Source organism: Cheilinus undulatus, linkage group 1 (genome assembly GCF_018320785.1).
Source record: "Cheilinus undulatus linkage group 1, ASM1832078v1, whole genome shotgun sequence".
Classification (NCBI taxonomy): Eukaryota; Metazoa; Chordata; class Actinopteri; order Labriformes; family Labridae; genus Cheilinus; species Cheilinus undulatus.
In genome coordinates this window covers 7,403,528-7,691,885 of record NC_054865.1, presented here as the reverse complement: position 1 = coordinate 7,691,885, position 288,358 = coordinate 7,403,528, and the positions used below count along the sequence as shown (strand labels likewise).

The 288,358-nt window shown below is 40.1% G+C and overlaps 1 protein-coding gene across 3 annotated transcripts; it reads left to right on the top strand.

Moving 5' to 3' along the window:
* Positions 1-54,522: 54,522 nt before the first annotated feature.
* large2 (LARGE xylosyl- and glucuronyltransferase 2) lies at positions 54,523-219,559 on the top strand. Of its 3 annotated transcripts, none has more exons than XM_041790494.1 (16): positions 54,523-54,958; positions 116,020-116,113; positions 181,832-182,048; positions 192,605-192,894; positions 194,858-194,940; positions 198,015-198,138; positions 203,281-203,452; positions 204,926-205,030; positions 205,139-205,251; positions 207,841-207,966; positions 209,653-209,808; positions 213,869-214,032; positions 214,280-214,558; positions 214,861-215,007; positions 215,186-215,381; positions 217,055-219,559. In XM_041790494.1, exons 3-16 carry the CDS (start codon positions 181,949-181,951, stop codon positions 217,250-217,252), a joined length of 2,253 nt encoding a protein of 750 aa, XP_041646428.1. In that variant the 5' UTR covers positions 54,523-54,958; positions 116,020-116,113; positions 181,832-181,948; the 3' UTR covers positions 217,253-219,559. The 3 variants fall into 3 exon arrangements, with proteins under 3 accessions (XP_041646428.1, XP_041646433.1, XP_041646440.1); XM_041790499.1 differs by lacking the exon at positions 54,523-54,958 and adding an exon at positions 113,487-113,546; XM_041790506.1 differs by lacking the exons at positions 54,523-54,958; positions 116,020-116,113 and adding an exon at positions 157,179-157,294.
* Positions 219,560-288,358: the final 68,799 nt, after the last annotated feature.

The following is a 288,358-nucleotide window of genomic DNA, read 5'->3' as shown; positions in this document are numbered from 1 at the left end:
TGTGTTTTTGTAAGGATGCAACAAAAGTGCAATACAACTTCACATAAATAAAAGGGAAAACAATGCAATTAGGCAGAAAGTATTGCAGGGGTGCAGGGTGGCGGTCGCCCCCCGTCGTGGCCCAATTGTTGAAAACGCACGCTAAATTGCCCTCTTGGGAGGCAAAACACGTGTTAAAGTGTCCTCTTGGGAGGCAAAACGCACGCTAAATTGCCCTCTTGGGAGGCAAAACACGTGTTAAATTGCCCTCTTAGGAGGCAAAACGCATGTAAAATTGTCCTCTTGGCAGGCAAAACGCGTGTAAAAGTGCCCTCTTGGGAGGCAAAACGCGCACTAAATTGCCCTCTTGGGAGGCAAAACACGTGTTAAAGGGCCCTCTTGGGAGGCAAAACGCGCACTAAAGTGTCCTCTTGGGAGGCAAAACGCATGTGAAAGTGCCCTCTTAGGAGGCAAAACGCATGTAAAATTGTCCTCTTGGCAGGCAAAACGCGTGTAAAAGTGCCCTCTTGGGAGGCAAAATGCGCACTAAAGTGCCCTCTTGGGAGGCAAAACTCGTGTAAAAGTGTCCTCTTGGGAGGCAAAATGCGCACTAAAGTGCCCTCTTGGGGGGCAAAACTCGTGTTAAAGTGCCCTCTTGGGAGGCAAAACACGTGTTAAAGTGCCCTCTTGGGAGGCAAAACGCGCACTAAAGTGTCCTCTTGGGAGGCAAAACGCGCACTAAATTGTCCTCTTGGGAGGCAAAACGCATGTGAAAGTGCCCTCTTGGGAGGCAAAACGCATGTAAATGTGTCCTCTTAGGAGGCAAAACGCATGTAAAATTGTCCTCTTGGCAGGCAAAACGCGTGTAAAAGTGCCCTCTTGGGAGGCAAAACGCGCACTAAATTGCCCTCTTGGGAGGCAAAACACGTGTTAAAGTGCCCTCTTGGGAGGCAAAACGCGCACTAAAGTGTCCTCTTGGGAGGCAAAACGCATGTGAAAGTGCCCTCTTAGGAGGCAAAACGCATGTAAAATTGTCCTCTTGGCAGGCAAAACGCGTGTAAAAGTGCCCTCTTGGGAGGCAAAACGCGTGTTAAAGTGCCCTCTTGGGAGGCAAAATGCGCACTAAAGTGCCCTCTTGGGAGGCAAAACTCGTGTAAAAGTGTCCTCTTGGGAGGCAAAATGCGCACTAAAGTGCCCTCTTGGGGGGCAAAACTCGTGTTAAAGTGCCCTCTTGGGAGGCAAAACGCATGTAAATGTGTCCTCTTGGGAGGCAAAACGCATGTAAAAGTGCCCTCTTGGGAGGCAAAACGCATGTAAATGTGTCCTCTTAGGAGGCAAAACGCATGTAAAATTGTCCTCTTGGCAGGCAAAACGTGTGTAAAAGTGCCCTCTTGGGAGGCAAAATGCATGTTAAAGTGCCCTCCTGGTTGGCAAAACACACTAAATGGCCCTCTTGGGTGGAAAAAACACTAAACTCCAGAACACCAGAACATTTATAGTGAGTCCTGTAGTTAAAAATATCAATCCAACGTTGAAATCTGTGTTTTCATCGACAAGATAATGCTGGTTAGTGAGCTAAATGAGGTGACATACGGTAAAACTATGATTTTTAATTACATCTAAGACTTTAGAGTATCGAAGGGGGGACAAGGTTAAGACCTTTTTATGATGTGTTCAAATGTACCACAGAGAAAATTGGAATTTTTGCTTTCAGTGAGAAATCTGAATAAATACAGTCATTTTAAAGGAGGAATATTTAGTATAAGATAGATTAAGAGCACGAGTTCAGTTTAAAAAAAACCTGTCTCATTTTTCCATCCTAAATACACAAATAATCCTGTTAATAAAACTAATACAATAGATGAAGAGTGTAACTGCTCCTTTAACCCTTTAGAATAAAAAGTTGAAGAGTTTCCTACGTTAGTGAGACACATCAGTGTAGCCCACCTGTGAAACTGGAATGTCTTAAAAATAATTGATTATTTAATTTAATTTGGCTCTAGGTTTAAGGAACTTGGGACTTGCCTAGGACTCGACCACGGGTAATGGGGACTCGACTCAGAATCAGACTCAGGCAAAGAGGACTCGACTCTTATTTTTCTTTGCCGACTCAGACTCGACTTGGACTTGAACACTAGGGACTCAGGACTCGACTTGGACTCGAGGTCTGGTAACTCGACCACGACACTGGTTGATGGCATCATGAATGTCATATTTCTGCCTCTTTTAATGGGACACAACATGATAAGATACAGTATAATACGAAACAAAGCTTTGTTCCACAGCAAGTCCAGTTGCTGATAGCATAGGACACCATGGCTATGGCCATGGCTTATCAGGGACATCAGCTCTGCACACTATAAGCAGTCTCTACTGTAGAATCAATAAATTAAAGCAATAAAAACAAAACAACAATCCACTTGTAAACAGAAATGCACACATCAGTGTAAACCTCAAGCAATGTTACAAATGATCACTCATGATCTGCATAAAAAGCCAGCTGCCTTGATAAGAGGACATAAGAAGAACACCATAGTATAATTGCACTATACAGCCTCAAGAAACATTATTAGAATCTAAAACAAATGTCTGTATTTGATTAGAAATCCCAGTAAATGCACTGTGAAGCTCTGTATCATAGAGACAGTTGAGCATTAAACTCTGATCTGATAACAGCCTCTCTCTGATGGATCCATTAGACTCACAGACCTGAGCTTCACCTCACAGCTCTTTAAATAACACCTCCTGACTCACAGTCGACTCCACGGTTTCACAAGTGACCTGAGGTGAGCCGACAAGTTCACTGTAGGAGCTCTCAACGGCACATCATAGACGGGGGTTCACATCAGGACTAAGCTCTCCTGGTAGCTCTCATCTATCTGCATTCTCTTTATTGTGCTTCAGCAAACATCAGAAGCTGCTCTGTTGTGTTAGATGGGAGCATTTAATACAACAACAGGGACTATAACACAACTATGGGCTCTATTTTAAAATATGTTCATAAAGACAAGTACACAGCATGTTTGGGAGGTCGTTCCAGAGTAAGAAACAAACTTATTGATGTACTGAACGTGAAAAAATATGGAGGAGGAACTGGTGAGGCATTTTTATGCCATCAGAACTCACTTGCCCTCCTTTTATGCAAACAACAGCCCATACATTAATTCAGTGCCTCTCATTTACATCCGTCTATTTCATAGCCAAGTACTCCGGCATGCTTTGTGCAGTACAAATGAATCAGGCTAACCAAGGTCATAGTCACAACTGGTTATTGATTATTTGTCAAAATAACTCTTACATTTGTGGCTTCAATATAGTTATTTTCTGCTCCTGATCAAGTCTTAGCCTCTCTAATATTGAAGTATTAAACGTCATACAATCGAAGAAGTGGAAGACATATAAATCTTGTGCCCATAAAAAGTACTCGCCCCCTTGGATGTTTGACCCTTTTACTGATTTAATAAATCAATCATGGCCAATATAACTTGGATTTCTGAGAAAAAAAAAAAAAAAAAAATTTAATGTCAAATTGAAAACAGAGTACTCCAGAGTAATACCAATTTTTTAAAACAATGTGTAATGTAAAATTTTCACCCCCTTTAAAGTGGCTGACCTAATTCAATAGAGGTCCAGCCAGTGGGTGCTCATAGTCTCAGTGACTTGAAGATGACCTGAGTGCAGTGAATGTGTTTCAAATGATTGTAGTATAAAGACATCCATGTCTGGAAGGGCAAGTCATTGTTAATCTGTATTCCTGGCTGCCATTACACCATGAAGACAAAAGAACACTTGGAGCAACTCATAGAAAAGGTTATTGTAAGGAACGCTAAGGAAAGTCAGGGGACGGATACATTAAAAAAAAAAAAAAAAAAAAAAAAAAAACATCGCACTGAACATCCCCAGAGTTTAGTTAAATCCATTATCAAGAAATGGAAGGAATATGGTACATGTATAAATCTGCCTAGATCAGGCCGTCCTCACTGACAGTGACTGAGACTAGAAGGAGACTAGTGAGAGAGACCACCAAGACAGCTATGATTACTCTGAAGGAGTTACAAGCAAACCTTGCATAGCAGATGGATACGCCCGTTTCCGTACCTCTCACTGGTGAATCCATTTTGCAAAGCTCCTGCCTGTAACGTTTGGGCCCGGTTAGAAAGTGACAGGACCAATCAGCGACAAGGGGCAGTACTTTCTGGCGTAGCAGAGTCATTACGTATGTCAGCAGCAACAAAAAACCCGTGCAATTATTAGTGTGGATGCGGCTAAAGAGCCAGTTTTATCAGAACTCAACAAAATTTCTTTGCTGAAAGAGGAACAAAGAACAGCAGTGAGCTGTTTTCTTTTTAAAAAAACATTATTTTTAGCTGACGTCAACCACTGCACATCACCACAAACACACCACCCCCCACTGCGAAGCATGTTTGTGGCAGCATCATGCTGTAGGGATGCTTCTCAGCAACCGGCCCCTTGAAAGCTTGTAAAGGTAGAGGATAATATGAATGTGGCAAAAATATATTCAGGCTCCAAGAGAACTACAGCTTGGGAGAAGATTTATTTCCAAAAAGACAATGACCCGAAGCATACGGTAAAAGCCACACAGAAATAGTTTAAAGACAACAAGATGATTGTTCTGGAGTGACAGAGCTTAAACAATCTAAATGAAGTAAAATAGAAGTGTTCAGATGTGCAAGTCTGATTGAATGGAGCTGGATAGCTCACTAACTTCTGGAGATCGATGGTTTGAATCCCAGTAAGTACAGAATCAATATCCAGTTTGGGCCCTTGGGCAAGGTCCTTAACTCCTGGAACACCTGTCTACCTGTATGTATGTTGCTGTGGATAAAAGCGCCTGCTAAATTACACTGATCCACACAGACTCAGTGACTGCAGTCAAAGGTGAATCTACTAAATATTGACTTGACGTGGTGAATATTTGTGCAGTCACTTATTTTATATATCATATTTTTATTTCATTGACATTACTTTGTAAAAATGTTGTTTTCACCTTGGCATTCAAGAGGGGTTTTTTGTATTATTTTTTGTCAAAAAAGCCCAATTCTATTGACCATGATTGATTTACAAAATCAGTAAAAGGGTAAAATATCCACAGGGGTGAATACTTTATATAGACACTGTATCTGGTCATATAGAAGCAGAGAAAAGAAAAATGAAATTACAGAGAGTCATTGGACCATTGTGACCATGTCATTAAGTCCTAACATTAAAGAAAAGGTGCACACTGTTAATGTGCATTTTAAATAGTTTATCCAAAGGCAGCGGTCAAACCAAAACACCATCAGGCAGAAGGTCGAAGGGAGAAGAAAGAGCAGGCTGCATTTCTGCCCTCAGGTGCAGCCCATTAGTGATTCCAGATAGGCGATGGCTCCAGGCCACCTGCAAATATGCTGCCATCAGATGAAGCCAAACCTGGAGCACAGTGGGGTGACGACCAATGTTTCCGGGCCTTAGGTGTCAGCAGCTGATATCCGAATCTGTGATATTTATGGACAGGACATCTCCTGGACATAGTCATAGTCTATGCTGTAATAGACTGGACAGAAACACTTTATAACAACTACACAATATAAAACATTAGTAAAGGAGTATGAATATGAGGTAAATATTCATTAATGCTTCATTAACCCAACATTAATGCTAAGATTGTGTAGTTATTTTTAAGTGTTACTCCATGTTATCATCGTCAAGTGTTGGTGGAGATTTATAAAGACATTTCCATGTAGTAACAGCTGATCAGTCCTGGGAAAGCATCTTGGACGATGTGTTTCTATATTTCTGCTCCAAATGGACAGTTCTCCTGCATACAACCAGAGCTGGCTGAAATATGATTAGCTGTTATTTCCAAGACTACAAACAGAAAGCAGATCCTCTCTGAAGCCAAAAATGTTTTTTCCTCTTCTGGGATAACATGGAGATAAACTTTAAGTGCAAATATTCTGCACCTTAAAACAAGCCTTGCCCATCCTGTGCAGTTATTTCTTGATCATTTTTTCTGCTCTGATTCTTGGACTCAACCCCTGCTCTGTCATCTAGACATATAAAGTAAATAAATAGTTTGTTCCCTGGTTAAAATAAATAACATTGCTTATGTATGAGACTTAAACTATCATGAACATAACTTTTGGCAGTCTATAAATCCCAAAGCCCCTATAAATGGAGCTTTGTGTAAAATTTACATAAAAAGAGAATTTAATGATTTGCAAATCTTTAATTAAAAAAAAAACTACTTTCTTGAGCTGTGTTGCCGTGTTGTCACGAAATGGTAAAATGTCTCAGTTTTCAGCCTGATAGGTTGTGTTCCATTGTAAATAAAATATGGTGTTATGAAGTTTGACAGTCATTGCTGTCTGTTTTTATTTACATTTGACACAGTGCCCCAACTTTTTTGGGATTGGTGTTTTAAGTGTGTTTTCAACGGAAAACACTCAACTCACACTGACAAATCACTCCAAAAGCTTCCAAATATTGATTCATATAATTATTTTACTACGATCTAAAGTGATGTGTCAGTGAGAAATAAACCCTACTTCAGATGATGGTAACCATAGCAACTGCTGTAGCCAGCATCAATGGTAACCATGGAGTCTGTGCAGCTCATCCTTCAACCTTAAATCTAAAGTTTCTCCTGACAACATTGAATGAATATTTTCAGTTTTCTCCTTCCCCTCTTCCTCCTTCACTCCTCGTCAGCCTCGTCCTCCCCTTTATCCTCCTCCTTTTCCTCCTCTTTTGCCTCCTTTCCTGCTCCTTCTTTTGCTCCTGCTGCTCTGTCTCCCCCCTCTACTTCCCTTTTTCCTCTTCTTCTTCCACCCCCCCCCCCGCCATCCTCCCCCTTTTTGTCACCTTTTTTCTCTTTCCTCCTCTTTATATTGAAAAATATACCTTTTCTTTCTCTCCTCCCTGCTGCACTATAACAATCCCATTGTTTTATTCCTTTTTCTGACTCCAGGCTCTGATGCTTTTGTGCAGCTGTGAACATTTCAAGGCTAAAGAGACGAGCTATGCTCTGGTTATTGATCACCTGTGATGGAGGCAGATTGTTTGCCATCTTCCAAGAATTTTGAAAAAGCAAACCGGCAGTGTGGTGAACAAAGACAAAAATAATCACTGTGACTGATATGGTTGCTTTTACAGCAGGTTTTCTAAAGAGTTCAGATTCCAGAAGAAGAGTGGGGTTTATTTTGTCTAGAGGTTTATTAGTGATCAGAGGTGCAGAACTGCACTCTTTGAAACAGAAGTTAATTTATCCGGTAAAAGGAGAAGTGCTGCTTCTTTTCTGCAGTAAATCGATTAAAGTCTAACCTCTGACATGTATTTTATTTTCACACCATTAAAGTAACAAGTGTTCCCCTGAAGGTCATTTCTATTTGCAGTTTTCTATGTGGAGCTAACTGAAACTCACCATGTATAAATGGGAGAGAATAAAATAGAAACTGGGGGGGGGGGGGTCCATGTTCAACAAGCCACTTTTCTCAGCCTTGAAAATCACCATGTGAGATTAGAGAGAAAGTGGGAAAACACTGAAATGATCACGCGTCTATCCCTGATTTGTGGAAATAGTGGTGTCACAACTCTTCCAGTGTTACAACCAAACTCAGTCTCCCCAAGATCTGGCTGGATATTTTTATCCGTGTGCCCAGCTGACAGCGTCATCCATCCATTTTCTATACCGCTTATCCCATTGGGGGTATCATTGGGCAAGAGGCGGGGTACACCCTGGACTGGTCACCAGTCAAACGTAGGACTGACATACAGAGACAGGCAAGCACCAATGGCCAATTTAGAGTCACCAGTTAACCTACCTGTGAGGGGTGTCGATACCCGATCTGACTCAGAAACCTGATTTGTTCTGTGCATGTGCAGACACGCGTCTCCATCCGCTCGGCAGCCTATCGAAGCATTTTACAGCAGTTACTGATCGGGCAGTGTTGTTGCTGTCCGATCCGTACTACGCATGTGCAAATATACGTCACCTTTTTCTTTTTTTTTTTTTTTTACAAAAACTTTCTTCAAATTCAACAAAATGACAATGATGTGTTTGCACATGCGCATAACAAATTGGGTTTCTGGGACAGATCGGGTACCAAGGGGGATCACACAGGGCATTCACTGAGGGTGAATCAATCAGTGCTATGCCAGGTGTGTGTGTGGCTGATCAGCGCTGAGTGAGACCAGGTGTGGAAAGCTTATATATGTTCTTGGGTTACAGCTTTCAGTGCCGACTCATTATCTCCCCTTCAGAGATACTGAGAGCATCTCCTTTGGATTTTTCTGGTATATTCTAAGTGAGGTTTCTCAAGCACTGCTGACTCCTTTCTCAGAACATTTTTCATTTGAATTACTTGTTACCCCAGAGTTTTAGTTTGTTGATGCTGGAGACATAACCAGCTTTCCTTTGTTTCTCTTTTGAACCCCAGTCTGGGACTCTGTGAGTTTCTTCTAAAGACAGTTGTCTCACTCTCCCTAGAAGTCTGTTTCTTTTCAGCTGCACGACAACAATGGTTCAGTTTCCCTTTTCAACTATTAATTAGAATGGGAGTTTATTGCTTTGGCTTGTTCTCATTTTGCTTTGGTATTCTCCTTTTTCCCATACATCGCTTGCGATTTAGTGGTTATCCTTCTAGGATAACTTTTTGAAACCCGCTGTCTGCATTTGTGTCCCACTGCCCCTCTTTCTTGACACTACCAAGCATAACCTTGGTGGTGGGAGGAAGCTGGAGTACCCGGAGAGAGCATGCTTGGGGACAACATGCAAACTCCGCACAGAAAGACCCTGACCAGGAAGTGAACCAGGGACCTTCTGTGAGACAACAACGCTAACCCCTGCATCGCCATGCTGCTCCTTGACACCATCAACACAAACTGATGTCGCTTCATGTGACGCTGCAGAGGAAAGACGTCTCATGATCTCTTTAAACATTGGCTCTCAGCCTTCAGTACTTCCCTCCAGTCCCTCAGTCTCTCCTTAAGTCTCTGGTCGGCAGGACTAAGACTCATGCCAGAGACAAAGCCATTTCTTATGAAGTGAGACACAGCCGATGTCTGTTTACCTGCTGGATTGTGGTTTTGGATTAATTTTTTGATTAAATTTGGATTAAACAACATTTAAAAAACACCAGAAAAATGAAAAAAATATGATTAGGCAGTGCTGCTGTTATTATTTTAAGGGTGCTGAGATGAAATTTGGGGGGTGGGCTTCAGCCCCTAAAAATGGTCTCAAACCACCCATATATGTTGTTTGACCAGTTTTATTGCATTTTTCTCTGTAAACCAGCCTTAATCCAGCTGGTATCAGTGTGATCCTGATGAGTCAGCTAAAAGTCTTCTCAACCCTCCTTGCAAGTTTTTAACCCAGACTGGAGTTTTTTCACCCACTTCTCAATGTTTTAATCCAGCATGATAATATGGTGATAATATGGTAATAATGCAGTAATCTGACCAGATTACAATGGATCATGGTGGCCTTGCAGAAATATTTCTGTAATTCTTTTCAAGCCCATGCTTAAAGTTCGGCTTAATTTCTAAACTTTACAATTTCATCAAACATGATCTGCAAACAGATGTTCCTAGCAGAGTGTGCATCCTCTCAGGCTGGAGGAGTTTAAAGAAGAAGAGGAGGAAGAGGAATTGGAAGAGACTCGCTGTTCTCAATCATGATTCCTGCGCTCGATATGTGAGCTGCCTCTCCCTTCAGCCATCTCATCAGGAGCCCGTTTACAGCTGGGGCGCCAGGTGAATGCAATTAACCGCCTGGTAGGACAGAAAACCAACGAGCTGCCTAGTGGATCCAGAAATAAAACCAAATGGAAGAGACAGAAGCGTCTGGCTAAACAAAACACTATCAAACAAAGCGACGCATCTTGAACCCAATCCCAGTCCACCTTGGATACACTCTCCTCTCGCTGTGAGTTTCTCAGTCCACTCACATCACACCACCTGCCGCTGACAAACACAGAGACAGGGAACGGACCGCTGCGGCGCAGTAGAGCACCTGGAATTCATCTCTAAACAAACCGAGAGCCGATGCAGCGTCCAGAGTTCAATTGAGCTCATTCACACAAAAAAGCTGAAGAAGAATCTGAGATGAGCTACGGATGGAGAGAAGAGACATCTGCTGTAAGCTGATCCATGATGGGGCTTGTAGCTTTGATGAAGATTTCATGATACATTTCATGAAAATGAAAACAGCAGAAACATAAAAGTGAGAGCAGACTGAGAGGATTCTTCCCAGAGGAGAAGAAATTTAGAGAAAGATCTCAAATGTTTCATTTATTTCTCTGAGACAACTTTGAGATGTGTGTGAAAACAAAACAAGACTCTGGCTTATTTCTTCTGATTCTTGTTTGTTTCTCCAGAGCAAAAATGAACAAAATCATCTTAAATTGGGAGTACTGTCACTCCTGGATCAGGACGAATATCTGGTTAAATCTGAATGATGATGTGTGGCAGGTGACTTAGCTGCACTGTATCATTCATATAAAACAGAAGAACCAGAGTTTATCCAGGATGATTCGGCTTTATTGTGTCCTGGCTGAGTGGTCAGGTGTGACTGACAGCAGTTTGGGCAGAAGACTTTCAATTAGCGTCTCCCTGAGGAGGATGGAGGCTGCTCATCTGCAGCCCTGAACACAGAAACCTGCCAAGTCCATTCTTGCTTCTCCAGGTCCAAAAAGAGAGAGAATTTTTTTTTTTCTCTCTTCATTTACTCATTCACAGGTGCGATTACTCATTGTGTTTTTGTACCAGGCAGCTCCCCTGTAGCTGTTGATGCTTTTAAAACTTTGGAGGGTTTCCAAAGTGCATCTTAATTTCTAAAAAGTATTGTTATATTTAATGAAATTCACTTTACTGGCAGCACTTCTACAGGTAATGCTGTTAAAAAACAGGTATCTTTGGCTGCCCAGTCTAACCTCATTTTCTAATTCGGGCTGAATGAAGGATCTGAATGTCTAACCTCTGATCTGTTCATCTGTGTACACCTGTACTCATTCTGCACAATGACACCTAATAATCTAATGTAGACAAAGTATTCACAAACTGGCAGATATGCCCATTTCATGTTTTGCACTGAGGAGAGGTTTCTATCTTGCCACTCTGAAAGCCAAGATCATTGGAGGGCTGCAGGGACGCTTGTCCCTCTAGAACTTTACCCAATCCCCAAACAGTATCTCTGGAGCTCAGTCAGAGGCCATCAGGTTCTTGGTCACCTCTCTTACTGATGCCATTCTCCCCTGATTCCTCAGTTTGCCTGGACGGCCAGCTCTTGAAAGAGTCTTTGTTGAGCCAAACTTCTTCCATTTGAGAGTTATGGAAGCCACTGTGCTTTTGGGAACCTTTAGTGCAGAAGAAAAAAAGATTGGAGCCCTCTCCAGATCTGTGCCTTGTGTCATTGCTGTCTCTGAGCTCTGCTGGCAGCTCCTTTGACCTCATGGCTCGGTTTTTGCTCTGATATTCAGGGGCATAGCTAAGGATTTAAGGACCTCAGAAAGAATATTACACAGGGCCCCCGCTTAACCAGCTAGCCAAGATACAAATGTGTCATTTTTACAAATATCTCTGCATTTTAATGTATTTTTGAACCATATTTTTCCCTTTTATGAGGAATATTTTTACTAAATTTACTTGTAAGGGAGGAGCAGGGGCCCCCAGTATTGCATTTCACTCTATTTGATAGTAATTTTAGTCTGCTGACTGATTCATTTTGTCACTTTTAATTCAGTAATGACACCAAATGCTCAGGAAAAATAAATAAAAACACCTTTTTCATTGCAGGCTTCTTAAGGGCCCCTCCCTATTGTGGGCCCTGGTAATCAGTACCCTTTTTCCCCCTTGTGCTACACCCCTGCTGATATGTATTATCAGCTGTGAGGTGTATGTCTTTCCAAATCCTGTCCAATCAAATTAATTTACTACCGATGAAAACATCCTATACCATGGGACAAAACAGTTTTATTTTACAAGCTGAAATTTAAAAAAGTTCAAATGTAAAGGCCAGCTGTTCATCTATGTCTGTGACCCAGTCCACTAGGGTTTGTAATTTCTCCTGTGTATACGAGATATGGCTATTAAATAATGAGACTGAGGATAAAAACCCTGTGGTTCACAGTCACACTGAGTGTTTTAAATTGAAGGTTGAGTATTCACTCACAACTGCTGTAAGTTTCCAGTATGTGACATCTTTAGTTAGTTTAGTTTACTGCTAGCTACTGATTAAAGTTTTTTTTTTGCTAAGGCAGTAGAAAATGATTAACTTAAAAGTTTAGCAACACGATAACTTGAACTTTTTGGGGAAATTGAAAAAAACAGCTGCCAAATCTTTTGGTACATTATCTTTGGTGTATGAGGAACGCTGCATGTCACATACACGTGTATTCAAATGGCACAAAAGATTTAGTGAAGGCAGAGAGGATGTCCAAACCATGAACGTTCTGGTGACCATGACCATCAAAAACTTCTGAAAACATTCAGCAAATTAAACAAATAATTGGAAAGGATCGACAAATCTGTAAAGGAATGAGAGCAGAAATGGGCTTCATTAATAAAGAGACAAATGTGAAAATGGCAAAAGTGTGTACCAAAGATTTTCCAAAACTCTGATTAAAGTAAAAACACGAGCAAATTTGTGGAGACATTCATGGAACAAACTGAAGGAAACCCAAATTATTTAGGAGTGAGAATTGGATCTTCCAATACGATTATGTGACAAAAAGGAGGTCCATGCATCACATCAAGGATGAAGAAAGCTCCACAAGGCACGTCCAAATTCAAGACTATGTTGGTTGTTTTCCTTAACATTAGGGGTCATTTTGGAGGAGTGGGTTCCAGAAGGGTCAACAGTGAATCAACACTATTATAAACAGGTTCTTTACAAACACTGTCAGGTTATCCTCCCCCATAAATACTGAATAACTCCACTGTGTTGTTAGCCTCTTAGCACTGAGGCTGCTTCCTCTTCCTGTCTGGTGTTTAACAGCGGCGTCACCTACTGTTTTAGAATGTGTAGTCTTGTGAGGAAGAAAACAAACGTCTTTATTATCGTTGGATTTTATCGGTTAACATTTTATAATCAGGATAATAGAACTATGGACAGTATATGCAATATTGGCCGATAATTTATCGGTACCGATAATTATCGTGCATCTGTAAATAAAATGGTTTCATTCTTCATCAAGGCAATGCACCAGCTCACACTGCACTCTTTGTACAGCAGTTTCTGACCCCAAAAACAAAACCCAGTGTTTGATCAGCCCCCCCCCCCCCATTTACCTGATCTAGCACTGTGTGACTTTTTCCCAGCAAGACCAAATCCACGCTCAGAGGAACAAGTTTAGAGTCAATGTCAGAAGTTAAGAAAAGAACGGCAGAGATTCTGAGACAACTGTCCATAGAAGACTGCTTTGGTCACTGGAAGACCTGAATGCAGTAGTGTGTTGATGCGAAAGCAGAGGAGACTGAAGGAGAAAGACACTGAGAAATGTTTATGTGCAATGAATTTATATTACAGCATTAGTCTCATTTTTTCATAGGTTAATTTAATAAATTTTCAAGGTTTTAAATTTGGTTGCAGGATGCTTAAGCTTGGTAAAGGCTGCTCTAGAGTATTTACTCTCTGGGCTGACCAGCTTTGCCCCTGTATTTTCAGAGTTTGAATCATTTTGACATTTTATGTTAAATCTTGTAAGTTTTTGGGCCCTTGCCTTTTATGTTTGAATTAGTAGTGTGTAACATTTCTGCAGAAAGGCCCCAAATAAGATGTTCTCCAGCCTCCTTTGTCATCCTAATTTGGACTATAGGCTGCGTGTTGCAGCAAATTTTTAATTCTTCACTTAGTTATTAACAGAAGAGGTAAGGCAGGCAAAGTGGTTCATGCATTGTGCTAAATTCCATGTTAATTGGGATGTATAAAGGCTAGATGGTAAGGAACAGGTATGCACATGGCTTTGTACATGTGCAAATTTGTGTGCATACTTCTCCACTCTTGTGATGCAGTCTCTCCTGAAGAAAGCTGCAGACTTATGAGGCCTAAGAAGTTTGCCTGAGGAGGAATCACCAGATCAATGAATGAATATAGAACTAGACAGAGGATGCAGAGGATAGGGTGGAATAGTTGGAGGTGTGTCATAGACATTTTGGCTTTTTCCTCCCATCATCCATTGCTCCCAGTCTGCTGTCATCAGAGCACGCAGGCGGTGAGACCACCTGCAGACCAGATTAAAGGGCCTCTCTCCACCTGCAGGACGCCTCGCTGTATGTTTGGATTTAATGCCTGCTAAGTGTGATGTACGGCTGGGCTGGTGTCTGCACGGTGCCGCGTGTATGTCCACTACATTGTTAGTGTGTGTTAGTGTGTGTAGGTGTCATGGAATATGAGAGCAGATGGAGGCAGATGGCGACTCCTACTGCTGCAGTAAAATGGCATCTCATTACAGCTCTGCCAGTTTAATCTGCGACCAATAAAGAAAATATAAAATGAAATAAAATAAGAGAAATAAAAGTCATCAGAAGAGGGGAGGCGAGGGAGCTGGAGGAACAGGTGGTGGTGATGGTGGAGGGGAGATGACGAGTGAAGGAGAAGCAGACTGAGCATGGAGAGGAGAGGAGGCAGCATTGGAAAATGTTCAGTGGTTTCTGTGAGTTTTGCATCCAACAGAACTAAGTACTAGTTTATTTCTAATCCCAGTTTTAAGTTTCACTCACTCAAACATTAATATCACAATTAATATATAGAGAAAAATCAGTTGATTCAACAAAAAACTATTATGGCCAACAGGATTTAAATAGCACAACCTTTTTTAACCTTAATATATATGTCATTTCCTCTTGTTGTCATCATTTTATAGTCCTCTCTGCACACAAAAACAAGATGCTTTACCAAATGTAAGAATGCAAAGACTGATAGGTTGCAGTCATGTGAGGAATTGGAGGAGTCAGAGGAGGTAGGAAGTGAAGAACGCCAGAGGAAAGTTCTGTTAAAGCTCTAAATGGACCTGCAAGATGCAGCTATCATCAATAAAGTTTGACATACAGTACTGTCCATGGGTTTTCAGCATGTTTGGGCCAAGTGCTGAGACAAATGTAAGACCTGTAATGGTGAGTAAATCTGCCTGAGGGTACCATAAGGCACTAAGGGGGATTGGCACAACCCTGGCTGTGCTCTGGATGTCTTTGCATCAGTTGAAAAAAATAATAGTCCATTTTAGGGCAGAGTAAGGGGTGGATGTGGTGAGTAAGCACAGCCTAGAGTACTGTCAGGGCAGGAAGTAAGGTTGCCATGAGCCCTGGTCCTGCTGCGGGTGTCTGAAGGACTCATAAATCACTGGTGGTCTCCAGCTGTATTACCAGGGTGAAAAGTCCTAGACACTAGCTACTTTCAGGTTTCAGGTTAGAGAGCTGATAACACTCTGTACAGGAGAGGAGAGAGCAGACACATCTCTGCTCACAGCGTCTGAAAAGTTCCATGATCTGTTCAAGTGAGTTCGTTACTCTGAAGTTTCCGACCTCCGACGTAAATATATGCCCTGTAACACTGCTTAAAGTTGGACCTCCAACTCAGAAACATGGAGGATAAAAAGTCTATTGGATCTAATCGATCAAAATGAATGTTCATGTTATTTTCCCAGTCTTTCATTTAGAAAATACAAAGTTTTGAATGGAGAAATCCAGAGTTTCAAGTTTCATTGAAAGCAGCAGCTCAGGCAGTGGCTGCCATCTGATTATGGGATGCAGGGGTGTGTGTGTAAGCTCGGGCGTGCACGGCTCTGTTACATCTTTGTGTGAATTGCTCGTTGCAGAACAGAGACAGCATTCCTTTCGCCTTTATTGCGGAATCTCTGTGTAAAAACGTCTCTTTTTAGTCTGCTGATGTTCTGTGCATCCCTGGGTGACTGTGGCTCAGTAGAGTTGGTTGTCTCACAAACCAAAGGTTGTGGGTTCAGTCCCCAGCTCCTACAGTCACATGTCGATGCGTCTTTGAGCAACAATTTAACAATGAGTCTTCTAACTTTCCCCATGTAGTCCAAAATATAGTGCTTATTTCAAACATTAAGTACTCCTATGTTTTCCCCTTGATTTTGATTGCATGTTCTATTTCTCAGTTTACAAGTAGACTTTTGGTTTAGCTGCTTTTTAAATATTTAAAATCGTGCCAGTTCCAAAGAAAAAGGCTGGCTGCAATAATACCCCCACATTTGGATGTCCATTTTGACAGCAGGAACAAAAATATGAATGAACAACATTCAGTTTTATTCAACAGAAAGCCAAGACATCTGTCTGTTGTTTCACCACTCTAAGTTCATTGTTGACGTCAGTTCTTGTGTAACATGCAGCGTGAAGGCAGATGGTGGTCCAAATCTGTCTATGCTGGATTTTATTCTGGATAATCCCACCAGAGATAACACCAACAACATTTTTATAACATCACGGTAAGAGAAATCACAATGTGCAAAACTGTTGTTTTAAAATTAGCATTGCTCTCTGCTCATGAAAATCATCAGGTTGGGGAAAATAATCACTACAGGTGGAGGAAATAATCTCTAAAGAGTTTAGAAAAATTTGTTTTATTTTTGAACAGACAAAATTTGTTTTGGATATTGCAAATTTAGAAATGTAGTATTTCCAGTATTGTTTCGGTAGTTTTAACTACTGTACTGCACATATTAATTAATTAATAGATTATTCCTTTAGGTTTTACTGATTTTAAAGATTGATGCCTTGAAGATACACCGGAAAATATCATCACAGTCACCTAAAGGAGTGAAACTAGAGCTGCATGTGATATAACTGGCTTCAGGCCAAGTGACTGAGCCTGTTTGTGTGGTCATGTGATCAGTAAAAATCTAGTTAATTAAATGATGTAAGTGTAGTCTTTATGATTGGCATTGAATTTCAGATCTAGTTAAGTGTAAGGGGTCAAGTTGTTGCATAGACTGCCCAAATAAAATCAGTTAACTCTTCAGACTAAGTGTGGGTTGGTGCAAAATTTGACAGAATCTCCACGTGCATTCTTGAAATATTTTGCTCACAAGATCTGAGGTCACAGTGGCCTTGGTAAGAGGTAAATAGACTTGAGTTTGTAACACACTTTTCTCATCATCTGATTACTGTGGTTAGTAGCCAGCTGTGTGTTTGTTTCTCTGAAGGTCACACATACCCACTCACTCCCATTCTCTCTACATTCACACACTGTGGTGGCAAAGGCTGATATGTAGACTGGCCATTAGTATGAACCTCTCACACTCATATGCAACCAAACACATTTACACATCACTGACACAAGAGAGGAAGTAATTTGGGGTGAAGTGTCTTGCTCAAGGAAACATCAACGTCAACACTGGAGCTGGGGCTCTAAATCTCCCAGCTTCTGTGTGTCACATCCATTACCTAGAGCCACATGCTGAGTACCACTGGCTCTTTTGTGATGAGTTGTGGCTTAATTTGAAATATTATTCCCCCAGAAAACCTTTAAAAAAGGGAAAATTTGACCTCAGAAATTATCTATTGCAAGTCACACTAATCAGTTTGTTTCCCACATTTGGCTTTAATTGTCAACTTTTATTTTTTTGTTTGCATATATCTATTGCTGTTTTTTGCAATTTTTGCCACTTTAATCCATTCTACTTCTTCAAGGCTACTTTTGCTACTTCTTTTTGCCACTCTATGCCACTTTATGCCAAAATACTCCAGTTATTGCCCTATTTTCCTCAGTTTTTGACTCTTTTATCCTGTTTTTGATATTTTTGCCACTTTTCACCCATTTAAACTGCCTTTTGCCATTAAATGCCCCCCCCCCCAAACATTTTCGCCACTCTTTTCTGCTTTTTGCCCATTCTCCCACATTTAGCTGCCCTTTGCCAATTTTAGTCACTTTTCACTCATTTTTTGTCATGTTTTTGCCACTTTTTGACCCCCCCCCCCCCAACCCTTTTTGGTGTCACTCTCATCCAAATTTCTGCCCTTTTGCCTCCTTTTATCCCAATACTTTGTCACTTTTCACCCAGTTTTTGGCAATCAATGCCTAATTTTCCCTTTTTCACCCTTCTTTGCCACTTTTTGACTTTTTTTGCCCCCTTTAATTTATTTTTATTGCCACTCTAACCTATTCTTGCCACTTTTCACCACTTAGATTTTGGTTCTTGCAATGGTATTTTTCAACAGTTTGGCTCTTTGGTTGTCCAGGGTTGAGTAACACTGGTCTAGACTTTCCCCCATAGTCTGATTGGTCCATGCAAACAATTTATATTGCATAAGGCTGCTTTCCAGTGGTCTGCTTGGCGGTGGTGTGGGACACATACACACAAGCTGTCACATGTTGCAAACACAGAACTCAAACACCTCTGGAGTGCACAGCCAAATGAATGCTGTGCATAGTGTGTGTGTGAGCTACAGTCAGCATCAGTTTTAAAGAAAGTAAGTCAGTAACATCCAAAATTTTTATCAAGAGGTCAGACCAAGAGAAAAACTAGAAATTGTATTCAGCCATAAAACTGGAATCAGAACAGCTCTGATTTAATTACTACAAGAGCAAATGTTGTTTCAAAACAACAAAGTTTTCATAGATTTAGCATCTTCATTTTGTTCTCAAAGTGTGCAAGATTTATGCATTTAACTTTAAAGTGAACCAATTTTTGTCCAAGGGGAGCATGCCCCTAGACCACTCATTCCTAAAGTCTGGGTCAGGACTCATAGATGGAATGCAGACATTTTTTTTAGGTCCCCAAAAGAGTTTTTAGAATTTCTTTGCTACCGTTTTTAATGCAACATTTATGTCTGCAATTCACATTATAACCACATGTGGGGCTCCATTCTATAACACTAACCCTATTCAAACACAAAACAAGGCTTTACCAGCCACTGGATGACAAAGGAGCTGAAGTCACAGTTATTGATGCTTGGCTTATTAAAAGGAGCATCTTGTTCCTGACCAGACAGCTACAGAAGACTCAAGGGGTCGAGCAGGTGACAAAGGTGAAGCATCTTCACCAGGTGAAGACCAAATACAGTCTGGAATTAATTTTATCCAAGCTAGCACTAGCCATCAACTCAACCAACCTGCTGAGGATGGTGCAGGTTTCAGACTTGATGAGCAACAATGTACGGAAAAAGTTATTGGGTTAAAGCCCAGTATATGGCTGACTGCAATTACCTGGGATGCCTGTTGAAATGCCTGACTGGCAGGATGATTAGTGTTTTTTAAGGGGGTAATAATTGTGCTGTCGCTAATGTCTGTGGGTTGAGAATTAAAATCCTTAAAGTTTAAAACATAAAGTCCTGTTGAGAGGAAACAGCTAACCTGACATGTCAGATCAAGTGAATATATTTCAAAATCATCTGGTAATGCTCCCATAGAAAGTGTTTGGGAAAGGCAAGACTTTTAGAAAATCTTCAGACATTCTGTCTGTCACATTCATGATGGGCTATCAGAGCAACAAACTGCCTAGTGCACATGTGCTACTCTTGTGAGGCTTAGATTGTTAATGGCGGCGCTTCATCTAAAATTGATGCCAAGGCCACTCAGGAGACGTGCAAAAACAACTTCTGTGCCAAGACAAGCTTTCAGTGAGACTCTTTGCGCAAGAAATGTGGAAAAGTGTTGCTTTCCTACAGCTACATCTGATCTACTTGCTACTTCAGCAGCAGCCCCTGGATACACCGGAAAACCTCAATGTAACAATTACAAAACCATGCTGAAACAGACCAGGGGCCTCATTTACAAACGCTGCATACGCACAAAAGAAAGCGTAGGTCACTTGTAAGTAACGTTTGGGATTTATAAAAAACAAACTTGACAGGAAAATGTGTGCATCTCCACAGCAGCTCGGCCGTACGCACAAAACCTGGATAAACCGGAAACTGACCTCAACAGTAGAAGGATGAAATTAAGACTAATGTGAAATTAATACATTTGTGTGAAATAATCAAACATCACACATTTCACAACACATAACATATATGAAGGATATATTTAAAAAAACGAAAAAAAAGAAGAAAAATTAACATTGATGCCCGAGGGAGTGCGTGACCGCACGTGCTCATGCCCACACACATAGCCTTTATTATTGAATCGATCATGTTCTGTCATTGTGAAACAAACCCTACATGTTTTTATGACATCCATTCACATAAACAATAAGGCGGTCAGTAACCGTGCTCCCAAAATGTGCCATACAAATAAACTTTGACATTTATAATAATTGTAATTAAAATGACATGATCACTTCTGGTGCATTTAGTGCGTCCGTGTCCCCCTCCGCCTCCGTCACCACACCGCTCAGGAGGGATTTCCCAATGATCCCTGCCAGCTTGTCATCTGTGGGGATGAGCTCCAATGTGCCCTTTCCCCCACCTGTCACACAGACACTCTTTCTATGGAGAGCGATGCGCCTTTTCGCCTCCACTTTTATGTTGGACCATTTCTTTTTTACTTCAGCCACAGTCCAACTCTCTGAGGCAACGTTATTTACAGCATCAGCCACATGCTTCCACTTTTTTGCCTTTCTGGCATTAGTGATGCCAAAACTATGCCCACCAAATAAGACTCTGCATGTGTCCACCTCTCCTATTAATATCGCGACCTCGCATTGAGTGGCATTTCTTTTTTTTTCGCTCGTTTTCTGTCTTGGTCCATCGTGAAACTGATATTATTGAATATTCATCAAGGGCATTCACCTGACCTTTTATAGGCACCATGTGGGCAGGGCAAAGCGTTCCCTCACGTGCGACAAATTTAGAGTTGATTGTGATTTATAAATGGACACAGGCGTAGGACGTGCGTGCACTCTGTTATAAATCTGAAAGTTTTTGTGCGCATGCATTTCCTGTGTTTCCGGCGTACGCCACCTGTAGTGATCTTTCCTACGCTCAGTTTTATAAATGAGGCCCCAGGAGAGGAGCGAAAACATCTTTTTTGTCACGGAAAGCTTTCAGTGTTTTGAAAATAAATGCAGTGGTCCAGTTCTGACCAAAGTGCCGCTGTGGCTAATTCCAAGTTAATCACTCCACTATCATATAGTCATGCCGAAGCAGGTTGACAGAAAAGCGAAAATAATTTTACAACATTAAAAGCATTTAGGGTTGTTTTTATTCTTTACTTCACATAGAAACACGGCCCAGTTCTAGTAAAATTGACGCTATGCTAAAGGTTTATCCAAGGTAATCAATGGAGTCAGCCATTACTGACAGCTTTCTGAACAACTGTACAACTAAACCCCTGCCAATAGCACAACTCTGCCAAAAAAAAAAGTTTTGGAAACATTGTCTCAGACCACCATAAATAATTGGAGTTCCCCCACCATAGTCTTCCAAAATTCTGTGGGAAACACTGTTGAGAGACAACATCTCCACCTACTACGTCACGGCTACCCCCACAGACCTCAACCCTCCTACTTTCAGTTTATCCTTGAGTCTTAGTGGACTTAGTTTTGTAAAATTTGAAGCAAATCCCCCAAAGTGTTTTAATTTAGAGTACATGCACAAAGTTTGAGGCAATTCCCTCCAAACAGTCCTGAGCTATTGCGTTCAAAAGCAAGTTATAGTCACATGGCCCAATAATCTTGACCTAATACATCTAATCAGTTTATCATTGATCCAGAGAGGACATCTGTGCAAAGTTAGGAGAAAATCTCTTTAAGAAAACTTGAGACATCACATTAACAACAATGGCCCAAGTGAACCAACATTCATACAGATGGACCTGCAGACAAGAACCCAATGTCTCTGGGCTCTGTCATCATCATCATGAAGGGATAATAACAGATGACACAGATAAAACACTTCCATGCCAGAGCCCAAAGGGCTAAACAATCAGTCCTAAAAGGGTTATATAGCAGCATTAGCTCGTCTGATTTCTCAGCTGTTTTATCTCCTACTGGAGTAAAAAAGAAAACTTTGTTACATCTTTGTCAGAGTTTCCCTCCTGGTTGACCTTCTCGTCTGACATCTGGGCTATAAAGTGGCTTCTCGGGCCCCTACGATCACACGGTAATGGAGGTCGGAGCAGACTGCAGCCGTCCTCTCAGGTCTTTATTACAGCTTCACTTTGGCGAGTCACACCCGAGTAACCGTTCACCTCTGCTGCTCCGCCAGCTCAGGAAATGTCACCGTGCCACTGCTGAGAGCACACACTTAAACACCCTTACACACGCAGCTTCCACACACACTTCTGACTTTTCTGTGGGACGGATCAGGGAGCATATAACCAAAGCAGGAGCAGAAGAGAAAAGTGCCTCTGTTAATGGAATAAAGAGAGAGTATTGGCAAGCTGTCATCAGTGTGAAAAAGAGTCTCTGATAAAGAAGCTTTGGGTCCTGAAGCTGTGAGCCAGAGTGGTTTTGTCTTTACATTTCTCCTCTTCAGCTCCGCTTGTCTTTGTCTCATAACTCACAAAAACAGGGGGAGCTTAGCCACAGGATGAAGGAGATGAGGAGAAAGCGAGAGAGAATACAGGTCTGTTATCTGTAACGCAGACTCTCTACAGTCTCTGAAATGCTCTGAAAGTCTTCTGTGTTTTATGGAGGGAAGAACTGAATGAATTTAGTGACAAAAGCAGATGCAGACGTCCACTTTTGAAAGAGAGTGCATGGAAAACCTTAGAAATAAGGCATGGTACACTGCATATTAAATTTAACTGAACTGTAACTGAAGCCCCAAGCTTTGGCTAAGGTGCATAAACATCATTGAGTCTACACCATTTTGTGGATTTGATTATTAGCCATAATTTCATAACCATCCAAGGTCGACTAACCAGGAGCTGCCTGAGTGTGAAACAATGATACAAGTACTTTGATACCTAAGGGGCCTTCACAGTGAAACATGACCTGTCCTTAATGTGCAATAACAACAAGAAAACATGGACCTCCAACCAGGTTATTAATAATACGGTCTGACCTAACCTAAAGCACAATGCAACAGCTAAACTTAAAGAAATATGGATTAAATCTCTCACTACGTGCATGTTCTGACCGTCATGTGTTATGAAAGCCAAACGACTGGCGTATTGTTGGCAGGACCTCTTTGTTGTGTCTTTTAGAGTTTGTTTTTTTTTTTTTACTCAGCACTCAATGCTGTTTAAAGGAAATTACACCACATTCCAAATTATTTTGCAAACTGGATTTTAGTGTCATAAACATTCATTTTTTCTGTTTTCAATAAAACTTATGGATGGTATTGTGTCTCAGAGCTCTTTGGATCACTGAAATCAATCTCAGACACCTGTGATAATTAGTTTGCCAGACTGAAATAGCTTTTGATTTCAGTAAATATGACGTCCTAATGCTGCAAATTCAACAAACAACCATTTTCAGTTCTTTACAACCTATAAAATGTTTTGAAACTCTGTTGTACATAATAATTTGGAACAGTGCATTTTGAGTTTTTCATTTTTGAAAAAAAATGCTTATCATTGGGCAGTTTGTTCACTAAAATTTGAATTATATTCTTACGGTTGATGACTGGAAAATTATACTGACTGTGATTTGCATCGACTATTTAGGAAAATTAGAGAAATATACTTGCATAATAATTTGGAACACGGTGTAAGTACAATAGTTCACTCAAAATATACTTAAAGTGGGGGTATTATGCCTTTTTTCAAAGCTTTACACCATCTCTCTGATACCCACGTAGTAGCTTCACATGGTTTACAGCTCAAAAAAACTCCTCATGTTTCTCTCGCTGGCGTCCTGAAAAACCCTTATTTTAACCTCTGTCTGAAATGCATTGTTTTCGCTGCTGTCTCTGTAACATAGGACTCAATGTTTGGTGCCCGCCCCCTCCAATGTGGCTATGTTGTTATGCTAGTACTTGTAACTTTGAATGAACTGGTCCGACTGAGTAAAATATGGCGAATATTGATATACATCCGTACGTGTTAGACCCGGAGTCTGACCCTGATAGTTTGGAGAGAGAGAGGGAAGAAAACCAGCAGCAGCGAAGGATAGAGCAGGCCGTATCTGTTTGGTAAGTGTTTAATTACTGTGTTACTAAATGGCTTTGATAATGGTGGACTCTCTATTCATTTTGTGGGGGCGGTCTGTTCTGCTTTGCTGGCAGCACGGATGAACCAGTCAGGAGATCCTTTTGTGATGACCTCATCAGTTCTCTCCATCGAAATCTCATGTCGGGAAGATCTTGGAGAGATTCCCAACAAACCGTTCTCATCAGTTAACACCAATTCCAAGATTACTGCCACATACGTTTATCTTGCGGTTTGAAAATTTGCATACGTGAAGTATGGACACCCAACATTGTGACTTTATATTTATGTTTTAAAAATCGGAAAAGTATAATACCCCCTCTTTAAGCAAAAAAAAAAGTAGTGATTTTAAAAATAACTCACAAAAGTACAATTACACGAAACAGTTTCTCAATAACAGTAATTCAGATATAATTAGTTACTTTCCATCCCTGCATACAAGAATGCAGCAGGAAAGACAAGTTTTGACCCCTTCAGCAAACAACAGCATCCATGATCATTGGCTCACAGACTGCATCAACATTACAATCCAAAGGACATACAGGAGAAACCCACAATAATCACTAAAATATCCAGGAGAGAGTAGACAGAGCTGTTTACAGCCTTTCTACCTCCTTCGCGCTCTTTAATCATTAATCTTATCAGTCAGCACCATGGACAGCTCCATACAACACATATACCATTTACAGCACAAATATCAACAATCTCATCTTTTACAACACAAATACACACTCCTACACTGTTCCTTACATTCATTACACGCCAAAATATTTAAACCATCATCAAATTTATCAATCTTCTGAATAACAACGAAGACTTTACACAAGCAGAATGGAGAATAAACATAAAACGTGAGCTTACCTGATTATTTGGCTCAAACTGCCCACTACTGATCCCTTGGCCTCCTTCCTCTCTTTTTTCACCTGACTGATGCTTTTGAGAGTGAACCTGTCTTAGGATTTTATGCTCTTGCTAACTTAATTATCACTAGTCTCCACTTTAGTGTGGTTGAGGGTCCGATGGATGCACCAGTTTAGTATGAAACTTATCAAAGTTGATCATCTTTTTCACATTCTCTCCGCCCCTCTTGCTGTGCCAAACCAGATCGCAGATATTCTAAACTTCATGCTCACAAAACCCCTGCCTAAGTTGTGTTATGACTGCCTCTTTTTTACAATAAAATATGCACAACTATCTCAATACTGCATTAAAAAAAAATTTATTTTTAATGCTCAAAGTTTCCTTTAGTTTCCTTTCAAATTGCAGTCACAGCTGCAGTGAGCCACTTGGGAGGGACTAGATGGATGGATGGGTGGACGGATGGATGGATGGATGGATGGGTGGGTGGATGGGTGGATGGATGGATGGATGGATGGGTGGGTGGATGGATGGATGGATGGGTGGATGGGTGGATGGATGTTCAGTAAAACAGAAACAATAAAAACATCTGCCTTGGCAAGGCCACAATTCTGTGAGATTATATCATCTTATAAAAAGCTGTTTAAAGTATTTATCATCTGTCTGTGATAGAGGATTTTATTTTAATCAGGTGAAAAAAAGAGTCATGAACAGTTCGGCAGATGCCATGCCTCCAATCTAATTGCATTGCGTCTTCGGTCAAAAGACTTCCACGTAGGCTAGACTGGTGTTTCCTCAGTCTGGGCTCCTCCATCCTCGCCTCCTCCAGGTGAACTTTTTAGGGAATTGGAAGAGCTTTCATTTCGGCAGAGGGAGAATGATTTCTGGGTCGGTTGGAGAGAGGATGCGAGGATGTGCAAAGATTTGTAATAAGAAGCACCCACTGAGCGTTAAAAAGAGAACCGTCTCTCTGCAGTGCCAGGTGTGTTTGACTGATTAGCCCTGATTAGGCCCAGGTGTGTGAAGCTTACATAGACTCGTGGGTTTGAGCACCCTGTGCTGATTTATTATCTCACCATCAGAGGCAGCAGGAGCTTCTCTCTGTGGTTTCTTGTCTTCTTTATCAGTGTTAGTCTTCAAAAGCACTTCTGAAACTTTAAATGGGATTTTCTCAGTTTTACCAGTTTGTCTCAGATTGGTTTGTTGGTCCCAGAGGTCCTGGTGGCCTTTGTCTCATTCAAGGAGTGTTATTTTGGTCTCCCCTGAGAATTTGGTTTTTAGTCATCTGCTTGGCAGTAGTGGTTTGGTCACTCCTTTTTCTCAGGGCTGTGTGGAACATAAACTTTTTACTTTAAATTATTTTGACTTTGTTGTGGCTTTTCCCCTCCCCAATTTCATTGTTTCTGATTCTAGTGATTATCCCTCTGGGATGACTTTAAGACATCCAGATTTGCTTTTGTGTCCCACTTCCTAACAGGGGAGGACGTATCACACAGTCATGCCTGCTGTTGGAGATTTCATACAGGTTATGCCACTTTGCATACAATCACATTTTCAAACATGCCAGAACATGCCATTCATGCAACAACAGCTGATTGGTTGTCATTGGCCTTTGAGCCCACCCATACTTCACACAATAAATCCTGTCTGAGTTCAAAATCAGCCAACCGGCTCAAAAGTGGAATCAGAGATGGCCTCAGTTTGCACAGTTTATGCCCAGACCTTATTACATTGATAGTAAAGGAAGATTTAATTTGTACTGATGATAAAGCATGCCTGCTGCATTTTTGAAACCTGGCTTTTAACAATTGGGTGGAGGGAACAGATCAGATTTCAGGGTTTTGGACATTTTTGACAATGCTATGGTTCCAACTTTGTGGAAACAGTTTGGGGAAGGCTCTTCTCTATTCCTACATCATTGTGCTCCAGTGCACAAAGACAGGACTATAAAGACATGGATTGAAGAGTTCAGTGTGGAGGAACATGACAAGCCCACACAGAGCCCTGGCTTCAACCCCAGTGAGCACCTTTGGGATGAACTGGAACAGACTGTGAGCCAGGCCATCCCATCCAACATCAGTGCCTGACCTCATAAATGCTCTACAGAATGAATAGGCACAAATTCCCTCTGAAAAAACTCCAAAATCTTGTGGAAAGCCTTCCAAGGAGAGTGGAGGCTGTTATAGCTGCAAAAGTGGGACTGATTCCATATTAAAGTACATGTAACTGATTACAATGTCATGTTGGTGTAATGCTCAGTTTGCCACACTTTTTCCATATAATGTATGTGCTACCATAAGGTATACAAATGCCAGACAAACAGTACAGCTGTGGGTCAGTAAGAAGAGCTAGGATGTTGTTTGTTTGTTTTTGGTAGTCTTATTTCTCGACTGGTGTAGCTGCCTTTAAATATAATGATAAATTGTAGATTACAGGATGAATCAAGTGCATGGGGAACAAGTTAATGCTCTAAATGATTCTCTAAAGTTTACCCTGCCACCAACCTCTATTGTAACCTATTAAGGCAGATGGATACGCCCATTTCCGTGGTTCTCACTGGTGAATCCATCTTGCAAAGCTTCGATTTGAACGGTTTGGGCCTGGCTACAAAGTGACAAGACCAATCAGTAAAGAGGGGCAGTACTTTCAGGCACGGCGGAGTCGTGACATAAGCAAGCAGCAACAAGAGACCGGTGCAATAATGACGGAAGACGTTAGCGTGGATGCTGCCAGCAGCAGTTTTATCAGAACTTGACGGCATTTCTTTGTTAAAAGAAGAACAAAGAACAGCAGTGAGTTGTTTTCTTTTCAAAAACAACAAAAGTCGTGTACTGACACGTCTACAGTCGCCATGGTTCGTGTTATGCAGTTCTCTATGGAGTTTACTCCTTGGTAGCGGGATACCTCGATAGCGGCTATGTCACGTGTTTGGTTGCTATGATTGGCCCTTAAAGATGTGACAGACAGAACATTCATCCAACCACCCCCCAAGTTTTTTTTTCAAAGGCTCCTCCCTTTCCCAAATGCTGTCTATGGGAGGTTGGCATGCCAGGTTACCTCCATTGCCTACCATATTTTTTAAATGAGCGTGTCTTTTCAATAAATCTGAACTCCAGTTTAAGGTACTATACAGTAATCTAACATTCATTTTTTATGGAATCCACGGACAACATGTTAAAAAGTGATGACACCTTGCACTGAAAAGGGTTCCCAAAATGCTTTGCACGTGGCTCTTGCCAACCAAAAGCACCCTCTGAAGTTGACACCTTGATTGAAAAAAGATTGCAGGCATCGGAGGCAGGCAGGAATGCAGGACTTGTCGTGCTGCACCTCTGCAACATGTACTATTACTGCTATTTCTGCAGGAAGTCCTTTTCCCAACACTTGAACAAGATATCCTTTTGATAAACAAGCCATAGAATAAATCATATCTCACCCAAACATAACCCCTTACTTTTTGCATAATAACCTCCAGGGCTCTGAATTCCCCCTGTATCTCTTTATGGAATTAGCATTCAGAATGAAGAATTGTGCTTGCTAAAACATTATTTAGATATTTGAAACATTTCAGGCATCTTTAAAAAAACCTGGTGAGGCATTTTTTCCATATATTTTTTTCCGGGTATACTGAGGTGAAATTTGAGGATGCTCCAGTGCTCCTTAAATAGGTCCTAAATCACCTATAGTTATAACTGAATTGTAGAGAAAGCATGTTAAAATGTTACTGTGTCATTTAACATGCTTTATTCCGCTCTTGAGCATTATAACATGGAGCATAATGAGGACTGACTCACATTTGGAGACAGTCTCTAGTGGCCACTCAAGAAACTGCAGTTTTTGACACTTCCAGATTATCTTAATTTCTAATCCTGGACGTTACCGCTTGGATTAAACATCAAACTTCACTTGTCTCCTCTATAGAGGGAGCACATTTCTCTTATTCCCTGATTTAAGTTTCTACAAACTTTGTGGCTGCCAGCAGCAGTGAACCGATTCCTGAGTATGTGTAGATGAACTGTAGTTCACTGTTCTCATCTGTGTGCTGCTGTCGTTTCTGCTCCGGTTGGAGACTTTGGGATTAGTTGGTATGCGATCATGAAATCATGAAGGGGAGGATGTTGTGTTGTTCTGGATGCCGGAGGCGGCTGGAGCGACGATCTCACTGCTCTCCCTGCAGACCGGCGCATGAAGAGAAACACTGTGCCTGTTTTTTCTTTCACTTCTTTTACATTTTAGTCGAACTCTCATGTCGGTTGTCTGTGTGCTGCTCATGAATCTCGTTGGAGTGAATACACTTCCTGTTCTTTGCTGTGCTTTTGTTAAACTCACTGTCACACTGAGCCAAATAAATCTGTCCATATGTTTAGATGTCACACATTTTTATCATAAATCCAATTTATTCTCAATAGTTACTATGGTCTACATGAAGATGTTTTGGTTATTTTTGTCTCTGAAACAAGAAAAGGCTTCTGATTTAATTTTGTGACCTTATTCTAGGAAATTGCTCTTTAAACACAAATGTGATTACACTGAATGATGTTGGGATGTTCTCTGGCAGCAAGACCCAGAGCACATCTTTGAAAGACAGATTGTTAATTTCCTCTTATTCCTTATTTTATGTTTCCTGTTTTACTTTTTACTGTTCAAAGTGGCCCTTATAAGGCTTTAATTGAGCTTATGCAGCCATCTAAACAATCAACATCTACCTGCAATGAAGTGTTTAATGTCATTTTGGCCTTAAGAGAATATCCATTGGATGGAAAGTGTGGTGGCTCCATCTCTGACTTCTTCCCAGTTCTTCCCATCATGGTCCCTGTATAGACTGCATAATGGGGCAGGTAACAGGGCCAGTGAACCGTAGGTTGTTGTTTCGTAAGGTTCAGATCAATGATCTGGACTTTGCTGATGGCTGCAGGTGTCTTAACTTGCTGTGAGGAGACTAAAGCATTGGGAGTTTGCATTTCCAGTGCCAAAACAAAAATCTGGGCATTCAGAGATACCTTGGATGATGTCATAAAATCTGAATGGTGAATGGTGAGAACATTAAAGTTCTGGAGCAGTTCACTTACCTTGGCAGTGGGATGGAAATGTGGAAGCTTAAATATTCACTTCTGTTTAATTGTAAGATTCAAATTCATTTCTTTGACGGTAGCCATGTATTGGAAAGTGAAGATTTCAATTTGTCATAGAATATTGAGCATAAATGCACATGTGGAAAATCATATCCTCAACTTTTACATTCACTATTGGTCTAAATGCTGGGTTTCATATTCACATGACTTTAAATATGGACTGGATGTGGACATTCCTTTGTCAAAATTTCAACAGTAGTAAAGATGAGAATGTTAATGTTTCATTCTCTTATCTATGATCGTGGCTATAGATGGAACTGCCGTAGTTACAAATTCTCAATTTAAAGTTCAGGTTGTGATTCTAAGAGTTCCTATGTTCCTGTCGGTGCAGACTTCAGGGCTAATTCTGCCCTGGCAGAAGAAGCCATTTGGTTGCGTTCGATTTTGTTCAGATTGAAACCAAACTGGAGCAGACAGAGATAATCAATCACAGAGAACACGAGAAACCTCTCCGTCTCATCCAGGTTTCATTAGAGCCGCCTCTCACAGCGCTCGCTCTGTTGTCAGTCAACTCTGTGCTCTGTGGAAGGAGGAGGAGGGCAGAATCCAAATAACAGATCTGTAGACCTGTGACCTGGTGTGACTCTGTCCACTTGGTCATCCCGTCAGGTCAGTCACAGACTGCATGTCTGTAAAACCCCCTTCAAACATACAGTGAATACTGAAATATTAAAATGAATTTAAATATCCCTTTAGGCAAGAGTCCTGCATAATTCTGTTTCATGATACATTTGAATATTACTTCTAATTAAACTGATATTTTTATTAAATTAATCTTTTTTCTATTTCTTATTACTTTTTATTTCATTCTTTTATTCTTTCCCCTTAAAAAATAATTTCCTTACAACTACACAGAAGTTTTTGTTTCACCAGCCAGCTTGCAAGCCTTTAAGACTAAAAATACAGATGCATTTTATTCATGAAGCTTAGCTGATCTTTGAGAAACACCACAAAATCTGTCTATATTTTAACAAGTTAATGATTCCATACACCTAAAACACAGTTCATAGTAACCTTGTTAATGCCCTTATGTTCTTTGCAGATGTCGGTACTCAGCAGCCGAGAACTCCCCTTGGGGGGCAAGTAGTGATATCTGCATGGAGATAGTGTGTTTTGAGCTGATTATGACTCTACCAAGTGTTCAAAGTCAGAAAATTAATGGATTTGTAGTTCTTAAGCTACTTTTATACCACTCTGATCTTACCAATATTTCCTCAGCTGATGTCCATCCCTGTCTTGTCCATTGTGATGGAAAATCTGTCTCTTTTAAGGAATCAAGATCATTTGGCCAACTCGGTAGAGCTGGTTATTTGGTTCTCAAATGGCTCTTCATTTGGTAAATGTTTGGCTGTTTTAATGTAGATTAAATAGCAACAAAGGATGGAGGAAAGGAAACTGGCACTCAAACAGGAGATAGATACTGTGGCTCACATTAAAGAACCGTTTCATAGCAACGGCTCATTCTTGAACGGCACATTGTTACTCAGTCACTCACCCTACAAGGTTCATTCTATGATTGTATATCACCATTTCAATTAATTCCATGTTTGTGACAAATTGAGGATTTTTATAATATTGTTAGCCTCATAACATAATTGTCTGAGTCATATTTGGCCAAACTGTGCTATCTGCATAACACTACTCTCCTAAAACTGCTGATTCATTCTGCCTTATTGCCTGTACCCTCAGCCAATCAGAGTGCTTGTTACAGTCCATAATAACCATATGCCTAAGTCATATAATTAATTGATCAATTAATTTCCTTAATTTTTTATTTTTTATTTTTTGCAATTTTTATTTGTTATTTAGACCTTGTCGTGGCTTTTCTTTTTAAAGAAACTTCATCACACACACATCTGGTAGAACTCACTATCACAGTATAAATAAAAATCCTATGTGTTTGCCTAAATGTGTTTTTTCCTTTTTTTTTTTTCCAAAATCTTAAGATATGACTCAGGCAGTTATGCTATGAGGCTAACGATAGGTTAGAGGGGTTGTTAAACAAGTTGCATTTTATCATTTTTATCATGATCAAAGATGGAACTGTGGAAGATTTAAATTTCACATCTGTTTAATTGTAAGATTCAAATTGAAATCTTCAACAGTAGCCATGTATGGGAAAGTGAAATTTCAAATTGTCATATAGAACATTGAGCATAAATGCACATGTGGAAAATCTATATCCTCAACTTTCACTATTGGTCTAAATGCTGGGTTTCATATCCACATATGACCTTGATTATGGACTGCATGTGGACATTCCTTAGTCAAATTTTTTAAGATGAGGGGCGCAGGTTGCCGAGTGGTTAAGGTGCGCCCCATGTACGCAGACGGCCTGGGGTTAGAATCTGGTCTGAGGCCCTTCACCGCATGTCTCTCCCCTGCTCTCGTCCCTGTATCTATGATCATGGCCATAGATGGAACTGCCATAAATACAAATTCTCAATTTAAAGTTCAGGCTGTGATTCTGCTATGAGGCTAACGATAGGTTAGAAGGGCTCAGATAGTCTCTTAGCTCAGTATAAGACTCCTCAAGACTCTCAACTCCCTTCACCAGTCTGCAAGACTGAGTATTTTATGACATCGATCAACCCCTAGCCAGGTAAATCTGTTAAAACTGTGGTAAAAATCACTTTTTTGTAACGTGTAGGGATCATACTCATTGTAGGCAGAAATTCTCTGGTGATAGTTGCAGCATGAGGGTCGATTTAGAGCTGAAAAGCGCTAACTTTCATTCATCCCCATTCATTCCTAATGGCTGTCCCCCACTACCATATCTGACTTTTGTAGCAAATAAATTTCTTGAAAATAAATTAACATTTATGTGAGTTATGAATATTTAAATCATGCATAAATCTCCTGTGTTCATAGATTTGCATTCATCGTGAACTGCCGCGACCCTCCCCCTCCAAAATTGTGCCCATGTAGACATCAGTGTTGCCTGTGTTCAGATTTTACCAAATACTCGAAGGACAGTGTGTATCATATTTGTATCAAAGGCCAAGCTTAAAGTCTGTATAAAATGCACAGAACTTTATAGTTTTCTTTTTTTTCTACTGTCTGACATATGGCTGGGTGTTTAGCAAGGTCACCAAAAAGAAGATCCACAGCACCTACGTACTGTGTGGTTCTCTGTTTTGTCTGAAAAATGTACTTCGCTAAAAATGTCTCCAAGGTTACTCAAAGTTTCCTAAAACTGCAAGGATGAGTCGTGGCACACAGCATGAAAACAAAAGTCACATGCTCTGTGAGGCGTCAGAGAAGCCGCCGCAGACAGAACGTTAATATTTGATGAGCTGCCAGATGGCACAGAACAGCCTTTGATAACCGTCTTTAATACTGGTCGTCATGCTTATACCTCCATGTGTGTGTGTGGGTTTCAATGGCAGGGCGCTACGATCAAAGAATCCAACTCCAATAGTAGACACATGTCATGAGCCAGACGCACACATCAATAATTCACCACGCACCGTTAATGCCAAACATGGAGCTGAGCTGAGACAAAGACTGGAGGAGACTCTGGATGTTAAGTATCACTTGATCTTTTCATTTTAAACATTTATTCTCGATGCCTAACTCTGAGTTCAGATGTGCATCCTTCAGTATGAATTCATATGAAGACTACTTTTATATCTGCATGGAAAACATTTTACAATCCAGTAAAACAAGAGTTAAATTTGACATGATTGTCATTAAACATCGTACATCTGTGCAGAAATTAAAAAGAGTTCTCATGTGAATCACAGTTAAAAATAAAATATTTTTACTGCCTTGTGAGCTTTGTAGATTTGTACTTTCCCTTTATATTTATCCTTTTAATAAGCACATTATCTCCACTGAGAAAACTTGTTTTAGCACGAGAGGCTGGGCCAAGAAATCATCATAACAAGCAGCAGACAAAAGAAGATGAAATCAGGCCAAAACTACTAAAAACAGATTGGAGCCATGAGAGAGAGAATTACACTTAGGAGAGAAACAAATGGATTATGTATTTAGCCTGGAAATAAAGCAAATTAAAAGAAATACATAAATAAAAAATATTTATATCATTATTAAAAAGAACATTTCAACATTTGAAATCACCTCAAAAACTTTCCATTTGGCTCTAAACAGAAATAACAGATAACTTCCAAGACTAACTTCCTGAGCTTTACTTGAAAATAACATTTCATATTGAGATAAGACTTGTGTCTATAAAGTTTTTTTTAGTAAAAGAGACAGAACTATTATATATCTACTTATCTATTTATTTCAAATGCAAATATCAACATTTTACCTATTATTGCAGGGGTGTCCAAACTACAGCATGCACGCCAACTACTGCCCCCTGTACATGTTATGGCCCACAGAAAATTCTAAAATAAAATGCAACATGACCTAAAAGAACACAAATCTTCTGCTGACTATTGTCTGCATGAGACGACTTCTGTATATAAACATGGTGGCAGAAGAGAAGATGTAAATGTTAAAGAAAAGAAAAAATATATATATTTTTTCTAATACATACATACTAGTCAGATGAATGAAGACTAAAGGATTACAGCAGAAAATAGCAGCTGAGATGGCTCTGCACTGTCTCAAGGTCTGATTTACTGTAAGCTCTAATATCTGATAAAGTTTGACAGCTTTATGCAGCCTGTTCTTGTTTTGTCTCAATGAGATGAGCTGTCTGCTGCACAGAGAGCCATTCTCATCCTGACCAGGAGTAGGTCCAGTGGGACCAGCAAGGGTCCACCTGAAATCTGATTGGCCATCCCAAAATCCTTCACGTTTGCCTCCTCAGCCATCATCAAACATATCTGAACCTTCATTTGATTGTTTTATTCTTACTTTAACCCTCTGAAACCAGTGTTGTCATATACACTATATTGCCAACAGTATTCACTCACCTGCCTTGATTCACACATTAACGTCAGTGACATCCCATTCTTATTCCATAGGGTTTAATACGACGTCGGTCCACCCTTTGCAGCTATAACAGCTTCAACTCTTCTAGGAAGGTTTTCCACAGCGTTTAGGATTGTTTTTATGGGAATTTTTCTCCATTCTTCCACAAATGCATTTGTGAGGTCACACACTGATGTTGGACAAGAAGGCCTGGCTCTCAGTCTCTGCTCTAATTCATCCCAAAGGTGTTCTATCAGGTTGAGGTCAGGACTCTGTACAGGCCAGTCAAGTTCATCCACACCAAACTCTCTCATCCATGGCTTTATGGACCTTGCTTTGTGCACTGGTGCACAGTCATGTTGGAACAGGAAGGGGCCATCCACAAACTGTTCACACAAAGTTGGGAGCATAGAATTGTCCAAAATCTCTTGGTATGCTGAAGCATTCAGAGTTCCTTTCACTGGAACGAAGGGGCCAAGCCCAGCTCCTGAAAAACAAGCCCACACCATAATCCCCCCTCCACTAAACTTTACACTTGGCACAATGCAGTCAGACAAGTACCATTAAAAAAAAAGAAAAAAAAAGAAAGAAAGAAAAAAGACAAGTACCGTTCTCCTGGCAACCGCCAAACCCAGACTCGTCCATTAGATTGGCAGATGGAGAAGCGCAATTCGTCACTCCAGACAATGCTACTCCACTGCTCTGAGAGTTCAGTGGTGGTGGGCTTGACACCACTGCATCCAACGCTTTTTATTGCACTTGGTGATGTATGGCTTGGATGCAGCTGCTCGGCCATGAAAACCCATTCCATGAAGCTCTCTACGCATTGTTCTTGAGCTAATCTGAAGGCCACATGAAGTTTGGAGGTCTGTAGCGATTGACTCTGCAGGAAGTTGGCGACCTCTGCACACTATGCACCTCAGCATCCGCTGACCCTGCTCTGTCATTTTACGTGGCTTACCACTTCATGGCTGAGTTGCTGTTCCACTTTGTTATAACACCACTGACAGTTGACTGTGGAATATTTAGGAGGGAGGAAATTTCACCACTGGACTTGTTGCACAGGTGGCATCCTATCACAGTACCACGCTGGAATTCACTGAGCTCCTGAGAGCGACCCATTCTTTCACAGATGTTTGTAGAAACAGTCTGCATGCCTAGGTGCTTGATTTTATACACCTGTGGCCATGGAAGTGATTGGAACACATGATTTCAATTATTTGGATGGGTGAGTGAATACTTCTGGCAATATAGTGTATATTCTTTGTTAAATAACTTTCGAATCATAGCCATTTACTTGTTTTTTTTTTCCACTGAAAGCCCTCACTTATTCTGTTCTTCTGATGCTATCCACGCCTTCATAGCTCTTAGAGAATGTTTTCAAGCAAGCCTGGATCTTGGCTGACTTTCTGGGGTCTTTAAAGATTAAATCCACACCACTAAGCTCTTTATTGAACGTCTTTTAATCCATTTATAATCCATGTTTGATAATCATTTTGGCAGCTAGTGGGTTAACCTGTCACCATATGGTCTGTTTGTATCCCAGAATGCACTATAACTGGGCTGTGACAACTAATGACAGGCTGTTCTGTTGTCACATCATACTTTGCTCTACAGTGTATGTGCAAACACTTAGAAACTTGAGAAGAGAGCCTGAATGACTCATGGCAGAGAGAAAGAGACACAGAGAGGCTGTGATGTGGCCCTCAGCATCACTGCACTTTAAATGATGACAAAAGATCTCCAAGGGGATTGATTTCTTGGTTGATAAAAAACTCAGTGGTCTCCTCCTCCCAGTTGTCCATGTTGCTGTCCAGCTCATCAGAGTCCACTCCTCCTCTGAGCTCGAGGCAGAGGCTCTTCTGTTCATGATAGGTCTGCAGCGCCGCCTCCCTGTAGCAACGGTATTCCTCCATCATGGACCTGCGCTTGTCCACCAGCTCCTTAAAAGCCTTGGACTGGCTCAGACGATCCTTCTGCTCAAAGATCTTTGTGTATTTCTGGGTCTGGGTCTGTGAAGTTATTGAAGACTTTTGGTCACAGAATAATAGGTTTTTTCTTTGGTCCCAATGAGAAGGGAGAACAAGTCTGTTAAAAAAAACTTAGTCATTAATGTTTGCTGTGTGCAATTCATAAAAGTTTTGCACACATGTTTAATTTCAGATTATTATTCTTTTTCTTTATGGTGACATTACCTCAACAGACCTTTCCTTAAAGCTCAGGTTGTCCTGAAAAAAGGATGGTTAGAGCTTGACAGTGCACCACAGAGCTGATTATTGACTAGCTTTTGAAGAGGAAAAGTCCAGGAGAGACACAATAGTTAAAAACAGCTTAGAGCTCAGAGGGTTAAGTTTAATTTATGCCAAAATGAAAGTAATTTGTAAATAATCCTCAAAATTATGCCTATGACACAGGTTATAAAACATGAATAACTTTTGAGCCATTGTAGTCTTACTTTTATCCTCTTAAAGCTAGCTGGGGTGCCGTTTCATGAGACTATCCATGCCTTTGTAGCTCTTATGGACGCTTTTCTGGTGAACTTAGGTGACTTTTCAGGGGTTTTAAGATTATATTCCCACCAGTAAATCAAACATTGGATGTCTTATCTATTTTGAATCAATTTTCGATCATTTGTCTTCTTTGCTGCTAATGCTAGCCCCCATATTGTTTTCTGTGAGTACTTTGTGATGGGCTGTTAACCAATGGCAGGCTGTTCCATCCTTGCATCCACTTCACACCAGAAGTCGGAAAATCGCCGCCATGTCTCATCTTCTCATACTGGAAGTCACTTGAACTTGAACGTCTTACGTGGTGGGCCTGCCTCTGTAAGTATAGCGGCGAAGAAAAAAAACTGAAGAAGACTAACTGGACAGATCTTTATGTAGATGTTCTATGTATCTTACAAGAGAGAGACAGAAGTCATTGATGTAGCCCGCTGTGTAACGGCAGACAGGAAATGCTTTGAATAATGGCACAAATAAAGCTAGCACAAAGGAGCACAAGGAATTATTTTGTGAATATGTCAATACTTTGAAGCAATAGTTTTGCCTTCTGTTTTTTCTTTTATCTTTATGTACCCATAACTTTTTTTTAAAATTCAAGTGACATTATTTTTAGCACACATATTCTTAAAGCTCAGGTTGTTCTGAAAAAAAAAAAGATTAGAGTTTGACTGAGCACCACAGCTTTGAGGTTTTACAAACTTTTAAAGACAAAAAGTCCAGGTGAGACAATATGGTTAAAAAATAGCTTAGTGCTCGTGTGGTTAACCACCTCCATTGTGTGTCCCTTGTCTATGGTATGTTGTTTTTCAGGGTTGTGGGCTACAACATTAGAGAGCCCCTGGCCTAAGGTACAGGAGGCTGTACAGTCACTTAGAAAGGGACATTAACAGAAGCTGAGAAGTATGAGAAAGTTAATGTTCTTTCACAGTAGCCTCTTAGTTAAAAATAAATTAAAAATCTAACACTTCTGATTAACAGATTAGCAGATTAATGAATGTGTCCCCACATCTCATAGACTTTAAAGACTTAGACCTAGACTTTAAAAGCCACATATCAGGCATGTATGAATTTGATATTAAAAATATAGCTGTAGTTTGTTCATCCAAGCTTGTGCTGTTCATTGCAGCAGTGGTTTCCTTCCACTTTTGACCCCGTCTAATCCCACTTTTCATGCTGCCAAACAACAAAGTTTTGTTCCTCTCTACTCCTGTTACAGTATAATGCAGTTTCATCATCAGGCAAAGGTAGGCAATCGCCTGGAGCTTTGTGCTGCAAGGGGCCTCAAGATAGTCATTATATATGTGCATTAAATAATGAGGCTTTACATCTAAAACTACTTTCAATGATTAAAACCTGTATAATGAATATAGATAACGGGCCGAGAGGAAATGAAAAGCATCAATATGGATTGTAGTTATCCAAAAAATGTCCGGGGTTGACCCCAATAGCAAAGTGAAGGCCCCTAAAAAAGGAAGAGGGGTGTCCGGCTGCAGACCACCAATCTCAGGGTCCAAACACTCGTAGACCACTACTGTGATGCACTGCCTCTGAACTGATAGGACATTTGCCAGTACAACTCTTTATATGTTTTGTTTTTTTTTTAATTCAACTTAAAAGAATAAAAAGAACATCTGGCAGTTCCATTCATGAAATAATAATCATTACAGGCTAAGCAACAATTCAGAAATAAAACAGAAGAAAGGTCTAACCTGGTGTTAATTTATGTGTAGACCCATTTTAGAAGTAGTTCAGCAAACAGTGGCTTGCTTTAGTGTCGTTAGCATTTGGTTAAAGCAAACAAAGCTTTGATAGCTACCTAGTTAACTTTACTATATAGCCAGCAAAGCCAATAGAGCAACATGGCTAAAGCTTACAGAGCTAAAGAGAACCACCATTCATATAACTACTTCTAAAACAGGTCTAGCTTTAGCAAATGTTGCTAATGTAACGTAGCTAGCATGGCTTTTATAGCTTTAGATTTAGCCATCTCCTCTCAGCTTCACAGTTGCTTGCTATTCACCAACAGCTCTCTGGTTTTCATGTTGGTTTCACCTCTAAACTGTAAATGCAGTCTCCAAAGGCAAAACCCAAATCTGAAAACGAACGTAGACAATCAGCATTATTAATCGTTTGAATAATCAATGTTATAGGACACATCTGGGCAACAAAGCACACCTGTTAGTCACATGTCCCAGTACTTGAACTCACATGAAAAACGGGTGGGTTCAAAGAAAGAGTGCTGTCTTCAAAGTGGTGTATCAGATCCAGATGTAAACACCTGGAAATAAAAGATGAAATGTTGATCTATTGTCTCATATTCATCTTTTGATGTCAAACTCAAAAGCAAAACTAAAGGAGTTCCAATACTTTTTGGAGGGGACTGTATATTCATGATACTAGTCAACTTTTAAAAAGATTTCACTCCCAACTCTTTCACAGAGTCTGTCAGCAACAATTATTCATCAGAAACATTTACTTATATAGCATTTAACTCTGGTAAGTGTCTGCCAGAATACCTCCATGTAAAGAAGTTTGTGTTTACTGTTAATGAAAAGTGTTTTTTATGCATTCATGCTGTGCCTCTTTCTGTGTGTTGCTGCTGTTTGCCATTTCTCTTAATGCAAAGCACTTTTATGTTAACCTTGCAAAGCAGATGGATTTGCCAGACTGTCATCAGGCATCCATCTTGCAAAGCTCCAATCCACAATGTCAAAGTACTTTATGTACCTGCCATGATTGTTTATATCTAAATGGAGAAGGGCCTCATATTGCTCTTGGCCCTGGGCCTGCAAATGACTAATACCATCCCTGGTTATAGTGCCATTGCCCGGGTCAGAGAGGAGTCCTCTCTTTGCCAAATACACACCACCATGGACATCCTGCCCTTTAATGCATTGGGACATGATATTTGATGAATGGCTGAAAACAGTCATTCCTACGCTGTGATTGGCCAGTTACACATGTTTCACAGATCACACCATAACCCTGTCATAGTATGATTTCTGCACCTGAATCTGCACTGGTTTCTAAACCAGATTATTGAATAAGGGCTTGTAAATCTTCTCTAAAGTTTTGGAAGTGGAAGACGAGGAGCAGAGTGAGGCAGAGGGTGGGTCAGAGAAGGTTAATTATATTGTAAAGCAGTGTGTACAGTATCAGTCTTCTTGGGGCAATCTTCCAGCTGTCTTTAAGGTGTCCTGTCTGACTTCTGACCTCACTGCTAAAACACTAACCCCACTACCATCCGTCACACCAACTCTTCTCATTTCACACAAACACAAATTCACATGCACACCCTCACTCCTCTCCCAGTGTGTCCAGAGTGGCGGTGTGACTGCTGCAGTGACAGGCAGCACATATGGGTTATTAGCATACCATGGCTCTCCTGCATCTTCAGCCTCACCTTGAATCTTTGTGTAGATTTGTGCTCGAGTGTGTTGTAAAGAAGTGGAGCTGTGTATATCTGTGCTGAAAGTGCTCGTCTTCCAGTCGGGCTGCAGCTCACTGAAAGTTGTCCTCGTCTGATTTTTTTTTTCCTGCTCTTATAAAAACAACTTGTCTCTGAATTATTTATGATCTGCGGGTTTTTTGCTTCACCTTCTTTCCCTCCCTGAATCTTTGTAAACTCTCTCGCTGTCTCTGTCTCTTCCTCTCTCTTCTTCATCAGCTCCTTCGGCTTTTTTAACTCTTATTTTTTTTTGTTTTCACATTTTTTGAGTCCTCTTCTTTCGTGGTTTTAACCACAGCTTTTCAGCTGTTGACCATAAATGTACCACAGCAATGATGATGATGATGTGGAGAAGAAAGGGTGCTAGCAGAACAACCTAACCACCATTTGTCCATAAGTGGGGCACTGTTTAGCAGCTTCTGTTGATCTTTTACACTAGATTTCCATGTCTGAAGTGTGTGCAGCAGTGTTGGCTTTAGCAGCTCTAGCATTAGAAGTAACTAAAACTCAGAGTTTTGGCTGAGGTGCACCTACCCTGGAATCTCAATAAATGCCTGTAGAACATCATGATCAGGGCTGGAAGGAGGGAGGATTTCGGCTCACCCGCTCACTTCTTAATGCTGTCCCAAAGCCACAGCCAGTCTATGCTGCTTTTGCAGATTTGACAAGCCATACTTTAAAACCAAGTCAAGATGCGCTTACCATGAGGTCCCTGACAGTTAAAAGATGGTGAATGCTCTTCTAGAAGACACAAGCTCCTATGCTATTGACCTATTTGGAGAAAAAATGACTATACAGTCTCTCAGGGGAAGAGCTGTGACAGCAGCATGTCTAATCCAGAAGTTTCCTGGAAATTTAGTTTTTCAGCTACTGGTGAAGATAACATGGGTGGCAATGTGGGTGAATGCTGTTGAGTTCTTCAATGACAAATAAAATTGCACCTAATATTTGAAATGTTCCAATACCATTTTTGCCTTCCCGATACGATACCAATACCAAAGTGTTGGGTATCTATCAATACTGAGTTCAGATCCGATACCAGTGTGAACTTTCTGGACTGACTGTGCAGACTAGCAAATTATTTTAGACCTATAATGTACAGTATCTCTGTGACCCTAAAGTTGTTTCCTGCTGATTATTGGGTTTTAATGAACAGCGTGCAATTGGCTGACAGACCCAAACAAATATGGTGGTTAGCATTCGAGTTAACATACGGGCTAGCCGTAATAAATGATCATAACTGGATTAAAGTGGATGAAAATACGTTCAATATCGGGTTTACTGGTGTGGATTTCAGGCTTCAGCCTTGCTAAAAATGCTGCCGCAAGGGGTTCAAAGGCATCAATAGCGTCGATGGGACGGCACAACGGCTAGCTTCAAGAGGAAAAACAAGCAAGAGGCAATGATGTATGGCTCCAAAGGTTTTAACTTATGATAAACTGTGTCACTTCTTGTCGGTCTGAAAGGCATTAGATCACATCCAGAGAAAAACTGTCACACAGCCTTTCTTTGCTGCAGGGTTAATTTTGTTGACAGCTTTTTAATTCCATGACAAAAACTAGACTAAGACTAACAAAGATAGATCTGTGATAACTAAAACTGCCAAAAGGGAAGTTTAGTTTTGGTCAAGATGACTAAAACTAGACTAAAATGTAATGTAGTTTTCGTCAGACACTCAGAGTCTGTGACATTTCTCCACTGTGGGTAAATCTGTCAAAAAACAATGTAGCTGTAGCTTTCCATCCTCTCAGCTGTAGAAAGCAGGGACCCCAGGTTTAACAAATAAATAGCTGCCAAAATTAACACTGCTTTGCTGAACCATATACGGGAGCCCGTGCATGCAGTGTTTTCCATAAGTGAAGAAGAATTGATTTCCAGTTTATAGCGCTAACATTAAGCATGGCTAAACGAAGCAAAATATAAAGCTAAACCAACAGCATTGGATCTGTGCAAAAACCTGTGTACCAACTGATACCAACACCTGCATTTTAAGCAGTATCGGATGTATTTCTGATACTGGTATCAGAATGGGAACAACCCTACCAAATATGCCACCTCTAGATGAGCCAATAGAAATATTTAATTGCACGCATTAAGTTTGAACCTGTAGAGAGCAGTCGCTATGCTATCTAACTTAAAAATGTAAATACTTTGTTTTCCAATACTGTGACTTGGACTCTCCTTGATTAAGATTATGACTAAACAACTATTTGCATAAGTTGTAAGCTCAAAATCATGATCTTAAGATGCAGTCACTTTTTAATTTGTTTGCCTGAATAAGCCTGGTCTGTGGGAAGATGCAGAGAGCACTCTGATTGGCTTTTAGACCCACAAATGAGGGATTTCACACATCGTAATGCATGCTTTCCACATCAAGTGGTAAATCTGTATTCTTGAAGCTTTTAATTTTATTTTTTTCATGCATTTCTGCAGTTACAAGCAGCAAGAAAGGCCTTTTAATGCATAAACCCTTGAAATATCTAAGATATTCAGCTCTGATATGAACTAATATGGACTCATCCCTCAATAAGGGAGATTCTCTGCCAGTAATATTTGACATGCTGTCAGCAAAGGTTGATTTCATGTGTAAGTCTAATCTCCCACACCAGATAGACTATTTCAAATATCCAATTTGAGGAAAGCAGATGGAAGTCCAGAATCCATGTCTGTCATCAGGCAAATCCATCTTGCAAAGCTCTAATCTGAAGCAATTTTGCTTTTGCAATTCTGCAGTTTTCTTTGTACTGGAACCAATAGTAATGGCCACTGGTATCAGCTTGAATATAGCTATTACTGGGTTCTGATGGTGAAACCATTTATTTGTGGCACTTCTAACCCACTTTAACCACTTTGTTCCCCCCCAATTTTTGTACAATTATTTGCTACTTTTCATCAACTTTACAACCTTTTTTTTTTTGCCACTTTAGCCTATTCCTGCCACTTTTACAACTCTATTGCACCACCTCTCAGCCATACTAAAGCATGAATAAATAAAATATTCAATGCTTTGATAAGAGTGGTTATTCAGATAAAACTTTTCAATGCACCATTATTTGGGCGCATTGGTGCTAACTCCCATGGGCCCCCTATTTGGCTCGTCCCCAGAAAGCTCCCCTCTCTATCCCTTCTCATGGGTGGCCTTGGTTACGGCAATGTTAAATTTTGACAGCCATTTTTAATTTTAGTTTAAGTCTTTGTCTTTTGACCACATGTCTTTTAGTTTTAGTCACATTTGAGTCATTTCTACCCTTTTTAGTTTAAGTCTAGTTTTAGTTGACAAAATTTCAAAAACATTTTGTCTAAATTTAGTCCATAAATAGTCCTCACACTTTAGTCTTAGCTTTTTGTCCAAGCATTTATTCTCTCACCTAAATCTGGTACCAAGTCATGTTAGTGTGTTCTCTGCACCCTGCAAAACCCAGGGTCCCTGCCTTCTACAGCTTAGAGGCAGAACAGATACGGATGCATTGTCTTTGACAGATTTGTCCACACTGGAGAAATATCATGGATTTTGAATGATGAAAACTACATTACATTTTAGTCTACTAAACTTACTTTTAGTCAGTTTCAGTCATCACAGCTCTATCTTTGACTAGTATTAGTCTAGTTTTGCTGTGGAAACAAAGGCTGTTGACAAACATTTTTAGTCAGAATTTTAGTGGACGTTTTAGTTGTGCTATAAACCATGTATACAGTGGCTGATGGTGGAGGGGATAGCTCTGATGTAGCTAAAGTATAGCAGCAGTTTTAACTGGGCCAAATTCCTTCTTTGAAAAAAGAGCAACGAACCCCACTGAAAGGTAACCTTGCAAAGCAGATGGATTCACCCGTTTCCATGTTTCTTACTGGCAAATCCATCTTGCAAAGCTCCCATCTGAACAGTTTGGGCCCGGTGAGAAAGTGACAGGACCAATCAGCATCAAGGGGCCGTACTTTTGGGTACAGCAGAGTCGTGATTTAAGTAAGCAGCGACAAGAAGCCGGTGTAATTATGGTGGAAGACGTTAGGGTGAAAGAACAGCATTGAGTTGTTTTCTTTTCAAAAATGACAAAAGTCGTGTACTGACATATCTACAGTCACCATGGTTCACGTTTTGCAGCTCTCTATGGAGTTTACTCGTTGGTCAGGTTAACTAAAAGGCTTTCTTGGTGAAGATGCTTTTGCACTTCTTCCAACTGACCTTGGTATGAGTTTGATCCACCTACAGCTCCACTGTTCATAAATGGTGGAGCATGAATGGCATAAACAGCAGTGCCTGTCTGTTTAGGTCATGTTATACTAGAGCGGTGCATGTCTATTACATATATTGTCTTGTGAAATATGTGAAAAGTGTGATATATAAAGTGAAATATATTCTATCCATTGTGCATTTAACATTTAATGTTAAATTGATAATCTTTCATTAAGCCATAAATGAATAAAAGTAGATAAAAAGAAATTTAACAGACTTTATTTAGGCTAACCAAGCAACATCTACTAAGTCAGACCAGATCCCTGGAAAGTTTGCTATAATTCTATAATTACTACTGACGATTAACCACTGGCTCTTATCTCACCATTGTTTTTTTCTACATGAGGCAGTCACTCTTTTTGTAATTAGGCATATTAAAATTAAAGGGAACATTATTTCCCAGAAATAGCTGCATAATGTGATACATGCAAAATGATTCCTAGAAACCAACAATTTATTTGTCGTAAAATTAAAGCCACTAATAATGAGAGCGTGTCTACAGTCAAAGTTTGCTGACAACAGCAGCTGCATCTCTCTGTGCAGCGTTCACTCACTCTCACGCCGCTTTCAAAGTCAGTAGTAGAGCTCACAGACTATGAGAGGAATCATTCGTTAATAGATTAGATAACCTCCTTAATGGCCAATGTGTGCAGCATAGAAAAGGTCTCTGCATCTCTCTGTGAGTCTGTTGGCATGTATGCTCATCCTCAGTCCACTGATGCTGGAAATCATACATTTAATTTCTCTACCAGCCTCAGTGTGCTCTGTTAGAGAGGAGTCAGAGAGTTGTTCAGTGTCACTAAAGGAAGCTCTGGAAACTCATTTAGCTTATGTGATGTCATTCTTGGTTGGAGATGAAGATTACAATATGAAATTAAAGAAAACTGTTGTTTAGTCACAAATAACTCAGCTATCAGACCTCTGCCAAGTACATACCCAGGAAATAGCCATGACCATCCAAGGAATCTGCTGGTTTTTCATTCTTGTATGTTAGCACACATACTTCAGGCCACCCCTGCAGAGGTTACTGCCACAGTTGGACCACCCTGGTCAGAAAAATCTCTGTGCCTCTGACCTCTGCAGCCTGTTATCATCTCTACTGCAGCTTAGAACCAGCCTCACACCCAGCCTCCTAACTGACGTAGCATTATGGGTAATATATATGCATCTGAGTATCTTCTGCCTGCTGTGTGTATCTTTAATCTTCTGGTAAAAGTGTGAGAGTGTAGGAGTATGATCTTAAACCTTTAGTCTGTTTTAAAGTCATCAGTTTGGTGTGGAGTTTGTTTTGTCTGCTTCTGTGGCCATGAAGGTTAAATTATTCACACAGTTTAATCTCGAAGGCCATTCTCTGACTTATTTATTTAATCTCTCACCTGTTCAGTAAGACTCTCAGGAACTATTTCACCCTCAAACATCCAAACCGATAAGACCAAACTGCTTTTTTATTTTTAATCTTTTCTTGCTCTGATGTAGTTTTCAGGATTAATCAGCAGTGAAGTAGCTCTCGTTTTGATCTTCAAGTGAATATGAAGAGATCTTAAATATGCTTCTTCTTTGTCACAGAGATAAGTTTTATCTGGAGCTGACAGCTGGAGTGTGACGTCTGCTCTCAGACTGCAGCAGAGTCTCTGTTCTCGGACTTTGGACTGGAGTCTGAAACCGGAGGTTTCTGCAGCTTTTCTGTTTGTCTTGGCTAATTCTTGGCCTTGTGTTTGCAGATAGGAACAGAGAGTCTCAGCCACAGAGACAGACATAAGTTTACTCAAGCAAACTTTAATTTGTTTGATTCCCTGGAGACGTCTGACTTTAAGCCCTTCTTAGAAGCTTGATTTTAACATCAGCCAATAAACTTGCAAACATAAACCAAAACCTTCCCTCTTTTCTGTTGAAAAAGTTAAAAACACTCCAACATTATGTTTAGAAGGTGAATATTTTACTCTGCTATGTAAATATTCCATCATCTCTGCTGGTATATCTCTGGCCTGTTGAAATGCTTACCTAAAATTTGCACAAGGCAGTCTGCACAGTGTTTGTTCACTCTTGGGTAAATCCCATACTTTTGTGTTTCCAAAGCATGCACCCTGATCCATCACCAGAGTGTGACAGAAGCGCCACTCTGCTCTGATTGGCCTGACATATACCAGCTGTGCATGGACACAATATGAGTTCCAGTCTCCAGCATTGGTTTGAAATATTGACTGAGCACATCCTTAGAAATTAAAGTGATCAGGATGGAAGATTCTGTATGACTGGTAGAGATGGTGTAGAGGTGGTGGAGTCAAAACAATCTGCAGCAGAGGACTGATAACTCAGTCCACAATTCTCCACACATGTACAGGTTTAACCGTGCCATTGCACCGATAAAGATGTCCGTCAAACCAGCTGGGATCCATAAATTCTGCTTTAAAAGATTATGTTTACATGAGGAAGTAGTGTTTACAGAACCATTATGTGTAAAGGTGCTACAACAGCGATAAAAGAACATGTGTAAATGATTTCAGGTTGTTTGTCAAACAATAATAGAGGAAAGAAATGGACCTGTGCATATATTCTTGTGTGTCATGGCATGCACCACAGCAGTCTGTTCTCCTAAAGTCAAACTGTTAAACAAGCACAGCTGGCTGAAATGTCATCCATGGAAAAATGAGTTTAAAAACCATTTATATTGTTCGTTTCTTGATAACCATTCATGCTGCAGCAGCATCTTCAGGCATAATTGTATTATCCACTGTTTTGATATGTTTTTATTATGGAAGTGGATCAGGACACAGGTGAAGGAAAAAATAATACTGGGCACATCAAGATTAAAGTCGAAATTTCAGGAATAAGGTTGAAAAACAGTTTTGAGAAAAAAGTTAAAATGACAAGAAAATACTTGAAACTTACAAACAGTGGATCTTAGACACTGTCTTAATAAGCTAAACAGAAAGAATCTGTTATTACATCTAATATTATACCATGGTCTTGGTGAATGGACGGCATGGCGGCGCAGGGGTTACCGTGTTGCCTCACAGCAAGAAGGTCGCTAGTTCACTTCCAGGTCAGGGCCAGCACCTTTCTGTGCGGAGTTTGCATGTTCTCCCCATGCATGTGTGGGTTCTCTCTGGGTACTCCGGCTTCCTCCCACCACCAAAAACATGCTCATTAGGTTAATTAGTGACTCTAAATTGCCCGTAGGTGTGACTGTGAGCGTGCCTGGTTTTCTGTCTCTATATGTCAGCCCTGTGATTGACTGGCGACCAGTCCAGGGTGTACCCTGTCTCTCACCAGGCTCCAGCATCCCCCCCTCCCCCCATTCCGGAATGGAATAAGTGGTATAGAAAATGGATGGATGGTCTTGGTGAATACTTGATTCTGATTGGCTCTGGAAATTCCACTAGTGTCCATTGACTTCTGATATATGGACACCATTCAAACTTCACAGGTAGTTCTGGTCAAAAAATCATTACACTGTTCTAAATGAATGAGCAGCGGCCATTAGCCGTTGCTCTGTTAGGAGTAACTATAGCAACCTGAGACAGTCATATTTTCTGAGAAGGGAGAACATTGCTGCCAGCCTAAGGAGCCTGCCGACCGGCGTCAGTTCACCTAACCAACATAAATAAAATGACAGACTCCAGGTTTAAGACCTGTAACGTAAGACAGTCTTATCTTCTATATCCAATGTACGTCTTGTTTCCAGGCTCACCTTAACTCTAAGGGGTGAGTGTTTAAACTCACTCCCCTCCTGTTCAACTGCTATAAACTATTGTCAGAAGATTCAAATAACATAAAAAACAGTAAAGAAGCTATAATTTCTTTGTAGAGCCAAAGGAAATTTTTCTGATAAACCAGCATGATAATATCTGATAAATATTGACGTGTCTGACGGACAATCAGCACCTGCAGGGCGTGGACAGCTCCGTTTCACCTCTGTGACCTCGTAGTGCTGAAGGAGGGATTATTCTGTTTATTCAAACAGCTGGTCTGCTAAAACTAAGCTTTCTATCAGTTGACTGTTCATGTTACCTTACAGGTTTATAGTCTGATCACAGATGGCTCTCAGTCTCACTTGTCTTCATGTCTTTTCATTGATAAATCTGTTCAGAAACGGCGCTGAGCAGACTAGTTTTTTTGTTCCATTGTGACTTCGTATCTATGGCCTGTCCTACTTACTGGAGTACTGAACTATGTTTACATTCCCTAAGAACATTATGGGATTGGAATGGCTATTCCAATTATTAGTCAAGCCCTCAGGAAAGAAATTACCGTTTTAGTAAAACTTTCTATTTTGATCACAAATGTATGAAATGATAAATTAGCAGTTTTGTCAGTTCTTTTTGTTGGCAAGTGACCATGGTATAAGCAGGTTAATGCCCTTCAAGGTGTCTGATTATCAGAGATTAATGGACTTCGCGAAGGCAACGGTTTAGGCCTCCACGTCGTCCATTAATCCCTGATAACTGGACACCTCGTTGGGTATTAACCCTTACAGCTGTGAGACACCTCAGTAACTGAGCCACAGCTGCAAACATTCTTTTTGTTTCTTTATTCCTGAGTGATCTCGTGATCCAGCTCCTCTGAGCTGGGCTGGGCTTCCCTAGAAACAGATCTAATAGATGAAGGCTAATCCTGTCAGCAGGAGGAAAACAGGGCCAGGACAGAAACCTGTGGACATGAACCCTGAAAGTTCCCGGTTTGTGTGTGATAACTGTGCCTTGTATTTGTTAGTATTTAATGTCTGCAAGTTTTTGTTTTATAATCTATTTATCAGCTGAATTCTGACTGTTTTTCTCAGTTAGAATAAGCATAAAAATCATTCCTGATCACAGCTGCTGATTTTGTGTGCTCAAAGTGTTCAAAGATAGGACCAGAGGTTTTTAAACGGTGTGAATTCTCTTTGATGGTTTTGAGTCAGATGTGGACAGAAGTGTTTCTCCAGTCCACTGAGTCTGACTGAGTCTGTGTCCACTTCTATTAGAGAGGGAGAAACATCTGTGACCGGCTCCTGGTGCAAAGCTGGCTCTTTGTCTGTGTCGCCTAACTGTCTCTGATAGAGAGAGAGAGAGAGAGAGAGAGAGAGAGAGAGAGAGAGAGCGAGAGGAGTGTGTTTGTATGTGTGTTAGGGCTGGGCAATAACTAGCATCTTTAGCAATAATAAGTAACACAATACTGTTTATGGCGATATAGTTTATGAGGATTTGGAGAAAATAAAGATAAAACAGTAAAAATACTCTTCACAGTAAGATCTACAAAACCAGGCTTCTTAACTGGAGGCCCTGGGGCCAGGTCAGGCCCCCCGAGGTCATTCCCAGTGGCCTTTAAAGTAAACTAAAGGGTCAAAGTTGACCAATCATCCACACAAGTTTGTATTTAACACAAAATGATGTGTTTATTATGTTTGCATGGACATCTGTCACACATATCCCCAGTTTGTTTGTCCCACCTCACAGCGCTGCAGTTATCCTTCTTTATCTGCCTGATACATGCACTGCTCTCCACTTTGACGTCTCATCATGCATATTTTTGCAGCTGTTGACTTATTCCTGTGAAATCAAGTTAATCACATCACTATGCTATGCTTAATCATGATTAATCCTTATTATTAAATGTTTATTTTCATTATTTTAACTTTATGTACAGCCCTTTGAAAGCACTTTTTACTAAACTCATGTATTTTCATTATTATTATTATAATCTATAAATTAACATTAAAAATACTACCATTTACTTGCATTTTTGTTGGAGATAAATCAGTACAAGTATGGTGTTTAAATGAAGAAATATTAAACAAACTAGAGTTTTTAAACGTATTTGTGGTTTGTAAATCAGTGTCTTAATTCACTGAGCAATAATATTTATAAACTGCAAACGAGCCCAGAAGAAAAACACATCAGGTACTAAATAACTTGTGCTGTAAAGTGAATGATCAGGTGTGCTGTTACCCCGAGGTAGCTGAAGTAGCTGACTGATGTCCAGTGGTCTCTCGTCAGTGTAATAAAAGTAGCTCGGGCCAGCTGCTCCACTTTAGTTGCCTTTTTAGCTGTCATACAGTTCATGGATTCTTGTGACAGTAGTTCTCGTAGGTGTTCTGTGGTACGGGCCATCCGAGGTGACCCTGATGATGTTTTGAAGCCCCTTGTCGTCAATGATGTCGATGGTCTGCAGTCCCTGGCGACCCATTAGCGATCACATTAGTTAGCTTAGATGTTGTCATTTTGGGGACAAATCCGGGTCTACTGGACTGCGCCAGTTTAGCTTGGCATAATGGCTTGATCCTGTGTTATTGTAAGCATCTTTGCTAACATTAGCAAAGATGCGTTTTGCCTGGAGGTGGTACTTCAGACTCGTTGTACTTCAGAGTAAAGACAGTTCATCACCGCAGCATGTACACACAACTCTTGTTTCATCCAGACTTCCATTCGGCAGCTTTTTAAATCAAAATTTGCGGTGAAGCAGACCTGGGTCTGTCTCCTCACTCATCACTGCCGGCTGCGTTTGACCTGCCTTTAACCTTTTCACTCCAGGGATGTAAACATCCACACAGGAGGACTAAGGGAGGAAGTTGTGGTCAAACTTAGTCATATAATTAAATTGCGTTATTATTTTTTTAATGCATTAAGCTTTCCAGATTAGTCACGAGTGTTAACACGTTAATATTAACAGGCCTAGTTTTCATTTGTTTGTGCAAAGCCTGCGTGCTTACTCTGTTATTATTTGGGTGTGCAATGACTTTTACTTGAGACGGTATTTTAAGACAACTCATGCTAACTTTTACAACACTTTGCTCTGATTCTTGCTAAAGAATGACTTTGAGGCGGACCTCATGTTGAGAGCAGAGACATTACTGCCTATTTCAGGCTACAATACAGAGAATTTTGCACTGAAATGGCCAGTAAATTAAAAAATGACTGTTCTTATGCTGAATATATGTTCGGTTGAGGTCTTGCATTATTTTGAATATTTCCTTTTTCAGTTTAAAGTTTTTAAAGCCAGAAAAAATCTTGATTTTGCAACTAATGGGAAAATCAGCCACCATGACAAGACACGTCCCTTTACAAGCTCAATCACCCAAACTCACCCCAGTAACACAGAATCACCCCAACTCAGTCCTGCCAACCTCCACAGCCTCCTTTTCAATACGACTTCTTGTTTAAATTGAGGACTTGATTTAAAATTGCGCCTCATGAGGCAAATTTACTCAACAGCAACCCAGTTTTTTAGTTTAATTCCCAGAATACATGCACGGACTAGAATCCCTTCCAGCGCAAACATGGAAGTGCACCTTTATAGCTTTTCTCCCTTATTATGAAAAATGTATGAATAAAATGAAAAATTTGACTTTATGTCCAGTAAATACTCCTTATGATGTGCCATTTTTATAAAAGGACTCCTCAATTCCAAAAAAGAAGTAAAGCGGAAAAAGCAGAGCTGAGCACCGCTGATCAGCTCTTCATTCTGTTTACTGTTTTGACTGAGAGAACCCTGGTGGCTGAAGTTTACAGTCTGCATTTATACTCAAAAATCTGGGATGGAAGAATTTTAAGTTCAGTATTTAGTTTTTATTTAAAGAGTCTATAACCTTAGCAAAATGGGCACAAAGTAGCCAAGTTAAAAGAGGTACAATAGGCTAAAATAAAAAAACAAGAAAAACTGATTTAAAGTGGCAAAGACAAGTGGCAACAATGCTTTAAATATGGCTTAAAAGTGGCAAAATAGAGTTAAAAAAACATAAAATTGTTTAAGAGTGTCAAAAAGCAGTAGTAAACAAGGGAAAAAGGTTTAATAGTGGCAAGTGTGGAAAAAAATGTCCATAACAAATGTGGAATGTGGAAATTGGCAAAACAGGGGTAAGAAAAAACACAAGAGAAAAGGATTTAAAGTGGCAAAGAGAAATCATAAAAATTAGGACATGACCCGAAGAAAGTACAAAAAATTGTTTAAAGACAGGAAAAAGAAGGGGCATTAGTTTTAAAAAAGCTACAATTATGGGTTAAAAAGTGGCAAAACTGAGGGAAAAAAGAATCATGGTTTAAAGGAGTCAAAAAATAATAAGAAAAAAGTGGCAAAAATTGCAAAATGGGTAAAAAATGTCAAGTGTGGCAAAAAAAAAAATTGGACATAAAGTGGTAAAACTTTGTAAAAATGGTCAAAAATAGAGGATCAAAAACAAGAAAAAACTGATTTAAAGTGGCCAACAGATGTGCCAAAAGTGGGCAACAATTGGCAAAAAAGGTTTCAAAAAGTGTTAAAATGATGTAAAGACAAAAAGAAGTGGCAAAAGCAGAAAGGAGATGGGTAAAAATGGGTTAAAATGGCTTAAAAGGTAACAACCAGGGCAAAAATAAAAAATATGGTTAAAAGTGGCAAAAAGGGATAACAACCATGGAAAAAAGCAGCAAAAAAAAAAAAAAAAAATAATAATAATAATAATAAAATAAAATAAAAAAAAATAATAAAAAAATTTAAAAAACAGAGCAATAAGTAGACATAGAATGGGTTAAAGTGACAAAAAAAAAAAAAAAAAAAAAAGAGAAAACATGCCAAAAAGTAAAAATAAAAATGGGTAGAAGTGAAAAAAGGAAAAAAAACGACCAGGGCAAAAAGCAGACAAAAAAATAAAAGTGGCAAAAAAGCTGCAAAATGGGTTAAAAAAAATAAAAACCAGGGCAAAAAGTGGAAATAGAGTCAAAAACAAGTGCAATAAAACCCGCAGGAAAAAGACTGGGTTAAAAGTGGCGAAACAAAACAAAAAAACCCAAAACAAAACAAACAAACAAACAAACAAACAAATAAACCAAAACAATAATTACAGGGCAAAAAGTACAAAAATTTGTTCAAATGGCAAAAAGAAGTGGGGAAATGAGTAGAAGAAATGTGAAATTGGTTAAACAATAGCACGAATAAATAATTTCAACACTGAAGCCAATAATAGCTTTACACACTTTTGAGCTCTAAAATGAATGTTAGCCAGGACGCTAACACCAATGCTACTGATGTAATTCATACACATTGACAGCACCAACTGATCACAAGTGCAGCTCCATATTAGTGTACATGTGTTTGAATATAATGTCATTATAGTCCCTACTGGTGTAATGGTCAGGTGGCCACATACTTTTGTCCATATCTTTGTTGCTGTGGTATCAAACAGATATCAACAGTGATTTGATCAGATTAAAGTTCATTCTGGTATTCCGACATCCATTTGTTATTTATTTACAGGAAAGACACAGATAGTTCTATAGTTTATCTATAGAAGCTAAAAAAAATATGTAGAAATGGTTTTGGCTCCGTATCACCCAGCCCTAGTGTGTGTGTGTGTGTGAGTGAGAGGGAGAAAAGAGAAAGAGAGAGAGAGTGAGAGGGAGAGGGAGAGGGAGAGAAAGGATAGGAATTAAGAACATCGTCCTCTCCTATTGGCTGAGCCGGCGTGTGGGCGGGGCCTACCCTGGTGGGGGGTGGTGCTGCTGCATTCAGCCTCATTTTTCCAGAAGATCTGACCGGATCGAGCAGAGAGAGAGAGTTCTCCTCACAGTGCACACAGGCTTGTACACGGAGGAACACCAGATCTACCGGAGAGGGACAGATCCGATCCACGGACCGGCTCTGACATCACCCCTCCATTCCGGGCAGGGTGCACCATCCTGGGGCTGAACTGTACGTGGAGTCAGCCTCTTCCTCTGGAGCTCTGCAGCCGAGTCTCCTCTCTACTTCACCACCTGCTTCCCTCGATCTGTCCTCTCTGCATGCGTGTTTGTGTGCGCACGAGGACAGTTTGTTGCATAGATCACACAGGGTTGGACGCGATGCCACATCTTCCTGCAGAGCTTTTTCCCTCTTTGTGGATGGATTTGTGAATGGTTTTCAAACACTGGATTAGGATATGGAGTGAATTCTGCTTCAGAGCAAGAGTGGAAGTAACAGCCTGCAGAACTACAGAAACAGGTGAGGGACATTTTTACTTATTTTGGCTCTTTTTGTGTCCAACACCACACAAACCAGCTTTGATACAGCAAGGATATGAGTGTGTGATTCTGCCTTGTGTGGACTGTGTTCATGTCTCTGCTCATTAAAGTGTGTTAGTGTGTGTTTAAGTCAGCTCCATGTGACCTGTGTGCTGGATAAGGTCTAACTGAGCTGCATTCTTATCTGCTGAGCCATGTTCAGAAACCCCCCTCTGCAGCACACGCTAACACGCCACTCTCCTGCTGTAACGGGAGAATTCTGCCAAATATATTAACAATATGGGTTAATAACACAAATCAGTAACATTAACAACTATTACTGATGATCTTTGTCCATCTGAGATTGACTCATGAAACTGGGAGCAGGTGTACAAGATTATCACAACTCTGCTCCATGCAGTATTTCACTTAACACTTGCAATCATGCATGCATAAAAGCTGCAATATTTTTTTTACCACAGCAGAGTCACAAATAGTTGTGCATTTTGCAAATTTATGGAAAAAAATACAAAGACATAAGAGTGAAAATGTAAAACCTCCCCGCACTTTAACAGTTTAGACAGTAAACTCAGGGAAGTGTGCATAAACAGAATCAGACGGTCTCCTGCTCTGAATTCTTTTTAACTCTTGCAGTAATGTTCAGATTGTGTTGCTTTTGACATGTTAATAAAACTCTTTGTCAATTATTTCATTTTCATCCATCTGGATCAAAAATTTCCACATCTTACTCTTACTTCCTCTGATTTTTATAAGCCATTTATAACAGAAACAGATAAAACATGGTTTTGAATTTCTGACCTTTGGTGTTAAAGTCGGGTTTCAGTGATCGAGAAGAAACAGAAAGCTGGACCACTGGTTCAGTGGTTCAAGAACACTGCATGGCTTGCGGTTGTAGATATTTTTCCTTATTAGCAGTTATTAATTGGCTATTTTTGCTCTTATTTAAATTTGGCGGTGTGGCTGTTCTGGGATCTCCCAGCATTAAGCAGGAGCAGCGCACGTTCCTGCCTTTCCCATGTCTGCCAAAGCCTGAAGCAGGAAGAGAAGCAGGAAAATCCCAGAGCAGAGCAGAGCAGAGCCGCGCAGGCATCAATGACAACAGAACAACATTTATTCAGAATCAGAATAAAGGAGGAGCTGGGGTGGAGGAGGGTTGCAGGAAGCGACTTGCAGGGGGAGCATTTAAAATACTGCAGTATGAGTGTGATAAGCCGATAGCGTGCCAAGAGCGGCCGTCAGCTGGCTGTCAACTGGTGAGGGCTTATGTATGATCAGCTGATCTCAATTATATGGTGGCACTTGACTCCATGGCCTGCCTGGACTAATGCTTTATGCCCGATTTATAATTTAGAGGTTCTTGACTGGTGGGTTGGGACCCGAAATTGGGTTGCAAAGCTGTTTCGAGTGGGTCGCTAGCTAACATGTTAACGTCATCTGGAGGATGATTTATAGTTACCAGCTGAGAGAGGGCACATCGCCATAGTGGAGGTAGACATGCCACTGTCAATGAATCAATGTTCCTGCTGTGCATGTAAACTGGGACCAGAATTGTAGTCCAGTGAAATTGCCTTATCCAGTTATAAATGGTCTCGAGCCTGTATAGCACTTTTCAAATTGCTTTTCATATCGCAGGTCATACTTACCCATATACTAGGGGTGCAACGGAAATATTTCTGTTTGGTACGTACCTCGGTTTTGAAGTCACGGTTCGGTACAGTAATTAAAGCGAATAAATAACAGATGTTTTAGTTATTGTATTAAATTGTATTAAAATAAATGGGCTGAATAAATTACATTGAAATTCTTAATAATGCTGCAACCTTCTTCCAAAAGGTCTTCAATTAATAAAAATATTAATGAATAAATACATTTTTGAATTACTAGGTTATTTTAACTGATATATTGACATATTTTTACCCATTCTTTAAACACTAAAATTTCCCAGCCGACTTGAACACATCATACAAGTAAGTTAGCTTGTTAAGTATGCTAATTAACGTCTATCCTGCCAATTTCAACACGGACTTCAAGTTTGTGAGAACTTTTTACAGTCCATCTTGGCAGATAAAGAGGTTAGAGCCGTGTGAAATCTGAAGATAACTTTACCTATGACACAGCTGCAGACACGAAGGATTCCCCTCTCCCCCTCCTCCGAGGCTGACGGTTGAAGGTACGCGTTCAGAATTAATATGATTTACAAAATCAGAGCACAATTGTTATCATAAAAAGATCTTAAATCATGGGAGATTGATAACCGACTGGTGAGACTTTTTGTTGTTACTCCTCGTTACAGTGATGTTCTTGTTTGAGCGGTGCTTTGATTGGTCCGCTGGATGACATGCTGTCAGCGACACACCTGCTGAATAATGTCAGTGCTACTGTTGTTGATTTTGTCCACTGTTGTATTTTACTGGGAAACAAAGTGTTCCTAAACGGGACACTTTTATCTGGGAATATTCAGGCTGCTGCTGTCGTTTGCTGTGGTTGTCAGGACAGTGTGACAGTGAGTTGTTCTCTTGTTTTCCATCAGTGTATGAGCTTTGTTCAACATTTATCCCTTTGGTACACGTCTGTACCGCACCGAGAGGCCTGTACTGAACGGCTGTGGTACAAATACACGTCCCTTTACACCCCTACCATATACATAGTGGCCATCCACATTAGATAATCCCAGTCATAGACATCCTCAATATTCACACATCCCTGATGCAGTAGTGGGAGTGGATTGGGGTCAAGTGTCTTGCCTAAGGACAGATAGACATGTGACTTCAGGAACTGGGAGTAGAACCCCGATCTTCTGGTTAAGACAGCCAGCTGCTCCTGCAGAACTACGGTTGGCATAACCATAACTCGACTCAATTATGCATGTGAACATGCTAGCTTCCTTGTAACAGCAGTTTCAATGTGAAGCTGCTCATGTGCAACACCAATCCCAAATCTCATATACATGCTCAAAAAGTCAGTTGTAAAAATGTCTGCCCATAATTGCCACTGATATATCATCTGTAAATATAGGAAATACAAATAGTAGGTTAGAGGAGTTTCAATCTGAACCATCAGATCTATGTTTTCATCCATTCTCTTTAAACTGTGTTTAAGGAGTGAAGTTTTAAAACTGGACTACATTTAAATACTAGTGTTGATACTGGGTTGAAAATAGTCATGTTGCATATCGACAAAAATCCATTATCTTGCACCTGAATCAGATACCAGTCTAGTTACTGGGCTTTGGATAACTTTGGGGATTGTTTATATGTATGGCAGCATCAGGGTTTTTTTCAACTATGTAGAATAACTTAAGAAATAAATACATATGGACTGACTAAACTGTTATCGCAATCTGCGCAGCAATCTGTGAACCACTTGAAACAGCATCACTTATTCTCTGCTGCTGTCCTCGCTGAGGGTTCACTGTGACTGTGGGAGATTACAAGCTGCACTGTATGAGTAAAACAGCTGAAACTGTGCACTTCTTTGTTGTCTGTGGTTTTTCATGCTGCTGGCATTGTCTCTTAAAATGCCATGAACTTTAAGCAAGCTTATGAAACATTTCCTTGATGGAAGTTTAGATCAAGTCGCTGGTGTGCGATCTGTGGAGGTTTTTCGGCTTTAGCGCTGCTCTGTGAGAAAATGTCACAGCTCCTGGCATCTGTGATGCCGCTCAAAGCGTTGACATCCATTAACCCTGCTGAGGACTGTTCTTCAGTATTCTTGTAAAAGACAGGTAGAGTGTATGCAAGTATGTGATGGCAAACTGTACTCTGACTGCAATGGTTCACTGCTCTCAAACCATTGCTGGAAGTTTCTTGCATCATTGCAATGTAGCACACAAAGTTCCATTCCTTTCTTTTTGTCCACCTTCTTTCTCTGATAAGCCTCATCATTAAACCATCACCATTCAAACCATTAGCCTTGCACACACTGCTTCTAGTTATGGAAGTTGTTGGAATATGCTACATTGGCAAAAATGCACAGTCCTACCTGCACTCAGCTGGCGGTGACGTAGCATGCACACATTTTTGCTGTGAACACAGAGTAGAATAGAACTGAGCTGCATGGAGCGGCCTGGAGGATCAGCTCATTGTCACCGATACCTGATCTAGCAATTTGGGTCAGGATCAGACACAATATCTAATACCAGCTTTGGATTGGCCCACCCCTGATTAGAAAGCAGAAATAAAGGTTTGCATTTATTCGCAAAGGTCTGCATGCTTTTATGGGCTGATATGACCCACATACACATTTTTGTTGTGTAAAGAAAACATATCCATCAGAGAAACCAGTTTCATTTATAGGATACTTGTTCTGCAGTGAATGTAAAACCCGATTCTTCACCCTACTGAAGCAACCTACTTGTAGAAATCTGCTGTGTTGTGCTAACATCAGCAGGGGCGGGACTTTAGAGTCAGTTGGCTTTGCTCTGACTATGACGATCACCTCATGTGTCAGTTTTCACGTTACATAGAAGCTCTTTTCTATTCAGTTTGTTCAAGGCTGGACTATTTGTTGCTCATTCATTCTGTATCAAATGTGGGAGGTTATCGTTCCATCTTAAAGACTGCTGCAAAGGTCACAGAGCTGAGTCACCGTTCCAAGGGGCTGAGATACAATAAGAGTGTAAGTCCCCAACACTTAGCAGCTTCATCAAGAAGGATAAACAGCTAATCAACTGCAAATAAACAATGCCCTTAAACTCAGTAAGAGTGCTCTCTGTGAAATATTAGATAGTGTTTGGAAAGCAATGCAATAATTCTACTGTCTGAGTCAGATTTTAAATGTCACTGCAGCCTAACACTATTAGGATACATTTAAAGCCAGTTGCGTCTCATTTGCCTTCAGACACTGACCAAAAACTCTCTAAATTGACTCATTTGGGCATTAATGTTGCCATTTTGGGGCTTTCAAAGTAAAAGGTTGATATCTAGGAAAGTAATGAGAATATATGAGCAAAAAAACGTCTTTTCTGAATGAGTCATGGACCAGCTCTGTTTATCCACCAGCTGCAAAACAAACAGAAGAAAGGTTAAAGGGCACATTTATGAGTGATTTCCAGTTCAGTATTGAATTCTAGCATGGCAGCTGCTGCTCTGCATCTATGTAGCCTTTAAATCTGGAAAGACAGTTTTCCCCACAACAACATCTCTTATGAGACGAGATCTTGTCCCACCCAGACTAGTTTCAGTCACTTTTACAGGTTATTTCAGCAGGCTAAGCAGAGTATTATCACTCACTTCTTCTGTTAAATGACCTAGGACCTGACAAAGCCTGCATACACCTTTATCCCTATTCTCTTGATCAAAATAATCAATAACTGACTGTTTAGGGCTGTTGGAATGAATTTTGGGGGTCAAATTGATACCCATTAATATTCAAAAGCTAGGCCTGTGTTTTTCTTTTTGTGCATCGAACATCAGCAACAAGTGAAACAGCACTGCCAACCGACAGTAACCCGCTGTCTTGATTGGAAATGCCCACTGTCCAAGTATTCCCTCCTGTCTCAGCTGGCATGCTGGTACCCGTGCACCCCAGGCAGCTCCACCAGGGCAGAGAGGGTTGTGTTTTTGACTAGCAACGTGTAGGGACAACACATTACCAATGCTGTCTGAAATGTCTTCTGTTTTCTAGTATAATTCATGTTATTCCCGCCATAAGCAGCACAACATAATTTATTTTTGTTACAAGTTTTTTTTCTAACCTTTGGATGGTTTTTGTTGTTGACCAATGGTGCTGAAATACATGTTAAAGACCTCTAAATGGTGCAGGTGGCAGTTTACAATGTTAAAACAAATTAACATTGATTATTTTTTGCTCATTTTTTCTTCATTACAATCTGTAATGTCATGTTGAAAGGCCCTCTAGTGGATGATTGTGTAACTACGTGGTGATTAAGGTACTGGAAAACACATTTTCCACAAAAAAATCCTTCAGTTTGTTTCTTTGCTCTTCTTTTGACAAAGAAATGTCCACTGGTGGCTTTAACTCCTATTGGCTTTCAATACAACTAAACCTCGCTTATAAATTTTGCAAACTGATGTTCAAGCAGTCCTGAAGAAGAAAACAAGCATTTTCATATGAAAAGCTTTCGGTGTGGTTAAAGAAACGTGGTCCAGCTCTGATAAAATACCACATAAATTCACACTAATCTCTACACCAGATGCTATTACTTACGGGCTTGCAGTACAACTAAACCTCGCCTTTAGCTTCCGCCTCTTTCTCCTTAAATGATGCTGATTGGTCTGGTCATTCTCTGACTGGGCATGAGCATTTCAGCTTGAAGCTTTGCAAGATGGATCTGCCTTGATGACTGTCATGGAATCTGGTGAGTCTATCTTTGTAGGCCATGCTGTAAAACTTGACTATAATCAGCACTTTAATGCAGAAGTCTCTTCATGAAGATGGATAGAAATTTAAATCATTACCAAACATTATTTGGTGAGTCAGTTAATCTCCTAAGACCCTGCATTCATAAATGAGGACATTACATTTTGGCTCTCCTACAACATAGCCATCATTTCTGCTATTATGGTAAATGAGGTAGATGGAATGTCCATTCAAGTTTAAGGAATGTGCTTGAAATGTTTGGAGAATTGTTTTTTTGAAACTGTTTGGACACTTTTTATGCAGTATTTTCATGCAAATTTATATGATATGTTTGCATATAGTGAATTTTTTTTTTGGAAGATTTGGGAAAATCGCTTTTAATTTTTTTTTATTTCATGTGAATTTGGTAAATTTGTTTCTAAGTTTTAGGGGGTTGGATTGGAATTTTGGGGTAGGGGTTGTCCTTTGGAATTTCATGGATATTTGGATGTTGTATTTTCATGGAATTTTGGATAATGTATGAAACTTTTCCATAATTTGCTAAGAAATTTAAGGGGGAGCTTTGCTTTGATGTTTGGGGAGTTTTCTTGAAAGTTGCATGGGATTTTTGGGGAAATTTCTTTTCAAATTTCGAGGCTTTGTGATCGTTTCTTTGTAAGATTTGGGGCTATTTCAAGAGTGTTGGGGTAATTTTCATGGGATAAGAAATGATAGAAAAGTATTTAAGAAATTTCACTGAAAAAGTCGATGAAATTTTTGGGAATTTGTTTGGATTTTGGACAGGAAAATTTCCAAGAAAGTCCTTTTCAAAGACAAGGCTGATGTTTTAACTTATCAGACCCTACTTATCCTGAATAAGTGGGAGAAATTAGGCAGTGCACACTGCAGTTAAAAGTGACCTGAATCACAATTTTTTTGCTCACATACGACTCGTATCTGATTTTTTTTTCTGACAGTGTGAACAGCCCAAGTCACATAGAATCTGACCTTTTTGAATCAGATCCAGGCCACTCTCATTTGTGGTTCTGAATCAGATACGTGTCTGATCTTTTGTAAGTTGACTGTAGTGTCAACAGGCAAACAAAAAAATTAGAGCTGAAAAAAGATCAGAAGGCCTGCAGTGTGAATGTAGCCAAAAAACACTCTCTGAACAAAAGTTTAAAGGTTAGAGGGGGAGATTCTGCTTCACAAAGTTCCAGAAGTTTATTTGACTCACACCATGTTTGTTTATGTTGATAAGAGCCAAATAAACTAGTGAAAAGTTAACGTTTTGTCCTCCTTAAGTTAAAATTTCACCTGTATTAACTTTATAGTATTTTTTTATTTATTTATTTTTTTTACAAAAGCTGGTGGGTTTTGAAAATGATTAATGGCCAGTGCTTTGCACTTACGAGGGCATATTTTTCTGCAAAAACACAAATCACACACAAACTGAATTATCAGTAGGACTGCAGAAAAAATCAGAAGATTTCCCTAAGCATCAGATTCTGCAACTATATGAGGAATCTGTTCATGATTTTAATGCACAGTGTGAACCAGCACAGCTAGAGTAAGCCCTCTTAAGGCGTTCTTGCAACATTTCAATACAGAAAAATGTGCAAACATTGAATAAAGTGCACACACACAAAACTAGATGAGTGCAGCTGCTGGTATAAAATGATTCTGTGTGCTTTAACATGAGGACTAGTAACAATCTCAAGTCCACTTGGAGACTGAACAACCTGACACACTCACACACTAACGGTGTAATCCTCTGTTGTCTCGTTGTAACAGCTGTTTCTTCTTTGACACATTGCTGCTGCTTCTTCTCACTCTTGAACCCTGCACGGTTTGCCATTTGGCAGGAGAAATGCATCATGGGATTATTTGGCTTCCTTCCTTTCTCCACTGAACTTTCTGTTTCCATCTTTTAGAAAAGTGTAGAATTCTTAAAGAATCCTCCTGCTCCCTGTGGCCTCCGTGTCTACTCCTGTTCCTGCTCTCATGTCCCTCTTTGTAATAACAGAGGTGAGACACGTTTCAGAGAGCATTTTTAAATATTTATCTCTTGTACGAAGGCGTGCAAAAGCGCCACGCTGTAAGAGAGCACGCACCAAATCCTCAGTAGGAGCACTTTGCTGCTGCTGCAACCACAAAGAACTCCACACTTAACCCGTCCAGGAAGTGTGAAATCTGATTTAGGAAATGAGAAATGCCATTTACATTCGCTTGGAAATCCCTCAAGTGTGCGATTGGAATTCGTGATGAGTGGGCCTCGCACTTCACCTCGAGCACTTTATGTTAATGCTGCGGTGAGCGGGGTTAGTGGAGAGAATCAGCGGCGCATGTCAGAGTGTTATCAGGGAGAGAGGAAGCTGCAGTACAGCTGTGAGGAGGAAACCCCGCTGATACTGGACTCAGCAGGCTGATTTATTGGAGACTACACTGCACTTTTACTGAGCATGTGGAGGACCAGAGGACACTTCTTTACATTTTCATCAGTGTCAATGCATAGAATTAATATCTGGAGGATAAGGCTGTTAAAAGTTTTGATACTTCAATACTTTTTGATGCCATGAGCTTGAAATGTTACAATATCCATTATTTACTACCAGAATTATCACGTATGAACAACACAGAAGCATTTTATAGCCATATTTTCTTCCCAAAGCTGCTGCAAGGAGTGAGAGGGAGATATTTATTTTTCAGACGACTTCAAATCACAGTGAAGAACTCAAGGAAGTGATTTCTGCATAGAGAAGCGATGCCAAAATGCCAACATTTTGTGGTGCTTTTGACTTTGCCAACTGTGTAAATTGAGCGACATTTGTGTCCTGAGAGAAATGGCCTCTTAAGATGAAATTTAAAATGCTCATGGGGAGAAACCAAGCAGCAACCTCCAATCTTGAAAAATGAAGCCAATGCAGAAGTGCAAAAAGATTCCAATAGGGCGAGTGTCCACTTGAGGCTTCCTGCAGGAACTCCAGAATTCACAAGCACTATACTTGTTAAAAAGCCATTTTTTACACTAAAAATAAAAATAGTTTACAGCCTGGTTCACAAAATGAAATGCGTCTCATTAGCTAATGTCATCATGAGCACACACCATATGGGGGTGCATTTTTTTGTACCACAGTGGTTTCGATTATATTTTGGAAAAACCTCACTGCGCACTGATTGGCTCGTCTTATTTGATTGGCAGATAGCTTGACAGGTAGATGCTACCTACTGTATCTCTCAACCAGAAGGCTAGCTTTAGTGCTAGCTTAGCTGACAGGAAGCCCAGCTCAGTGGGTGGGTTCAAGCAGAGTCAGACGATACTCGTGTCTGGTATGTTTCCACCAAGTATTCTGGTGTGATTCAGTCCACTTTGGCACAGTAAGAACATAGACCATTATCACTTTACATCCAAGTCCGACTAGCTACAGCACACAAGTTTTATTTCTATTGGCTGTTTTTCGTGCTTTACAAAATACCTATGCTTGCAATTTGTCTTTCCTGTATCCAGAATTGTAGATGGGGATTATTACATTTTTTTTTTTGCTATTGACACCTTTATGAATACTCCCTAATTATCCGAGTCTAAAGATGATAAGAACAGGAAAATTTGGGGGTGGTACTAATATCAGTGTTGACAATCACATTTAAGCCAACTGGTGATACCAACACCAACATTTTTTCATCATTTCTTTTGGTTCAGCGGACCCAACTGTGTTAATAGTATCCATCATATTTGACAATCAAACAGGTTGGAGATTGTCCAGCAGGTGACTTCCTCTTCTCAGTCAAAACCTCATCTTTCATTCAGCATTTAGTTAGTTAGTTATTTGATGCCAGGATTAAACTGATTAAACTGCTGATGGCTGATGTTTCACACCAGAGCTGATATCAGCGAGTGCTGATAATAATCTGTGCATCGGACTCCTTATCAATACTGCTGTCTACTCTTTCTGTTAATACGGAAAAGATATCCAGTTGCCTGTAGATAAATACGTTTTAACAAAACTGGCATATCTGTTTGATTAAGAATAAAAGAAAAATAAAACTCCAACACAATGAAACAGGCACACCAGATAAACTGTTTCAGATATCCATAGCATGGATATATTTCATATTCATCTGGGAAACATCCGATACAAAGTTATAGTAAGGGCATGACCTTAAAAAATAGTTTGGAGCCTGAAAAATTGGTTTTAAAAGCCAAAAAATAGTTGGTTCTTCTTTGGGAACCAGGACTTTATCAGTGGGCATGTTGTATTCTGGGTTGTGAAGCCAATCAGAAAATGGAGAAAAAGTGTTCTGCTGAGGAGACAAAATGTTTGGTTGCGATCTGGGAGTCAACAGAATTCAGAAGTAACAGAACAATAGCTGATAGATAATCAATGCGATCCGCCTTTTTGCTGGCCTGAGTTAATCCATCTGGTAAACCACTCATAGACAGTGTTTGGGAAAGGGCAGAGCCTTTAAAAAAAACTCATAGAGTGATTGAAAGGACGTTCTGTCTATCACATCTTTACGGGCCAATCCGAGCAACAAAACACGTGACATAGCCGCTACCAAGGAGTAAACTCCATAGAGAACTGCATAACGTGAACTATGGCGACTGTAGACATGTCAGCGCACAACTTTTGTCTTTTTTGAAAAGAAAACAACTCCCTGCCGTTCTTTGTTCTTCTTTTAACAAAGAAATGTCGTCAAGTTCTGATAAAACTTACAGTATAGCAGCATCCATGCTTATCTCTTCCACCATAATTGGACCGGTCTCTTGTCACTGCTTGTTTACGTCACGACTCTGCCACTCCTGAAAATACTGCCCCTTGTCGCTGATTGGTCCTGTCACTTTGTAACCGGGCCCAAACTTTTCAGATGAGAGCTTTTGCATGATGGATACACCAGTGAGAAACAAGGAAACGGGCAAATCCATCTGCTTTGCAAGGTTTGGCCTGAGTTACATGGAATAACTTCCTCCAACTTTGGTTTTGCTTAAACTGGTGTGAATGCAGACTGGTTCGCCAGAAAGCATCATGGATCAGCCATCATCACGCAAGCATTATATTTTCCTATGCCCGGATAGTAATTTTGTTACATCATAGTGTAACTTTATTTCATCTCCTTTCCATAGCTGACTAGATTCATCCTGACAGTTCTCAACACTGGATTACTGTTTTTATCTAACAGGGTTAACTTCATGGTCTTGGTTATCTTACTTCGGCTGAGTTTAGTGGAGGAGAATGACTGTCCTGCAGCAGAAGACAAGTTCACAACATCATGTTTCAAGATCCTTGGGACTTGATGGCAGCATTGACAGATTTATATCTTTATCTGGGACTTCTTTTAAATAATGCTAGACTTGATCCTTATGGGTCTGGAGTTTTGATCTCCATCCCTATCCACACTGTCAGAGTCCCTAATGTGAAACTGTTGAAACATGGTGGTCATATAGTGACTGTGTTTGTGTGTTTATGTGGTGCTTGAATGTTTTTAAAAGCCCTGGTTAACCAGTTAGGAGAAAAACCATTACCACTGTGGAACATGCGATGACTCACTGCTCAGAGTAACCGAGCGGATAATTACAGGGCCGTTTGTGTACATATGATTACGGCTCACAGTCGATGGTCATTGTGATCGGTCCGGGGTACCTTGTGACCTGTTACCGTGGGCGACAGATGGCTGAGTTGGTAATTACTCATAAAGAAAGAGAATAGGAGAAAGGAGGAGTGGGTGGTGGAGGCTGTGGAAAAGAAATAAAAATAAAATCCAGAGAATGAGACAAAGAGGAAAACAGCAGATGTTCAACAATTAAATCTGCAGGAAACTCAAGGGAAGGTCAGGCAAGTGGTTGATTAAAACAGTTACTTTATACATATTTTATTCTGTCAAAAGCTGAAACTCTGTGTTGTGTCCAGAAACTGAATATATTTGGTCCTTTATAGGGAGGAGATTTGAAATAAGTCAGATGAAGGGTGATGGGTGGGTGGGTCGATTTAGCAGTGGTCTTCCACAGAGCTGAAGATGAGCCAATCCTGCAGACGCCCAAAACACATCCTTTAGTAACAAAAATAAGGCCACATTTTCACATCCCTGGTAGCCAGAAGTAGCAATAGTTGCATCAAGATGGGGTCTCTGGTTTGTGGGTTAGTGGACCTATTAGAGAGCCAACAAAGGGTCACCAGATTTGGATCAGTTGATGGAGTCTTCTTTAATTTCCTCTGACTTCTCCCTTCTCTGTCTTTGTTCACTGCTGAATAATGCACGTTTGTCTTCCCAAACATGTTTTGGGGTAAACATATTTGCCACATGAATTATTCTCCCTGGCACTGTTGGTGTTTTCAGATGCAGTCAGCGTTTTGTTTCTGCACCGCCCTGTCGGAGAGGGAGGAGGTCACTGCAGATGGTAGACGTCGGGCGTTAAATGACACTGAAGATAGGAGTTGACATTTTAAGTCTCTCGTTTGTTCCCAAAAGTGCCAAAACAGTTTGCTTAATGTCAGAGGAGGAGAATGGCTTTGGTTAAATATTGAACAAGTTAACACTTCCTGTTTGTGCTCCAATTCTCTTCTGACCTTTTAAATATTGAACCAAGACAGCAGTCTCTTCTGAGCGTGTGAATGAAATCTGTGAGCGCCTGAAAGGAAGTAATAAGCTCTGTTTATCCATTTTTTATCATCACAAACAGATTCTAGAGGAAAGTCTTCAATTTGTGGAATGAAAAGCCACCTCTCAGTCAACAAAATGAACCTGACATTGGGGTTTATAAGCCTCTGTGCAGGCTGTAGCCAAGGCTGGGGGTGTCGTGTTTGGGGTCGTTCAGCCCTCAGGGTGCCTGGGTGCTTCTAATGAACGCCACATCTCTAAAACTCTTTGGGATTTTCTTCAAACTTTGCACTAGGGCTGACGCCTTTAAGTTGGTAGGTTGACTGGCTGGTCAGTGAGCTCTCTTCTGATCAAACTCTTGTTGGTTGGAGAATTGCAAGGGTGGGGCAGTAGAGGGAGTAGAAAAATGAGCTAGAAATGGTGGGCAGCCAAGATGGAGAGAGATAAACAAACAAGGCAGTGATGCAATTTTCTGATTGTTTCGCAGCGGTTAAATCCTCAACTTGTGCATTTATGGCAGAAGAGATTAGCATGGATGCTGTTAAAGTGTCAGTTTTATCAGAACTTGATGACATTTCTTCATTAGAAAACAGAACAAAGAACAGCAGTGAGTTGTTTTCTTTCCAGAAATGACAAAAGTCTACAGTTGCTATGGTTCACGTTATACAGTTCTTTATGGAGTTTACTCTTCGGTAGAGACTACGACGTTGCATGTTTTGTTGCTCTGATTGGCCTGTAAAGATGTGACAGAACGTTCATCCAATCACACTACCACGGAAATGCACAAAAGGAGAAGAAGAATATCACATAAAATTGACACAAACTTTCTTCTAGTTGTCCTTCTGGTTGTTCTCCACGTTGGATTTAAAAACATATGCTTTATGCGTTTTGCGGTGGTGGTAAAGGAGCATCAGATTTTGCTGTAAAAGCCATAACAAGATCAGTATCTTCTGCAGCACGAACACAACCCCTGTAGTCCACCATTAATGTTTTTGTTGGACGTGCGCATGCGCCTTAAGGGAGATACGCTGTGTAACGTAATCATTTCAAGAACGATGTGGATAGCCGTCCACACGGAGATGAAACAGTAGTCATTTGCGGATTTATGCACTCTGTGACCCGTTTACAAAAAGTATCGTTTACAGTCACCTGAAACGCCGTTTCCGTGTGGATGAAATGCCGATCTGACATAAAAGTTTTGTGCAAGTTTTTTGTACACCTGAGTTTGTTTCCGTGTGGACGGGGCCTTAGCATGGTAGAACCATCTTGTGGTGAAACTACAAAGTGCAATACAGTCAAGCAAAAGCTACAAATGTTCAAATGTGGGCCATATTTCATGTTATTTCTAGAATTTGCTGCGGGCCAATTGGGATTGGAAGACAGGCCACATTTGGCCCCTGGGCCATAGTTTGGACACTCCTGGTTTAGCGTATTCCCAAACCTTAGACAAGAGAAAGTCAGGATTTTCCCTGCATAAGCTTGTCCTCAGCAGAGTTATGCTCTTATTGGGTGCAGCCATTTTCCTACTTATGAAGAATCAATGCACAGGACGTGAATCGACATATTTATGTCATCAATAGGGATGGAGATCAAACAACCTGGTTCTTTATTTTTCAAATACCTGAAAATTAATTACGTTTTAGCTCATTGATACTGCTATGAAGTCTCACAGGCTCTGTGATGTAAAATCATTTTAAGACTCAACTGGTGTAAAAACATGCATCAGTTCTTGCAAGGGGAATGTAAAATAAAAGCACATCAGTATTGTGCATCACATTAAACCAGAATGTTCCTTAAACTTTCAGTTTGAGGAAAAAGACTCAATCACATCCGCCTGCACTGGGAGTAACAGGCACTCATACCACTCTCTTCAGCTGCTCCAGGACAGTTTTCTTATTCAGCTGCTCAGATAAACGCTGAAAGTGATCCCACACTTTGTCGCAAGTCCTGTTTGTTAAAAATATTAATCCAGTGTAGACATCTGTGGTGGAATCAAGCTAAGATGGAAAATATGATGCGTTCAGGTAACCTCAGTAAATTTGAGGACTGTATTCTACATAATATATGTTCAACTATCAAAAAATGGGAAAATGTAGTTTCTCACAAGAAACTTCAATAAATGCAGTTGTGAATATGAAGAACATTTTTATTAGAGGGTTTAAAATCGTGACAGACTGAGTCATAACTTTTTAACTTAGTCACCACACATCTTAGCCCATTTCTGGTATAGATTTTCTTACTCATTTGTCTTTCCATGAAACCATAGAAAAGTATCGATAGTGGTATTGATAAGGGCTCGGATCAATAAGGGGTATCGATAAGGGAATCAGTATCAATAGAAATGACTGATTCCCATCCCTAGTCATCGATGACATTGATTACGCTGATCCATCACCCCAGCTCTAAATAGTATTTAACTACCGGTAGTCGTGCTTGTTTGACTACTTTTTTTTTTAATTCAAAGTTTTTAAGCGCAGACAAGTTAGACAATAGTTTCCTCCACAATAGAAAGTCTTTTGTGAGCTCATGTTCAGTATGTGAGAGCAGCCCTACCTGATGTACTCAGTGCCCTTTGATGTGTTGAGAGCAAGACGTTACATAACCACCATTTGGCTCTCAGATGAATGTAGTCTAAGGTCAATATTTTATTGATTTCTGTAAGGAAGTAAATAGATCAGACCAGGTTTATAATCCAAGGCTTTTAAGCCTTTTAGAGCTTTAAAGTCACTGAAGATTCTCAAAGTTTCTCACACTACAATCCTGTCTTCACTGAAGTTGCCCTCATCTCCTTTTTCTTGAGGTTTTTAGATTCAAACTCACATATTCGTCTCTTTCTTTTAAATTATCATTGATTTTCTTCATGAGAATTTGCCTGAATGAAAAAAAAGATACCATGTTCTAGTTTGTCTCTTAAACTTACCTCTAATATTTGGAGCTTTAGGGTTACACACTTAGCCTAGAGCTTTCCAAAGCTATCCATGATAGCAATCACTTCTCAAGTGAATTAATGAACCATCATTTTAGTGAAGTATCAGAAGTATCACTGTTTTTATCTGTGGTTTCTCTCTTTTTCTGTTTAATGTCAAAATAAAGCTACCAGTAGTGTTTTATTCAACCTCCAGCACATTAAATTCATCTCAGTTCAACTTTCACAGAACACTCCATCTCACTCTTCCTTCATTGATCATTTTTTAGCTCAAGTTTAAGGATTTTTGTGCTATAAGGTTGTCAAAATTCCTGTTACTTCAACACACTTTCATAGCCACATATAAAACTCATTCTCCATTTTGTTAATGTTTTTAAGTATCTAGAACAGTGTTACTCACCCCTGCTCAACCAAAGAAAAAATACCTTTGCAAGAGCCACAATCTAAGAGGTGAAAGTGGCAATAAAAATAAGTAAAAGCTGGCAAAATGTTATACATCTTCTCCTATTCATTACTAAAACAGTTTCATTGAATCCAAGAGTAATATGCCCTCACTGCTATAATAAATTAATGCTGGTCTTCTGATAATAGGGAATAGTCTTTATTGTGATATTAATGATTAACACTGGTCTGTTATAATAGGCCAAATCAGAGAGTACAGTCCAGACCTGCCCTCTTTGTAAAGAGCTTGAGATAACTTAGGTTATGAACTGGTGCTATATGAACAATGATTGATTGATTGAAAGGCCTGGCTCACAATCTCTAGATCATCCCAGAGGTTCCCAGAGGGGTTGAGGACAGGGATGTGTACTGGCCAGTCAAGTTCTTCTACAGCAAACTCATCAAACCATGTCTTTATAGTCCTTGCTTTGTGCACTGGGGCACAGTCATGTTGGAGTAGATAAGGGCCTTCCCCAGACTGTTGCCAAAAAGTTCGGGGCATAGCATTACAGACAAGTAAAATTCTCCCGGCATCCGACAAACCCAGACTCACCCATCCGACTGCAAAACAGAGAAGTGTGATTCGTCACTCCACAGAACATGTTTTCACTAGATTCCACTGCTACAGTTTTTGTGCTTACCTTAATACAAGTAAAAGTTCAGAACGTTACAAAAACAAGCTAACATAGATAACTATGATGAGGTGCTCTAATAGGTACAATGTATGCAGACAAAATTGAACAAAGTGCTCTCTTTGGGCCCTCCAAAATGGACAAAACCAGTGCATTGCCCTCTTTGATACCCTCTAAATCAGGGGTGTCCAAACTTTTTCCACAGAGGGCCACATTGAAATATATCGGGGTAGTGGGGCCACTTTCATAGTCATTTTTAAATTCAGTAAGACTAATGCAATGTAAGTTAATACATGTTTAGAGACTGAGTACGCCTAAATGGCTTGCTATGGCTGACAGGGCAAATAGACGGTAATTTTCAGGATTTTGAGGAGCCAATCAGATTTCAGTAGCCAGGGCCCCGTTTGGCCTCGGCTACCACTGGCTCGGCCCATGAAATGCTACCGGTGCTGCTATTTGCTGTGATAATCCATCAGGATGATTAGTCAAAATATCTTCTTGTCAAAATGTTTGTTTACAGAATTAGCATGGAAGCACTGCCTTGTGCTGAAACTTAAAAGTACAATAAAGTTAAGCACAAGCTTCATGTTTTAATGTGGGCCATATTTCATTTTACTTTAGAATTTACTGCAGGCCAATCAAAAATGGGCTGCTTGCCGCATTTGGCCCCCGGGCCATAGTTTGGACACACCTGCTTTAAATGAACAACATCAAACAAAAAGTCCTCTTTGGTGCCTTTTAAATGGGAAAAACTGACTATATGCCTTCTATTTTCCTCTAAATTAAGAAAATTAGCCAGAGTGCTCTCTTTGGCAAACATACAATAGCAGAGAAAATGCAAAAAAGAGCTATAAGCTCCTTCAGGTCATTTTCAGTGACATTTCCTCTTTTATATAAGTTTGTGAAATAAATGGCTTAATTTTAAATAATTGCTCATCTCTATAATTATAGTGGTGTCATCATTATAATCACATAATAACATTTAATCTTACCCAGGGTTTCTTCGTATTTTGCTTTAAATGTAATACAACTTTTGTGCAATGATGCCGCAGCACATACAGCAGGTTCCCTTTTTATTATTTTCACTCCTGACCCTCAAACATGGTGAGTTCACCACTGGTTCGCTGCTCTAGAAGGGAGATTAAATACTCAGGTTTGTGTTGTTTGATAACAAAATTGCACCACCCTCTTCTGGCCTGGCATGTGACCTGCAGCTTTTTAGTAGTTTTTGCGTAGCTTTGTGCATTTCAGTTGTATTTAAATGTTTTCATTGTTTCCTACTGTAATTCAATAATGCTGGTTCCCCTTATTTTCTGTTTTTGTGCAAAACAGTTGTCTTGAATCCATGCTAAAGACATCAGGTTCTAATCAAACCTCACAAGAGTCAACTGGAACATTTTAAGGCTCAACTTTCAGGCTTTTTTTGTGAGAGTTATATATTTCTGTCCATCCAACTCTCTGATAATGAAATAAGGAATAATGACCCTTCTTTCTTTGAACCTACAGTCATGTTTTATCTCCACTCTGGGTTTTAATGGGTTCTTCCTGCTCTGCCATCTGCAGAACAGAAAAGTGGTTCCAACCATTAAAATGTGGCTGATCAATATTTCAAAGGTATATGCTGTATAATATTAATGCTACAAGCTCTGCTGAGTGGGTCTTAATGTACCCTGCCGCTCATATAGCTGATAGTGTTGTATTACATTATTCTTCGCTCTCTCCCTCCTCTTCTTGATAACAAACATCAAAGTTGTGACTCTGAAGGAGAACTAAAATCCTCTTTGCTTTACCTCCATTTAAAAATGTCTGGTGTGTGTTTTTATTCACATTCAGTGAAAAACCAACCCTGAGTGTTTCTGTTTACCTTTGTTAAGGACTTTGCAAATGACTACTTACTTTTCTTTGGCTTTAATGTTTTAGAGACCAAAAACCTCCCTACCAATATAAATGACATTATATTATACATTAGTTTATTGTGCTGACTGACATTTCAGTGAAATTCTGAGGCCTTTAAACCAATTACTGCATGACTTTGTCATAGACTGCTGATAGAGCAGAAATATCATCTATAAACGCTGCACATGAACAAGATAAGGCTTTAAAATGGTGTATGACAATTTCAAAGCAGCATTTACGATCTATTAAAACTTTCTTGATGTGAAACATGAGCAGTGGTCAGCAAATTCTGATCCATGTGTATGCACTTTTCAGGGCGAGTGAATTTTCCATTGGAGCAGATGTTGAGCTCCACCTCCTTATAATCAAAACCAGCTCATGTGCCCATAGTAAGCTTTATTTCACTGGTATCTGTCCATGTAAAATGAACTTTTCTTTAAAACAATCTGCCAAGCATTTGGTTAATGTGTATTTACATTTCCCTGCAGCTCAGAGGAGAGGACTCTAACATTATAGAAGCTGTGCAGCAGTTAATAACAGCAATGAATGATGTCTGTTACAACTCAACTTGATTGATGAATAGAAAAAACATCAATTATCCACATTCAGGCTGTGTGACATGCTTGTTTCTTAAAATGAGCACAGAATGCATGTGTAAGTCATTTCTACGACACGTAGTGATATGGCTGGGCTTCTGCATTGATTCCCCATAATTGTTCTATTTTGATGTTTTTTTATGGATTTTCCAGTCATGGCTGGCTAACCATTCAGAAAGTATTCACACCCCCTCCACTTGTTTCCAGTTTTGTTATGTTGCAGCCTGATGCCACAGTCTGCTTGGAGTGTGCAAAAAACTCCACATGGAAGCCAAGCAGGCTTTTTTTGCACAGAAGAAAGGCTTCAGTCTAGCCACTCTTCCATAAAGCTCAAATCAGTGGAGGGCTGCAGTGATGGCTGTCCTTCTGGAACTTTCCGTCTCTACGCAGGATCTCTGGAGCTTAGTCAGAGTAACCATCGGGTTCTTGGCCAGCTCTCTTACTAAGGTCCTTCTCCCCTGATTTCTCAGTTTGGTCAGGGGACCAGCTCTTGGAAGAGTCATGGTTGTGCCAGAATTCTTTCATATGGGAATCATGGAGGCAACTCTGTGCTCTTGGGAACCTTCAGTGCTGCAGCCTTTCTCAGATCTGTTCCTTGCAACAGTCCTGTCTCTGAGCTCTACAGGCAGTTCCTTTGATCTCATGGCTTGATTTTTGCTCTGATATATATTGTCAGATATGAGACCTTCTATAGAGAGGAGTGGGCCTTTCTAAATCAGTTTGATTTACCACAGGTGGAATTCAATCAAGGTGTACAGACATCTCAGCAAAGATCAAGAGAAATGGGAGGAACTTGAGCTAAATTTACAGGTTTTTTTTGCAAAGGGCCTGAATACTTATTTAAGTGTGACGTATACATTTGCATTTTTTTAGAAATTCTGTTGTTATGTTGTCATGATGTAACCTGACACACCAGATGGATTTGTTTCACACACCAATCAGGAAAACCTTCCAAAGACTCTGTTTTGAAAAGGGCAGAGCCTTTGAAAAAAACTCGGAGGGTGATTGGATAAATGTTCTGTCTGTCACATCTTTACAGGCCAATCAGAGCAACAGAACATGTGACGACATAGTCCCAAACCAAGGTGCGCCGCTGCCGTCAAAAATATTCCATAGGTGGCTGCATAACACGAACCATGGCAACTGCAGACATGTTAGTACAGGACTTTTATCTTTTTGAAAAGAAAACAGCTCACTGCTGTTCTTTGTTCTTTTATCGGAGAAATGTCATCAAGTTCTGATAAAACTGCAACATTGATGCTAATGTCTTTCACCATACTTGCACCGGCCTCTTGTTACTGCTCGCTTATGTCACGACTCCGCCACGCCCAAAAGTACTGCCCCTCGACGCTGATTGGTCCTTTAACTTTCTAACCGGGCCCAAACTGTTCAGATAGGAGCATTGCCAGTGAGAAACACAGAAACAGGTGAATCCATCTGCTTAGCAAGGTTAGTCATGATGTGGTTCTGAGTTTAGATTAATGAGGATAAAATTAATTTTGTTGACTGTATCATCAGGCTGCAAAATCACAAAATAAAGAGAAGGGGGTCTGAATATTTCCTCAATGTACTGTATTTATTCATTCATGAGTCTCCCCTAAAATAGATAATGTTCTGTGCCCCCCACTTGCTTTTTGACATTTGAGAGCTTATATTTGGGTATTCACTGATACCAGCTGCAAGTATTAAATACTTAACAACACCTTCACAATTTTGAAAATAATTTTATTTATTTTTATCAGGTGTTTCTCCCCTCTCCTCTAACAGTATAGCAGTGCATCGTTTGCTGTGTGCTTCACTCTTGGCTCCTGTCAGAATATTTCTGAACTGCAAACATGACTGCGAGAGGCTGAGAGGCTAATGTGATACTGTGAAATAATACAGAGTATCATCCATGTCTAAGAATATGACTCCCTTTTAGTCATCTGGTGGCCCCAGGGGAAGTCAGCATCACATTTTATAAACTCCTGGTTTACAGTAAAAAGGCATTTCTAATTTCTAATGAGCATAAAAGGTGATTGCATATTATCTGACTGCTTATCTTTATTGATGGAAAAGCAATATGCAACCTGTCACGATGCAATTTGGTATGAAACAAATCAAACTGTTGGCACACTAGTGAGGATGCACAGCACAATCTCATATGGAATGGTTTGTAACCAGAAGAATCTCTAGAGCCTCAGATACGGGTTAATCCGCTTCTGAAAATAGTCCCTCCTCATGCATGGCTTTCTCACCTTTTAAAACTGAACCAAATATTGGTGAGACTGAAAAATACTTTGCTGCTTTTGGTCTTCTTGTTGAATTTGTGGGCAAAAAGAACATCCACTCTTATCCATATTAATGATAATATCCTCCTTTATTTCAGATGATCCTGTTTTAATTGCCGACCTATCTCTGAGCAGCAGGGTGCCGACACATTCATAATGAGCTAAATTAACGACTGTTATCTGCTGATTATGCCCACGGCTGCGGGCTCCGCCTCTTTCTTCATTTTCTTCTTCCTCACCCATTCCATCCAGTCATCCGTCCATACACACATACATCCGTCCATCCATCCATCTGCAGCTTCACTTTCCTCTCCTACTAATGGTTTCTCCATTAACCCCACCTGACGGCTGTGTGGGTGATTACAGATTTATTTACGGCCTGTGGCCACACACAATGAGAAATAAATAATGTGTTTGACCAAGCAGAAAGAGACATTAGCCAGCCGAGCTTTTCACAGATTTAACCACACAGAAACACACTCGCCATTTGCACACACGTTGCATTCACGCACATACTCTCCCACACTGACTTTTCTTTTAATGGAGGCAGTTGCCAGAAGCTTTGACTCTACAGTATTGTCTCTACACGTCTCTTCTTTCTGCACTTTAACTCCAGCCCAGTGAGTTTTCCCTCCTCTGACTGTGCTGCCGCTGTTTTTAAAACTGTTTTTTTTAAAATGTGAAATCAATACGGACTCGGATTCAGGTGAAGCAGACTGGACTTTTCAGGAAGTGATTCAGTCGTGATGCTCAGCAGAGGACGTAGGATGCAGGGCAATTCGACCATTCATAAATTAACCCTGGCAGGGACCTTTTAAACCAGATTTAGTTCTGGGATGTAATCCGTCTGTGTGCATTATGCTTTCAAACATTTTTTATTACTGAATGAACCCTTTCTAAGTTTTGATTGAGAGATACGGTGCTGTGGAAAATCTTTACCCACTTCCTTTTTTCTTATTTCTTTGCATATTTGTCACACTGAAATCTTCAGACCATCATCAGATTTTTAACATTAGACAACAAAAATCTGAGTAGATTTAATAAAGCGATCCAAAACTACCTGGCCCTATGAGAAAAAGCAGTTACTCCCTAGAGCTGGTTGTTCCACCCTAGGTGACAATAACTACAGGCAAACACTTACGATGACTGGCAATGAGTCTTTCACATCACTGAGGAGGAATTTTGGCCCACTCTTCTTTACAGAATTGTTAATTCAGCCATATTAGAGGGTTTACCAGCCTTAACAGCCTGTACTAGGTCATGCCAGCGCATCTCAATCAGATTTAAGTCCAGACTTTGACTAGGCTACTACAAAACTGTACCTGTTTTTTACCGGTTCCGGTTCACAGGTACCGGGAATCGGTACCGTACTAGTTCAAACGTGAAAAGTACCCATCCCTAGGGACCGCCCTTGGAGCGACAGACATGGCAACCCTTTTTAGAGATTAATCTTTTTGCTCAACTAAATTATAAGGGTCAGTCTTTCAGCTTCCAAACAGTTCATTTGTTACTATTTCGCCTTTTTTAAATCTCTAAATTACAACAAAAAAGTAGAAGGAAACAGGAAACCTTCTTGATCACTGACAGGGAGAGCTTGCATTTTAAACTGGCTAGACTCCCTCATAACCTAATTTAACCAGTACCCTTAGATTTAGAAGAAGTGTATCAGAATTTCTTTTTAGAGCATATTTATGACAGTATGAGGGTGGAGAGCTATTGAAGATGTGCTACTAGCCTCTTAGCTCATGTCTCATCTGCTCCCCATTCATTCAGCTGGTTGACAAATTGATTGATTGATCAATTGATTAATTGAATGAACTTATTGACCATCACGCTGCCTCCTCCTCGCTTGACTGATGGTTTAAGCACTGTTCTTGCATTTTTTCATTTGTTCTGCATCTCACAAATGTTCTTCTGTTTGATCCAAAGACCTCAAACTTGGACTCATCCGTGCACAACACCTTCTTCCGGTCTTCCAGTGTCCATTCTTTTTGCTCCCTTATTAGTAAAAGTTTTAGCTGTGCAACATGATTAACTTGGATTATCAGCCATACTAGGAGATCAATGCAGAGGACTGACAGTTGCTGATAACTGTTTGTGGACTGCATGAAAATACTTTTCTTTGGACAACAAAGAAATTTGACGGGGATCCCAAACTTTTGAGCGGTAGTGTATGTGGCTGTTCTAGGAAGGAGGAGCTGGGGTGGAGGGTGGTGGTAGAAAGTGGCTTGCAGAGGGGGCAGAAAAGCACAGTCAGGTTAGAGCAGTTTAAATATGGCAGCATGAGTGCAATTCAGCCAATAGTGTGCTTAAAGCAAAACAGCTGGCTGTCAGCTGATGAGGGCTTGGGTGAGATCAGCTGATCTCAATTAGCTATATAGTGGTGCTGGACTCTGTGGCCTGCCTGTACTAACGTTATACTCTCTTTTTACCGTAACATGTTTTAACAATTTAGCAATTTTGTATAGATATGGATTTGGTTTGCCTTGTGAATTTTGTCTTGAACTTACGTGTGCCTTTTGGCGAAACAAGGTAGAAAACCACTGGATTAAGCATTGAAATGGTCACCTATTAAATCTGTGGTTTACAGAAAGACGATTTCCCAACATGCATGGTGGAATGAATCAGGTCAGTTACACAGTGACAGGCTGGCACCAGTTTGTAGTGAGGACATGTTCAGTGTTGTTGCTCTCTTCTCCCACTGCTGGAATGAGGTGATACACCATATCTGCAACACTATTAATAGAGCTAAGTCTGCAATAAGCCACAGTAGTCACATTTTTGTCTGATTTAAATAGGCAGTGGTTTATGGGAAAAAAGAACATTAAATGCACCTGCATGAATAAGATGAACCAGAAACTGGGTACTATAATTCAGGGACATGTGTACAGGTTTCTCTGTGTGCATATAAACGCCATGGACTGAATATGATCAAAACCAGGAGAAGGCTCATAACAGGAATACTCAAGTCCATGTAAAAGCCCTCATTATTTCTCTGCTCGATATTCTGCTACAGTTGAAGGCAAACAGAGCCGACCTCCACACAGTCACTCTCCATCAGTCTGATTCCGTCTTCTCTCCTCTGTGTAACGAGAGCAGATTTTTGCGTTTGCAGGTTTGTAGCTCGTCTTTCCCGAACAACCTCCTCCTTTCTCAACACGTCCTGATCCCCGTCCTGATCCAGAGCGCACAGATGACACAGATGAGTGCAGACTTGCGTGGTCTGCAGGGCTGCATGCTAATAATCCCTCTGAAGCTCTGATTGATCTCAGCTCATTATCTGTTTGCTGTGTTTGTGCTTGAGCTCCAGAGCAGCTGAGAGCAGTTTGTTAGATTTATGTTTGCCCGTGCTGAAGATTAAACGCTAACAAGTTAGAGTCAGATTCGGCTGTTTGGATGCTGCTTTAAACATTAATAAGTGGTGAATTTTGTTCACTAATGAGTGGTAAATGTCTGCTGAAGAGGTTTATTTTTAATTATGAGCAGGAGAAGGGAATGCTTTTCTGATTTTAAGACAAATTGGCTAAATAGAAAATGATGGCAGAAATGCCCTTCATTAAAATAATGTTGATAAATACAACAATGCGTCAATTAATTATGAATTATTTGGTAATAAAACAGTGGATAATGGAGTAACTTTGACAAATGATTTAACATGTGTTGTGCATTTGAAGCTGCTAGCCTGGTTTCCCGTTTTTATGACTATGAGAAATAAATAATCCATTAGTGGTGTAAAGGTACGCTTACTGATTTGGTACAGGATTCTGGGTATGGTGCAGTCATGTACTGAACAAATACATGCCTCTTTCTGGTAATTCCTGAGCAGACAAATGTAATAAAAATGTTGTTTAAAGCAGCCAACCTGCGCTCTGGATGTTCTTGAGAACACAGGAGTTAAACACCTGAGCCAAAATAAAGACATTTTGATCCTCTGCCTTTCAACAAAAAGTCTCGCCAACCCTTGAACTTCCCATGAGTTTAAAGTCTCATCATTAAAACACTGGTGCTCTGGTTTTGTGAGTCAAACTAAACCTTAAGCCTTTAAAAGTTGACTTGGAGAGGGGGAGAGGGGGACTCTGTCCTGTCTGCAGCTAAGTCATAGCAGTGGTAACAGTTATCCTCAAACTCCAGATGGACTCTAACTCTTCATCAGCTCAGATCAGCTGTAAAAAGAGTTCCTAGACTTTGTAGAAGGTCCCATTGGCTAAAAGTAGTCCAATACTGAAGTCTGTGTTAAAAAGCGGCAGGTTAGATGTTAATTAGCTTACTTAGGGAAGCTAACTTATAGTTATTTTATGAGGTGTTCAAGGTCAGCTGGGAAATTTGAAATTAGAGGAAAGGGTATTAATATGTCAGTATGTCAATAAAAATGAATAACCAGTATTTGCTACATTTATTCCAGTATTCTTTATTAATTGAAGACTTTTTAGAAGGACATTGCAGCTTTCTTCCTGATTTAAAACCAATTTATCTAGCCTATTTATGTTGGTATATTAAGTTTTTTTTTTTTTAATGTAAAAATATCTACAGTCTTAGACCTTGAACTGTCAGTACTGTAAATCAGGGTCTGGGACCCCCTAGGGGGTGCAAAGCTATTAAGTAGTTTATACAAAGGTCTTTTGATAAGAAAAGCATGCACAGTCCTTTGTTATTGTTTTATCAGTGACAAAATTGAAATCTATGTTGATTTTTGATGGCAGTGTGTCACTTTTTCTTCTCTCTTGGATCCTGGGGGGTGGGCTCCGTTTTTGTAAGGTACATATGGGGAGAGGTTTGCTTTATTTACAGTACCAGAAATGTACCGAACCATTACTACAAAGCCAAGGTATGTACCGAACGGAAATGTTTCTGCCCTGCTACATCCATAAAATCTATCATACGTAATACGTAATGATCACTTTCTATCCATGGCCTGGAGACTAAAAGATGTGATGGAGGAGAATGGGCATACAGTATATTCTTTGTGACATCCTATACAGGTTCAACAAACACGTTTGCAGGCAGCGCTCCTCCTGAAAGTAGCACCTAAGGGTGACCACCTGCGTGACTGAGCTGGCTCGTCTGTGGCAGCTGCAGGTGATGTGCCCACTGGCTGCTCGTGCTGCTGAAGTAGAGGTTTACACATGATGTAAAGAAATGGCATTTACCTGGCATTGATAATGTATCAATCTGCTGACTGTGAGGCTGAGATCAACCACAGCCTTGGCCTTGCACATGGGGCGATGGGTTACACTGGGCAAGGCGGTGTGGTGCTCACAGTATCTGGATAAAAGTCTTTGGTCCTTGGTCCTCCTGGTCTTACAAAAGCTTTCATGATGGCTGCACATTGACTAATGGCTCTGGACTCCATTTTGTCAACTAATATCTAACTATGAGTGCCACTGATAAGATAAACAGTTGATAATCATTCTGACATTTTGGTGCTGTTCTCCTGGGTTTTTGCCAGGATTGTGTACCATCTATGTAGCGGGTTATGCACAGACACACCTCAATTCACTTTTTATACCACACTTTAGACAATGCATTTAATACCCCCCAAATATTGTCATACTAATATTTGGTTTCATGCCGTCAGTCTCTGATTGAATTCCTGCAGCAGGATAACAAATAAAACCCTGGCCTGTGTCGTCCTCTTCCTCATTTCTCTGTGAAGTAAAGCTGAGCTGCCGCAGCGCCGATCGCCTTCAGCTCTGAGCTGCTCGTGGGAGTCCTGCTCTGATTTGATGCCTTTTATAGAAGACCTGCTGCTTTTCTCTGTGTCCTTATTTCGGAGTGTGAAAGGCTCCGAGAGTGTGTTCGTTTATGAGCAGCCAGTAGATCCTTCAACTTAACAATGTCTGTCGTCTCATAAAGGAGAAAAAACTCTGCTGATATTTGTTTTTCCAGTTTAATTCACACTTAATGTGGCACTGAAATGACTCTGTGCTGTTTTTAGGAGACAGAGAGAAAGTGAACTGTGTGCAGCTCTAGCCTGACTAGCTAATGGTCGCAGATAGATGAAAAAACGCTGCTAACAGAGAGCTTTAAAGACATGAATCAGCAGTTTCAAACATTTTCACCTCATATAACCTCTGAGTGTCTCTCCTGTTCTCGTTCAGAGTGCTTTTGCGTGAAACAGACAAATGCAAAACCTTTTACTAGACAGGTTAGTTACTGCTGGATTTGGTGGGTTATCACTAAACTAGATTTGGAATCTTCTAAGCAACAACAAGAAAATCTTGGCACATAATTTTGCTTAATTTCATGTTTTAAGGCTCTGTTTACACCTCTACCACTGTGTTGCTTTTGGTGGCCATGTTTTTCCCAGGATCATCCTGAGTGGAGGCGGGATCTTTCCCCCATAAAAACATGCTTACCTCCAGTTCCCACATACAGCGGCTGTGCCATGATCCACCGTGGAAATGCACTGTAGAGTAAATCACTCAAACTCAAGTCAATCTGAACAATTCTCCTGCCACTACCAAACAGCGTCAATCCACACAGAGCAGATCATTCCAAAGTATCTGATCAACATCAAAATATGACACAATGCCTGGACTCCCAATCATAAATCATCACTATATACAGTTACAATTGGCATTAAAAGGTTAACCTTTTATCTTCATAATGTACTCAACCATAGCAGAAGCAATAAAACCATGGAGTCATATTGAAATTAATGGCAAAAATATACCCAGAACTCTCAGTTCCCCCTGATCTCTGCCTTCTTGACACATTTCCAGTGTGAGGTTGTTTGCCAAAACCACAGTGCTGCAGAGCATGGTGCAGCTAGTGTCGAGGATATTACAACTAACCAGAGGTAGGGAAAGTACCAGACAGTATTTCTCAAGTAAAAGTACAGTTACTTTGGTCAAAATTTACTTAAGTTTAAGTTAAAGTACTGGTCTTTAAATCTACTAAAGTAAAAGTAAAAAGTAAGTAATTTAAAGTTTACTCAAAGTGCTAAGAATTGACTTTTGATACCCAAGGAGCGTGCACACTGAAATTTTGATCTCTCCTCTATGTGCATTAACAGCAAAAGCATGAGGATCTCCTTCCAGGTGGTTTGTTATGAGGTGTGACAAAGTCTGAGTAAAATTCAACTGCGATTTTGGCATGAACCCTGGAGTCGTTCTCTCACTATGTGCTACTGACAGTCATATGTTGTGACAATCCAACTGCTGGAACACTCTAGCTGTGGACAGAAAGCTTGGACCTCCTAATACTTGGACCTCCTCCTAGTACTTCCCCCAGTATATACTTACATAAAAGTAAAAATTGTAATTTACTCCTCAAAAAAGCAAATTATACAAAAAATGTACTCAATTACAGTAATTCGAATACATGATATTGGTTACGGGCTCCATGGTGGTGCAGGGGTTAGCGCTGTTGCCTCACAGCAAGAAGGTCCCGGATCTGCTTCCTGGTCAGGGCCTTTCTGTGTGGAATTTGCATGCTCTCCCTGTGCAGCATGGATTCTCTCCAGGTACTCCGGCTTCCTCCAACCTAACAGTGATTGGTCACTGTAACTTGGCTGTAGGTGTGAGTGTGAGCGTGCCTGGTTGTCTGTCTCTATATGCCAGCCCTGCGATTGACTGGCAGCCAGTCCAGGGTGTACCCCGCGACCCTTATCCCTAATGGGATAAGGTGTATAGAAAATGGATGGATGGATATTAGTCACATTCCACCCCTGCAAGTAACTCTTTGAAAGTCTGTTTAAATGTGTTCATCCTCAAAATTTAAATTGTGTTTTAAGCACTGGAGTTTTAGTTCTAAATAAAATTTAAGCATTGGTATCGGCTAAAATGAATTTTTAGATATTAGCAAATCAGATGTTGGTAAAAATCCAGCATTGTGCGTCCCAATTTCAAATCCATGTTAATATACTCCTGTTTAGACAGGCTTTGGGGTAATTTTCATTCTTTTGATTCACGATGAACTGTAAATCTGTTAAATTGTGTGAAAGGTGCTTTTAATTGTGTATGCTCTTATCTATAGTTCTGTTGTTTTTGCTCATTCTCAGTGTATCATTTCTGTGTTAAGCACTCTATGATTTTTGTGACTTTCACTTACTTAAATAGCTCTGTGTGCTTCCTTTCCTTTTTTCAATAAAATATAAAACATGGTAACAAGATTATTGTATCTTGTCCTGGCATAGGCAGAAGCTTTGGACCTAGAAACTTCCCCCTCGAGAAGATGAGTCAGGTTTGGTTTATCTGCCCCGCTATCCAAACCCTCCTCTGCTTGAGTTTGATTGGCCAGTGAGGGAGAAGTGACATTGACTAGCATGGTGCTGCCTCAGAAGTTGAACGGTTTTCAACAGAGTGAGGGAGGGAGTCTTTCTGCTCAGGACACTGCACAGGAAACATTGGACTATGCTGGCTTTATATTGAAAATGAGCACTTACTATAGTGCAATAAAACAGGCCCTAAATTAGCTGACAGTCAGCTGACTGCTGATGTAACCCCCATGTTCTGCACTTAACGCTAAGCTTCATAAATAAGAAAGTTTTTAGCCTCAGCTTCAGATTGTAGATGTATGAAAACATTTGAAATTACTCTGGTAAATGGCATCACAGTGAACAAAAATAGTCACACCATCGTTTAAGTACACCGCTATTTTTTTCTGCAGTGTTTCAGTAGTTAATATTTCAGGTATTTCTGAGAATAAAGTCACCTCCTTGGGTGAAATTGTAGTCCAGTCCTCAGAGAGAGAGAGAACATTAGTTGCGTCTCTGTTCTGGTGGATGTTAAACTGACCTTTCAGGCTCATATCTCCAGACTTGCTGGTGTTGTTCTGGTACTAATGATCTGTGTCCAACATGCAGCTCCTCAGCAGGCTCCTCACATTAGGACAGCCTGAGGGGAAGGTGTGGGGGGGGATCCTGCAGATTAATATGAATGGAGGATCAGGGAGTGGAGGTGGTGGGGGTGGGGGTGGGGTGTTTTAACAGCAGGAGGCGTCTGCTCTCTTTTGTCCTCGTCTTCAGACCTCTTCTTATTCAGATCGGCTGTGATTGGGTGTCAGAGGGAGACACACGGGAGAGGTCTGCTGCCTCTGAAGGATCGGTGTTACTCTGGATAATGAAGATGGTGGTGATGATGAGCTGTGTGGAACTATGACAGACTGGATTACTTTTCTCTCCTGAGGCTTTGCCCTTCTTTAGGTAAGATGTCCACCCTGAAATGAGATCACTTTTTAGCTGTTTGCTTGTCTAAAGTATTGATTTGACTCTGTTGTAAGTTCATATTGCAACAACTGGAAAGTACAACTTACAAAAAAAGAGACATACAGGGAAAAGAAGGGTAGTGGCATGGAAAAGAGTTGAGATTTGGCTTTGGGTCTATTTGAGGTTTGTTTTTTACCAGAAGAGGAGCTGTAGTCTGGAACTTTTTGGAGGTATGAAGACGGGTGTTGAGACTGCCAGAACAAGTGAAAAGGAGGGATTGACTCTTTAAAACTGCACATAAATCTGATAGAGTGAAGGCCATTATCATATGAAGCACATTTTAATGTGCATTTTTTTTTTAAACTGGGAAATTTTGATCTTTCGTGATGATCCAGGCTTTCTGGTTTTGACTGTTTTATATTTACATGAAGATTTTTTAAGATGTTATGATCTGCAAACTTGTCTTTGAACAGTGGCATAGACTTTCCCATTCAAAGTGCAATGGACTCTGAATGTTGTCATGCAAGTTCTCCAAAGCAGATAAAATTCTGTACAACAAAGCCACCTAGTAGTTTGTATTTTAACTCTGATAGTGATGAATGCTAAAGGACAACAAGAAAAACATGGCCTTGTGCAGTTTGTCAGTATTTGCTAGAGGTGTATGCAGGCTTTATTAGACTAAACTGGCTATTGAACAGAGCAATGCAAACTGCAATGTGACCTGCAAGGAGGACCAAAAGGTGCTTATTCTAGTAATGCTAATGTTAGCAATGCCACATGAACCCATGTGACATCAACTACAGACACTATGGTTCTGAGACTTGCTTTTTATGAAACACGCTATATGGACAAAAGTATTTGGCCACCTGATCATGACACCAATAGGAACTGTAATGGCATTAAATTCAAATACATGTACTCTTAGGTGGAGTTTACCCACTTTTTGTAAATATAACAGCATCCACTCTTTTCTTGAAGGCTTTCCACAAGATGTTTCTGTGGGAATTTGTGCCCATTCATTTATGAGGCCAGTCAGACCATGTCACTACAGTCCTTGTTTTGTGCACAGGGACACAGTCATGCTCGAGTAGAAAAGGGCCGTCCCCAAACTGTTGCCACAAAGTTGGAAGCGTAACATTGTCCAAAATGTCTTGGTATGCTGAAGCATTAAAATTGGCCTTCACTGGAGATAAGGGGCCTGGCCCAAACTCTGAAAAACAGTTAAAAAGCAAGTGAAGTTTTCCTGGCATCTGCCAAACTTGGCCATCTGACTGCCAAACATAGACGCATGATTTGTCCCTCCACAGAACGTGTTCCCACTGCGCTACAGTCCAGTGTTGCCACTTTACACCACACCATCTGAAGATAACGTTGGACTTGGTGTGATCCAAGACATGCATGCAGCTGCTCAGCCATGGAAACCCCAAAATGAAGCTCCACTGCATATTTTTTTGGTCTACATTAATGCCAGTGGACATTCAGAATTCTTCAACCAGCAGTGTGTAGGCCACTTTTATGCACCATACACCTTAGCAGTCTTTACCTCTGCTCTGTGAGTTTCCGTTAGTTGCTGTTGTTCTTAAACGCTTCAAATTTCTAATAATATCACTTACAGCTGACTATGGAATATCCAGCAGGGATGAAACTTCCCAAACTGTCTCACTGCAAAGGTTGCATCCATCACAGTGCCAGGCTTGAAGTCACAGAGCTCTTCAGAGCGACCCATTTAGTATCACAAATGTTTGCAAAGGGACACTGCATGGTTAGTCGCTTGATGTTTGCCACATGTGGCAACAGGTCTGACTGAAACACTTGAATTTAATAGTTAATAGGTGTGGCAAGATACTTTTGTGCACTGCATTTCTGCTTCTTTTTGCTGTTTGTTCCCCATATCTGAGTATATCTGATTGTTAGAGACCATCTGTGAATTCTGAGATTGATATAATCAGAGGTTGTTTGTCTGATTTGATTTGTTTGCTTGTTTCTTCGCAGTTTATTGCTTGTTTGTGGTTTCTCTGGGACTTTCCCATCCTGTAATTTTATTCAAAAAAGGAAGGAAAAAGAAAGTTAACTTCAGGATATTTGGATGTGGAAAGTACAGATTAAAGTCAAGATGTATTTTAAAACAAAAAAAGAATAAAAGACACATTTCTTAAGTTCTACAAGCATATTGGGATATTGAATGAGTTTACTGCAGCCCATTCATAAATGTTCTGTTCACCAGTCAGCTGCATTTTAAAGATAATTTCACTCCTGCACACGGAGCTGACTGTGAAATAAATGAAATTTAATACAGAAATGACTAATATGTAATGCATTTAAAAATCAAATTAATCTCACAACATTTGATGAAAGCTCTGCGATCACGTTAATGGCTGCTTTAATGAGCTGTGTATCATTTTGTCAGGCTTCATAATTTACTCTAATCACATTCAGTGTCCGTGGGGACGAGGATTTTTATTTGGGACTTTATGGCAGCCTCCTGTTAGCTGTAAGTGATGCACATTAGAGGTGTCATTCTGATGGATTGGCTGGAAAATGTAGCATTTTGTTCTCAAGTTTAATCTGAGGAAAAGAACAACCAGATGTTTGGTAATGAAGCGATTTGCTGGTGCGTGAACAGCGTGTTGTTAAGTTCTCTCTGCAGATAAATGATTTTACCGAGTAAATTCTGAATGCACACACATGCTAATGAGGCAAATTGTGCTTATTTACACAGCAGGCAGAGAGGAGAACTCCTCTTCCTTTAAATCTTACTCTATTTTTACATGATTTTGAGCCCAAATGGTTGAAAAGGAAATGTTTTTAATTGCTCCAGGATGTTTCTTCATGTTGTTGTCAACACAGACTGCAATTGCTGAAACATAATCTTTGGAGGTGCATCCACTAAAAGTTGTTTTCATCGCTAATAGGCTTAGATTCATATGGTCTGACATTTCAGAGAAGACCCCAGCAGAGAAAAGACATGAGACTTTTTATCAAACCATTTCACCAAAACCGCCACAGTCCACCGACAAAAACAGGATTTTTCTCCCAGATATTAGTATTTTTTTATTTCTGCTGACATAACTTTTTTTAAAAAAATATTTTTGTTTTACAGACCACCCTGGTCTGTAATAACAGCAACACGGAGTGAGTGTTCTCGCAGTGCAAAGCGTCTCTGCTGACCAGTCTGGGGCTTTAATATGAGTTGTGAACTGCTTGGAATCATCTCAATTTGTCTTCAGCCCAGCCCTGCAGATTTGATCTAAAATGAGTTAAACAATTGTTTAAAGGTTTATTTTAACTTGTGACTCGCTTGTTGTAAGTCCATGGTGATTCAGAGAACCAGACTATGGCATTAAACAAGGCCAGAGAAATGGCTATAAACACCATAGCGCCATACACTCAACTTTATCTCTGCTAGAGCTAAGCGAAATTAATGCTAAACATGCTGACATTTTCAATTAAAGTCCATAGTTATGATTTTGTTTGAGCTCTTTTTTTGTGAACTCCCACATGAGATCATGTCAGCAGTGTGACACACCTCAGCAGGAGAGAAATGAAACTTAAACTACAGGCACAGTTACAAAGAAGTGAACACAGACAGACTCATTCATTTAAAAGTACTGTAATATGAAAATCAGGCCATGTTTCCCAGCTCTAGGCTCTCATGGAAATTTTCAATTGTCCCACAGCTAATTCAGTGAAATGAAAAATGACCCACATTAGAACATTAAGCTTGTATTGTACTTTGTTGTTTTGACACTATGTGGTGCTGTGTTAATCCTGTAAACAAAGATTTTGACTGGGACGTACAGTTTATTTTTACTGTCTGATTTTTTTTGCTGATATTTACAGACACATTTTTGGCTAATACAGATATTGATACTGATTAAGGCTTAACAATTGATTGAAAATTTGATTAAACACAATACGGTGTGCTGCAATTTTCAAATTGCAGACAGCGCAATGTTTCCTTAGCCTGAAATGTGTCAAAATACCAGTTTAATAAATCATTTTGCTGCAGAGATTTTATGCCCTACACATTGTGGAAACATTCAAGTGTCTGTTTTTTAATTGTTTGCAAAAATTGTACTTTTCCTCTTTATGTATGTGATTTTTGTAATCCAAATAAGAATAAAATAAAAACTGGTCATCCCCTTCTGCATAGCAATTGATACCAAATTTGCTATATGAGCCCAATTCTTTTTTTTTTTTTTTTCAAATCTTTAATCCCTAGTTTATTTGATCTAATATTGTGCTGTTTATAATATATGATTTATTACTTGAGATTGTTGAACAATACATAAGATGAGGAACCTAAAAATAATCGCAATATTGAGGGAATAAAATCACAATTAGATTATTTTCACAAATTGTTTAGCCATAATATGGATATTTAAATGTATCAGTATTTCCTTAAAACACATTAAGGTTTTAGGATGACCAAAGAAACAATTGTTAGTCCTTTGAATACATTTAAATCTGAGAAATGAGGATGCACAAAAAAAGCTTTAAAGCTGACATGGGTCTGCTGGTCTTCATTAAACTCTCCGGCCAAAATGTTAACATCTGCTGGTAATATCCCGCATTTTGACACAAGAATTAATTAACATGCTTCTTTAAGACTTAACTGAGATGACAGGGTAAAACGGTGAACATATTGACAACAACATCTCAATTCGAAAGGCTGTGACGAATAAAGACAGATTTCTTTTGCAAATAGCAGCCAAAATGTGGCTCATTTGCTCCAATATCTGCTTGGTCTCCACGTCTGATTGAGAAGCACATCACGCTAATCATCGTTAATCACCAACACTCACATAAGGCTTGGCTGCTTGTTAAAGTTTGTACTGATGTGTCTTAATGGGGAGTTGTCCTTTAAGCTTTTCCCCTCACTGCTGCAAGGAGGTTTATTAAATTGGTTCAGTCATCCTGATATTTTTCTGTATGTGGCCCTAAGTGGAAAAAAACATTTGGACATGCTAGGCTTTTTAAACAGAATCAGTAAGAAAAAGTGTTTTTTCTGCAGTGATCCAATCTGTAATGACACCCGAAAATCTGATGGTGTCAGTCAGCATGTTTACACCACAGTTAAGTGGAGCCACTGTTGAACCTCGATTAGACCATTTAATTGAACCACTGTCCTTGTCCCAGGATACAAGCACCAAGGCAGAATCGATTTGAGGCAGAAATATGTGTGACTCTGCTACAGTAGGTGGTCATATTCTCTCTTTCTAGGTGTTATTGGGCTTTCTTCAGGTTGACCATTTATGTCATATTAAAAAAGATAGTTAACATGATGAATTTCCATGATTTATCCATGATCTGTTGAACTCCTTCAGCTAATACTACATGAATGGTGTCCTCTTGTCTAGTTCCTGCTCTAACATGCTCTACATGATACCCTCATCATGTTTTCATCCTGGCTATCTTCTACATATTTATACTGTTTGACCTCCAGGTCAGAGCCTTTCTAGGGAACTTTTAAACATCCTCAGGACACCTACGGCAGTTTGAGTCTGACTGAGGTGCATACAGCCCTGTCCACATGCTGGGGTGCTCTCACAGTAGGCCGGTGGCACCCAGAAGTTGAGCCTTAAGGCAAGTCCAGAGGAAGTGTCAGAGGAATTTGTAAAAACATACATTATAACATCAGCACTACAGCTAAAGAGTCTCTTTTAAATAGGCTGTTTTGCATTAATGTTAATATAGTTCTGGTGGATTGTTTTTGTTCAATAAACCACTGCATTGAAAAATTCATGCTGTGCCCCAAGCATGCTTAAACCCTGAAATCCTGTGAGTTTTACAAGTTAGTAGAGCTGCTCTATTGTAGAAATGTATCATTATTTTGATTGACTTTGAGATCATAATTATAAAGCATGATTACTAACTGATTTTACATCTGTCATCAAATGATAAATCTGCAGTTAAACACTGAGTTGCCTTAAGAGGTAGCCACAGCTTTGAAACATGAACTGCTGAAACTTCTTGGTGTTTTAGATGTACTGATTATACACAGGAAAGGCTGAAGAGATGTGCACTCAACTAAATGAGAATATTGCACATCGATTAAAGATATTAATCACTCTTCATTGTAGCAGTTATCTGTCATACTGTACAGCGATGGTTAAGTTATTTTTCAGATCTCAGGAAAACAGCGTTTTTAAATTTGGTGGGTTTTTTTGGCTAAGATATTCCGAGAGGACCTGGAAAAAAGGTCTGTTTGCAAAGTCACTTCAGTAACAAAATAAAACAGCTCAGTCTAAGAGCATTTTCACCGTTGGCGTCTTGCCAGTCGATATGTTCCTGGTAAGAATGTAAGGTGAGGAACAATCTGGAATGCATTTCAAAGTAAAAGTGCAATCCTTTTCTCCCCAATGTTTTTTTCAAGCAATGCTTTTATTCTGGTTTTATTTCTGGGACACTGAAGTGACTTTGCAAAGTTGACTCAAAAAATAACAAGTTGGGTAAATGTAATTTGATGTTGCAGTCTTTTTCCATCCAATTTAAATCTGTTCTTTCAGCATGAAGTAACTGTCCGAGCCGATTTAAAACAGTTTTGTTGACCCAACATTCATTTTTTATATTGGGCAAACATAAAAGAAGTATGTTGGATCAACATTGGGCCAGCATGTTGGCCCAGTGCACGTTTGACATTGGCTCAGGGAGTCACTTCTTGCTGAAAGAACGCATTAAAATTGGGTGGAAAACATTTCCATAACTCAGTTATGTTCAGCCAACTAGTTCTTTTTTTAGTCAACTTTGCAAAGTCACTTCAGTGACAAAATAACTATCCCAGAACCAAAATCAGAATTAAAACCTTGTTAGAAAAATGGTAGTTGAAACCAATGATGTGCTTTTATTTTGAAATGCTTTCCAGGGTGTGCCTCACCTTACATTCTTACAGGAATGTACAGTATGGACTGACAGGATGCTGACTGTAAAAATGCTTTGTAACATGCTGTTTTTTCCTCTTTTGGTCATTCAGTGGCCTCAGATTGAGCTTCACTCATGTTGTCACGCATGACATAAACTGTTTAATATACAGTTCATCAAAAATATGAACATTTAATGTGCTGTACTTTAAAGTAAGGGTACTGCTCCTTGGCTCTGGTACAGATGGATGAGGTGTTTTTCAGCACTTTATAATTTCTCATGCACTTACACAGGTGTGCAGCATGCATGTGATGTTTATTCAACAAGACAGTCATTTTAAATGATAGTAGAGTGTAAGAGAACTGTATCTGCCTGGAATGACTCAAAATCAGCCATAAAGTCAGCAAAGTTACTGACATGTTGTCTGTGTATTTCTCCATTGTGCTTAATCTGTGAGAGCACTTGCCCTAAAATTGTGTGCATTATGTAATGTGGCATATCTATACTCAAGCCCTGTTGAGGTTGGGGAAATATAAGTGCAGGCCATTGAGGGACTGGTGGGAGAACAAGTGTGCTAGAGAGCAACAGGGCCTATGAGAGTTCCTTAAGTCCAACTTGGAGAAATCTGACGGTCAGATTTTAGCCGGACTAGCACATGTACGTGCATTTTAAAAGCTCACTTTCAGTCAGACTAATAGAATACACCTCACCTATGGTCATGAACTCTGAGTAATAAACCGACTGCAGATACAAGCAGCCAAAATGAGTTTTCTTTCCGGAGGGTGTCTGGGCTCAACTTCAGAGATAGGGTGAGGAGTTCAGACATCCGTAGGGAACCAGGAGTAGAGTTGCTGCTCCTTTGCATCGGAAGGAGCCAGCTGCGGTAGTTTGGGCATCTGATCAGGATGTCTCCTGGGTGCCTCTCTTTGGTGGTCTCCAGGGCACATCCAGCTGGTAGGAGACCCCGGGGGAGACCCAGAATGCACTGGTGGGATTATATATCCTGTCTGGTGTGGGAATGCTGCAGGGTCCTCCAGAGGGAGTTGGAAAGTTTCGCTGGGGAGAGTGTCTGAGCTGACTTGCTCAGTCTGCTGCCATTGTGGCCTGGCCTTGGATGATGGATGGATGGATGGATGGATGGATGGATGGCACAGTGCAGTGCTTTCAAACTGCAACTAAATGCACAAATATTGGAACTTCAGGAGAAAATATTTTGATTGGGTGCATTTAGTTTTACTTTGCAAACATCACAGCTGGTTTTGAGCTGTTAGTTTTGGTTCTCTGCATGAGTAATTCTGTATTAGTTATTTGAATCCAACATATTTAAAAGGTAAAAAGATACTGGAATTCACATTAAAGAGTATGTTTTCTTCTGATGTTGCAAATGGAATTGCCAAAATATGTGATACTTCAAAACCTTTTCAGTAAGTTATTTTTATATAACTGCTGTGATCTTAATAATCAAAGGGAGGAAAAGCAGATCTGTGTCATAAGACAGGTGCAAAGGAGAGGAATAGATCCTCTAAATTTGCGGAAAGCTCCTGTAAACTGACTTATACAAAAATGCCCCTTAAAACAGGTATCCATATCGATGGTTACCAGTCTCATATTGGAGTGTATCTGTGTGACAACTACAGTCATAAACAGGCTAAAGTCGGTCTGTAAGAACTGAACATGAGCTGAAACTGTGTAAAAAGTCATCAAACATTTTGAGTCGTGCCTCAAAGCTTCTTTCAGTAGGAGCTTTAAACCCAGGAGACGGCGTGTCATCCTTCCTGTATGTTTCCATCCTGTCTCTGCTGTCAATCCTGCAGTAGCTGAACTCTGCTCCAGCAGGACTTTAATGTCTGTTTGACTGACAGCTCGACCTGACCGGGCCTCACTCTGACAGCTGATGATGGATCAGCTGCAGACATGTGTTTGTGGGAGATGAGGCAGCACTTGTTTCCTTTGTGTGGGTTTTTTGCTAAAATGACGCCTGTTTATGTCAGCAAAGTTTAGTGACTAGTATCAATCATATGAATCTGGATTAGATGACAAACTCACAGCTTTGTCTACAGTTCATAGCCGCTTTTACAAGTGAACTCCTCACAGTTTAAACTACAACTGTCTGAATAAGTGGATGGAGATTACACTGTAGCAGGATGCCATCTCCCCCTCCCAACCACTTGCTGTGAGTTTTTCTGGAATATTTTCTGCTGTGCTCACAACTCAACCCTGACATGGTGCAGGAAATTTACTAGAGGGCTGTCAGGAAACGTCTGGGTAAAACTTGTGTAAAAATGTGGCTGTTTGCATTAACCAAATTTCAGGACTTTTAAGGAGTTATGTGCAGGCGTTAATAGGGCTTTTTAGTGGCGTAGTGGGGGTTGCAGAAAAGGGTATATTCTTAGTTTTCCCCATAATTTTTAAGTTTCCCATCCTGCAAAGGATAATCACCCTGTGTTATAAACCTAGACATGTAGGACCAGATTGCATATTCAGTTCACTTAAAGATGGGTCTCTAGTATTTGCACATAGTCACAGGCTCAAGGAGTAAAGTATGTTTCAGACTTCAGACTGGATGCATGAGATGCTGTTTCTTTGGTATACAAGTCAGGGCTATCAAATCGCCCTCTCTTGCATCTCTCACACTGACAATCTAGAGAAAAGCAGGCTCGCCTGTTCTTTTCATGAGCTGTGCTTGCATCCCATTAACTCTATCTCCCAACAGTACAGAATCCTTTAAAAACTTTCTGGATCCGTCCCCATGTGCCCTCCACCACGGCATTCACAGATTACTCCCTCCCCGTTGGGGTGGAAACACGGTGAGGCAAAGCATTGGCTTTGCTACGGGTGGACTGTCATGGTGGAAGCATTGCCTGCCGGTGCCAGCAGATGCACTGACAGTCTCACCCATGGTCTCACCGGGCGACTGGAAGTCATGGCAGAGGGTGAATACTCCTCCATTCCTCCCTGCATTGTGAGTATTCTTGCTACAATTCGCTGTCTTTCTCTCTGTTGCGCTCCGGCTCGTCTCCTGGACCAGGTGTGCATCTTTCAAACTTTATAAACTCCAAAACTTTGAATAGTAACACACACAAAAATGCTGCTGGGATTGAAGTTGCTCATGTCCGCCATCTCCTGGTGTAAAGTGGTAACAGCGCAGACCTCAGCCATTAGCCCTATCTCCCAATAGTAAAGAATCCTTTCAAAAATTCCTGGATCCAGACGGTGATCTGGATCACTCCCAAAATGTTATCAGTTCTTCCTTATGCCATTTCTAACATTTCCTGAAAATTTCCTGAAAATCCGTCCACAACTTTTTGAGTTATGTTGCTAACAAACGAACAAACGAACGAACAAACCCACCTGATCACATAACCCCTTGGCGGAGGTTAATTTGCTTGCAATGTGTTTTTGATGACTCCAGTGAAGGCCACAAGCCAAAATTGTGTGCAGGTGTAGTTGTCAGACTGTTGTTTTCTAGACTTCAAACACTAGTGAATCTTTCTACTGCCACACCACCAGACACAGACAATATAAACATGGTACAAATACACTTCTGGTTGCTGCTTTTCAAAGTAAAAGCCCATCTCTGCATAAACTCACTTTGCTTGTGCAGAATGCTTTTAGTGATATTGAGTTTGGCTCAACATGCAGCACATACGTGCCTGGTACAAAGGCCATGATGATCCATACAAGAGCGGACATGCGTGGAAATATTATGCTGCAAAACAGGCTGACAGTCAAAAACACACAAGGGTTATTTTGAAATGAACAGCCAAAGAAGAGCAGATTTTACTATCACCATCTGGCCCAGAGGCTAGGCTAAAACAACTGTGCATTTTGAGTGAACTCTTCCATATTCTTCAGCAGTTTTAAGGTAATGCACTCCAAAGTAATGCATAATTTAACTCTCATGATTTTTTTGCTGCCTTTGCCATCTTAGGATAGATGATTTTGAAGTGTGTACTCCATGCAGACTGAAAAATAAGTTGCAGCTGTCTTTTAGTGAGAGGTGGGTACACTCTGGACTGGCTGCAAGTCAACTGCAGGGCTGACTTTAAGAGAAGAACATCACACACCTTCACACCTACAGCCAATTAGGAGTCACCAATTAACCTAATGGGCTTGTCCTTAATGGGAAGAAGCAGGAATACCATGGGGAGCCGTACATTCAAACTCTGCATATAAAGGCCCTGAATGGGAACCTTCTTGCTAGCTTTCTTTCTTTCTTTCACATTTTTCACGACTTTTTAAAATCTTTTTCTTTCCTCCTTTAGTTCAGATTTCTTCTCGATGTAGTTTTCTTTGTTGTTGTTGATGCTGTTTTATTCTGTTCTCTTTCTTCCTTCATCTCCTTCTTCGGCTTCTTTCATTTTCTCCTCTTCTTGTGTCCCGGGCTGTTAGCTGACAGGAAGCAGGCCTGAAGCAGCCTCAGGCTCCGTCCTCACAGACTCTCTCACACTTTGAAGATTTTTCCAAAAATCCTCTCTGCCTCCTTGATGCCTCTAAAGTCTGCCAAGAAGAAACATTTTGACTGTATGTTTGTGTCTTTCAGCGACTGCTGCTCACATAGAAGTACGATACTGTACTGTCATAAAACTATTGATTTTCTGGAATCTACTGTTAAATTTTGGATAAGAAAAGAACGAGTCTAAAGTTTTTATCAGTACTTGAATAAATCACAAAGCTTTATGACAAAAAGCATGTTTGTTGTATAGATAAATCAAAGGTGTCTCAGTGTCCTCGGCTGCACTGCAAAACTGAGATTTTGTTTTTAAAAAGCTCATTTTACAGCAGCAGCACATAAGTTATTCACAAATTCAATAAAAATTAAACAGAATAATGACTGAAATCAATCATAATTCTGCAGACATTTTCTAGTTATGTGAGTAGATTTTTAGGCCTCTGGTTTTGCAATACATTGTTTTTTTCTGAGTTGTCCATCCCACCAATTCTTATGAACGTCATATTTCAAAAACTCTTTGGGTATCTTCTTCAAACTTCTCTCAAGTATCCCCAATCCCCTATGCAGTCTGAACTTCCAAATATGAAATTGTCTTCAGTACATATTGGGGTGCGTCCACACCTAGCATTAAGGAATTTTGTATCCCAGATGTATTGACCGATGTCAGTAAAAAGTGTAAAAGTAGTCTATGAACGTTTACTTCAAACAAACCTGTATGCATACAGTTTTAAAACTGACCCCGTTCTTCTCAGCTGAACCATGGTCTAACTTGTAGGCTGTAACCTGGATGTGATTTCAAACCCGTTTCTGCAGAAACCGTGGGCGTGTTTGTGACAAATTGGAGCACAGAGCTGGAGCGTGCTGAGGCAGAGAGGATGCTGAGTCAGGGTGAAGAAGTGACAGGAGGCACAGAGGGGGGGAGAGAGGGAGAGGAGGAGGAGAGCCTATTAAATATTTCAGGAAGGTCGAGTGAAGCGGAGCAACGGCTCTCTGTGGGTGTTCCTTCCTCGCTCACCGTCTTCAGGCTAAAGATGATCTCAGCATGTCGACTTATAGCGAAGATCATCTCCCTCTAAAGATGAGAAAACAGGTTATACATAAAGTCATGCACTGCCAGACCACATCACTGTGAAATTTACCCTTTTAGACATGCTGTGAGTCAGAAGTCAGGTTTTCAGAGAATCAAGGACACCAGGTAGTTCATGAATAATATGAAGAAGATAAAAAAGGGTTATGATTTTAGAACTTTAAAATTTCTATTTGATGCTAGAATAACAATCAAACAACAACAGCAGCCATTATGATAATTGTTTGGAGAAAATGGAAAAATATATCCTACATGCACCAAATATAAGAAAATGTATTTTTTAGATGTATTTTAGGCCACAAGTTAATGTGACAGTGGTTGGAGTAAGAAACAGATGAGATAGAATGATTGGAGTAAAATTAGTTTCTGCTGAGTGTGAAGGCTGAGCAATTTATTTAAATTAAGCTTGAATCCAATATAGCCTGCTGCAGTTTTCAAATTGCAGAGGGTTCATTATTTCTTTAACCTGAAATGTGTGCCAAAATACCGTTTTAAAATAACCCCAGTTCCAAAAAAGTGGGAGCACTGTGTAGAATGTAAATAAAGTGGAATGCAGTGTTTGTCAGATCTTATAAACCCATATTTTATTCACATCAGAACATAAACAACATACCAGATGCTGAGACTGAGACATTTTACCACTTCATGAAATATATTAGCTCATTTTGAATTTGATGGCAGCAACAAATCTCAAAAAAGTAGGAACAGGGCCATGTTTACCACTGTGCAGCATCCCCTCCTTTAACAACAGCCTGTAAACATTTGGGTAGAGAGGAGACCAGTTGATGGAGTTTTGGGAGAAGAATGTTGGCCCATTCTTGCCTGATGTAGGATTTTAGGTGCTTAACAGTCCTGCGTTCTCTTTGCTGGATTTTTTGTTTCATGATGCTCCAAATGATTTCTGTTGGTAAAAGGTCTGGACTGCAGGCAGACCACTTCAGCACCCAGGCTCTTTTACCAGGAAGCAATGTTGTTGTGATGGATGCGGTATGTGGTTGCTGATATAGTCAAGGCCATCCCTGAAGGAGATGTTTTTAGGAGCATGTGTTGCTCTAAAGCCTCTTTCTACTTTTCAGCATTGATGGAGCCTTTCCAGATGTGTAAGCTGCCCATGCCATAGGTACTAATGTAACTCCATAACATCAGAGATACAGGCTTTTGAACTGTGTACTGATACCAAGCAGGGTAGCCCCCTCCTCTTTAGTCCACTTTACATAACACCTATCATTTCCAAAAAGAATTTCATATCGTGATACATCTGACCGCAGAACAGTTTTCTATTTTGCACCAGTCATTTTTAAATGAGCTTTTGCTCGGAGATGACGTTTGCTCTTCTGGATCTTGTTCACATATGGCATCTTTTTTGCATGATACAGCTTTAACGGTCATTTGTGGATTGCATGATGAACCGTGTCAATAGTGATTACTGGAAGTGTTCCTGAGCACATGCAGTGATTTCCAGTACAGAATCATGCCTGTTTATAATGCAGTGCCCGATGAAGGGTCCAAAGATGGCCAGCATCCAGTATTGTCCCTCAGCCTTGTCCCACGTTCACAGAGATTTCTCCAGATTCTCTGAAACTTCTGATGATGCATCTTTCATAACCAGTCATGTTACTGACCTTTTGCTAATTAACGTAGTGTACCACTTACTTTTCCAGCCTTTTGTCTCCCTGTTCCTACTTTTTTGAGATTTGTTGCTGCCATCAAATTCAAAATGAGCTAATATCTTTCTTGAAATGGTAAAATGTCTCATTTTCAGTTTCTGATATGTTGCTTATGTCCTGTTGTGAATGTAATATAGGTTTATGAGATTTGCAAATCAGTTTTATTGACATTTTACACAGCGGCCCAACTTTTTTGGAATTATTCGGTTTAAACTTTGAGAAGTTTGGAATAAGACTGGAACATCGATTGCCACAGTTTGAGGTATAGCCTAGAAATGAGAGTGAAAATGAGCTTTAAATAAATTAAAGTAGGATAAGAGAATGATTCATGACTAAATCTTGGTTCTATAAAGCCACATTTGTGCTGAAAGGCCTAAAGACACGTAAAACAGTCATTATTTATAGGTAATTTCTGAGTCTGTGGGGTTTCTGTGTGTTCAGTTCGGATGATGCTGCTGCTGTGATTCTGTTTGGACAGTTCTTCTGACGTACTTAAACGCTCCGTATTAATGTACCTGAAGAAGCTCTCTGCTGCTGAAACTGACTCCCTCTCTCCCAAATGTACACCTGAATGTACAAGTGTTCTCCTCTTTATGTTTTTATAGCTCTGTGTGTGGGCTCAGACTCAGGCCTCTCTACCTTTGCTCCTACACATGCTGCTGCTGCTGTGCGTGCATCACGATGAGCGCTGTGTCTAACCGAGGTGTGATGTGGATCTGATTCGTGACTGTTACCTCTCCTCTGCCTGTTTGCTGAAGCATCCTCATTATCTCCGTCATGCCCACAGAAAGCGCCGTTGTTTCAATCTGGAAGCAACACGCGGTTAGTGAACCAGGGCAGGCTGGCGTGGTGCCAGGAAAGGCCGCCGTTTGGTCTGGTTAAAGCTGACTATGTAGGTCGGCTGGTAGAGGAGGAGAGAAGAGAAAAAGAAATGATCATGGAGAAGAGCAGGAAAAGGACTCATCAAAGACCGATAATGTTTTCTCCATTTGTAAAAAGTGGGAAAGTACTTAAAACGATCTGTTGATGTTCATAAATAATGCAGCAGCCATTTAGCCGACGCTTCTGAACTCGGCGCCCTTTTTTGTGGTGTTTGTTTTTATGAAAACGGCTCAAAGTGATCCACAAACAGACCTAATCTCTTTGTTTCTGCTGATCTGAGTTATTCTGTGCACATTGTTTTTTAAACAGTCTGTCAATGGCTGAAAGCATAAATGATAAAAGTTTGAGACCCACTCCTCCTCCAGAGGAGAAGGAGACCAAACTTAAAGATTAACTAACCCCCAGAGTCTCACCTGAGGTAAATCTATGCAGGAATTTAAAATTTTCATTCAGTCTGTACCACTTTTTAGATTTGATCACTTGCCATAATGTCATGGCTGTTCAAGGTAGACTTACCATGAGCTGCACAGGTGTAAATCAATGATATATGGTCATACCCTCCTCTTAATTTTAAGAATAACATGGTTTATTTGTAATCTTGAGCAGCAGCACTTCATTACCCATGATCCTAGAGGGACACAGCAACGTCTCTGATTGGTTAGGAGCATCTTTCCCTGTTAAACTTCAGCCTTCTGTTGATGACACAAGCTAGTGTGTTATCAGGTCATTTTAAGAAAGACGTGGTTTATACGTGATCTTGGGCAACCACACGACATTACCCACAATCCCAGAGTAACACAGGGACATCTCTGATTGGTTAAATCTGAGCTTGCTCACTGTTACTGGGAATTTTTGCTGTCGGCTGCTACTCGCAAAGTCAACGGTCATGGAAGAAGTTGTCCGTAACTGTTGAGCTCTGTGGTGCATTTCATTTGTCATGTCCAACAGTCAGCCAGTAGAAATGTTTTTTTTAATCCATTGCTGCAGATGGCCTCGACCTGTAGAGGGCAGTCCCTATGCATATTTTTTACCACAAATGTAGAATTTAAATACTTTGTGCTTAAAATGATTTCAAGGTAAACTTTAATCTCAACTGATCTTCAGTCAGGAACACTCCTTGCATATATTTTATTGCAAAATGGTTACATAGTTTTACTTGGTAGAAAAGGCTCTGCTCAGAAGATGCTTCCTGGGTTAGTCAAGCAGGATGCTTTGACTTTCTAGGGAGGGCATGGCTTAAAACCCCCATTTAGATAGATACATTTATGATAATGCATATGGAATACAATCAAATTAGTTCAAAAGCAACTAATCCACAGTAGCATGAATCTAAAAATGAGGGTGCAACAAGCTTTATGCTATAAAGGAGGAGGCTAAGCAGCAGCGGCACGGTGAATCAGTATAAATGCAAGCAGGAGTTAGTGAGAAGTACGCCATATTTAAATACACCGCTGTGTTGAGAGAAAGAGCTGTGATTGGCCATGGGAGCTGGGAGGTGATAATTAGGATCAGCTGTTGTGGCTGGGCGGATGACTACTGGGTCCTGCATGAACCAACGCTGAGCTTCATTAAATTAAAGTGGTCCGAGGGTTTAGTTACTCTCTAATTTGTTAGAAAACAAACTCAGTGTTAAGTAATAAGTTTTAACACTCTACCCGAGGTCACCCCAGTCCAGATCCAAGTACCATCCAACTCTGAGAAGTGTCCCATCTCATCCTGTGCCTGTGTCGCTTTTTCACATTATTGGTATTTGACCACGAAGCTTCTCTTGTCTTAGTGGTAGCTACACGTGACGCTGCTGCAGCCTGCAGCTGCAGAGATGGACAGAGAGGATGGGGAAGTCTCAGACATGCAGCAGACAAAGTGAATTCAGGAAACCTTGAAACAGTGAGTTCTACAAATAGAAAAGATGACAACAAAAAAGAGACTTCTACGTAAAGTTATATGTTCATTCTTCACACAGGTGGATTAGAACCACATTCTTTGTATAGGCTACTTCCGGTATTCTGCAGCTGACCATTCTCTGCGCTACTGAGTATGTCAGCTGTTAGGTATGGAAGCGAGTCTTCCAGGTGGTCAGTGCAGGTTTGAATCTGAAATACAGCTCCTTTTTTCAATGTCAGTCCCCACTCTATCTCTTCTTGATTTCCTATGCCAGTGTTTCCCAACCGTTTTTCTTTGGAGCCCCCCCATACATGTACCTAATAAAAGCATACCCCCCCCCCCCCCCCCCCCCCAGGACCCAACAGAGAAGAAAAAGTGACGCACTGCTGCTAAAAATCAACATAGATTTTAATTCTTTCACTGATAAAACCCTGAAAAAAGCCTATGCACGCTTTTCTTATCATAAGACCTTAGGAAAAATTACGTAATTACTGCTTTTTCATGGTCTTAGTCAATATTTTCAAATCTGATTTTAGCAGCCTCAGAGCAGACAAAGCCTCGTGAACTCCCTAAGATCTTTGGTGTGCCCCCCTGGGGGTTCCCGGACTCCAGGATTGGAACCAATGTCCTATGCTATCCAATGTCATGTCCTCTCCAAATAAAGATGTAAAGCTCCCAAGTCAAACTTATTTAAGAAAGACATTATATTAAGTATTGAGACTTATTTTTTCAGGATAATCCAGTCGTATTGTTCCCAGAATGACACCTTCAAACGTCTCATCTCTGACCAACAAACCACATCCCAAATTTGACATTTGAGCATCTGAAACCAGACGGCGTTTGACATTTTCCATGAATTACTCTCCGTTTATTAGCCATCATCAAAACCATGATTCATTTCTGAAGACTGAGCAGACATTTACCAGTTTAATCAATCCAGAAATGATGTGTCTGCTCTGATTGTTGTAATCTAGTCTGCTTTTTCATGCCATCACAGAAACGTGCCGTCTGTCAGCGCAGACCTGCTGTACGACCGCGACTTCCTCTGATAGACGAGCTTAATCTGTGTGTAAATGTCACAGCGGCTTGTTTACATCCAGTGTGTGTGTGATGTGTGACAGTAACACCTCGGTGTGACAGTTCGTCTGTAATCACAAAGACGTTTCACCTCAGCTGCACTTATTTACATTTTCAGCAGGGAAACTAGAAAGAAGCTGTGGGCTGAGAAAAGTCAAGTAAATAAAAGAAACTCTCATAAACACCTTCAGCGTGAGCTGACAAGCATCTCTGTCTGAGAAAATAGAATAATTCACTCTTTATTTCCTTCAGTGTACATCCAAGTATCACAATTTACACACAGAAAGATGGATGAATGGTGGGAGGGGTTGGATTTCAATGCTTTTCCATTGAAATTGACTTAAAATAGTTTAAAACAAAATCACATTATGCAAAGAAAGGCAGATTATTTTTGATAAAATGGCTGTAAAAGAGACACCCCAGTGGATTCATACAGAAAAACAACAGCAAAGGAGAGTGTAAAACTTAGATAAAGGAATGCAATCCATCTACGATATAAAGCTGAGAAATGAATAAAACCATATCAGTTGGAGGTAAGGCACTTCCTGTTAAGAAAAAGTTTTTTTTTCTTAATGCCACTAAAACTGAACTTTTTAAGGTATATTTTTGAGTTTTTAATGCTTCTACTGGTGGAAGAGGAAGGTGGAGAGAATTGGAAACAGGGTGAAATAAGGGTGATTGGGGGGGCATATGAAGAAGGAGCCAAATGCCAGACTTGAATCCAGCCGCCCAGGTATATAGGGCGCAACCTAACCAATACGCCATCAGCACCCCAAAACTGAACATTACAAGTACCTGACAACATTTTACTCTGAATGACATTGAACCAAGTCAAAGTTATCAGTATTACATAAAAACATCTAGATAATGGGGTTTACTTTGGAATGTGCACACCTCAGTCCGTGACCTGGATTTTAACTGAATAAATGCATAGAATCAGTTAACCAGACAAAGGTAGCAACTGGGAGCAATATTCTGATAATTTTGAATAAGCAAGGAGATGCAGTACAAGTGTCAGCTGAAGTTAAACAGCTTAAAATAAATGGATTGTTTTGGTAAACAGGGCAACAGGAAGAAGGCCCATAACTGCAAAGACATGGTGTATGGATGCATAATAAAAAAAAATCAGGAGTGTTGGAGGGCTGTATCTGACCAGAATGATGTGAAACAAACCAGTTAAGAGACTTGGGAGAAGGGATAAACCTGCCTCAGTATGGTACGAGGCAGCTGGGTCTTGTCTGAGTGTGCCCCAGATGATGATAATGGACAATTATGCAGCCAAAGGAGAAATGCACTTATGCATACACTCTTTGCAAAGGATTGGATAATAATAATAATAATAATAACTTTATTTATAGAACACTTTTAAAAACAAAGGTTTACAAAGTGCTTTGACATGGTTAAGAGCAAAACAACTAAGAAAAGACAGAGACAACAGTACAGTGATACCCAGAAACATCAACAGAATACAGCAGTGCAACCAGCTACACAGGTTGAGACCAAGAGGACCAAAATGCAGGAGTAAGCAGCTAAAAGGGACATAGAGCATAGAGAGGTAATATATATATATCTATATATCTATATATAGATATAGATATATCTATATCTATATCTATATATAGATATATATATATATCTATATATAGATATAGATAGATCTATCTATCTATCTATCTATCTATCTATCTATCTATCTATCTATCTAATCTCCCATCTCTGAGCTCTGCATAATACAGTTCCTTTGACCTTATGGTTTGGTTTTGGCTCTGATATGCATTGTCAGCAGTGAGGCCTTCTACAGAGAGGTGTGTGCCTTTCTAAATCATGTCCAATCAGTTTATCTCAACAAAGATCAAGAGGAATTGGAGGAGCCTGAGCAAAATTTCAAGTGTTGTTCCAAAGGGTCTTAGTACTTATTTGCAAACATTTCTCAAACTCTGTTTTCACTCTGTCATGATGGGGTACTGAGTGTAGATGAATGAAAATGTAACTGTTTTTTTTATTGTAGCTTCAGGCTGCTACATAACAACAACTAAAAAAATAAAGGGGGTCTGGAACAATGTGAGAACAGGCCATAGAGAGACTTGGGATAGGGGACAAACATGCTTTAGTACAGTATGGGGCAGCTGGGATTTGTGTCAGTGCACCCCAAATGATGATCATGGATGACAATGGAGCAAAAAGGAGAAATGCACTCATGCACGTTTTACAGAGCAGTGAGCGGCTACAGACAGAAGTGATGGAAAAAAATATAAATGATCTGAGTGACTGAGACAACAGATTCCTTAATGTAGAGAAGGAAAAACTACAGAAGGATCAGCATGCATATTCAATTGTTAGCTTGACGCTAACACTCATGAGAAATTGCCATTAACAGGCTAACTAGCAATGGATAATTCTACTTTTTGCTTCAGAAATGACCTGTGCCAAGTGCTCATTAAATGACTAGATTGCTTGTCAGTGCGCTGATGGATTTGTAGGTTGTATGATTATACACAGCTGTTGAGTAAACACCTGTGATATTAAAAAGAAAGGGCTGGTATGACTGATATGAACGTTAGCATCTTTGTTGATGGCATAATGAATAACAAAGTAACATTTCTGAAAAGCTGTGCCTTTCCCTCCTGAAACTCTTCTACATTCAGCCGTGGTCTCCAGAATCTACACATTTTCTTTGCTGTTTTCTGGCCCTGGAACTCCAGATGTGCCTGGCATCTGTCTCCAGTATCACTGCCAGGTTTGAGACGGCTTTAGAGGAATGGATCTGGTCCAAAACGGGCAGAGAAGCAGCTCCTGGTCAAACGCTGGCACCAGAATCGGACCGATGGTTAGCTCTGGCCGGTTATTTCATGTCATAAATCTGCCGTGATGTGTAACAGATGTTGGCAGAACCATTTCTGGCCTGGCCCGCTGGCTTGTTTTAGTGTAAATATTTTAGTGTTTCTTTCATTTTTAATGCCTTTTCTGCTGGAAGATTCTTAAATATTTGTTCTTGGAAACATATTTTCATTAAATGTGGACATTGTGGTCATTTTTCTTGTTATTTAACCAGTGTTGGTGTTGTAATTCTGACACCTTCTGTTTCATCCTTGTTTGCATTCAGTGCTGCCACCTGCTGTATTTACTTTAGTTTGATCTGTAATTGTTTTATTGTGGTGTCTGCTTTTGTAAAGGGTTCTCCCTTGAGCTGTTTTCTGAGGACTTAGATGAAAACAATGATAAATGGGGCAAGTTTCTTAATCACAAGAAGACAGAGTTTATATAAAAAACAACCATGTTCATTTGGAGTAGTCCCATTTTATTGTCTCCACCAGCTCACTGTAAAGAGTTAAGTTCATCTGATCTAAAAAGTAAAAAAATATTTTAGTTTTTAACTCATGTTTTTTCCAAAGTTCAGTTAAAACCAGAAAGACGTCTGCCAGTCTAAAAGTACTTTTTAAATAAAGCAGCAGAGACAGAAACAGCAGAGTGCTCGTGTCTTTTCTGTCCATTTCACAAACCCACTGATTTGAAAATAACCACCCGGCCTCCCTCCGCTTCCCTCAGCGAGCCCGGGTGTACAGTGGTGGTGTCGGGGTGGTGTAGCGAGGATGTATCGGTGGTGTAGCCAGGGTTTCTGGGAGCTGAGGGGGGTTAATGATGCGTAGAGCGATGCTATGATAACCTCATTATTCTCCAGCGCTCGCTCCAGCATCCTCTGCCAACTCCAGCCGCTACTGAAGCAGCAGAGAGGGCGAGTCGATGGGTTAATCGTGCATGCAGAGTGGATATCTGAGTAACTCTGTGTGTATGGGAGAGGGTGGCGCACTTGGCTTGTTTACTTGGCAGAATTAGATCACACTGGTTCAGTTTTATTCAAATGTTAGAGACATTTATTGACATGTATTTGTAAACTCAAATCATAATTCAACCAGGAGAAAAATATTGCACCAGTAAATCTCAAATTAAGTAAATGGGAAATCTGGTAACCCTTTACGGCTAGACCCTGACAGATGAGACACAGCCATACTCCACATTAACATCACTTATCTTCTGCTGGTACAAACACAGTCTTCACACAGAGATTTAATGAATGGATACTACTTTTTATTGCATGCCAAATCCTACATGATTTCTGCAGTCCCATCCATGTCATCATGAAAATGTTTACAGCAGCCAGTCCCATGCATCAATTCATACGTATAGTATAAGATGGAAGCCATGAGAAAGTCCTCTTCTGAATCTGAAAAATCTAAAGTGTAATGAATCACATGGAGGAGTAAAACATAAAGATTATTGATAAATGAAATCAGAGAGTTCCAGTCCTTTAAGTCAGTGGTTCTCAACTGGTTTAGTCACGGGACCCACCACCAACTCCTCAAGGACAATTGCAACTCAAATTTTGGAGATCTTTTTGGCCAATCTGATGTATTAAATAAGAAAAAGTAGAACTTGGGCCAAAGGCAGCACAAAAAGTGTAACAAAACAATGAAACAGGACTAAACAAGGGTTTTATTGTTTTATTGCATCTCATAGACAATTTAGTGCAATATTTGCCCACTGAAAAGGGCTTCGCGACCCGCTTTTGGGTCTTGACTTTTCCCATCGATTAGAAACCTCTTGTGGAACTTTTAAATTTAGTTCTGTGTTAGAAAATCTCCCCTTGAAGAGTTTCTATGCTAAGGCCTTGTCCACACAGGGACGAAAACGTTATATTTCCATTTCATTTTGAAAAAGTTTTCCGTAAATACGGGATCATTTCAGGAAATGGCCGTGCATGCACAGAACGACTGGAAATGCTGTAGTACATACGCCAAGTCTGTACGTGGCGCTGTTTTGCTGCCATGGAAATGCACCAAAAGAGAGAATAAGATCACAGAAAACTGACACAAACTTTCTTCTAGTTGCCCTTCTGATTGTTTGCTGCAGTGGATTTACGAACCTTTGGTGTGTGCTGTTCTCAGTGGTGGTAAAGGAGCATTAGATTTTGCTGCAACAGCCGTAATAAGCCCAATAGCTTTTGGAGCACGAGCACAACCCTGTAATCCGCCATTGTTGTTTTGGTTCGATATTGACATGCGGGGTAAGTGGGCTACGCTATGTAAGATGTAATTGTTTCAAGAAAGATTTGGTTGGCTGTCCACACAGAGACGACACATGTGGACGGGGTCTCAGATAACAGTGTGCCACAGAAGCAATTAAGTGCTTTGAAAAGAAGCCCCTGGAACAAAACGTTCAGGGCAACCGATTAAGTATAAATGTCAACCTTAAAGACTCTGTCTAGCCTCGCTGGGTTGTCATTTGAATCTAACTAGTGTCCTACAAGGTTTATTTTCTAAGCATTGTATCACCATTTCCTTTTTAAGCATGTTAATGGCAAAATGAGGGAGAAAAGCTGTTAAAGAGGCGCTTAGCTTGCAGCTACTTTGTCCTAATTCACTTGTATTGCAGGTGGCTTCACTGCACACAGCATGTATGGATACTGAGCCACAATGGATCCTCTTTAACAGCTTTTCTCCATCATTTTGCCATAAACATGCTTTTAAAGGAAACTATACTATGTTTTTTAGTACATGAACCCTGTGGTGTCCTGGTTGGATTGATATGAAAATCTAGCTCATGAAGACAAGTGACCAGTGACTCTAGAGCGATGTAAATAAGCCACACTCTTTGCTTAGTGGCAGACTATTCACTAGGCAGATCATGACAGTTGACAGGATGGGCTCAAATATGTGCCAGCTGACCACCTCTATATGCAGTCTGAGCTATCTGATATCAAAAAGTCCTCAGTACACTCAGAGGTGAATTCACACTAAGGATTACCACGTGGTATCTGAATGCCCAGAGTGGTTTTAATGCTGGGTATAAATGTTGTTAAAGAGTTCGGGAAACAAATGTCATCCACATTTCCTCCTGCTTGGGTCCAAACGTGCTCAAATCTGTCAAGTGTATTCTTCTTAGAAGAGATATCAGCAGCTTGTTCACTTTCACAGTATTTTTCTCCTCATTCTCAGTCTGCCCTCTTCCAAATGAGCTACTTCACCACAAACTGTCCAGAACTGTTTCCTCTAACAGCATCAAATGTGTCTAAAAAAATCACTTTGAAATAACATGTTGAGTCTTTTAGCAGAATGTGGTCTTTCTCTGTCAGCATTCCCACCTCAGAGGGAGCAGACAGAAAAATCCTAACTACTCCTCCTCCTCCTCTTCCTCTTCATTTCTGTATTCCAGGCAGGAGAAAAAGTCTACTTAAAGCTTTTAACCCCCCTCGACCCCCAATCTGCTCTCCCCCACCTACAGCCGAAGCCCAATCCCTCCCTGAGTCCCCAAACTCATCTCCAAATCTTTCTTATCTCAGCTCCTCCCTCTCAGTTTTTCACACAGCAGCAGCAGTCAGATCTGTTCTTGGCTCTTTCTTCTGTTTGGGGAATTTAGGAATTCAAAACCTGAGTTCACCCCAAACTTCTAACCTGCTTTCCCACCAAACATCCAGCCTGCACCATCAGTTTGCCTCACTCTGTTTGTCCAGGTGAGAGGGATGCTTGTTATTAATTCATGCTGTGACGAGTTACGGATGAGCTGAGAGTAAACATCAGCAGACTTTCGCCTGCCTTTGTTTCTCTTAGAGGATTATCTTTTCAGTTCTTTGTGTGAATGTGGAGCTTTTTAACTTTTAAACTGCTTTTTACAGATTCTTTTTGGTTTTAATGGTGGATAGTTACAAAAAACTTTATAGCTTGGGTTGGCTTGGCTCCACCAAGGAGACAGACGGTTCATCTTAACTTGTGGAGCGTATACCTCACCTTTAGAGTATTAAAGTTGGTAAAACCATCCAATGTGGGTAAAGATATGCCTAGTAACTTACTTTTAAAGCGTAAAGATAGAAGAAGCACACATCACAGCTTTTCATCAGTGACTAAGAAGAGACAAAGAGGAGGTGGAGGAGGGCGAAGGTGGGCCCTGCTACCACCACATCTCAGAATGAGTTCAACCTTCTGTGCAGCAGAGAAAGGAGACTTTCAGGCCAGAGATGTATTTGCTGTTTCCCCTTGTGTTTGCATTTGCATCTGGCTTTGTCGTGAGCATCCTTGCAAACATGCTTTTATACGAGATGCATGCCACTGAATGATTCCACTGGAGGGCACATGAGCGAGCTTAGACCATATACAACCACCTGATGTGTGGGATGTAAACTAAAAACATGGAGGCACTTGAGAAGGCTACTTTGATGTTAATTCTAAAGTCAACATGGATTAACATCAGTAACCAATAAGCTCCATCAGATCAGCATGGTCAAAACTAGTGCTTCACAATTTGGTAGTAATGTGCTAATGCATTTTTACTCAACTGAAGTTGTGATTAAGCTGTAATACATACATGATATCATGACTGTACATGCTTGGTTATCTGGCAAAATACAGAGAGTAATGATATTTTAGGTACATCTACAATTAGGGATGCACGATATTATTGGCCTAATATCAGAATCAGCAGATATCAAAATTTCTGCTGATATTTTGCCTCTGTATTTAGCATATATCAAGTGTAAATTTTGTCCTTATATACTAATAAATTAGTGACATTTAAGGCTGAACTAACAGACCCATGTCAGTTGAGGTCTTTTTCTTCATTTGTCCTCCTTAAAGTGTTTTTAAGGACTAAAGTTTGTTTCCTTGGTCATCCTCAAACCTTAAAGTGTGTCCAAAAAGACTGAAATTTCTTGTCTTAAAAGCATATTCAGATATCAATATTGATATCAATATCGACTGAAATGAATCCGTAAACATTAGCATATCGCGTATCGGCAAAAATCCAATATCATGCATCTCTATCTAAAATAGTGGCACTATTGTTAATTTGCTGGACTTTCCACAGACATTTATATACACCTTTTAAATGCTTATAATACAAAGATACTTGCAGCTTTTAAGGGGATTATGTAATTGCACAGCCTAACATTCAGAACACTCTGACTTCTAGTGGGGGGCAGCAATCTGGTGTCACTGTAGGGCTGTCCCTATCAATTATTTTATCATTTATTTTTATCAATTTTTTCCTTGAATAGTCAAGTGATCTATTGGTTGTTTTGGGGTGAATAAGCTCTCTTAATATAATTAATTTGGCTACAAATTTTGCAAATATTTTGAACACTTGTCGTTTCTATTTATATTTTTTATTCTTCTCTTTAACACAATATGCCAACCTGACACGCTAGATGGATTTTTTTCACACATCCATCTGGTAAACCTCTCACAGACTGCATTCGGAAAAGGGCAGAGCGCAAAAAAAAAAATTTGGAGAGTGATTGGATGAACATTCTGTCTGCCACATCTTTATGGGCCAATCAGAGCAACAAAACACGTAGCGTTGTAGGTGCGCTGTCACAGAGGAGTAAACTCCATAGAAAACTGCATAACATAAACCATGGCGACTGTAGACATGTCAGTACATGACTTTTGTCATTGTTTAAAAGAAAACAACTCACTGCTGTTCTTTGTTCTTCTTTTAAGAAAGAAATATCGTCAAGTTCTGATAAAATTGGCGCTTTAGCAGCATCCACGCTAATCTCTTCCGCTATAATTGCACTGGCCTCTTGCTGCTGCTTGCTTACGTCATGACTCTGCCGCGCTAGAAAGTACTGCCTCTTACTCCTGATTGGTCCTGTCACTTTCTAACTGGGCCCAAACTGTTCAGACGGGAGCTGCAAGATGGATTCACCAGTGAGAAACACGGAAATGGGCATATCCGTCTGCTTGGCAAGATTACAAATATGAATGACAAGTATGTAAAACACTGAATGTGTGGACAGCTCAGCAGACGTCTGAGGCGTGTCAGGGTTTTGGTTTCCATGGAAAAAAAATCTCTAAGGTGCCTTTTTTTTCCTTCTGAAAAATAGACACTAAAGACATATGGAAATAAAGTTAATTGGCATAATTGTTGAATAAGCATCATCTCTTTATCACAAAGGTGCTAGAAATAGATATGAGTATGTATCTGAAAAGTATAAACATGTAATGAACATCAGGTCACTTTCTTAAATCCCTCAGGCACATGTGTATGCTTGGGAATCCTTAAGTAACCTATTTAAATGCGCATACACTCTTTTTATTAAGTTATCCTGTAGTAATCTGTGTTAATCTGTGTTAAACTTTAACATGAGAAAGAAACTAAATCTGCCCTTTCACTCCTCTGCTGTGTAAATGATGATCAGATGACTGAAGGCATGCAGATGCCTTTGACTCTCCAAGATCCTAAGACCTAAAGAGGAAGAAATTACCCTCTCTCTCACCGAGCAGCACTGTGATAGGCGTTGATGATCACCCTCCTCCCCCCTCCTCCCCCAGGTCGTATAGAGCAGCTTTAATGGCTGCTGTTGTTTCACACTACGATCCAATCTGGCGGTAATCCTGCAGCCATCAGAGGGCTGTTAGCACACAAACAACAGAAGCTCTCCTGCTATCAGCTGCAGTAAAAACGAGCCGGGACCTCCTGCAGGTTGGGATGACTCCAGCCCCCGCTTCCCTCCTCACTCTTCCCCTGTCCTCGCACCCTCCTTGATGTGGATGCAGATTAGGCCGCCGGCTTGCATGTGGAGAGTTTGTCACACTCTCGGGCTCAGATTGGACTCGGGGGCAGAGTTTTGCGGGGCTTATGACAGGCGTCACGTCGTCTCCCTGTGCTGTGCCCGGCTGCAGAGACGAGCTGCCATCTGGACGGAGCACAAAGAGCACCAGGGAGGACAAAATAAAGACAATGCTCTCTTTTTATGGAGTTTTTCTTATCCTTCTAGTTTCACTCATGCTCGCTGCCTTTCTGCCCCGCTCTGCCCCGCTCTGCCCCCCCAGAGGCTGTCTCTCCTCCCAAAAGTTGTCATTGTGAGTCCTGCCTGCAGAGTTGGTTGTTTCTGTGACAATCAGGGATGTTTTTAATCTACTGAATACATCTGATTGAAACTGCAGGACACACAAGTGATCCAGGCACTTCAATTAGCTGTTGGCTATGTTAATCCTTCAATGCTGATGTCTAAAAACTCTGTTTTTTGCTCTATGGGATCCAAAACATCCAAGAGAGAAGCACTCAGACTCTTTTAGACTAAGTTAAATGTTGAAAAATCTTTTTTAGGACTGATTTGTTGATCTTTTAGTGAGTATATTTAAACTTTTGGGATGATCAGTTGGTTAAACAGTCAAATTAATGCCAACAAAAACAGACTGATAAATATATATTGTTTAACTTTTCTAAAAGATTGCTGGCATTGACTTGAATGATCTCCGCCTTGTTTTCCAAGTCAGACACAGTCAGAAATCAAAGGTCATCCTGCAGTCAGAGTTTAGACTTGTGCCAACACAGAGGAGATTAACTTAGCCAGCAAATACAGTATCTAAGGTTATTTTCCATTAGCAGTCTAGTTTTAAATAAGCCGCCATTGCACAAATAGTGGCATTGAAAGTCTGGCATCCATGGGGACAGAAGCGAGTACATTGGGTGCAGACTAATTGGAAGAAAGTTAACTTCCTCAGTCAGTTCTATGTGATATAAAGCTACAATATGGTGGGACTGTCAGCAGTAATGCATTACAAATCCATTTTCTTATGCTTCTCTGGGGTGGGGTCACAATGGCAACAGGCTAAGCAAGTCGGTCCAGATATTCCTATCCCCTGTAGCATTTTTAAGCTCTTCCTTGGGGATTCCAAGGCCATATGAGACATTTCATCTATTATGATTTTATCGATGAGTTTCTCATTTCTAAGCTGTTTAAAGTGGCATTCCTAGTTCGCTCTGCAAGCAATTGCATCCCTAATGCTTTACCCGCAATTTCCACATAGGCTAGGACTAGTGCGCCGTGCACCGAAGTGCCGCGGGTTTGGTCTGACCTACAGGCGAGGGACCTCGCCCACTGGAAGCGAGTCTAGAGCGCAGCGCCGTGGCACGCAGACCTGATCAGCAGGAAGAGATCACGGGAGAACTGCGAGTTCACGCAGGAATAGTCTGTCAACACCGGACTGTTTTACCTTTTGGGGTTAATTTATCATCCTTTCTGGTAAAAGTCCACGATATTATTGCTTCCGCCACTGGGTGAGTACATTAGTAATGTTTGCTTAAAGATCTGTGGTTTTATGTACAATTCTTTGGCTAAATATCCCCAAAAGTTAAATTTTCCTCACCAATGGCACTGTTGTAGCTCTGTGACCCACTGACCTCTTGGTGACCCTTTGCTCTCGTTTCAAAATGAGACATAATGTTGATATAGTGATGATTTATGATCCAGAGTCCATGCATTGTGTTTTATTTTGAAAGTACCAGATGTTCTAAGCTTGTGACTTCCATGGTTGGTGCTTTCTGAACGACAGTGAGTTTACGAGGTTTGGCAGTGGCCGGTGCTGAAAACAGACCTGCAGTGTATCTGAAACGAAGTGGACCGGAGTGTTGGTCCAGGCATGCGCTGCTGCTGGTCTACAGCGCCGGCTATGGAAATGCTCTGATAGACTAGAGAGGGAGCAATTTACTCCGCAGAATGATTCGCTGGCGTTCCGCGGTGCGCACGCTGTATATGGAAATTGGAGGTTACAAGTAGCTTGCAACGTGAACCAGGAATGCCACTTTTGACAGCTTTTCTCCTTCTTTATGAGAAACTCATCAATAAAACCAAATCAAGGTTAAAAATCTTCTGAGTCATCAATTTAAATGCTTCTGGGGACTCAAGCTTTCAAATTTCTTCAAGAAATGACACTAGAACTTGTAAAATTTAATATCCAGAAGACCACTTCTATTGCAGTTTTTAATGTTCTACTTATTTACCTCTTAAGCGCAGTTTGGTCCTTATTTATAGTTCTTTCTTCCAAACTTAATGTTTATTTTGTTGCTCCTTCATTCCTTTTACTTTAATTCTATTCTATAATGCATTTATGTCTTAAATTGTTAATATACCCCTTGTTAAAGTGGCTCTTCCTAGTGAAATGATTTCACATGATTGCTCTTCTATAACTAAAGTGATGATACTAAACTTAAATCTTGTGTTTTTGCCTCCTCTGTACACAAACAGTTGCCTTTGCTGCATGCATCATGCAGCTCTTAGCTTCATTTTTACACGTCTCAATGAATGCTGAACAGAAAAGAAAAATCCAAACAAATTATCCTGTTTGCTGTGATTAAATTAAAGAAAGGGAAATCCTGATCTGTTTTAAATGATGACAGTCAGTAGCGTTCTGAGCTGCTCCTCTGTTGCTTTTCTCGCATCATCTTCAGTCGTTCTGTAACGTAAATCCTCACATTTGTCTTCATTTTCAGCTGGAAAATACTCTCAGCATCTCTAATCTCCCTCACCTGTGCATATTTATCTGTTTCCAGACTGGATCTTCTCCTGAGCTTCCCGCTGGAGTCGTTGATTGAGGATCCTTTCAGTCACGCTTTTTCGTTCTGGGATTTACATCTGCCAAATCTGGTGAGTACAAGTACTTCTCATTCTTGCTTCAGATGTTACTCTCTACATCTCCTCACTCTTTCTCGTCCTCTCGGTGAGCATGTGTGGGTGCGTGGGAGTGTGAGGAAGTGTTTTTGCCAAGGTTGAAAATGATTCCTGCAAAATCAGGACAGAAAGAAAAACAGTTTTCCGTTTGTGGATGAAACTGAAAAATCTGCATGAGATGAGAAAATTCAGGACAATGTGCAAAAGTGTTGTCCTTGGGTGTGTTGTTTGGCTCATTGTTGATTTTCTTATATTCACTCTTGTGTGACAGCTTTATGACAACTCTGTCGCATTGCTTTTAAAGCTATTTAAGTCCTTAGAAACATCCTGATTGAACACAAAGTTCTTCTAAAGGCTTAAATCAGAAATGAATTTGAAGTTCTTCCAAAGGAAGTGATGTCTTTATTAGACCATGTCTTATTTTGACATATTTTAAGATATAAATGATGAATGTGTGCATAACGTTTTGAATGCTCTCTGTGGATTTGTCAGCCAGCTGTTGTGAAACAGATTGTTGTTGCTGTAATGCTTTCCTTTTGGGCAAATGCATAAAAGTAGATTCTTTCCGCTACAAACTCATGTCTTTGCCTCTGTGAGGCTCGTGGTGTTCTCATACGTACACAAACTCCCTAAAATTCCTCACATTTCTGAGTTATCTGCATGTATGAACAGAAATGGACAGATTCTTAACCCTACCTGCTCCTGCCACAGACCTAGATCTAGAAACAAGGGATGTACAGATGAACTGGTTTAACATAATTGCGTAATAATAGTGGCCCTTTTAGCAAAACTGGACCATCAGCAAATAATGTGGACAAATGGCAGCAGCAGATCTTTATCTATTGTGTCATATCAATTTAATGCTGTTTTTTTGCACACCTAATGTCTGATTTAGAGAGGAGATCTGACATTGGGCTGAAGATACAAACTGTTGGATATACTCTGAACTGGTTTCATGGTCAAATGTGAGAAAATGTTAATACTGTGGGAGTCCAATACCTCACCAAGTCATGAAAAAAGATATCCGCTTCAGTATCAGCCTTTGGTAAGAGAAGAATAACATCACTTCCTGCTCTCCAGAGTGACCATGGCCCCATGTGGGTGCAAACAAGCCCAAACTAAGGCCGCGTTCACACCGCAGGCCTTAATGCACAGTTCTGATCTTTTCTCGGATCTGACTTTGTTTGGCTGTTCACACTCCCTAAAGATTAGAACTGATTTAGAACCACTTATGAAATTGGCCTGAATCTGATTTGAAAAAGTCAGAATCAATGTGACTTGTGCTGTTCACACTGTCAGAGAAAAATCAGATGAGTCATATGTGATGAAAAAAAATTAGGTTTATGTCACTTAACTGCAGTGTGAATGTAGCCTGATTGGTGGCAGATTTAGAGCAGAGGTTTCCAGACTCTGCAGCCTGCCACCCCCAAAATTAAGATGCCAGAGACCGGGGACCCCCACTGTGCCTGAAGGTAGTAAGAGCCTAGTAGAACACAGCCATGCAAATTCAAGAAATGTAATGTGCAGACTTACCTTTAAAGGATTATTTAAACACGACTTTGATTTTAGCATATAATATGACCTTGTGTTTATTTTACATTTCACATTTTTATTGATATATTTTATAAGAATGGATCAAATATATGATCTGAATGAATTTAAAAATAGTATTTGGTTTTGAGAAGGCATCTGTTGACCCTCTCTAAATGTCTTGTGACCCCTAAGGGAGGGCCACCTCCAAGTTGAGAACCACTGGATTAGAGAACAGTGGTTGCAATGTGTTTCAACACTGTTATGTTGAGTTTTGCACCTAAAGAAGATGTCAGATCTATGATCTGACACTAGGGCTATTTTGCCTGACCAGGGATCAGGGCTTTAACTATACAGAGCCCAGTGAGGAGAGAGAGAGAGAGAGAGAGCACCAGAGCACTCAATCCCAAGTCCCAAGCCCTTCTCCTGCTGAATGACACCCCATCTCTTGAACTGGTATGAATCCAACAGTTGTTCTTCAGTGTAACAGCATACTGTCTGAATCCTGCTGACACCCGTGCACACATCATAACCTTTGACATCTCCCTGTGCAATGTTGGATGCCTTTTAGTGCTGCTCCTTGACTAAACAGGCAGACCTCTCATGTCATAGGACAGGCTGTGTCTGGATTAGGATTAAATGTCCAGTTATTACATTTTTTTTGTTTTTTACCATGGTGGTAGGAATTTATACCATCTGATTCATAAACCGTGTCCCATTTAAACATAAGCAGTCAAGACCACAGTGACTCTTCTTGTTGATGTTAAATTACATCATATACAAATATAGGCTTTGATATTAGTTTTGCAACACAATTTGGTAATAATCAGGGGTTAAATCAGTCTGGAGAAGAACCATGGTACACTTGTCTGCATATGCGGCAGATTTTCATTTACGCAGGAAGGACAAGAGTGTTTTCTCATCCAGAGAGCTGCTGTTTGTGGCTCACTCAGAGGAAGAAGCTTTTCTTTAAAGCAAAAATCTTTCACATTCATGACAGAAACTGGTCAGAAATATAGACAGGACATGGCTCCATTAGGATGAGATGTCTGGAGCCGTGTGCAGCTGTTGAAATTCTTCTGTGCTAAAATCTTTGTAACATCAAAATTAAATCAGACAAAAGACAGTTCTCTCCATCTATGTAGAAAAATCCTGCCATCTCTATCAGCTTCTGTCTTTCTCGGTAGTGTGTTTGCTGAATATGCAGCTGCTGCCTGGCGTTTGCTGTTTGCTGTGCGCTCAGGAGCGTGTCCTTTTAACAGTATTACTCTTTGCCATAAAGATTGTTCCTTTTGCCTTGGGTGAGCTCACGGGCGAAAATGTGTGGTGATACTTTGATTTGTAAATATTGCAAATCAATATTTTTCAATATTATCTTTTGCCCCAAACCTTTTGTGCATATGTTAGGCCCACATCACATGTCCACCCTCCTTCATTTCCATTCTTGCTGGGCTTTGGCCAGTCTCACCCTGCTGTGCTGGGGCCAGGGGAACATGGAAGAGCGAACTCACCCTGGTCAAACGGACTGGACTTGAGGCTCAAATGCCTCCAAACCCCCCTGCACAGTACAGATCGCCTTATTTGAGTGCACACCCTAAATTGTAGACGCTACCAGGCACTGCTCAGGGGGAAGTACTTTGCAACAGCCCTGGAACTTGTAACTTAGGGCATGTCAGATGTTAAATGGTCATTTGCAGCTTTATGTTGAACAGAGGACTGGACTAGAACCTAAAATCAACACCTATTTAGAACATATAGGACATTTTTGTAAACCAGGAATCCGCCTGACTTGAAAGCTGAATTTGGACTGATTTGTGACCCTCAGAATAGAAATGGTATTGTGAGATGTTAAAGACACACACCCCTGGCATCCAGCAATATCATAACTGAGTTTCTGTGTTGATAGAGGCTTTCTTCATGCTACTTCTGATTGTCTCCTCTGTGCACTAGCATCTCCAGCCATTGTGTAAATGGAGGAAGGGGCTTAAAGGATGAAAACTTGCTGCTTTGTTTGTTTACTTTGCATCGTGTCACAAAGCATAATGTACCTCCTTTTTAAGTTAGGAACTTTCCAGTGAGAAGTTTCCCTAGATTAGAGGAAGGAGACCCCCCATATCAAAGCACAGCAGGGGGGGAATTGAGCTCTGTTCCCCCTGGTAGATTTCTCGCTGCTACATCCCCTCTGCTGTGCTCTCTGTTCCCTAACACACGTGCGCTGCATTAGATCAGCCCTCAATCAGTATAAAAACACAGTCTGCACAGTGTTGTGTGTACCCTGCACGCTGCATAACTGCATGAAAAGCAGTATTTCTGAGGCTGTGGGACTGCTGGTGGAAGCAGACGGAGTATGAGGCAATGTTTTCATCCCGATGAGATAAAAGCAGCTCGCTCGTCTGATCCGTCCTCCTCCTCTCTCTCGGCTGCTGCAGATTATTTAGAGTTTGGGAATAAAGAAGCACAAGAAGATCCACCGGCGTGCTGTCAGTGCCATCACAGGACATAAAACTCCAGCTTGATTTAGCTGTATGTTTGTGTGCGTGTGTTTCTATGGTAAATGCTCCTCTTTGCCAAAATGTTTAGATCCGGGTGTAGGTGGCTTCTGGAGGTGTTTGGATCCCATTTTAACTCAAACATCTCACAAGAATTTTCCCCTTAGCAAGCCTGAAAACATGTACCTGTGTATGTAGGTGTGCATAGAATACACAGGCAATGGTGTTTATATAACTCCGGATGAAAAAGTAAGATAGATAGACTCAAACATTTCTCTGTAGAATCCCCTTGTATCTTCTAAAACTCATAGCAGAGATTAAAAAGTCAGAAACTGTGATTGTAGTGTCACTATTGTTACTCTATTACTCGGCATGCTAGACTCATTACAGATGAAGCACAACAGGGGTGCAAGTAGATCCAACGTGCAAAGCTTCCGGCTGTACTCAGTCAGAGAATAAACTGTCCAATCAGAATCATTTGAGGTAAAAGAGGCGGGGTCTAGTTGAAGTGACTGCAAGCATGTAAACAATGTCGGTCTGGAAGAAATCGGCTTGAATGTAGCTATAGAAGTGATTTTATCAGACATATGCAACATTACTCAAATTGAGAAAAGAGACAATTATGTCTTGGAAAGTAGCTTGTTGCTTTTATCCAAACCAGACTGATGAGTGATTTATTTACCATCTGACTCTAGTGGGGCTTTTCCATGACATGGAGCAGCCCAGCGCGGCAGGGGATTTGTTTTTCCACTACAACAATGCTACCCGTCTGAGGGCATGTCTAGAGCTGATGACACAGAGGTTTGAGCCTTTTCGATCTCATCTGTACACTGTCTGATCTGATTGACTCTTTGTCAAGAGTCATAGTGGAAAAGCCAGATACCAGTGAACACGTTTAAAACCGTAATGAATGCGACCGACAGACCATACCCTGATCATTTCCTGAGATTTTCTCAAAAGGGACTGCACTTCCCAAATGTCGTACAGATGAATGTCAAATATATCCAATGCCATGGATATGTGAACAGTGTTGGAGTAGTTCCTCAGAAAAAGAGTAATCCATACCCATTACTGGTTAATTTCTAAAAAGTTATATTACTTACTTAAATGTATTTACAGTGTATGCTGCCAGTCTGTCACAGGCCTATTTTTATCAGCTTTTGTGGCTACCTGTTATAGTTTTTGAAAGTCAGGCTTTGGCTGCTTGTTTGGCGTCAGCCTCATGCATTTGTCTTGACCCTCACCTGGGCTCTGGGGGTCTTAAGGTACTAGCTTTGTGTCACTGCGTTTGCAGGAATTTGGAAGGAAGTGATGCAGCGCTCACGGCAGATACAGTAGTGTCTGGTCTGGTCACAGTTTAAACTTCACCGTCACATTCTTCTTCTTCTGTGCAACAAATTCAAAGTAGTGTTCACATCTCTACAAATCTAAATATGTCTGCAAAAGTCTGTGAGTGCCTTTCTCACAGTTTCCTCATTGTCCATCTGTGTAGCCATCCGTCTCTACCAAGGTGTTGCTCTAACTGAAAATGCTGCCCCTCTCACTGGATCAGTTTCTAAAGTGAAGGCAGAGCGCAGCGCAGCCAGATCAGGAGATCACAGGTTCCCTCTGACAGTATGTTACTTTGTGTTTCACAGGTTGATGTGCTGTTCAGTGGCTTCCTGTCTTGACCTTACAATGATGCAGTGATGAGATGGATAGGGGTGTAACAGTATTCATCAGTTCATTGCATGTCACACAACAAATGCGTCCTAATCAGTAAAAACAACGAGATCAAACTGATTTGACAGTATTACCCACCAATCTAGGTGACAGTGACATTTACATGTGTTTGTAAACTGCTAATAAACAACCAATAAAGAAGAGACAGAAACCATTGCAACGGAACACACGAAGAAGAAAAGTTATCTGGCAGTAGTGGTGGGATACTCCAGCTTCTTATCCTCTCCTCATCTCTGTGTTTGAAAGCCTCTGGATGTGAAAGCAGAGAGGGTCCAATACATTACTGATGCTTTTACATTTTAAAGTCCATGCACAGACCTGTAGAAGAAGAGAACGCGGCTGCAAGTGTGTATTTAAGTGCTGTACTCTGGCTCTGTTGCAGCATCCCGTCCTGTGTTTTGATAAGTTTGTCTGTATTGTCCTCAGTGATGTACCTGAATGGTGATGTTGCACAAGTAACCACTGCACCGGCTTCTTACTAACACCTATGTGACGGGTCAGGGCATTCTCAGTGAATCATGAATACAATACATAGCCTAAAATGCACATAATTTTATTTGCATTTTACATTGTATTTATATAACTCTAATAAACTATCACAGGCAGTTCTAAATACCAGAAGAAACTGTGAGTTGCACCACTGTTGGTAACATAGGAAGAGTTAAGGGAAGCTTAAAATGGTAAAATCAGGGACTTCATGCTGCTTTTTGACCGATGAACTGACTGCACAAAACTGTGACCTGGAAACCGGGGTACAACCCAGCTCATGACCTCTGTGAACCATTACACCATCAGCAGTAGGGCTGAACGATATGCAAAATTATCTAATTGCAATTTTTCCCCAATGTTGCGATTGCAATTTCATTTGCATTTATTATAAGGTTCCTCATCCTGTGTGTTTTTCAACAAATTCGAGCAATAAATCATTCCATATCATAACCTACATTCAGTCAGAAACACTCTCTGCATACATTTAACCATTTTATTACAAAATGGATATACAGTTTTACTTAGCAGAGAAGAATCTGCTCAGAAGATGCTCCTGGGGTCAGTCGAGCAGCATGCTTTCACTTGCATAACTGTGCATAACTAGAAACCCCTGTATCAGATGCATTATTGACGATGCATATTGAAAAAAAAAATTATTCCAGAAGCAATTAAGCCATAGTGGCATGGATCTGAATACGAGGGCGCAACAAGCATTAAGCTATAAAGGAGGAGGCTGGGGTGGAGGAGGTGAAGCTTTGCTAATAGCAGTGTGATGTATCAGCACTGATGTAAGCAGAGATTAGTGAGAATTACATCATATTAAAATGGGATGCTGTGTTGACACTTAAATGTGTGTATAATGTGTATAAAACATATATCAAGTTGGTATTTTGACACATTTTAAGTTAAAGAAATATTGCAGCTTCTGTGATTTGTAAAAATTAGCAAGCCATATTGTAATTAGTGGGGAGGCTGAGCATCCACACAATTGATATTCGCATTGGCCATTTTGTTTATTCTTCATCTTCTGCGCCGGCTATCTCCTCTTTCATTCTTTGTTGTAGCGACACCATTTAAACTTTAAAAATCCAGTTTCTTCATCATTCGACTGCTATGACTTTTCTCATTTCTAACTTTTGTAATTTTTTTTTGTAAAGTATAGCTATTTTCATGCTAATTTCAGCTATTTCTGTGCTTTTCCAGCCATTGAATGCAATTTTCAGCTACTTGTAGGCCAAAATCAGCTATTTTTATGCTATTTTCAGCTATTTTAGGGCTACTTTCAGGTATTTTTACACTTTTTTTAGCTATTCAGTGCCATTTTCAGCTACTTTCATGCCATTTTATGCCATCTTGTGCTATTTTATGCTATTTTTATGCTGTTTTTGTGCATTTGGCTATTTTCGGCTGTTCTTCCACAGTTCAGCTCTCAGCATCCCCAAGCAATTTCAGCTGCAATTGCAATTTTGATCCAGTTGAATCTAATTTGTGATTAATTGCCCAGTTCTGATCAGCAGTCTAGCTTTTTATTTGTTTTGGCCAGCTGTTCTCTGCATTTCCACTCTCGCTTCCTGTTTTGGCCGATCTTCTCTGGTCAGATCAATGCGTTGCTCAAATAGACTCGGCTCTTATCTTAAGTGAAGCAGAGTGGAGTGATGCGTCTGGCACTTGCCAGTGATGGATCAGGGTGTGTGCTGTGGAAACACAACATTGACTGTAAAGCTCTGGGTAGACTGAATGTGAATTATGGTTATCCAAAATAAAATGTAAAGAAAATACCATCAACATTTCAAGTGTTTGAACAAATCCCTCATGCTGCAGGTTCAGTAGTCTCTTAGCATTAGTGTGCCACTCTTACACATGAAGTCTCTGACTGTTCACTATGACATGAGCCACCACTTCAACCTTGTCTTTCTAATCAAATATTTCAGATTGCAACAATAAATCAGTTCTAACATCCCGACCTCAGACTGTCTGAATGCACCTCTTCATGTATCCTGTGAAGACAGAGATAAGAGAATCACTCTCTGCTGCTTTGTCTCTTTCACACATGTACTAATTTATTCATTGCTCATATCAAATGTATTGATTAGAAGAGCTCTGGATAGTAATTCAGAGCCTGTAGAGCCTGTGTGGTTGAGTCAGTGTAACTGTGGAACCGCTGTGTGCAGAAATGCGACACCTCTGACTGATTGATGAGCTCCGCTCTCAGCCGCAGATGACCTGAGAGACTCCTAATGAGCGTTACAAGGTGATTGACGAACACGCTCAAGTAAAAAAAAAGTCCTTTCTCGCTGCAGTTTTCCAGACTAGATGACCAGCTGTGACCTTAGACCACTTACCAATAATGCAGTGCCCTCCGTCTCCTAACCTCCTGACCCCTGAGCAGCCCCCCTGCCCTGATTGGACCAATAATCTCCATTAGAGGTCATGTGATTTGCTGATAGGGTCTTCTGGGCCGTAGGGAGGCTGGTGGCTTTGTGTTTAATTAGTCGCCGTTCCCAGCAGAAGAACAGTATGAGTCCTGGAGGGTTTAGAGGTGAGATAACGTCCTTCATTAGAGAGCGACAACATGTGCATAAATATTTGCACACTTTATATTTACACGGTGTGTTTAAGGAGCGTGGTTGCACATGTGTCTGTTCTTCTAGTTGGGTCATAATTGAAATTATCGACCTGCTCATTTCAGATAGTATTGATTAGAGAAAGCTCACAGGCATGGCCGACTCCAGCATTTAGGAAAGTGATAGCAAATTCTGTCTTGTTTCATTTTTGAAGGTAAGACCGTTCTAAGTTTTATATTTGTGTGGAAGCTTAAACTTCTATGACTTTTTAACTTTAGTAAACCCCTCTCTTCTTCTTGTCTTTTATAACCTGACCCACCAGCTAAACTTCTGGAATCCCAAAATCCAGCAGAAATGATACTCTATCTTGTGAGCAATCAGAAAAGTAAAATTGAAAGTTGAAATGTCCCCCAGAAAAGTCATTTTAAAGACTTAGGGTTTATGTGGTTTTCTCAGAAATGATTTTATGTAGCCTGGCTTATACTTCTGTGGTGAATCTTTTATGCAATATATTTATTATTGACCTATGCCTTTGTCACTATGATTTTAAATCTTCCCCATATTTACCACCATATTATTATAAACCACATTAAACAAGAAGCAGCTTGGACCAAGCACTTGTGTGTCTGCACACTTATGTCAAGCCTTATATCAATCCTTTTTGAAAATACTTTAAGTAATAATAAGTTTCAGAAATTAAAAAACAACATTGTGTATTACAGACAGGCTTGAAGTGATTTATCGTTGCAGCATTATTTTCACTCTTCACTGAAAAACAGACACACATCAGGAGAGGAGATCAGAAAAGTTTGGTCTCTTTTTCCTCTCCCTCTGTTTACAAAGGTGCACATGCCAATTTATCCCGATTTAGGATTGCATAAGTTGAGTTGGATACCTTTATCCGTGTGTTTTGAATCAATATGTTTTAAATTCTATCTGCATTTATGAGCATTCTGCTGGTGGATTGTTGCTTTTTGTCTGGCTTCTTATTCGATCACTCTTTGTCTTTTCTCTACTTAGCACAAAATGTTTTTAAAAAATATATAAACATTTTGAAAGTTTTTTTTTTTTTTCAAAGTGGCTACGATAACTTTTCAAAATTCAAGTAGCATTACTGCAGTACAAATATTCTCAAAGTCCAGTTTGTCCTGAAAAGAGCTCGACTGTGCACCACAGGGTCGATGTTTTACAGGCTTTTAAAAACAAAAAGTCCAGGAGAGACAAAATGGTTAAAAACCTTGTTTGGTTTCCATTTGATTCATAAAGCTGATGTGCTTTTTGGATGGGAATTTGTTTTATTCAAAAACTTTATCAGACTAATCACTGATGCACAAAGTGTTCACTGAATATGCTGCTCACACAGTTTATACGCACGGTGGAGAAATATCATGGGTTTTGACACCCCTCTAACATTTTGATTTCCTTTTGTTTCCTTAACACTGGAACCGCTGGAGGCCTTTGTAGACCTAAAACAGCCAGTGGGCTAAATTGGCCCATTATTATTTGCGTGCAGTCATTTTCATAAAGAGTGCTGATCAAGAACAATTATTCCACTACAGCCATTAAAGAGCTGATTAACCACACAAAGAGAGAACAGGATTGCTGTTGGATGATGATCCATCACATCCAAAATCATCCTTGGACCAATGGCTCAGTCCTGAAACTTCCCCAGCACCAGATTCTTCTTTAGTCAAAGCACTGATCATATTTAACATTTAACAGTAATTCATGTAATTTAAATATAACACAGGGGATAAATAATTCTTTCCTATGGGGGAAATGTTTATCCACATGGCGGTTTTAGGTATAAATGGACATTTTAAAATCTGGAAATAGTCAAACAATTTGTAACACCACCAGGTACAACAAACTTTTTGAAAAAGACAAAGACTGGCAGATTAACATTTTTAAACAGTTTTGTCCTGTTATATTTATTTTACCATTTGAAATAACATATTGTACATGTTTTGGAAATTCGGCTCAAAAACTTAGAGGAAAAAAAAATCCTCAGCAGCATGCAGAGCTCCAAACAACACCGCCTTCCCCCCTACTGATACCATCCCCCCCTCCCATGGTGCTTTGCTGTCGTCGTCTTCATAGAGAGCAAATGATGAAGAAGCTCCTGTGAAACCGTCTCCGCTTGTTGTGACGGCCACGGAGATGAATGGAGGAGATTGACGGGGGGAAGAAGTGACGATCTGAGATTGAGAGAGACAACATGTGATTGGAACAGTGAGAGGCTTTTATTAATGGATGTCAGCTGCAGATTCTCTTCACTGTATCTACTGTCAGAGCCCTCACACTCTCACACACTTATTCCCCCCGCTGTCAGAGAGATAAATCTCTGTTGGTGGATGAGGAGAAATAGAGTCGGGGCTCCGCGGGGGAAATGAACTCACAACTATACTTAATCATTTACCTCCACATCTCATCTCCCCACAGACCCTCCTTCCTCTCCCCAGTCCTCTCTCTCTCTCCCTCTCTCTGCATGCTCCTCGCTCGCCCCCTGCTATCTGACACTTGAACTGAAGAATAGAAAAAAATCAAACGTGAAATCCTGACGCTGTTTCAGCATGCAGCTGCCTCCTGAAACAAACGCCCGTCAGCACTTTGTGACTCAGAGGATTTCTGTAGATCAGCCGCCAACAGGAGGACTGAGGGGGTGAAATCTCATTTCACAGTTTCTCTGGCTGTTGTGATGTTTTGTATAATTGGTGCTAAAATCTGTCAAAATACAATAAACACAATATAAAATTAGAGGAAAAAATGCTCTATCTGACAGATAGATACTAAACAGAACAGAACCAAACAGAGTTCAACAAGTCAGTCATGTCTGAGTTTAAGAGAGATGTCACTTTATTTTTATTCCTCTACACAGAAGGCAAACTTTAAGTGACTGTACAGGGTGATAACAGCAAAATGAAGGCAAAAACCTGTCTCTGAATTCCTCTATTGAAGGTGAGTTTAACAATGACAAAGAACAGTTTTCAGTTATATTTTGTGTTTTATATAGCAGCTTGTTTAATGATTGGACAGATATTAACATGAACGTGATGTCTGTCACATTCATTATGGAGCAGTTAGGACAGTGTTTCTCAACCCTGCTCAACCAAAGAGCCAAATTGTTAAAAAATACATTTGCAAGAGCCACAATCTAAGTGGCAAAAGTAGCAAACATGGGTTAAAGTGACAATAAAAATCAGTTAAAGGTGGCAAAAATGGTAAAAACAAAATGAAAAAAAAAGAAAAAACATGGCAAATTGGGTGAAGAGGGTCAAAATATGCATCAAATGGAAAAAACTGAGAAATAAGCGGCAAAAATGGGGAGAAAAAATGACAGAAAAGGGCAAAAGTGGCAAAAAAGGAGAACACAGTGGCAAAAATGGTGAAAAAGCATCAAAAACATGGCAAGAAAGTGTAAAAAATGAGTTAAATGGGCAAAAACCAGCAGAAGGGGGTAAAAAAACATAGGCAAAAATCAGCAAAGAATGGCTAAATGGGGAACAAAAGTGAAATTTAATTGCTAAAGGCAGCTTAAATAGGCAAAAAGTGTCAAAAAATGGGCAAAAAAAATAAAAAACAGGATTAAAGTGTCAAAAATGGACAAAAAGTGTCAAAAAAGTGTCAAAAATGGGCTGAAAGCAATAGAAATGGAATAAAAGTGGCAAAAAAATGCAAATAAGGGCAATGAAAACACACAGACAAAAGATAAAGGTCGACAATTATGTTTGACAATTAAAGCTGAATCTTTAACTGTGGGAAACAAACGGATTAAAGTGACTTGCAATGGAAAACTTCTGAGGTCAAAGTTTCCCTTTTTTAAGGATTTTCTGGGGGAATAATATTTCAAATTAAGACAGAAAAGAGACACATTTGGTTTTAGAGCCACAGGTTGAGTATCACTGAGTTAGAACATATATAGGGAGTAAACTGCACAATATGTGCTCAACAAGCAGCCATTATTATTGTTCACTATCAGTGAATCAAACTGTTGCTGAAGCCTTTTTTTAGAAGATCAGAAACATCTGTTCTAACAAGAAAAGCTTTTATTGTGTTTTTTTTTTCTTTTGAAAAAAAAAAAAAGTTCTCCAGGTATGATAAAACTACCGCTATAGCTCCAACCATCATATTTCCATTTACTACTTCAGAAAACTGTCGTCCCGCGGTCTTCCTACTACATGCTAACTGCTAAGCCACCACTGAGCTCATCATAATAACATCTGATGAAGTGCTGGAGAGGAAGGCAGCAGCCATGAACTGAAGCTACTGCGGCCTCTAGTGGCGGGACGTTCATTACAGTTTAAAAGAGCATTATAGACCGGGATTTCAAGCCCGTGTTCATAAAAATGCTGGGCAATTAGTTTAACTGGCTAGTAAATCCCGCACCGGCTAATTTGATAAACGATTTTAACCATTTTACCAATTAACTGCCCGCATCCCTAGTAGCTTCATGTCTGCACTAAAACAGGACTTGAAACACGTTTTTCTTTACAACCCTGATCCAAGACCGAGACAGTAGAAACCGAGCCTGGTGATTAACCATAGTTAATGATACTCTGTTAGTACAGCCTGCTTGTTTGTATATATTACTACTGACAAGACCGTGGAAATTACTGTGGAAATACATTTGTGTAAGTTGTCTAAACAATGTCTAATGAAAACATGTGAGCTTCTCCTTTCTTCTTTGAACAAAAGACCCTCTATTTAACACATAACAACACTTATCTACACATTAGCACAGTTGGTTCTAAGTTGGCCTGTCAGCACATTAGCTGCTACCATAACTTAGCAGCTTAAAACGTGCTCTGTTAACTTTTTAAAACGTATTACACATGAAAACTTGTGTTTCCATCAATCGTCCCATGTTAGTCCTTATAAACTGATGATCTCAACTGTAACCTCTGCTATAACAGTAAAATCCAACCATCGTGGTTCATTTGGAGAAGTCCTGAAGAAAGAGAACCGTGTCCACTGGGGATAGTTTAGTCCTCTCATCGATGGCTCTTCCTACATTGCTGCTGATGATCATGCAGGACGCCCTGAGCATGAACACCCAGCTATGGGGAAGTGAGCTGGTACTCGTTCCCTACCATCCCATGCTGTTCTGCATGACATGATTCTTTATTGAATTCAGATCCGCTTTATCTGAGGTTTGGTCACAGGTATATTTACCCGCTCATCACAGTCCACTCTCTAAGATCAAAAGATTTCTGACAACATATCTTCTAAGTAACACAATAAAAGCAGTTATTCTCCATTTACTTATTTAGTGATTGGCATATTTTTTAGGTTTTGGCTGTTGATATTTTGGTCTGCTGGATATCTGCCTGTGAAACCAGCAACAATACTGACTAATGGACACTATACCATCCACCACTGTTTACAAGCTTGCAGTACAACTTAAACCCATAGCTACAGCCTCTCTCTCCTCAAATGACACTGATTGGTCCACTCATTCTCTGACTGAAAACACATTTATCATCTTTAAGCTTTGCAATATGGATTTGCCTGAAGCCAGGCTAATCCATCTGAATTTTCAAGGTTAATTCAACTGGTTAAACAATGTAAATAGTCTAATAAATAACAGGTGAAAAGTTCAGATCATGAAATCAGCTGTATAATGCAACTGATGTCATTATTAGATATTGCTAAGAGAACCAATTTAATCCTTAATCATCTCTATTCATACAAGATTGTACACTGAGTAACTAGCAAAATGTAGTCAGACATGCCCTGGTTCACCTTGTGCCTTGCTCTTTCACAGTTTTTTTTTTTATGACATCAGATTGGATCCCATGTGTTTAATTTTGTTTGTTTGGGCAGGAAGGAGACATATCAGGATGTACTGTACTGCACATCACCAGTCATCTTGATCAAATTAACTCTGAGTCTTCCATCAGAGTCCTGATCCGACCTCAGACCAGTCGATGGTTAGAGGCTAAAAGGAGCGGGTGGGGAGGAGATGAGGGGGTCTCTGAGGCAGCAGCATTAATGTGTCCTGGACAGAAATAGCAGCATGTGAGTCACCACATTAACGGAGCCTGACGAGGTCTCAGAGCATCAAAGTGCAACGACCACGCACTGAAATGCAGATCAGAGACATGAAGGGAGGTAAAGATGGAGTCTGGTTCACTAGTGTTAATGTTTTATCTGCTGTCAATCACTGAGATGGGGCGTTACTTTGAATTCACTTCAAAAACAAAAAAAATACAGTCTCTCATCTCTGACATTTCCTGGCTTTCACTCTTTTTGTATAATTTGATTTATTTGACAGTTAAAAAGTGAGAGGACAAAGGAGTCAATGAAAAAGATAAAGGAGGAAAGATTAAAGACATTAAGTAGAAGAGGATAAAAAAGACCTGAAATCTATAGAATAAAAGGAACTGTTAGTTCATGGACAAAATGAAGTGTTAAATAGTATTTCAAGAATTTGAATTATGCTCCTGAGTTGGATCAACCCCTTTTTTCACAAAGACTTTGAAACTTTGTCAAAGTCAGAAATGCACTTTACTTAACAAACTAAATCAAACAAATCCCCCAACTAGTAATATCCCCAAACAGATGACACATTGTTGAACACATGAAACCCAAAACTCTTGGTACAATGCTTTCACCTTAACACAGAACTCCTAAAAGTCTAGAAATTTCCTGGAGAACTGCACATGTAAATGAAAATTGTCCAACTTTATTTGGAGTCTTTCATGCCGCACCACCAATAAATGTTCTACAAAAAGTTGGGGTGTATGACTGTGAGAATGCAACAGGTAGTAGTGAGGAAAATTCACATAGAGCAACATGCCTTGGCAGTGATGTTGATATCCTGCTACAGGTGTGCACCAGGTGCAGTCTCCCCACATGCAATACGGTTTTCATGGTGCGTTTCTACAATACTTGAATGAAGCTTCCCTGTCATTTCACCTCCAGACATTCATATTTATTTTTGTCCCTGTTGGTAATTTACACTGCATTTCGGCTTTGCTGGAACATGAGAGAGCGTGGCACAGTGGGGGTTCTAAACTTAGCACAAAAAGTAAGGAAGTTTGTGTTTGGTAGATTATTTCTTTCTTGTAACAATGCTTCTTGGCAATAGATCTTACACCGTTGGAAAGTCTGTTTATTTCCTTTTGAAATGGTGCCACATTTGTAGGGAACATGCATTTGTGGGATGAGCAGCAGAGCTGACTATGTGGGTTGCACCCATGAAAAGTTTGCCAGATCTCTGCCAGTGCCAAACAGCTTATCCTGCTGTTGCTATTGACTCTCGCTTTGAGCTTCTGGTACCCCCAGGTGCTGCCAATCAGGCACCTGATTCCAACGATATAAGATTATTGCCCAGAAGCATTACAACAAAAAAATAATCTACCAAACACAAATAACCTTACTTTTAGTGCTAAGTTTTATATATATAGAAAAAAAGCTGGAAGCGCACATATTAAGGACGGAATAATGAATGTAAATATGATTCTTAGGCCCACAAAAAGATTCAAAATGTCCTGTCCTTGGGATTCTCGAGAGTAGACTGTCATCGGTTGATGACAAGGAGTAATACTGATTGCCCCCTATAAATACCTTTATTTCTTGATTGATGAATTGCTGCCTTTTAACTCTTTAAGCACCAAAGTCACAAAATTGCGACAAGCAACATTGCTGAATTAAACAGGCTATAGCTGCAAATATGGTGCCTAATGTTACTGCTACTTTACACCAGGACATGGTGGACATGAGTAACTTCAACCCGAGCAGCATTTGTGGGTGTGTTTCTGTTCAAAGTTTTGGAGTATATAGAGTTTGAAAGACGCACCCCTGGTCGAGGTGACAAGGAAGTGGTAGTAGTGGTTGTAGTCGGAGTGAGAAGAGAGAAAGAGAGAGAATTGTAGCGAGAATACTCACAATGTTAGAAGGTCTGTTCACTGAAGAGGAATATTCACCCTCTGACAATGATGTTCAGTTGCCCGGTGAGACCGAAAATTGACGGTGCGTCTGTGAGCAGCGCCATGACAGTCCACAAGAAGCACATACCAAAGCCGATGCTTTGCCTCACCATGGCCCGGCTGGGAGTAATCAGCCGAGGAGGGGACATGGTGGGGGTAGCAGGAGTGCTCAAAACACAGTGAATAGAGACAAAGTTAGTGGCAGATGTGGTGGAAGTCGTGGGAAAAAACGCACAGCCAGTGGCAGGGGGGGAAACAGGGGTGTTCACGGTTGATATCAGAATATGCAAATTAGGAGAGTGAATTTACTCCCATCACAAACTTTGGGTCAGTCTAAAAAATTTTCTCGTTTACAGTATGCCTTTATCTCTAACCACTTTCAAGCTACAGCCTTTTGAAATCTTGATATCAAATTTTATATAATTTAATATTTTCTTGAAAAAACTGTGGTGCCTAAAGGGTTAAGCCTCATATCAAGCAACTCGTAAGAAAGTCAAAGCTGTGGCTGGGTTTTTATTTCAGAAATAAGTTTTGTTTTTGTTTGACTGCCAAGAAAAGGTTTGTTTCTGCCACTTTTATGCCTCTGATTTAATTTGGAGATGTTTTAGAGAGTGATGTTGTTTCGCATTTATGGGGTCAGGCACTGATGCTGGACCAAAGGGCCTGACTCACAATGTCAGTTCCAGCTCATACCAAAGGTGTTCGATGGAATTGAAGTCAGGGCTCTGTGTGGGCCAGTCAAGGTCTTCAACAACAAACTCATCAAACCACGTCTTTATAGTCCTTTCTTTGTGCACCGGGCCACAGCCATGTTGGAATAGAAAAGGGCCAATGCAAAATGTCTTGGCATGCTGAAGCATTAAGATTGGCCTTTACTGGAGATAAGAGGCCTAGCCCAAACCCTTAAAACCAGCCCCATACCATTATCCCTCCTCCACCAAACTTCACAGTTGGCACAGTGCAGTCAGACAGGTAAAGTTCTCCTGGCATCCGCAAAACCCAAGCTCACCTATCTGACTGCCAAACAGAGAAGCCTGATTTATCACTCCATAGAATGCATCTTCACTGCTCCACAGTCCAGTGTCGGTGTGCTTTACACCACTCCATCCAAGGCTTGGCATTGGACTTGATGATGTGAAGCTTGCATGCTGCTGCTCGGTCATGGAAACCCATTTTATGCTCTTTCACATCAAAATCTTTTGTGCTTACGTTAATGCCAGTAAAGGTTTAAAACTTTTATGGAGTCAGCAGAGCTTTGGCATGTTTTTGCACCATGCTTCTTAGCAGTTTTTGACCCCACTCCTTGGTGTTTCATGGTCTTCCACTTCCACCGCTGTGTTGCTGTCGTTCCTCAATGCTTCCACTTTCTAATAATAACTCTTACAATTGACTGTGGAATACCCAGCAGGGATTGAAGTTCACAAGGCAAGGCAAGTTAATTTGTATAGCACAATTCAGCAACAAGGCAATTTAAAGTGCTTCACATAGGACATGAAAATACAATGACAAAGGGAAAAAGAAACACAATAGAAACATTTCAAAAGAAAAAATTAAAAGTGATAAAACAGCAAATAAACCCACAAAAGATAAAAATAAAGATATTAAAGTAAAAGTTACAGTGCGGAGTTGAAGTTGAAATGGAAAATGTAAAAAGTGATAGTGTTTTAATCAAAGGCAGTGTGTCTCAGACTCTCAGCAGACGATGTTTTCTGAGAGTTTGTTCCAGATATGTGGAGCAAAGAAACTGAACGCTGATTCTCCATGTTTAGTTTTGACTCTGGGGACACAGAGCAGACCTGCCATCTTATTGCAAAGGTGGCATCCATCAGAGTGCCATGCTTGAAGTCACTAAGCTCTTTGGAAACACCTGTGGCAACGGGTCTGATTAAAACACCTTAATGAAAAAATTAACAGGTGTGGCCAAATACTTTTGTACATATGATGGTATTTTTTGTGTGATCAGGTGAACTTTTTGCCTCTAAAATCTTTCCACAATGCCAGGGACCATTCTCGTCTCCAGAAAACTCCATGGATGACCTAAACTGAATTATATTCAGAGCTCAGGTTCAAACAGGGCTAACATCACAGTGAAATCCCAGATACAATCCAACAGAAAGCTTTCACTTTCATCAGCAGATCAGTCAGTCAGTTCTGAAGTTTACATGCAGCTCACTGAGAAACGTCAGGATGAAAAATATATTCCTGCTTTTCCACTGTCAGTCAGTGTAAACCACCTCTCTCCTCTCATTCAGAATTCACATATTTGACATAATCTAACTTTTTCTAAAATAAGTCATGCAGTTTTACGTTCCCTTCCTTCCAGGCAGCCTGTGTTTTCACTTCATCTTGTTTGACTGCTCAGGGCTGAATCCAGCTCACCTGTCCGTCAGACTCGTGTTTATCTCAGACAGAGTGACAGAGCTGACAGAACAGGCCGAGTACATTTTCACAAATAACCAAAAAGCTGCTAACTTGATCTGATTATCAGTCAAACGTCAGGTTTAACTGATGTGCCTAGCTGACAAGCTTGCTAAGTTTCTCTCTGTTTTCAGACACAAATGAAAACTAAGGGTGAGTTTTAAAAGTCTGAGGTTATTATAGTCAGACAGGCAGAAAATATACAGCCTGTTTTTACTTTGAAATGATGTTAAAACTATCTAAGAAACATTGCATTTAGATAAAATTTTAATCAAACCAAAGAGTTATCTCTTAGAAAAAAAGAAACATGAACACCTGGTAAATTCTTACCCTCCTTGAACAAATAAAGGCAGCAGCAGTGGGCCAAACATGGCTGTGATGATGTTTTTGTCATTGTTTTGTTGACGTCTTCACCAAATTTTGGTTCATTTTATCAAGAAGAGTCCTATGCTTTGCTCTAACACAGTGGTTTTCAAAGTCTGAGGCGGGTCTCCCCTGGGGGCCGCCACAGAGCTTCAGGGGAGGCACGGAACCATAAACCAGAAAAAAAGGTGATTTGCTTTGCGAACCTCTGCTGTGTATTGAGCAATATGGATAGACTTATAGTTACTATAGGGACTATGCTATAGTGCAGTGTTACTCAACCAAAGAGCCAAATTTTTGAAAAATAACTTTGTAAGAGCCACAATCTAAGGGGTAAAAAATGGCAAAAACAGCTGGAAGTAGCAATAAAAATAGGTTAAAGGTGGCAAAATGGTCAAAAAAGTGACAAAAAAAGTGAGTGGAAAGTGACTTAAATGGGCAAAAAGCAGTCAAGAGTGGCAAAGATGGTCAAAAAAAGAGGAAACAAGTGGTATGTAATGGCAAAGAGTAGTCTAAATGGGCGAGAAGTGGCAAAAATAGCAAAAAAGTGACAAAAAACATTGTGAAAAAGGGCACAAATGGGGAAAAAAAGGAAACAAGTGGTGTTAAATGGCAATGGGCAGCTTAAATGGACAAAAAGTGGCAAAAATTGGGAGAAAGTGACAAAATGACATAGCAAAAATGAGCAAAAAAATTGGAAAAAAGGGATATTTAATGATGAAAGATAGCTTAAATGGGCAAAAAGATGAAAAAGGGCAAAAATGGGATAAAAATGGGAAAAATGGGGAAAAAGAGGCAAAAAGAAGTTGTAAAATGGCCAAAAAATATGAAAAAGGGGTTAACATCATAACTGAATAAGAGGGAAAGGCAGCTGTTTAAGGACATTTGCAATCCAAAATATCCAAAATATATTAATATTAAAAATGTTTAAAGATTAGACATAAATGTTTGAAATGTTGTTCATTTTTTTTCTCTTTTTTTTTTCAATTTAAATCCTTTTTGTTGGTGGGGTCCACCAAATGAATAATTTCTTCTTAGGGGAGGCTCACTCTTCCACACTTTGAAAACCCCTGCTCTAACATCATGTTAGATATTGCATTGCATCCTGCAGCATCATATGCTGGCTGTCCACACTGCATGAAATGTTTGATTCTTTGTCCTGCAGATTCAAGGGATGATATCTAGTGCTTTATTTTGAATCTTGAGGAGCCCAAAATGTGTGTTCTCCTTCTTGCCTGCAGGGGGCGGGTGCATGGATGTGGGGCTTTACTTGAAAGCAAAGAAGAGGAATTGGGCGATGGGCTAGTGTCATGTGGACAAACACAACACTCATTGGTTTCTAGAGCACTAGATCAATCTGATTTTGTCACTGATGCTTGCATGCAGTTAGGACATGCTGTTATCTGTTTCAGTATTGCTCTGGCAAATGTGTTTTTTGCAGTATTCAGGAGTTTGCCTGCAATGTTTTTGGGAAAATGTGGCGCAATGACAACCCATTTTTGGCCCTGCTTTAGCCTGCTGTATTGATATATAGACATTTATACAGTGCTTAACAAATTTATTAGACCACCTGTCATATTTGTCTCAGAGACCATCCAGTGAGCTCTCCACATTCTACCATCTTGAACAGGAATGAGGGATTTCAAACTGAATTCACTCAAATTTGAGCTGGCTCACAGGGCTTCTCTGAGAAGTCAGAAATTAATCAAGCATAACATTCAGCGACTAAAACTAATTTTTCTGTTCAGGAATACAAGTAAATGACTATAGTTTGACCACCCAAAGTAAGGTTTATGCCACAGCTGCCCTACATTAACAGCATTGGTAATTACCAAAATCATTTTTTATGTTTCTGCAATGATTAATACACCAATATGTAGAAGCTCTTTAACCCAAATGATATTTTTAATGCTAAAGTATAATTATTATTGTTATCCATGAATTTTCAAATTTACTGATTTACAAAAACACTGAAAAAATAGTAAAGCACATTATTATTTCTTGATTAATATGTCAAATTATAGTTATTTATTTGCATTCCTGAACAGAAAAATTACATGTTTACTGGACCAAATTAGGAAAAAGTAGCCCTGCTTTCTTGTATGACACAGACAGTGTTACTGGTGTGTCACTGTTACATCACCTGACCTCACCTGCTGTGTCAGGTTATCTAAACGCTGTGCAGCATGTTTGTGGGTCTGTGTGCATGTCTGTGACCTGTATGTGCGTTGGGAGCCGAGTGTGTCAGCGGGCTGTCTGCTTCTGTTAACGCTGATGGCTGACAGCCGTGACAGCGCAGAGATCAACCGAGGGCAGCTCATTACGGCAGGGACAGGAAGAGGCTGCACACGGGGTTAACAGGGCAGCAGCTGTGTGTGTAAGAGCAAGAGTGTTTTGCATGTATTATGGACATTTCCCAAGAGCAACTTCCAGATCTGAGCTAGAAATGTCCTGAATGGTTTCTTCCTTGGTGTCACAGATGTGTTCAGTGAAAACAGTGAGGTGTACTCGATGCTTCATGTGTGGTAAAAACTGACAAAAGCAACATTTTTTCTCACATAATGTTATCTTGCAACATTTTTCTTTTGATCCCTTGCCTTTTTTCTGCAGTCTATCGGGTAACATCTAATTTAAGCTGTTTAACTCCAAAACTCCTAAATGCACAGGTGTTTAAGTTTAGAATGTTACTCCTCTGCATGGCATTTTCAATTGCATGTTAAAAATTTTATTATTTTGTATTTCAAAATCCATGTTGGCCTTGAAAACTTATTCAGTGTCTAGATTAGTGAGTAAACCTATGCACCTTAAGGTTGTAGCTCCTGATCGGTACATTGAGAGAACTAAGTTTTTAACCGTAAATGTGTATTTCAGAATTCAAAATTATAAACTACAACATTTGTAAATTATTTGGATGTCTAAATGGTGAAATAGTGGTTATAAGAGATCTAATAAAATGCCTGATTTCAAGATAACTTTTAAATATCTTTTAAAGTTTACCAATTATTAAATGCATGTATTTTTTGACAGCTTTTGTTTGGCTTATTAAACAACTACCATCATCACTGCTGAATAAATCTCACTAGCATGTCCTCCTCATTTTCTTTATTTTAAAAACTGCTTCTCTCTTGCTGTTAGTCCTCTTCCAAAAGCTTTGGCTAAAAGCATTGGGCAGCAGCAGATTCTGCTGGTGCATGCGCCAACAGATGCGAACTGTGCAGACGCTTCCAGATATGTCAATGATGAAAGCATTTACAGATGTCAGAAGTCTGCAACCAGATTCCTCTGAGTACACACAGTATGGGCATAACCACATAAAATCTTAACCTTTTCTGCTTTTATCCTCTGTGAACTTTGGGACAGTATTTTAAATCTTGTTGAATATGAAAGGAATGCCTGTTTGATGTGTCATCCCCAGATATAAGAAATAAACTAGCGGGAAACACCTCTGGACCACCAGCTTTGTGTGTTTGTTATATTCAGCTGCTAGTTGTGTTTGCTGGCAATGCTTTTTACATGTCTGTGAGAGAAAAGGGGAACAGTGGTTCTGTCACTGTTTGTAGCTATTTGAGCTGTGCAGATGAGACAAAAGATCTGACTTCAACCTCCACTGACATTTGTCACAGCCTGTCCCTTAGTTGTGAGCACTAAGGTCGTGTCCAACTATCGAACCATAGAGTGTGAGCACATAAATCATTTACCATGGTCCTAAATGATCAAGCAGGATTTTTTTTTATCTGTACTATTTTACTACCTTCTGCTTGTAACTGTAAAATTAAAGCAATATCACAATGCTCTCGAGGACAAGTTGTGACCTGTACATTCACCACGCTATGAAATAATCATGGAACATTATGAGACGGAGATGTTTTAAAGCTAAATGCAAAGCTGGAACTACACTCCAAACATGGCTGCTGCACTGTGTCACAAGTAATATGTCATAAGTCATAAGTATATGTTATTATTTCATAGCGTGGTGAATGTACAGGTCTCAACTTGTCCACGAGAGCATTTTGGAGTTGTTGGATTGTGTATTTGATGAGTTTGATGAGGGAAAGCCGGAATACCGTCTGCTTACATTGAGTTGGCACAGCAGGTCCGAACTCGGCAGTGGCGATCCAAAAATAACTTGTACCGACAACTAAAGGTAACAAACCTATTACTAAGACTATAGGAATTATGAAAATGGGCAAATTTGCCAAAATGTTGAAGTATCACTTTAAGATACACAAATTGGGATAATTCTTAGAAAATTGTGATGCATTTTAAAGGCACCTCTGATGATCCCAGCAGGCACCTGAGGGTGCTCTGACATCCTCATTAAGAAAGACTGCTCTAAAGTAAAAACTATGATTTTAACCACAGAAAAAACAAACTGAAAAACAGGAAGGAAAAAGGTGAATGGGCCTGACCTTGTATAGCACTCTTCATCATCGTCATCTCATTACTTGTGCGTTTTACACTGCAGGTCAAACCTACATTCGCTCCACATTTACACACTGATGGAGAAGGCTGCTAAGGTAGAGTAGCCATCAGTATTAACTAACCCCACTCATTAGCATCCATAGACATTCAATACCACTGATGCGGCACTGCAGCAGGTATTAGGTTAAGCACCCTACTTAAGGACACATCTACATGTGAGTGCAGCACCTGGGGATTGAACCCTGACCAGCTAGATCTACTGATCCACAGTCACCCCTGAAGTAAATAAAAACAATCACAGCAAAACTGTAAGAAGGGTGATAACACAAGATGCAGATGCCTTCTGATTTGTCCGCTGAGCTGTCTGAGTTTTAAAGTGAAATGGGACATTAAGAAGTGTTGCCTTTAATTTATATTATTGTGAGAGCAGGGACACACTGATGCGGCACAACAGTCTGAGAGTAATGCACATATAAAACAATCTAATGTGTAAATATTAAAATCCCAAAGCATTAATGTGGTTTCTTTTCAAGTAGTGATGCTGATTTGGATATCCGTCTGCTCCACACTTCACCTCTCATTTCAGAAATGATTCTATCTCCACTGTGATGGAACTGTGTGAGATCCAGGCATCGAGAGCATCGATGAAGCAGAGAGGAGTAATGTCTTTAAGCAGTGAACTCGCTTTGATTTAGCCGTATAAATCCATGACAAACTTTCAGACTTCAGGCTCCTTTATAACGAGAGACATGATTGTCCGTGAGAGAGGAGGAGAGGACGGAGTGTGTGGGCAGACGGAGGCAGACGGAGCGACCCTGCAGCCTCAGATGAAGCATGTTATCAGAGTCGGGGTCAAAGAAAGAGCAGCTGGTGGTTTTAGCGCCTCGAGGCTCTCATTCTGCCTCCACTGAGACTCAGCTCCAGCTCCACCACATGATGGAGCAGCCGTCGCCTCAGGTCGCTGAGCTTTAGTCTATAAGTTTTAAAGGCTGACTCCTGCTGCTTTACCCCTAAAATCACTGAGGATGGTCACACATGGGGTTTAGAATTAGGCTTCAGAGATTTGGTCAACCCAAATTAAACACATCTATTTTTATCTGTTCTCTTATGTGTTTTCTAACTGTTACAGTGTGCTTTAAATCCACCATGAGCTCAATGTTACAAGCTCAAAAGAACATCGTCAGTCAACTTAAGGTGAGTTTGTGTGCAGCTCAGAAACAACACTGTATAAACTTTGGTCATACTAAGTATGGTTTAAGTATTTTTCATTAAATCTTGTGCAGAAATGCATGTGATTTCATGTCAATTTAACAATTTCGCTTTTGATTATTTCCATTTTGATGTTTATCTAAACTTTAATTCTAGTGCTTTAACTTTGTGACAAGGCTGTAATATTGGAGCTTTGGCAGGTTTATACTCCTGCACTGGACCAAAGGCTTTATTTGGGCCTGTCTGTACTGGTGTTGATCTGTCAGTGGGACACTATCCCTCAAGAACGCTTTGAGGAATTTTCTTTAAATTTCGGACAAAGATCCCCTCCGACTAATGGAAAAACTGACCACATTTTGAGGTCAGGGTCAAAGGTCAAGTACAACCCCCATCCTTCTTCTTGACCAACCAATGCCCTGTATGAGTACATGTGCAACAAATATTTCCCCAGTCCTATTAAAATCATTGTGATTGGGGATTCCAATGCACTGTTTACATGAACATGAAATAAAGTGATCTGATTAAGAAGTGCATGCACATGCACAAAATATTTAATCAAATTAAGAGCATAAAGACATGCATTGAGCTGTCAATGAGGAATCCCGACCTGCTTTGGTGTGAGTTTGCTGTAAGTACAGTGGGGTGATTGCTGTGGAATAGGGCTAAATAATTTGCCAAAATAATCTGTTATTCCCCCCCCCTCAATATTGCGATTGCAATTCAGCAAACACAAGCAATAAACCATTCTATCTTATAACCAGCACAGTGTTGGATAAATTAAACCAGGGATGAAAATTTGAAAAAATATCTATTTTTCACTTATATAGAAAATTTGGCATCAATTGTTATACTGAAGGGGATGATTTTCTTTTTTCTTTTTTTTTGTTATACTTGTTTTGATGAAGAAGATGATATGCATGAACAAGAAAGGTAGGATTTTTGTACACTATTCCAAAACATTCATTTGTGTAGAGAGCATATAATGTGTAGAGCATAAAATCTCTGCTGCTGCTGCTGCAAAAAAAAAAAAAAAAAAAAAAGTATCAAACTGGTATGTGGACCAGTTTCAGGTCAAGGAAATATTGCAATGTATGTGATATGAAAATTGCAGCAGGCCATATTGCGGTTTAATCTCATTTGCGATTATTTTCCCAGCCCTAGTATGGATGTAGCTGTAGAAAAGTGACAGATTAATCAGACCTAGACCAAATTTCTATATTAAAACAAGAGCAAAGAGCCACCCTGAAAGCTTTCCTTAGCAAAGAAGATTTTTTTCGCACGCTTCCCATAAACTTCAGTATGAATTTCAGCCACTGTCATGCTTTGCTTTTCATAGACTGACAGTGCTTGCCCCTGCAGCTCAGGTTAGTGTTGGAGCTGTGCACATCTACTACCTCATTTTGTCTTTTTGCTCTGATTGGCCCATCATAAATGTGACGGACAGAACTTTCGTCCAATCAATGTCCAAGTATTTTTTGAAAAGTTCTACCCTTCTCCAACGCTTTCTGTGGGAGTTTTCCCAGAACACACATGTATTATTCATGGTAATCAGTAGTCCTTCTGTTTTTCCCCTAAATAAATGTAAAGCTCAGTGGTACAAACTTCTGCAGTCAAAAAAATATATATGGGAGCAGTGCTAGGGATGGTGGATGTTATCATTATAGTATCGGTATTAGCAGATATAGAAAAAAAAAATTCTGCCAGTGTTTACAACTGAAACGCGTCTATAAATACCAGCAGTATGCACAGATTTGTTCATGAAGTTTTAGGCAGGACTGGAGATTTTTACTTTCTTTATGTTTAATCCTTAAAGTGTGTTTTATCTCTGAACTACATTTCTATATCTGTATCAGTATTGTTCCAGGCTAAAACTGGCTAAATAGATAAAGACACAAGCTACTAGCCAGAACATAAGGTGTATTAGAGAGAAGAGATGGACAGCTGAAAGAAAGGAGTGGTTTTCATGACAAGCTCACCTGCACGCTGGACCTCCAGCCTTGTTCCCTCTAGAAGGTGTTATGGTAAGTGGTGAGCTCAAGCTTTATGTGTGTTCTGTTTTAGTTTGGTTGTGATTTAAAACAAAATCAAGGACTAGTTTCACTCAAGTTTGCAGGTGTGGGTTGGCTGTTGAAGCCAGCAGTGCAGCACGATTTGGTAAATAATGTGCAGATGGACTATATTGCAATTTGCAATTACAATCATGATAAAATACATAAATGGCACCATGATTCTACTTGCTTGGTGTTTAAGGAAAATGCAGAGAATAATTATAGTTTTGAAGAGTGTATTTTGTAATTCAAAACATGCAATTAATTAGCATAAAAAACAAACCCTTAAGTTTTTTACAAAACTGCTTTCAGAAGAAAATTATTTTCCAGAGAAAGTTTTCCCTCTTTAAAAGTAAGGGTACTTCTTCAAAGTGTAAATGTGATGTCACCATTGAGAATTTAAAGGCCTTTTACAGGCATGTTTGCTAACCCTTTAAGTACTGCTTAATACAAAATAATTGCAGCCTTTTGTGTGTATGTAGTTGCACAGCCTGACAATGTGATTGTGATTGCAATCAGATTAATTGTGCAGCACTAGAGTCTGGTAACATGCAAGTCGTCTCAGTGTGGCAGCCACTACCTGAGTCTTTTGATGTCATTTGATGGTGACGCAGCCATGGCTTTGCACATGCTGCTGGCATGGTGCGTTTAAGACTATCAGACAATCCAGTGATGTTTTAACACAGCTTTATGTTGCCTATCACTTCTAACAATACCAGTATCAAATAAGAGAATTTCTACTTATTATGAGATAAAATGTCAGAAAAAATTATCCCTAGAAAGTGGCCGTCTGCAGGATGATCATCTGACATGTGCAGTTGAAGAGATAGGCGGACATGTGCAGTAAGAAATGTTTGAACACCATGATGGCAACATGTTTGGAACATTTGTGCACATAGACACAGATCAAAACATAAACCACCCCTCATGTTTGGAGTGGCACTTCATCCTAGACTGCCCGTGCAGGATCAAAATCTTCTGGTTGATGCATTTGCATGACACAGTTTTATTCTGATCAGGCTTTTATTCTGATTATTTCCATCCATGTAAACATAGCTCCTGCCCAGGATATGTACTCCTTGCAATGGCATGCGTCCACCCAGTGATACTTTTATTTTTTAGAGTTAACTTTTTTCCAGAGGCAAGAGAGTTATTTCTAAAAGAAACAGAAAGAAGGAAAGTCAGGAGTCTGAGCTTCTGGTCCAGCAAGCATTGAGTAATCCACATCGATCAACAAACCTCTGAACCCCCACAGAAACATCATGGTATGTTAGCTCTGTGAAACATTATAAACCTGTTTTTTCCTTAGAAGGATCAGGTGAATATATAACAGCTGACGGCTTATAATAGATTCTCAGCAGAACCTCTGACCCACACTCGAGCGTCCTGAATCCGACTCTGTGTATCTGAATGTTCGGTGTGTAGGCAGCCCGAGCCCAGAGAAACAGACACAAGAGCTCTTGTGTATGTGTGAGAGGGAATCTGTAAACTGTGGGTCTATTGTCGTATTATTTATACAGTGTGTGTGGGTGGGCAGCGCAGAGCCAGAGGGCAGCACATGTTTACACTGAGAGAGAGGGAGGGAGAGATCCTCTCTGTCAAACACTGATCCTCTGCTTTATGAATCTAAAGGAGCTCTGCTGCTGTTGTCCTTAAAAAAGGGTTTTAGTCATGCTCTTTTGGGTTTTTAGCATCCTGTTATTAATTATGACGGTGATCAGATGTGGATGTAACGGTAAGAATTGTGCCCTAGCAGACTTCTGCCTGTTTACCTTTGTGATAAATTACATTTAGACTTTGAGAGGAAATGTCTTTAGTTCTTCACTTCTCTAAAGGATGGTCTAAGGATCTAAAGCAGGGGTGTCAAACTCGAGGCCTGGGGGCCAAATCCGGCCCGTGGAACAGTTAAATCCGGCCCACAAGATCATATGGTATTTCTGTTATAACTGGCCCATCAGTATGCAGATTTCCTCAAGTATAAAAATGTAAACGTAGCCTTGATGAGTAAAAAAAAAAAAACCTTGTTAAGTCATTAAATCTGGAAAAGTAAGTAGTAAAAATAATTAGATAAAAGTCAGGAATGTTGGAAAATAAATTGATTTGTGTTACAATTTCATGTTTTCAATTTCGCATCTAACAATAAAGACTCAAACTTGGGATTTTGACTTTTTATTTCACACCTTGAGCATTTCAGATCATAACTTTTGCTTCTTATATAATATTTTGAGCTTTAAGGTTCATACTTTAAACATTTGAGTCATGTTTTGACCTTTTAAATAATAAATTTGCATTTTATCTCATATTTTCAACTCCTTACTTAGATGTCATAATCCGATAGTTTGACCTTTTAGACTCACAATTTAAGATTTTGAATCATATTTTGACTTTTAATTTCATGATTACTATTTTTTTCATATTTTGACATTTTAAGCTCATAATTTTGACTTTCTCTCTGATATATTTGCCTTTAAAAAACATAATTTTTCAATTTCATATTTTTTTTGAACAAATAAATTTACTTTTCTCAGATTGTGAGCCTTTTAATCTATCATTACTACTTTTTAACCTCAAAATCATTTATCACTGGTGCAAAAGTTTTAGGTTTTTTTTTTTTTTCCATATTTTATAACTGGTAAAATAAGGTTGACAGTTTATGGTTGAAAAGGTGACCCTGTTAGGCCCTCAGGTTAGACCTGAATCCAGAATCTGGCCCCTGCTGTGATTGAGTTTGACACCCCTGATCTAAAGGATATGGAGTTGTGTGAATGTCTTGATTGATTGTGATCATAATCAGCTGATTGTCATTAAAGATATGTAATCAGTCCTTTGGTACTTAAGTCTCTGATCACAAACGTTGATTACTCATGGTTAATAGAGTTGGCAGCTTGGAAGAGCACTGTGTGTTCCCTGCACTGTAATTATACTGGCTTAGTTAACTGCCAAATTTTCAGAAATAGTCACTTCAATCAAATGAATCTGAAGTGCAGCACCTTCTGTTGGCTTGAAAAAGCTCTGTACACCTCATCAGCTGCTGCAGGTTAGTGAGCCTCCTCAGCTCAGAGCAGCTTTATTGTAACTCTTGGTAGTTAAAAATAGTCTAAATCTGTGTTAAAACAGCAGGATAAAGCTAGTAAATGATGCAACATAACACCATAATATGATGGTTAATGATTATTGGGTGTAAGTTAAAGGTGGGCAGTAAACTGATATCAGTACTGTCACTGGTAAAATCTTTTTTTGCAGCACCATCATTACTGGTTAAATGCATATGTTGTGTTTTGGTGCACACAAGGCATAAAGAATGCAGCAGATAGCGTAACAAAGTGATGTATTACAGGCAGCAGCTGAGTCTGAGTGTATTCATCAGCATGTTCTATGCTGACACTAAAGCACAGCCATAAACCCGCTTGTATATGATAGGCACAGTAATGATGTTAAAAGTGAGATCTCTCTTAAAGCTCATTATCAGTAATAGCAGTAACATGAGACGAATGTTTGCTTTGCACAGTGGCTCTGTCTGTCTGTCTGTTGCTTTAACCCACAATTTCCACATAGGCTGCGATTGTACCGGGCACCGAAGCACCGCAGGTATGCTCCAACCGAAAGCGAGCGACCTTGCCCACTGGAAGTGTGTCCATGCTGTGGCGCGTAGCCCTGATCAATGGGCAGAGATCACAGGAGAACTGCGAGTTCATGCAGGAATAGTAGTAGTAGTCAAGAGCGGACTATTTTACCTTTTGGGGTTAATTTATCATCCTTTCCGGCATGAGTCCATGGTAATATTGCTTCCGCCATTTGGTGAATACATTAGGAAGTTAAAAGGTTAATGTTTGCTTTAAGGATCTGTGGTTTTATGTACAATTCTTTGGTTTCATGTCCTCAAAAGGTAACTTTTCTATGTCAATGGTGCCGTTGTAGCTCTGTGACCCGCTAACCTCTTGGTAACCCTTTGCTCTCGCTGCAGGATGAGACATAATGATGATATACTGATGATTTATGATCCAGAGTCCATGCATTGTGTTGTATTTTGAAAGAACCGGATATTCTACGCTTGTGACTTCCTGTTTGGAGTTTTCCAATCGATGGGAATTGACGCAGTTTGGCAGCAGCCAGTGTTGAAAAAAGACCTGCAGCGTATCTGGATGGAAGTGGAGTGGAGTGGCGCTCCAGGGACGCGCTACTGTCAGACTTGAGAGAGAGCGATGTGCACCGCAGTACAATTTGCCAGTGGATAGTGGTGCGGCCACTGTATGTGGAAATTTGAGGTAAGACATGCTTGACTCAAGACCCAGTGCTGCATTGACTCGTATTGCAACAGCTCATATAACTTTATAAATGTTCAAACCCGATGATTTGTTTGTTTTAAGCCCATGATGATGCAAAGAAGCAGGCTGTGGCGACAGTCAGAGAAGCAGCTGTAAATGCTGTAGCTGGGTAAAGTTGCTAGTATCGCTGCTAAGCTAAGCTTAGTCAGTGAAAAACGTGGTACCACAAACAAATCAGACATGACTACTATCCCATCACAGATTTGTTTTAGTGGGAGGAAGGGGTTTTAAACCCACAAATATGCATTTAAATGCATTTTCTTTTTTAATTTCTTAAAGAAGTGGCATACTGTTTCCACAACGGGCAAACAAAAAGACCCTCAAAAAACATTAATATGATGTCTAGGCCATATTGCCCAGGCCTAGTGCAAGTAAATCAAATGTCCCTGTGATGTGTTTAAGTATAAATTCTAGGTAAGAGAGAGAAATGAGTAAAAACTGTTGTATGAAAGGAGAAATTCCCTGATTTTCTTGGCAACAAAACTGTTCGCATTATTGCAGCCAGACAGCTTAAGGGTTACAGTCAGACTTCAGGTAGTCAGCAGAGGTGGGACGAGTACCCGACTATTATACTCAAGAAAAAGTAAAGTTACTCTGCTTAACATTTGATTAAGTAGAAGTAAATTTAATGCTAAATGCTATGATAAATTAGTGTTGTACTTAAGACCACACTATCCGAGACCAAGACTTTCCCAAAACCAGAGTGCACCGAGACCGAGACAAGACCAAGACTATTTGGGGTCGAGACTGAGTCAAGACCGAGACCAAGACAAGACCAAGACTTTTGGGGGGTTGAGACCGAGTCAAGACCGAGACCGAGACAAGACCAAGACTTTTGGGGGTCAAGACCAATTCAAGACCAAGACCATAAAAATCAGTTTTAAAAAACCATGACAAAGTTGAACAGTTAAAGAGCATTCTCTCTTTACTTTTGATTTTCTTTTTAATAAATTTGACTGATAAAAACAAGGAGTCTGCAACTCTTTCAAAGCACAACATGCACAAATCTCAAATCTTTGTTCAACAAACTTCTTGTAAAAAAGTCAGTCCTTGTTTGTATTCAAAAGCCACTGAAAAGGCTGGAATTATTTTAAATGTCTTGTAATGAGATGTTTATCTAGATTTGTCAGGTCAATGAGGCTTAAATTAAGTGTTCACAGGTATTTCTGACCAGAAATAAGATGGACTGATGTCTTGAGTTTTTGCAGGTGTAGCTGTTTGTTGTTTTATCAAGTGCTTGTTCTTGTTATCACATTAATGAAATCGAAGAATAGCAGATCAGTGCAAAATCCTGAGTCCGGCCCGTCTGAGACAAGACTTAGCAAAAATGCACTCGGGTCTAAGACTAGACCAAGAAATTCAAAATGTGGTCTTGAAACTGGTCTCATGACCAAGACCGTTCTTGAGTACTACAACACTACTGTAAATATACTCAGGTACAGGTAAAATGTAGTCTATTTAAACGTGCGGCAAGTACTGAGTAGTAGAGACGTGAGATGCCTGAGGGGAGTGTGTGATCTTTTTTTTGCTGCTTGTGCCACTGACTGTCATGAAAAGTCAAAGCCAACTACTGACTAGTTTCCTGAGTTTAGACCATCATTTTTTACTTAAAATGTTAATATATTTTTAGTTAGAAAAGCCTCTTTAAATGTAATGAATTAGCATTCTTCTATATTTATGTTAACTGCTCAGTGCAGTGATGTTAGAACATTTAATTAGCTACTCTCCACTCCTGGTAGTTGGCACCAGATCTACCAGTGAGTTGAACTAATGATTCATAATTTCAATTAAATCAGGTCCACAGTCCAGGTTCAGTGCTGTATATAAACTGTTCTACCGCTTTAAACTGTAAAGCTACTGGTCACCCTCATAGATGTGCTTCATAGCTACTGTTGATCTGATGTAAACAACTCTAAACTGAATTATCAATGTCACCTCAGAGAAACTGCACAGTTTAGCACTATGTAGACGTAAAAAATGGGGTTGAAGTTGAATGTAGGCTGTGTCAGGTGATTCTACCATGAAGCTGATTATTTAGTGAGGACATTAAATGTGGACAAATGTGAAATTAAACTTGCAAGGAGGATTGAATGCCAGCAATCCTACACTGATAGTGTTGGATTTGTCTGTCATACAAAGTCAGTAAAGGCATGCTGATGACTGAATCAGGATGACTTTTATTCTCCTTTTTTTAGGTCACATTGCCACCTGTACAAGGTGTCAGTACTCTACAAAGCTGAGCTGACAGACCTACAACTAAACTAGCTCCTGTATCAAACACTGAATATGATCATATCAGTTTCAGTCAGTGTGATATCAGTAGCCATCATGTACTGGTATCAGTAGCAAAAATAGCTCTTCTTACTGTCCTTAGCTCTTTATAAATGGATTTGTCTGCTCAGTTTCTCCTCACTGAAACAGGAGCTGGACGGTTCGTCTTCCACAGGCGCGAGTGTCATATGGACAAAGCAGATCAAACTGAGAGGCTGCAGAGTTCAAACTTCCCTAGAAATCAGAAAGAGGAGGAATAAGTGCAGCAGGTGCAGAGGGAAACTTGACTCCTCACCCCTGCCCTCTGCTGTCCACTGAATCCCCCCTCCCCCCCTCCTCCCTAGCAGACTCTTTCTATGTTCACAGAGGAAACTGGAGCCTGTGTCTCCTGTCCTCCTCTTCTTGTTTATGTGCCACCAGCCTGCAGTAACACCTCCTCTGTGGGCCCGTAAACCTGACCTCTGACTCCATAACAAGGAGGGAAGTGTTGATGTTAAATTGTTAAGTCGTCTGGAGGACGGTCACCTGATCCTCTCACTCCAACACGACTCACAGCCAGAGAACAGCAGGCAGTAAAAACAGGGTTGTTTTTTCTCTGACTAAATTGCAGAAAGTGTTGTTGACCTGCTGACCCGTGTTTGTTTAAACCTGGTTTTATCTCTGAGGAGGAATATCGGCTCACACTGCTCTGCTTTCTTTCTCCGTTGGATGTAAAAAGTTGAAGACACAACAGAGATTTCTTTGTTTGCTGTCAGAGCTTCATTTGACTTTGTCAGTGATCACACTAGTCTTTTTGAAGCTTTTGAACAAGGCTGCCAACTTCTTCTTAATACTCGTCTTATTATCTGGAAGAATTCCAACATCACAGGCATATTTGTACTCATCTGAGCTGTGTTAAATAGACTGCAGCTCTTCTTCTGTTGTGCACGTTTGTGCAACATGAATAGCTTCTTTAAAACAGCCAAGAGGGTCTGATGGCTCCCCCCTGCTGTAGTGAGAACTGTGTGAAAGGGTAAATCTTATCTTTGTCTCCAAGTGAGTGCACTTAAGGGTAAAAGTACCTCCGACTTTATTTAGACCCTGCCTTCAGTGGAAATGCAAAGAATACGTCTGTAAGTCCTTCTTACATTTTTCCCTCCTGACCTTTTTTTTCTGTCAAAAAGAGCTAAAAGCAGATCGATATTTCTCTACATGCTCAGCCTAAAGTCAAATATTTAAGTCAAACTTAGATTTATTTAGACGTGTGCACTATGATAATGATTAGGGATGCTCATGAACAGGTTTAACGGTTAAATCCAGATCCCTTTTGTCGCCCATACCACAATTATGGGTCGGTTAAACTAATTAATAGGGCTGTCAAAAGATCACAATTTTTAAATGCAATTAATAGCATGATTTCTGGAGTTAATCACGATTAATAGCACCCCATTTATAGCATTTTTAAATTACACTATTTTGCATTCAAAACTGGCTTGTGTAATTTTGGATTTTACTACTGTCTTACTACTGTCTCTCTGTTAAACGAAGGAAAACAGGCTTCCTCTTCACATACAGGCCTACTTTTTTGGCGGATTGATTCTAACATGAACTTTACCGCAGAAAAAGGAACTTTTCATGGGCCTAAAAGGAAACATGTGAACAGTAAAAAGGTAAATGTTTAATAGCAGATGGTTCGGATGACTTTTGACTAGTCCCCTGAGCTGTGAATGAGTTTTTTAAAGTGAAAGAAGACATGAAGGAGCAGTGGTGGGCTGCAGGGAGACCTGGCTTAACCAGATTTTGAAAGCAACATTAAAGCCTGCAATTAATCACAGTGCACAATTTTAGAGCACTGATTGTGGATCAAAGTTAATCGCAATTAATGTGGTTACAGCCTTACTAATTAATAACCTTTCTTTTTTATCAGAGTAGGCCCTAACCTGACAGGCCAGATGGATTTGTTTTACGCATCCATCAGGTAAATCACTCATAGACAGTGTTTGAGAGAGGGCAGAGCCTTTGAAAAAAACCTCGGAGGGTGAGTGGGTGAATGTTCTGTCCGTCACATCTCTACGGGCCAATCAGATCAACAAAAATGTGACATAGCCGCTACCGAGTACTAAATTCCATAGAGAACTGCATAACGTGAACCATGGCGACTATAGACGTGTCAGTACACGACTTTTGTAGTTTTTGAAAAGAAAACAACTCACTGCTGTTCTTTGTTCTTCTTTTAATGAAGAAATGTCATCAAGTTCTGAAAAAAAATGGCACTTTAGCAGCATCCACGCTAATGTCTTCCGCTATACAGTTGCTGATTGGTCCTGTCACTTTCTAACCGGGCCCAAACTATTCAGATGGGAGCTTTGCAAGATGGATTCGCCAGTGGGAGACACGGTAACGGGCAAATCCATCTGCTTTGCGAGGTTAAAGGTGCAGTGTGTAAAACTGAATATCAACATCTAGAAGTGGGTTCTAGATTGCATTTCTCTGCTGGAAACTGTGGCAACCAGTTGAATTTAATGTGTATCTGTAATGTGAATATAATACAGTACAATACAATAACTTTATTTATCCTTTTTTCCTTTTTTCCTTTATGAAACCATGGTAACGTAAAAATCCAAGATGGCGGCATCTATGGAGGGGACCCTGCCTATGTACGAATTAAAGGTTTATTCTGAGTTGTTTTTTTGTTTTTTTTTTCAAAATAGCTATTTTTGAATTTAGATGACTAAACAGTTATTTAGATAGACCGTCTTAGAAATGTTTTGCTTTATTTTACCAAGTATGTTCAGCTAAATGCTACTAGGCTAGATATTACACACTGCACCTTTAAGTAGGCCCACGATCCTGATGAAACTTCCCATCTCAACTGTAAAGTAGCCTCCTGCCACTCGTTGCCACTTTAGTTGTTCTGAATGACGACTGCCCTGCTGCCACAACATTCTTTACTCCAGTATGAAGAAGTGCTGAATGCTAGAGCATGGATAGTATCCCATAGGACGAGCACTATAGCACTATTTTGATTTTTTAAAAAGTGTATAAAGTTGTACAAAGATTCGATGAAGAGACATAATATAAATTTTCATATTATCATGACCTAATCAAGGTTGTCAGAATTATCATGGTATTGTTATAATTTTCTGAAAATGTTCAAACAGTACAGACTCATCATTTCAAAGAGTTTCATCAAGGTTGATATAAGATAAAAATTACTATAAATTAAATGATCAGCACAGGGACTATACACTTTGAGTTTGTGACCTTGGTGAACAGCATCTGTTTACTTGATTTTTGACTAGTCAGCTAATCACAATCATATTTTTCATTTGATTGGTTGGAAATTTTACACCCTAAAACATCAAATGTTGTTGATCAGACTATAAATGTGTTTGGAAACAGAGCAGACAGGGATACTAAGAAGTTGTGGCAGGCTGGGAGACTGTGAGACTGATTTTGTCATTAATAGCTTCGCCTTTTGGCTGGAAAAACTTTCTGCATGTTTGAATTGGCTCTCAGCCGTCATTAGCCTCAAGATGACTGACGACTCTTAAGTGACTTTTAAGATCTGTTTTGTTAAAACTCAAGGACTTTTTCCTCCCTTTGTGATCTTTGCAAAGATTGTGTTTGACAAACACAATCATGTTTTCCTCCTCTGAAACACTGAAAACACTCCTATCAGTGACACCATGTCTTTGTTGGTCTTCTTCTTCTTCTCAGTGCTTAATGGCAGATCGCATACCACCATGCAACCAACTGTTTCAGAATGTGTAGTCTCATGAGGAAGTAAACAGGTTTATTATTAGTGGATTTTACAGTTTAATAATCAGAATAATAGAGATGCATATTTAAGTTTGCAGATAGCTGTCTGTACTGATATAACCTGCACCCCTAATAATAACCTCTGTGATCTGACTGAGGATCGTCTACCAGGGAAAGAACTGAGGAATGAGAGGAATGGCAAAGAGAGATGTGTCTTCATGATCAGCATCTTTGATATTCCAGATATAAATTGATGTAGAAAAAAACCTCCTGAAGTAAGCGATGATGGCGGTAGAGGTATCTCAGATCAGTGCACACAGTTTACATTACAGTGTGATTCCTGGCATGGCTCATGTGTGCTGTAGTGTTTCCCCCCGAGGCTGTGATCTCTGAGACTACGACTCGTTTCCAGAGAAGAGATAAGAGCGGTGGAGGTGCGCTCCCTGCTGATCCACTCCACTGATCTCCAGCTTTAATGAAGCATCTTTCAGCAGAGCTTCGTTAGTTCAGGCATGCAGCGTGCTACGACTGGTCCTCGGTTCACTCTCTGTCTGCACGCTCTGTAATTACAGAGAACTGCACTCTCTCATGATGCAACTGTTAATATGGAGCTCGCCTTCCTGCCTTCAGGCGCACAAAAACAGAGGATTAGCCGGCGGATGAAATCCTGTTTGGCAAACACAAAGCTACGAGTGAATACCTGCACAAGGCACCAACTCATGGTGTTTGTTTAACTGTAAAATAGGGCAAAGTCAGAGCTAGAGGAACGCAACACAAAGAACTGGTTTCATGTTTAACCATGCACAATAACGACGAGTAAGAGTTTCAGTCTGGATTGGTTGATTTATGACCACAACACTCTACAACACACTATAATTAGGTACACAAAAAATGGCCTAGATATTAGGTTAATATGTGAGGAACTAACTGCTAGTTTACCTACACAAACAGGCAGAGTTAATAACGAATGAAAGAGTGAGTTTGCTAGTTTGGTAGGGATTAAATGAGGAATTAACTACTAGTTAGCTATGTGTTGACATGTAAATGAAGACTAACTCCTTCATGAATTTGTTGGGTAATGAATGATTAATCAATTAAAAAAAACTGTTTGACAATATAATTAAAGTTTTATTTCACTATCCAAGAACAGTTAAGAGCTGCACAGCACAGGGGTTAGCACCGTTGCCCCACAGCAAAAAGATTCCTGGTTAGCTTCCCAGCCAGGGCCTTTCTGTGAGGGGTTTGCAAGTTCTCCCTCTGCATGCGTTGGATCTTTCTGGGTATTCCGGTTTCCTCCCACCACCAAAGACTAACTTGTTAGGTTAATTGGTGACTCTAAAATTGGCTGTAGGTGGGAATGTGTCTGTGTCTTCCAGTCTGGAAGTCACCCAGTGGTTAAAAAGAAACCATTTTTCATTTACCAATTTCTTTTGGAATAACAAAAACAGAAGATGGAAAACAAAATTTGCATGTTTTTCAATTAGCATGTTCTTATTCTTAATTGCACAGTATGTCAAATTCTGCCACCAGGGGGCTCTCAACCAAAACAGTAACAATATGATAAGTCCAGACGAGCACATCCAGCCCCACCCATATCTGCAGTTTACTTCTTGTTTTGAATTAAGGTCTCTGTTCAATAAAGCAGCACCTCATAAGGCGTACTAAACAGAAACCCAACGTTTTGTTTTCATTTAGAAATTTCTGAAATACATCGAAAAAAACTCTACCAGGTTTGTTGGATACGGTCCCAGAATGTGCAAGTGTGTTGGATGTGATACTAGAGCGCTTGTACATTATGGAACTGTATCCAACGAACCCAGAAGTGATTTTCTCAGTGCATGTCTTCCTCATTTTGAGAAATTTTGAGGGAAAAGAGAAGGCTGGTTTTCTGTTGAATAAATACCCCTTATAACATTTTTAATTCATCTGCATCAAATTCTAGAGATAAAGTGAAATATGGCCCACATTAAAACATGAAGCTTGTGCTTAACAGGTGTCCTGGTTTCAGCACAAGGCAGTGCTACCATGTTAAATCTGTAAACAAACATTTTGACAAGAAGATATCTTGTTTAAAAACATCCCAATGGACTATCACAGCAAATAGCAGCATCAATAACTTTTCAGGGGCGGGGCCAGGTGGTAGCCAGGGCTAAATAAGGAAATTTGATTGGCTCCCCAAAATCCTGAAAATTACTGTCCATTTGCCCTGTCAGCCATTAGCTAGCCATTTAGTCATATTCAATCACTATGCATGTATTAACTTACATTGGATTATTCTTACTAACTTTAAAATCCTTATGACAATATGAAAGTAGCCCCCCCATTCCTAATATGTCTGTATGTGGCCCTCTGTGAAAAAAAACCCAGTCATCAAATTATCGAGGCAAATGAGGTCTAATGAGGTGTCGTTCTGCTGGACAGGGTCTTCAATTACAAAACAGGATGTAGGAATAAAAGAAGGGAGATTGAGCTTGCAACCAATGGCAGCCTCCATTGGAAAGACACATTCAGATATAACTGCAAAAATGTTTGATTTCTCTTTCTACAAAAAAATTTAGGTAATATCTGAGAAACTATAAGACTAATTAAAAAACATATATAACATAAGTTTGCGCACTTTTGAAATAATGATAGATTAAAGTTCTACACACTATAACTGTAATTTGATAGTCAAGTACCTGAAGGGGTCGGTCAGATGCACATTTTGTTCTGTGCTTTGCTTTTTTTTAATTTTTCAATGGTTATTGGAAAACAGCTTGTTTCTTGTTTTTGGATTTTTCATTTTAGAATAAAGATCTGTTGGTTGCAAATTACTCTGACCCTTCCCCCAGCTGCTGCTGAAAGCTCTAGATATGCTCTAAAATGTATTAAAATTGCAAAAAATAACCTCCTCTACTAAGTCAGAAACATCAACAAGTAGATGACCTGAGAGAATGAGCTGAAAACAAGTGATTCTGTCCATTGATAAAGGAAAACAGCAGTGTGGTTTAAAGTCTAGTTTAGGTATTGTTAACTGGTTCATTGGTTAAAAGTGAACAATGCTTCTCCTCCTTCTCACACTGAAAGAAACCGAATCCAGACGCTCCTTTTTTGTGTCCTGAAAGACTTTTGCATTCCTCAGCTTTGAAAAACCCCTCTCTATTATTCCTGACTGTATGTAAGGTGACACCTTTCCTTTCTCCCCGTTATTTCTCCTCTTCCCACCTCCCTCCTCCTCCTCTTCTTCTCTTCTCCCTCACGGATCCAAACTCGCTTCAGTAACAACCCTGACAGGAGAGGAGGAGAGGGGGGCTGAAATCGGAGCCGCTCCCTCCACGGTGGAGGCGATTTATGGCGTGTTTGTGCACGGGGAGGAGGAGAGAGAGAGGGAGGAGGAGGAGTAGTGGGAGGAGAGTGGCAGTGGAAAGGAAAGAAAGGCAAGAAGCGGCGACAGAGGGTGAAGAAGTGGGACAAAAGTCTGCAGGGAGAGAAAAGAGCTCCGGAGTTTATTGTTGGAGCTTTAAAAGAGGAGGATTAGGAGGAGGAGGACGGGATGAAGAGGAGGAAGAGCAGTGGTCTGGCTCGGCCACGCTGCTGAACTTGGACTTGTAACCACATGTTTGGATCGCTCTGAGGGAAGGGAAGGAAGTCTCCAGGTAGGACGGGGCGAAGGTCGCTGCTGCTGCTGGTTACTGGGTCATTGGTGCACGTGTTTCTGGAAGCTTGGACTCTTTCTGTTTCTGTTTTTGTAAGAAGAAGCAGCAGAGTCATAGACAGAAGATTCGTAGAATCATTAGCAAAACAGATTCTTGTGTGAAATTAGACTTTGGAAAACAAGAAGATTGAAGGTTGGTTGAAGTTGTTTGCTGGAGTTGATGTTTGAAGCCTGATCTCAAGGTAAACCTTTCACATTTCTACAGCGTTTTTCGAACTGCTGCACTTTCATTCATGCAATTCCAAGTTCCCTCTGTCGTTCTTAGACCTCATCTTCACTAGACAGCTCTTCTTCTCAGCTGAGTTTCTCTGTTTTGACTTAGTATGACCTCTAAGTTGTTTTAAGCCCAGTTCAGACCAAATATTGGCAATGTAAGCACATCATTTTAGATCGTAGCTGGAGATGACTGTGGTCTCTGTTGGCCTGGCTAAAGCATAAACACAAGCTGAGCTGCTTTGAATCAGCTCAGTTGTCTTGAGCCCTGCAGTGATAATGTCACTGACAGCTCTTTAAATGTATGTTTAGCTAGTAACTCGTTTAAAATCGACGAGGTTTAAAGAAGATGGCTGTGGTTTTGAACAAGGTCAGGGAAACGGCTATAAACACTGTAGCTCCGCACACTTGCTGGTAAAGCAAAGTTAGATCAATGATTAACAATGCAAGTTTTGATAAAATTCACTAGCTGTTATTTTGCTTTAATTGCAAACACCCACGTCAGGAAATGCGATGCCACTAGCCACTTGACACACCTCAGCAGGAAAGACGTAAACTCAAAACCACTGGTGCAGGTGCAGAGAGCTGAAGGCATGGATCTTTTTTCTGAGCTCTTCAGTTCAGACATGAGTTTAGTTTTCCATCACAGACCTGTTTACAGTGGAGAAGAAGCATTGTAACTCCTGAATAATTAAATCACTTTAGCCTGAGTGACTGTGAGAGTCGTTGCTATTTATTTTAAGGAACCCTGCATGATCAGACAAATTTGCCTTTTTGGATAGATATTTATATCTCTTATATTTATACTGAACTGAAAAACTCAATAGATATTTGGATTTTAAGGGAAATGCAATTTAAGCTTATGAACTCACCAGGAGGCCGACATGTTTTAGTCTGCACTGGTAGTGTGACGTCACATGGCCAGAGTGCTCTTCGCCATTACTATGCCTTAACCCAGTGCCTCCCAGTCTTTTTTCCACTGAGCCCTCCCTTCACTTATCCAAGAAGAGCTGAGGCCCCCACTACCCACAAGAATAAATGTGACTTATTGCATCAATTTGAATTTTTATCCTCATTTAAAGCTAAACAAAATAGTCAAAACACAAGTGTTATTACCAAAAGACTTTTGTATGAACAATTCATGTGTTTCGTTGTGATCTTAGATAGTTTGAATGGTCCTGGTTTTAACAACCACAGAGCAGAAAAACCCTCATGCCTTTTAAGATTTAAGGTCCTGCCTTTTTTACCTTGCACCACGAGCCATTAATTGTCACAGTAGACAAGGAAACAATCAATACAGATCCATATTCACCTTGTCGTAGCAAATATGTACATCCACACCAGCAGAATATGTTTGAAATCTGTTTCTTGACAACCCTGATGAAGGCCACGAGCTAAAATGCATCTGATTAATGAAGTTGTTCCCCAGACTTCCGCTATGTATGAAGCTTTCTGTTTCCACACGGATCAAAACGTTGCAGGTATGGATATACACAGTACGAAACACTTGCAGTTTGCGCTTTTCAAAGTAAAAGTCGGTTGTAGCATTTCTTTCGAGAAACTCCCTTCATTTGTACATAATGCTTTTATTTTGAAAAGCTCCTGGGGCGGTTCCACTATACACTGAATCCAGTCACTTGTAGGGAGGATTATTGAGGTAAAACTTAAGAGGAATTATAGAGCTTTGACACGAGGGTGACAAAGCAAGCACGCAGCAAACTCCCACCTGGTATAAAAGCTGTGACGGTGCTAACATAGCATGTGCCGCAGATTAAAGCAGCAAAACATGCTGACAGTCTGAAACAGCCGGTTACTGCATAAGAATGGCGACGAGTGCTCCGGCCAAGTGATGTCACTCTACCAGTGCGGACCAAAACATGGCAGCCTCCTGGTGAATTTATCAGCTCAAATTGACTCAAAATGCAAATATCTAGTGAGTTTTTTGTTCAATATACATATGAGGGATACACATATCTATCCAACTAGTTGAATTTGTCTGATCATGTCTGGTTCCTTTTAGAAGACACGTATCCTCCTCTAGTCACAGTGGTGTGAACTGATTGGCTTTCAGAACGTTGCAGAGCAGTCTGTTACATGTGGTGCTGCAGGCTTAATCCATCATGAATGGGATGAACCAAACTGATTTTAGAATGTCTTTAGGAAGTTTATCTGAAAGCACCATAGATTGTTGTTCAATGCAAAAATGAAATAATCTACGACCCCCCTCTACATGCAGATAAAGCTTTAACAAGAGTTTTTAAATGCAGAGGAGAAAAATACATGTTCAGATATCTTAAAATGTGTGTGGTGAAAGTAAAAAAAAAATATGAATGCCCAGCTAAAGCACTAATTCGTGAAAGGATGGGAAAGTAGAGGAAACCAACATGTTTGCTCCTGCAGTTTCTTCCCACCTCTGACTGCAGAGAAAGAGGTGGGAATGAAGACTGTGAAAGGTGTAGGAGTAGAAGGAATAGTTCCAGGATTAGCTTAATTCTAGCTTTTCTCCCTCCTCCTTCACAGATCAGAGCTGTTTGTTGTGAAGATTATCGATCCCTCTGCTTCTCCTCTCATCTATTAAATTACTGATAGAAGCGTTATTCCCCCCCCCCCCATGCTACACAAAACTGTTGACTTTTATTTACCTTTTTGTCTTTGAGATGTTTTTGCTGGGCTTCCTTACACATGGCTGCACCAGGAGGAGGCTCTCCTCCTGTCTGTTTGATGTTTAATAAGGAGGTGTGCTGTTTTTATCCTCACTGCCTCTTATCTATGCAGATTCTTCTGGTTTAATTTGATCAGATTTAAGGGTTTGTGCCTTTAGCTTGGTAGAAAGAAAATAATTTGTTTTGTTTTGTTTTTTGCAGTCTAGAAAAGTGATATCTTATGACCAAGCCTTTGCCTTTACTGTGCAAAACCACCCCTGTTCACACAACTTTTTTCTCTAGTAAGTCTTATTTTAAAATGATATAGCCCAGTAAGTGCCGCAGGATCGAGCATGCAGAGCCCACATGATCACAACAACAGCGTGCTTGAGTGCTAACCGGTGCTAACCGCTAACACAGTGGCAAGGAAAAGGAGTGATGTCGGCCGTGTCGCGGTATTTTTTCGTTAAAGTCAGATAAAGACGTTGCAGCTGAGTACAAAACTTGTCATGCACAAGTTCCCCGTGGTGGCAAAGAACCGGGGAAGTTTAATACGACCAACCTCATTGGGCATTTGAAAAAAAACCCACAATATTGTCTATTGTCCAACTGCTCAAAGTTAAGAGTCCACAGCTCCAATTTCAAAATGAACATCTCACTCTAATAACAAGAGCAGAGCAAATAATAATCAGTCAGTTAACTAAATTCCTAACAAAACCCTTCCTACCCCTCCATCTCCACTCTCTGCAGTCCGAGCATGATGTGGAGATTCTTTTTTAAGAAGATAAGCATTTCAGCTTTTCACACCCTGTCCCAACACATTCATGCTCACAGAAAGAAACACGGTATAGACAGGCTTGTCTAATTTATTTTTGATTTATTTTATTTAATTGTAGAATGTGCTTATGTTTAAGATCAAAATTTATGTAACCCATTGGTTAATAATAAATGGGTCAGTTTTTCTCGTACCTACTGTTGCTGACTTGTTCTCTGAGTAATACCACTTGATCAAGCCTTTTCTAACATTCCATACTAGAAAACAAGTAATAAAAGTATGTATGATTCGTGCTGATATCGTATTGGCTGATATCGGTATTGGCCGATACTCAAGGCTGAAATATCGGTATTGTATTGGAAGTGAAAAAATCTGATTGGGACATCCCTACTGCAGTACATCATATCAGTTGATGGGTCGGTCTTTAATGCATGCTAGTATCTACACTACCACTCTAGTCTGGATGAAGGCATCCCAGACCACCTCTGTATGCAGTCTGAGTTCTGAGATATTCAGCTGTTTTCAGTATATTGGCAGAACTTTTAGTTATGTTTGGGCCAAAAACTGACGGTAAAGTAAGGTGAGATGAGGCAAGACAGGTGCCTGAGGGAACCAGTGGGTGGAAAGGAGGATTGACACAAACCCAGTGGTGCTCCAGATGTCCTCACATCTTACCAGGGGCATGAGAAAATAACCTGCTGAAAAACATAATAAAGTCAGCAGCTTTAGGGTTGCATGCAGGGTGGATGTAGTGACTACTTGGATGGGTAGAAGGGTTGCCATGAGCCCCTGGTCATGCTGTGGATGTCCCATGGACTCGGGCACAGACAACAGGTGTATTACAAGGGGTGAAAAGTCTTGGAAAAAAGATGCCGTCAAGCTCGACCTTGGCTGCTGAGTGAATCACATATATGACACATGTGTTGACCTTGACTTTGGCTGCCCTCAACTCCCTCTCCAGCCCCAGGTTGTTGCACAGCAGGCCACATGATAAATCCTTGGAACCCTGCATGGCTGAAATTTATGCACATGACTGTAGAGTACTGGTAGTGCTTGGTTTAAATGAATTGGATGCTGGCATGTGATTGGCTGATTAGATACTAGCTAAAGGTGCAGTTGAACAGGTATGCCAAATTTTTCTGCCTTAATGCTGAATGAATTAAGTCTAATTACAGCCTCCACAGCAGTGTTAGGGTTAAATCTGTGTGGTGAAAAGAGTAAAATGAGAAATGTGGTTGTGGTTCATGTGTGGGACAGAGGCACAGAGAGGACACTATATCACTGTGAGTTTCTGCTTGCGGCTATGGGCCTGCAGGGAAATGTAATGAAAGGTCTTCCCTGGTCACAAAGCCACTAATCCCACCTCAGCTTACTCTGATAAATCACAAAGAAATACATGAATAACGTCCCCGAGCAGCCAGCCCGGCGACAGCAAGGCAGATTAGGACCAGCACGCTCTGTGACCTGAAGGAATCAAATTAAAATCAGAACAGGAGGATGAACCGTGCAGGCTGCTTGTAACAGCAAATCGTAAAAAACAGAAACATGCCTTCTTCGCTGATGAGGAAGATGAGTTATATTTGCCTGGTGATGTAATATTCAGTTCTGTGTCACAGCTGGATTAACCTGCTATCAGCCGGAGGAAACATCGCTCTCTGCAGTTTGTGCTTTTTTCTGCTAGAACAGAGAGAAGTTTTTTATCATCTGGTGCTTGTAATGACAGAGAAATGGGCAGAGTCTGGACAGCTGATGGACAGGAGCAGTGGGGGGTCTGTGATGAGAGCAGAGTCATGAAGCTGAGGCTGAGGAAGGAGGAGAAATGGGGTAGTAAAGATGCTGAAACCCAATAAACAGAAAAGCTTCAGGGCAGAGGATGGAGAGAAAATGCTTTCCGAATGCATTAAGAGGTATTTTTCCTCACATTAGCTCATGTTAGCTCAAGTCACAGAAAACTGAAGATGACGTCTGATACTGAAACAGAAATGATGAGAGAGACCAAAGGGCTGGGGAGTTTGTGGATGGAGTGCTTGGTCATGATACAGAGATGCAGTTTCAGCTGTCATCGCTCTTTAACTGCTCTCTCACTTCCTGATTGAAGATTTCCAATTCAGCATCATGACGATGAAAAAGTTTACTGGTGTCTGAAGTAGGTCACACTGTGGTTCATGATGAGTGGAGAGAATAAAAAAATGGACAATTCTGTTTTGGGGGGAAATTCTGGAGGGAATTCATAACATTAGCATATAATTCTAACCTTGCAAAGCAAATGGATACATCCGTTTTCTTGTTTCTCACTGGCAAATCCATCTTGCAAAGCTCCCGTGTAAACTGTTTGGACCCGGTTAGAAAGTGACAGGACCAATCAGTGAAGAGGGGCAGTACTTTGCGGCGTGGCAGAGTCGTGATGTAAGCAAACAGCAACAAGAGGCCAGTGCAATTATGGTGAAAGAGATTAGTATGGATGCTGCTGAAGTGTCAGTTTTATCAGAACTTGACGACATTTCTTCATTAAAAGAAGAACAAAGAACAGCAGTGAGTTTTTTCTTTTCAAAAACTACAAAGTCATGTACTGACATGTCTACAGTCGCTAGGTTCACGTTATGCCATTCTCTATGGTTCTCCATAGGTGCACAGCTCAACATGTCACTTGTTTTGTTGCTCTAATTGGCCCGTAAAGATGTGACAGATAGTACATTCATCCAATCATCGTCAGAGTTTTTTTTTTCAAAGGCTCTGCCCTTTCCTAAAGGCTGTCTATGACTGGTTTCCCAGATGGATGTGTGAAACAAATCCACCTTGTGCATCAGGTTGGTTTAATTCCCCATCCACTTAAATGCAAATTGCATTAAGCCCACTAGTCTGACGCCAAATGAATACATTCTGCAAACCAACTTCACATTGCAACAGTAAAACAGTGTCACACTGTGAAGATACTAAGTTGGTTTGCAGAATGTGGCTAACGCTAGCAGTGCTAGCACAACTGGCCTTTAAACAAGATCTAATTTTTATAACCCAGCTGGTTCTACGGCATGATATTATTGGTTAGCATTGTTTGTACCAGAGTAAAGAGCATTGTAGCAGTGATTCAACAAGAACACCCACTACTGGTAACCACTGTAGCTGTTCTTGTTGAATCACTGTAGCAGTGATTCAACAAGAACAGCTACAGTGGTTACCAGTAGTGGGTGGCAGCGTTGCAGTTTAGACAGAGTGTTAGACTGGGATTGTGGGACTGAACTGATGAAGTTGTTGATAATTAGTTTAACTGACTTCTAATTCTGGTGCCAACATATTTTACCGTTTAATCATCTAACTGTGTGCATCTCTAGACATATCAAGAAATGTTCAGCAGACTGAGGTCATCTTGACACAAAATTTTTACCTCAAAATGGAAACGGAAAGCAAAGCTAAGATGTATATGCACTCTGGTGTTGCTTAAAAAATGCAATTTGGGGCTTTTTATGCCTTTCTTTAGAGAGGCTGACAGTTCCTAGAGTCAGAAACAGGTATGAGAGAGTGAGGGAGAGACATGCTGGAAAGGAGCTAGACCCAAGCACTAGGCCATCTGCACTCTTGAAAGTGCACTTTTGGTAAATTTCTCCAAAATTTATGAGAAATTTATAAATAAAAACAAAACATTAGTTCTGTTTAGTAAATGAAGCTCAGCGTTAATGCATACAGGGCATGCTAGTCATACATCCAGCCATGATAAGCTGACGCCAGCTGATCCCAATTATTGCCTTCAAGCTCTACCTCTCAACACAGCAGTGTATTTAGATATGATGTACTTCTCACTGATCCCTGCCTGCATTAATGCTGATGCAACACGAGGCTGCTGCTGCTGGTAAAGCTTACCTTCTCCACCCCAGCCTCCTCCTTTTAACATAGAGCTTGTTGCACCCTTATATTGAGACTCATGCTAGTATGTATGATTGTTTTTGGACTAAGTTTATTGTATTCAGTATGCATTGTCATAAATGTATCTGTCTGTATGGGGGGTTTCTAGCTATGCACTCCCTGGAAAGTCAAAGTGTGCTGCTTGACTAACCCAGGGAGCGTCTTTTTGAGCAGAGCCTCCTTCGCCAATTTGCAATAAAATGTTAAAATGTATGACGAGAGTGTTCCTGACTAAAATACACCTTATGGTGTGCCGTTTTGATGCAGCTGTGTAGGGCGTTCCATGTTACAGAGATGAGTTTAGATGACTGAACTTGCACCCCTGTTGCAGTCGGCATGACACGACGCTTCCTGTTACAATTATGAAAATAAAGTATTTCTCTGTCTTTGAAAACTTTAGGATTTTTTTTAAATACTGTAAGACCATAATCAAAAATATAACGTAGTTATGGTCACTTTTTAAATGAATAAAGATATTTAAAAGTTTCTGCATCTTGCACCTCTAACGTAACACATGACAGATGTGTTCAGCTGCAGACTTCCTGTCTTGTAACTTCACTTGCTGTGTTGGCATAACTCATGTATCCTTACGCCTTTTACTGTATGAAATAGTGCCATTGCATTACATCACTGTAATGTGGGAAAATGTAAGGTCTTACATGGTGTTTTTCATTGGCAGTTCAGTTACAGAAGAACCAAGGTGATAAGGAGTGATGCAAAAATAGTGTAAGTAGTTACTTGTAGCTTGAGTTAATAAGTCATGCAATGGATTAATTCTTTTTCTAAAAATTAACTTGTAAGGGGTTGGTTTTTAAGGCCTTTACAACACTGTTAGGAGGCCTGAGCTTGAAAAAAAAGTTTAAACTGTCTTGGATGATATTTATTGTGTTCATAAAAGTCCAAAAAGTTCAGTTTCTGTGCAGCTGTGTAGTAGTTGAGCTCTTAGCTTGGGGTGATAGGTTTGAGGAACAGACCCACCGCTCATAAAATGCACTCCTGGTCACTTGTTCTCTTTGGCTGAGGAGTATTTTCAACCAAATGTGCTCATTTAACAGTATCTACTGTCTTCACAGCATCCACTAGTACGGTAACCACTGATTTCTTCACATGAACGATTACGGTCTGATGAGGGAGAAAATATGATAAGTGGCACTACCAGCCTCGTGGTCATGCATTCTTGCATGATTTGTAGGAGTGAAACAGCTGGTTTCAATACAAAATAATGGGGGCACTAATAATGTCTGGCTGCATGAAGTAGGTGATATTGGCAGCTGAGTCTGTGATAATGGTGCATGTTGTAGCATTGTTTACTTGTGCATTGGTCACACTGGTGTAAAAGATGCAGCCAGGTTCATAGATGAAAAATAGGTATTCAAACTTTGTCTTATTGGCTGGTGGGCATACTTCTGTGATAATTACCAGTTCTTTATCCTGCATAGTTAAATTATTTACCAACAAGGTCGTTCATTAAGTCACTGTGTGCTGAGCAAACATTTTTTAAACAGGAAAAATCTAATATGAAGCTCTCCTGCTGGGCATGAAAACAGTTTAATTAAAAATGATCAGAAGCTGGGAGGGATGATTAAATCACTGTGTACAGACGCGGCTGGTGATGTGGAGGTGTTGTACATGTTTGGATGTGTAAACAGTTTGTTTACAGCTGAATTTCTGTTATTGGGGACATTTTTTATGCAAAACAGGACAAACAGCTTTAATATCACTTAATAATGTGTGATGGACCGTGGTGTGAATGGATGATAGACTCACAAAAAAAGCATTCTAGAGTTGTAGATGACCAAACTTTATTTGGACAAGTCTATGTCTATGCCGGTTGTGTGTGTGTGTGTGTGTGTGTGTGTGTGTGTGTGGGGGGGGGGGGGGGTCAGTGAGGTCAACAGAGAGTGCAAGTGGAGTTGATTACCCGTCTCCGCTCTTATCTCCATCCTCCTCTAATGCAGGAAGTGCCAGCTGATTATTCTCTTAATCAAAACTATCTCCTGTGTGATTAGCTCGTTGCTAAAGAGCCCTTCAGTCTGAATGGGTATGCGGCTGCTGGACCTGCATGCTGCTTTCAGCTCTTAATTGCATTATCATAGTGGACGCTCCCCCTGCAGCCCTGAGTGAGCAGATTCAATGTGAGGGGAGACTCCCTGCAGGTGTGACCACAGGCATCAAGGAAATTACATGTTTATCGAAGGGACTCTATATCTGAAGAATCCGCCCTTTAAAGCTCATCTCATCAGTTAAGATATAGTGCAAGATTGGTGTTACCTCATGGAGAAGATGGGGACAACATGCAGCAAACAGCATGAGGGTAGGAGTTGAACTTGCAACCAGTGCATCAAGGACTGTAGCCTTCATACATGTAGCATCTCCCTCTACACACTGAGCTAAACCAGCACCTTAGAACCCAACTTTTTCCCCTCAGTGAAACTCAGAAATCATTTTTGCCTCATTTAAATGCAACAAGAATAAAAAAGTGAAAACTTTCTAGTAACTGCAGAAGAAAACTCTACAAGTTCTGATTCCTTGAATTAAAAAAACATGAACAGATCTATTTAACCTTCAGCTCAAGTGCATGGGCTTCAGCTGTAAATAAAAAGTTTCTAAGACTTAAATACGAAGTTGTCATCTTGGTTGCAATGATTTTTTCCACAGTACACTTAATTTTCTTTGTTTGAACACTTGGCAAATGTTATCATGATTATCATGCATTCAGTCTGTGTAGAAACCATCCCTCCCTTTGTGTTTAACTTCCTCCATTGAGTTAAAGTCGCAATCAACCCTGTTCCTAACACTTAAAGTGCCTTTACTCTCTCACACAACACTTTAAAAATGTCCTGATATCTTCAGGTTGACATAACCAGATATAGCAGAATTTTGCACCTCATCTTTACTAGTTTCTTTCCCCACCAGACTCATCAGAAAGTATTGACTGAAGAGAGAAAAGAGAGTTAGGTAAAGCTGGAGTTATAATTTCATTAGGTCATTTAAAAGGATTACAGCTCTTGTTCCAGTCCAAACTATTATCAACAAGTGAGCAGGCAGCAAACTGATGAGTGCTGAATGGTGAAAACATCGATCATTTCTGTCCTCCAGTGTTTCTCAAATGGTGTGATAAGGCACACGGGCAAGTCTTGGTGTGCCTTGGGAATCAGTTTGTTAAAACTGCAACTATACAACTACTCCAGTAACTGTAACTTGTTTTAGAGAGGTGTTTTGAGTGGATAGGGTGTACCTTGAGATTTTGGTTTGATCTTAGGTGTGCCTTGGGCAAAAAATGTTGAAACCACTAGACTCAAGTGTATCCTGTCCCTGCTTTTCACTCTTTGCATGTTGATAACTTTATTTTTTTCTCCTGGGCTGTCTTCTACACATTCTGCTGTTCAGGCTCTTGGTCAAAGCTTGGCACATATGAAGCATACTCAGAACGCCAAGGTCAGTTTGGGGTTGATTGAGGTGCATACATTAGGGCTGGACATGCATTATACCATCAGCATGATATCAGTGCTGGCAGAGATTTGCTCAAATGTTAACAATCCATAAAGGCAGGTATGAAAATTTCTGCTGCTACTTACATCCAGTATATCAGCTCTAAGTATGAATAAGTTGGTGGAGTTTTATGCTGGACCAACAGAACTGTGTTCACTCATTTTGAGCTGCTTTCAAGGCCTGAAGTTTTAGGTCTGAACTACGTTAACATCCATACTCATACTAGTGTGGGATAAAATGAGTTTCTAAATATTTGCACATTTGAATTTTGACAGAAATCCAATATTGTGCATCCCATATTTTGCAAGAGTAAATCAGTCTCTAACATCATTATTGATGTTTTAGTTTGACTCAGTATAATTGATGCCGGATACATATTTGTAATTATTCGGCCAATATAAGAGAATAAATCAACATTTTTTTCCCCATGGCATATAAATGTGTTGGAAATATTAGACATAAAAACAGCAAAGCTGTTTGTGTAGCAGTGCTAATGATCACTTGTCATAATTTACCATCACGTGTTTATTTTACTACTTCCGTTGTGTAAATGCAGCCTGCAATACATTTTTGTGGGATTTGTGGTATGTTCTGCTTAAATATAGGGATACAAGGATATATATTCTAAACCAGCTTAAAATCCATACAAATAAAGGGGGATTTAAACCCATACAGCCCGGCTTGCGTATTGATACTCAGTTTGAACAGTAGGGGGTGCTGCCTTCCTTTAACTCTGCTTATTTGTCATAAACTCTGTCCAGCTGACCTGAGAGCAGCAGGTAAACAAGACAGTCGTGGCAGGAGTGAATGAAGTCTTTTCGTAGTGGACGTGACACCCTCTTTAAAGGCAAACACTCAAAGTGTGTTAAAATAGCGAATGGTTGGACCTCTGATGAACACGGCTCATCTAAAAAGCAGTGAGTTTAAGCTTCTCTTCGACTTATACTGAGAAAAAACGATGCTGAGGTTCTGAAGTCTGCTATAACTGAATGGGAGGTTGACAGGGCAAATCACAGAATTGCTGTCATCGCTAACGCACGGTAAATGTTGCAAGAAGTAAGCCAACTAGTGCATCAAGTGCTTTGCCCACACGCTTGATTTGGCCATCCAAGCCCAGTTCATAAACTGTACTAGTTTACTGGGACAGGCAAGGCAATCAGCAGCCACAGCTGTACCCGTGTCCAAACAGAAACTACCTGAACTGCCCCCGCACAAGCTAATCATCAATGTAGCAATGCACTGTGAAGTAGAGCCTCTCCAGAGGTGTAAAGAAAACTCTGCTTTTCCTCTAGTAAAAGTCCGTCTCTCCATACCAGCCAGTTCTGTCCCAAGTGACAGAGATCATTTAACTGACATTTTGACAGTTGAGAGGTCTCAGCTCCTGTGTGAGGATGTAGATGGGCTTATTCTTCTTTAGAAAAACATGTAAATTCCAAGCCAAGAATGAGATCGTGGATGCAGCACGCTGAAATGAGTTTCCTCCGCAGGGTGTCTGGGCTCTCCCTTACAGATAGGGTGAGAAGCTCGGCCATCCGGGAGGGACTTGGAGTAGAGCCGCTGCTCCTCTGCATTGAGAGGAGCCAGATGAGGTGGCTTGGGCATCTGGTCCGGATGCCTCCTGGACGCCTCCCTGGTGAGGTGTTCCGGGCAAGTCCCACTGGGAGGAGGCCCCGGGGAAGACCCAGGACACGCTGGAGAGACTATGTTGCTCGGCTGGCCTGGGAACGCCTCGGGATCCCCCAGGAAGAGCTGAAGAGTGGCCGAAGAGAGGGTTCGAATCGTATCGTGGGTTGAGTATACCTTAATGTCCCTACTGAAATATTTTAAAATAATGTTTTTTCTTGGTTAAATTACTATGAATTCATATCGTATGTTTTTGGGAATCTATATCAAACATATCTGTGATAATATTGATTTGTTACTGAATAATTTACACTCTCTACATTGTTACGCTCTGTTAACTGAAAGCGTTGCGTCACTATTGATCTTTGTGGTGGAGCTCATGAACCAACAGTAGGCTGAACAGTTTGTCATGTTTAGGGACTTCTGGAGCTCATTAGAACCAGAGTGGCTGAGAGAGACCTAAAACGCTGCTGCTGTTATCAGAATAACCTAAATGCTGGCACCAAAAGTGAAAGTCTAGTGCATCGCACAAGAGAAACCACACAGCTGCTCCACTTGAATTCTTTCTCCACTGGTTATTTTTTCTGTCATTGCTTTACTGTGAGAAACAGAAGCAGACCAGTTTAAATCACCAGTGTCGAAAAAATAGCACAAAACTGGCCTACTGAGATAAAAGAGAAGAATTCCAGTGTACTTGAAGGTGAAACAGCTGTTTCCATCTATGCAGTTCTGGAGTTGCAGAGAGCCATTTAACATGTATTCTGCTTTTTAAAATGCTCTCCCTCCTTTCTGATAGACTCCATCTCTGCAGATGCTTTCTGTAATGTTTATGGAAACTCAGAATAATATGAGCCTTTTAGGGAGAAAACATTTTTTGTGGCCATACCTTGATTGAGCTGATTATGTTGCAGCCATTGCAACCTAAATGAAGGATGCCTTTTTAGTGGTGTAACCCCCCAAATATCTAAGAAATAGGTCTATTTAAAAACATCAGAATTCCCCTTCAAGCTCAGCTGTGGTTTGCAGTCGATAAACTGTCACCCCTCCATGGATTACAGAGCGCCCTTCGCTTTAACTTTGGAAACTTCTGCTTTGATCGCGTTCGTGGCTGAATGAAAGTGAATGAGTCACTGGATAAGTGTTTCAAAGGAATGTCTGGAAAGAGGCTGATTGCTCTCCCTTTGTGTTATCCTCTAATTTACAGCCATTAGACCGAGTTATTTGTTGTTCCTGCACCCCGGTGCCACCCACGCTGCCCTGGCTGTCCCTCCAGTGCTGTCCTCAGCTCTGATTAGACGACCGAGGAGGCTGAAAGAGCCGCAGTCCTCCTCCATATAACAGCGGCCGACTCTTTTGTTTTTACGGCTACAATTAGAGCCCAGAAGTGTAAGCGTTTTGTGCAGCTCTTGCAGAATCAACAAAAGCTGCCTATTAAACTCCTCTTTAGTGGCCCTGTCTCTCACTTTTATCTGCTGGCTGTGTTTATGAGAGTTTGAGGCTGAAAGGCCAATACACCTCCACATCCCACAACTCAGCCTGGACCTTATTTACTGAGTCCTTTCTCTGCTCTTTTGTGCTGTTTCATCTTCTCGCTATTGCCTAAATCTTCTTTTATTTTCTTCTCGCTGTCCCCCAAGCTCCTGCATCTTTCATTTTCTTATCTCCTTCTGTCTTCCACATTCTCCTTTATTTTCTGTTCTTCATTAATGTTCTCGTTTCCTCCTCTTTATTTCTCTTATCTGTCCTTCCTCCTCTCCTTTTCTCACCTCCTTTCACCTCATCTGCTCTCCCTGCTCTTACATCTTTTCTCTCCTCACTTCTCCTCCCAGCTCAGCATCTTTGGATGCTCTTAACATACAACATAGACACCAACTTCACTAATCAACCCATTAATCATCTCCATGCTCTTTGAATGCTTCATCTCTGGTAGCATTTGGATTAAAGTTCTCTGAAGAGTTACACTCAGACTAAAAATCTCCGTGTTTTTATTGTCCTTTAACTTATATATTTTGAAAATGTGTTCCTCCCATAAATTTTCTTTCTAAAGAGCAATGAAGGATAAACCTAAAAATGCAAAGTTCAATAATGTCTTAAAGCAAAAACATGCAACTTTGTCACCTTTAAGAAGTAGTTTCAATGTTGATGTAACAAAATTATAACTTTCAGGGTGAATGGCATCCATCTCATTTCATCAGATCACCCCACATGTTACTCTGGCAGCTGGCCACAACTCTCTTAACAAGAAGTGCTGCCAGCTTTATGGCACTAGTTCACACACCAGCCTTCAGCTAAAAAGAAGCCAGTCAGCTTGGTTCTGTACTGTTAAAATGGCTGAGATTAAGAGACAAAAGGTGAGGGGTTAAGCTAAGAAGAGAAAGATTTAGGGGGCCCCAGAAAGAAGCTGGAGTAAAGCAACAGTCTGACAGCATCCATGCAGATACTAGGGGTGTAAGGCTGCAGATATGCTTGCTAATAACTATGCAGATGCATGATGTCTGTCATGCATCTCCTGCATAGTTGTTAGCTATGCAGTTATTAGCTTATTGTTTAACAGATCAGCTGTGCACGTCCAATAAAAAAAAGTCTTGCAGCAGACCAGAGCTCTTCGACAGCCCGCTCTATCAGACTGTTCATGATATCTACTAACGCAGCTACGGAGGTAATGTAAGCTATGTAAACTGCATAGATCTGTTATCTGTAATAATTTGAGCTGAAGCAAACATAGCTCCTGTTTCCTCAGCTAAGTTTGCTTCGGCTAACTTACCTACATTGACTTGCACACTAATGTAGACTATATAGCTATGTTAGCTGTAGCTAACGCTAACAATCATGATATTACAAAATTGGAGGAGATAATGCATTTAAATGCATTTTTAGGAACTGCAACCTCTTCTCCCCCCAAAATAAACCTGTGATGGCATGTTCAATTCATTTCTGAGCAAGATATATACAGTGCTTAACAAATTTATTAGACAACCAAAGTAAGGTTTATGCCACAGCTGCCCTAAATTAACAGCATTGGTAATTTCCAAAATCATTGTTTATGTTTCTGCAATGGTTAATACACCAATATGTAGAAGCTCTTTAACCGAAATGATATTTTTAATGGTAAGATATAATTATTATTGTTATCCATGAATTTTCAAATTTACTGATTTACAAAAAAACTGAAAAAATAGTAAAGCACATTAATATTTCTTGATTAATATGTCACATTACAGTTATTTACTTGCATTCCTGAAAAGAAAAATGAGTTTTAGTGGTTGAATGTTATGCTTGATTCATTTCTGACTTCTCAGATAAGCCCAGTGAGCCGGCTCAAATTTAGATGAATTCAGTTTGAAATCCCTCATTCCTGTTCAAAATGGTAAAATGAGGAGAGCTGACTGAAAATGAAAGTCTGCATTAAAGCACTTCATGATGCTGGATGGTCTCTGAGACAAATATGACAAGTAGTCTAATAAATTTGTTAAGCACTGTATATTTGAAGCCTCTCTGTGTTCACTACTTTTAACTGCACCTGTAGTTTTGAGTTTTATTTCTCTCCTGCTGAGGTGTGTTACGCTGCTACTGACTATACCACATTTCCTGATGCGGCATTCACAATTTAAGCACTTGTGAAAAATGACAACTACACATTATTTATCATTCATAGTTTAGCTTTAGCAGCGGTACTGTTGAGTGTATGCCACCAAAGAGTTCACAGCTACTTCTCCTTACCGTATTTTTTTGCCACAGCCAGCTTCTTTCAATCATCACGGATTTAAAACAAACAAGTCATGAGTTAAACAAAATGAATTGCTGCGGTGCTGGGCTCAAGAGAAGTTGAAGCTAGGTTAGCGTCCTTGCAGCTCCTAATGCTAAACCGAGGTGTGCAGATGACTGGACTCAGACTGAGCTGCTGTCTGTCACATATTACTCTGCTACGCTAACGGTAGCATCAGCTTTGTGCATGACAACACAATACTTGTATTTACATCGGGAGTGGTGGTGTTGCAAAAAGCCATTACGTAGCAGAAACAGGGTATTGATACCAGATAACTGCCCACCTCTAAGACAAAGACGATGTTTAAATCTTTAAATTAATGAAAATTAGATTGATAGTTTAAGTTGAACCCGTGACAGTGGAAACTGATGACTTTAAGCTCAGTGACCCTGTGGTTATATAAGTATTTTTTGCGTTATTATTTCCATATCTGATGCGTATATTCTGGCATAAAAAAATGATGAAGTACTCAGAAAAGTTTGTTAGGACCCCCCTGTTAGTAATCTTTTAACACAGTCACTGTTTAAACCAATAAATACTAAAGTTTGTCTCTAGCACTGAGTTCTCACATTGATCTTTAAGTTTTCAAGTTTTATTTTAACCTTGTAGAAATGTCTGTGAGCTAAAAACAGCTTGGAAATAGAGTTTGACTTGATATTGTTTCCTTTGCCAAAGAGGTTATGTATCCAATCTCTGTTTTGTCTGACTGCAGGGCAGCAGAGGAAGAAATAAACACAATGCAGCAGTTTTCAGGAAACTTTGGGAAAGGGTGTAACAAATGCTAGGAAGAGCTGATATTTCGACTGTTTCTGATAGGAAGATGACAAATTTATGGTGTTATTTCACTCCAAGCATTTTATAAACTGACTGATCACTTTATTAGGTACAACTGTTAAACTGTTGGTTGCCAGTCGGCTCCTTGGCTGTTAGTGCTTTTCTCTCCAGCTTTACCAAAGGTGATAATCCCCTCTGGACTCCGATGTTTGTTGCTGTTATGGCAGAAAAACTGATTCTGCAACTGTTCTAAAAAATGAACCTGCCACCAGCAGTAGTGGCTTCTGTCAGGGCCTTTAAGATGTGTTTAAGGGATCCTCTTCCAGTGCACAGGGCATAGCTCCTAGGCTATATGTGGAGATTTGCTGGACTCATAAGGTAATCATACACAGCGGGGATCAGACATCAGACTCGGTCATAGTCTCCTGTGAGAGCTGACCTTTAGTGCTCTGCAGATTCCCACCTTGTCCAAGCTCTCTGCTTCTTAAAAAAAAAATCATTATATTCATTTATGTTTTGGTGCATCTGTCTCAAAAATAATGTTTGTTGCAGAAACTTTGCAGGCAGAGACATTTTTAACATCTGAGCAGCAAAAAGTGAAGTGTCTAAAAAGTATCTTCAGTCCTGGCATTGTATCAGGACTTTACAGGCTGAGATCTCACTAAATAAAAATACAAACAGGATTGAAAGGCTTATCCAGGGGCCGCAATGTTTGCGGCTGATGCTGATCCAAGAATAGCTGCTAAGCTTTCAGGCTCGTTGAGAAAGGATCAAAGAGTGACGTTTGTGCTCCGTTTGGCTTCAGACGGCGATCATCAAATTCTAAAAGGGATTTTCTAGGGATGCTGTCAGTAAATTTCACTTTAATCTTCTTGGTACATTTTGATATTCGGTCAATATGAGAGAAAAAGATGTCCTCTTGGAGACATTACAGGGGGGCAGAAAGGTTCTGGAAAAGACAAGGTTCATCCTCTGAGGACTAAGAATGTCCACAACAGATAAAATGTAAAAATAGAGATGCGTTTTAATTATTAATCAATTAAAAGTTTTAAACATTTACTTTTAATGAATCTCTTATTTGATGATAGGTGGTACCAAAACATCATAAAGTTTTAAAGAACTCCATTTATTTGATAAGACAGGTGTGGAGGAGAGAAAGCTGTCACAATAGGAAGAAAAATCCATGCACACTGTCTAAATAGCTCAAAAATATTGGCAACGTCGGTGTATCACTGCAATCATGGTTTTCAGGAGTTGGCCTACATTTTGGCTATTATAAGTAAGACATTACCCTGTATTGGGTGCACAAGAGTTTGATTTTGTTGCAGCTGTATTAAACAGTTATGTATCCCCTTTTAACTAGATTGGAATTGTCATTTGAAATTCTGGTACTGTGAAAATCCTGCTTCCTTTGTTCACAGATCGATAAAGAAAGAACAGAATTGCAGGCGAGACAGCCCACAAATCAAATTTCAAAATGACTCTCCATTGCTTCATTAGGATGGCTGTGTCTTCCTCAAAGGAATTCCTCCTAAAAAAACAAACAGGTGCATTGATAGACGTAGCTAAATCACAGAATAAATCAAGTCAGATAAAGTCTCAAAAGGCTGCATGGTGAACTACCGCTAGCCTCTAATTAAGACATGATGATTTGAGAAAAACTATCTAATATTTATCAGAATAAATAAAAACTATCTAAAATTTTGGAGTGTATTTAACAGTGTGTCCTCACTGCACACATCTCAAGTGAGCATGAGCAACAAATCAGCCTTACAACATTGATTTCTATAGTGGAACCCCGGGTTTTTCTAAAAATGCTGACGCTTTCTGGCTTGGCGTTGGGCAGGATCTGAACACAAAGCACTAGTGGTGCAGTAGCCCGAGGCCAAACGGCATCCCCACTTTTAAATATCATTTTTGTTATTGTTTAAAAAATTGATCCATGAAAAACATGTTCTGGTTTACTGTTTACTAAATAAACCTTCTGGAGTTCAGTTTTTATTAAAAAAGATTCAATTAACAAAACAAGTAGTGAATGGAGTTAAGAGGAGCCTGAAGCCTCGTCACTTTGTGGCTTTGGATGCCTTCCAAGTCTGGCAGTGATGGACTGCTCAGCTCTGCCTGCCCCCCATAAAGCATTCTTGTTCTTTTGAATAAAGAAAGCTTTTCAATATAAACTGCATTTGATATTGTGTATTTACTTATTAGTTAACTCCAGATGTCAATGTAAATGTCAAACACTAAGGGAAAAAAGCATTTTTTAAAGTGGCTGAAATTTCTGGTCTTTTAATGCAAGTTGACGCACACACCAAACATTTTTAGGACTATCCAGCATCCTCCAGCAGCATGCAGAAGCCTCCAGCAGCATGCAGAAGCCTCCAGCAGCATGCAGAAGCCTCCAGCAGCATGCAGCAGCATCCAGCAGCATGCAGAAGCCTCCAGCAGCATGCAGCAGCCTCCAGCAGCATGCAGCAGCCTCCAGCAGCATGCAGTAGCCTCCAGCAGCATGCAGCAGCCTCCAGCAGCATGCAGCAGCCTCCAGCAGCATGCAGTAGCATGTACTAGTGTCCAGCAGCATGCAGAAGCCTCGTAACCTGACACGCCAGATGGATTTATTTTACACATCCATCTGGGAAAGCTTTAATAGGAAATGTTTGAGAAAAGGCAGAGGAGTTGGAAAAAAACTCTGACTGTGATTGGATGAACGTTCTGTCTGTCACATCTCTATGAGCCAATCACAGCAAAAAAAACATGTGACGTAGCAGCTATCGAGCTGCGCGCCCGAGGTACCGAGGAATAACACAAACCATGGCAACGGTAGACATGTCAGTACACAACTTTTGTCGTTTTTGGAAAGAAAACAACTCACTGCTGTTCTTTGTTCTTCTTTTAAAAAAGAAATGTTGTCAAGTTCTGATAAAACTGGCGCTTTAGCAGCATCATTGCTAAGCTCTTTTGCCATAATTGCACCCACCGGCCTCTTGTTGCTGCTTGCTTACGTCACGATTCTGCCACACCTGAGAGTACTGCCCCTCGCCGCTGATTGGTCCTGTTACTTTCTAACTGGCCCAGATGGGAGCTTTGCAAGATGGATACGCCAGTGAAGTATAAGGAAACAGGCGTATCCATCTGCTTTGCAAGGTTAGAAGCCTCCAGCATCATGCAGAAGCGTGCAGCAGTGTCTAGCAACATGCAGCAGTGTGCAGTAGCCCAAGGCAGAAAGGTGTTGCTACTTTTAAACATGGTTTCTTAACTAATATGTAAAGTTTGGCTAGGATACAGAAAAAATGGTTTACTTTTTGATAAACATACCTGATCAATTGCAGTTTTTATCATTTTGTTGTTTTTCCCCTTTACCCAATCCTACATTCTGCTTTGTTGAGATGGGTGAGGACCAAAGAAAGAGGGAGATGACAAGGAATCAGGAATGTTGAACAGGAAGATTTCCTTCATTTTCTTTCATTTTCCTCACTCAGCATAACTTCTAAGCATGTTTTACAACTCATGGGCAATAAGAAGTACAGCTGTGCAATAATATCCAGATCTGTTTTTGAAATGTGCTCTGATTTGGGTCATCTCTGAGGCAAAACTTTACATTTCACACGCATCAAAAGTGCATTAATTGAAAGCACAACGCTTCAGTTTCTCCATGCATGTGGAGTGTGTCTTTTTGAACACAGTGGTAGCTTTGACTGTTTTACACAATACCTGTGTTTATGCTCATGGCTGCTGCTGACCTAAGTAGGTGTCCTCTGATCCCCTAGCCCTCATCCACGGAAGCTTTTGGACTGAAGTTGCATGTATCAAACATCACCACAGCAAAGCAATAAGATAAAAGTGGCAGCAACCAGTGTTTAGTATTAGGAAAACCTTTATACAGATAGCAATGAAATCGTGATCAAATGAGCAGCGCTACAGTTTAAAAATTTAACCAGAAGCCAAACTATCTACTGGTCTCAGTCTAGTTTAAAAACTGCTTGAAACTTCAAAAAATAAAACAACTTTATTTAGGAAGTTGGAGTCCAGATGCACTTCTGCATGGCTTTGGGGGAAGTTTAAGTTGAGTTTCTGCAAACTTTAACCACTGTTAGCATTTAGTGACTTTAAATTCTTAAAAACAAGTCCTCTGGAGGTGCTTTAGAGAATGCTGTTGTGTTTTTCACAGTTGTTTTTCAAGGTCAGTCAGAGGTGACTTCTGTGCTGCAGGGAAAACTTTAGTGTCAGACAGCTCTGTGTTTGTTTTTGTGCTTCATCATGAAGCTGATTCAGCTGCTGAGGAGAGAAAAGCGCATCCTGATGGACACTAAGTCTGTCCTCAGAGCTGTGGGTCATAATGAAGAGGCTCACTTCTATCCTGCTGATTACTGACATTTATGTAATTCTGAAGCCTCTCTAAAGTGTTTCTTTAAAGTCAGCAGCTCCTTTATTTGTTCTACTTTGAGTTTTTCTCCGTCTCCTTTCTGCAGACCAGAGTCTTACCTCTCTGCTTCTCACTCCTGCCTCCAGACCTTTCTGTCTGTTTGATTTAATCTCTGAAGGCCGTCCGTGTTGAGTCTTTTTCTCTTCTTGCTGTTTTTCATCACAGTTATCCGTGCTCCGCCGTGTCCTCCAGCTGATTTTACAAATAAAACTCATCATCCAAAGTTCACTAAGTATTTCACAGACCTCACAAGGCCACTCAGGGAGAGTACTTTGTTTCATTGCTTCTTATTGAAGAGCTTTTCTGTCTTTTCTGATTGCAATGCAACTTTTATCATAGAACAATAAATTCACCTTTATTCTTATTTTAAAAATGCCTTCAGTGGTTTATTTCATTGTTGTAGTCGCTGTACAGAAGGTCAGCTGAACAGACTACTAAACGATTTTTCAGTCAGGAACAATTTCATCATTTATTTAACCTTTTTTTTTTTTTTTTTGTAAAATGGATGCCCAGTTTTACCTGGCAGTGAATGCTCCGCTCAGAAGTTGCTCCCTGGGTTTGCAAAGTGGAATGCTTTGCTAACCCAGAATGCATGCCAATACAATAAAATGTAATTAAGCAGCAGTTTACTCTGTAATAGTATGAAAGTGAATATGAGGCCATAACAAATGTTTTAGGCTGAAAAGGAGGAGACAGAGTGGTGTTAACAGCATTAGAGAGAAGGATGTCATATTCAAATAGACTGCCTTGTTTAGAGGATGAGCTGATTGACTGTGAGAGATGAAAAGATAATTGAAATCAGGTGGTCATCAGCTGATTGCAGCATGGCATAAGACTTCCCATGTCCTGCAAGAACTAACGCTTTACTGCATTTTAAAAAAATAGCAGTTTTACAGTACGGTAAAAGTAGATTCACCGGGGGTCTCGCCCTCCAGGGGCCTCAAAATATAGTCATTATAAGAGTGCAGTAATGAGTTATATGTTTAATTTAAAGACAGTCTGGCTAAAGACCACAGCTCTGACAGCTCAGACCACAACTGTAAGATGTTGTATCTGTCAGGATGGAAATACACGCTAAAACTTTAAAAATAAATTAATAAAAATTCCGATTGGGATAAGGGTTGAGGTTAGGATTAGGATACCAAAAGCTGAAAGCAGTCTGACCTGCAAAATTCGGTCACAAAACATTTAGTAAACCCAAGAAAACAATCTACATGAAAGAAAAAAGCTTGTCCTCCATGAAAAAATCAAACGTAACTAAGGCTAAAGCTAACAGAGCAACAATAGCTATGTAGGCCAAGTTACATAGCTGAAGCCAATCTAATAAACCCATATTAAATTCATGTAAAATAGCTAACGTAGCTAAAGTTAAACCTAACAAAGCTAGATTGGTTATGTTAGCTTATGCTACATTTGTTCAAGTTAATGTAGCTACTTTGGCTTACACAGTTACATTAACTACCTAGCTAACAGAGCTGGAGCCAAAGCAAGCCACCATTCATGTAGCTACTTCTAAGACTGGTCTTCACATAATTCAATCCAAGATTAGACCTCTGACCTTAATTTGGTTTTATAAAAAAAAAAAAAAAAGCTTGGTCTGTGATGTTTGAATGTGGGGATTTCTTTGATGTAACTGTCAGACTTTTTATAGATAGATTTGAATTTTAAAAAAGGAAAAAAAAAACATCTAAAAAGGGGAAATAGGTTGTACCAGCAAAGTACATCACTTGTGTCCTGACAGATGTGGTGAGCCATAGTAGTGTCAACATAAGGGGGCATCTGATTTCCTCCACTTTAGACCATGTCCACTAGTCTTAAGTGGAGGAAATGCTCAGAATACAACGCCATTAAAGGCTTGGTTGGCTTCTGATTTGAGTAGAGTGTGGCTAAAGTTAGCAGCTCGCTCTGCAAGCCTTTGTTTCTCCTTGCAAATAAATGTTCTGCTTAATGTTGTAATGCATCACTTCTTTTGATTTGTTATATGCGAGTATAACCACTAAACAACCTACATACAACTTCATTTAATTTTCTATTGCCATACCGTGCTGTTCAGATGACACACTAAACATTGAGCTTCTCATGTGAGCTTTCCCCCAGTGAAGTGTTGAGGAAAGCTCTGGCAGGAATCTACAGCTGCTACTACTGGCGGGAGGCCTCTTTACAGTTTTTAAAGACCATTTGACCAGGATTTTTAGGCCTGTGTTTATTAAAATCGTAGATGATTAGTTTAACCGGTTCATAAATCTTACACCAGCTAATTTTATATCTGAGTTTAACAGTTTAGCCAGCTAACTGTGTGCATCCCTACTCTCAGCTGAACAGACTACTAAATGATACTACTATCTGTGGTGATCCTCATTTTCTGTAGTGATATGTTGATGTGTCGTTGGGCAAGAATTCTACCAACAAGTTTCTCCTGTTGCTGTGCCAGTTGCATGTGAATGCAGACTGGATTTGGTCAAAGCTACTTTCCATAGTAGCCTCAATAATCAGTGTATGAATGAGGAATGGGTGGGTGTGAATGGATAAGTGTGACCTGCTGTGTTAAAGCATTTTGAGTGGTCAGACTAGAAAAGTCCATTTGGCATGTACCGTTTGTGCAGCAGTGATTTGATTGAAATAACGTAGCTTGACTCAGGATATAACAGCATCTAACAGGACCCACAAGACCTGACAGCAGCATGACTAAGTTTATTGATCTGAAGGTTTTGAAAAATGCAGAACCACATCCTTATTAAACTGGGTTTTGATTTTCATCCCTAGTTTTGAGTCTGCTGGCCTCATTCTTGACATCTCGCTGATTAAATTTGGTTTAGTTCTCTTTAAGTAAAATGAAGCTGTCTCTGTAATTTAACTCTTTCTTCTTCTCTCTTCAGATTAAAGGATGCTGCAGGGACCCAACGAGGGACTGAGCCCTACCTGAGCCCCCCCTCCCCCCTTCCTTCCCCCCTGACCCCCTCCCCAACCCTCAGAGCCCTCGTCTCCATCCCACCATGAACCTGCTGTGTCGTGGGCGTCTGAAGCTGCTGGTGGCGTCTCTCACGGCCGTCGTCCTGCTCACCTGGCTCTACCTGCTGGCTGGAAACCTGGAGAGTGAGTACACAGAAATAAATGTTTAGAAAAATTGACCCAGTTCGAGTTCTGCCAGGCAGTTTTCATCTTCCAGTATAATCTGAGAGTTAAAAAGTCCAGAGTTGATTTATAATACGAGCTGAGCTGTGGTTTGGGTCGCAGGAATCAAACCAGCAGATAACATCAATTATGAAATGTTTTTTTGAGACTCAGCTCGATGTTTCTTCGATCCAACGGTGAAGTTGAATTTTTAAACACATGGAGTCCATTTTCTGTTCAGTTTGATTTTTCACTCTGACGTACACGGAGCCACCGGAGCCGCAGCAGCAAGCCGCAGTCAGCACTTTCAGTTTGGATCAACAGCCGGGGTCACAACGCTGCCATGCTGTTTCCCAGAAGAGCCTTTATACCACAAATACACACAGACACTCCAGGGTTGTCTGGAAACTAGAATTTTAAACTTTTATAAGAAGCTAGTAAAAATCAAAGCAACTAAAAACAATAAAATGTAAGTCTGAGTGCTCAGTTGGGTAGTTTCGTGTTTTAACCCATGAAAAATTATATGATTATCTCCAGCACACTGTCAGCATTTGACTTACAGGAAGTAAGCCAGCATATTTCTGCAATTAAGACAGAATGTGGGAGATAGTCTGCAACTTCTGAGGGATTTATTCCTCTCAGATGCGTCTTTACCATATGAACTTCACTAGTTAAAGCAACAGACATTGTTTGGTTTTAAATCCTGGTTTTGAAAGTTTCAAAAAGCATCATGCTATTGAATATTTTATCATACACAGGTATGAATGCACAACAATGTATGTTGAAAGCAAGAACGTCAAGGGTCCATCTGTCTGTACTGAAGCAATTTTTCTAAATATCATTAGGTCCAAAAATTAGCACTGGTATATTAGCCATAGTCTGTTTATGGGGGTCTCCTAGAGGTAAAAATGAAGGTATGAAGGTAGCAAGTTTGCAAATCTGCAAAGATGAAGAGGCAACAGTGGCAACCAGTCTTGTCATTTCACTGGGTGACATTTTTTTATGTTTCATGGTGACAATGAAGTCCACACTGCTACTATGGATATATTATTATTTTTAAGACACTGACCATGACCCTCTTCCTACTGCCACATCTACCAAGCAGTTCAAGGGATAAAATGTTTCCATGCTGAGCAAGTACACTAGCTTTTGAAAAGACAGGAAAAGTTTAGATTTGCCTCACTTAACTTTTTTCACTGATGAGTGCCCTGTACTCATACTTGTTGACCATGCTCATGAATCATCGAGACCACTCTTCACTAGACTTGTGCCCATGAATGGATCCAGACCCAGGTCCCAAATGTGAATGTACGGGCTGAGACTTATAATTCATTCTTGGCCTTAAAAACAGAAGCTGGATAAACATCATCTAGTTGATTTTGTGGCTTTCCGTAGCTTTTATTTGACCTTCAACAATAAAAAATGCATTTGAGGAATGTGCAAGTATTTTTTGAAAGCTTAAGTAACTTTCTGAAAATGTTGAATTTAAAGTGAGAGGAAACTTTTTTTTAAATAAGGGCTTTCCAGACTGTAGAAGAGAAAGCTTGAGTTTTCTTCGTATTAAAAAAAACATATCCATCAAATGATAAGAAGTATTATATAGACACTGTCATAAAAGTTTGAAAAGCTGTCATTGCTACAGAAAGGTCACTCAGACCTCAAAACAAACACTGATGACTTTTCTGCATCAAGCCTTCAACGCGGAGTCAAAGAAAGTTTATTTTCCACTTGAAATGTTCTCAGTTTGTTTGATTTTCTCTGTAAACTGCAGTTACAAGAGTTCTTGCAGTCCTGGAGAATCTAGAGACACAAACAAAGGACCAAATTACATCAGCAGAAAGCTCTGATTTGTTATCTTTCCATTTAAATGTTAAATAGGGGATTTCTGTTATTTCTGCTGGGAGAGGAATGAAAGTTTCCAATCTTTATGGGAACATTTATGAGTACAGATACCTGGATAATTAAGTTGTTAAGATTCAGTTTATGATGCAGACTCATTTATTGATGCTCCTCTTCTTAAATAAGTTTGTATCTTTCTATCCTCCGGCCTGGAGTGTTGCCAACTCAGTGGCACTTTTACAGGTCACTCATCATTTCTTCGTTAAAAGAAGAACAAAGAACATCATTTAGTTGTTTTCTTTTCAAAAACGACAGAAGTCATGTACTGACATGTCTACAGTCGCCATGGTTCGCGTTGTGCAGTTCTGTATGGAGTTTACTCCTCAGTTGCGGCTATGACGTCACGTTTTTTGTTGCTCTGATTGGCCCATAAAGATGTGACAGACAGAACATTCATCCTATCACCCTTCGAGTTTTTTTTTTTTTTAAGGCTCTGCCCTTTTCCAAACACGCAAATATGGGTCTGGAAAAAAAATGGTGGCAAAAGTCTATGGAGAGCATGCAGCCATACCGTTGATTTTACTCTGTTTTATTGTGATAATGGGTACATTTAAACGTTAAATATTTCAACTCATTTATCCCCTTATTGCAATTAAAGAGTGGCTTTTACCAGGTTCATGAAGTAATTTCTCAAGAACTCTGGAAAATTGGCTAAAATTTAAGGGCGCTTTCACATTAGGCCCAGTTGTTTCTAACCATGCCACAGAACGACCCCCCTCCGCCCGCTGGTATCCTTTCACACTAACAACACCGAACCATGCCTGGGCCCACTTGCATATTTACTCGATCTGAAACAGCAGGTGGTGGTATGCACCTAGCTGGTTTACAACCCGTAAAGGAGGAGAAAGAAGAAGAAGCTATCATGGCAACCACTGGGGTCATGACCTGAGCAAAGATTGTTTTTGTTTTGACCCGGCAAAAAGTCCATCCTGCAGCCATGGATGATTTAAAATCTCTTTTAAAATGCCAGCAACTTCGCTCTTCGTATCTGCACATCTACTACAGCTCAGAGGATTAAATGGGCTCGCGCTGCGCGGATACAGCGGTTTTTGAGGTGACAGGAGACTTTTATTGCCTTTGAACCTCCTCTCACTGACTCCAACTTGTGTTCATCTATAAGGTGAGTCACAACAGACCACTTATTGACTAGATTCTGATGATTTCCGCCCTTCATTGAGGAAGAATGTGAACAAACTGCCGCGCTGTTGAAAGAAGTTTAGTTTTTGTGATGACGTCATAAAGCTAATTCGACGCTCTGTCCTGTATCTGAGCACGGTTGCATTCATATCTCATCCAAACTGAGACCACCTCACCAAGTGGGCCGGCCCCCGTGCCCAGGCGCGGTTCATTTGCATTCACACTACCCAAACGAACCGGACTTTGGGCTGAAGTGCACTTGGATCCGGGACCGGGCCCCGAGTGTGAAAGCACCCTAAAAGTTATCATGGGGAAAGGGGAGTGTAAAACATGTCAGTTTTTTGTCCTGTCTCTTGTTCCTGTCATAAATCTTGTTCCATCCAAGATCAGTGAAAATTTGTGGAGATTTGGGTTTCAATTTGTCAGCAAAGATGTTGATGGTCCCTGAGGCTAGACCAGTTGAAACCGCTGCTTTATAGCATCTTTAAACAAAGACAGTGCTGCTGCTGGAAATGGACATTTATTATGAACGTGAACATTTTACACTGCAGTTCTTTTGCATGACTATGATTAAAGGGTTACATTTTTTTAATTCCCTGGGATGCTCTCTAACTAACCTTGTGTCTAATGGTTCCTTAATGTTGGATTTGAAGTCGTATAATTGCACCCATTCGTTGTGGTTTGGTTCAGTCTGACTTAAGGCTCCACATGTTTTCCTAAGATATCACATACACACTGATCCTGGCCACACATTTAATATTTGATGTTCATGCACATGTTGAGGTTAGCGGTGATTCCTGGAGGGAAACCAGAGCAGGGAAAAAATGAGATTCAGCTTTGTTGATGATCCTGGAACATGCAGGACTGCTGACTTTTCATGCTGCTGAGTGTGTGAGTGTGAGACCATGATGGAGTGTGTCCGTGCTATCAGCAGGAACAACGCTTCAAAAATAACCAACAAGCTTCTGTTGCTCCCTGACTGTCTGCCTGCACATCAGATTCTGGTCACTCTATCTGTCCTCTTAGGTTAAGTTTTCTGTGTCACGTCGTCTCTTTTCCTCTCTGCCTCCTCCTTCCTCTCAAATTTAGACTGGCAGTTTGGGCTTTACTGTTGTAAGGAGCATGCAAACATGCTGCAACACAAGGAGTAAACAAATGCAACAGTCACAATGAATGAAGGTGAATTGTACCTGTGTGCATCCAGACTGCAAACAGAATAAAAATGCACCATGCACACATTTTGTCATGTCTTTTTCTCTGCTGTCCTTGTGACAGAATGTTTCAGAGTATGACCATTTTAGTGCCCATCCAGCATCATTTCTTCATGCCGTCCAGTGGCTCGCCGTTGGGATTTCTCATGAAAGAGAGATTGCAGATGCGGCTTCAGTGAGCTGTCTTTGGTGGTTACATTCCAGTGTGAGCCAATAAGTGCTTTCATGCATACAAAAACGCCTGAAAATTTTCCTAAAAGTGGCTAGTGTGCTGCACGTGTGATTGAATGATGTGAGGTAGGAAAGAACAGCTGAAAAAGCCATTACAACACTCAGATGGGATCAACTAAACTAAAAACAAGCCTTAAACTGACAAAGTAATCCGAAAACTGAAGAAAAATACAATCAAATAAACCATGATACACTAAAAAGGTTGTTTATTAAAGTGTTTTCACTCTTTTTAATTTACTGATGTTTGCACTTCCTCTCCCTAACCACTCATAATTTTATATTGAACACACAACTCAGGTTGTAAAGAGCTGAATTTATTTGAATGAATATGGAAGGGAGAAATCATTATTCCAAGCAGCCTGACGCCTTTTATTCCTGGCCTGTCACTGCCATCTTCTCACTCAACGAGGGTGTGAACATTCCCAGCATGCCTTTCTTCAGCTGTGGGCCAGCTGCTGCTCTGACAGGGTTCGAGAAAAGAAAAGGAGGAGGTAAAATGAAAGATAAGACTGACAGAAATGAGATGGTGAAGCAAAGAAAGAGGAGGAAATAATGCACGAAGCAGAGAGATACATGAAAAAAGACAGAAAATGTAAATGTGTAGGGAGATGAATGGAGCTGAGGGATACAGAGATAATGAGGGTGAGGCAGCATGTTCAGCATGCACAGTGAAGTCAGATTACATTGGTGCAATTAGGCAGTTGAACTGCACTTCTGTCCTTACAGCAAGAAGATTCATTTTTCTTTTGTTCCACGTCTGACTCTGAAGCCAGTTAAAGGCCCCTTTCAGCTGTTTTTTTTTTTTTTTTTGAACATTCTTCATGTAAACAGTACTAACCAGTCAGCAAGCAGCTAACTGGTTAACTAACAGATTTCTACAGCGTAGTAACAAATAAGTAAAAACACATAAGTTATAAGTGACTTCATAAATATTCACCCCCTTTAAAGTGACTGACCCAGTTCAACAAAAGGGCCCGCCAGTTGGTGCTTGTATTCTCACAATTATTGAATTGTGATGGGGATCACCTGAGTGCAGTGATTGTAGTTTAAAGACACCTGTGTCCAGAAGGTCCAGTCACTGGTTGATCAGTACCTACCATTACACCATGAAGACAAAAGAACACTCAAAGCAACTCAGTAACTCAAAAACATTAAAAAATGTAAGTCAGGGGATGCATACCAAAAAATTTAAAGTCACTAAACATCCTCAAGAGTTCAGTTAAATCCATCATCAAGAAATGGAAGAAATATGGCACATGTGTAAATCTGCCTAAATCAGGCCGTCCTCACAAATTGAGTGGCCATGCAAGAAGGAGACTAGTGAGAAGGCCACCAAGACGCCTATTACTACTCTGAAGGAGTTCCAAGCTTCAGCAGTTGAGGTGGGAGAGACTCTGCATACAACAACTGTTGGCCGGGCTCTTCACTAGTCAAAGCTTTATTAGGAGTGGCAAAGAGAAAGCTGCTGTTGGAGAAAACTCTTTAAATCTGGACTAGAGTTCACCAAAAGGCATGTGGGAGACTCTGTGGTCAAGTGGAGGAAAATTCTCTGATCTGATGAGACGGAAATGTTGCTTTTTGGCCATCAGACAAAATACTATGTTCACCACAAAGACACCATGAAGCTTGGTGAACGCAGCATCATGCTGTGGGGAGGCTTCTCTGCAGTTAGCCCTGGAAGCTCGTAAAGGTAGATAAAGGCATAAGATGGCTCTGGCAAAATACAGGAAAATCCTGGAGGAAAATCTTATTTAGTCTGCAAGAGAATTACGGCTTGGGCTGCTCATGCCTGATCTCCTAACAACCTAATGGAGCTTGAGCAGTTTGCTCAAGGATGTGCAAACCTGATTGGGACCTATCCACACAGAGTCAGTGCTGTGATTGCAGCCAAGAGGGAAACTTGAAAGGGGTGAATATTTATGAAGTCACTTATTTTACATCACATATATTTTTATTTAATTGAAATGACTTAGTAGAAATCTGTTTTTCACCTTGATGTAAGAGGTTTATTTGTCATATATTGACAATAATTGAGATATAATATATATAAAAGGGTAAAATGTCCAAGGTGCTGAATACTTTTTGTAGGCACTTTTTGAGGCTTTAAGGAGCACAAGAGTCCAGGGTTTGTGTCCATGTTGCAGTCTGTCATTCAGTTCAGGCAACAGAAGTCTTGAATGAAAATGTCAAGGAAATTTTAATCTTAACTTTTAAGGGTTGTTGATATGAGTTTTTGAGCTACAAGTGTTTTCTGACATCAGATGACAAAGCTGTAAGAGCTGACACGACCAAAATGAACTATATTTGGTTTAAAATCTGCCACAGCTCGCCTCAGTCAACTGGATTAAGATTCAAAACTACCAAGCTAAGGAAAGAAGGTTATTTATTCAATTATTTTCAAAGCAAATGGAGTTCTGCAATCATTTTGACCCTAAGTAACATCAAACCTCCGCATTTCAAAACTGACAACCACCAACTCATTCACAGATGCATACTCAAGCATTTAGACACATAAACTCTCTGATTCCACTCTTGAGGGCATAGCTACGGCTTATAATGTTAATTTGATGGCATATGTCAGTAATCAAAGTAAAGCCTAAACATCCCTAAATGGATGCTGGATTCAAATATCTGCTAACCAGGAAGCTCCTGTGCAAGCATCTATTCACAACTAGTGATGAAGCCAACATGCTCTTCCTTAGACCAGCTTGGGCGTCTGAGGAAGAGCTCCTGGAGGGTTTGTGTCCATGTTGGCTCTGTCATTGCAAGCATCTATTCACAACTAGTGATGAAGCCAACATGCTCTTCCTTAGACCAGCTTGGGCGTCTGAGGAAGAGCTCCCTGGTTAGAAGGAAATTAGAATGTACAATATTGTTTTGGCTATAAAAATCTGCCTATATTGGTCGTAAATATGACTGTATGTGCAAATAAGTTTGTGGAGTTGTAGGCTGGACCAGGAGACCTAATTCAACTGAAGTCTTTTTCTTTATTAATCACATTCCTTATTCTTTAAAGTGTGTTTTAAGGACTGCAATTTGTACATTGTTCCCCCTTATACTTAAATTGTGTGTTTTAAAGACTAATGTGAACTACATTAAATATAAGTATTGGTAGTGGCTGAAATTATAAGTATTGGCCTATTAGATATGGGAAAAAATTCAATATCCTTCATTCCTATCTGTGATGTTCCCATAGAAGGTTTCTGTGATTCACATTCAAGAGATCATAGTAATCTTCTGATGCTTGCCAGAGATTTTCAGTTAATTTAACTGTAACACTTTTATTCTAATTATATTAGGTTATTATAAAGGCAGTTTTATTGTATAGAAACCTGTTTCAGGAGTCACAAATCTGCTGGATTTTTTTGTAAGAATTACTGACATAATTGTCCAAGAATGAGTAGAAAAACTGATTGTAATGAAAGGTTCTGGACCCATTTATAGCCACGAAGCACACCATGGCAGCTCAACTCAACCTTTGGAAAGTGTGCTGTCTGTGATTTCTCAAGTGAATGCAGTCCCCTCCTGTACATTTGAACTAGTCTCTATACTTACCTTTTGAATAGAATGTGTAATAGCTTAATGTAACAGCCTTTATATTCAAGTATCATGGACTGCAATGACTGTGGCCTTCAAATGGAGCTCATAAAAGTTGTGCAGTTGCACATAAAAGGCTTGGTGATGAAGTTATAATCATGTGGGAACACTGTTGCTAGACAACTTTAATGGTCAAAGATGTTTCATTCTGCTCTCGGTCTTCTATATGGAAATACTGACTTAACATTTGTGATGCAGGCATGCAGATGGCCTAGCGGTCTAAGGCGCAACCCATGTATGCGGACAGCCCGGGTTAGTACCTGACCTGTGGCCTTTTGTCGCATGTCTCTCCAGTCTCGTCCCACTTCCAGCTCTATCCACTGTACTCCTCTGTTGAATAAAGGTATTAAAAAGCCCCAAAATGAATCTAACAAAAAAAAAATTGTGATGAACCAATTGTAAATACCCGGCCAATGCCAGTACCTTTGTTTAAAATATCAATATAGCTGATGAGTTATGCCAGTCATTTCTCCCATTATTATATTTGTTGCAAGACTCCCACTCTGCCAGAAAATTCTCATGTTTGGCCAGTCAGGTCAAATATTCTGCCAAATAACAAATCTCTTCCCTAGATCAGGTGTAAGGTGTTCTACATTCCAGCATTAAACTATTAGGACACAACTGATGAATATCTACTGCAGATGTTTGTTGTAGGAAATTATTTGTCAATGGTGTTTGTCATTAGCCGATACTGATGTTCAATAGAAACTGCCATGTGCGTCAGTTTTAGGCATCCAGATCACTAAGGATTCATCACGGGGCATGACCCGCCACAACCCTGGAGGCCGGTCAGCCAGAGTTGAGCTCGATACACCAACATGTGTCGGCCAGCAGTCAAAGTCAAGGTAGATGGCGTCACTTTTGTCTGGGCCTTTTCTCCACTGGAGGCGACTGGCAGTTTATGGGGCCTCTGGACATCCACAGCCTGACCAGGGGCTCATGGCAACCCTATTACCTGCCCAGACAGTACCCTTGGTTGTGCCGACTCAGCACATCACCCCTTAAACTGCCCCAAAGGTGTGATTATTTTCCCATGCCCCTGGTTATATGCAAGGACATCCAGAGCATGACTGGAGTTGTGTCAATCCTACCTCCCGACGGATGGTCCCCTCAGATAGCTTACTCACCACATCCACACTTTACTTGCAGTCTCAATTTTTTTACCCGTACATGCCTAAAAGTTCTGCACAGTACCTTATGTCTGTGCATCCCAAATAACATTGTTGCAGTGTATGTGAATGCCACATGGAGGAACAAGAGACACAAGGACAAAGATGACAGCCTATATTAAAACTTGTTAGACTTCCTTTGGTCCAATAAGTGGCTAAAAAGTTATGTTCATTCAGTTCCACCATTCCCTTCCAATAAGAGTGGGACATTCCTCTGGTCTCTTCTTGTAACGATGGGAAACAACCCAGATTGAAGCCTCCATGTCTGGCAGTTGTGACAAAACAAAATTTCACATTTCAGTGATTAAGGAATACTTTAATCATGATGTCAAAGACTTTCAGTTTGGTTTTTAAGATTTTTGGGGGGCTTTTTGCCTTTGTTCTGATAGGACAAATAAAGAGAGACAGGAAAATACGGGAGAGCAGGTGATGACATGAGCCGAAACCTGGTCTTGATCCCACATCTAGCAAGTTGAGGACTATAGTCTGTGTGAAAGGATGCCTGCTTTACCAACTGAGCTAAAACAGCACCCAAAGACTTCTAGTCTTAGTGAGCCTAGGCTGTCCCCCTCAAAGATGGCCCCCACATAGACATATTGTTTCTGTAAATGGTTGCAGCCTAGACAGCATCTATATCTTTGTATCTACTTATTTAATCTAATTTATTTACACCTTTCTTTCCTGTTCTCCAACACTGTTTTGTAAGTTTTCTGTCATCCACCGCTCTAATTTATTTCCCGTTTTGTTACAAGAAAAACTAACGAACCACCTCCCATCGCCACCTTGCCTCAGTAATTCTGGGAGCATTAACACCCCTCCCTCTCTGTCAGGAAAGCAGGGATGAAGAAGGTGGTGAAAGAGGAGAGGACATTGTGTGATGAGCCAATTTTCGAGTGTGAGACTCACGAGAACATGTTGTTAAAAAAGAATCTCAGCCTGTTTGTCATCAGCTGAAAAAATACAGCGTATGTAGTGTCACATCAGGTTTCATAAGCCCGAGAACAAGTTTACACTTTCTGTCGTCTTGTCAGATTGAGTTTAGAGAAACTGAAAACAAACTCTATAGCAGCTGCTCCCCTCTATATTTGAACTCACTGTAAATATTTCTGTAGCTCACACTGAATACATTTTGTAAGGCTGAGTAAGGAAATATCCAACAGGGCTGAACATATGCACACAGAGGCCTCTCTCTGATCAGCTCAGGAAATACTATAAAATAATAAAATCACATAAAATAGAAAGTTGAATGAACAGCAACCACTCTGAACCCCCTTTCTCTCTCTCCCCCACTCAGATGGTCGCTCCCTCCTCCTCGCTCCCTGCCTCGCCGACACCCCAGCAGCCCAGGTCCTGGAGCGAGCCGTCCTGGAGTCTCGGGTACGAGAAGTGGAGGAAGAGAACCGGCAGATCAGGTTGCAGCTCAGCCAATCACAAGGCACAGCTGCTCAGCCGCAAGACGGTAACTATGGCAACCAGCAGTGGGGAGCCTCAGCAGACACGGGGCCTGATGACGGGGACAACACCGCAGAGGAGAAGAACAACCATACCGAGTGTCCTCGATCGCCCACCGTCCAGAAGTGTGAGGTCAGTATGCACGAACAGCTAACCAAACCTAACTAACCCTAACTCGAAGCTAACCCTAACCTAATCCAACCTAACTCGACCTAGCCTGACCACTTCCCTATATTTACCTACCTACCTACATTTACTAACCAAACCAAACATAACAATACCTTACCAAACCAAACCTAAATGTAGTTTAACCAACCTAATATAACCCAACCTAACATAGCCTCATCAAACCTAACCTTACCTAACTTAACCTTTTCTGGCTAACCCCTCCAAACCCAACCAGCCTAATCTAACCTGACCAAACCCAACCTAATTAACATAACATTAGTAAACCCAGCCTAAATTCACCTGACCCATCCTATCCTAGACTAATGGACCCAATCTTACCTTACTAACCTTGCCTAACCCATCCTTATCTTACCTAACTTAACCTAAACTTTCCTGACCTTACCTAACTAGCCTAACTTAACCTAACCTTTCTTCACTGAACCAAACCAAACCTAGCCTAACTAACTTTACCTAAAAAAAAAAACAATTCAATGTAATCTAAACCAACCTAACACAACCCACCCTAACCTAATCTAACCTAACCTAACCCACTTTACCTTACATAACTGAACCTAACCTGGTCTGAGTTAGCCTAATCTAACCCAGCCTAACTTAACTTTACCTAAGTTTACCAAACTTACCTAAACCTAAAAGATTCTACACTAACCCAACCTAACCTGTTCCAACCTAGCCAAACCAAACCTAACCCAGCATGTTAACCTGATTTTTTTTCTAATGGCTAGCAGGGTTCAACTCAAAAATAAGAGGTCACTGAAGGAACAATTCTGATCATTTAAACCAGAACATGTCAGAGTTTCTTGCTTTCCCTTAGTTTATGGCTGTAAACAAAGACAAGTTAATGGTCTTAATTACTGTTTTCAGGTCTATTTCACAGCAAAGAAGAATTTTTTTTCATGAGTTCTGCTTTATTCCTTGATTTTTTGCATTCATATGTAGCTGGTACATTTAAGATGAATTATTGTGGCAATGTCCCCTGAAAAGTCTGAACGTCTGTCACATACATTTGACAACATCTAGAGTTTATTTGTTGTCTTCATACAATGTGTCCGAAGGCTGTAAAGGCCATTAGACTTATTTGTGCCTTCTGATTTCAAATATAACAAATATAGGCTATCATATTCTAATGGACTGACATGCCTATGCAAACATAAAACAATTAACTACCTCTAGTCCTAGTTTGGACCACAGTCTGCTTGTCTTCAATGCTCTGCTATATATCTGCAGATAGTGTTGACTGGCAATGAAATAGTTTTAGAGCCCTCTGTTAGACAAACTCACTATTTTCTTAGCACTGTTTACTGCATTGCATGTTAGGTCAAAAAATATGGAGGAAAATGTGCATGATTTTCAAGACAACAGAGTGGGATGAAGAAAATTATATGGGTGCATAATAAAATGAAAAGGCACAAATAGGCCTCAGTAAATCATAGCATTCACTAATGGTAGGAGGAGGCAGTGAGGAGAGAGTCGACAAGGACTAAACTCTTTGATGTGTTTTCAGCCTCCAAGCTGCAGATTTTCAAAGACTTTGGATCTTTCAAGCAAATGGCATAAAATCATAAATATTGGAGAGGCTAAATATGAAATGTCACATTAAGATTTAGGAGCGAGTGTCCAGAATTATGTGGAGTCTCAAGGTAAGGGGCTGTAGAGAAACAAAATAGTGGAGCTTTAGGGTTTTAGATTCAGAACAGCAGATTTTCACAGCTTCAGATTAATGGTAAAGTTTGGATACTCTCCTGCTGATGTGCAAAATGACACAAAAGGATTCATAGAGAAAGTAATTATGTGAAATGGTGACTTGTGACTCAGTGCTAAAATGACTCATGGTTCCTTCTCTTTAAAACTCTGAGCTGTTTAACTCCCTCATCAACTTGCTGACTCTTCCTCTCCTCCGTGTCTGCAGCTGATCCATGTAGCGTGTGTTTGTGCCGGTCACAACGCCAGCAGAGACGTGGTCACGCTGGTCAAGTCCGTCCTCTTTCACAGGTGAGACGCCAAATTCACAACAGAGATGCCACTCATACCTCTGCTTTCATACATTTGTTTGACTTCACTTCTGTGGAGTTGGAGGGGTTCAGTAAAACATAAAAAATATAGAGTAGGTTTGGGAATCTAATTTTATTCACATATTATGCTAATGAGGTTGTCTGCTTCTTTTCTATGTGTCTCCATATACTTCTCCTCACATGTTTTTTCTTTTACAGATTTATCTTTATTTAATGGCACCCCTGTGACTCAATGCATTTCAGCTTTCAGCTCTTTTTGTCTTTTATTAACGCTCAGGTCTGACACGGCCTTAACCTCAAATGGTGCAGGCACTGAAAGGCTTTGAAAAGCTGCAGAGTGGAACAAAAGTTAAAATAGAGTTTAAACATGAAAGGCCGACCTGTTTGATGAAAATGAAACTTTTATGAAGCACCTGAAAATCCCTGACCTCTCTCAATCTAAGCCTCAGTTCACTGCAGTCTTAGAAAAGTTTGAAATGAAATGATTCTCTGTGCATCAGTGAAGATAATTGTGACTTATTCACGACGATTTGGATGTTTTTATGAAGATTTCTTGCTTTTTGGGATTTTTTCCTGACATCAAACAGCTCTGCCCTCATGGATTTGTTTCATTTTATAACTGCTGGTAAATATTTGAAAATGAATGTGGTTTCGATAGATTATTTTGGGTAATATTTTAGTCTGATATTAATTCAGATTGACTGACTTTTCAGAGTGATGCTGATTGTCCCTTAACATTGGGTTATTTTATTACATGTTGTGTTTAAAGTTACAGTAAAGTCTAATAAAACATTTGAAAAAAGAAAATATATCCATATATGTCAAGCCCTTTATTATCTCATCAGTCCCTAAACTTCTAAACTAAACAGTCACTGAGCAGTAAATGCCAGTCTAGACTATTGTTGTCTGACAGGTTTTCTTCACACATTTAAAGTGGGAAATTTTAAAGGCACAGTATGTAAATTTCTCTACCGGGGTCACTCAAACAAAGCACCAATAAAAGACGATGAGTAGAGATGCAATGCTCAGCTACACAGACTTCTTCAGATTGCTTACTTCTTATTTTGAATGAAGGACTTTCCAAAAAACAACGCTCCACACCTGAGTTACTAGTAGCCGGCGTTTGCTGGTCTTTTTGCCGGTTTCACAGGCAGATATCAGGCCTAAAAATGTGCTTTTTATCAAATAAGTACATAGCAAATAGTAGGGCTGGGTAATTTATCAGAAATTAGATCGCATTGCGATATGAAATGCTGGATTTTTTTAATCGCAGAAAGTGCAAAATTTTTTTCACCTGTAATTTGTGTCAAAACACCAGTTTAAAGCTTTTTTGCATTGCATATCATGCAATCATTTAAGTGCCATTTTTTGGAATAGTCTACAAAAATCCTGCTTTCTTCATTTTTGCACATTTTTCTTATTAAAGATGAGAATTGCATAACATTGAACACTCCCTTCAAAATATTCAAATAAATAAATATATATGAATAAATATTCAATTTGCAATACAAGTCAAAATCATCACAATTAGAGATTTTTTAAAATTGTTCAGCTCTAGTTTAATCTAGTATTGAGTTGGTTTTAATGTAGACAGATTTATTGACTGTGATTGCATGTTATGCAGCTCAGCTTTAGTTAATGCAAGGCACAGTGGTCATATGCTAAGCCATGATCAGCTGACAGTCTGCTGCTCCCAATTATCTTCCAGCTCCCACAGCCAATCACAACTCTTTCTTTCCACACAACGGTCCATATATTTTATGACATACTTCTCACTAATCCCTGCTGCATTAATGCTGCTACTGCTGGAAGCTTAACCTCCTCCACCCCAGCCGTCTCCTTTATTGCATAAAGGTTATTGCACCCTCATATTGAGATTCATGCTACTATGAATTCATTGCTTTTGAACTAATTTGATTGTATTCAGTTTGTATTGACATTAATTTATCAATCCATATGGTGATTTCTAGCTATGCACTCCCTGGAAAGTCAAAGCATGCTGCTTGACTAACCCAGGGAGCATCTTTAGAGCACAGCCTTTTCCACCAAATAAACCTGTATATCAATTTAGCAATTAAAGGGTAAAATGTATGACAAGAGTGTTCCTCCCTGAAATATACTGTGTTGCATAGATAAATGGTTTAAACGTGGCAATCAGGACCCCCTTGGGGGTCACCAGATACCTTCCAAAAACAGAGAATATTATTAAATGATTTCAAATTTTACATTTTGCCCATTTTTATAAAATGATCTGCATAAATGTAAATTTAACAACAAGGTCATTGGTGAGATTTAAGCTGAAATCAAAGTTATATTTAAAAAAATCCTTTAAGTCTCCACTTTGATATTGAATGTGGATGGCAGTGTTTATGCTTTAACCACCTTCAGGTACAGTCTTGGACACTTATTTTGGGGGTCATGGAAAAGTTTGAGAACCTCTGACTTAGATGATATCGTCAAGAGCCCTCAAAGTAATTTTTCTATAACCCAATTCCTGTGTAGTGCTGGGGTTCTTTACTACAGATAGCTGAGCAGTAAATCTACCTTTGACCAATTCTTAGACTGGTTTCCCTTATTTTCAATACAGTGTATTTAGTAAACAGTAATCAACGTTCTGGTTTCATGGGTGAATTTTACATAATAAGGAAGAAAAGCTGCTATTAGTGGGCTTCCAGTGTAGGCACCACATATGTCCGGGCTGACAGACTTGGAACATGATTTCAGATAGGAGCTTTGCAAGATGGGTTTGCCTGATGACAGACATTTAACCTGGCCAGTCCATCTTCTTTTCAAAGGTTTGTTTTTGCCAACCAGACTCTTCAGTTCAAAACAAGAAGTAAGCAGCTGATGCTGAGCAGCATCTAGCCTCTGCTTAGCGTGGAAATGCTAAGTAGGATGGTAATGCTGGGCGGTTGAACTTGCAACCACTGAGATTTTTGTTGCCGCCCAAGGATGTACACTAACTGCCGAACTAGAAGTGTAAGCAAGGAAAAAACGGCCAACTGTCCTTCAGAAGAACCCTCACTGAATTTAACATCTCTTTTTACTTCTCAGGAGAAATCCTCTTCACTTCCATTTCATCACCGACACAGTAGCCAATCGTATCCTGAGTTCTCTGTTTCAGTCCTGGATGGTTCCATCGGTGCAAGTCAGCTTCTACGATGCAGATGAACTCAAGGTAAGAGGAACACACACTGTCATTCCTCATCCATACACCTCTGCTTGTCCCTGTTTCCTGCTCTGTGTGTGGACAAGGTGAGTCAAAGTCAAATCCTACATTTACCACATCAAAGGGAACTCTTTCACCTCCGCAAAGCTGCAGCAAGTCGAGCTAATGTATTTATAAATCTCCTCTAAGAGACGAGATTCACCTCAGAGCATCAAAGAGACAGAGAGACATCAATGGAGACGCTGAACGCTGCAGATGAATCACGAAGTCTCAAAGAGGAGGTCACAGCTCCTGTTTTTATGTCTGTCTCATGGTGCGTCGCATTAACAGATCAGAGGACTGATTAAGCTGCGTGAATGTTCACTGAATGTTACCTCAAGATGTGAGGAAGGGTCAGTGTGCAGTTTAGCCTCCTTAAAATGAAAGTTAATTCAGTGGAGGAGGGAGGGGAGAGATATTTAACACACATTTTCAAATCAGCTTTGTTTTGTGCTCTTCATTGCACTAATAACTCCATCAAAGCCATTCCCAAATCTGGTATTTACATCTTTTTGCATTTGGATTTGTTGTTCTAAAAGGGATATTAGATTAGACAAAATGAGAGGTTATTTAAATTTAAATTTTCATTTGATAATAAAATAATCAAATTTGGAAAACAGAGTCTCTTTCTACTTGATGGTCAAACGCAAATAAGCAAAAAATAAATCGTTTTTCATGTTTCAATTTAAAAAGGGAGAAAAAGAAAATTACTAGAAGACAGGTGGGAAAAGGTTCTGTTTTGTCATTACTGAGGGAAGATGGTATCATCAGCCAGGCAGGAGCCCCATTGATTTGGATTTTTAGTCATTTTATTCCCTCAAACAAACCTTGATTGATGATTGTCAGGCAAACACACGCAACAAACATGAAATAGGACCAGCAACACTTCACGGTTAAAAAGATCTTTTGCAGCCTTGTCACTATTGTGACGTTACTACAGTAGATGATAGAGGCCTTTCTCTGTACAGAAGCCTTGATGCCTACCTAACTCTCCTCGCAAATCCTTTTATCTGTCTTTACATTAAAATATCAAAATGTGATCTCCACGACACAAGAAGCCTTTCACAAGTACTCTTTCTGTTTTCAAGCATCTCTCTTGCTTAAAAGTCACCAGTTAATAAAGTCATGTCAAAGCCATGATACTGATGTTTGCTAGCATTAGCAAATTCAATAACCTGACACACCAGAAAGGCTGTTTCATAAATACATTGCATGAGTATATTTCAAATTCGTCTGAGAAAGGTCCCTTAGAAAGTGTTTGGGAAGGGTTGGACTTTTAGTGACAAGGCACAAAGGAGGTGGATGTGAAAAGCTCCTGTGCCGACCTGAGCTGTGCAGGCTAAAGGCTCATTTATGCTCTATGTTTGAACCACATACGGACACAGACAAGCCTTTTTGTCTGAAGCTTATGGATACGAATCAAACATTACTATACCGTCACCAATTATGGGGTGATATTGAGCAATACAGCCAGCAGTTCAACCCAGAGTAGCAAACACAAGAAGAAAACACATTTGAAAGCACCTAATATTGAGGAATTCTGAGGAAATATAAACGAATTATGAGTTAGTTACTAGAAAATACAGAGATAACAATAATGTTAGCTCACCTGGGCACACAGACAGATGTTTCAAGAGCACAGCTAAGCAGAGGACAGACCCTTCTTTCTTTATTCTATGGGATAAATGGAACAGCATCACAGTAGCTCGGTGAGAGATGACGGCCTCTAGTGGATTAGGTTTTCAATGTCCACTCAAACATAACAGATGCATGCCAGTACGAGGGCATTGACAGTTGTAAAGTTCAAAATTGCACAGATCTATTTTCATGTTTGCACAGAGCATTAACTAGCCTCGACACTACAGTAGTTATTAATCAGCAAAGCTCTGAGTGGCTAAAATTCGTGCCAAAGCTTATCAAGACCTTCTCTGCTAAGAGAAGCGTTAAATGCAGCTTTTTGCTCTTGTTCTGATAAAAAATGAAGTTGATGTCTGTTTAAGGCCCAGTCCACACAGAGACGAATTCAGAAGTATACGCAAAAGTTTTTGTCGTATTGTTGTTTTACCCACACAGAAACAGCTGTTGGGAGGCTGTAAACGCTCCTTTTTGAAACCGGGTAAAGTATTTGATTTAAAGGTACAGTGTGTAGAATCTGGCAGCATTTCGCCGAACAGTAACGGTGTAAATGGGATATAAAGTTTATATATTTATGTGAAGTATGTTAAAATAAGTGCACAATCATCCCCTTTAAACTTTCGTTTTCTTTTTACAAAATTAGGAAAAAGCTTTTTAGATTTACATTACCGCGGGTCGCCTCACGGAGGCTGACATAACGAACCGCCATGTTGTCTACGGCAACGATTGGGGGACAGAAAGAGCGAAATCAAATTTTAAATACGAACCTGCCCGCTGGTCCTGAAAGTTACCTGGAAGGCAGGTGGAGAAGAAGGCTGACCTATAATCTATAAAAATAATGGTTACAAAAATGAATGAATAAACCCTCACCTCGTCACTGCTGTAAAGGATGTCCGGCTCATGATACTTTTTGGTCTTCACAGGCTCTCGTCGCTTAGTGATGTGATGTTTTGGTAACAGATCGGCTCATTCTAAAATCTGAACGCTAGATGTCACTAAAATTCCAAATTCTACACAGTGCACCTTTAACATTTTTTTAGCTCTAGCTCTCAGTGAGTAACGTGCCACTTCCAAGCTGTCTAAGTGAGGGGGACACCAGACAGAACATACTGTGTTAAACCAGATGTAAAAGGTCTATATTTGTGTATTTTATAAATATGATCATTATCTATCTGTATAAGCTACACCAGTGGTTCTCAAACTGGGGTCTGGGGACCCCTGGGGGTCTGTGAGCCACAGCTTGGGGGTCTGGGAAATGATTTAAAATAAGTCATTAAAATAATGTCATGCCATTAAAAAGTAAATAAATGCAGGAACCACAGTTCCATAAAACAACTATACTTAACCAATGACTCCCACATAAGTCAGCTTTGGGCCAATAAAAACAGATATGATTGTGACATATCATGTATATCTATCAATCGTCAAGCACCAGTCACTTTGCTCAGGATGCATTTGGTGTGCAGGTCCAGTTAGCAACAATTGATAAATACTAGCTCTTAAATAGTTTGGTGTTATTGAGATCAGCGATTGAAGACCAAAATGTGTTGTGTGTCTTCATGTTAAGCCATGAAGCCCACCAAGCCAAATAGGTCGTTTCCACCGAGCGGTGCGGCTCAGTTCAGTGCGGTACGGCATGCTTTTTTTGGAGTTTCCATAGAGAAAGGGTCCCAAAAATCCGACCCGTACCGTCCCACTTTTTGGCACCCTTCTGTAGGGGTGCCAATCTTACCTAACCATGCCAAAAAGGTGGAGCTACACACACAACAATAGGGGCTGCACTGACGTCATGTCAGCGCGCGACTCAGCTGCTTGCCTCCAGGCTTCAACCAAGGAAGTCTGCGCTGTGAGAAGCGGGTGAAAACAGGAGAAAAATGGACTAATATCTGCCTAAATGGAAAATATTTGGACTCGACGGAGATCCAGACTGTTTCCTAGTCTATGGATATTGATATCTGGCCACAAATCAAGTTTCCTGACGTTTATCTGGATGATTTTTAAGAACACAAAGCAGAGCCTGAAGGCTCACTCGCGCTGTCTGTGACTTTACATGCATGCTTTTACAGCCCCGCCCACCCAAGTGAGAGCACGGGTGTCTGTAGAAATGCAAACTATTTGGGGGTTTAGCGTACCAAACCATACCAAACCGAACGGAATCAAACCGGACCCCCTGATGGAAACACGGCTAAAGTGTCATCTAACAACAAAGCATGCAGAGTTTAAGGACAAAAAAAAAGTTGTTTTTTTTTTTCCAACAAAAGGGTGAGGACTACATCCACCAGAAAACACGATTGTTGAACCTGACCACAACCTCAGAAAAACACAGAAGGTTTCTTATTTGGTTGTTCATAGGATCTCAAAAAGTAAGAAACCACACTCAATTGGACAAGAGCTTGTACTTGAATTGAAGAGTTTAAAATACAGCATTTAGGAGTAAATATGGCACTTAACATACGTTTAATCAGCGCGAGGGTTATGTGGGGGTCCTTAGAAAATGTTCTGCCCTGTAAGGGGTCCCTAGCCCTGAAAAGTCTGAGAACCCCTGATCTATACAGCAGTGGTTCTCGCCTGTTTGTCAGACCTGTGCAGAGGTGAAACCAAAGTTATGGAGAAACTACCATAGGATGGTTTCAGAGGCAGTCTTCATAAACTCATGAAGCCAAACCACTTCTAAAAGCATAAAAAATCTCTAAAACAAAGCAGAGACTAAAATCCTTTTATCACATTTAATGTGCTAACCTTGCCACAGTACATTTTTCCTTCCTAATGTTCTCATAAAAACCTTTGTGTCTGATAACCTAGATCTGAAGCAGAGGGCACTTACTCTCCTCCTCACACTGATTTTAAGTCCTACATCCTGCTCTTTAAAGTTAAATGGGGTTAAAAGACTTCCTCTCTGCAGAAAAATAAAGCATACCTGAGCTGTTCAAACACTTTCTCTCAAAGTCAAGTGACACTTCAGCACAAAACGCCCCAATCATTTATTTCACATCAAGTTGATGAATGTTCTCTCAGAAGGATGGGAATGTAAGTGTGTGTGACTCCGACCTGCATCCCCCCTCCCTCACATCATCACATTCTCCCTCCTCTCAGTCTTTGTGCTGAACAATGAGTCCTTTGTGCCGTCAGATGCGTCGACCTGCAGCCTCTCCCTCCACTTTTCATTAACCGGCATTAAAGTGCAGAAAACAGACGAGACTCTAAGCCGATTATATTTGCCGATGATGCACTTATGCAGATCCAATTACTCTGAATCAAGAGAATTAATTAAGAGACGCTATTTGCAGATCCAGAAAAGGAAAAAAACACATTGAGGCTTTGCCAGAATTTGCTGAACGTGGCTTTGTGTCAACCCACACACAGAAAGCTGCTCCCATATAAAGAACACCCCTGGCTCCAGCAGTCACCTGTGTGAAAAGGGAAAAATATGACTTAAACAAATTAAACTGGATGTTTCCTCTTCTTTTGTCGTTTCAGTCTGAGGTGTCATGGATTCCCAACAAGCATTACTCAGGTATTTATGGCTTGATGAAGCTGACGCTGACCAAAGCTTTGCCCTCTGACCTGTCCAAAGTCATCGTTCTGGACACCGACATCACCTTCGCCACAGATATCGCCGAGCTCTGGGGCATTTTTAGGAAGTTTACCGGTAAGACATTCTGAGCTTTATGGGCTACTGGGGAATTATCAGTGTCCTCTAGGTCTTCTGAATGGGCATAAATACAGTATTAAAAAAATATATTTTTGAAAGGTTGTTCCAAATATTATTTTATCATTTTGTAGGTAAATAATCATCTAAACAGTATGTTTCTGAAAAATAAACCCCTTAATACATGCCTTTTTTGTCTGTACAGGGTAAAATGAATGAGAAAAGTAACTCATTCTATCACCCTATCGCATTTGCCCTATTAACTTTGAATTTTTTTGTTGTATTTTATCGTACATGTGGTATAATGTCATGGCAAAATGTTTGAGGGGCAACATATAACCATATGTGATTTGCCATACCCCCAGTATTGGGGTAATCGGGGGGTAATCTTGGTAGAGGCCTGACTTTGTAGTGGTTTAGACTTGGCTTTCTTTCACTTGGGCTGGATTTGGGCTTTCATTCACCTCTGTATGATGGTTGTATATGTGGTTCATATCTGAACAGAAGGGATAGGGTATGTACAGTACTTGTGTGGTCATAATGCATTAAAAAAAAAAAGCATTTAAAATGTTGTGGCTTTCATTTGAGAAATATTGCAATGGAACATAGGAAAACGATGCTGCATACCTACAGGTCACTTTATACCTCTAATATTTTACTTTCAATGGAAAATATTCTGAAAGATTATAAAGTCAGTTGGTTTAAAATGTTTCACCGATTAAAGAAACCTTCAAACCTTAAAAAAGAAATAAAGAAAAGAGTTTCTTTTTCTTAATCACAGTCCAAAACTGGGTCAAGAAAAACCCATCAAATTCTTATGATCTGACAAAAGATTTTCTTTCTTGTCTTTCTGAAAACCCATTAGCTGATCTATTAAGCAACACCTCTTTATGCAAATGGGATGTAATGATCCATATTTTGTTGGTTTGATGGTCAGTCCGTCAAAGACAGGAACAAGTCTTACTAAAATCTTCTCCAGCAGATAGATCTGATTCTCTGTGTGAGAGGCAGGTGGTCCAAAAACCTAAAGGAATAATTTCCCAACATGACCACATTCAAACATGACCTCAGACCGCGGTTTTATAGCGCCCTGAAGAACAAACCATTATTTCAAGACTTTCATTCCCTCTGCCGTCAGGCTGTTCAACCTTGATAGTAGTCTCATGGATTGATACATTTTTACTGTTTTGTTTTCCTTGGTTGGCGTTCAGCATTTAACCACATACTGATTTAAGCTGGGTTGTTTTGCTGGTGGCTTTGTCAAACATTCTATGAATGAAGACTTGTAATGTCATGTGTAATACACCATAGTGTATCTTATTTTTTTTGTCTGCTGTGGGGCTTAATTGTACATTTAATCAGTGCCTGACCCCGGGTGTGTCAATCCTAAAAGGGCCACGTGAGGGATTAGCGTGCCACTGAGCATCTATATATTTCAAAGTACTGACTAATTATTATTGTCTATTGTTACAGATAAACAGGTGATTGGTCTGGTGGAGAACCAGAGCGACTGGTACCTGGGGAACCTGTGGAAGAACCACAAACCTTGGCCTGCGCTGGGGCGAGGCTTCAACACAGGTAACAACAAAGTCTGTTATTTTAAAACATATTGTTAAGGACGGGAAAAATAAATGTGACATGACTGCTTCAGTCAGGTTTTTGATTTCTGCGGGCTCTCTGTTTCAGGTGTAATCCTTCTCTACCTGGAACGACTCAGACGGATCAGTTGGGAGCAGATGTGGAGGTTGACAGCTGAGAGGGAGCTAATGAGCATGCTCAGTACATCACTAGCTGATCAGGTAATACCATTTCTCCTCCTTAGGGCCAACCACATCATGACTGCCTTGTCGCCTTAAGTTGAATTGCATTTCAATTTAGCCAGCACCCCTTTGGATTTGTGTATAGATGAGGTAGAAAAGCTGTCAAAGAGGCACTGCTAGCCTCTTAGCTTGAGGCTAATTCAACACTTTTCATTCTCATAACCAGTGGCCTCACTGCAAACAGCATATAGGGATTCCAAGCCACATTCAGAAAGCCACGGAGATGATGCTTGAGCTATTGTTTGCATAACCGGTGGGATGTTAGAGTTCTGATACCAGGCCCGATTGTTGAAACGTTAAGAGTGTTGATAGATGTCAGCTTTATCTAACAATACATAAGAGTGTAATGGCAGCCTGAAAATCATTGGCAAATAAGTGTAGACAACAAGGAGTTCCTGTAAAGTTTGTTGAACCCAAAACTTAGCTGATGGACTTAGATAGAGAATGAAACCTGCAACAGCTTCCCAATTAGCAGTCTGTTTAAGCTGCAAGATTTAAATGGTCTCTCCCTCTGCTCCGTATCAGTGCTGCACTCTTGCCCTCAACCCCACCACCCCAGCATCCACCTGTAGGCTCCGTAAGGTGGGGTGGGGGTGTTTTGATACTTCCACATCCCTACTCAGATTTTGAAAGCAAAATAAATCTCAGAGGAGTGATGAGGTCAGAGCCCAGACACCAGACTCCAACTATGCTGTGGTGCAGTAATAACCTTCCTAGCCACAGCAAATTAAGTTGCCTGATTGAACTCTCATTACAAGGCTTGGAAGTCAGTAATTCAGTGGTGCTGGAGTGCATGATTTGAGAAATGTTAAGGAAGAAGAGCTCTCTGGTATTAGGTTTCCCTGTTTGATGATGGCCTGCTCACACTGGCAGGATGTGCTTCTACAGGTTATTGATTAAAAAGATTGATGACAGTGATGATGCTTTGACATAAATAAGTCAGCAATTTTGGGAATCATTAGAGATTGCTCTAAATTGCTCTGCTTCTACAGTGACAAACCAGATCAGATTACGAGAACAAAAAGGATATTAAAAAGCATTTTTTCCCATAAAATGATCCACCAAAAAGCTTTCAACACCAAACGTAAAGCAGCTCTGAGAATCTTTCAGGATGTGTAGATTTTGATGTTCCCTATGGACAAAGTATGTTATGTGAAGTTCTTAAAAATCTTGATTAGTGAAGTTCTGAGGGAAATAATTTCCTATCTGATTTAAGGCAAAGTAAAAATGCATTTAAGTCTAACGTTACATTAATACATTCTGCAAACCAGTGCCACACTACAACAGTAAAGCATCCCAATGTAATGATGCGAAGAGGGTTTGCAGTATGTGGCTAATACTAGAGAGGCTAGCATTGCAGAGCTTAAACCTTTTTGCAGGTTATTGCTACATTCCTGAATATCATTTACCTATATTTTGGTTATGTGTGTGTAAAACATGACACAGCCTCAAGACAACTTTATCTCCATTTTCTAGATCAACATGGAGCTAAACCATGCTATTCCCACAAAAGGCTATCCGTACTCCAGGAGTTAGCATTTTTAAATCAGATTTAAATGTCAAAATAAACTTTTTTCAGGCTTTTCTAGCAAAAATATGTGCCCCTGGCCCGTCCACAATCACCCCAAGCATCAGAAAAATCTATTTCCTCCCCCCCTCTCTTTCTCCACCTTTCAGAAAATGTGAGCTGAAACAAGCCGCTCTCAGATTTTCCCCTCATGTGGATGGTAGCACCGCCCCCAGGTTTGGTTGGTCCTACCCGTCCTCTTCTACTGATCCTCCTCTTAGCTGAGCCACATACATTTCCTGACAGGGGCGGAGTCAGACAGCTCAGTAACATTTAAAGCCACAGACAACAGCTCGTTCTGAGCAGGGCTGAAAAAGAGGAGGTTTTTTAGACATGCAAAATCCAGTACTGGAGGGTTTTTTTCAGCAGCAAACTTCACAGGCATATTTTGGAGACCTCTGAGACCAATATAAACTTGTCTTAAAAGAGTAAAATATTTCCCCTTTGAGAGCATTCTGGCAGCAGGACAGTAGTCATTAGGAGTAGCCACACTGATGACTAGGTGGACAGCTGTGTGGGGGGGTCACAGGGGGCTGGAGCCTGTCCCAGCTGTCATTAGGTGAGAGGCAGGGTACACCCTGGACTGTTCGGCAATCGCAGGGCTGACATATAGAGACAAACAACCAGGCATACTCACACTTACAGCCAATTTAGAGTCAACATTTTATCTAACTAGCATGCCGTTAGTGGTGGGAGAAAGCCGGAGTACCTGGAGAGAACTCACGCATGCACGGGGAGAACATACAAACTCTGCACAGAAAGGCTCTGACCAGGAAGCGAACCAGGAACCTTCTTTCTGTGAGGCAACAATGTCAAATGTCCCAAACTCTGTTCATTGTCATGCAGAATAAACTTTTCTCACTACCAGGCCTGGGGCATGGGCTGAAAGACCAATGTCTATGTATCAGTTACAGTCTTGTCCCAGTCCAGCAGCAGTCAGTAGAGCAAGCAGAGCTACTTTCAGTGCTGCTAGATGTGTCTGTATTTTCTTCTCTCCACAGGACATCTTCAACGCCTTCATCAAGCAGAACCCTGTCCTGGTGCACCAGCTGCCCTGCTTCTGGAACGTTCAGCTGTCTGATCACACCCGCTCCGAGCAGTGCTACACCGAGGTGTCCGACCTCAAGGTACACGCACCGCACAGCCACACTCAGTGATGTACTGCAGAGGACAGAGGGCTGACACTGTCCCCCAGAGACTCTACAGTCTGTCAGGATTCAGTCTGTTCAGTTACAGAGCTGCAGCATAAAAACACACTCTCAGACACACTCCGTCTACTCTAAAATAACACCACAAATGCTTCTCAGCTCTGGAGAAAAAAGGTGCCAAAAAGTTGAATATAATGTCAAAACTAGCATAAAGTTATTAATTCAAATGTGAATACTCTAGTAGTTCAGGCAGTACTTATGATGACATGCAAAACAACAGATAACCAAGATTTATTACATTTTAAGAGCAATGAACACCTACTGAAGATACAGTATATGGAGAAAAGTATTGCCTGACCTTTACCTTAACAGGGACTGTAATGATATTCTATTAAAATATATGTACTTTAATATAAGGTTGCCCTTTTACAGCTATAACAGTCTCCACTCTCCTTGGAAGGCTTTTCACAAGATTTTGGAGTGTTTCTGTGGGAATTGGTGCCCATTCATTCTGTAGAACTGGTGCTGGATGGGGTTCAAGTCAGACGTGGTTTGTGCACTATGAGCCTTTGCCATCGTTGACCCCTCTCTGTGAATTTATATGACCTGACACTCCATGGCTGAATTGCTGTTGTTCCTAAACGCTTCCACGTTCTAAAATTTTCACTCACAGTTGACAGTGGAATACCCAGCAGGGGAAAAATTTCACAAACTGTCTTACTGCAAAGATGACATCCATCATAGTACCACACTTGAAGTTACTGAGCTCTTCAGAACGGCCCATCTAAGATCACAAATGTTTGCAGATGGAGACTGCTTGGCTAGGTGATTGATTTTATACACCTGTGGCAACAGGTCTAATTGAAACACCTGAATTCAATCATTAACGGGTGTGTCCAAATATATTTTCTTGCTTATAGGGTATCATTGAATGTGTTTACATGGACCTGACTATCCTAGTTTTGAGTCATCTCGTGGTTTTAATCATATTCAGGTAAAAACATGAACATATAGAAACCTGGTTTTCATATATCTGTTCAAATGATCAGTATTAGTATCCCAGTTTCGGATTACTGCAACTTTTCCACAGCAAGTGCCTCTGATGTTTATGTCCATTTTTTAAATCTGACTTGCAATTTTAAAGACCAATGTGACTTTTAAATGCCAGCATCGCCTTGCAGATAGGGTGCATAAACCTTATTTACTGCAACTAGAGAGCAGAGTGATACCAGAGATTAAACATGTCTTCAGTTATGTTGTCAAAAATTAAGATACTCAGATAGTTTTTCATACCACATGCTTTTATTGATAGGACAGGCTATTATCACATTTAAAAGTACCAACGCTCTGGGGAAACAAACCTTTACAACCATTTTTCAACCCAAAGTTGCCATGAGCAGAGAAATAGACAGAATAGATGATCAAATGGGAGCTAATGCCAGCATTTTAATGGTAGAACAGAGCAGCAATACAGAGGGAGATGACTATAGTGATTGCACTCTAAAGAACTTAGAACCACACCGATACCTCTATACAGGCATAAAGGATTTTGTTTGACTGATGCTGAAGACATGCCTTCTTCTGCTCAATGCATGCCTTTTATACTTCAATTACTATGCATCTATACTTTGAAAATCCAGAGTCTACTTCCTGCTGTGGTTTCAGGTGATCCACTGGAACTCTCCAAAGAAGCTCCGGGTGAAGAACAAACACGTGGAGTTCTTCAGAAACCTCTACCTGACCTTCTTAGAGTACGACGGAAACCTGCTGAGACGAGAACTCTTTGGCTGCCCAAGTCAGGCCAGTCCAGACAGCGTGCAGGTTAGACCAAAGCACAGTCAGCAGATATGGAGACCTCAGCATACATTTATGTGACGTATACTGAAGTCTTCTCTTCTTTATTACGGTACTTAGTGTGTTTGAACTAGAGCCAGGCTGATGCTGAGGCCAATATTGATTTGTCAGAGGAACAAACATCCATTAACTGTTTGCCAATATTCAATTTAGCTCTTTAACAATTCCAGAAAGGATCCAAAGTCAAATACAAAGCTATAATTGGCAGGGAAGCAGTTTGATATTTTAATTTGCAGTACAAATTCTGCTGCCATGAAAATAAAACTCCTGCTGCTTAATTTGAAACCACTCAAATTAAGGGTGTAATGTCATTTGTACTTGTCCCAAATTGTTATGGCTCAAACGTCAACATTTGTTGCACACAGTTACAGCACAGATATGTCTCAATAGAGAAAAAAGTCAAACACACTTGGCTATTACATAGCTTCATCACCCGAGTGCAGGTGGCAGTAATGCTCAAAACTGTTTGCTAACCACTAGTAAACAACAAAAGAAGAGGAAGCAGGCACAACAAAACACAAAGATGAAAAGTTGCATGCAGTAGCAGCTTGTAAGAAGACACGGTATAGCTACAGGGACCACCAGATTCTTTTCACTCTCCTCAACCTCTCTACATTGTTTCTAAAAGCATCTGGATGTGAAAGCAGAGAGGTTTGAAGGCATTACTGTTGCTCATAAACTTTAAAGCCTTGTGGATGTAGGTTAAGAGAGGCTTGGGTTGTGTATTAAAACTCGTCAGAGTGTCCATCCATTTACAGAAACCTGTCCACCTGCTCACACAAGTGGTGATTTAGCACCAATAACCTGCTATTCTTTAACAAATATGCAACCACACCTTATATATCTCAAAGAGTTTATAATTAGGGATGCACTGATGCACCAGTTTAATTTCAGAATCGACTAGTATCAATCTTTTTAATAAACATTGGTCATTGGCAAATAATGAGGACATGAACAGATATCAGTTGAAGATGTTTGACTGACTGTTATCTATAGTTTAAGTTCAGTCAGGAACACTCATACATTTTACCATTTTATTGCCAAATGGATATACAGTTTTACTTGGCGGAGAAGGCTCTGCTCTAAAGATGCTCCCTGGGTTTGTCAAGCAGCATGCTTTAACTTTTCAGGGAGTGCATGACTTAAAGCTCCCTTTTGGACAGATACATTTATGATAATGTGTACCAAACACACAAAAATAGTTCAAAAGCACTTCATCTATAGGAGCATGAACCTGAATATAAGGGTGCAACACCGTTTATGCAATAAAGGAGGAGGCTGGGGTGGAGGAGGTTAAGCTTTGCCAGCAGCATCCTGGTGCATCAGCGTTAATGCAAGCAGGGATTAGTGAGAAGTGCATGTGATTGGCAGTGGGAGCTGGGAGGTGATAATTAGCTGATCACAGCTGGGCATATGACTACCGTGTCCTGCATGAACTAGTGCTGAGCTTCTTCTTAGTAGAGCCCGACCGATTTATTGGCGGGCCGCTAATCGGGCCGCTTATAGTGTTTCACAGATTAATCAACATCGGCCAATATGTAGCCGATATATTAACTTTTTTGCTGCATGGAGATTGTCTCTGCTCCTGTTGCTCTGTGTGTGTCCATGCTGAACTCAGCCTGAGTGCCTGGCCCCTCCCCCTCATACGCAGAGTGCAGCAGCAGCTCTCCCTCACTCAGTGTTGCCAACTTAGGGACTTTGTCGCTATATTTAGCAAGTTTTCAGACCCCTCTAGCGACTCTTTTCAAAAACGCAGCCAGCAACAAATCTAGCGACTTTTTCTGGTGTTACTGGACAGTTTTGGAGACTCTGACGTGAAAGCACATATCATTGTTGCTCTTCTCACTGAGCCGTGCTGCTGCCGTGGGCCCCTCTCCCCGCCTCTAAGCACTCACAGGCAGCCTCGTCCTCGTGCAGTTCGACTGCAGCAGAGCAGAGGACTAATGCTCGTTTCAGACTTGGATCATAATTTGCCGCTTGTGTTTCCTGCGTGTCAGCTCCAGTTCCTGCCAGTGCGGCTTTCACACAGGGCACGAGTTTTCTACGTGTCAGCCACATCTCCCTGCTCTCAACGCCCTGTCTTCAAAGCGACTTGATTCAGTGAATAGTGGAGGTTTGTCAGGAACTATTCAAAATAAAAGCATTCTGTACAAGTGAACAGACTTTCTCTATAGAAATGCTAAACCGGGCTTTTACTTTGAAAAGCACAAACCAGAAAAGCATTCATATGGTGTTTATCTTTCCTGTGACATATTCTGCCAGTGTGGAGACAGCAAGTTTCACTAATAGTAGATCTTTAGAGAACAGCTTTATTAAACAGGCGCATTTAAGCTTGTGGTCTTCCCTAGGGTTATCAAGAAACACATTGTAAATATATTCTATGTGCATATTTGCCACAACGATGTAAATATGGCTCTCCATTTATCATTTTCCTGTCTAATATTGTCCACAGCCGCAGTATAAGACTATTATACGGCATTTTAATGTCATCTAAATTGCATCTTTGTGAAATAAACAAAGATAAATGCCACTGGTTATTCACATGTCCACATTTGTGTTCATGTACAGTACATATCCTGTGTATATTAATGTTCTTATTTCATATATCAGCCAAAATATCGGTTATCGGCCAATATATGAGATATCGTCCGATTTATCGGATATCGGCTTTTTTTAGCCCCGAATATCAGTATCTGCGTTTGACCTAAAAATCCCATTTCGGTCGGACTCTACTTCTTGGTCTAATTGATAAAATGTTCTTTAGTTTTAGTCACATTTTAATCATTTCTGCCTTTTATAGTTTTTGTCTCGTGTTAGTCCGTAAAAGTCCTTACACTTTAGTCAAAATGTTGAGTCCAAACATTGTTTTTCTTTGCCCAAATCAAAGATTTTTTTTTAATGTTTTTATTTTATTATTTTTTCATACATATAATTGGACGCCCAGCCCACATGGACTTACATGACACCAAGAATTTAAAACAAACCAGGAACAGAGTATATAGTAGTTATCTCATTGTCGTAGAAGAAGAAAAATGGAGTTAAACTAAAATTAATTAATTAATTTAATACAACTATCATGTTTTCTTTTCCAGGCATATAAGACAAAACAGATGTGTTGTGTTTTGACAGATTGACCCTAAGTGGAAAAATATGTGGGATTAATGTCAGACAAAAAATAAAGTACATTTTAGTCTTGTTTTAGTCTCCTTGATGAAAAATATAAATTTTTTTTGTCATTGGTTTTGTCATCGAAGATCTTTTTAGCTTGTCTTGGTCTTGTCTTTCTTATTAAAAAAGATACTTGACAAACATTTCCAATCATAGTTTTAGTCAAAGAAAAGACCAGAGTTACAAAAAAAGCAGTACTAGAAAAAAAAAACACTGGCATCAATATAAGACATCAGCGTCATTGTAATTCAAAACATAGACACCAATTTTTACAACTGGTGCAAATCTATTTATGAAAACACTGCCATTGCTGCCACTTTAAATAAGAGAAACCTAGAAACATGCAGCAGTTTGCATTATTTTCCTTCTACTGAGCAGAGCAGTATTAATCCCTGAGCCCAAAACCAAGGAATTAACCAAACAATGATCTGAGAATTTTTACAGTTCCTCACTAAATGCATCCCAACCAGGGAGTGATGGACCACTTGGCTGCGCCCTCCTCAGTAGCTTCTTGCTTATCTTTAACTGAGAAGTCTTAAAAAAGATAAACTCCATAAGATATGCCAACAAAACAATAAGCCAACATTTCTGTTTAAATTGACAAATTTCACATATTGAGGGACAAAAGAAGTTTAACAGTGGATAAGCCATGTCTAAATGTATGGACTAGTGGTGTATGGATAAGATCTGGTTTGCCAACTGCGAAAAGATCAAGGAAGAAAACAAAAATGGGCAAAAATGATCCAATCTAACTGAAGATTATTTCACGTAAATGAAGAAACCAATGGACTAGTTTGGATTTCATGCAGCAGTAGTGGACTTGAATGATAAACTTTGTTGTGTTTGTGTGTCCTCTTAGCTGCAGAAAGCTCTGGAGGAGTTGGATGAGGACGATCAGTGCTACGACTTTCGCAGGGAGCGACTCACGGTTCACAGAGTTCACCTCTACTTCCTGCAGTATGAGTACACGCCCACTGAAGATGACACCGACATCACACTGGTGGCTCAGCTCTCTATGGACAGGTACAAAACCATCAGATAGATCCTGAAACAATATTTTATTTGAAGGTTTTTTAACATGTAGGTGAGTTTTTCTTACTGTGTTTGGCCCAGCTGAAGCACCATTATTGCTGTATGGTTGTGTAACTGCTTAACCATCATATCCCTCTAAATCGTGACTAATTTAGATTTTTACTATTTTCTAACCTAAATTTGATGAAAAATCTTTCATCTGTGAGTAACATGAGGGTAATGTTGTGTGTCTGTACAGGCTGCAGATGCTGGAGGCCATCTGTAAGCACTGGGAGGGCCCTATCAGCCTGGCGCTCTACATGTCTGATGCTGAGGCTCAGCAGTTCCTTCGATACGCTCAGGCCTCCGAGGTCCTCAAGAACCGCAAGAATGTTGGCTACCATATTGTGTACAAGGAGGGTCAGTTCTACCCCGTCAACCTGGTGAGGAACGTAGCCCTGAAGAACGCCAACACACCCTACGTGTTCCTGACTGATGTGGACTTCCTCCCAATGTATGGTCTCTACGAATACCTCAGGTATGGTCTGTTACACAAATCCTGTGTTTGATCCAAGCTAAAAATTTAAACTACCGAAGGGACCCAGTAACAGGAACAGACAAACTAGTTGAGGCAAAGAAGGAATTAGGACCCAAAAACTGTTTCAAAGAAGACCAAAGGTTTAAAAACAAAAGTGAAAACCCTTGCATACAGCGGTAGATTCCTGATTTATGTCAACAATATTTGAGTGTAAATGGTGTAGAATGATATGGGTATGTTGGTTTGTAATAATCAGGAGTCCCTGTTGAGTTTGACTTAACTTTCCTGTTTCCTCCATGCAGAAGGTCTGTGGTGCAGCTGGACATGGCTCACACTAAAAAGGCTCTAGTGGTTCCAGCCTTTGAGACACTCCGTTATCGTCTGTCCTTCCCCAAATCCAAAGCCGAGCTGCTCTCTATGCTGGACATGGGGACTCTCTACACCTTCAGGTACCTGCATGGGATAAACTGCTATTCATTTTTTATATATATATATATATATATATATATATATATATGTATATATATATATATATATATATATATATATATATATTAGAGTGGTAAAGAGGGAGAACAATGGATTAGAAATCAAGACTTTTATTATGTTCTTCGTCTACTGCTCCAGGTACCATGTGTGGCCCAAAGGTCACGCTCCGACCAACTATGCCAAATGGCGAACAGCCACCACGCCGTATAAGGTGGAGTGGGAGCTGGATTTTGAGCCGTATGTCGTCGTGAGACGAGACTGTCCAGAGTATGACCAGCGCTTTGTTGGCTTTGGCTGGAACAAGGTGTCCCACATCATGGAGCTAGATGCACAGGTATATTTGTACCACGTTGGCTCTAATTTGAGTTAAGATTAGTGACAACCTAACCTTTCAAAGCTGATGGATTGGCCGGATTCCATGTCTGTCAACAGGCGAATCCCCCTTGCAAATCTTTTGAAAGGAGCAAATAGCTACAGGTGGTAGCTATTGGCAGCCAGTAAATAGACTAGCATGGATGCAGCCGTAGAGACAGTTTTATCAGAACTGGACAACATTTCTGTATTAAAGAAGTGCAAAGAACTACACTGAAATCTTTACTAGGTAGAAAAGATGGTTTTGCTCTTCACACAACCGGCTTCAACAAGCATTTGATTTACAGACTAGCTGCACTATTGGTTGATACGTTAGATTTTTTATTATCAATCACTTAAAGAGTGTCCATTTTTTGTCATTTTAATCTTCTGTTTATATTTTATTTGGCCTAAGAGTTATTTATACTTTTTTGCTTGTTTTTTCCATCCATCCATTTTCTATACTGTTTAATCTGTTGGGGGCCGCGGGGGGCTCAAGCCTATCCCAGCTGTCATTGGGCGAGAGGCAGGGTGCACCCTGGACTGGTCACCTGTCAATCGCAGGGCTGACATATAGAGACATACACCCAGGCACGCTCACATTCAGAGTAACCAATTAACCTAACGAGCATGTCTTTGGTGGTGGGAGAAAGCCGGAGTACCCGGAGAGAACCCATGCATGCATGGGGGGGAGATCATGAAGCAAACCAGGAACCTTCTTGCTGTGAGGCAACAGTGCTAACCCCTGCACCACCATGTGTTTCTTTTTGTTTTTTCCTAATATAAAAATGCATGTTTGACAGAATGCTCAGTGCCACCTTACCACCTGCTTCCCTGCTTAACTGATCAGTAATTCAGTTGAAATTGCATTTCAAATATCGTGAACTTCATTGTTTAGCCTCCAAAGTCCTATTCACAGTGGTGTAGTGCCGGCTATACACAGGTGTAAGGAGTACACCAACTTATTTTTCAGTCCCCAAAGGGTATACCCACTAAAAAAACAAATACACATCATTCAGAAATGTTATCTGTTTGCTTTAGCTTAATCCACATTATTTACATAGCTATGTAAACTATGTAGCTAAGGTAGCTTTGTTAGCTTTAGATTTAGCTACCTAGCTATGTAATCTATTTGATCTATGTAAGTGATAAGGCTTAAATCTACATTTGTTTCATAGCTTTGCTATCTGTGTAACTATAATAGCTTCATTAGCATCAGTCTTAGCTACATTAGTTGGTGAGGATAAGTTTTGCTCCTGTAAGTAGACTGTTTAGTCATCTTCATTAAACATTTTTTAATTAGGTTTTAAGGTCAGGTTTTTCACTTTTATTTTTTGGTGTCCTACCTCAACCTTGACCCTTACCCTATTCCTAAGCAGAAGTTTAATCCAATTAATTCTGAAAGCTGTAGGATGTATTTCTGTTCTGATAGAGTAGACCTCTTACCCTTGTGGTCTGCAAAGGGAGCCGTCTGAGATCTGCGGTCTACAGCCAGAATGTCTTGCAGTTAATTTCTCTGTCCTGGTAGCCAGATAAAGCTTAATAAGCATAAAATTATATGTAAATGATAACTTAATATTTGTTCACAGGTTTTTAAATGAATTTAATGTCATCTATTTTTTGGTGTTCATACTTCCTGTTTTCTCTTCCTCTCAGGAGTACGACCTGATGGTTCTCCCCAACGCTTTTATGATCCACATGCCTCACGCTCCCAGCTTCGACATCTCTAAATTTCGCTCCAGCTCCAGCTACCGCAACTGTCTCAACACCCTGAAGGACGAGTTCCACCAGGACCTGTCCAGGAAGTATGGCGCAGCTGCTCTCAAGTACCTCACCGCCCAGAGGAACATTTAACCTCCAGATTGGCTGAACCGAGAACCAAGGCGGTCAGGCTTGAGTTTCTGACCGACAAGGCCCGAGAGCTTGGACACGTACTGAAGCAGCAGTGCGCTGCAGGCCGCGGGCAGCTAATGCCACACAGCACAAACAATGAAAGTAAAGCTTTACAGCCCCTGTGGAACATTTTCGGGCTCCTGTGCATTAATTCTCCAGTCGACTCCAGCTCAAGGCGACAGATGACGAGGTGCAGAGACCAAAAACCAGACAGAGTGACGGTGGTTTATCTAAGGACTCGGTGGGCTAAAGGAGGCGATCAGTGAGTTCAGATCGGACTAGCTTTAAAGCCAGGAAGAAAAAAGACGTTCTTACTACTTGTTCTGACAATCAGGGCTTTTCCCAGCAGACACGGTACGAATCAGTCCGTCCATGTTGGAGTCTGAACACGATGGGACATGTGTCCTTCTGGGGAGAGAGAAGTTTGTGAGGCCAGTCGAACTGGAGAAAGATTTAAGCCTTATCACTTTCCATGATATTTACAGAGATATTCAAAGATATTTTAGTTTCTCTTTTCCAGTGTAAATCAGAACCAATGAATAACGAACATTTACAAAGTTTTGATTACGACTTTGCGTAAGGATCAGTTTATTTTTCCTTTCTATATTTTCTGACCTCTTTTAAGAATAATCCATCACGTCCCGCTCGAGTAATTTCGGATTTTCTGTGAGCTTCAGGGATGTGCTCTGTGTGTGTGTTTGTGTGTGCGAGTGTATGATCCAGCTGCATCACATGGCTCGTCTTCAACACGCTTACTGATTGTCGTCAACATCGTTCTGTCTTCATCATGTAATTGCTTGCATGTAAAGGGTTGCACTATGAGGTTTTGTTTTTTTTTTTACAAGTGGGATCATTTTAATTTTCCTCCCATTGCTCATCATTAATCCCTCTGAAAGAAGCAAAAATCCTCTCATGATTTCAGACATGAAGGGACCAACTCACAGACCAACTCTGACACCTGGAGTTGGACTCTCTGACCTGTGAAGTGAAGCTGAAGCTTTACATGGATGAATGAGAAACTCATACTTTATTTTGTTTGTGCCATTTCATCAAACTATGTCTAGATCACTGGATGAATATGTGCTGTCTACTGAACCCCCATATCCCTGTTTGTAAAGTCCAACTGAAATAATAATATTCTCATCATTTTAAAGATTATTATTGGTGCTTTATTGTTTTAGGTGTAAGAACATTATCAGCCTAAATTTACAGAAATGGTCTTAAAGCATCCAAACTGGAAAATTTTTGATGTTTTTTTGTTGGACTCTGACTGTCCCAGGTTAGCGTTACAGCCTATCATTTCGCAGCTGCAAATGCCATGTACACATACACAATACTAGCATTGCAGAATGTGCAGTGTCAGCCCTGTGACTAAAAGCATGTCTACCAGTTGTGTTGTTGGAATGAAACCAAAGCTGCCAGTTTTCTCATTTCCTGGACAAATCAAAGTCCATCTAATACCATCAATAGTCAGAGAACTGATCACCGGATGTCCATAGCTTTCAATAACAGGAAACCTCCCCAGTACCAGTATTTTAAATTCCCTGTGTTTAATAGGTTCTTTGCAGATGTCAAGCAGCAGTGGAGAACTCAAGAAGTAATTTCTTCATTGACAAACTCTACCAAAAAAGCCATGTGTTGAGCTGTTTACAGCTATGCCAAGTGATGAAAGTGGGTAAATAACTGCATTCTTAGTTCCTAGGCAACTTTTGTGTCTCCAATGTAGTGAAATATTCAAGTAGAAATAAAAAGTTTTTTAAAAAACTCACAGAGAAATATCAGCAGTCAGGAATCTAAAAAGCCTCCATCTGAAGCTTGGATAAGTGGTGTCACACAACGCTCATGTATGGTCCGCTTCCACAAACCCGTCTGGTTTGATTCTGTGCAGTTTTGCCGTGATTTTGGCACATTGTGATGGGATCTCTTAAGAGATGGAGATCATGTGGCTCAGCTTAGTAGAGCTGGTTGTTGGCTCTCAAACAGCTTTTCATTTGGTCATAGTTTGGCATTTTAAATGTGGATTAGATAACATCAAAGGATGGTGGAAAGGAAACTAGCACTCAAATGGGAGCTACCTACATTGGCTTGCATTTAAGAGCCTTTCTGTAGCACAAGCTTACTCCTGAATAGCACATCATTACTCGATCACTGACCCCCCAAGGTTATGTTATGGTTATGTTAAATTGGCACAGCTAGCCTCTGAGCTCAGTACAAGACTTCTCTAGACTCTTGTCTCCCTTCATCTTATGAGACCAGTGGTTCCCAAAGTGGGAGAAAAAAGGAGGGGGGTGGGGGTGGGGGGGGTGGGGTGGGGGGGGTGTCAAGAGGCTTTCAGAAGTGGTACATTTTATCCATTATTGTATAAAATGCTTAAAATTAACTTAATTTAAAATAAAACCATAGTTATAAATTATATTTGTGCTTAAATGTAAGCAATGTGTACAGAAGCTTTTAAAATGTAGATTTGTACATGATGCTTTTTAACATCATGTACTTTAACTGACCTCATGGACCTTGGGGGTTCCTGGCCTCTTGCCCTGTTATTTTGGGGGTCATGAGTTGAAAAGTTTAGGAAGCCCTGGACTAGACAAGGCTAGACCCTAGGAGGTCTGCAGGACTTAGTATTTGTGATACTGATCGCTGCCATGCCAGGTAAATTGGTTTAAGTGTGGGAAAAAAGATCCCATTTTTATTAGGTGTAGGGATTGTACTCATACGTATACATTTGAGAACTTTAAAGTTCTAACTTCCCTCCATTCCCATTCATTCCTAATGGCTGTCCCCCACTTCTGACCCCCAAAGTCACTCGCACGTCATCAGAGTCAGGTAACTGCAAAGAACCTTTTAGCAAAAACTCACAAGCAAAATCCCACGTGCTGTCTCAAGTTGCACAAATATGTTAGCAACCACACTGTGCTGAAATGTTGCCACTGTAATTGTATAATTTAGACAATGTGTAGGTGATTGCTATCAAATTAGGCTGGCTTCTTTCCTCAAAGTTTTTAGATATTGGGTTTAATCTTTTAAAGTGTTGGCACTTTATGATACAATTGAACATTAAAGTAAAATATATTTACTATTTTAAAACCAATGGTATCAACAATTGTAATAATGTTGACAACCTGTCTTTGTGTATAAATGATGTTTTCATCGCTAGAAATGAAATCATGTACTACAATTTCAGTTGGACTTTAATTTCTAACTTTATTTAATTGCCTTTTTTGTTTTTTAAAGATATCTGTCTGTCTGACCATCTCAAGATCATCTGCAAAATGTTAACTTCATGAAAAAGTGATTTTTTTTCTTAGACATATTGAGATCAGTCAATGATAAACCAACATTTTGCTGTTGCATTTCATAATTTTTGACCAGATATTTTCTAAATTTGGTTGCATATTTAAGCTCCCAAGAGGATGATCCTTTCCTCAAAGACCTTTCAATGTTCAAATAATAACTTGAATAAGCAATGTTAATGTTTTAAATCAATCATGTTTGCATTTTTTCCATGTGTTTCAATCATATTTTTGTTGTTTATGTTCCTGATCCGCCCTACCTTTGAACAGAAGTGGAGCAGAGAGGAGAAGACTGAAATCTGGTGTCATTTTTTACAGAGATAAAGGCAGAAAAAGTCAAGGGTAATCCTGAGTGTAGGTGTGTGTGTCAGCTGCAGGCTCGCACCAAGGTGGTTCGGGTAGGTGTGAGAGTGATGTAAAGAACCTGACCCCCCTCACCGCCCACCCCTCACCCACCATCTGCACCGCCTCCATTGACGTGTTGTTGATTGTGGTAAATGCTAGTGCCTTTGCTGTATTGTGAAACTGGATATTGATTGTACTGTTGTTGCGACAGGGCCTGGGGAAAGTCAGGCGCTCTATTTATTATTGTTGACTCAAATCAATCATATTTTTCTATGTAAGTGCTTTAAATAAATTTGCCCTTTTTTAATCACGCTGTCTGCTGTATTTTATATTTTGTTTTTGTACACTGAGGCAGCAGACAAGAACTGAACTTTCTCTTGCAGACTTTCCATTAAATGTTATGTTGGGATTATTGAGGCCCCTCACCCCTGCAGGCCAAATCATAGATTAGGGTTTTATAAAGTTTACCAGGCTCTCTGGGTTAAGCCAGTATGAACCCCTCATGTGTGTAATTGGACCAATAGAAATTTCAAATACAAACTAAATTATTTTGGATGAACACAGAGGTCTCCAGAGAGGTCTTGTCCTGTTAAAATGCAAATGACATGAAATTAATTGGAGACATGAAATTCTCTGCACAAACTTAAATGACTGATGCTTTTATTCAGGAATGGCAACGAAATTACTGTCTTCTTCAACTTTGTGCCACAAAAGAGACAGGTGATATATACTGTTTTGACTCATTAAAGACCTTTACACACTTAGACTCGGTCCCATTTCTAACTTTTACCCCTACCCCTGGATTTAAAGTGCTCCCCTTGCCCCTCAAGATAGAGTAACAAAAGGTAGTGGTGAAATCTCCCCTAGGAAATGGGATAGCTCTTCAAGTTCTTGATCTGCTGTCGGTGATGCAATCAGAAGAGACTTAAAGGGGACATATTTTACCCTTTAAAGACAAGTTTTTATTGGTCTCAGAGGTCCCCAAAACAAGCCTGTGAAGTTTTTTTTTGCTGAGGAAACACTCTAGTATTGGATTTTTGCATGTCTAAAAACCCCTCTGTTCAGCCCTGCTCAGAACGAGCTGTTTCGGTGTCTGTGGCTTTAAATGTTACTGATCTGTCTGACTCTGCCCCTGACCACACCCCTCTCAGGCAATGGATGTGGCACTCCTGATGTTACAAGATTACAGATGTTTTTATCCAAAGTTAAGGACCTGACTAGGGTTCGAGACATCAATCTCCAAGATCAAAGTCAGCAGGGTAACCCACTGAGCTATCCAGGATCTCAGCTGGGAACTGAGAGGAAGATCAGGAGATGAGGGCGGAACTTTCTTCCAAGAGGGGAGGGCCACATAACAGCATGAGGGGAAAATCTGAGCATGGCTTGTTTCAGCACACATTTTTTTGAAAGGTGGAGAAGAGAGGGGGGAAGGAAATGGTACTTGTGGGGACTGTAGACAGGCAAGGGGCACATATTTTGTAAGAAAAGCCTGAAAAGTGATTTTTGCATAATATACCCCCTTTAAAATGAGTTTAACAATGACTTATTTCACATATTAAATAAAAGAGAATTGTGCACAGTCTTTGGTGATTAGACTTCACTTTGATCACTTCATGTACTTGGAGTGGTGAGGCAAATAGCAGGAATAGGATACTACCCCCCCCAGTGGAGTGCAGACACTGGTGGTGTGGATGATGAGAGATGCAGGATCAGATGAAGAGTAGAGTTCTGAGAAGCTAGCCTAGAAACCAGTGAGGTGGCTTGGAGGAGGAGACTGAAGTGTGCAAAATGAGATAAGCAGGAGTCCTGTAAGGATCTGGACTAGATGCTGACTAACTGAATGGAGGTGGCTTGGGTGGAGGACGGTTGTAGTGTCCTCACTGAACGACTGGCTCACTGTGAAAGAGAGAACCAGTTTTAAAATATGACAGGTGCATGCCGATTTGTCAAAAGAGGTTAAAGTAGAATCTGATTAGCTGAGTAGTCAGTTGTAATCAGCTGATCACATCGGGAAGAGAGAAAGAATGGTAAAGGGGGAGATATGAACGAGGGGTGACTAATGAATGAGACATCTCTTCAGGTCTGGGGAATGGGCAGGCCGGTCCATGGCATCGATGCCTTCATCATGCAGGAAGTGCTGACACACTCCAGCCACGTGAAACCAAGCATTGTCATCGGAAGGAACCCAGGGTCCACAGCACCAGCATATGGTCTGACAGTGGGTCTGAGGACCTTATCCCGGTACCTAGTAGCAGTCAGGGTACCGATGGCTAGCACATGGAAGTCTGTGCACCTTCTAAGGATATGCCTCCCCAGACCATGACTGACCCATCACCAAACCGGTAATGCCTGAGGATGTTGCAGGCTACAGAGCGTAGTCCACAGCATCTCCAGACTCTCACTCTGTGACATGTGCTCGATGTGCTGGATGTGCGCACAGGTCCCACTTGTGGACGATGGGCCCTCATTCCATCCTCATGGAGTCTGTTTCTGACAGTTTTAGCAGAAACATGCACGAGTGGCCTGCTGGATGTCATTTTGTAGGGCTCTGGTTGTGGCGAAGTATGAACTTCTTAAAAGGTTCTTTTGAGTAGGTGACAATATGGAATGTATTCCGGTCAGAGAATCACGTGACACAGATGAACAGTTGAGGGTGTTTAATACGGTCCAGGTAGGTTAACACTTGGCAGGTACATTGAACAAGGCAACCTGGGTATAATTTTAGTGTGTTCGTGTGGTTCTGAAATAAACAAATTAACATAAATTTAGTGTACTGTGTTCAATTTACACAATAAGATTCCTAGTTAATTATAATTGGCCAAATAAATTACAGCTACTGTTTCACATATGATAAATTAACAAAAATAAAGTGTAAATCAACAGTTTCTGCAAACAGAATATTCATAGTCTTAAACATATTATCCAGAGACCCATTTGGCATTAAACATCTTAGCAATGAACATGTGCACTGGAACACAGGATAGCTAACAGCTAACGGATAACAGAATTAGCACTGTTAGCACAAGATAGAAGTCACAAATTAGCATATGCCTGACAAAGATTATCATTCAAGTTATACTCAGCACTTCTTATTACTGAAACAAGGATGTATATCCATTTTGTTACTCACTGTAGTCATTCACGCACGTAATCACAGGTGATGAAGGAAAAGGTATAACACACATGCTCCTGCTGTTGCTTCTGACTCACGGAGAATTATGCTCCTCCTCCTGCCCTGCCTGATGACATCATCCACTCCTGGCAGCTATGCCAAGTGAAGAGGGACACAAAGCTCTCACAGAAGGGCTTTCTCACACTGGTAGTGCTCCTCCTGTTCCTCCTTGCACAAAGGAGCAGGTAGCGGTCTTGCTGCTGGGTTGTTGCCCTCACGCTTTTAGCCATGTGCTCCCTGAAAGTCAAAGCATGCTGCTTGACTAACCTAGGGAGCATCTTTAGAGCAGAGCCTTCTCTGTCAAGTCAAGCTGTGTATCTATTTTGCAATAAAATGGTAAAATGTACTGTATATGGCATTGACTTGGGTAAATCTTTTTAATCTTTGTGAACTGAGCTGGGAGCTAGCTTATTGTAAGTGTGAACTTGGTTGAAACAGATGGTTAAAAATTAACCATTTTTTTCTTTCTTTTTTGATATGAATGCCATGAAAAAATGAAAAACATGCAGCTCTGATTATCATGAAACATATGTCAGCGGTGAGAATTATTCACTAAAGCAGAAATTCTCCCCTAGGCTGTTGTGTGTTTGTCGGATCATGGAGTAAATCTGAATGCAGACATTTCCATACGGTGCTGCTCTCAGGATCGTTTCTATAAGAGCAGCAGCTCTGTCACAATCCTCCTCTTCTTAACCAACACATATACGGGATATTTTCAGAAAAATACATTCATGCCCTCCTCAAGAGGCCTCTTCACAGAGGAAACGCATCCTCTTCTCCCCTCCAGGCTTCTTAGTAACACCTAATCAATTATTAGTCTGCCTCTCTGCATGTAGGCCAGCCAGCCCATATGAACAGGGTATCAGCAGACACACTGCACATATGCACAGTTCATTGAAGAAGGCTTCAAACATGCAACCAGGCCTACACTGTCTCAATTTATAAGACACTGCTCTCAGAATGGGTATCCCACATATATGTTTCAGAATGAACATGCTTTTTAAATAAAGAATGTGAATATTTGATAATATTTGATCTATTCTGTATGTTTTAACAGGACAAATATCTAAATATGCATGGATATGGGGGGGGGGGGGGGTCACTAAGCTTAGTTTCTACAAGCTCATCATTCAGTCTGGCTAGTGCTGACAACAAATAAAATTAATATATTTATCACTTCTGGCACTTTTTTAATATAGTTAGAAATTAAATTAAACTCAATTTCAAAATTTAAAAAAAATGCACAACAGGGAAGTTGCATTTTTACACTGCAGAAATCAATGACTCTGCATGTAATACATTTGATTTCAGTGGAAAAAATAGTTCATTTGGATCCGACACATAGTCAGCATCGTCTAATAAAACATGTAGCAATAGATCATAAACTAAACTAACATCATGATACATTTACATTTCTTGAGGCTACAAAGTACTCTCTCATAGTCCTATGAATAAAAGCATTAGAAATGTAGACTTTCCTGTGGTTTTATCAAACATCTTTCAGTACGGTTCCTTGCTCTTCACTTAATAAAGAAATGTCCAGTTCTCATAAAACTACAGCTAAAGCTACAGCCACACTAATCTCCTCACTTTCTTCTGATCTTTATGAGCTTGCAGTAAAACTAAAAAACTAAACTTAGTTTTTGTCAATTTTAGTCATCACAGATCTATTTTTGTTAGTTTTAGTCTAGTCTTTTTAATGGAAAAAAAAAGGCTGTTGACAAATAGTTTTAATCGACGAAATTAACACCCCTGTCATCCAGCCAGCATGCCCACGTGGGCACCATATGCAGGGGCGTAGCTGGGGTTTTTGGGCTCCCAGAAAGAATATTACACAGGGCCCCTTAAGCAACAAATGTTGCATACTACAAATACCTATGCTTTTTAATCTCTTTTTTAACCATAATTTCCCCATTTATGAGCAATATTTTACTATGGTTGAATTAAATTTACTTACATTATTTTGCAACGCTGAACCACACCATATGAACATTTTTAAGGGAGGGGGCCCCTCAGTAAAGTATTTTACCATACTTGATACCAGTTTCAGTCTGCTGACTGATTCATTTAGTCACTTCTGATTCAATAATGACACTAATTACTAAATAAAAAAGAAATAAAAACACACTTTTCATTGCAGGTTTCTCAAGATCCCCTTCCTACTGTGGGCCCAGGTAATCAAAGCCCTTTTCCCCCCCTGTGCTACGCCCATGACCAGATGGGTTGTATGCGGGCTGCAATATGGTTCCCACGTGGGGTTGTCTGCAGGTTCCATGGTGGCCCCACCTTTGGCTGACTTTAAGTTGGATCTACCTGGGATCTCTAGAGATGGGGCCCGTGGTGTAGTGCAGGGTATATGTGTGTACAGTTGAAACCAGAAGTTTACATACACTATATAAAAAAACATAAACTTTTTTTTTTTTTTTCATCGTCTAACATTAAATCAGATTGTCAATTAGGATTACCAAAATTATTTCTATTTGCTAAATGCCAGAATAATGAGAGAGATCATTTATTAGACAATTTTTTATTATTTTCTTGAGAGTCAGAAGTTTACATACACTAAGATTGCTATGCCTTTAAACAATTTGGGAAAGCCCAGATGATGATGTCATGTCTTTGGAAGCCTCTGATAGGTTTATTGACAACATTTGAGTTAATTAGAGGCACACCTGTGGATGTATTTTAAGGCACACCTGAAACACACTGCTTCTTTGTGTAACATCATGGGAAAATCAAAAGAAATCAGCCAAGATATCAGGAAGAGAATTGTGGACTTGCACAAGTCTGGTTCATCCTTGGGTGCAATTTCCAGATGCCTGAAGGTGCCACGTTCATCTGTTCAAACAATTATATGCAAGTATAAACACCATGGGAATGTCCAGCCATCATACCGCTCACGAAGGAGACGTGTGTCCCAGAGATGAACGTGCTTTGGTCCGAAAAGTGCATCTCAACCCAAGAACAAAAGCAAAAGACCTTGTGAAGATGCTGGCTGAAGCTGGTAAGAGTGTGTCATTATCAACAGTCAAACAAGTCCTGTACCGACATGGGCTGAAAGGCCACTCTCCCAGGAAGAAGCCATTACTCCAAAAGAAACATAAAAAGCCAGATTACAGTTTGTAAATGCACACAGGGACAAAGACCTTAATTTTTGGAGACATGTTCTGTGGTCTGACGAAACTAAAATTGAACTTTTTGGCCATAATGACCATCGTTACATTTGGAGAAAAAAGGGGGAAGCTTGCAAGCCTGAGAACACCATCCCAACTGTGAAACATGGGGGTGGCAGCATCATGTTGCGGGGTTGTTTTGCTGCAGGAGGGACTGGTGCACTTCACAAAATAGATGGCATCATGAGGAAAGAACATTATGTGGAAATACTGAAGCAACATCTCAAGACACCAGCCAGGAAGTTAAAGCTTGGGCGCAAATGGGTTTTCCAAATGGACAATGACCCTAAGCATACTGCCAAACTGGTTACAAAGTGGCTTAAGGATAACAAAGTCAATGTTTTGGAGTGGCCATCACAAAGCCCTGATCTCAATCCCATTGAAAATTTATGGGCAGAGCTGAAAAGGCATGTGTGAGCAAGGCGGCCTACAAACTTGGCTCAGTTACACCAGTTCTGCCAGGAGGAATGGGCCAAAATTCCTGCAAACTATTGTGAGAAGCTTGTGGAAGCATATCCAAAATGTTTGACCCAAGTCATACAGTTTAAAGGCAATGCTACCAAATACTAATGAAATCTATGTAAACTTCTGACTCTCAAGAACATAATAAAAAATTGTCTAATAAATGATCTCTCTCATTATTCTGGCATTTAGCAAATAGAAATAATTTTGGTAATCCTAATTGACCAAAAACAGGAAAAGTTTAATCTGATTTAATGTTAGACGGTGAGAAAAAAAAGTTTATGTGCCTTTTTATATAGTGTATGTAAACTTCTGGTTTCAACTGTATATACAGCATACTTACTTCTTCTTTCTTTCCATAGAGTATACACACCTCAGAATCCCCTCTGATGCACATCAATCAGTAGTATGCTGCATCTTGCCTTACTGTGCCTCCATATTGGCTTGTCTTGTAATTGTCTTCGTTGGTTCATTGATGTAAATGTAGCCGATGGCACTACTTACTCAAGTAAGACAATACAATCAGTTAAAAGCAGTGGAAATCAATCAAGACCATAACAAATGGAGTCAAAGAAACCAGAAACCAAGGCCCTAAACTCTGCATGAGAGGGCTTCAGTATTTAGCATTTGTTGGAGGGTGTTCCATGAGCATGGGGCACTTGTTTCCTTCATCATGGTAAATGGATGTGGACTTGACCTCCTCGAACGCATCCAGTCGCCCCCACGGTCTGGACCAGACTACTGGGTCCGGGGAACCCAGTATGCAATGAGCTCGAACAGGCCCAGAAAAGTGAAGCTGCCATGCAGTATCAAGCGCTGACCCTTCCCCATTCTCCTTCCCACTTAGCATTAGACACAACGATACCCAAAAGTACACCAAAGAGAAGTTGTCACAAAGGAGACCAGGTGGCACGTCTGGCCATCGGTCAACTTGCTGGCCTCACAAGAGTATAATAAGACCAGAAGGACCAAGGACCTGAAAGACTGACATTTCATTCAAATCTTCAGATATCGGGGACACCACACCATCTTGCTCAGTGAACCCATCAACCCATGTGAAGTCTGCGGATGATCTCGGCCTGTACAGCCTAAACAATAATGGTCTTGGCTAATTTGTTAAGTGTCCATCAGTTTTGGCTTAGTCTGTTCATTTTATTCACATGCCTCTAGTGGCAGCCATTTGGGATTAAGTGTCTTTCCCAAGGACACATGTCTGTCAGAGCTGGAGATCAGACCTCCGACCTTCCACTTGACAGGCAACTGACTTTACCACTGATCCAAAGCTGTCTTATTCATGCACTGGAGCAAATAAAAGCTCCAGAAAAGCCAGTATTAGTAGGTTAAGGTGAGACAGTTTAATCTAATAATTATACAGTTATAACTGGGGATCAGTTTCTTCCTCCAAACAGGGCTGAATCAGGATGACATGATTAAACACAGCCTCACACACATACGTCCTCTCAAAAGTCTACAAAACCTGATTAAGCCCTTTTCCGTCAGCTGTTTCCCGCACTGACATTTCTCTCCACAGCCTGGAAATTGAATTGTCTTCTGCGGATGTGTTGTTTGAATAATTGGAAACGCTCTCCAGTTTTCTTTTACAAATCAGAGAGAATGAAGAAAAAACCGTGAAGTCAACCATTTCCTCATCGCAGATCTGTGTAAAAACATCCGAGGTGCTGTGATAATCATCTCCTACAGCAGCGCTCACTCAGCGACGCTCCGTGATTTCCTGTTGTGAGAATAAAAAGAGGCAGGCTGAGCATCTCAGGCCCATTTCAAACACATTTTAAGGATACACAGTTATAAAAGGGGAGGCAGAGAAATAGATACTGCACATTTTCTGTTCTGCTGAATTACAAACAAATTTATGCCTTGTGTGCTTGGCCTTCTGCACGTTATTATGTTATATATGACACTATCACACATGCTGCAGAGAAACCACTGGTGAAGCTTGAGGCTAACCCTCTGGCCGCAATACAGTATGTAAATCTCTTAATACATAAAATATCTGTACAGTATCAAAGACTCTGCAGAATTACAATAAGGCTGTGGAAACTTTCATAATTAAGGTCTGAACCACAGAGCACGTTATATATCGTATCTTTAGGGGTTATTTAATGGACAAACGTGCCTAGCACTGACATGACATCAACATTTATTATCCATCTATCAGTTATCAATACAAGGATCACTGGTGGCATCAGAAAAAGGGGAACTTTATATGCTAGTATTTGTTACTGTAGTGTACCCCCTACATTTCTGGGTTTTACTTCAGTCAAGGTTCAAGGTTCTTTATTAGTACCCAAAAGGGTAAATTTGTTGTGCAGACAGGAGTTCAGGAGTCCAAGAGACAAAAAACAACAATGATTCGCAATTCAAGACACAATCCACAAAATATATTAAAAGCTGGCATTAAAATGCCAAAACAAACACTGAAGATTAAAACCAAGTCATGAAAAGTGCTCTAGATGACATCCATTCTAAAATAATACTCTGAAAGTGCTGAGGTGCTTTTAAAGGCTTCCTTAAATAATACATATTCCATTCCAGTTAAAGTGCATCATCCTGTGCTGGTTTTGTTAAGAAGTGCAATAGTGCAGTTACAAAAGTGTTCCTGTAGCGTTTTGTTCTCCCTTTAGGAGCAACAAAGTGACGACCAGAGCGAAGAAGTTGGAACTCTGAACTTAAAGGGTGAGAAACGTCATGGAGAACAGAGCTACCTTTACACTGCAACTGTGAGGAGTAAAGATCTGATAGGTTAAGTTGTTGCTCACCTATTAGCTTGCTTGCCCACTTTACCGTTTGGTTTAGAGCATTTTTGTTTTTTAAAAGGCAACTTACCAAACCGTGAAACAAGGGAAAAAGACAGGACAGATTCAATCAACACTCGACAGAATAAAACAATCAAAGTTCTGTCAATGTGAAAACGAGCAAGTTTCTCTCAAAGGTCAGTTTAGAGTCAATAATTGTTCCAAAATATTTGTAGTTCTCCACACATTCAACCGCCTGGTTTTTGATCATAGTAGGCTTGTGATTTGGGGCATGGGCTCTAAAATCCATGATCATTTCTTTTGTCTTAGAAATATTAAAGAGGGGGTATTATACTTTTCTGATTTTTAAAACATAAATATAAAGTCACAATGTTGGTGTCCATACTTCACATACGCAAATCTTCAAACCACAAGATAAACGTATGTGGCAGTAATCTTGGAATTGGACTGATGAAAACGGTTCGTTAGGAATCTCTCCGAGATCCTCCCCAGACAAGATTTCGATGGAGCGGACTGATGAGGTCATCGCAATAGGATCTCCTGACTGGTTCATCTGTGCTGCCGGCAAAGCAGAACAGACCGCCCCCACAAGATGAACAGAGATGAATAAATACACCGCTAAATGCGGCGAGGGATAAGTCCACCACTATCAAAGCCGTTTAGTAACACAGTTATTCAGAAATTACCAAACAGATACGTCCTGCTCTATCCTTTGCTGCTGCTGGTTTTCATCCCCCTCTCTTTCCAAACTATCAGGATCAGACTCCAGGTCTAACACGTACGGATGTATATCAAAATTTGCCATATTTTACTCAGTCAGACCGGTTCATTCAAAATTTACAAGTACTAGCATAGCAACATAGCCACATTGAAGGGGGCGGGCAGAAAACATTGAGTCCTGCCGCCGGCTAGCCTCCAGAAAAGCAGCCAAACAGAGGAAAGCAGGTCCGTGGAGGTGGGGGGTGTTAAAGAGACAGCAGCGAAAAATGAAGCATTTCAGATGGAGGTTGAAAAAAGGGGTTTTCAGGACGCCAGTGTGAGAAACATGAGGAGTTTGTTGAGCTGTAAACCATCTGAAGCTTCTACGTGGGTATTAGAGATGGTGTAAAGCTTTGAGAAAAGGCATAATACCCCCTCTTTAAGCTCTAAGAAAGAATCATCACACCAGGCTACAAACTCATCCACAATGGGACCTGGCTGGCCTCCTTATGTGCAACAAACTCCCAATAACAGAGTCATCAGCGAACTTTACAATGAACCTGTTTTCAAGTTTACTTTTGCACATGTTTGTGTACAAAATATACAGCAACACACCCCTGTGGTGAGCCTGTGGAAGAATATGATGAGTCTGATATGGTGCTATTTAATTCGACCCTTTGTGACCTGTTTTTTAAAAATACAATTAACCAGCCAACAAGATTTAAACTCAGGTTAAAATGCTCTAAAAGCGTCATGGCAAGGATATGGGGTTGGTTGATCAAAGCTGAGGAGAAATAAAAAAAACAGCAGTCTGGCGTGTGTTTTGCTACCTTTGAGATGTTTGGTTAAAAGGTTCAGTAGCATTAGTGCTGCATCCTCAACTCCTCTATGAGCCCTATACGCAAAATATAAAGCACTGATCATCAACTGGCGGCCCAGGGGCCAAATCATGCCCCCCAAAGCTTCCTGTCTGGCCCCCAGAAGATCATTAAATTCAGAGAAGCAGGAAAAGAAGATGTTGTGGTTTTAAGATATCTTTTGGCTTTAAACGTCTGCAGCTGTTAAATCCACCCCAAAAGCAATTAAATTTTCAAATAGTTTTAGAATGATTTCACATTTGATCTGTTTTTACAGAAATTCACTTGTCAGCCATTATTTGTAAATATTAAAAAAAATGTGTTAAAACTGGCAAAAATGGCTGGATAAAGTGATGAAAAGGGGTTAGAGAGTGGCAAAAATAGGTGACAAGATCCAAATGGGTTGTGGAGTGGCACAAAGGGACAAAAACAAGCAGGATACGTGGTGAGAAGAGGTTAAAATGTGGCAAACCATTAGTATTAAAGGAAATAAGGGGAAAAAGTATATCAAAAATGGGTGAAAAGTGGCAAAAATTGTGACAAAAGTAATAAAAAGTGGCAAAAATAAACAAAAAGGTGCAAAATGGAAAAAAGGAGGGATAAGACAGGCAAGAAAAGTGGTTTAAAGGAGTTAAAGAATGGCAAAAAGTTGTGTTAAAGAGGCAAAATTGGTCAAAAAGTATCAAAAATTGGTTAGGATTGGCAAACAGTTGAAAAAATAGCCGATGGCAAAGAAGTGAAACCACACGAAAGTCTGTTTTAAGAGTTATAAAATAGCAAAAACAGGTTAAACGTGGCACAAAAAGGTTGCAGAAACGGCAGAATGAAGCAGTGAAGTAGTGAAAAGTGTTAAACATGAGTTCATATTGGTGCTAAATCATTGTTGAGGGACAATTTTCTGGAATTTTTCAGGAACCAAGCCAATTTTGTGGGCATGCCAGTCTCCTTGTGGTCTACAGCATTATATAATGGGAAATATCTCACTGGTAATGCCTAAAAATGTCCTGCATTTTGAAAGAAAATATAAATACTAATAAGATAATATGTTAATCAGAACAAAATATTGATTTAATTTTTCTTTATTTAGAAGTCTGGCCCCCAGAGACTGTGTCAAGAATAAAACTGGCCCTTGTGCAAATGCACTTGATGACCCCTGCTGTAAAGGGTCAAGTGCCTGCTCAGTTGCCTCAATAATCCTCTTCTTTACGAGCCTTTCAAAGCTTTTCATCACAACAGATGCGAGGGCAACTGGTCTAAAATCATTAAAAGCTTTTGGGCTGCTTTTTTTTAGGGACATGAATGGTCACAGCCTGCTTCCACAGGTCAGGAACACATTGAAAACTCAAGGACATATTGAAAATGTAAGAAAAGATAAAACTTAGTTGACTTGAGCATGACTTTAGTAATTTGCCACTGATGTTGTCTGGGCCTGGGCTCTTATTAACTTCTCAACCTCTCTATGGTCAAGGACGAAGTGCTGGCTGTCATTAAGTTTACATTTTAGTTCCTCTGTTCTGTCTCTGAAGTCAAACACATCAATCCTCAGATAAAAATCATTAAAAGCATTGGCAAGTACACTATCCGATGTAAAGCCTTCCAGATTAATATTAGTCAGTCAGAAACACTGCTTTAGTAGATTTAATCACTTACTGCATGATGGAAGTATTTTCCCTTTGTAATTAAGGCTCTAATCAACCAAGCTGACCATGCTGTCTGCTTTGACTTTTCAAGGAGCAGAGTGTTTAAATTTGATCTAACAGTATGGTAGCTTCAACCAGGGAGAATAGCATCCATCCTTGTCCCACAGAACACCTGGGTAGCCTGCCTTCAGTAAGTTGAAGCTCTGGTAGTGGTCCATGTTTCTCTCACAAGGACAAATTATGCCAAACAAGCTATATGAGCAAGTATCAGTGTGAAAATCCACTTGGTTGCAATGATTCTTATAGAGCAGGAGTCATCAACTTCATTTTCACAAGGTCCAGCTTTTTCTTGACTGACGCTGTGGGGGCTGGACCTTGAAATAAAATCAATATCTTCATCTATTCAACACATACTTGTAACAACATTAATTCCTACCAAAATTAATAAAACTTTAAGCCTTTAATAGTGAGATCAGCCCCTGTCACCAATACTGTAGACAGCCACATGGGGGCGATTGAAATATTTTAGCTCTATATTTCTGGATCATTGAGTTTGATGCTAATACGCTGTGTCGTGATTGGCCAAAAACACATGCAGGAAAAAGATCTTCTGTGAAGAACTGCACTCTAAAAGAGCCTCCATCCGTCCATTTTCTACCCCGCCTATCCCGTTGGGGGTCGCGTGGATGATTCACGTTTGATTACAATGTCATTGGGGCAGAAGCGGGATACGTCCTGGACCGGTCGCCAGTCAATGACAGGGCTGACATATAGAGACAGACAACCAGGCACGCTCACATTCACACCTACGGCCAATTTAGAGTTACCAATTAACCTAACAAGCATGTTTTTGGTACCTGGAGAGAACCCACACATTCACGGGGAGAACATGCAAACTCCACACAGAAAGGTCCTGACCCGTTCTTCTTGCTGTGCGGCAACAGCGCTAACCCCTGCGCTGTCGTGCAGCCTTACGTGGAAAATTGATGTGAAAAACTTCAGCGTCAATCAAGATAACATGTGTTTACCATGCCAAATTACAGAAATACTGGTGTGCTTCTTCTGTGATAAGCCGCTGGGTTGAAGGTTTTATTTAAACTTCAAGAATAAAAGTGAAAAAATATCATGCCATATTTTGCCCTCTGAAACTGTCTGGATTTAATAATCCTCTGGGGGCCGGATGGGAAGCCATGGGGGGCCAGATGTGGCCCCCAGGCCTCCAGTTGGTGAACACTGCTATAGAGGATGAGACTTTTAGTGCAACATGGCTGCTCAGCTGGGCTGAGTGGCAAAACTGTCTGAAATGTGTTTGTCCGCTCAACAGGAAACAGATGAAAACAAGGAAAAAAACAGACAAATAATTGTGGTCATAAATAGAGTTTTCTGATATTATATGGACCTGATTTTAGGAACACAAAGCAGAGCCTGAAGGCACACATCAGCACGGTTCATCAATAACAGTTCTGTAGATGAATTAACAATGAAAAGTTCTGTTAATTAGAAGCCTTAGAACAGTTGTTCCTCTGTATTTCAGAGTTTTCTTTATTTTTTACTTCTTCTTACTTGCTAATCTGTCCTAAGATCAGGGTGAATTTCAAATACAAGACCAAAGAAATTCTTTAAAAAATACAAAGCAGGGAAAATAAAACTTTCTAAGTTATTTCAATTTAATCTAATCAAATTTTAATCCAGCACCCACATGTTGATGAGTCCTTGAGCAAGACAACTTCAAATTACTTCCTCTCCTCATCAGTGGTGTTTTTATGGATGCATTTTAGCTAATAGTGATGGCTACTATACAGCCTTTGCAGTGTGTGTATGTGGAGTGAACGGGTTTAAATCGATGAGTGTTTATTCAAAAGTTGAGTTGTCAGACAACCAGAAAGGCGCTATACAAGCTAAAGTCCATTCACCGTTGCCCACAATAACAACACTAATAATCACACTTCATATAAAAAATGTACTTTAAAAAGGTTGATGAACCAAACTGACAAAACACCACCACTATAGCAAACATACCACATAAAAATCACAGAACTCTCTTTACTTGGCTTGGTCTAACTAACATCTATCAGTTTTAGATGTGTTTTAATATAGCCACTGATGTACAGCTCCAGGTAGGTTTGTTTTCTTTACTGCTATTCTTCTTTTTTATTCAACCCTAAAATTTGTACCCAAGAGATCGATCTTGAAAGAGAAAGGTTGAGAAACAAAAGGGTCTAAACAACTTTCATGTGAGGCCCTGAAAACATGACACACCTGATAGGCAAAGACAAGGAAAGGAGCAGAAACACATTTCCACGGATACCAAAGAAAAGGAAATGAAGAGGCGGTTTGAAAATGATTTACCCTCCTGTACAAACAGATCACTCCACCTGGACCTCCATCCTGCCTCTCCAGCTGTGGAGCAAAGCTCCCACTGTGATCATAACTGCAGTCATTTCTCACCTTCTGTCATAAAACTGCTCTCATAAAGAAATACAGCATGTCAACACACTGAAGCTGCTTCTCTCCACACAGTTTCCCTTCTGTCTTTTTTTACTCACAGAGCACTAAGGGTAGTTTAGTAACATATGTTAGAGGACGGAACACGCATCGTGACCCTCAAGACATCCTATGAATGATGTATTCTTGTTCACTAATTAACCCACCACACATCAAGTATGCTAAATACCAAGTAAGAGAGAAGAGATAGAAACAGTACCCGCTGAATAAAAAGAATTTCTGTTATGAGTTCATGACGGCAGCTGCATGATGTGAAAAAACTAAAATGAAAATAAATCGAAACCACAAGGATATACTATGTGGGAAAAGTCAAGCTGAACAGACCTGACCCAAACAGGAAGTCAGATAGAGAAAGATAATCTATTATTTCACAATAAAACACCAGGTACACCGCCCTGGGGACATCGCAGGTTGAATGAAGAGCAGCTACCAAAATAAATGGAAAAAATAAACAGCCGAAGTTGGGCTCTAATGACCTGTTACAGGTATTTGTTGCTGTGTAGTCTGTTCCCTTCTCTCTGACTTCATCATCATCATCGGTCCCAGACCATGTAGTCATCATTGAACAATCCAAACCCTCCAGAGAGTCAGCGGTCAATAAAACACAGACAGGACAATAACCACCCAGAGTAAATATGATGGATACATCAGTGCTGTCCTTCTGTGAGCCTAATCACTGCTGAGAGAGACAGAGAGTCAGCCACCCCTTTATTGAGCTCACCGAAGAAGAGCAGGAGGAGAGAGAGGGAGCAGTTATTATCATTGATCTCAGAAGGAGGAGGCAGGGGGATCCTCAGGGCCCATGGTGGGAGTTTTTGTTGGAGCCACATCGATCCAGCCGCAGCTCTGACACTAATAATTGGCCCTGGACCTTCGATGGCTCCCTCAGCCCCTGCTCCACACTGATGTTTGATTCCTCGAAGGACTGCTTCATTAATCAATTAACGATAAAATTTAATCAATTCCAATTTTCCTCATGAAGTGTTGCTACGACAGTGTGCACATCAAAAAGTGGCTTTTAGCAGACAATAATAATGTTATGGCTCACTCATCAGAGCATAGAGGAATGATACGAGGCTATAAAAGATAAATGGTGATCCTACATGATAGGGAGGATGTTGTCAGAAGTGAATATGGTGGAGAGGACCAAACTATTTAAATAGTGTTTGAGCTCATGACACTTTCTATTTGCACTGATCCTGTGCTGTTTTGTTCTTCTATGCACATTTAACTCACATAGCAAGGTTACAGCAGGACACAACTCACCATAGCATCTTCCTGCTCTCATAGTGATGGAAAATAAGGACACAGATGCATCTTTAGGGATGTTCCCATACCATTTTTTCCTTCCCGATACGATTCCGATACCAAGGTGTTGGGTACTGGCCGATACCAAGTACTGAGCCGATACCAGTCTGAACTTTCTGGACTAACTGTGCTAACTAGCAAATTATTTTAGACCTATATATGACTCAGAACATGACTCAACAAATAGAATTTTTAATGTACAGCATCACTGTGCCCCAAAGTTGTTTTTCTGCCCTGGTTCCTTTTTTCTTTTTTCAAAATAAAGCATGGTTGTGTCCAAAATCACTCATTCCTTATCCCCATTCACTACTGATTTGTCTGCATTGGACTACATCAGCACATTTAAAAACAATTTCAGCCATGTACAAAACAATTATGCTCTGTATATCCATGACAAAGGCCAGAGATAGAAATAACAGTAGAATTTCACTGAAACTAATGCTTTCATAAGCATTGTCTCAGAATATTAAGGTTCTGAGAGGTTTTTGAAAATAATGCTGTTTAAGTTTTTGCAAGTTCTTTATTGCTGGACTCAACTTCAACTAAAAGTCAAGATCATAAAACACGTCCGTCTGGCTTATTTGAGTTACATATTGATGCAGTGGTGAGAAGTACTTCACAACATCAGTATGGACTTACAGTTTGTTATGAAGATGCAAAATAATCACCTTCTAAGCATGCTAAAAAATATCAGGGAATGACCATTAACAATCTTAATTCAGCAATTAATTTTAGTTTAAAATCTTTGTTCTCAATGAAGAAGACGAAATGCATTTCATTTCAGTGTTGAGATAAACTCAGGGATTTTTGATATGAAAAATGAAGGTAAACAGGAACGTTCTCCTCTAATGAGAGGCTGAGCTTGTTTTTCCCAGATGACTGTTCAAAGTTAATTTGATCAATACGTGTTATTTGTCAAATTGTGATATTTCACATCTCCAGTTCAATCAATTGCTTTGCTTAATGACGTAAATTAAATCAGGGCTCTGCTTGTGGGATGATTTGTGTTATAGTCTAATTGAGTGCATGTCCTTTAGAAATTCTGAGCTCATTAGTTTACAGCCGCGAGGATCCACACTCCGCTCTGACGCATGTTTGATCAACACGAACTCCAACTCTGAGAGCAGCCATCTGAAGTCTATTTGCCTGGAAAGAGAATTAATTTTGCTCTCTTAATTGTTCATTTTTTGATGGTTTTATTTGAGATATCCTGGATATTAAAAACACTCCTAATTTGTCATTTATTTTTAAATTTTCTTGTTGAATTTCCACACTACCGAAAGCCACTTAAACTCCATCAAAATTAGTGGGATGAAGACTGTTACAGTAGAAAACACAGGTCAGAGAACAAACATCAACTTTGCACAAATTAACTAAATAGCTGCATGTAAATCCAGAGTATTTCTCTACTACAAAACCCTGACATGAGCAGAAGTTCTCAGTTCATATTAAGGAGACAAGCAGAGTGTACCAGGCCTTTATGTGAGAAGGACCCTTAGAAGCATCCTTGGGTTTTGAAATGGGCCCAGCGAATGCCTATGAACAGGGCACAGAAATGTTTAGCCTCTGGTGACAAGTAATAAATAGAAAGCAGACACTTATTTTTAGCTCAGCAGAATCACTTTGTCTCTACAACAGTTATGCCAGCGAGGATTAAATGTTTGAACAAACGCAGAGGGATGGATAGCCGTCTACAACACTCCAGCACACTATCAGCCTGATGAATTATGATTAAAGCTGCATATTTATTTATGACTTTGGGTTCCTTTGATTCAGACAGGGCGATTAACGAAGCTGAAGCTTGTATGCTCATATTTCCTCACAGCAGCAAGAAAATAAAAAGGAGTTTCTACATGAGACCAAAAAAGCTGATTGAGCTAAATAGGATTTATACTTTCATCTTATTTCAGATTTATATGCACATGTTCATTATTTATATTTACATATATTTATTCATGCATACAGTTCAAACCAGAAGTTTACATACACTGCATAAGACACATAACCTTTTTTTCACTGTCTGACAAATCAGACTGAACTTTCCTGTTTGAATTCAGTTAGGATTGCCAAAATTATTTCTGTCTGCTGAATGCCAGAATAATGAGAATTTTTTTTTTTTTTCTGCCAGCGACCTCGTGTGATCACGTGACTTCAGAAAAAAACAGACACAGATTTCTGTTGATACCCTCTTTCAGGCTGCATTGGCATGTGTTACAGGTGCAGAAAATATCAAACAAGGAAAGACTTCTGGCTGGAATGAAGCTACGGTTGTGTTTCTGGTTGTGAGTGGTGAGAGTACCTATGATCCGGCTAGTGACGCTACCCCATCTGCTCGCTCTCATTGGTTGTTGTGGGTGCTCCGTTAGAGACACCACGACCTAGAATCATAAATATCAAACATGTTTGATAGGGTGTAAGTCCAGGCTGTGCCTAGGTCAAGTCAGATCAGGTATGGGAACATATGCTCATTCAGCACTTTACAGCGTCAACCGTCACTCCTGTACTGCTCTGGCCTCTCGATGATTTCTGTCATCTCAGCGCCGACCTGGAAAGACTGCCTCAAGTTGAGCCCAAACATTTGAGAACCAGTCCATGACACCTCAGCACCGCCAGCAATGTTTGACCTACCTGATTAGCACTTGTTGATAAGGGATTTCCTCCATATCTGTCAGCGGGGGTCCTAAGGGCCTTACCCCGCCACCTTCATGTGACATGCAGCTCGTCTAATGGCTGCAGTGCCAGGAGTTCTACCCCTGCACAGATCTTTCATAAGTAGGTGTGTACATGATTTAGCTGTTTAACCCCACATCCCAAGGCTGGGAATGCCACCCTCCTTTCAGCTGCATTTAAAACTGTTGTAACTGTCCTGTTTTAAGCCATTTAGGTGAATTTTTAGTGTGTTTTGGATCATTATCCTGCTGCATGATTTAAATGTGCTTCAGCTTGAGGTCACGAGCTGATGGTCAGACATTCTGCTTCAGAATTTTTTTCTGGTTAAGAGCAGGATTCATGGCTCCATTATGTCCAGGTCCTGAAGAAGCTGTGCATGCTGTGTGAAATGCTGTGTTAGTTTTCCCCAGATGTAACAGGCTAGAGACCTTCCAGAAAGTTAAACTTCTGTCTCATTAGTCCACAGAATATTTTCCCAAAAGTCTTGGGGATTGTCGAGATGTTTTTTTTTTTTCTGGCAAATGTAAGACAAGCCTTTGTTTTCATTTTGGTCAGCAGTGGTTTTTGTTTGGGAACTCTACCATGGATGCCACTTTTGCCAGTCTCTTTCTTATCATTGAGTCATGAACACTGATCTTAACTGAGTCAGGTGAGGCCTGTGGGTCTTTAGATGTTGTTCTGGGTTCTTTTGTGACCTTCTGGATTAGTCCTTAATGCACTCTTGGAGTCATTTTGGTAGGTCAGCCATTCCTGGGAAGGTTCACCACTGTTCTAAGTTTTCTCCACTTGTGGATAATGGCTCTCACAGTGATTCACTGGAGTCTCAAAGCCTTAGAAATGGGTTCATAGACCTTTCCAGACATTTAGATGTCAATGACTTTGTTTCTCATCTGTGCTTCAATTTCTTGAGATGGTGCCATGGTGTTATTTTTGAGATCTTTTAGCCTACTTCATTTTGTCAGACAGATTCTACTGAAGGGATTTCTTGATTCAGCAGGACTGGCAGTGATCAGGCCGGGGTGTGACTGGTGAAATTGAATTCAGCTATCCAAAAAAATGTGGTTTACCTCAGTTAATTCATGATTTAACAAGCAGGTCATTCCTTTTCACATAGGGCCAGGTAGGTTTGGATGACTTCTTCCCTTATTAAATGAAAGCATAGTTTTAAAACTGCATTCTTTACTTTGTTTAATAATAAAATTTGTTTGATGATCTTGGTGTGTATTCAGGATTATGTCACTGATTCTTTATATTTTGAGAAAACAAACTTTAAAATTTCCACTTCATTAAAGTCTTATTTCCCTGATCTACCCCCCTGATGGGAGGCAGGTCAAGAGGCCCCTCAGCGGCCAGCAGCAATGAAGCACCCTCTCATTTCTTACATCACATCAACCAATGAGGAAGCCGCAGCAGTGGCTGCATTTAATGAGGGCGAAGGGGTGAACACGCATTTACACGATGGATTCATTAGAGAGACATATTTCAACATTTGGTAAATGATGCCCAACCAGTGCAGGGAGAATGCTCTGGTAAGTGTTTGTGTGCGTGGCCCCAGGTCTCCAATTACAGACCAAACCTCTCATCTGGAACAGAGGCCGAAACACCTGCTCGCTGCATCTGCTGAACTCCCTGCAGGAAGTTCGTGTGTCTGTATGGGTGTGTGGATTACAGCCACATACACACTTGTCACTATTTTCAGCATGTCAGATTGCAGGCAAGTCATCCTTTCAGAGGGAACAGAGCAGTTTCATGAGCAGCATAAACCTTTTTAAAAGATGGCTTACAGGTATGGATCGTATGTCAGGAGTACCAGGGTATCTGTGACTGCCTGAGGGTCTGTTCAGTCCGCTGTCAGTCAGTATGAACAGCAAGAGTAAGGGAACAGACCTCTTTGCATGCACGCATCATCATATGATGACAGACTCTCGTGGTTGTTTTATTGCTCTCTGTGTGTTTCTGCAGTGTAGTAACCACCTTCTGCCAAAGAAATGGCATGACAGCATCCCTTGGGATACACTTAGCACCAGTCTACCTGCTGCCTTTCAGCTGACATGGACATTATTATCACCAGGTGAAATGGATGGTTTCATAAAAGGTGTAACAGAGAGGAAGAGGATAAGAAGGTAGGACTGTAACCAAAGCAAAACCCTGGCAGCTGAAATCACAGGTACCAACCAATCTATTGGTCATTGTGGTGAAAAAAAAAAACAAAAACAAAATCAGACACCTACATTATACACCATATGGACAAAAGTATTTGGCCACATCTGTTCATTATTAAATTCAGATGTTTCAATCAGACCTGTTGTCACAGGTGTACAAAATTATGCACCTAGCCACACAAGCTCCATTTTCAAACATTTGTGATCATAAATGGGTCGTTCTGAAGTGTTCTGCAACTTCAAGCGTAGCACTGTGATGGATGCCACCTTTGCATGAAGAAAATTTATGAAATTTTGACCCTGACAGGTATTACACATTTAACTGCAAGTGATGTTATTAGAAAGTGGAAGCGTTTAGGAATAACAGCAACACAGCCATGAAGCAAAAGAAGGTGTAAAATCACAGAGCTGGGTCAATGACTTCCAAGGGGCATGAGCTTCATGGAATGGGTTTCTATGGCAAAGCAGCTGCATGTAAGCCTCACATCACCAAGCCCAATACCAAGCAGTGGATAGAGTGGTGTTCAGCATGTCGACACTTGGACTGTGGAGCAGTGGAAACATGTTCTGTGGACTCACGAATCACACTCCTCTGTTTTGCTGTTTTGCTGTCGATTCTAGGTTTTGTGGATGCTGGGAGAGCGTTACCTGCACGACTGCATTGTGCCAACTGAGAGGTTTGGTGGAGGAGGGATTATGGCATGGGGCTGTTTTTAGGGTTGTTTTTAGGCTCCTTATCAGTGACGGCCAACCGTAATGCTTGAGCATACAATGCTAAGCACTGCTCTATAGAAGTATGGTAACCTCAGCTGATTGGATACTGCCGGTGCACTCAAGGCTGACGGAGCCATCTATCAATAAAATAAATCTACCAACGAGGAAGGTAATCTGATAATTAGTCATCTGGCCGTCCACTAAAAAGTCCAAAGCATGCCATAAGTAATAAAAGTGTAAAAAATTATAATTAAGCAATATAACAAAAATGTGACAAATGAAACCAATATAGAAGCATAAAGAAATGATATGTAAAATATGAAAAAAAAAAAAAAAAAAAAAAAACATTTCAGCCAAAACACACCAACAATATATTGTTTTAACGACAGAAGAGGACTCAATAAAATGTACCAACCAGTGAATTAAACAGTTCATGGAGGTGGAGGCTGTGACAGAGAGAGGGCCAGAGACACTCACAGAACAAACAGTTTGCATTAAAGTCCCTGTAATTTGAAATCCAAACTTTTTGTCTTAACACACTAGCTATGGTGGAATAAGGTTGTTGTAAACGTGAAAACATTAAGATCCATCTGTGACTGAATTTTTCATTAAGATCGTTAGAAAGTTGTTCACCTCTCCTGGTTTGCTTTTATTTAGGCATCACCAGTCGCTATGGGGGATTGCCCCGCCCCCCTAACACTACAATATAAAATCATAGATCAGTTCATCTCAGTACAGTCTGTTGTTAGTCAATGTGGCTGTCTTCAATGAAAGTTAAGTCAGTTTTTGCTCATTGTGTGGTAAATTTCCCAAATCTATCAGCCACAGTGGACTCAATTAAAGTATCATAACAGAGATTTGAACTAGAAAACAGTAAATTTAATCCTCAAATCCTGTCCCTTTGCACTGGCATAAAGCCAGGCGGTGGTCTGATCAGGAGCAGTTTTTCAAATTTCAGAGGGTCATTTTTCTCAGGAGTGGGTGTGGCTTCAGCATATTCAACAGACACACCCCGCTGTAAAGCAGATTTTACTGCTTCATTTTCATGATTTTGAAGCCTAATTTTATAAACTTAGAGCTGTATTTTGTGACCGATATTTGGCCTGGTGGTTCATAACACAGTGGCCTGTCATACAAATTACCTAAAACAGTTTTCTTATGACTGTATGGGGACTTTAAGATGGCCTTCCAGTATGTTGACTTTTTGAAGTAATTTTACATTCTTTAGAGTTTAACCCTTAGAGCTCACAGCGGTGTTTCTCACCATCATGCCTTGTCTGGATTTTTCGTCTTAAAAAGCGTGTAAAACATCATCCCTGTGGTGCACAGTCAAGCTCTATACATCCTTTTTTTTCAGGACAACCTGGGCTTTAAGAACATATATAATACTATATTTAAAAAGTTATAGGATTCTAAAGACAAAAAAATAAATAAATAAAAAAAAAATCTGAATCTGAAACTCAAAGGTTTTTATTGATAACACACAGTTAACAATAGTGACTAAGGCCGGCCACACACTTGACGTTTTTTTAATCTGAAACGATTTTAAAACCGTTAGAGACCACAGACTCAAGGACAATTTACAAAGATTTTTCATCTTTGATACCCTGAACACACACACTAGACCAGTGGTTCTCAAATGGTGTGCCTTGAGACAAGTCTAGGTGTGCCTTGAAAATTCGTCTGACTTTGCATAAGCACTACAACTATGCAACAACTAAAGAGACTATAACCAATGTCCTTACTGCATGCAAGCGTTACATGTTGCATCATATAGCATTGCATGCTCACTGTCCATCCATTATCTGTTAAATCTGCAAATGTAAATTTACATGTAAAAATATGACATCTCATGCTTTTACCTAGAAAATCGGCAGTATGGTGCCTCTAACAGCTGTGAGCCACATAGTTTTGTCTCCATGTTAGCACAAGTCCATAAAAATTCAGAAATGGTATGGAGAATATCCATGCAACACACTTGTAAAACAAGCTAACAAGTTTCGGGAGTGAGAAAAGTGGAAGAAAATTAAGAATATCCTCTGGTGGGACACTCCTGGTGTCTTGTCATCCTTTGTGCCACCTCCTCCCTTGTTACTTGTCCATCTTAATAGGAGCAACAGAGAGAAAATAGGAACAGGGTGACTGGGGATAAACCTGGGGAGCTGCAGTGCATCACTTGCAGAGTGTCAGGATGCTACAAAAGGAAACTCTGTAATCAAACTGATGTAGCTGGCACTTGCTCACATTGCATGCAGTTGGGACTGGGACATGTTGCTACTTGCTACACATGCTAAAGAGGCTAGTTTGCAAGGACATTAATATTGTGTGCCTTGAGATGTCAGCTTGCTTTTTGGAGTGAATTGGGCAAAAAAATTTTGAAAACCATTGCACTAGACGACTCAGCCAGACTGTCAGATCACTGGAGACCACACACCTGCCAACCTGCCTATGACCTCACGTGATCACGTGACTTCAGAACATTAAAAAAAAAAACATGGATGTCTGTCGATACTGTCTTGCTGTCTCTCCACAACAGGCTGTCCTGGCATACGTTACAGGTGCAGCAAAAATCATAAAACAAGGGAAAGACTCGGGATGAAATCATGGCTGAAATTAGGGTACAGCTGTGTTTATGGTTGTGAGCGGTGAAAGTACGTATGATCCGTCTGTGAAGCTGCCCCGTCTGCTCGCTCTCATTGGTTTTTTTGGGTACTTCATCAGAGACACTACGACCTAGAATTGTAAATATCAAACATGTTTGATATTTACGATTCGAGATTTTGGAGGCTATGACGCGATTTGGAGCAGTAAAACAATTGTGTTGACCACACACACGAGGATTATTCAGACAAACAGTCAATTGCGACGAGACTCCTCTTGGGATACGCCCCCACGATCGTCGGGGGAGGCAAATCTTGCCCCGAATCGGGCTTAAAATCCTGTAGTGTGTGGCCGGCCTAAACCTTTTCTTTGCACAGACTTGTTCTCTCATCTCTTGGGGACACAACAATGAAAAAAATATGGCATGACTAATGTGACTAATGGTTTTCAAAATATCTACATATATACAAAGAAAAAGTCCAGTCCACAATACACTGCGGTAAAAAACATTGCGATGCCCTTTGGCAGAAAGCCAAAGTAAGTGATTGAAAATGGATTATAAATTGATTTAAAAAAAAAAAAAAAAGACACTTATTATTGGCCCTTACACTGTGTATTCAATCTGTAAAGACCCAGAAAAGTAACCGAAGTTTTGGACTTGCTAGAATAGCGTCCTTTAGGGCTACAGAGACATCGAGCAAACGAATGACAACAAAGTCAGCTTTCAGAGGAAAAAAGAGTGTCCATGACTTAAGGCTCAAAAGTTATCAACGTTTTTATAAACTTGTCACTCTTTGTTATTCTCGACAACACCATCCTCAGAGACCCTGGAAAGTCAGCCAAGTTCAGGGCTCACAAGAAAACGTTCTATGAGAGCTACGAATACATGGAGGACATAACTAGAAAGGCACAATGGAGAGCTTCCAGATACAAAATCAATTAAGTAACTATGACTTACAGTTCAAATGTTACCAAGTGATTTATAAAGGGATGTGCCTGCAGCACAGATCATGCTGTCTCATATTTAAATGGTCTCATATTCATCTTTTGACGTCAAACCCAGAGGTTTTCAGTCTACAGCAAAAATAAAGGAGTTGGGCCAACCGTTCCTACTTTTGGATGGGAGTGTATTTTAGAACAATGCATGCCATTTTTGATGATTATGCTTTCTTACCAAGGGACATCCATTTTCTGTTTTTACTATATATTTAGTGTCCACTTCTGGTGCTAAATATAGAATTCAATTGTCCTTTTCCAGCTTTATTTTTTAGCAGCACTACATCTGCTATAGATCTAAGTATTTCTTATACTTGGAGTCCAGTGCTTGATTGTTTTATGGTGTATTTTGATTTGTACATTACAGAAATGTTGGTCAGAAGGCACCATGAAAAAGGTGCTTGTTTTTCTTGGAACAAATGCAAGAAAAATCTGAGTTAGATATTAATAAATGAGGTCCAAGGATGCTCAGAAGCTTACAGTAGGGTAGGTGTGGTGGGGAGGTAGGAGGCATGAAGTCAGAAATAATTACACGGCTTTCAAGCATCATCAGGGACGAAGCAACAAGTGCACCACTAACTCTGTGATGAAACAATTAACTAGAGTAGTCTTTGTATTTTGGAGTCTGTTTATTCCCAGAAGTGTAACGGGCCAGTCTGGGGCCAGTGGGAAGCGTCTCTGAGGCCCCAGCAGGAACTGGACAATGACGGAGCTGCACACCTGCCAGCTCACTTTACATCTTATCTGGACTTGTGGTTTCCAGGCCAACTGCGTGGGAGGCGTCCGACACACAAAGTGTGGCGTTTGAAATTGATTAACTCATTTATATTCATGCCGGCTGCTTCTCTGAGCAGAGACAAAGAGAAAGTCCCCTCAGCAGAACAAGAACAGCAGATGAATAAATGTGTGACGATGGCTTCTTTTACTCCACGTCTGATGATGAGATGGAGGTAAATTGGTTCTCTTTGTGGACGAAAGGTGAAGCTGCAGATGAAGAGATGAAAGCAGTTGATTGATCAGGAGCATTGTTTGGATAATTAAACCTGGGATGCTCTTATTAAAGCTGCGTGATGTGACAGGATGTGATGAAGTGGCGGTCGGACTGTCCCGGCCCCACAGTCTGAGTGACGACCGGCGGCTCTGTTGTGACATCACGCTGACCCTCCTCATTAAACTAATTGAGCAGCGGCGTGCCATCGAGCTGAGAACGCCTCAGATCAGAAAACAGGCCAACAGCTTATTGAGCAGCAAGGAGCGTCTGCATCCAGCCACCAACACATCAATAACACATCTGACCCCCCCCGCACACACACACACACACCCCCACAGCCCCACACACACACCCACACACACGCTGCAGCTGTGTGCTAACAGACCACACAGCCAACTTTCTCATATGTCCTTCACTTTCACTTTCCTGCCAGATCTAAGTCCTGCATGGAGATTCTTTTTTTAACCTGTGCCCTTCTTATTTATTGAATAGGTACATAAAGTTCTGAAACTGTGATGCTTCAGACTGCAGTTATGTAAACTGCCTGCAGTGGTTAAGAAGTTTTTCTGTTGGGCAAAAAGACCAAGATGTGCTCCTGCAGTTCTTCTGAGAGGTGAAATTATGCTATTTTAAGGGACTTTTTAAGGCTGCCTACACACTACACAATTCTCAAATTTTAGGCAAACTTAGAAACATGAGAGAACAGACATATAAACAGTTTTCAGCAGATGTGGGAAGTATCAAAGTGCAAACACTTTGCTATTGTACTCCACAGATATTTCAGGTATCTGAACTTCACTTGAGCATTTTGTTTTTCTGACCACTTTTAACTTTACTCCCTACATTTGAACACAAATATCTCTATTTTCTATTCCTTACATCAGGGGTGTCAAAGTCGATGACAGCAGATTCTGAATTTGGGTCTAACCTGAAGGCCTTACAGGGTCAACATTTAAACAAAAACTGTCAAGCTCATTTTCACGAGTAATGAATTATGGGGGGTGAAATAGTAAATTATTTTGAGATTAAAAAGCCAAAATGAAAAGTCTAAAGGCTCAAAATATGAGATAAGTCAAAGTTATTAGTTCAAAAGGTGAAAACATGAAATTTAAAGTCAAAGTAACATTTTTTAAAGGCAAATAGATAAGATAGAAAGTTTAATTGTGATTTTTAACAGTCAAAATAAGAGAAAAACAGACACTGTGAGCTTAAAAGGTCAAAATGTGGGATACAAGTAAATATCATGAGTTTAAAGGGTCAAAATATCCATCCATCCATTTTCTATACCGCTTATCCCGTTGGGGGTCATGGGGGGCTGGAGCCTATCCCAGCTGTCATTGGGTGAGAGGCAGGGTACACCTTGGACTGGTTGCCAGTCAATCGTAGGGCTGACATATAGAGACAGACAACCAGGCACGCTCACATTCATGCCTATGGCCAATTTAGAGTCAGCAATTAACCAAATGAGCATGTTTTGGGGGTGGAAGGAAGCCCAGAGAGAACCCACGCATGCACGTGGAGAACATAAAAGCTTCACACAGAAAGGCCCTGACCGGGGAGCGAACCAGGGATCTTCTTGCTGTGAAGCAACAGCGCTAACCCCTGCACCACCGTGCAGCCAGCGTCAAAATATGAGACGAAAATTTTAAATGTAAAAGGTCAATATATGGGATTGAAAGTCAAAGTTTGGTGTTTTAAAGGTGAAAATATCATGAGTTCAAAAAGTCAAAATATGAGATGTAAATTAAAAACCATTTGTTTTAAAGGTCAAAATATGGGATTTAAAGTCAAAGTTAGGTGTTAAAAAGGCCAAAACATGCGATAAAATTCAAAACCATTCGTTTTAAAGATCAAGATATGACTTAAAATTGTGTCAGTCTTGGTCAGGTCTCCATTAAAAAAAAGATCATTGATCTCAATGTGACTAACCTGGTTAAATAAAATAAAATAAAATAAAAATAAAAGTATGAATTTTAAAGGTCAAAATATGTTTTATACCATCTAGGTTAAGGTTACATTTTTATACAGGAGGAAATCTGCAGACCTCATACCACTGGGCAAGTTATAATACAAAATGTCATATGGTCTCCCAGGCCAGGTAAAACTGTACCAAGGGCCAGATTTGGCACCCAGGCCTTGGTTTGACACCCCTGCTCACATCAAATGGCAGTAGAGTTTCAGATAAACTGTAGATTATTAGATTGTAGCTGCATTTGGTCAGATCTTAAAATGGTCTGTGAAAGGTCTGTGGTCTGTGAAAGCACTCACTACTGACTACTCATGTAACCCCACTGCAACCATCTCTCTTTGAATACTGACAGACTATCCCTGCTCTTGAGCTGGACTTCTTCAAAACAGCTAGACTGAGACTGTAGCGCCTCAGGATACAGCACAAGTCTGTGCAGCTCCCTCCCTGACTTCTAAAGCATCAGTACAGCTCCATGTTTGGCTCCTGACAGCCTGAATGAAGTGACTTGTATAGAAAACATTTATAGACTGAACACTTCATCACCCATTCATATACTGACTGCATTAAACAAGCATGACTGTGGGCTGGCTGATGATAGTGCCGATATTAGAGGAGAGAAATGTCATCGCTTCTTTCTTTGTCAGTCACAGCCGTCACCACACCCTCCTCTTCTCCTCCGCCCAGCTCCTGCGAGGCGTCTCAGATTAATGGCCTGTGGAGAGGTGCAGAGGAGGGATGTTTTCCACGGCGTTTCACAGAGTTAATCTCGGCTGTGGTGTGTTGTCAGCACATCCGATGAGGGGCGATTTCCCTTGGGGCGGTCTTGTATCTCTCTCCTTTTCTCTCTTGTTTTACTCCCTCTCAATTGTGAGGAAAAGAAAGGACAGGGAGTGACAGAGATAAAGAAAAATTAGATAGCCTGTGAGTAATAAAGTCTGTGCAAATACAAACAAAAAGTGGCCGCAAGAGACATTTTTATACTGGTGAGGCATTTACTAATACTATATGGGATTACTCCTCTGCCAATTCAAAGGTTTTTATTACAAACAGATAGGGATAGACAATAGGAATGAATGGAAACAGAGGAAAGTTAGTACTTTACAGCTCTAAATGGACCTCTACACTGCATTTATCATCAGAAAATGCCTACATATATTCAGTATGATTCCTGTACTTTACAAAAAAAAAGGTTTTTAACCACAGTTTAAGTGACTTCTTGGCATGGAGGCTATCGCTGTCACAATTACTCAGTCCTGCAAACTTCCTGGTGTCATCTGGTCAGATGAAGGGAGTCAAGAGGACACTTGTACTGAGCTAAGAGGCTAGCTGAGCCCCTTAACATATAAAAAAATCATTTTGTCATAAACATTCCTTCAAACACTGGTGGACTATCAATAGAATAAACCCTGTAAGGTGAGAGAGTTTGAGCCATTCATGACGAGCCTGTGCTATGAAATTGGATGCTTCATGTGAACCACAATAGCTAGCTTCCATTTAAGTGCCAGTTTCTTTTCCTCCATTCTTTTGTTTTTAAATCTACTTTTAAAAAGTCAAACTATTACCAATTTAAGGGGCATGTGGAAGCCAAACAACCAGCTCTGCTGAGCTGAGCCAAGTGATCTGGATCTCTTCAGCTCTGTTTACATGACGTTTTTTGATGAAAATGCAAAGCTTTTGAAGCTTTTAGGCTGTCCGTTTACACGAGAACAGCTTTTTGAGCACCTGAAAATGGAAGAATTTGGAAACAGGCTCCAGAGTGAAAGGTTTTCAAAATGCCCCCATCTCTGTAGACCAGGCAGACCTGCACAGAAGTCATTTTGTAAGGTTGTAAAAAACTCAAAAGGAGGACCCAAATGCAGGATAACTCAAAAGATTTAATTAAACAAGCAAAAGAAACAAACAAAAGATCTTACTTAAAATAAATCTAGCGAAACCAAAATTCAAAAGCAAAATCTACTGAAAGCAAAAAACACAGGAGGCATGAGGAAAAGCTCAAGGAGTAACACCTATTCATCATTAGAACCATATATTCATGAAAGAAAGTAAAAACATTAAATTAAAAGTCAAAATATGATTCAAATTTTTAAATTGAGTCTAAAAGGTCAAACTTTATGAAGTCAAAGTTAGGAGTTAAAATTATGACATGAAATACAAATTAATTTGTTAAAAAGGTCAACATGACTTAAAAATTAAAATTATGAATCTAACAGTTCAAAACATTATTTAAGAAGTCAAAATTATTAGTGGAAATGCTCCAAGTATGGAAGAAAAAGTCTGAATCCAAAGTTTGAGTCCTATTTGTGAGATGCAAAATTGAAAATGTGGCACATCCATTTCCTGAGAGGGGTGTGGTCAGGGGCGGAGTCAGACAGCTTATTAACATTTAAAGCCACAGACAGAAACAGCTTATTCTGAGCAGGGCTGAAACAGAGAGGTATTCAGACATGCAAAAATCCAGTACTGGAGTTTTTTTTCCAGGAACAAACTTCACAGGCATGTTTTGGGGACCTCTGAGAGCCAAATAAACTTGTCTTACAAGGGTAAAATATGTCCCCTTTAAAAATGATAGTTGTTCCTTAATACATTGGATAGAGGAAAATAATGTTTGAACAGAGTCCTCAGTTAAAAACAAGAAGTAAAAGCAGTGGAGGTGGTGTTTATAGTTATTGTGTTTATATGATTTCTGAATAATTATAACTACTTCTGCTGTTTGAATAAATATGACAGCATCTCGTTTACTGTATTTGCACAGATTTACTTAAAGTGTAACCTTGCAAAGCCAATGGATTGGCCAGGCTTCATGTCTGTCATCAGGCCAATCCATCTTGCAAAACTCTCCCCTGCAACGTTTGTGGCAAACCAGATCATGAATTATGGAAAAAAGTTCCAAAAGTGGGTATAAAAAGTGCTCAGTGGGGTAAACAGTGGCAATTTGGTTTAAAAGAACCAGAAATGTCTAGAAAATGTGGTGAATTGGAGAGAAAAAGTAGGAAAAAGAGTTTGGTTTAAAGCAGTAAAAGTGCATGGAAAGTAGGGCTGCAACTAACGACTATTTTGATAGTCGACTAATCTGGCGGGTATCTTAACGAACTGTCGACTAATCGGATAATGGCGCATGCACCTATTCAGTGGCTCTTATCAGCTTTTAAATTCAGCTTGAGATATTTTTAGGCATGTGCTAAGTAACAATAAAGAAAATAAAGATGACCACTTCATTCAGAAATATTTATTTATAAACTGTGCTGCTCATTAGGCTGCTACAAAAATAACTCTATTAAACTTTTGTCCATTTAAAAGCAAGGACAGGCAAAGTGTTGACAAAAATAAAGTATCAATGTTTTATGTAAACAAAAGGCAGTCAAAATGGCAGCAATAAAAACAACAAAACAACACCAAAGCTATCTAGCTTCCTCAAAAAGATAAGTTCATTTTGTGTATGGTACAGAAGTTTTTCTCTATTAAATCAAATAACTGGCAAAGTGCTGATACAAAAACAATTATTCATTTTTTATGTAAACAAAGGGCATGCCAAGTAACAGCAATAAACAAACAAAATTTGTTTTCTCTTAAAAAAAAAGAGAGAAAACATTTTTTGCATTGCATGTGATCTAGAAGCTGTTGCAAGCAACTACATGAGGCTACGTTTCACTCACAGTTTATTCCAACTGAGAAATGTCAGCATTTCCACATTTTCGCGTGTGAAGCTTGCTCTCTTCTGAGAGCAGATATTCCCCGCTGCAGAGAAGATTCGCTCTGCCGGATGGATGTTGCAGGAAGTTTGCTTCTTCTGTAGAAAGCCATCAGTTGTACCACTGCTTTTCTTTGGACTGCAAAAGTAAATAATATTAAAATAAGACATTCATCAGGCAAAAGGTAACAATAACTCTTTTAAACTCAAATACGCCATTAAAATAATCATCATCCAAGCAATGTTACTGTTCTTGATTCTAGAAACCTGCCTACAGGTATATAGACAAAGTTTAGCCGGCAGACTTTGGCTAAAATGATAGTAGAGCTATTTTTCACACAACTCTGTCTCTCCGTTGTTAGCTTGCTAGGTAACAAGCTAACCATCTACCTCTCTTACTGAGGAGAGTCGGAGACCGCATCCTCCAGATGTCCAACATGCCTCCGTTTTAAATGCTCCCGCATCACAGACGTACTGCCAGCAAGGTCCGCTTTGCAAATCGAACACGTTATCGGTGTCTATGATGTGTTTAAGGTGAAATTTTCCCATACTTTCGATGTTTTCACTTGCGTCGTTGTTGCAGTGGCTGCAGCCATTTTTTTTCTTCCTGTTGCTTGCTGGTCACGGGTCGCACTGACTCGTGCATGTTCGTTACCGGCTGGAAAAACACGAGCAATGACACCACGGTCTATTGTTGACAAATGAATTTGTCTGCAACAAATTTTATTACAGATTTTTGTCGATGACGTCGATGAATCGTTGCACCTCTAATGGAAAAGTGGTGAAATGGGAATGAAAAGAGGGGAAATTGGTTTGAACCGGCAAAAATTAGTCAACTGAGGCAGGAAAATAGGCAGAAAGATGAAGAACATCTTTAGTTGCAAGATTGTCTACACAGATCATAAATACATGTTGACATCCATGGCTGCATCTTATTTCTTCTTGTTGAAGGATTTGCAAACCAGTTACATGCATACCGCCACCTACTGTTTCAGACAGTGTACATGCAAGTGTGCTCAGGCCAGGAACAATGTTACTGCAGACCAGGAGAGAAGGGAAAAATGGTGCTCAGGAATGGTACCTGCTGTGAAAATGCTTCAGGTTTGATTTTTTTTTCCATGATTTGAGTCAGAGAAGAGTTGCCAACACATTACACATGAGAAGAAACACTGACAAATTAAGACAAACTCCATTGTAATGTGATTTCAAACAACACCCTGATGAGGTTTTTTAAAAAAAGGAAAAAAAAACTGCTTTAAAAGCAAATCATACTTGTCTTTTGTCAGGATGTTTAATGTAAAAAAATAAATGTTTTCCCAGTAGGAACGATAATAAATGTTTCTTCAACCCACAGTGATGAACTGAATGTACACCAGCTGCAGAAATAATGACCGACAGTTGATTGAGACAGTTTTGTAGAACTGATCAGACCTCCAGCTGGCATCTATAAGACGAGATGAGACAACATGTAGAAATGAAATGACTTCCATCTGCACCGCTGAGACGTTTGACTGGCTGTTAGGAGACCTCCCTCAAAGCTGATAGCTGTTAAATTACATCTCCTTCTCTGGCTCTGCTGGAATTCTGTCAGTATTTCTATAAGAATAATGAGTATGAATGTCTGTTTAGAGCCATGCATCACATCCTCACTTCCTTCAGTTAGTTTTTCATCTTTTCCATGTTCACCTGCTCTTCCTCCCTGTAGGTGGTTAGTTTTTGTACTGATGTGTCGATTTACTCGAACAAAAAATCTATTTTGGTGTTTTAAAGCCAAAAAATTGTAAAGGAAGTGAGAAAATAGCCCCTGCTGACACGGAATAAATATATGATAGAGAAGTACAAGGGTGTGTCTATAGCTGCTGTTTTTAGTGCTGGCAGTGCCCACCTGTAGTTTTAAGTTTTGTTCCCCTCCTGCTAAGCGGTCAAACCACGACTGATACCACATATCCTGTTGTGGGCTTTCACAATTAACAGCCCACTTCAGTGATTCATCACACACTTACAGACCCTGTAAAGTGAAATCCAATGTTGTTGTCTTAACGCATTAGATATGTTGGAATAAGGCTGCTGTAAAAAAGTGAAACTCTATGCTTTACATGTGACTGAGTTTTGGATTTAGACTGTTAGAATGTTTTTTTTTCCTCTTTCTTGGCTTGTTTTAATGTGGGTGGGGCAAATATGTCAACTGGTGATGTCACCGGCCTACAATGGGAGATTACCCCGCCCCTGTACGCTGCGATATAAAATCACAGAGCAGTTAATCTCAGTACAGTCTGTTGTTAGCTGATGTCACTGCCTTCAATAAAAGTTAACAGTCAGTTAAATGCTGTTTTTCTGTTCATTGTGAGGTAAATTTACAAAAACTATCAGCCACAGTGGTCTATGGATCATTTAAAGCATCACAACAGAGATTTGAGCCAGAAAATGGGACTCTGTCTCTTCTTCTTTGGTCAACAAAAGGTCAAAAGCGTGAGTGCTTTCCTCAGTTCAGATTGTAGCACTTTTTTATTTGAGTGAATTGTATTTTTCCTGAGTGGGCGTGGTTTCAGCTCATTCAACTGGCACGCCCACACCCAACATATGATTTTGAAGCTTAATTTTACAAACTTAGATTTGTTTTATTTGGCTGAAATTTGATTAAGGGGTTCATAACACAGTGACCTGTCATACAACAAACCTAAATACAGATTTATTTTTACTTTACAGGGTCTTTAAGGTGATAAAAGAAGGCTACTGATAATAGCACAGAAGCAGAAAAACAGTAAGGAAGAGAAAGAAGCAGAACTGATGAGTGAGGAAAGGGGAGGGGCTTAGGGGTGTGTGTGTGAAGGAGGTTAAGGGGGGCCAGGAGGAGAAGACCTCAATAAAAAGACATGTAACAAAGAGGGATTAAAGTTATGATGAAAATAATTAACAGTGATTATCTTTAAAAAAGAAAAAAAAATATGGATAGACATTAAAGATATTGGGCTCTAATTTTGTGGTGCAGCCACAAATTTTCTTTTTAATTTGGTACGATGCCAATACTTTTTGATGTGATTTTTTACTGATACAGATACTTTAGAAGGAAGGGAAAAAAATGGACTTTCAAAAGGTACACATTTCTGGCAAATAAAAAAAAATGCATGATAAGTCCCCCAACTTTATCCAGTTATAAATGTTCATAGAAAACTGATTTAATGCATCATAAGAAGTTCTGATTTCTATGATTGAATAAGGAGTTGTTAATATTCATAGCATGCTATAGCAGGACTTTGGTAGCTGTAAGTAAAGTGACAGCACTTTATGAGGTTATTAATAATTATAAGATCATTTATAACAACTTGTAAGCAGTGTTTGGTGTCTGTAAGTAAAGTGTAAAATAAAACAATACTTCACAGCACTTATCCAAACAATTGCTTTATTTTAAGCTGGAATAACTCAGAGTTTGAAGGGGATCAGAAAAAGTTAAGAAATTTCAGCATCTTTAGACAGTTACTGTAACCTAAATGAATTAACTAAATCTGTACTCTGATTCTGTTTGGTAGGTATTAGTTGTTTAGTACCAGCACATAATCAGTGTCAGATTTCTATGTCCTTCTCTAATTCCAAACCATACAAAACAAACAAATTTCCAAACACAAAATGTACCAAAGCTGTATGATTCTTATTTTTGATAAAAGGGACAGTAAATGGCCCCTGCCTTCATTCCCCTGATTATTTATTTTATCATGCCTTAGCAATAGTTCTCAGCAATTATGAACCACATATTTCCTAATGTCATGCAAAAGCCGACCAATAACTTGGAATCTTCAATTCCTGCCAAGCCAGTATTCCCACTCTATCACTTTTAAATGTTCTTGTGCTCGTTCCAAGTGCTGAATGTGGGCTCCAGTGTTTGGGTTAACAAAATGCCGTTTATGGCATACTGTGAAATGGTTAAACCCCTCTAATGTCAGTGCCTGTTGGTAAGCACACCATTCATCAGTGACAATTTGGTAGCCTCTTCTCACATGATGAATTATTGGGGACAGAAGATCAGCTCTGGACCGGCCTCCCACAACTCTTAGTACAGGTTTTCTTCTCTTCTTCTTTTCTTCTCGTTTTCTTCTTTCCTTGCCCCACTTCAAATATGCCCAGAACCCACTTTTTTGTACGCCGCCAGGCAGGTTCAAAGTGTCCTCTGTAAAAACAGACATTGTTTGATTAGTGATGTGAATTGCAGCTATGTTGGTAAGCTTAGTCATTTGGCTCAGCTCACCTTAATTTTCTCTTAAATTAATTTTGCCAGTTCTGACTTTTATAATTATGTAAAATTAAGAGTTGTTTAGAATTCTTATTGATTAAGGTGCACATATATCCCTTGAATTATTAAATGTTTTTAGACTAAACCTGTCTGAAATAAAGATTACATGTAAAATCGTCAAACAATGTTACATGTGCATTTAAACAATTGATATACTTAATATTGTAGAGAACTTTTACAGAAGCAGCATGTAGATATTCTAAAAAAAATCTAGACAAATAAAAACATGATTTTCTTTTCACTTTATTTCACAAGGGAATAACCTGACATGCCAGATGGATTTGTTTCACATATCCGCCACTGGATTTGCCAGTGAAAAATAAGGAAATAGGCGTATCCATCTGCTATGCAAGGTTAGCAAGGGATGGTTTACTTCAATTATGTAACCTAGCTGTGCACCATCATAAAAACATGTCAGTACAAAATTTTCCAGCCACTATCATTCCTGGGTAAAGATTAGACAACAATGAAGACTGTGCATAATGATAACAGCTGAACAGCAGTAGATTAATGTAGTAATTCAGTTATGCTTACAGATAAGTTAATTACAATTGTAAATAATTCCCAAAGGAGGTAACTCACCTTTCTCTTGTGGGAGAACTTGCTTTTTGTCCAACATCAGAAAGCAGTGTCTCCCACCAATCCTCATGCCGCCCTGGTGTCTGCGCTTTTTCTATGGCTCTAATGCACACCTTAAGGGATTGAAGATACACAATCTGATATCAGTGCTATTCTTTTTATCAATTTTATCCAACTGCAGCCCAGTGTTGTGCCTGAATGAGTTCAGTGAATGATCTCGTTCATATTTTGGGCGAATGTGAACTGAACATACTGTATTTCTGCCCGATGAACGTTATTGTGAGCATAAAAAACAAGTCTGAAAAGGGCCTACTTTAAAACTGCCCACTCAGAACCCATTTTTCAGCCCACTTGGGCCCCACACAAGGCCCAGTGAGAGCTTTCTTAAGGCAGAGATGGGGCCTACATGGGCCCCATATGAATTGCCCATATAGGCCCCATGTAAAGCCCAGGAAGATCCCACTTGAGACCCATATGGGCAATTACAGTGGGGCCTTCATGGAACCTGCAGACAAACCCACTTGGGACCCACATTTGCAGCCCGCATATAACCCATATGGGGCCCACATGGACATGCTGGCTGGGTATATGTCTTCTTAATAAAGGCGGTTGCTAAGGGACAGCTAATGAGGACTACAGCGTCTGTCAGGACCGTATAGGACATCACTCCAGTGCGGCAACTGAGCCTGGCTCTCACTCGTATCCTTGGGTGATGACAGCAAGTTGACCGTATTGTAGTTCAACATAGCGTTAGATTAGCTTTTTACTTCTATCAGTTAAACCAAATAGGATGCTTAAATTATTATTCTATGATGTTTACCCTCATTCATTTCAACAGAACGTCCACGCTGCTGGACACATCTTATTTTCAGCAATGGTCCAAAAACCCGCTGAACAATCCCATGAGCTCACTGCCAAGGGAACTATGCAACGCTAACTTTCAGATTTTGCCTACAAAATTCCGTCATGACTGTGCCACTCTATTGACACTGGTTTACCACCCGCCACTAATTACTACTGATAACATCTACTGAGATTCACAGAAAAATAAAAGTATCCCTTTAATCTTAGGGTTAAAAAAAATTCTCTTCAAGATCCTAATTTTTGTTTCCAATTCTGGTCATCAACAAGCTATTCCAACACTTTCAGCAATGACAAGATAAAACAAACCTTGTTCTGACAGGCTGTAACAATGGTTATAATTAAAGTTTATCTGGGAAACAATTAGATTTTTAATTCTGCTTACAGAGAATAAGCATGAGTGTTTGATTAGTCACTCTGCACCTGTTGAATAAAATCATTTTCAGTAGCTTAAGTGTTGTTCATTTTTCTTGAAGAACAGCAAGTTCCTGCATTAGGACGTCTGAAAATCCATCTGACGGAGAAATTGAATCACACCGAGAAAGGATGGCGTGAAAAAGAACAACATGAGTGTGATAATAAAGAGGAGACAGTCATTGTGGGTCTGAAAATGGATTCCATTTGTGTCGGAGGCACATTTCATTGTATCACAGACAATGAGCGACACAGTTCATGGTACTGAGTTCATCAATTAATGTTCATCCACCTCCATCCCCCCTCCTCTCTCCTTCATCTCTATTCTCTTCTTCTTCTATTGTGTTGGACAAAGATCTCATTTTTCATGTTGGCGCTGAGTGGCACCTCTCCATTTTTAATCAACGACTTCAGGACTAAAGATAGCGCCATGCTTCAATCCAGCCAAAGAGCGAGGGCTCTCTTATTGAATTATTCCATCAGTTTTCTGTCTCCATCATAAAGAGCAGATCCCATTGTTAGGAAACAGATTCTCATTTGGAGGAGCTAAATGGGAGAGCGGGAGAAGAATGGCTCTGTCATGTTACCACCACCCTCATCTCCTGTGTTCATTTGCTGCTTTGCTCGCGCTGAAATTGGCTTTAAATAGATGCTGAGGATAACATCAATGTCTGCGGAGGAGCGATTCAATTTAAGAGCTCTGCCAGGTGGAAATGTGATGAACTGCGTTTGTCCTCAAGATAACAGGGAATGATTCACCATTAGTCCAGACGTGTGACTCCTTTATAATGATCTGAGGAAGTAAACTGAGGTTAAACACAACAGGAGCAGCAACGAGTGGCAGAAAAATAAATAATGGAGACCTGGAGTCAGTCATAAAGTGAGGACGGTTTCTAGTTGATGAAACCTGTGATGGTACTGGCCTTTAACAAAGCTAAAAGCTTGTATCATTGAATTTACTGGTCAATCCACTGATCCAGTACCACGACTAAAGATCCCCAAAAATAAACACCAACATACAAAGTAGCAACAAATAATGGCAAGGTGCTATTAGAGGGTGGGTGTCAGACTAAGGCAGCAAAAAATCAATTTGTAATTCAGATTTTTATGATCAAGTATCCAAGAGCTGTCTCTGCCTGAAGCAAACACACTATTTAATGTACTAATTTTGATTAAGGTCCAAAAATTAAGTGCATTTTTAAATTGCAAGTAACTGCACGCTTTTTTTATACTTGTATGGACGATAGATCACAGCAGTTAAAACAGTAGAGCGTTTTTTTATAGTAAAATAAAAAAGTGCAGCTCAGAATTTGAGAAGGCAGGAAGTTCAAGTTCTGTTGGCTTTTAAAATGCTCCTAAAAAACTAAGACCACCCCTTCTCCTCTTCCTGTCAGTCTGGAAGAGCTCCAGTTAGCCACGTCTCTGTTAAAAACATCTTATACAGCTTGTGGTAGTCATTTAAAGGGGACATATTATGCAAAACTTAATATGTGCCCCTGGCCTGTCCACAATCCCCCCCAAGAATCAGAAAAATCCTTTCCCTCCCCCCTTCTCTTTCTACACCTTTCAGAAAATGTGTGCTGAAACAAGCCAGTCTCAGATTTTACCCTCATGATGTCATGTAGGGAGTTAGCCCCGCCCCCAAGTTCAGTTGGCCCGCCCGACTTGGAAGAAAGTTCTGCCCTCTTCTCCTGATCTTCCTTGTAGCTGGCAGCTGAGAGGAGGATCCACTAGCTGAGAGCCACATCCATTTCCTGAAAGGGGCGGAGTCAGACTTTCATTAACATTTAAAGCTACAGACACAGAAACAGCTTGTTCTGAGCAGGGCTGAAACAGAGGGTTTTTTTAGACATACAAAAATTCAATACTAGAGTGTTTTCCAGCAACAGACTTCACAGGCATGTTTTGGGGGCCTCCGAGACCAATGTAAACTTGACTTACAGGGGTAAAATATGTCCCCTTTAAGGGGTAGACTAAAATTTTATACGGTGGCATTCTCACAAGGGGATCCAAGTGCACTTGAGCCCAAAAGCCAAGTTTGTTTTGGTCTGTATGAATGCACCACACCCACCTGGGGAGCTGATCTTGGGCACAATTAAAGTGGACTCTGGCACAGTTCAGATGAGATGTGAATGCAACCACGCCAAACTTCTTTCCATGGCACAGCAGTTTGTTCACGTTTTCGCAAAGAAAGGCGAAAATCATTAGAGTTAAGTCAACTAATGGTCTGATGTGATTCACCTTACAAATGAACAAAAGTCATCTCAAAAACTGCTGTATTTGTGCAGCATGAACACATTTAATCCTCTGAGCTGCACGTAGATGTATAGATATGAAGAGCGACATTGCTGGCATCTAAAAAAATAATTTAATAACTTACATTTTGGCAGGATAGACTTTTTTGGTTAAAACAAAAACCAGAATTTAACTGGAGTGGCTGCCATGGTAGCTTCTTCTTCTTTCTCCTCCTTGGGGGTTTTGCATACCGCCACCTGATGTATCAGACTGTGTATGTTATGCAAGTAGGCTCAGGCACAGATTGATGTTGCTTGTGGGAAAGCAAGCCAGCAGGGGGAAGGGGAGAGAGAAGAATCATGCTGCAGTTTGAAACAATCTGGCCAAGTGTGAAATCACCCTCAGCTAGTGACTTAGAATTTAGGAGAAACATTTTTTTCCCCTTTATCAGTCAGCGGAGAGGCACAGTCCATGTAACGCAGGGTATCCAGACTAATGCCAGTCTCCCTGCCAGCCCCAGTGGGGCTGCATCAGATGATCAAGCATCAAAGATACCAGGTAAACAGGACGGATCCAACCCCTGCCAGTACATTTGAGCAAAATCACAGTTTACCATCTTCAGCCATGCATTGATCGTCACACGCACAGCCAAGCCTGTACCGCAAGCAAGTCCGTGTCTCCTGAGGGTCCTCTTTCGTGGCAGAAACACCATGAGCCAGTGTGGCCTGATCCATGAATGATGCTATGCTTGATAATTTTAGGCATATGCTGTTTTTTGTGAGATTAACCCTCTGAGCCCTCAGGATTTAATCCACTGATGCCACATTGCTAGCATTAAAAAATGAATTTTAAAAACTTCCATGGTGGCAAGGTGGACATTAAAACATAAACAATCTTTGCTCAGGTTGACTTAAGTGGTTGCCATGGCAGCTTCTTCTTCTTTCTCGTTTGTAAACCAGCTACGTTCCTACCACCACCTGCTGTATCAGACTGAGTACATATGCAAGTGGGCATGGGCACAGATCAACCCTTTAACTTTCACACTAAGAAATGCATTTTCAAAAAATAATCTGTTGGTAAAATGGTGTTCCTGCCTCTTCATTTAGCAATATTTCAATCTTTCTTTTTCACATAATCCAATCAGGAAGCAGATATGCAAGTAAACCAGCTGATTGACTTGCCTGTTGAGGGTTATTATGGGCATGAATAGATTTCTCATATCTCTGCAACAAAATGTTTAGTTTTTATAATAAATAAATACATGTATTTATATAACATCTGTGAACAGAAATTCATTGAACATTTTTAATCAGTGATGCAAAAAGGAATCATATTTCCACAACACCCTTGTTTAACTATCACTGGAATTGTCACTGGAACATAAAGACTTTGACCCAGTCAAAAAAAAAAAAAACTGTATTCACTTCTGGTGGTATGCAACAAAGCACTGCTTTTTATTGTTCAAACAAAGGAACGACTTGCCATCTCCACATTTGGAACACCGCCATTGCAACACTCCACCTTTGCAGAAGTTGCATCTCCCTTGCTGACGGCCAAATATTGGCCAGTGTCCTATGCTACCATAGCAGGATGCTTGGTGGGGTGGAGAACTCGGGTTTGGGTGACGCACTGGTGGCTTGTGCTGTGCACTTTGTGGCTGGCCAATCCTGGCTGGCAGCTTGTACCAACGTGAACCAACACTTCTGATTCCCAGGTTGTCGTGCAGCGTCTTCACCAAGTTGAAGCTGGTAAAGAAGTTATCGTAGAAGACCCAAGTAGCTTCTTTGTTGGTGATTGTGTTGCAGAATATAGAGAAAATCTTGGCGCCAAAAAAGGAGATCATCAAAGCCCAGATGTGCAACTTCTTCCTCCTGAATGTTGCCTAATATTGTGGCCCCTTGGTAGAGCTGCCCCGAAAGAATATTTTGAACCCCATCTGATCCAGCTTGTTCTGGATGAACTGGCGGAGGTTGCCAGCTCAGGTTTTTTTGAACGCCACTATCGCTTCGTCAACACTATTCCTCTTGACGTAGGGGTCGGTGCTGCCCTCTGTCTGGCAGCTGTCACTGAAGTGGACGTGTGAAGTGTCTCGGTTGCCCAGTAATCTTCATTTTCAGTCATGGAGGGACCCAATCAGCATTGTCACCTTGAATTTAGGATGTCACGTGGATGCTATGAAAAACCCTTAGGTCTCACCATAAAATATTAATCGAATGACTCCCAGTTTCAGTTGGATATGTTGGGGCAATAACAGCCATGTTTCACTCCAGCTTTGGCTCAGCTCTCTCCTCTCCAGCAGCTCATCTTCCTCTAAGTGGTGTCTCTGCGTTTCTACCTTGGACTTCTTCCCAGGACATACAGCCAGCAGATTGCAGGTGGGGACAATTGGAGAACATTTGGAGCACAGATGTGTTACTGCAATCAGTGAGAGAAAGCAAAAATATTAGTGGATGTGATAAGGAAAGGATTACTTGCTGATTTTAATCAGGAATATTTTTCTTTCTTAACCCAATATGCCCAATGACTTTAATGCATAATTTTACATTCATTTAACCAGTGTTTATAGGATGTCATATCTCATCTTTATCTTTAGCCAAAGACACATTACTACTAAAACTATGTGTGGTTCAGTAAGTAACAGCAAATAATGAGTGGGGAACTACATTCTGGAGAACAGAGAGTGATAATCACCCCTCCCGTTGGAGTTTGTGCTTATGTGCATAGAACTTTAGCTAACAACATGTAGAAAACCTGAAGTACGATCTCATAGTCTGGGTACAGCAGAGAACCAATATGCATTTCAGCAGCCATCAAATCCAACAACCACATATCCACCGACTCTGAGAATGGAAGGCCAAGAGGATCTTGACCACATGAGAAACAACTACAAATCCCATTATTTGACACATAAATCCTTCAAGTATACGAAATATGTAAAAGGTTGTGTGGGTGTAAGCCACCAATACAAAGATCAAATATAGGTGTGGTTACTCACCTGTATGTACAACTATGTATGCAAGAGCCTGTCAGCCAACATGTGGCTGGGCAGGCCCAAGTCAGTAACTTTTAGACTCTGTATTGCTTTTGAATGTGATCCACCAAAATGATGTTCTCCAGCTTTAGTTCTACATGGATTACCCCTACATAGCTCAGATGATCCAATGCGTTTGTGATCTGAAAAGTTGCTGACAAGTTTAACAACAAGGGGGAGGACACGACTCCGCCACGCCCAAAAGTACTGCCCCCTCGTCGCTGATTGGTCCTGTCACTTTCTGAATGGGCCCAAACGGTTCAGACAGGAGCTTTGCATGATGGATTCGCCAGTGAGAAACACGGAAATGGGCGTACCCCTCTGCTTTGCAAGGTTAATCTCAGAGCAGATCAAGCAGACAGCAAACCAAAGTCTCCAGAAATTAAAAGTTTGGTAAGCAAGAAGTTGGGTCAGGGTCATGTAACTTGCCACTGCTTAGGTGTTCAATAAGTGTTGGGTAGTGAAAAGCATAACAAATGCAGTGATCCAGGCCTGTAAGCACTTAAGCCTGCAAGTGCAAATTTTAAAAACATTGATATCATCTAGAGCCCCCCACCCCCACCCCCACCCCGAAGGAAAGGAATTCATATTCAGTAGTTTTCTTGGTTGTGTTTGTTCTTACATAGAATTGATTGGGATGATGACACCTGGTTTGGAAACTGCATCTGTGTCATCATTGGAGGAAGATGAAACCAAAGACGTTGACACAGACAATGACGGCAGTGATGACCAAGGTTATATACCTCCTATTTCAGTCCGGTGGGTTCATCTCCCAGGAGCTACCATTAGCGTCCTGTTGTTACAATTTTTCATTTGTATTATTTTTTTTCCAATCACTTTTAAATCTCTTCTCAGCAGCACCGGTGGGGCTCTACAGTCACTGATTAGCTGGGATACACTCCCAGCAATCAGCATGGAGGACAAACAACTTTTTAATATCTTGATTTACCTTTTAGCATGTGTACTGCTGTGGACCCAGGTACAAAGATGGAGTGCCTAAACCTTTCAAAATCAGAATCAGGTCCAGGTGCAAAGCTGCTGTCATTGAAGGGGTAAATGTCCATCCATTTCACCTCATTTTCATCTCCTGTTCTGTACTGATTTTGGTTTACGTGTGCCATTTGTGTAGTGGTAGTAACTACTGTATGGTGCATTCTCCCTCCAACTATGTCTTTTTCAGATGTGTTGTCATGGTCATACTGTCTGGAAATGGTTGTCCCAGTCCTCATTGAAATACGGGATGCTAGTTGGGGACTTCCTGTTGGCCATTAATATTTTACTCTTGGAAAACAATTATGCCAAAATATCACTACTGTTCAAGTTCATAAGGATGGGGATAGTAGAGAGGTCCTCTTTTCCCAGGATCCAGGACTCTTACAGTATGGATAATATGAAGGAGTTATGAAATGGCCCAAATATCAGCCTTTTTCGGTGGGTTGACTTGTTGTCATTGGGGCATGCTGCAGCAAAAGAAGCGGCAGATGACATTAATTTATCACATTGAGACTGGACATTGTTTTGGACTTGCATAAATCAAAACTTTTTCCCCTTTTAAACTTCGGACAAACACTGGATATCTGGCATGGTTCCAAAAGTTTGGGCAAAAAGAGTCATACAGCAAGTTCCAGATCTTTGTGATGAAATGCTGACGTGCCTTTTCATTCAATTTTATTACTACTATTATTATACTACATCTATTATATGTTTAGGTGGGACAGCAAATGTGGAACAAAGACACTTGCAACCACTTCTGGCACTGCTGATGACTTCAGTTCTCTGTAAGGAATTCAAATGTATTTGTGTGTTTTAGTTCACCTGGTCAGCATCTACTAGAATAAAAGCAGCACTGGACACTGATTTAAACACTCAAAGTGAAACAATTTGTCAAAGATTTAACAAATATTTGATTAAAATATTTAGGACAACTTTTTTGTTTGTTTTTCTCACAATTTCAGAGAAATGTGTTTGTAAATTAATAATTATTACCAACTAAGTTGACCACTCCTACCATTCTCAGAAAGACAGACAAATTAACAAAGACAGCTTAATACCATTACAAATAAAAGTAAATGAAACTAAATTACTGACACTTCATACATGAACCTGTTTAAAATCATTTGGATATTAAAACAAATTTTCTTTGTGGGTGATTAACAGTAAGTCAACTCCTAGACAATGCTTCGACAGCATTATCTCACAGCTGCTATACTTTGTGTGAGGATTTCTTTTCTCTTGTTTCTTTTTCTTTTTCAAGAAGGGTGGGGTTGGCTGCACTCATTTTATTAAAATGATAAATTATTCTTATGGCTTAAAGTCTAACATTAGCAGTGCAGTTAGGCTGATCTTATGAAGGATAACTCTCAGGTTGAATACAGATAGATGGTTAGACTCAAGTACTTGGGCTCAGTCAATCCTGGCTAATAGACCTGACTTTTGTTCTCACTGGTGGTGTTTTTTTTTTTCTTTTTTCGCAAACTGCTTTGTCATCAGAATTCACAGTACTCTTGTAATTTTATTTTCCTCAGAACATGTGGCTGGTCTCCTGCACTATGTCAGTGGTGAACATGAATAGACCATCAAGGTTTGATGATTAAAAAAGGCAAAAATACAACTAAACTAATCAAAACTAGAAGGTAAAAGACTAAAAGTTTTCACAAAAATCTCACCAAAATAATCAGACACTAGTAGTTATGAGGCACGGAAGACAGGTGTGGCAAATAAGACACACATGAAGGCAAATGAGACACAGGTGAAGGCAAATGAGACACAGGTGAAGGCAAATGAGACACAGGTGAAGGCATATGAGACACAGGTGAAGGCATATGAGACACAGGTGAAGGCAAATGAGAGCAGGTGTGGCAAATAAGACACAGGTGAAGGCATATGAGACACAGGTGAAGGCAAATGAGACACAGGTGAAGGCAAATGAGACACAGGTGAAGGCATATGAGACACAGGTGAAGGCAAATGAGACACAGGTGAAGGCATATGAGACACAGGTGAAGGCATATGAGACACAGGTGAAGGCAAATGAGACACAGGTGAAGGCAAATGAGACACAGGTGAAGGCATATGAGACACAGGTGAAGGCATATGAGACACAGGTGAAGGCATATGAGACACAGGTGAAGGCATATGAGACACAGGTGAAGGCAAATGAGACACAGGTGAAGGCATATGAGACACAGGTGAAGGCAAATGAGACACAGGTGAAGGCAAATGAGACACAGGTGAAGGCAAATGAGACACAGGTGAAGGCATATGAGACACAGGTGAAGGCAAATGAGACACAGGTGAAGGCATATGAGACACAGGTGAAGGCAAATAAGACACAGGTGAAGGCATATGAGACACAGGTGAAGGCAAATGAGACACAGGTGAAGGCAAATGAGACACAGGTGAAGGCAAATGAGACACAGGTGAAGGCATATGAGACACAGGTGAAGGCATATGAGACACAGGTGAAGGCAAATGAGACACAGGTGAAGGCAAATGAGACACAGGTGAAGGCAAATGAGACACAGGTGAAGGCATATGAGACACAGGTGAAGGCAAATGAGACACAGGTGAAGGCAAATGAGACACAGGTGAAGGCAAATGAGACACAGGTGAAGGCATATGAGACACAGGTGAAGGCAAATAAGACAGGTGAAGGCATATGAGACACAGGTGAAGGCAAATAAGACACAGGTGAAGGCATATGAGACACAGGTGAAGGCAAATGAGACACAGGTGAAGGCATATGAGACACAGGTGAAGGCAAATGAGACACAGGTGAAGGCATATGAGACACAGGTGAAGGCATATGAGACACAGGTGAAGGCAAATGAGACACAGGTGAAGGCATATGAGACACAGGTGAAGGCAAATGAGACACAGGTGAAGGCAAATGAGACACAGGTGAAGGCAAATAAGACAGGTGAAGGCATATGAGACACAGGTGAAGGCAAATAAGACACAGGTGAAGGCATATGAGACACAGGTGTGGCAAATGAGACACAGGTGAAGGCAAATGAGACACAGGTGAAGGCAAATGAGACACAGGTGAAGGCAAATGAGACACAGGTGTGGCAAATGAGACACAGGTGAAGGCAAATGAGACACAGGTGTGGCAAATGAGACACAGGTGAAGGCAAATGAGACACGGGTGTGGCAAATGAGACACAGGTGAAGGCAAATGAGACACAGGTGAAGGCATATAAGATGCAGGTGAGTTCAATCAAGGTGGAGGGAAAAACACAAGGGGAGGAAGAAAACTGGAATCACACACAAGGAAAGGCAAGTACAAAATAAAACAGGAAACTCAACAAGAGAACAAGGAAACACAAACACAGGGATGGAAACTAGACATGAAACATACGAACAAATGCCAACAAAGGGGGTAGAAAAACTAACAACCAAAAAAATATTTTACAAACTGGAAAAACTCTAAGGAAACAGGAGGATATAAAAACAGAAAACACTAAAAGAAACTGGGACAAAGTGACACACATACAATTGCCTAAATACATAATAAAACTAGAAACATGAAAAATACACAGAATTAACACAGGAAAACATCCAAGGCCTGTAAGACAAAGCTGGATTTTCTCTTATCCAGATAACTTTAGGAGTAACCCTGGATTTTCTGTACAGCCACTGGTTCACTTCTTACAGGGATAAATCACCGTGGTAACTGATGCTGAATGGCTAACCTGCTCCAGAGCAGGTTATGTTCTGGATATGAGATCAGCGAGAATAAAAGCACTTCCTCCTGACCAATCAGTTCTCTTGGAAAAGTAACACTTATGTGAATAGCATGGCACATTTAGCTCATGTTTCTCATATTTCTCTGGATCTTTGCTCAAATGTTTTTACACTTAGATTGGACTTCACCTGTTATCATAAATTTGCCAAAATTTCTAAAATTCTGTTTTCAGTTACTTCAGTGTTTTTAATGTGTTCTTTTCTTTCTCTCATTTTCAGGATGTCTTTTTCCAAACTGGGAAACTCCTCTACTCCCTTGACTGTCAGAGTCTTGGAAGTGAAAGATTACATCAAGGTCCAAAAATGGTCATTGGAGGATGACAAGCTGAAACCTGTGCAGTTCCATCACAACAAGGTCGCTGCCATTACAAACGGAAATGGCATAATGAAGTTCATCCTGTATGATAAATTTAGAGATTTAATCCAAAAGAATAAATGCATCATAATAACAATTATGGTGTGAGCAGTTTAGGACGCAAAGACACGATACTCTCAAAGGAGAAAACAGCCACCTATGACTGTCTGCCATTCAATGTGTCTCCTGAAATGGAGCAACAGGGCTAAAGACTCCTGTCACCACAGAGTTTTGAAAGGCATCTAAAAGATATAGCAGACACGCAGGATCACTTCCTAATGATAGAGGAGCTTGTAATTCAAATAAGTTACCTTTAGCAGCACCAATCAATCAATAAGCTGTCAATTGTTTTATTAATATGAATGAATTAATAAAATAAACAACAACATTAATAATTTAAAAAATGATGATGATAATAACTATAGAAATAAGAATTATGAGACATAATTAACAGATTAAAAAGTGAACAAATTATTCAATAAATGTATGGATAAATAAATGACAAAAGTAAAAAATATCTGAATGTTGTTGCTTAATATAAATATAAATATAAAGTATAAAATATTTGAATAAGTACATGAATAAATGGACAAGTTGTACCAACAAAGAAAATGGTAATGATGATAATCTTGTTTATAAAACAAAAAAATCAATAATAAATCAAGTAAAGGTACGGTTAAAATATAAAATGACTACTAAATAGACAGAAATAGATACAGACTGTGTACATGACTGTGTATATGAAATTACTTAGTGATAAATACATTTGAAAAAATAAAAGATTAAATGAATTTGACATATAAATGACTACACCAACAAAAAATTAACAAATTTATTAATACATGAAGTAATATATGAATGAGTACAAAAAAATTGTAAAGAAATATATAGATGAGCGGATAGACTAATTTTTTTTTTTTTTTACTCTGCTTTCATTTTCCTTTTCCATTAGATGGACCCAATCAAGAAAAACCTGGTTGCTAATGGTGTCTTCTCTCCAATGAGATGTATTCGCATGTCGCAGGTAAGAAAAAACATTGATAAGATGATTCTTTGATTTCCATTACTATTCTATGCATTCATATCTTTTTATGGATTATACAAAGGCAAAAACGTTTTTGTTAACGCTGAATTTTAACACAGGAAGGTGCAGAGGCCACTGTCAACCTCTGGCGTATAGCCAACCTGACACGCTTCATGGTTGGCACTCCACTTCGTATTCCCCATGTTGTGAGAAAACGAAATCACCAAGAAGGTTTCATTCTGGCGACTACAAATGTCACAGAAGTTGAAGGAAGTAAATACCTTTTTTAGGTTTCCTGTGGCCGGAGTCGTGATGGATCACTTGACTTAATATCATAACATATACAGTATAAATCTTATTATGAATGCATGTACATGTATTAATTATTGGTAGAACTTTTTAGGCTGTTGACATCTAGCTGAACGTGACAGTGAAAGGAACAGGGCAGCTCGAAGATGCAATTGAAATTATTTATCGATATTTTACGACACTTGAAGTCCCCGTGCAAATTTGGAGAACCACATTTCCCAAGCAAAGCACCAAAATCCCACAGAAACTGGTTTTAACGTATGTCTCTGGTGTATTGTTTGGAGTTGAAAATGACACAGAGGAGTTTGGTGATGTAGAGCAGGATGTTGGAGAGATGGAGGAGGTGATCAGTGAGGTGGAAGAGTAAATTGACAGCTCCCCCTCAATGGTCTCCTCCTCCCCCAACCAATATGTAATATTTTGTTATATCTGAGGAAATTGATTAATTTTGTTCTCTACTGAGATGTGTATTGTTCAAATGATTTTTTTGTGGATGCACTTTTGTCTGACTTACGCTTTTTGTGATAGACATTAAAGAAATGGTTTGAAAATAGAAGCTGTCTACTTTTTTAAAATTGATTTTCAATCAATCAATCTATTTACGATCAATACAATCAGTTACAACTGTGACAGCAGAGAGCAGTTTTGGGTGATTTTGCTTGTAAATACAGCCAAAGCGAGAAACAATATCCGCGTTTGTGGTTGAGAGACAATTATGCAGAGAAAGTTTTTGTTATCCTGAGAACAGCTGTTTTATTCCCACTCAGGGGAAGAAGTTTGGTTCTACAAGGCAAAAACCTCTTTATTTGACATTTGTTAAGGCCCTTGTGCAAGAAACTAGTCAGAGGTGTGGACAGGACAAGACTCACTGAGAGAGCAGAGTTGATGCTGCAGTTGCGCAGCTATGGCCTCTGCTGTGAGCCTTTTTTACGATGTTCCTCCCAGCTCTAAATGTTACACTATGAATAATTTTCATTGTCCTGGGGAGTGGCAAAAACACAAGTGAGCTATAGTTGTAGAAAAACAAACTTAGGCAAATTCTTGAGGTCCCCCCTTATGGACGAGGCCCCAGGCAATTGCCTACCTTTGCCTAATGGTAAAACCGCCTGTGCATCTGACGCTTTGCTTTGCACTTGGTGATGTTTGGCTTGGATGCAGCTGCTCGGCCATGGAAACCCATTCCATGAAGCTCTCTACGCACTGTTCCTGAGCTAATCTGAAGGACATATTAAGTTTCTGTAGAGACCTCCAAAATAAAACAATATAGAGTAAATGTAATTAAATCTTTTATATTTCACGGTATATCAGCTTTTATGTCTTTCTGTAATGACAAGGTGTTTGTGGAGGGAGACTATGGGACGCAAGCTGATCCTCATGTCCAGCTTTGAGGACTGATGGATTGTGTTGTGAGCAGGACATCATGTGACGGGCCAGTGTTTGATTGTATTACGGAAGCTGTCATTGCTAACGTTCACTGCACGGCGCAGGTCCTTACAAATAAAACAAAGTATTGACTGTATTTACAGTTGCACGAGTAAAAACCAGCAGTAGCTTCAGCAGGCTTCTTTTATGTTAGCTGTTAGCCGCTAAGCTATCGCTATGTTCTCAGGTCCATCGTGTTGTCTGAGTACTTCACTCTGGCGTGGCATATCTTACAAATGACTTGACTCCTGTCTAAGTTTGTACTGTCTTTAATGTTTTGGAAGCCAAATTAAGTCAACATACCTGCTATGAATGCAGCAGAAGCTGCACGAGCTGGGTAGGCACGAGTAACCGGCTCGCTCAGAACGGAAGTCTTGCGTGATCTCGTTGTCTAAGCAGAGGAGAAGAGGTAACAGTTACCTGCTTGCTGCCAGCTGTTGGTGCTTACCACCAACTAGCGGTTAAGGGGTGAAATTACAAGTCAAACTACTGCACCAACAAAATAAATTATCAATTAAAAAATATTGATACTGCATTTTAATAAAGATGACCAAAGACTGAATAAAAGAAGGCAAATACAGCACATGATAATTCAGAAGTCAAAAACAACTCTACACAGAAACGTGCAGGAGAAGCCAACAAGATTTACATGGGCTTGTCGAGTGGTCCTGTTAATGTAAAACCTGACACTGAAACAAAGAAAATAGTGCAAACACTAAAAAGTGAAACAATATAATGAGGTTGTAAAGAATGAATTGGGAATGATATGATGACAAGAAATGTAAACGATGAGTTAAAGGTGGAGCTTTCAGCGTCATTGCATTAATTATGATGCAATTAAGGTCCAAAATTAGTGCATACGTTTTTAGATAAAATTATTAATTGCATGTTCAACTGTCCCTTTCAGTACACTTTGGTTAAGCGTACATGCACACAATGCTTACACTCTTCTAGTCCGATTAAGGTCTATACATACAAGAGAAATAAATGTAGGTGTATTGGTCTCGATTCCAAGAAATTTGATTGAAAGATTACAACAATGTTTGATTTATTCAGGAATTTGATAGAAGAAAACAAAAAATCTGATGGAAAGCACATAATAACTGCCTAGTGCATCCGAACAGAAAAAGGCAGGTACACCTTATCTCTATACGTCTATAATCCAGGGTTCGTGTGTCTGTGTTGTTGTGTGTGAAACTGCTTACCTGGAGAAAATTGCGGGGTTGATGAGCCCACCGTGACCCTCATCTGCTCAATATGTCACCTGCTGACATGCACAGGAAAGTAGGATAGGATTCTCCATGTGTGGTTGTGTTAGTGTATGAGTGAGTGTGTGCTTGCAGTCAGGTTTATCTTGTTGTGGTTTCCTGGATGTTAAGGCCTGATTCTGATGATAACATCCCTCTGTCAGCAGTCTGTAGAAAACCTCCTATAAGCACTTTTAGCACCAACATAACTTCAACATACGCTTCCTCACATACACTGTGTTGGGCAACACTGGAACAAGGCTGTTTGCTATACCTGTGTTATGTTTTTCATTCATGCTTAAGGATTTCATTTTTGTTTTTGTTTTTTTTTTTGGGGGGGGGGGGTATCAAAACTTACCTGGCTCTATGAGAAAAAGTCTTTGCCTCCTAAACCTTATAACTAGTTGATCTAGTCTATAATAAATTTAAAGACAACTTGTCTGTGGATGGATACGCCCGTTTCTGTGTGGCGAATCCATATTGCAAAGCTCCTGTCTGAACAGTTTGGGCCCGGTTACAAAGTGACAAGGGGCAGTACTTTGGGGTGTGGCAGAGTCAAACCTTAAGCAATTAGGGTGGAAGACATTAGCATGGATGCTGTGAAAGTACCAGTTTTATCAGAACTTGATGACATGTCTTCGTTAAAAAAAGAACAAAGAACAGCATTGAGTTGTTTTCTTTTCAAAAACGACAAAAGTCGTGTACTGACATGTCTACAGCTGCTATGGTTGCGTTATGCAGTTCTATGTTGAGTTTGCTCCTTTGGTAGGGGCGCAGCTTGGTAGCGGCTGTGTCACGTGTTTTGTTGCTCTGATTGGCCCATAAAGATGTGACACAACATTCATCCAATCATCCTCCGAGTTTTTTTCAAAGGCGCTGCCCTTTCCCAAATGCTGTGTTTGAGTGGTTCACCAGATGGATGTGTAAAACTAATCCATCTGGCGTTTCAGGTTACTGGTTAAGATGGTCAGTGCTCATTCTCGAACCTTCAGTTTATTTGATTACCATTATTCATTGAAGAATAATTTTAAAATAATATTGGTTGTTCCCTGTTTCCAGGATGGTAAAGATGTGACAGACAGAATGTTCATCCAATCACCCTCCGAGTTTTTTTTCAAAGGCTCTGCCCTGTGTGGTTTTCCAGGTGAATGTGTGAAACAAGTCTATCTGGCCTGCCAGTTTATTATGAGTATTGATTAATAGTTTTATCTATTTATGTTAACGATTATAATAATTAATACTTGAATAATAACTAAAATCTAGCAATGAAGTCCAAACACAAGGATCTTGTGTTTACTTCAATTTTGAATAGTTAGTGCAATAATGATTAAAGTAAAATGATTTAACATTACCATCAGAACTCATCAAATCATTTCTTCAATATTTTCTTCTAGAAATGATTTATAAAAAAGGTACATTTATTATGCATCCAGCCTGTTTCACTGAGTCATTCCTCACAGATAAAAAAAACATCCCTGGTAGTATTTCTATTCATTAACTGTACCAGTATGCCATTAGCCTTCATCATTGAGCAGCATGAGGATTTTCTGTGGTGTGTGTTTGCATGGATGTGTGCACTGTAGCAGCCCCCTGCTGCGCTGCTACACAGCTATTGATCAGGAGCAGCAGTAAGTGGAAGGTAAAAAAGCTGCTCGAGGCCTTATGGAAGTCTTGTTATCCAGATCTGAAAGCGAGCGAGGCGTCTCCGCCCTGCCTGTTGTGAGTGTTTACAGAGTCTTCGCCGTATCACACGGCTTCAGTCAGCCCTGATGTCGAACAGGCAGAACCAGAGCTGATCAAAGAGGAAGCAGATACTCTCCTCTCTTATCTTGTACTTTTTATTTCCACCCTCCGTCGAGTCATCTGTTCTCAGTTTGTCTGCTGAATGTTGGTCAGAGAATGCAGAAAGCTCTTGGTAGCAACAGCAACAAATGTGGAAATGACTAAAATAATCTCTAGGCAATCCATGAAATCATGTAAATGGATGTATTTAATTATCACAAAAAATCAGGTATTGGTTTCCAATCCCGGGTGCAGTTCTGTCTGCACTGAGGTCATCAAAATTAGATTTTGTAACTTAATTGATAGTTCGTGTTGGCCTAACCTTGCACAGCAGATAGCTTGACCAGACTCCATGTCTGTCATCAGGCAAGTTAATATTGCCAAGCTCAAATCTGAAACAGCTGTGCGAGGTCTGACCAATCAGTGCAATTCGAAGGGAACCAGGCGGAAGCTACGGTCAAAATTGAGTACTGGAAGCCGGTAGCAATGGCTGCTACACGTGCAGGGATTACTTCAAATGGTATAGAAGGAGTTTTATCAGAACTAGCGCACATTTCTTTAGTGAAATGAGCAAATAGTCTCACTGAAAGCTTCATTTGGTGGAGAAGATGTTTTTACACCTCTCTCTACCAGCCACTAACAAGCTCCACCATTCATTAACTACAGCAGCACCTGCCTGTTGGGGTTACTAATGGAGCTGCGCATGCCTACTCCGTCATTTTGTCTTGTCCCTCTGATTGGCTCATGATAATTGTGACGGACAGAACGTTTGTCTAATCAATCCAATCACCTTCCAATATTTTTTTTTAAAAGTTCTGCCCTTCCCAGAATGCTTCTTATGGGAGGTGACCCAGATGAATCAAAAATCCATCCATGCATCCATCCATCCAAGTAAATTTAGCATTTCATTTGGAAATCAAGTCCTAGAGCCTGGAGGAAGATCTGAGAGGCCCAGAATCCATAGGGCTTGAAGTCCAGTGTTTCCACTTTCCACAGTCAGTGATGGTTTGGAGTGCCTTGTCATCTGCTGCTGTTGGTCCACTGTGCTTCATCAAGTCCAGAGTCAACGCTGTCAGCTGTCTACCAGGAAATTTTAGAGATCTGCTGAAGAGTTTTATGGAGAAACTGATTTCCTTTTCCAGCAGGACTTGACACCTGACCACAGTGAAGCCAAAACTACTAGAACTGGTTTTGCTGACCCTGGTATTACTGTGTTTGATTGGCTAACCAACTGGTCTGACCTCAACCCCATAGAGGATCTCTGGGGAAATGTCAAGAGGAAGATGAGAGACACCAGACTCAGCAATCCAGACGAGTTGAAGCCCTGAGCTTCATAACATCCCAGCAGGACCACAGACTGATCGCCTCCATGTCACGTTACATAGATGCTGGAATTTGTGTAAAAGGAGCTCCAACCAAAAACTGAGTGCATAAATGCACATGATCTCCCATAAGGTCAACGTTTCTGTATTAAAAATACTTTTTTGGGCTGATGATTTATGATATTCTAATTTTTAAAGATTATGGATATTCAAATGTATGAGCAGTAAGCCATCATCATCGATATTGAAACAAACTAAAGTCTTGAAATAATTCACTTTCAATCTAGGACATATTGAAGTTTCATTTCTTGAATGAAATTAAAATAACATTTTTCATGGTATTTTTTATTTTTTTGTAAATGCACCTGTGGGCCTATTCTGCAGGGATTGTTATCACTGTGCAATGTGTCATAATTACTGGACAAGGTCGTTCTGGTATTCATCCAACTCTGGTGGTAGTTATAGACATATGCATGTGTGAATGAGCTGGCCAGGCAGGGAAGTGCAGTGTGCTTGACCCTAAAGGTTGGCGCTAGAGCTAGAAACTGGTTCACAGCCCTGCCTACCAAGTTAGGGTATGACTGGCTGTTTAAACACATGTAATTTGGGGGTTTTCAAACCAAACCAAAGTCAAATAAACTCAAAGTCCCACGTTCCCTTGTATGGAGGACTAAAAGTGCCAAAATAAAACCTATAAATAAACAATTAACTGAATAATTAAATGTGTCATCAATTATTTAACATTGGAAATAAATAAACAAATATATAAATAAACAAATATATAATTATTTAATTAATTAAATGCATGTGTTATTAGAAAATTAAAGAATTAAAAGTTTCATTAATTATTAAATTTTTTAACATATGAATAAATAAATATTTTATGAAGTACATAAATAATTAAATAAATGTTTAAATAATTATTTAAAATGTTAATTCATTCTATGTAAAAACACATCTACTTATTCCACTATTTATTTAATTATTTCATGGTTCCTGCTCTAGCAGTGCATCATGAAATAATTTTTTCTGTCATCCTCTCCCATCAAACTCAGTGGGCGGGACTAACGCTGATCCAGTCACAAACCATTGCTTTGATCTGCAGGGTTACCAGACTAGGTAGTTTCCCTCCAAACAACCAAACATGGCAGCAATCACTGAGGATCTGCATGAGCTCTCCCGTGAGTTAATAACAGATATTTTAGTCCTGTCAGAGAATGCTGACGCTGGGATTTTGGACCCTGAATGTGTGGCTAGCAAAGCAGAGGGATTTATTGAAGTTCTTGGAGTTTTTTCCGCTCTCTCTGACCAAGATATTGACCGAAGAGTGTTTGCAAACTTAGAAGTTCTTCAGCGCACACACGGACCAGGGTGCCAGCTTTTGACATACCCACTGTCGTTCTAGAGCATCGTGTCCGGTGTGGGCTACCAGCGAGTGAAATTGCTGAGAGGTTTGGAGTTTTCGAAGAGAACAATCAGAAGGCGCATGAAACATAGTGGCCTAAGGTATTCACAGTTAAATTCACGGCTTTTACTCAGAATTTTAGTAGTGTACCGGCGATGTCATTCAATTCAAAAGGTGTTAAGTGAAATGTAATGTTTTGTTTTTTGGTCTGCGCAGAAAGACAGATCTCTACACACCTGTTGCTGATGAGGAGTTGGACCGTATTGTAAGCAAAGTCCACAGAAGCCATCCAAACACCAGCTACAAGCTAACGCATGGACGTTTGAATGCTAGAGGCGTGCACGTTCCAGGTGAGTACGACCCGAGCCCAATAGGAATAAATATAAATAACCATGACCTAGGCGCAAGGTCAATGAGAATATCTATTGTTAAGGTAAAGCTTGTTATAGAGCCTGATATGCAACAACAACCTGAAATGTAATGAAAAAATGTAATAAAACCCAAAATGTAATATCTGGTCGATAATGTAACAAGATGCTGAGGCGGGCTCAGCATCTTTTCCAAAGAAAGACGAAAAAAATATGCAAGAAAAACGATACTCAGTTTAGAAAAAGACACATTTTCCAAAATTGTTAAATAAATGTTAATAGTTTTTGTTTAAGTACTTGTCGGTTGGTCAGTCCTTCCAGATATTTCTGCGGAAATCCACGGGACATTTAAACATGGTGGGTCCCATATTTTGTTAATTATGAGCACTGGTAGCATGCCTGGCGTGTGTGATGCTCCATCCTTTTTGGGACAAATTTGGGTCTTTTTTGTTTTGTTTTGCATACCTGACAATTTCATGTATGTATCTCTCTCTGATTGAGCTGTATCACCTGCACAGTTAATGCTGTTGACATGGTTTGCTTTTTACATTGCAAGACTGCATTTTTGCACTTTCATGTGGATGTGTGAGGTGTTTTTGAGAACAAAGTGTATGTGGACAGGATTGTTTTTCTAAATACAAGAGGAAAACCTCAGCTTTCAAAAACACCCATGTATGGGCTAGGCCTCAGTGTGTGACAGTTGTGATCATCTTAACGAAAATAAAGTAGCTTCATGTATGAGGTGAACCAATAGTAAGTCAGTCAGTTTTAGTTTAACCCTCGGACACTACTATGTCCGTTTTGAGGACAGTCATCATTTTTATCATCCTTTTTTTGAGTTAAAAGTCACATTTTTATAGATTGAGGCATCAAATTTGGCCAAAGTTATTTTTCTTCATATTAAAAAAAAAATTAAAATATAAAAACCGTGTCGCCCATGGAACACCCATGACACGAAATAGCTCCATCCACCCTTGTTTGTCCGGAATCGGACACATAGACTTCCATTAAAAACACGTTTTTTGACTGTGTGTTTTTTGCAGTCAGTCGATCACCAGGGATCTAAATTTCACCATTCAACAGTGATCCAGCTGCTAGTGCCAGCGCACCATTTTAACCCTTTCAGCAGTGCAGACATGATTTACCTACCATGTGCTCAGACTGTTTGGAGTGCTATTTCACCCTCTAAACATCATCAGAATTAAATGAACTGATTCATGCTACCAGATATGGATGTCTGAGAGTGGGCTACATGTGTAAGGAAAAGTTTGTGTGCTCCTATGTGTGTGATCGGGTGCGAATCTGCGTCTATGTTTACAGCCGGACATGCCGTAAGTGGAGTGTTTACAGTAGGAAATGTAACCTCTGGATTCTGCAGCCTGGGACTCAGAAAGAGGGACATTTGGACAATTTCAACTTTGCCTTCACTTCATAGCAAGTGGATTTACATGCATGAGGATGCACAGGTCCTTTCGATCAATAGGTAAGAATATATCATATCTCAAAGATGCAGTAAATTTATATCTGCGCGTAGTTGGCATATTTGTGGTCACATTTTGGTTAGAGGTGGAAATGCGCATGCTCGTGATTCGTATCCTACCTATTTCCTCTGATTCTTTATGCCTGTACATAAAATAAACCTAACATGAACAAATGCTTTCGCTCACATATGATTTGGTAGAGAACGAGGCACGAGAAAAGGAGGGTAAAACTGGCGTGTTTGACGCACGGATGGACTCGTCTGTTTAGCATGGATGAATATAAGTCATAGGCATAGTGTACAATAAGTGGCATAAAAAGGGTGAAACATTGAAATTAAAAAAAATAAAAAGTTGCCAGGGTTGAAGTTGTTGAAGAGATCTAAAGCAGTGAAAGTTAAAAAAAATTTTTTTGAAAAATGAGTATTTCATTAATACCTTTCTGAATGTCCATTTTTGGACAAACAAGAACAGATGGAGCTAAAATATGGAAATTGGCACTACAGAAAAAATGTCAATGCATCAAAATCAATTTTACTACTCATCATTGGCATGGCCCAGACTCAATTTATTGAAAAAAAGATTTTTTTTTTTCTAGATAATTTTATATGGGAATTAATGTGTTTTTTTTTAACCATAAAAAATAGCAGTGACATGGTGTACAATAACTGGCATAAAAAGGGTGTAACATTGAATAAAAAAAATAAAAAAATAAAAAAAAAAAATTAGTGGTCAGGGTTTAAGTTGTTAAAGAGATCTGAAGCAGTGAAAGTAAAAAAAAAAAAATGTTGAAAAATGATTATTTTATTAACACCTTTCTGCATGTCCATTTTCAGGACAAACAAGGACAGATGTAGATAAAAATTACAAGCATCCGAGGGTTAAAGAAGTCTCGTTTCCTCTTAGTTAATGTTGCTCTTAATTAATGCAGATTAAGGACTCAGTAAAACACAAAGCAGCCATGGAGGTTTTATTCATCTGCACCAACATTATAGTCCTGAACACGTGAGTATAATTGGATCAGTGCTGCAGGCACCTTCTTCTGTTGGAGTTTACTTAACTCTGCTGCAGGAAAAAGTCTCTGAAACAACATGTTGACATTGTGCTTTTCCCACAGCCTTATAAAGCAGCTTCACACCTACTTCAACACAGTGACAGCAGATCCTGTGTTTTTGTTTGTGACATAGATCAGCGATGCTGTGGCCTCATTTACACCCTGAGAGACATGCAGGAGCCCCAGCACACTATGTTTTAAATGAGGCAGATACATGACGCCTCCAGCCTTTCCTAAAACAACAGTCTTTGCTGATCTCCAACCCTCTGTGCTTATGTCTGAAAATATGTCCTTTATTACAGGATTAGAGTTTTAGTGTCTGTCTCATGCATTATGAAAACAAAGTCGGAGTTTGGTTGGTGCTGTCACAAATGTAGACATCTGTGCTGTCCAAGAAGACAATGGGGTTGGTTTGTTTTGACAGGAGTTATTTTTAAACCCACACCATCAATTTTACTCCAGTTAAACATGAATTTATAATGCCAATGCCTAACCAAGCAACCACATAGAAAAACATCAAACATTGAAACACATCCTGCAGGGAACTTTTACACAGATGCCTCACAAATGTCTCAGGATATCTGGGGACAAATGCAAAAGGCATTGAAGGTCACTGTCCAGTAGCTTGAAACAAGAGTAGCTGTTAAAAAAACACAGTATATTCAGATATTCCCTGGAACAGACTCTTCAGTGCACTCTTAAACTGATGCCAAGGGGTTTCTCTATAATTATGTGAGAGGGGTCTGGCTGCAGACCATAGATCTCAGAGGGCCCCTCTCACACACTGTTACTGTGAGACGCTGCATCTGTTAGAATGGTTATACTGAAACTTTCAAAATAAAATTGGAATAAACTTTTGGTTATGTTAAGGTAGCCTAGAAGTTAAGGTAAGAGAAGGCTACCAAAATTTAAATGTTGAAAACCTGACCTGCAAAACCTTAAAACGCTTGTCTTCTATGAAAACATTCTAATGTAGCAAAAATAGCTCCATTACCTGCTTTTTAATGCCAACACTTTATTTCTTCTATTGAAGTTTATTTTTATTGTCCAGTTTGTCATTAAAGTAAAGGACACTTAATCATTTTAACATCCTCTACACTCTAAGAAATGATTCTTGGGGTTAGTAAGTAAAGCTTAAAATCAAGAGCTTTTTCTGCACAAAAAATTAAGTTTGTTACATAAACACATTGTAATCAGTTGATAACTTATTTTACTAAGTTGGTCTAAATGAAAATAAAGAAAACTGTCTTAACTCAGTAATATATCAATTTTAAACCAACATTTCTGCCTTAACATAGAAGAAGTGTGTTCAGTTAGTACAGCTTAAAAATCTTGTAAGCATTCTTTAAAAGCTGAGTACAAAGCTGACGTGCCTGGACATTTTTTGCTGTGAGACCACGCCTGTCAAAAGAAACGGAGGGAAGCACAGAAAAAAGAGGGAGAAACACGATTTTGCATGGAACTTGAGTACTTGGTGAGTACGATTCTACCTCTTTTAATTCACAACAGCTATTAACTATCAACACTTGTTTTTACACCACACTAAACTCTTTTCCTTGGCTAGCGGTGGTAATGTTTAAGCAGGTAACACTAGACTTTTAGCTAATTGGTGTAGTAATTTGACCATAACATTAGTCTTTGTTACATTTTGTTTTATGGCAGCTGAATGGTGTTGTTGTTAACTGACACTGAATTTCTGTAGCAGTAGTTTTAACTCTGCAAAGACAGGATAATACATGTTTTGCTTCTTTCTAATTTAAAATTGTTTTAGTGTTAATAAAGGTTTGATCAGCAAAAGCTGCATAGCTGGGCCGTTTTACATTCGTGACTAAACAAATGTAGGTTACTGAGTACATTTGGTTTAAAATTTATGCATTTTGATGTTTAAGTCCTTGTTATTTTTATGTGAGATTGAATCTACTTTGAGCCATACCTGAAGAACAGTCTATGTCAAACTGCAGTCTAAAAACGCAGGAGAGGAAGCGAACACCATGATGTAACGCTACAGGAAAGGTCTCATGTAACATTAATAAACTAGTTGTTTTAATGACATTACACTAAGTGTGCTTTAGCACATAAAATATAATTTTGCACTTTTGGGTGATAATTTGCAGTATGGGTTCTTTTGAAATATACTGGGTACATTAACATGTTGTGCGTATTTGTGCCTTTGTCTTTTTACAGATAAACCAAGAATTCAAAGATCACCACTGTTAACCTGGAGACAACATTCATGGCAAATCTGGACCAGTACTCCACAAAAATGATGTTCTTACTGTCCTCGAGAAGGGGGGCTGCAAAAATGCTGCTAGAGGTATGAATAAATGACATGTAGTTAATCTCAAATAGGATAATCCACTTTTTTCCAGTAGATGATGTTGTGTTTTTGATCTCGATTTATACATCTCAGGCTATTACTAGCGCTGTGCTGTTCAGTGTAACTTGAGAGTGAATAATGGACCTAAATTTTACAGGTTGCCAGAAATGCAATTTAAAATAATCTTAAAGATTGTTCATTGTCTCCTGGATTTATTAAAAGGTAGCTTTTCACAGCATCATAATAAGGGAATATGTCAGATCAATGTTTGGGGCTTAGTTTAAGGCAAAAATATTAATTAAAATTATAAATACTGAATGGGAAAACAAACTATAGGTGATATGGAACATGATAGGCAGAGTCTTTTTTTCTATTTTTTACTTGGATTTTTCAAGTTATATTTGAAATGATGAATTCATTTTTTTGATTTTCACTGTAAATTTATAATTGGTACAGTTCAGGCCTCATAAATCTCATTTTTCTGTCGTTTTCTTTTTGGATGTAACATCAAAAACCCATTCTCCTGGAGGAGCAGTTCAACATTCTTTTTCTTTACAGGATGATTCTATGGAGAGAAGGAGAGAGGTCTCTATCCGTGGCTTGGTGAAATATCTCAGGGGGAAAAAGACGAGGATCTCTTCAGAGAGCAGGGAAATCAGACATGACTATACTTTGTGTTAAGTAATTATTCAAGAAAAAGAAGTCAAAATTATCTGACTTAGCCTCATAAATGTGAATAGTTTCTTGTTTTTTTGCTCCTCTGTGACAGTACTGAATATCCTTGGTTTGTGGAAAAAAAAACAAGGAATTTGATGAAACTGAAATTGAAACGTGAATATGCAGTCAGTCCTTGCAAATGGGATGCATGGTGTTTTAATAAACAATCTGATTATACAACTGGAGTTTCAATGTGTTATTTATTCTGACATACAGAAATAAGTTACTAGTACTCAAAAATATTAAGGTAACAATGTGCATGGACATTTTTAAGTAGAATGAAAGTAAAAGAATAAGTTAGTATAACTAAATGGAGTAGTTTTTAAATAATTCAAGTTAAGTTGGTTCAACTTTTAATTAAGCTTGTAGAGTACAAAGTAAATCATGCTGTTTGTACTAAAGTAATAGAGTTTGCCTAACTAGAGAAGTCTTGTGGCATTTAAGCAATAATGGCCAAGTTGAAATAACTTAAAAAGATCCATGCAAATTACCTTAATTTTTTTTTACGTTGAGCCAGCATATCATTTTTTAGAATGTAACTTTATGAAAAAATGTAATGTTTCATATTATAGCAAGAATAAAGGTCCATCATTCATACAGTGGTCTGATGATGTCTGAAAGGTGAACCTTTAGATTACAGGAAAATGTTTTTTTTTTTTTTTTTTTTAAATACGCTGTAATCAAGACGTCAGTGCGTTGAACTTTAAATAATTTAAAATTAAATGTATAACGTGTGTATGCGGGGGAGAGGCAGAGAGAAGGAAAGCACCAAAACAGGACTTGAATCGTGACGCCTGACGGTTTTCTGTAAAACTGTCTGGTCAAGCAGAGAAGCTTATGAAATTCCCTGAAGTCTGCAGACACAAACTGAGCGCTGTCTCACACCAGTGAGTCATGCAGGTAGCACATAAACTCAGAGATCTACGTAGGTTCACCAGTGCAGGCATAGTGCCATATTTTTTCATTATGCTACAGGCACTGGCTGCATAAAAATGCAGGACGCATGCCTGTAAACATCACTGCATCAACTTCTCTTCCCTCATGATTTTCACACCTCAAATCATGCATGTTAGGTTATAGTAACAGCGAAAACAAGTGCATTGTGCCATATAAATAGCCGTCCATGTGAAACACTGCACACCATGAAACACACGGCGTGATACCAGGCTTACAGCATGGGCATATATGGATTCAGGACTGATTTAAGTGAAGCCTACAGGCAGATAATTTGCCTCGAGGAATTTTTTAAATTTTTAAAATTTTTTTAATCGAATCACTTGAATAATTTGAGGAATTGTTGCAGCCCTAATCTATACCAACTAAGCTTATATTTGCTACCTAAGCTACTGTATGCAGCTACATTATGTCCAAAACTCAACTGTATTTATGCCAAAGTCCTTCTAGTCTAAATTGTCTCAGTATAACTTTTTTTTGTTGCCTCTCCTGTTTATCCCCAATCAGTAAATTAACAGTTAAATGTCGTCCTCCTACATTACACACTGCTTTCCAAGTAATGACACTCACTTGAGTCAAAACATGGTGAGACGTGCTGTTTCCCAGAATCTCCAGTCCTCATCTATTCAATTTACTTTTCAGTACCATTGGAGGTTCATTTACCGGTTGTTTGTTGGAGCTGCTCTGCCCAGTCATGCTTTCTCTAAGTGCGGCTTCGTGCAGAGTCACATCAGCAGTGCAGCGAGTTCGGACCAGTTGTATTTATAGATCAGCCTTTCTGAGGACGGAGCCAGAAGCACAGAAAGTAATGATGCGCCACAAATGGGACTCATCCAAAACTCGTTCTCCCTCTGCCCCCACACACGGCTATATTAACCTTCACTAACACAAACACAGACACTCATACCAAACAGAAATACCGGCACACTGACACATTTTTGGATATTTTTATACATTAAAGGTTCAAGCCAGCATTTGTAAAGTTCTGTGTAAAACTCCTAGGAGCGCAAAGCAATTAAATAATATTTCGGTACATTACAGTTGTACTTTACAAAGCTTTCTGTGATATAAAGCTTTTCCTTGCCAGAGTCCAGGCTGCAGTACACATCTTTGTTTCATCTATATGTCCTCTTTCCTGTCTCCACATGGAGAGGTATTCCATTTGTCATAATATATGGCCCTTTATACCTCAGTCCCAGAAAAAAAAAAGAATCAGATTAATTTCAAACCAAACCAAAGGCCTAGTTTAAGTGCCATTACATTTTCTGTTCTGCTTTCTGTAGTCTTCACACCAAGGGGTCTTTTATTCTCTCTTCCACTGACCCTTGTCCTATAGGCCTGTACCACAAATCAATCATTCTTTACTGCTATAAATAGACTTCTCCACTTAAAGACTGCAGGAGCTCTGTGGTTTCTGAAAGCCATCCTGTGGAGGTTACAGTTCAGTGGGCATGCTGGAAGAAAAATGACATTTTTGACACAAGTGATTCTGGGAAGAGCGGAGTCTTACATCTACAGGTAATTCTGGTAATTTGAAAACCATGCATGTTCTTTATTATATCATTGACATAGTCTCAGCGCTGTCAGCCATTGGTAAAAGGTAGAATAAAATGTCTCCTTTACAGTCATGGACAAAAGTATTTGCACCCCTGGAATTTTTCCAGAAAAAACACCATTTCTCCCAGAAATTGTTGCAATTACAAATGTTTTTGGTATGTACATGTTTATTTCATTTATGTGCATTGGAGCAACACAAAAAATTCAAAGAAAAAGGACAAAATTGACACAATTTTACACAAAACTCAAAATGGGCCAGAAAAAAAATTAGTGGCAACTAACAGGTGCTGGCAATCTAGAAATCACCCATGAAGCCAGTTAAAATGTATAAAAGTTGACTCAATCTTTGTGTTGTGTGCCTGTGTGTGTCACACCAACCATGAAGAAGAGGAAGAGCCCAGAATTGTCTGAGGACTTAAGAAGCAACATTGTAGAAAAATATGAACAATCTCAAGGTTACAAGACCATCTCCAGAGATCTTGAAATTCTTTTGTCCACTGTGTGTAATATAATCAAGAAGTTTCTAACCCATGGCACTGTAGCTGATCTCCCTGTATGAGGACTGAAGAGAAAAATTGACAAAAGAATGCAACGCAGGATAGTTGGAATGGTGGATAAACATCCTCAGTCAACTTCCACACAAATTCAGGCTGTCCTGCAGACTCAGGGTTCAAAAGTGTCAGCTCGGACCATACGTCATCATCTGAATGAGATGAAGCACCATGGCAGTAGACCGAGGAGAACCCCACTGCTGACAAAGAGACATAAAAAAGCCAGACTGGAGTTTGAAAAAATGTACCTGAGAAAGCCTCAATCCTTCTGGGAGAACATTTTGTGGACAGATGAGACTAAGGTAGAGCATTTTGGAAAAGCATGTCATTTTACTGTTTACAGAAAATGGAATGAGGCCAACAAAGAAAAGAACACAGTACCTACAGTCAAACATGTTGGAGGTTCAAAGATGTTTTGGGCTTGTTTTGCTGCCTCTGGCACTGGGTGCCTTGACTGTATGCAAGGAATCATGAAATCTGGAGACAATCAAAAGATTTTGGGCCGCAACGTAGGGCCTAGTGTCAGAAAGCTGGGTCTGTGTCAGAGGTCATGGGTGTTCCAGCAGGACAATGACCTGAACAAAACCTCAAAAATCACCAAGTAATGGTTGGAGACAAAGCAATGGACAGTTCTGAAGTGGCCAGCAATGAGTCCACATCTAAATCCCGGTGAACACCTGCTGTTGCAAGAAGGCACTCTTCAAATCTGAGAGACCTGGAGCAGTTTGCAAAAGAAGAGTGGTCCAAAATTCCAGTTGAGAGCTTATGGATGGTTATAGGAAGCGTTTTTTTTTTTTTTCCCAAGGGTGTGCAACCAAATATTAAGTTGAGGGCGCCAACAACTCCTTTGTTCCTCTATCAAATATCTTGTAGCATGCATTAGAACTCCTTTATTTTAGGGAGGAAATCTATATACCCACAGCTCAAATCTCTCTTGCTTTTACCATCATGTCACTGTTAAAAGTCCCCAAAGCCAATAAAAACTGTTACCATAAATCTTTTATCCCCAAAGCCAGTGCTTAATTTGTAAATTTT

Bases quoted from the DNA above. Each gene is read 5' to 3' on its own strand.
- large2 (XM_041790494.1), top strand. From the start codon at position 181,949: ATGAACCTGCTGTGTCGTGGGCGTCTGAAGCTGCTGGTGGCGTCTCTC. The intron at 214,033-214,279 runs GTACAAAACCAT...GTGTCTGTACAG, and splicing joins GCTCAGCTCTCTATGGACAG to GCTGCAGATGCTGGAGGCCA. The intron at 214,559-214,860 runs GTATGGTCTGTT...TCCTCCATGCAG, and splicing joins GGTCTCTACGAATACCTCAG to AAGGTCTGTGGTGCAGCTGG.